The sequence below is a fragment of the Nothobranchius furzeri genome, chromosome 14 (assembly GCF_043380555.1).
Source record: "Nothobranchius furzeri strain GRZ-AD chromosome 14, NfurGRZ-RIMD1, whole genome shotgun sequence".
In the NCBI taxonomy this organism is placed as follows: domain Eukaryota; kingdom Metazoa; phylum Chordata; class Actinopteri; order Cyprinodontiformes; family Nothobranchiidae; genus Nothobranchius; species Nothobranchius furzeri.
The window spans coordinates 56,847,288-57,135,645 of NC_091754.1; the positions used below are offsets into that span (position 1 = coordinate 56,847,288).

General features: G+C 43.2%; 4 protein-coding genes and 1 long non-coding RNA gene across 14 annotated transcripts in view; 1 reads left to right on the forward strand and 4 right to left on the reverse strand.

Moving 5' to 3' along the window:
* The window catches only part of rnd3a (Rho family GTPase 3a), a 19,084-nt gene extending 18,848 nt beyond the window's left edge, over positions 1-236 (reverse strand). The window contains exon 1 of the mRNA XM_015952450.3: positions 1-236. This exon is cut by the window's left edge and continues 14 nt beyond it. Within this exon, the coding sequence (XP_015807936.1) occupies positions 1-124 (124 nt within the window). The 5' untranslated portion in view covers positions 125-236.
* A 2,588-nt stretch (positions 237-2,824) lies between these two features.
* LOC139062672 (uncharacterized) lies at positions 2,825-10,948 on the reverse strand. Its single transcript, XR_011516251.1, has 3 exons — positions 10,834-10,948; positions 3,085-3,184; positions 2,825-2,957 (listed from the first exon to the last, which is right to left on the reverse strand). It is a non-coding gene; the product is annotated as an uncharacterized lncRNA (long non-coding RNA).
* Positions 10,949-49,303: 38,355 nt separating this feature from the next.
* Positions 49,304-52,325, reverse strand: LOC107381003 (uncharacterized). Its single transcript, XM_015952449.3, has 3 exons — positions 52,010-52,325; positions 50,755-50,849; positions 49,304-50,652 (listed from the first exon to the last, which is right to left on the reverse strand). The coding sequence occupies exons 1-3, from the start codon at positions 52,191-52,193 to the stop codon at positions 49,513-49,515; spliced, it is 1,419 nt and encodes a 472-aa protein (XP_015807935.3). The 5' UTR covers positions 52,194-52,325; the 3' UTR covers positions 49,304-49,512.
* Positions 52,326-54,777: 2,452 nt separating this feature from the next.
* On the reverse strand, positions 54,778-105,355 carry LOC107380999 (R3H domain-containing protein 1). 9 transcript variants are annotated; one of them, XM_015952439.3, is made up of 27 exons: positions 105,246-105,355; positions 100,823-100,967; positions 89,490-89,679; positions 86,863-86,880; positions 86,311-86,400; positions 81,539-81,662; positions 79,887-79,965; positions 79,532-79,591; positions 79,088-79,228; positions 78,776-78,884; positions 78,482-78,577; positions 78,167-78,192; positions 77,977-78,030; positions 75,032-75,264; positions 70,546-70,806; positions 70,089-70,240; positions 69,773-69,880; positions 67,815-68,150; positions 67,619-67,745; positions 64,135-64,292; positions 63,915-64,048; positions 60,321-60,424; positions 57,545-57,714; positions 56,896-57,031; positions 56,725-56,822; positions 56,562-56,637; positions 54,778-55,070 (listed from the first exon to the last, which is right to left on the reverse strand). In XM_015952439.3, exons 3-27 carry the CDS (start codon positions 89,637-89,639, stop codon positions 54,994-54,996), a joined length of 3,117 nt encoding a protein of 1,038 aa, XP_015807925.3. In that variant the 5' UTR covers positions 89,640-89,679; positions 100,823-100,967; positions 105,246-105,355; the 3' UTR covers positions 54,778-54,993. The 9 variants fall into 9 exon arrangements, 7 of the variants coding, with proteins under 7 accessions (XP_015807925.3, XP_015807927.3, XP_015807924.3 ...); XM_015952441.3 differs by lacking the exon at positions 105,246-105,355 and adding an exon at positions 102,948-103,086 and having other exon boundaries at positions 63,915-64,045; XM_015952438.3 differs by lacking the exon at positions 105,246-105,355 and adding an exon at positions 102,948-103,086.
* zranb3 (zinc finger, RAN-binding domain containing 3) lies at positions 105,084-191,896 on the forward strand. 2 transcript variants are annotated; one of them, XM_015952448.3, is made up of 13 exons: positions 105,084-105,208; positions 107,315-107,510; positions 133,323-133,341; positions 133,596-133,774; positions 139,846-140,077; positions 146,861-146,946; positions 148,495-148,666; positions 163,043-163,177; positions 173,396-173,515; positions 189,046-189,165; positions 189,327-189,506; positions 189,600-189,764; positions 191,529-191,896. In XM_015952448.3, the coding sequence occupies exons 2-13, from the start codon at positions 107,365-107,367 to the stop codon at positions 191,745-191,747; spliced, it is 1,773 nt and encodes a 590-aa protein (XP_015807934.3). In that variant the 5' UTR covers positions 105,084-105,208; positions 107,315-107,364; the 3' UTR covers positions 191,748-191,896. The 2 variants fall into 2 exon arrangements, with proteins under 2 accessions (XP_015807934.3, XP_054599171.2); XM_054743196.2 differs by lacking the exon at positions 105,084-105,208 and adding an exon at positions 106,167-106,300.
* The last annotated feature ends 96,462 nt before the right edge of the window (positions 191,897-288,358 follow it).

Below are 288,358 nucleotides of genomic sequence, written 5' to 3' on the forward strand. Positions count from 1 at the left end.
CCTTTGCAAACACGTGAAGCAGCGCGGTCTTCCCGCACTGGCTGTCCCCCACCACCACGATCTTACACTTCACACTGGGACTCGGATCCATGCTGGGCTTCTGACACGACCGTCGCTCCTTCATTGAGGGGATGTGACAAATCCTGGATGTGTATTAATCGCTCGTCCCTGTCCTTTAACCGGTCCCTCCGCTGTCTCCGCCTGCTCTGTGCCGGTAAATGCCATTTGCCTGCATTTATAGCGTCACGGGAGCCAATGGCAGCAGGGCCTCCCTCCCTCCCTCCCTCCCTCCCTGCCCGCCTCCACACACCGCAGCCCGCTGGGGTTTTCCACCGACGGCGCCCCCCTTCGGATCACAACTTTCTAATAAGGAAATAAATCAAAACGTAACACAGTGCCTGATCTGTTAACTCAAATGGCTGTAAAAGAGAGAGAGAAAAAAAAACAATAACAGAAATGGCTACATGACAGGGGCAAAGGCGCCCCCAAGGAGTGGCCAGGGGTGGCCACAACCCCCCCCCCCCCCCCAGGAAATTGCTGGCCCTTCCAGGAAAAGCCAGTGTTAATAAATCATATTAATGTTCAGTCAAACCATAAATTGATCTTGTTTATTCAAGACATAATTGTAAAAATAAAATTCATACAATTAATGAGTAAAGAAATAATCTGAATAAAAAATTACATATGTTTCTGCTGTTTACCATTTTTTAAAAGTTTTTATCAGGGTATCCGCGGGTCCTTAAAAAGTCTTAAAAAGTCTTAAATTAGCTTTTCCAAATTTAAGGTCTTAAAAATCCTTAAAAATGACTATTGATCCTTAAATACAGCCTTCAAAGCCCTTAAATTACCAAAGACCCAATAAACAAGATTCTTTTATTTCTATAAAAAATTTTCTGAATTTCTAGTAAGTGTTCAGCATTTTTTTGTGTATGATATTGGCATAAGCAGAGCCATACACATTCCATTGGTTGTGAAAGGGGGCTATTTTTAGATTAGCACATTAGCTGGTTAAGCTAGTGGGAATTTAATGGTAACTGGATGGCTAATGGCTAATCTTACGTTCGCGACGTGGTTAGCACCAGTTCCAGGCAATAGCTGGAAATTATAGCTTAAATTTAATTTAAAAAAAATTGCTTAAATTTGGTCTAAGTGGCCTTAAAAAGGTCTTAAAAAGCCTTACATTTTGCTCCCTTAAACCTGCAGATACCCTGTTTATCTCCATAGTTTTTTTGTGGACAGCAACAGGTGAATTAAACAAAAAAACATTTTAAAATAAAACTCTAAATAACATTTCAAGTAACTATGTATTTTTCTGAAATGTTTGTGTTTGTAAAATTTAAGTTAAATGTTTTGGATACATGCAGTTTTTTTTTTTCATAAAAATGAATAAAAAAGCAATGCAATACAATGCCACAAGCTAAACTCTCCCAGAGTTACCACAAGGACCAATTTGGTGTGCCACCCCAAAAATTAATTTGGCCCCATCTGGCCACCTCTATCAAAATTTTCTGGTGGAGGAAACAAGCATAGTACCTCTAGCTGTTTGAGGTGTACTGCACTGAAAAGGCAGTAATATCAGTCATTTCTAACTTTTTTCTACATCGTCCCTCTTTTGCCATCATCTATTGGTTAATCAATATTATGAGTACTTTTTCATACATTTTATCATGATATCCATCAAAATGTTGTTGAAAATGAATGAAATGATGCCCAGTTGTTGGAAAAATATTGGCGGCTTCTTAACTCATTCACTGCCAGCCGTATCCTGATCACTAACGGCCTTCGCTGCCACCGTTTCTCACCGTTTTTACAGTTTTTTAAGAGTCACAGAACATTGCGTGCTAGCATGATGTCAATGCCAAAACAACCAAAACAAAGAGGAGACTCACCTCTTACATCAGGAAGAGTCCGCGTGTTTCAAGCGTTATCCGTTCTTTCATAATCCGTTGTCGAATTGTGATCGGCAGACGCTTTTCCGGTTCGCGCCTCACTTTTTTTACAGGAACGGCCCAAAACGATCTCCTAACACATGGATGTGTTGCTTCCTGATCATGTGATCTATGACCAGTGGCGGCTGGTGAAAAATATTTTTGGTGGGGCTGTGCTATTTTTTTTAAACAAACTTGTGCTTTCTGAGCTTTGTGCACAACTTCACTATTTCCTGAATTAAGCACAGCTCTTTTATTTCCTGTCTTACATTATTGGACAAACTGATTAATCCAGGTGTGTCTGACTATTGGCACACTGCCTTGCGGACCAAGGTTGAAAAATACTGCATTAAATTGCACATAAAATAACATGACCATAAATGGTAAATAGGCAATGCAAGAGGCAAGTAACAAAAACATTTTGTTTAATTTCAACATTTGAGTGAACACGAAAAATTATGAGCAGGTCACTGTTACAGTAATGGTAGTAAACACTACTTAGACAAAATGCCAGAAATTTACACTGTTAGGACTTATGGAAAGTGGAAACACTTTCATAGGAAATAATGTCATCAGTATCCTCTTACAAATGTCATATTTCCCACTTTTTGGGACAAATCAGAAATGTTTTATTGTCCCAAAAGCTGGGGAATTTGTTTGCTGCAGCAGAAGTGTAACAAGTAAAATGGAATCAGATTGATGTATGTACAAATTTACTTGAAATACATATTTACATGATTAAATATGTATAATAGGTATGTGTGTTGAAATTAGTTTTTACAGTTATTGCACATTAAACAATGTACATGTTATTAAACAAATGTCCCGGTTTGTGGGACAACCAAGGATTTCTGATTCTGATTGTCTTGTTTACAGAAATGTAATGTACAGCTTACCTCTGCACCCAGCTGCTGTTCTCCCTGTCCAAACGTCCTCCGTTTCTTTGTTGGCTGCTGCACTGATGTGCTGCATTCCTCGGTCAGAGAATGAATGGAGTCCCCAATGAGACACAAGTTCCACATCCACCTTCTGTGTATTCCAGCCGTTTTGAATAACAAACACAGAAAGCAAAATAACACATTAGCGTGATTGCATCCAGCTAGCCACTGCTTCCTGGTGTACCAATTTTGGGAGAAACGTCGTGTGTACAGTTTACCTCTCTCCTTGTCCTGCTGGCTTATCTTTACGTCGGGCTGATCTGGTCCAAGCTCTTTGACATTAAGTTTTTCCACCATAGTTCTCCTCTCGAACGGATACTGGAGAAGAGACCGAACTGAATTCAGTGGCTGCTGAGATCCGGTATCCATGCTGGTTGTAGGCGCACTGGCGTCCATGTCTGCGTCTGCTCCATGTGCGTCACGAGTCACGACCAAAAACGTGCTGGAGTCGAGACTCTCCGAGTTCTACCGAACACCAACGAAAGCCTTGGCGGTAGCTCTATCGCCCATCATGCTTCTGAAACGTTCTGAAACAACGTCGACGCTGATTGGAAACATTCCCATTCCTACCCTTTGATTTTCTTGTCAGCAATTGGACAGCTGGTCCCGTCTTGTTTGGGCGATTGAAAAACAGCACACAGCCTCCACCGCTCGGCAGAGACCGGCAGAGATCGGCAGAGACCAATATGGATATATATATATATATGATTTATTTTTGTTACAAAACACACAATTAACTTAGAATGTGTGATTATTGTTAATTTTATTTATTTATTTTTTTAAATAAAAATTAAAAACAGTGGGGAAACTGGGAGGGCGGCGCCCTATCGCCCTCTACTGGCCAGCCGCCACTGTCTATGACGTATGCGGCTGAAGATCGGCTTCAGGGCTGAGATGTTTGTTCTCTCAGCGCGGGGGCTCGTTCCGATGCTCAAACAGTAAAAAAAAGCAAATGACTACTTTAGTCGTCATTGGCAGTGAATGGTTGGATCTAAAATGACGACTTTAGTTGTCAATGGCAGTGAATGAGTTAACATATCTTCCAAGATGGCTGCCGAGTAGGTGTGGTGAGATTGCTGAGCTCTACTAATATATGAATATCAGCAAAATAGGATAACATCCACCTTTTCTAAGCTTGCTGTTTTGTGGCTTAAGTAATTAGAAACCTTTGGCTTAAACCATTTTTGAGCTAGATGAAGTATTGAACATTTTTTCGGCACATGAAGTGTTGGACTTTTTTTCCACACGTTTCAACCAGCTGGGAATCTGACAACACCATAAAGTTATTAACCATCCAAGGAAACTGTTTGGAACAACGATGTCTATGGAGAATCTGGTCCAAGATATGGAGGAGATTAAAAAGTCCTTGAAGTTCATGTCACATGAGATAACTAAAGTGGCAAAACAGCAGCAAAGAAAAGAAGATCCATGACACTTGGACAAGAAACTGCAAAGTACTGATATAGCTAAATGGTCCCCCGGAGCAGGCAAAAGTGATGGTCATCAAAGATATTAAAGAACTTGATCAATACAAATGACATACGTCTACTGTGGATCACCAAGGATGAGTGGATGGAAAAGTTTAAGAATGTGTTAGTCAGTTGTATGCATAGGAAACCAGGATCTTGTGTTGAAATGTTTAAAGAAAAAATAGTTGATATGTATGATGACATAATCAACAGAAAAATGTGTTTTGTCTGTGGGGATTTTAACATTGACCTGTTGAATCCTCAAATGCAAAATGCAAATACAGAGTTTATTAATTCTATGTTTAGTCTGGGACTGTATCCACTAATAACTCTGCCAACTCGGATTACAAGAACTAGTGCGACACTGATCGACAATATTTTTACAAATGTTCTTGAAAATGATGTGTAAAGTGGCCTTATAATTACCGATATGTCTGATCATTTACCGGTTTTCACAGTTGTACAAAGGACAACGGTAACTACTCAAAGTCAATCTGTGGTTGTTACAAGGCTAAAAAGTCAAGAAGCAGTAAATTCATTTAAAACTGACTTAATAGAACAAAATTGGGAGGAGGCTTACGTGGAAGATGTAAATATGGCTTATGGAAAATTTTAAAATATTGTAACTTCTCTTTATGAAAAAAAACTGCCCATTGCTTTATAAGGTGGATAAGAATAAATATGCTAAAAAGCCGTGGATAACTAAGGGGCTTGCAGGAAAAAAAAATAAGCTGTATAAAGACTTTTTAAAGAAAAGAACGGAGGAAGCAGAACAGAAATATAAGATATACAAGAATAAATTAATAAGTATTATGAGATCTAGTAAAAGAAATTATTATAGCAGATTATTGGAAGGAAATAAATCTAATATTAAAAATACGTGGCGCATATTAAATGATGTAATAAAAAGGGTAGTGACACCAATAGTCTTCCAAATATTTTTCTAACAAAAGACAATCAAGAAATTTATCAGTCTAAAGAAATAGCAAATGAATTCAATAAGTATTTTACCAAATTTGGGCCAGATTTGGCAAAGGATATATCAAATACTAAATTAGATGCTGATGCTGCAAGTAAAATAACACATTTAGATAAAACCATATTTATTCAAGGCACAAATGAAAATGAAGTTATAACAGTTGTTAAAACATTTAAAAGTAAAAAGTCAGCAGATTTACATGGATTTGATATGTCTGTTGTAAAAGAAATCACTGAGATTATAGCCAAACCACTTACACATATTTGTAACCAGTCTCTCCAATCAGGAAGATTTCCTGAAAGGATGAAGGTTGCAAAAGTCATTCCTATCTATAAGGCTGGAGACAAACATGACTTTTCTAATTATAGACCAATTTCTATTTTATCTCAGTTCTCCAAAATACTAGAAACAATATTTCATAAAAGATTGTATGACTTTATTGAGCATCATGATATTCTTTCTGAACAGCAATATGGTTTTAGACGTGATCGGACAACTTCTCTGGCAATTGTTGATCTAGTGGAGAAAATATCTGATGTAACTGACAACAAATAATATGCTGTTGGGGTGTTCTTACACCTGACCAAAGCTTTTGAACCTGTTAATCATGACTTATTAATAAAAAAAAAATGTGTAGATATGGCATCAGGGGTGTGGCCTATTACTGGATTAAGAGTTATTTAGAGAACAGACTCCATTATGACCACATTAACAACACTGATTCACAGCTACTGACAGTGACCACCGGTATCCCACAGGGGTCAGTGTTAGGTCCCTTGTTGTTTATTCTTTATATTAATGACATATGTTTAGTTTCTAAAACATTGCATTTCATACTATTTGCAGATGATACTAATGTTCTAAGTTTTGGGAAAGATTTAATAACATTAATGGACAAGGTTGAGAAAGAATTAAATGCATGAAAGTGTTGGTTTAATTTAAATAAATTAACTTTAAATCTAAATAAAACGAAATGTATCATATTTACTAATAGAGCAATTACAGTGGATACACATCTCAAAATAAATAATACAGAAATTGAAAGAGTGAATGAAATAAAATTTCTTGGCGTAACCATAGAAAAAAGGTAAGTTGGAAACCGCATATTGACTCAATTAAAGCAAAGTTATCTAAATCATTAGCAGTTCTCTATAAAGTTAAAGAATTTTTAAATGAAACGCTTTACATCTTTTGTATTGTTCCTTAGTTCTGCCTTATTTCATGTATTGTGTTGAAGTGTGGGGAAATACCTACGAAACCCACTTAAAGTCTTTGTTTATAATTCAAAAGAGAGCAATTCGACTTGTAAATAAAGCAGCTTGTAGAGAGCATACTACACATTTACTTTTCATTCGTTTAAAAGTTTTAAAGCTAAGAGAATTAGTTACATTAAGAACTGCACAATTTATGTATAAAATGATGTATAATTTGATGCCAAAACAAATTCAGGATGTGTTCCAGATCAGAGAGAGTGTTTATGATCTCAGAGGGTATAAAATGTTTAGAAAGCCTAAAGTAAGAACTAAGATGAAACAACTTTGTATTTCTTGTGTTGGGGTTGAAGTGTGGAATAAATTAGACCAGGAGCAAAAAGATTGTTCAACAATGGTAAAGTTTAAGGGTATGTTTAAATCAAATGTGATTAAATATTATGAATCAAGTCAATGAAAAAATGCATAAAATATTAAAGGTCATTATTTTTTATAAAGCAAGAATGGGGATTTGAATATATTCCCATACATTTCAAATATGATGTAAAAATTATGGAATTGGCATGCTATTGTAAAATTTTGTTTAAGTTCAAAGGGTTTGGGGGGCTGGGCTTATAAGCTTCTGCTTCTGCCTGCACCCATTCTTAGAATTGTGTAAGTTGTGTGTTTGCTTGTAAACCTGCAAATGTTTTTGCTGTACTATTTTATTGTACTATTGATTTTAATTTCTCATTAAACTTCTCATTAGCTGTGAACAAAAAACAAAAAAAAAACATATAACCATAAAAATCTGGTCTAAAACACATGGGAGTGGGTCTAAGTCTCTAGGCGACGCCGTATTATGTTTCCTTCCAAACATGGAAATCTATTTATGATTTTATGACTTTGTTTTATTTTGTTTTGATCTATGTGAAGCACTTTGTGATTCTATGTCTGTGATAAGTGCTATATAATAAAATTTGCTTACTTACTTACGTCTACGGGAGCCCATGAGGACAAAATGCATTTACTGGTTTCCAATAAATAATTACAAAACTTTCACTATTCATTGTTGTTTTACACGTTTACCTCTTCACTATTTGCCAATGATGAAAGCGAGTCTGAAGTGCTTGTTACCCAGAGCTTTTTGACCCTAATGGGCATCTGTTGCAAGGTCTTACTCCAACACAAAAATACTGCTTGCTTGCAACGATTTAGGTATCTACTGCCCCCTCTCGCCAGGAAAAATACACACTGTCACTTTAAGTCAGGGTTGTCCTCAACTGTCCTGACAAGAGCTAAAATCATCAAGTCCACACAGGCCATAAAACATAATGTTTTAGAATAAAAGTTGGGTAGAGTAGCCTAGAAAACTAGAGAAAGTTGCCAAAGCTAAATTATTTTGCTCTGTATGTTGGACTAGCGACACTTTATCGGAACCTTAGCAGCCCAGACCAGTACTGTGGCTTGCCAATCACTCTATCTGTGGAAAAGTCACAGCACTCCATCAGTTTAGTGGGCAGGATGTTACTGCAACAGAGCAAAACTACGATGGCCACAACCCATTTGAAATGGCTTTGAGATCAACTTTGGACTATTTAGACTTGGGCTTTTCTTTGAGTCAAGAGAAGATGCTTTCTTTATTTGGAAAAAGGATTAGGTTGCATCTTCTTCAACAGTGTATAGCAGAGTGCCCCGTTGACTGAAGTGCACGGAAAGTACATCATGTCGTATTTTTTCCCAATAGTATGTGGAGACGTTTGAAAGACAACCGTAGATCTCTCCCCACAATTGAGATCCGTCTAGGGATCACATATATAGGATGGGTTACCAGGCTAGGGTAACAATCCTGCATGTAATACTTTTTACATACTGATGACATCTATCCATCCATCCATCCATTCTGAACCCGCTTTGTCCACGCAGGGTCGCGGGGGGCTGGTGCCTATCTCCAGCGGTCAACGGGCAATCAGGCGGGGTACACCCTGGACAGAGAGCCAGTCCATCACAGGGCAACACAGAGACACACAGGACAAACAATCATGCACACACACACGCACACCTAAGGACAATTTGGACAGACCAATCAACCTAACAGTCATGTTTTTGGACTGTGGGAGGAAGCCGGAGTACCCGGAGAGAACCCACGCATGCACAGGGAATCGAACCCATGATCTTCTAGCTGCAGGGCAACAGCTCTAACCACTGCGTCACTGTGCAGCCTCTGATGGCAACTAATAAATGAAATCTTTTTGTAAAATGGGTACACTGTCATCTGCAGGCTTGTGAAGAGATGAAATGAAGCCCAGTGGTCGGGTGCTAACACCACCATCTTGGCCAAGTCACACATCTTGTGACATTGTAAATAAATTCTTTAAAAATCAGACAAATGTGAATTTCTAGATTTTTTTTTGTTTTCGTTTGGTCTCTTACAGTTGAGGTATACCTATGATGAAAACTACAGGCCTCTGATCTTTTTAGGTGGGAGAACTTACACAATTGGAGGCTGACTAAATGCTTTGTTGCCCCACTGTATGTGAAGGAACCCACATTTTTCAAACAGGACATTCATATTTTCCTGTTGTTCCCTGAGTGTGAACAGGAACCTTTCTGGTCTTGCTGCCATTCTGTTGTTTTCCCTCAACACACACACACACACAAAAAAAATCTAGCTAATTTTCAGCTAAATGAAAAAAGGGGGAGACAACAGCGTCCTTCTGCATGGGTGCTCCCCTCTGCGACAGTGATTTGACTCTCCGAGCTGCTGGCAGCGTTTTGACGGTGAGACAGCTCCACCCTGCAGGCTGTGTGGTGGGAGTCCCGTCTGTTGTGTGGGAGCTTTGCCTCCAGGCCCCCACACTGCCAGGAGAGATGGGACTGAGGGGAGTATGTGTGTGTGTGTGTGTGAGTGTGTGTGTGTGTGTGTGGGGGGGGGTCTACACCTTATTCATTTGACCTCATTAAAATTTTGTTGGGAGTCACACTTTACCTAATTTTTCATCGTAGTAGAGCTCTTCTGCTTTACTTCCTCAGCTTTGTGGAATAAACCAGGTCTCTGACAAGTATGGCTGCCTAAGTACTGGATTCCCAAATTAGAAATGAGGGTACCATCTGCTTCTGGTCACAAGCTGTCAACATCTTCCAAAATCTTGTAGGTTTTCCTTGAGAACACACACACACACACACACACACACACACACACACACACACACACACACACACACACACATCTCATCACAAAGCTTTAGATGTTTTCGGCTAGATAAGGAAAGCCTAACTGAGTTTGTGTAATGATCTGACTGATCTTGAGGTATCCTTGAATGAAGCACGAATAAGCTCAAATATTGTGTAAGTTCTTCTGGGAATCTCTCCTCCGGGAAAAGATCCACCATTTTCATCATTGCCTGCCATGTGTAATAACACGAAATACCCTCTGAAAAATGGCTTGTTTCTATTATGACTGTTGCTGAAATACCACTGATGGTTTGAATTCAACACGGAATAAATTTTGATGACTTAAACTCTTAACTTTTTAAAGCTGATAGAGCAAATCTACAGAATAAGCCAGGTTTAGATCGCAAACACGGTCACGGAACACTGACCCCCCATCTCGGCTATTTTCTCTGAGACGTTCCTGCTGGAATCGGTAACCTGCGATGCCAGAGGAAAGAAGAAAACATCAGTTGCCGTTTTGTGGTCCCAAACGTCTTTTGTTGTTCGTGACTTCAAATGGTGTTTTTCTTTTCGGGACTTTGGTGATAACAGCTTTAGGACTGTTAGGGCGCTTTCAGCCATTATCACTGATAAAGCTGGAGGAGGTTGAGACGGAAGCCATCTGGATCTTCACTCGATGCACTTTCTGCTAAGCTGCTCTTTCCAGTCGTGACCTCTTACGTTCTGGAAATTGTCAATAGCAGTTCACTCTCTGGGGTAGTACCCAGTTCTTTTAAACACGCGGTAGTGCATCCTTTGATGAAGAAAGTTGGCCTAGATTAATCTAATGTTTCAAATTATAGGCCTGTTTCCATACTTCCTTTTCTAGCTAAAATCTTAGAAAAGATCATGTATGCCCAGCTGATGTCCTTTTTACACGAGAATGAGATCTTGTAGGTTTTTCAGTTAGGGTTTAAGTCTCTTCATAGTACGGAATCAGCATTGTTGAAAGTTTTAGATAATATTCTGATGGCCAACCATTCTGGAGACTCTGTGATTTTAGTACTTTTTGATTTGACAACAGCATTCGACACAGTGGACCGTAATATCTTGATTGGCTAACTGGAACACTTGGTGGGAGTATCTGGCTTGGCACTCTAGTGGATTAAATCTTACCTTTCAGGGAGGAGCTTCTGTGTAAAACTAGGGAAATGTTCATCTCTCACGGCTGATTTGCCTTGGGGAGTACCCCAGGGTTCCATTCTGGCCTCCCTCTTCTTCTCCCTCTATCTGCTGCCAGTGGGTGACATCTTCTGTAAGCACAATGTCAAGTTTCATCTATACGCAGATTAAGTTTATCTCCCATTACAGTTTTTTTCGATTGCTAAAACTCAAAAAGCAAAAATGAGGCACAATTTTCACAACCTCTACTTCTGTTCCCAATTGCTTGACGACTGTAAAAATAAAATGTTTTGTCTCAAAATTTGTGTGGTGTCTAATGTTTGTCTCAGAGAAAAGTGGGCACTGTCATACATTCACTGTGTAATTCATTGTGTTGCATTTAAATGGTAAATGATAAATGGCCTGTATTTGATATAGCGCCTTCTAGAGTCCTGGAACCCTCCAAGGCGCTTTACAACACAATCAGTCATTCACCCATTCACACACACATTCACACACTGGTGGGGATGAGCTACAGTGTAGCCACAGCTGCCCTGGGGCGCACTGACAGAGGCAAGGCTGCCGAGCACTGGCGCCACCGGTCCCTCCGACCACCACCAGCAGGCAACATGGGTTAAGTGTTTTGCCCAAGGACACAACGACAGCGACAGACTGAGCGGGGCTCGAACCTGCAACCTTCCGATTACGGGGCGAGCACTTATCTCCTGTGCCACCGTCGCCCCAATTGTGACAATTGTTTTTTCAGTTTTGCTCTTCAGTGTTCTTTCCATGCTTGGTAGTGTTCACCCAAAGGCTACTTGTGTTTAAGCAATGAATGGTATGTGTGTGTCAGTGTGGCTGTGTTTACCAAATGAAAACACGTATTCCATTTTGGGAACATGTTACGATATGTGATGGCAGGGTTTTGTTGCAAAGGGAAGCCACGGTTTAGGAATTTGTGTGTTATGTTTGGGGTTTTGTATGTGCAGTTTTGAAAAACGTGTTTTAGCAATCGAAAAAACTGTAAGACGCAATAACATGGGCTCCTTTCAACCACTATTGGATTGCTTGAAGAAGGTCAAACTATGGATGTCTCAAAACTATCTGCGTTTCAACCAGAGTAAGATGGAGTCTGTCCAGTTTGGCCCAACAAGCAGTCACTGAGGGTGACAAGGGGTAGACTCTTCCTTTTTAGCACCCTTTGATAAGACAGTGGTTACCAATCTGGGGGTGAAGTTGGATAAGGAACTCAAACTGGATAACCAGGTCAACGGAACTGCCAAAGCTTGCTATTTCCATTTTAGGAGAATAGCCAGGAGTATGCCGTTTCTCTCCAAAAACATCTGGAAACTGTCACTCATGCCTTCATCACCACCAGGCTGGACCATTGTAATTTGCTATATGCAGGGACGAAATTTTGATTTCAGAAGTGGGGGGGACACAGCAGGCTTGTGCGGATTTGGGGTGGGGGGTGTTATGTAAAGACCCCTTGACACGTCACGTGCCCATCTCAATAATTTTTCCATCCTCTATATCTATATCTATATCTATATATATATATATACATACATATCAAAGTTAAAAAATGTACAACTCTATTATTATTTTTATTTATTATCATTATTGAAGTGCAGTTTTGGCTGTTGACAATGGATAGGCCATTGTATTTATTGTTTTGGGTCTTTTTTATTGTTTTTGGTGCAACATTTTCTAACAGGGAGTGAGATTCCTGTTTGTTATTTTTATTCATTTAGAAGTTCTGGTTCTGGACATTTCAATGTTAAATGAAGGTTTATTTGTTGCATTTTAAAGGGTGTACTTGCATTATTATGATATATTAACATTATATTAGTGGTTATTTTGGTCTAGATAATGTTGACAATATCATTTATCATCAACAATTTGTTGGACAAAATATCGTCCAGCAAAATTTGTTACATTTCCAGGCCTAGTCAAAAGTATAAAAATTATTTATACATAAATGGTCCCTCCTGAGATCTGGCCGTTTGTTCATTTGCTGTGTTAGAGGACATGCTGAACTAATGTTTTACACATGATCATCACCCCAACATTTGAGTGTATAAAAACATATTAAATATGTTTTTTCCCTTAAAAGTGTTTAAACAGTTGTTGCATTTCAACACACAAAAAATAAATGGAAAAAATAAGATAAATCTAATGAAAAGTGTACATCTTTGACATTAAGCTTAAAAAAATCTGTTGACGATGATGATACTGTTCATTTTTCAGAGCTTTTTAATGTGAACATATACATTGCAATAGATAAGTTTACAATAAAGTTAAATGATAAAGGTTTTGAAGTTACACTTCTACTACTACTACTACTAGTAATAATAATTATGATGATAATAGTAATAATAAAAAAATAATTATAATAATACGAATAAATTGTGTCTGAGGAGTCAGTTATGTGGAGGAGATGAGTTTGTAAAAGTTAGTTTTGAGTATGTGTGTGAAGGAGGAGGTGAGTCTGAGCTTAATGCAGGTCTGTCACATGTCCAACTTACGTTTTGACTTTGAAAGAAGTCTCTTATATCCACTTTTCGTTTTCTTGACATGCTGCCTCCTGGCTGTGCCTAACTACCAAAGACTCACAAATGAACACTTATTCAAATGTTATGTAATGGAAGCTGAGCTGAGCTCTGATATTACACAGCGTCTAGTTGACGATGTGACTCAGTACCGGTGTTCCCTAGCGGCTCCAAACTAGCAAAACAACGTGAGCACGTTCTGACTGTTTCCAACTTGAGTGACAGCAGCAACAGCCAATAATACGTTAGCAAGTATCAGCAGAGCCAATAGATTAGCTTTTGGGCGGGTCTAATAGGAAACCGGTTTCCGTTTCGGTCCTAGTGCTCAACCAAATCCATTTAATGGAGCGTAACATTGTTTTTGGACGGAAAAAAGTGCAGGGGACCAAAACTGCCTTTTGAAAAAGTGGGGGGGACATGTCCCACCCGTCCCCCCCCCAAAATTACGTCCCAGGCTATATGCAGGCATTAAGCGGGCCTCAATAGCAAAACTGCAGGTGGTCCAGAATGCGGCAGCCAGGTTACTGGCCGATACCAGGAAGGGAGAGCACCTCACGCCCGTCTTATGGGCTCGACACACGGGAGGCGACATCGCCTCTCCTCCATTCATTTTCAATGAGACATGCGCGACGAAGCGATAATCGCGGGTCTCCCTCCTACCAAGCGAAACGCGAAAAACGTGCGTGTGAAATTTTGCGCTAGTGCACGTGTCATGCACAGGTGACCCAGCGACGCGATCCCAGAAAGTTGAAACATTTTCAACTTTTCATTGCTGTCGCTCGGACGAGGACCAATCAACGGAGGTTTCATTCACTGACCGATGAGCGGACAGGATGCTCCGTACACCTCCGAGCAAACATGGAGGAGAAGTTGATTATTATTATGTTTTTATAGTAAAATCAGGAGTAAGATTTCACATAACTCTAGCAGCACCTTGTGAAACATCATATCTACCGCCTTTTTAAACTCTGAACCGCTTCAATAACCTTAATTCCCTCCAACCTGACAGCCAAGCAAAACAACGGAAGTTTCGATTTCGTCATGGAACAGAACGCGTAGACGGCTTTGCCGCTGGCCGCTGCCGCGGATCGCCTCCCGTGTGTTAGGTAATAAAAGAGACAGCGACAAATTTCGCTGATCGCGGTCGTTTGTCGCCTCCCGTGTGTCGAGCCCATTAGCGTCCCTACACTGACACCCAGCATCTTTTAGGATTTCCTTCAAACTCTTGTTTGTTTTTAAATGTTTGAATGGACTGGCTCCATGTTATTTGTCTGATCTGATTCACCCTTACATCCCATCGAGGTCCCTTCGGTCTTCGGAGCAGGGATTGTTGATGGTGCCCAAGCACAGACTCGGATCAAGAGGCAGTTGTCCTTTTTCAGTATTGGGGCTAAAGCTCTGGAATTAACTGCCTGCAACTGTGAAGCAGGCTCCTTCGCTCAGCATCTTCAAGAGCCAGCTGAAGACACATTTTTATTCACTGGCTTTCACTCACATTGATCAGCAGTAAAGGGCGGTCGCTGCTTGTCTGCTGGTCCCACCTAAATTAAAACTATAGGTTTTTGATTCATTTCTTGAATGCTTTTAAATGTATTTTATTTTGATATGTTGCTGTGGTTTCTTATGTCAAACTGTGGTAATTTGTTGTGTTCAGCGCTTTGTTTGTCCCTCGGGCCACATGAACGCACTTTATACATGAATAAACCTGAACCTGTAAAGATTAAATGGTAGCAGCCAGCTGCTTCTCTTTCTCCGATATTATTGAGTGGAGAACCTCACACCTTCCAGCATGTTTTAGATCATGAACACAGCCGACTTCTTTCATTTAGAGATGAACCACTCCTATAGACACTAAGGAAGGCTGGGAGATGTTTTAGCTGTTAGATGAAGGTGTTAAAAAGATAAATGCACATTGAAGGAATAGGTTTTGGTTTCCGTTCTGAAAACGGACACTAGGAGGTGCTAAAAGCAAGCTAAAACTGCCTATTTCCCTTTAAAAAGGCATAAAGAATGTTATTTGAGCTCCGTGTATTCCTAAATTTGTCAAACCTCTATCACTTTAACAGGATTGGTACATTCCTCAAATTTCTGCTCCATTGAATTCTTCTGCCTCCTTGTGGAATATCTAAGTACTGCAGGAGCAAATTACCAATACTATTTGTTAATGCTGCTGTAATATGGCATGTTTACAATGTAATCAGTAATTATATACTATTTTATTATTGTTATTTATACTGTCATTAGTCTATAAATACATGTTTAGAAAACAAAATTAATTTCTGATTGTTTTTTCATGTATGAGGCTTCAAAGGGTTCATGAATAAAAAAAGACTTGCTGCAAGTTAAAATAGATGAATCATGGTTTAAACTACCAGATGTGTTTCATAAGCCTTTGTTGCACAAGCAGCTCAACACAATTCTTCCTCGTGATGTTTTTTAGGCTTATCTGTTTTTACCTGCAATAAATCAGCTGAAAATACCTCGGTGAAGTAACTCGGTACTTTCCATCAATAACACGTAGCTAGTGTCTAGCACCATCTATGATGTTTGGGCTTAAGAAACACGTCCGTAAACATCACTCCAAATAAATCTTCCGTGTAGTCACGGCTTTCAGAAATTTCCTCTTCGTAGCTATGTCAGAAATCGTTTAGTAGCCAGAGACAAAAGGAGGACTTGTCTGAGATTTAGCTTTGATTTTCCTCTGCAGCCGAGTGGTGCTGGGCGTAGGTCACCATGTCTGCCCCACAGTTACATCTGTCTACGTGCATTCCAGTCAGCCAAGCACTGACATTCACTATTGTGCAAAACGCAGCTCTTTTTCTCTTGTTTCAGGTTCACTCTGGGTTACTATGGTTACCATTAGTCAGATAGACCGGGGTATTTAAGGACAGATTTAAAAGAATTTTCTGATCTACATACGTGAATTTTTTGTCAAACTCGAATAAAATGTTCAAAGTTCCTATGAAGCAGCACAGAAATTTTTATATTTTATTTCCCAGGAGCTTGTGACTTTTCCCAGCGTTCCTTTGCTCTCATCATTATAATCTACAGCTGAGCTCAGCAGGGGGCATCTACTTTAAAGTTTCTTTTTTCCCTCCAGCTGAGCTACAAGTGATTCTTAAATATGAAACCATAAAACGTTTCTTTTCATCCGTTTGTCCATTCTCATCTGCTTAAATGGTAAATGGCCTGTATTTGTGTAGTGCCTTCTTAGGGTTCTATATGGCGCGGTATGGGGGCCAAAATTCAGACTACTGCCCAGCAGCAGGAGGCTATATATATTCCGAAGCAAACTACTGATCTGATTAATGATAAGCTGGCGCCGGTAACTGAGAGGCTGGAACTGCTTACTGAGAAATAGCACATTTTCCGGCATTATTACTAGATACGCTAGGGACTAGCAGCCCTAAAATATATAGATTAAAAAGAAGCGGACCTAAAACGGACCCCTGGGGCACCCCACAAAAAAGAGGTGCCAATCTAGAGGTGCAATTCCCCAGGGCAACATTAAAAAATCCGCCATTGAAATAGGAGCAAAACCACTCTAAAGCTGTTCCATGAATACCAATTAACTGCTCCAGTCGCTGTAATAGGATTGCGTGGTCGACAGTGTCAAAGGCGGCAGATAAGTCTAAAAGCACCAACACACATGAGAACCAGAATCAGAGGCAAGCAAAATATCGTTAAAAACACAAATAAGAGCAGTCTCAGTGCTGTGCTGAGGACGAAAACCAGACATAAAAACATCTAAAACATTGTTGGATTTAAGAAAATTAAAAATCTGGATAAAAACCATCTTCTCCAGCAATTTGGATGATGATGATGATGATGAACCTTTCCCAACGCTACGTCATCCTCAATCACTCAATTCACAGTTGCATCACACAAAACCAAAGAATGGAGCACCAAGGGCAAAACGTGTCAAAAACTTCCAGTTAAGCTACCAAACGGAAAGTCTGAATCAAAATTCACCGCATGATAAAATAAAGATTGTAACTTCACTAACTTGGCGTCTTCTTTTGCTAAATAATTAGCTCGATATCCTCAGTTCAATACAGCGAGGGCAGCGAGGGCGCATTAAACACACTCACCGGGAGAACAGGACATCTGTCGAGTGTCTTCATTCATTCATTAGTTCTGAAGTCTGATCAGGCATGAATACACACACTGATGTAATGAGGCAGCGTGTGTGTGTGTTACAGTACGAAGGATGAATCATTTTAGGGATGACCTGTTCCTTCAGGGAAGTTTGAGTGATTTTTGTGTGTGTGTGTGTGTGTGTGTGTGTGTGTGTGTGTGTGTGTGTGTGTGTGTGTGCACGGTTAATGTTGCATGAAATTATGTCTTTATTAGCATAAACCACATGATGAGAAAATAATCTAATGTGTCAGTTACATGATTAGAGTTTGTTTAATTATGACAAAAAAATGTTTAAATCTTCTATTTGTTATACTTTTTACAAACACATATACGCAAAACTGCTGAAAACGTTGTTAGCTAGAGACTTAAGCGTTTAATTTCAATCTAATATTGATAAAACGATTGTTACTGCTCATAAATCACTCAACGATAAAGTAATCGTCTCAGATTTTATTTACATATTACACAATATTTGAGCTTGATGAATTAGCGGAGGAAAAAAACGTACTATTCTATGGTAATTCCTGTTAAAATGCTTTTTAAAAGATTTACACGAAACAAACCAATCAGCTAATATTAGAGCTTGGTGCGTCTGTTTCAGCACAGAGAAGTCAGCCAGAGGAGAAAGTAGCTTCAAAGAGCGGGACCTGGAGTGTTTCTCAATGTCAAGGCGCCTGGCCTTGCAAGGACATGTCTTGCAAGGCCAGGCGTACGAGGACACTGTCCTTACTTGGTCAAAGAAAACGGTTAAATAGAACATCACATAATGTCACGTGAACGTTGTATTTTATATTTATGTTTCAATATAAATATTTAATAAGCCTTTTATTTGTTAAATTGTGTAAATATTTGTTAAATTAAATATGTAAGCGGGATACTACCCACTAGCCACAGAAGCTGCAACTAATAACCAACCATAGATAACTTATTTGGATGTAAAAAACATTTCAGATATCAGCTCGATAGCTACAATTAGTTGACTTACATTTAAACTTGAAATTTGCCCCCGAAGTACCGTATTTTCACGACCATAGGGTGCACCGTGTTATAGGGCGCAGCTTCAGTCACCGGTGTCTTTTTGGTATTTAACACATACAAAAGGCGCACCGGGTTATAGGGTGCAGGCACGGTAAAACGTATCGGTAAAACATCTGTGCAGGCCCAAACAACAGTACAAGTAGACACATTAGCCCAAGCATATCCATTCACAAATTGCGGCGTAACTCGCCCGGCGTTGCCTCCCAGTCTTTGTAAACATGTGTTCGCCATCTGTCATCCATCGCTCCAACGCCGTTCGCAGCCTTACTTTGAACGCCCTGTTCACGCCAATGTCCAGCGGTTGGAGCTCCTTTGTCAAGCCTCCCGGAATGACAGCGAGCTCCGAGTTCATTTGCTTCACCTGTTTTTTTCACACCGTCCGTGAGATGAGCGCGCATGGAGTCACAGATCAACAGGGACTCGTTCTCGCCACACCCCTTGTCTTCTACTACGTTCGCGTCTCACAACACAATAGGCGCACTGCACCATAGGGCGCTGCGTACATTTTGGAGAAAATTTAAGACTTTTAGGTGCGCCTTATGGTCGTGAAAATACGGTAGCTGCCGGCTCCTGATCTGCCATCCTTTTGCAAATACAGCTGTGCATTCTGGGAAATTTTTGACCAAGACCAGGCTGTAAGGCACCTCTCGTGTATCCTTGCTCAGCTAGCTGAACGGCTAACAAACGGAGAACACACGCCTCAGTAGAACTTGAACACTGGAACACGCCTTGGTGGTTCCTGATGACGTATCTCTTAGGCAACCGGGGCGGGACCAAGACATCAAGGAAAGGTTCCTTGTCATTGAGAAACACCACTGGAGTCTTATTTCCTGATATTTAGACATCTTGCCTCTGATTGGCTAACAGCAACACAACTCTACCTCTGACTCTGTTTTCTCAGTCATGTTGGTTTTTTCTCGACAAATAACACAAGCCTTGAGCAGTTCTGCCATGTGCTGGAGATACTAATGCTAACGATTAGCTTCTACTAGCTGAGATGTCCTCTGCTGTTTCCTGGATGTTAAACCAACAACAGCCTTCCCCATCACGAGCCAAGATGGGTGAACGCTAAGTGACAGTGTGATGTGGATCTGTCAGGCTTTTCAAATCGTTTCACCGTCTATTTTCTATCTGGAGATAATGCTATAGATGGGTGTAGGAGACTATTTTCATGTTCAGCCTGCGTGAAAAACTCAGAGTGACCGATTATTATCAGAAAAGATAATTTAAATGTTTTTTTTCAGCAAAGATGGACTGGCTCTCTGTTCAGGGTGTACCCCGCCTGATTGCCCATTGACTGCTGGAGATAGACACCAGCCCCCCCCCCCCCCCCGCGACCCTACATGGACAAGCGGGTTCAGAAGATGGATGGATGGACAGATGGATGGATGGATGTTTTTTCAGCAAAGTAACACTTTAATAGTTGTTAAACGACATTAAACATTTATATTTGTTCCTGAATTTGAAAATAGAGCTCTATAAAAGCTCTTTCAATGGCTCCCCTCTGGGCGACGCCTCCGCTGCATTTCCTGCAAGACTGAGAGGAGAGCCACCTTTGTCCCCAAAGCCATACTGCTCTTTACCTCCAGCAGATAAGATAAGACCATACCCCCAATAAACCCTCTCCTTGGGCTCTCCATATATTTAACTTTTATACAGACGACACTTTACTTTATTCACTTACTCAGTGATTTTTGCACATTTTACTGTTTTTATCCATCTTCTTGCTGCTTTATTACTTTCTTATTGCCTATTTATTCAATGTTCGTATGTCCAACGTCATGCTGCTCTGCTGTTATTTTTTTTAATTGCCCCTCGGGGATAAATAAAGTTTTTCTGATTCTGATTACTTAGGTTGTTGCCAGAAATAAACAATTTCCCCCACAGATTTCACAGCAAAAAGGAACCCATGTTCTCACTTTATCTTGCAGCCATCTTTTCTGTGTGCCAAACCAGCAGCGGCTGTGATTCTTCTTGATCCTCGGAAACGTGTGGCTGCTGTGCTCGGATGTGGCTGATTTTATTGCGCAAGACCCACCACAGTCATTTTTATGACTCACGTCACATGACAGGGGCCGTCCAGAGATGAGACGGCCTGCGTTTGTGATGTGTGACTCGGAGATGGGGGTGACAACAGCTAGGAAAGGCTACTGACACTACCAAGCTCTTGATCCCAGTGATAACATATGACAGGCTCCACATGTGTGGTAATGAATTAGTGAAAGCATGAATATTTACCCTTAGAGTGCAAATATACAACAGCATAGAGGAAGATGATAGAACATTAATGTCAATCTCATCAAAAAACATCAAATATTCATTAGCAGTGAGGTTAAGATGTGGTGTTATGAAGCTTTAAGGTGACACAACGTGTCCTCGGGCGATTATGATAAAGTACTCAGCTGGTAATCATAAAAAATCTGATAATTATCCTGCTAAGTGCAGAACTGGATTAGCATGTGTCTAATATTGTTTAGGGGGCACATTTTCATATTTCAGTACAAGGACAGTTTAACCCTTCAAAGCCCGGTCAAAGAAAGAAATATATTAAAAATATCTTTTTGTATTCCAAAATATTTTTTATCTCAATTTAACAAATTATAAAATTATTTATACCATTTTAGTAGGTAATTTAAAACGGCAATAACAGTAGGTATTATCAGTATAATCAGCACTTATCTCCTGCAGTACTAACATACGCCACAAGGGGGCAGGGGTTTAAGGAACATACTAATCCTGTTAAAGAGATAGAGGTCTATGAAGCTTTTAGAAATGAGGATCAAATTTGAGACATTTGGCTTCATTAGAAAAGACAAAAAAAAAGTCCACAAAAAGATCTTTCTTCGTTATTATTATAAGAATCTAATTATGTCAGCTGGCAATGAAGGTTTTTCTATGAAACACTCTTATGAAAGCAGCTCAGTGGGATGTGCTTGTTTTCGACTTGTTTGATTTGAATTGTTAATATAACAGAGCCGTGACCTATAACGAAAAAGAGCTGGGAACTCCTAAAAGAGGCCTTCATGTTGATTCTCCATATAACTAAATATAGCTAACAACCAGGACACCTGTCTGGCCCATATATGTGTTAAAGGAGCCAGATCATGCTATTTTAAAACTTTGAGAGGAAAATGTAGGCACAATATATTATAAAAAATTACAGTTGGCATTATTTAGATATCAATTATCTTAAATATGAGTTATTTTTTCTTGTCCGGGGATCGGACCGCCAAGACTCCCGCCTTGGTCTGCCACCCGATCTACATTGCACCGGACCCTTCATGTTCCTCCTGCGGGTGGTGGGTCCACAGTTGGATGAGCCCATGCAACCGGTTCGGGCTGGGCCCGGCCGGGCCCCATGGGTGAAAGCCCGGCCACCAGGCGCTCGCTCACGGGCCCCAACCCCTAGCCTGGCTCCAGGGTGGGACCCCGGTAACCCTCCGGGCCGGGTACTCCGACTCTTTGTTTTAACATCCATGAAAGATCCTGTGAACCGTTCTTTGTCTCGCCCTTCACCTAAGACCAATTTGTCATGGCTTGCCAACTCCGGGTCGGGGGAGAGGTCCTACCTCAAGTGGAGGAGTTTAAGTATCTCGAGGTCTTGATCACAAGTGAGGGTAGGAGGGATCGGGAGATCGACAGGCGGATTGGTTCGGCGTCTGCAGTGATGCGGACGCTGAGCCGATCTGTCGTGGTGAAGAGGGAGCTGAGCCAGAAAGCCAGGCTCTCGATTTACCGGTCGATCTACGTCCCAATCCTCACCTATAGTCATGAGCTTTGGGTAGTGACCGAAAGAACGAGATTGCGGATACAAGCGGCCGAAATGAGTTTCCTCTGTAGGGTGGCCGGGCTCAGCCTTAGAGATAGGGTGAGGAGCTCGGACATTCGGGAGGGACTCGGAGTAGAACCGCTGCTCCTCCGGATCGGAAGGAGCCAGTTGAGGTGGTTTGGGCATCTGGTCAGGATGCCTCCTGGACGCCTTCCTGGGGAGGTGTTTCGGGCATGTCCTGCCGGCAGGAGGCCCCCGGGTCAACCCAGGACACGTTGGAGAGGTTACATCTCCAATCTGGTCCGGGAATACCTTGGGGTCCTGCCGGAGGAGCTGGTGGAGGCGGCTGGGGAGAGGACGGTCTGGAGCTCCCTAGTTGGGATGCTGCCCCCGCGACCCGGATAAGCGGAGGAAGACAACGACGAGTTATTTTTGTCAGCCCTTAATTTATACCCAGAAATGAAAAGGTTCATTTCAGTGAAGCTATGCTCCTACCCTCTCTGACAAAACACACCTACAACAGCATCTTAAGCCTCTTTTATAAAGCAATGCCACCAATTAGCTGCAATGTTGAGCCGGCATCAGGTAGCCTTCGGTTGTTTGTAAGTGGTCAGACTGTGACGGTATAAACGGGGTGTGGGGGCGGTCTCTGCACTGCCATGGACTTCAGTTTATCCTGGACATAACTTGATTTTGATTGCAATCAAAGCCGCGCTCGTTAACTTTTTGTGACAAGCAGCTCCTAAAGGTGCCTGTCCTCCACAGTCCCTTTGAATGGTCAGGAGATCTGATCTCCAAAACTAAGAGAGAACCTCCCGGAGCTTTGTATCGCTCCAGTTTATCATCTCAGCTGGTTCTGCTCAAAAACCAAAACTTACTACCATGTTTACTTTCATTTTCATTCAGTAACTTCACACGTGATCATGGCACCTCCCCCCTTTGCACCATTGCGTACACCTCCAAACTCGGAGGGGGTGAAAAAGGTGACAAGTACAAAAACTGTTAGTCAGTGGTGATTTTGTTCTATTTGATGAACTCAAAACCGCTGCGAGAAGTTATAGCAACAGCACTCATGCCGCTCTAGCTCATCGTCTGCAGCGTGCTGTCTCTGACTGTGATTGGTCAAATGATGACACGTGACTAACACACCGGAACAGTGGTCGTCAATAAGCGGCCCGCCGGTCATATGCTTCAAAGAGGCACTTTTTGCAGAAAAGCGACAAGTTTGCAGGTATGAATATGCATTCAGAAGTCCGGTGTTGCAGCAATATTAATAACAAACGTGGCGGCACGAATGAGCTAAATTTTACCCCTTTTTGCACTGTTTGGATTGCCTTTATTATCGATTTATTCATCGTGTTTCACATTTATCATGTACCGTGTTCAGCGCCTTGGGCTTCCCGATCGCGGAAGGCGCTTTATAAATAAAGCTTTGATTGATTGATTGATTGATTGATTGATTAAATTCCCACATCGCCATGTCGCATTCAAAACACACACCGTGGCAGCAGTATTACTCTGATTTGCCGGCATGGTGTGTCTTCTAAAAATGGCAATAGCTAAGTCTTCTGTTGCTGTGGTGTCAGCATTTGTTTTTTTCCCGTTTTGCCATGTGCTGACGCTGGTTTTATTCCCGGTGTTGACAGTTATTTATTTTGCCAGCTAAAGCAGATTTAATTGTTTTATATTGTACTTGTAGAGATTATTTTCTGCAAAATATTTTGTGTCTAAAGATCTTTGATTAGGTCATTTCCAAGCAGCATTTTAGTTGACTTACCCCTCATTTCCACCGGAGCCGTCAGCAGCAAGTTACTACAGCAGCACGTCTTGCTCGTGTATGCTGCTGCTTGGCCCTTCCCATGAGACGCGAAGCAGCAGGGGAGCAGCTGTCACCGACAGAGCACGAAGTCACGCGACATTAGCAAAATCACGCGAGACTTCTGTATGACAGAGGTCCATACAGAAATGAAATCACGTTAATAATCAGCATAAACTCACCATCTTGCCCCAAAACCGCACATACGTCACTCCATGCGTTATCCTTGACGTTGTCTTTATAAAAACTGTGACTGGGATCAAACAGGATTGGGTACTTCTCCACTTCAGTAATCAACCTTTCGTCGTCCATTATGGAAAAACAAAGGAGACCGCTAGCCAGGTGATAACAACCGGAAGGCAGTACGTTTCTTTATTCTGAAAATCTCGGGAAGCTTCGCTCCATTTCCGCGTCCGATGTCCTGTCTTTCCCCAAAAAATGTCGAACTTGACCGGTTTCAGAGGCGTAGAAAATAGAACCGGCGCATAAGGGCCGCGACATGCTGCTCCTGAGACGCGGCCGACTCGCGCTGCTGACGGCTCTAGTGGAAAAGGTTCTGTTGACCACAGCGGTTCCTATCAGCAGCTATGACGTGCTGCTGCAGTAACATGCTGCTGAAAGCTCCGTCACGGCTCCGGTGGAAAGGAGGGGTTACTCTGTTCACCTCACATGGACTCACGTTGGCTGAATAAACAAAGAAAGTAAAAATAAAAGATTGCTCCTTACATTTTAAACAGTTTGTCAAAACGGGTTGAAAACATAATACAGGCAAATGTAGCTGAAAAATGAGAAAAAGGTTACCGCTGAGACCGAGAGGCAAACCTGCACCAAACAGCAAGCAAAGCAGATAATCTAACCACTGGACTACCAAGTCTGTTCCCAAAAGGTAGTTGCCAAACACACATGTCCTATGCTGGCCATTACGTGCATCTCGGTGGACAGGACGCATGGTTTTTCCAGTGGTGTTTTGTCCCCAATGCAGAAGAAATTTGTGAAAAGATCCACTCTGGTACCAGTGGAGGTTGTGATGGTCACATTCTCAACTGCAGCATGAAATCAACCGCTCTATCCCCTCAACTCAGATAAAGTGGGCATTAGTGACCTACTTCCAGGGGAGGCGGGTTCCAGAGCTGGGACTAGCTTCAGGGTGACATGGTTTGGGGAGAGCGTTTATCCCAAGACATGTAGAATCACACACTCACAGATCTTATGGTATAAAAAGAACAGGGCTGGCTCTAGGTGATTTGGTGCCCAGGGCGAGACTGCCCATTTGCAGAAATCCAAAGACGTAATCCAGAGAAGTCACAGAAGTCCAAAAACGTTCCAAAACCTGGTAACGGGTAAGCACAGGGAAAAGATCCAAAGTTTCACATAAAATCGTAGAAACACTAGAGTACAAAATCCAAGAGTCGCAAGAGGGCAGGAAACTACCAAGCTGTAGTAATCATCCAGCATCAAGGAGTGTTCTCCGTTCTCCTTTTGTAGCCAGACCCACTGATTGCAAATCAGCTGCAGCTGGAGCCTCCCTCTCCTGAAACACACAACTCAAAGATGGGAAAATGAGAGGAGTACTCACCCTGGCACATGACACAGGGGGAGGAGAAATGCCTGATGATGCACTTGGGCTACTTTGTCCCTTTAGCATGCGTAAAAAAATTTCAAAAGAAATTAAAGCTGAGACAAGGAAATACATGAATGCAGCCAAAAGGGTTTGGGGCTCTTTCTCATGAGGATATAAAATGGTAAAAAGCTCAAAACGTAGTTTTTTCATTATACGGAACTTCTTTAAAGGGACTTTACGGAGTTTTGAATTTTTATGCTCGCGATTGCCCCCTCAGGCCAAAAGCATAACAGCAGCTTCAATAGTAGGCTCATGCATGAGGCGTGCATGCTGTACGTGCACACTCCTTAACGAAAATAACACCTGAGACAGTCCTGTGTGTGTGTGTGTGTGTGTGTGTGTGTGTGTGTGTGTGTGTGTGTGTGTGTGTGTGTGTGTGCGCGCGTGTGTGTGTGTGTGTGTGTGTGCGTGTGTGTGTGTGTGTGTGTGTGTGTGTGTGGCCCGGAGGACAGGAGAACACACAGCTAATTAAATAATTTGGTTCTGTACCTTTCTCTTCAGCACAGCCGACAAAGGTTTAAGATGGGTCAGTCCTCCTGCATGCTCAGATCATTCCCTTCCCTTGCTTGAAAAATTGTTCCAAAATGAAAGTTGAACCCACATCTTTTTTATCTGTGAATTCAATGCCGTTCGGCGAGTCAAATAAAAATTTGGGCATCTTACTGTAAAAAAATATACCATTAATGTAAAAAATTAACTCTAAATAAATTATGTTCACATCCAGAATCAAACCCGGGTCTTCCACACAGGAGTCCGCCGTCTAACTGGATGAGCTATAGAACCAGTGACATCTTTTGTATCTATAATATTTTTGTTACTGATGACAGATGAAACAATGTTCAAAGAACAGTTTGGAGCGAAAATGGCTATTTTGTTGCTAATTTGCAGGAAATATCTAGAAGAAAGTAGCTAAGGGTCCTCAGAAATGTAGCTAGCTTAGTCACTAGGCGTTAGGAACAGCGACAAAGTCGCTGAGTTGGCACTACCTCCCTCTCTGCTGCTAAAGCTACAGATAGCAAACGCTACGGGCTATGCCTGAGCGTGAACGCGCATGAAGCAGCCTGCTTGACCTGAGCGGCTCTCTTTTTCTGTGATTTTACAAAAAAACTGGCAATCACAGTAAAAATGCCAGGGCTCATTCTACAGGACCAGGGCATTGCAGGAGAATGTATGAAGAAGACATTTATTATTTCTATACATGTTTTGGCTGTCTAACTTCCATAATGCCCCTTTAAGACCTAAATGAAAGAGCCTGAAACGACTCCCCAAAAATGTTAGAGGTGGTATTAGGTAGTTGCTGAAGAAAGGATTTCTTTTGCAAATGTGGAATAATTATTGAATATCTTAAATGTATACTTATCTGCAGCTTCTTTGGTTTCTTGCTCTTACACTAAATGATCCACTTTGAGCCAGCCAGAAGCTTCCGTCAATGTAATAGAACCATCTTTGTGCATTACTGTTTAATTAGAAATAGCTTTTAGTGCTTTGAACATTTATGTGAAAGTACATGCACCATAAGTTGTACAAGTATTTGTTTTCCGCTGTCACATAACAGACAAATAGCTGAGTAAGCTAAACTGCAGGTTTGTGAAGACAAGACTCACATCAGCCATATTTTTGTATAGGTGTGAAATCTGTCAATTATGGGTGGGTGACTTGCAGACTGTATGGTTCTTTATAGACACTGAAGTCCCTTTATGGCCACATGCCCTTGACATTGGCTAAGCATATGGGTGTAAAACTATTTCAGTCATCCATGCACTCCTTTAATACAACTCAACTCCCACCACTTTCACAAATTCATCAGGGTTTAATGGCTTGTGTGGTTATGAGTGATGCCTATAGCAAATCAGAAGTCCATTTTCTGTTTGGGTTCATAGGGTTGTTGCTCACTATCTTAAAAGTTTTGCATGATAACCATAAAGGCTCTAAAGATAATGCCATAAGATAATCCTACTTTTTGTGATGTGTTACAAATGGGCTGCCTGTCGAATGTGACGTTTAACCCGAGTACGATTTGCTCTGCTTTTGATGTCCCTCCCTCTGGTGATTAACTTTTATCCTTGGGGGGAGGTACGTTTTTTGGTTTTTTCTATAGGAGGATCTTTTGTCACGTCATGTTTATATTTCTCGCATTGCATCACGGGAGTGTGTGGCAAGAAGCAGCATATTTTACCTATAACTCAATTGTTTGGCTAGTCTATCGACATATAAAAATATGGACACAGTGCGCTCAATGTTCCGCCAGGGGGCAAGTTGAAGCCAAAAATAGGAGGTTCCCACCACAGATTTTTTTGACCGAGTCACGCCCAGACAATCCAAAATGGGAAAAGAGGTGGAGCTGAGGGTGGGGCTGTTATGTTTGGAACAGGGTTGGAACAATTGAAACCAAACTAGCAACTAGCTAATTTAGCTAACCCAAGAACCTAAGAAGGGCACCTGGGACCGCGGGGTAGTCCACCCGCACACCCGACAGGCTTCAGGGCGAGGCTGTAGTCATGCTGGTCGCCTGTGGAGATTTAATATGGACTGGGACTGTTAAATTACAAGCAGAGCCAGACCGCTGCGACCGGGAGCCCAGGCTTACAGATCAGCTCAATCTCAATGGTCAGAGATCAGCAGAACATTAGCTATGTGCTAACCCAAAGCTAACAGAGTTTTCCCGGGTGTTTTTAGCAAGAAAAACGTGGTAGAATGAGTCCAACGTGAAGGCACCTCCGACCTGCTTAGTAATGAAATCATTAACTAGATAAGCTGACGGAGGATATCGGGCTTTGCTGGTCCAAAATCCGCAAGTCCACCATTGTCAACGCATGCGGCTCTGGGACTCGGCTCACAGTTTCATGTTGTGCTCCCGACCGGAGACAAGAAGGACAAAGTTGCGGTTCTTTCACCCTGGTGGACCAGCAAAGCCTGATCCTTGTTCAGATACCCTGCAGCCACACCAACATGTTATATTTCAACCGATTTTGGCCTATCTTAGACCAAGCAGTGTTAATTTCCCCCCATTCAACAGGCAAACTATTAGCGAGAACAAATGTGTAAAGCAGCATCAACTAAAAAAAGCTGCGGTGTTTCTGTGATCTCCCTCAGAAATCCACAAATGACCAGCATGACTATAGCCTCGCATTGGAGCCGGTCCGCGCGTCGGCTGCCCCGGGAAACGGCAACAGCCAGCTGCCTGCTCTAGCAACTCGTCTTGGGCTGGAGACGGGCATTCACTTAAGTTTCTTATCCAGCCAGCAGCCCCAGTAACATGTTTGACCAAGTATGGATGACCTGTTAGTGCAGTCAGTAACTACTTTTCATTGTCACCATGGTAACACTGATGTGTTGTCAGGGACTCTTTCTCCTTTATCACTCTGTCTTGCAAATCTTACTGTCAGTTATAAATCAGCAGTGGATATTTTTAGGGTTATGTGAGGACAGCCAAAAAGTAGGCTGCCCAAACTGATGGTGGGAAATAAGGAGGTGTGATTTTGTCAGAGTGTGCATGAATATGAAAACTCTCCAAGCAATAATTTGAATATGGGGATGTCTGAGAATACAATACCAGAATGAAAGCTTGTTTTACAGCAACATGGGTTTTGATCTATGGTTCAACCAAAGGAAAAGCCCTTTCGAGGCTTCCTGATTGATAAAGGAAAGGTGCTGGAGTGTTTCTTTGGGGCGCTGGGATGTAATTGGTTGAGGTTAAGAGGAAGTGGGGGTTCAGGCCAACATTTCTTTGATGTGCTGAAGTGCCCTGAGGTCCACACACTCTGCTGGGAATGAGGTGAGGGGGTGCGTATAATTGAAGACATAAAGTCCAGTGAGGACACTGCAGCTCATAGCATCACACTGAATAAAAAAACACAAGGTGAGATTATTAGGATCAGCAGTTTAGTTCATGAATCCTAATCCACACTCTGATTTACACAAGAGTGGTGTGGAAGGCTAATTACTATACAGTATGTGACACAACATTGGACTCTTATAACGGAAATGTGTTCAAGTGTGTGAAATATAAACGCTAGGTCCATATCCTAGGTTTAATAGAAAGTGTTACAGCTTTCCCACTGGCTCACGAAGAAAAAGTTGTTACTGAGAACTCCCTGGGTTGCTTTCTCTCCAGCCCATGCCAAATAAAAGAACCCAGGTGTGACTTTTTCAGTGCAATAAAGGCTAACTACAGAAATGTGTGTAAGCTTCAGAAAACAATTAAATGTGAACTTAACTGAACCTTTTCTTATTTGAGGCCAGGATATTTTGTAATTGTTTACACTACTGTCTTTATACTGTCTCTATACTGTCTCTGTGCTGTCTTTACACTGTCTCTATACTGTCTCAATATTGTCTCTATACTGTCTCAATATTGTCTCTATACTGTCTCTACACTGTCATTCACTGTCATTATACTGTCTCTATACTGTCTTTATACTGCCTCTATACTGTCTTTAGACTGTCTCTATACTGTTTTTAGACTGTCTCTATACTGTCTCTGTGCTGTCTTTACACTGTCTCTATACTGTCTCAATATTGTCTCAATACTGTCTCTATACTGTCATTATACTGTCTCTATACTGTCTTTATACTGCCTCTATACTGTCTTTAGACTGTCTCTATACTGTCTCTATACTGTTTTTAGACTGTCTCTATACTGTCTTTATACTGCCTCTATACTGTCTTTAGACTGTCTCTATACTGTCTCTATACTGTTTTTAGACTGTCTCTATACTGTCTTTATACTGTCTCTATACTGTCTTTAGACCATCTCTATACTGTCTTTTTACTGTCGCTATACTGTCTTTAGACTGCCTTTATACTGTTTTTATACTGACTTTAGACTGTCTCTATACTGTCTTTATACTGTCTCTATACTGTCTTTATACTGCCTTTATACTGTCTCTACACTGTCTCTACTGTCTTTATACTGTCTCTATACTGCCTTTATACAGTCTCGATACTGTCACTATACTGTCTTTATACTGTCACTATACTGTCTTTATAGTGTCTCTATACTGTCTTTATACTGTCTCTATACAGTCTCTATACTGTCTTTATACTGTCACTATACTGTCTTTATACTGTCTCTATACTGTCTTAATAGTGTCTCGATACTGTCTTTGGACACATCTGCCTTAGAACAATATGAGGTCCATCCACAGCTTAGGAAAGTGGAATGGAACCAGATTTGTGTTAAAGTTTATTGAAACTAAAAGATTAGCAATGCTAAACATTCTCATTGATGCAAAAAAGGAATAGTAAATAATATTTTCAACAAGAATGCTTTAAACCAGCCGTGTTGTTTACTTGGTCAATCTTTCAGCTATAGCTTCTTAAGAAAAAAACACACACAGGGAGAAAAAATAACTATCACCTATTTAGAGAAAAACAGACAGTGTGTGATTTTACCCTTGCCCTCAGAATTGGCTGGAAGTTTAGTTTCGTGCAACACAACGTGGACTAAATTTTTGTTCCAACAGATCCTTTTAAATTTTAGTATTTTTGCAACTTTAGATTAATCTAAATTATTTTGTCACATCTGATATTCTTTAACAGACAAAAAGTTAAAGACATTTCATGGACAATAAAAATGCATTTATCATGGTTGTTTATTACAGAAGAGGCAAAACTGATATTTTTATATAGTATCTCTCGAAATAAAAAACACAAGGTGATTCACAAGAACAATAAATAAATAAATAAATAAACAAACAATCATTTAATAAACTTTGTAGCAACTGGGGGAGTTTCGGAACTGCGCTGCTCTGAGTGGCTGCATGTTGGAGTAGCTCTGTTGACAATATGTAAGTTTTGTCTTTTCTCGGACATTTTTCTTCTAGTTTCTCAAGAAAAACTGTATTTTTTTGGACCTTTTACTTTTCTGTTGCTGTGAAGCTTAGAAGATTTTTACTGCTATTTTTCACTTTTGAGCATTTGTTATGATGTGTAACCATGGCAACAAGCTGGTTTACAATCGGGAGCAGCTGATTAACATTGGGAAGGCTGAAATAATACCTCAACTGAAGCCACAAATCCCAAATGAGCTAAAACGCAAAATAAAATTAATGGGAATTAAAATACTTGGGCTCAGAGGAGATCCGCTGCTCCTCCACATCTAGAGGAGCTAGTTGAGGGGGCTCGGGCATCTGGTCAAGATGCCTCATGGATGCCTCCCTCGTGAGGTTTTCCGGACACATCCAACCGGGAGGAGGCCTAAAGGGAGATGGATACACAAATACATTTAGATCAAATTAAATACACAAATGAAATTAAGATTTAAGATTCTGATAACAGGCAAAATTAAAGGGGGAGCAGTTACTGTGCAGAAGGTGCAGCAAAAGAGAAAAGAAATGTTTACATTGAAAAAAATTGAAGGAAGAAAAAAAATGAATAAGAAAAGTCATCACAGATGCTGCAAATGATGAACATGTTATTTACTGAACAACAAATAATGCAGAAACAAGTGCTCCATTGGTTGGTTTTTCCGCTAGATTGCTTCAGGTTGTTACTCTGTTCTGTGACCCACTTCAGGCCCAGCAAGATGGATAGCCTAATGAACCTAATGTGCCTAAAAATGAATAATTCCCTTGAACCTAATGATCTACAGTGTTGAGGTAAATGTAAAGATCTAAATTTGCAAACAGTATTTGTTTACAGGAATTTTTATTATAATTGAATTTCAGAAAAGGAGAACTACATACGTACCCCACGGTTCACCTGGTTACGTACATATAGACAATTCCCAATAATTAAACATAGCCAAAATATAACCGATGAAAAAACCATGTTAAAAATAAGAAAACAACAGGAAGATCATGTAAACAGAAAACCAAGAAAATGGTGCGTTGTGATGGATGATTTGAAGTCACCCACTAAGTCTTTGGGTACAGCAAAACAAGAAGCAGAAATCAGCTGTAACAGAACACTGCACAAGAGAAAACCATATAATGGACTAGGACAGAATAAGTATCATAAACAAAGAACAACAAAAATACAAAAGATGGATCAAAAAAGGGATAAAAATAAGGAGACGTAGACACAAAGCCATGAAGAGAGACGATGGAGTATCCGTATGAATCGCGCATGCGACAGTGTCATCAACACTGAGGACGCTGGCAGTAGAGGGTGACATTGTCCTCTGCTGACTGTGGATGAATGTGTAAATAACGAACAAAGTAATGGATTATGATGTCATCATACTACGGCAATACCACTCGGCCAAAAGTATTTAGCATCTCTTTTTCGATTCTGTTCTTTCACATATGTTTTGGAACGTGTTTAGCAGTTTTGTTATTAAATTCATGTTTCTTACTGCCTAAATGTTTTTTTTAATATGGTAACATTGTAAAGTCGTACATCCAGCCAATCATCTAGTGTGACGTCATCCATAGGCGCAGGACCCCAAGCCAGCCAGATGGAAACACCCGCACCCTATGTACTTAGACCCAATTTTTATGGTTACAGGCAGTGCTTCATTTGTAAATCAAACGTTCCCGGAACGCAAATACTGACATCAAACCAAAGTTCACTAACCCCGAAATTTCACCATCTCTGCTTCGCTCCGGCACAAACTCCGCAGGAAAAATGGTCCCGTTGTAGTCAATCAGAGCTGTTCCACTACTGCGGCCGTGCAGCGCAGTGAGCCGCCCGCCATTCCGCCATCCGGCAAAAATAGGATCAATTCTGTTCTTGCCGGACGCCGGAGCACCTTCGCAGTCAATGGACAGAAATCACAACCGCCCAACAGCGAAGGGAGCAAGCACAACTTCCGTTATTTCACAATAAATCGATAAACAAAACGTGTTTTTTGTTTCATGTGCACAGGTTTAACAACTTTTAACAACTATCAATGGCGGTTGAACTTTAAATGCACAAAAATAAGCCATAAATACAGTTTCTACTATCAAAGTACTCACCCTTTGTTGACCCAAACACGTGCTGATATCTCAACACAAATGATAGGCAGATTAAACAATTCATTTCGATGCTTCTCCCACACAATGGGTGCTTGGATCTAACTTCCGCATTTATTGCTCGGACTGTATCGCAAGATCTTGAAAATCCTGCACATGCCTGTTTGCGCACCTCCGGTCTCCGCACCGGGGCGGAACCGTTGTAGAGCGGGTATAGTATAATTTGAGTTCGTAAGCGAGCGGCAGCAGAAGCTAGGGATGGGTACCGAATTCTGTACTTTTTAAGGTACTGACCGAATTCCATAGTACCGACTGAGCACCGATTCACGTCATTTGAAACGGTGCCTCGTTTCGGTACCCGTCCTTCATAACGAGAACTTGCCAAGACAGCTGCGCATGCGCAAGAGCGTTATGTCGTCGGTCGCTGCGAGCCAGTTGTAAACAGAGCAGCATGGTAGAAAGAACGCACGCTAAAGCTTGGGTCCACTTCACTAAATGCAATGGGTAACTGGGTGATGATGAAACCAGCGACAACGATCTAAGTGAGACATCCTCATCTTAATCTGCTCCGGTAGGTAAATAAAATGTTTAAGATAACGTTAGCTTGATATGTTAGCTTCCGTTCCGCTAATGGTGCGTTCGCTTTCTCCTCGGAACTCCGAATTTCCGACTAGAAGAACATGAACGTGCTCTAAAGTTTGGCTTCACTTTACTAAATGTGACGGGTGATTGGGTGAAGATGAAACCAGCGACAACGATCTAAGTGTGAGGCATCATCGTTTTAATCTGCTCCAGCAGCTAAATAAACTGTTTAAGATAACGTTAGTTTGATAAATTAGCTTCCATTGCCACCATTGTCATCAGCTAATGGTGCATTCGTGTTCTCCTCGGAACTCCGAATTTCCGACTAGAAGAACATGAACTCGCTCTAAAGTTTGGCTTCACTTTACTAAATGCGACGGGTGATTGGGTGAAGATGAAACCAGAGACAACGGTCTAAGTGTGAGGCATCATCGTTTTAATCTGCTCCAGCAGCTAAATAAACTGTTTAAGATAACGTTAGCTTGATATGTTAGCTTCCATTGCCACCATTGTTATCAGCTAATGGTGCGTTCGCTTTCTCCTCGGAAATTCTAACTTCCCAGTAGGAAAAATCAAATGAAAAAGGATGGCAAAAGGAATGAAGATACACAGTAAATTTAGTTCACAGTAAAGATGTTTGCTTCAGTTTAATTATCAGCTTATAAAACTACAAGGACGATGTTAAAATACAAATAGTTGTATGCTATTTATCGTGATATTTATCAAATATTGTTATATATTGAGAAAAATATATATTTAATTATAAAAGTGAATTAAAATATTAAACACTCAAAAGTATCGAAAACTGGTACCGTTAAGTACCGGTATCGATTCCTAGGTAACGGGAATTAGTACAGAATCGATTCAAATGTCAAAGGTACCCCTCCCTAGCAGAAGCGGAGATAGTGGAATTTTGGGGTTACAAATTAAGCCCCGGTTACAGGTTACAAAGCCGCCATATAATTTTCAATGACTGGACATAATTTTATTAATTTTCAACATTATGATGCCTATTTCCAGCGACGAAAGGTAAAACTACACATTGCCACTTTAAAATACTTTAACATGTCATTTTTGCGGTTCTGTCCATATGCAAATGCAGGAATTTGGCCCAGAGAATCTAAATATCAAACAAGTTAAATGAAAGCTAAAACGAAAATAATATAAAACAGAAAATGACATAAAACCAACACAAACCCAAAGACCACAACAACCATGGATAAGCACAAGCTGGTTTTCAAGCATAGGAAAAGTAAATGGGATTACATTTGCATGTGAGGGGGCACATTTTACATAAAAAGGAATTCTCCTAAAATAAGGGGGATGATATCACACAGAGCATATGTGGCGTGTTTGCTAATGCAGCAGAGAGTTGGTGGGCTGAGGGTGGAGTTAGGAACGAGAAATGTCACTTGTCTCTCCTGTTTTCAGTCTGTCTCCACTTAAAATGCTCCCGTAAAACTAACAATGTTGTGCAGATGTAGCCGTTTTACCCGTGAGCCAATAATATGTAGGATGCAGTATGTAGAGAATGTCTTTGATCTAGGTTTTATAAAGCAGGCGAAAGCTTTGAAAATGTTGCTGACATTTCCAGGAGACTTTAAAGACTAGTGGCCCTAATCAAATCACTGTGTTCAAGGTTAGGTAGCATGAACGTGATCCGCCACTTGGGAGTTTTTAATTTTTGTAGTTTAGCAATGTGGAGACATTTTGTCTAAGTGCTTTCTCAAAAAAAAAAAAAAAAAGATGCTTAGTTTTTTCTGTAAATATATACATTATTAGATAAATTTACGCACATCTTTATGCATAAATATTTTTAAATTTTAACACTGAAAATATGTTTTCTTTGTTTGGTGTGTAAATCACACCTTTACAGCCTTCCTAGATGTTATGATGCAGTTGGAAAATAATTTTATTAATTAAATATAATGTCTGTATAGTGTTTTACTCATGTTTGCTTATGTCATTCAGTGGGATTACATGCACACCGACCAACATCTAAGTCGATCCAGGTCGATCTTATTGTAATAAGCCGGAAGTCTTTACCCTAGTTTACATGCACATTAGATAATCTCGAATAAAGTTCATTCCACTCTGGTACAGTAGGTGGCGACATGCCCCTTTTCATGTCAGCATACTTCCAGTTAGCTTATAGGGAGCCTAATCACGTCCATCTACTTCCGCACCACGGGTCCCCGGAAGAACGAAAAAATGAATGCAAGTCAATGGAGCTAAAAACGCTATTTTCCAATTCTGCTTGTTTTGTGCCATGGATTTCACATATAACTGTGCTAAGGTCAAGGTCTGTTACATTACATTTTGTTATGTTTCAGTTTGCTGTGTTGTGGCTTTGAGTTTTGTTGAACCCTCTAGGCCTCCGAGAAGAGCGAACAAGACATATGAACTACGACTGGTGCCTAGCACTTTCTATAATGTTTAAAAGCTAGCTTTGCAGATTTACCATTGCAACTTGAACAATGTTCTGATTTGAAAATGTCACCAATTATGTTCTTCAAAAATTAAGTTCATATATGTATTCATTTTTAAACCATGTGCAAGTGTCACTGCTGCTCTTTATGTATGATGGTTAGTAGAAACCATAGTGGGAAATTTTGTTTTTTAAGACAATCAATTTGCATAATATTGTCACCCTGTATTAAGTATAAAAGTATAAAAACAGGCTAATTGAAGCAAAAGCATGCTGTTGCCATTTCATCTGCCCCCCCCCCCCCCCCCCCACCCCACCCCCAATCTGTCCATCCTTTAACACAGACAAACCCAAAACCGTTAGATAAGACTGCAGGAGACAGGAGAACTAGAGGAATTCAAATTAATAACTTATACGGGGATTTGTTTATATAATCTCCTCAGTGAATAGTTATGCAAATAGGGATTTCTTGGATTTTCACTTTGGGTTAAAAATTCTTCATCTTTCAGGCACAATTCATGGCAGCTCCTCATTCTCCGTAATTCAAATCACTGGAACAAATACATGCTGTGACCCTTCATAATGTCACGTATTTCGCCCTCAGGGCCTATCATGGCCACTGAAACCTGAGTGATAGCGCACTTAATAAGAAATGGAGCCACTGATGCCATTTCTGTGGTGGCTCCAATTTTTTAAATGTCATAGCTGTTAAATCACACAGGTGTCCCCACATAAATCTATATTATCAGACCTATTTGGGGATTGTTTTCACCTTCTGGACAAATTCACATGCAGTGTAAAAGCAAGGCAGGAGTGCCTTAAACAATATAAAACCTCACAAATCACATGATGCTTTGAAGGGTCACCTCAGAAATGTGCCTCCTATTTTGTGTTGTCAGAGATAAACGATGAGATGGAGAAACTCTCCCAGGAGGCAGCAGTGATGGCCAGACTTCATTAAAAAGTGTAAAACAACACTAGACACAGAACCAGTTTGCTATCAAAAGCTGCAGTTCCATTAGTACCTACTCAGTGCAGTTGTAATGGAACACCACCTGAACCGTGTGGAGCCAAGCAGACATGTTTTACAGGCAAGGTTAGCAACTATTTACATATAGCATTGTAGGCTAGGATGCTAGCCAAAAGTAGTTTATGTTAAATAAGTTTGACAAGCCTTGACAAGGACTCTTAAAATCCATTTAAATAGTTCTTGAGGTGGAAATATCCGAAAGCTGATTTATTTTAGGTAATGCTGATGAAAATTTGTCATTTAGCTTTCTGTTTTTGTTTAAAGTCCAACAAAAGCCAACTGTATGAATAAAAAAATAGAGGTTAGGGAAGCTAATTCCCTCGGTTTTGTTAGCCATACAAATGTAATTAAGTGACCAAGTGTCCTCTTTTCTCTGGACATGTCTACTTTTAACTCATCCGGAGGGGATTCATAGGTGGATGGAAATGTTTGGGTTTTTATTGTTTGTCAGGGGACCAATTGTTACTTTGACTGATGTGATTGGTTGATCTAAACATAACTTCATAAACCTTGATACAGAAGACTCTGATTGATTGTGGGATTTACACTAGCACGTAGGTAATGTGCTTGGCTAACCAGATCTACTCTGGGTAATAGACGTCAAATAACATAAGAACAAATGCAGAATTCAACACTTACACAAACATCCACAGGTGGTAATTATATAAATACATGCAAAAATTCACAAACAAGTAGTTTTTGAAGCCATTTTGTTGGTAGAGTCCCGTTATGATTTTAGTGCATAGCCAGGTAAAAACTGGGGCGTGTTGTAGTTTGTTCTAGCGTTGGCGTAATGTGATATGACTGGATGGTGCAGGTCCTGGAGCAGACCAAAAGTCTTCCATTTGGAAATGAAAAAATATGGTCACTCTACAATATCAATCTTTAAAGAATAAGTTATAAATAGTTGTTTGAGTTCCGTTTTATTTCTGTTCATTTGATTTAAAGAGACTGTGTAGTTTTTACCATTAATTTCTGGAAATATCCATCAAAAATGTTTTTGAAAATGAATGAAATGATGCCCAGTTTTAGAAAAATATTGGCGGCTTCGTAACATATAACCATAAAAATCTGGTCTAAAATACATGGGAGCGGGTCTTTGGGCGACGCCATATTAAATGCCATGTTTCCTCCTACAGGAACCCATGAGGACAAAATGCATTTACTGATTTGTAATAAACAGTTACAAAACTTTAATCATTCTTAAATGTTGTTTTCAGTGATGAAAGGGAGTCTGATGTGCTCATTATTTTGCTAAAGTTTGCACTCCCCAGGGATTTTTGACCCTAATGGGCATCCGTTGGTAAGGTCTTACTCCAACACAAAAATACTGCTTGCTTGCAATGATTTAGGTACTTACTGCCCCCTATCACCAGGAAAAATACACAGTTACTTTAACTCAAAATTGTTGAAGCGCTCAAGTTTTGTTTTTAAACTAATTGTAAGATTGGACAAAAAAAACTAAAAACATAGCTAACCTCCGTGTTTGTATGTGTTTTCTCTCACTGGAAACTAGCCGTTTTTATAATGTGTTGTTTTTCACGTGAACCTGCCAACAACCTGCCGGCATCAGCCTCAACCGTCCCCTTTCTTTAAATGTGTAAAATTATACTTCTAAATACAGTGTTGCTCTCGTGTGGCACGTTTGTTTAGCATCTCTGCCTGCAGTGTCAAGGCTTAACAAGAAATCAAGTGCCTTCTTCACACCCCATTAACTGTAAGCTTTAGGAAATAGTTGGAGGAGAGAGACTGAAAATTATCCTGACACTTTGTGGGATGGCTCTTGGGACTGAACAGCTGGGGAGTTGAGATGTGTGGAAAGAAGGCTGAGGAGATGATGCGCAGAAGCTCAGAGAGATTACTGAGTCATGTTTCTTCTGCTCCTGTTTAGCATGAAGCAAGTTTGGACTTTATTCAGACTTCTTTAAAATCATTCATTGTCTAATGTTCCACAAACCCCCTGACCTTTACATGGCTGGGTCCACTTTCAAGGGCTGCATCCTATGAAGACTGATTACATCACTGTGATGGGACAAAGGTTGTCCAAATTCAAAGGGTCCTCCAGGACCCAACCTGTCAGCCAGGTCGCCGAGTCCTTCCAAAGTCGGTGCCCTTGAATTTGAAAACAGCCATTATGATTTCAACTTGCTGAGCACTAGGGAGGTAGATGCCTGCAGCCCCTTGTGGGCTTTTATTGAGTTGTAAACTGAAGTAAAACTCCAGTACCTTCTAGAAAATTAATTTTGACCTGGTTTGGAGCTATATTTTCTAGATTTCTCACTCCAGAGCATGAGCCAGTGATGCACTCTATTTCTTTATGTGACAGTCTTTGTTGTTTGGAGAAATGTTATACTGCAGTCATTCACCTTAAATAAAAACAAGAAATACAAGCAGGTGGCTAACCCTCGGCGTAAATCGTTTCAGCAACAAAATGGGTACAATCAGTGGGTCATACGTTGTGACCGATTGAATACATTTGTCTTTTCCACACATTTGCCAAACACAAACTGTTTCCTTGGTCTGTTGCCCTCAATTTCTCCAACCGTGGCCCTCCATCAAAGCCCCTTAATACCCAAGCAACATTTACGCCAAGCTGAGCAGCACAGCAAAGGGGGGTACATATCTCCCTCCATTTTCTTCTCCCGGCAGGGTGATGATCTGTAAAGAGAATCATTAAGACTTAATTTGTGACGGCAACGTGCATACACACACCGCCTGCACAAGGCTATCCATCACCAGCAGCCCCATTCATCACCGTGGAGATAGAAGGTTGCAGAGTGTTGTTGCTTTGCTGTCTGACCTCTGACCTCCATGATGTATGTGCCTGAGCATGACCACACACACACACACACCAGTAAGGAAGTGAGAGCATCAAGGTTTGGATGTAAGACAACATGAAACAAGCTTCCTCGCTATGTACGTTGCATTGTTTGTCTCTGGTTTGTTTTAGAAAAAGAAATATCACTATTCTGTCTGTAGCTATGGCAGGTGCAGGTACTTGTACGTACACTGTCGGTGCGGTTACAAACATCTGGGATGCAAACCCTTGTCCACAGAGGACGCTGGGTGAGCCTAGTGGACAAAGGATTTAATTTATGCTATTGCCTACGCACACAGGGTGAGGAAATAGAGAACATCATACTAACAGTCAGTCACGGTGGTAGTATTGTGATGGTCTGGGGTAATTAATGGAACCATGCATTGTGCTCTCTAGAAAAATAAAAACCTAAAGGAGAACTGACGTTTGACGTTAAACAGGTCATTCAAGTTGGAAAACCCTAGAATGGAAAGCCATCCTATATATGTATATAGATAGTGGGGCAATGTGGCGTTAAGAAAGGCAGTGCATGCCTAAAGGTCATCAGTATGCTAAAGGTCAACTGTGTGCTTTCCAAACCAAAGCAAATGCTCTGTTCATGGCCTCGCCATCTGGGGATCCGCCATATCCAAATTCCTCTTCTGCTTCCTTATCTCTGCTGCAAGTCACAGACGACTCCGAGAGAAGACAGGACTCTTAACCCTAATAAAAGAATCATATTCTTTTTATACAATGATTTTTACAGATTAATTGCAATCCCAGAACAATGAGTGCTTTATCTGAAGTGAATTTAATAAGACTTGATTGCTTGACTAATAATGAATCAAAATAATGTTATTGTTTAAATGCATTATTTCTGATATTAAATACACCAAATGAATCTACTTGATGAGTTATTGATCATTTTATTATCAATCATGTCACATATTAATATCAGTATATTAACAATGACAGTTATATCACACTTAGACCACATAGTAAGTCTCTTGTGCCCCTTTCACCCTAGCATCAGCTCCACACCACCCACATAGCCCCAATCTGGCCAAGTTGATTCTACACATCCTTGCTTAGGAATGCAAGGAATGCAGTGAAAGAAGTTCTAAGCTCCTATGTAATCAGCATGATAATGCCGTATTTCCAGGTGGGCCAATTCTACCCACCAATAAGAGGCTTCCTCTTATAGAAGTGTAAAGGTCCGTTTTTTCTTTGTTGATGCATGTCTGTGTAGTTACAAGTAATGCCCAGCTGGGGGCTCTGTTGCCTAGTCAGTGACGAGTTGTAGCTCCAGCTCAAACCGGAAACACAAAGACTTATAGCGTGCATGTGCCTTGTGGCAGCTCCTGTTGAAGCTTACACGACGCGTGACGGACTCTGATGGAAATTTTGTCACAAACGTGCCGGTGAGCGAAGCAGAGATGAGGTGAGGATCCACATGGGGGTGAAGAAGCAGGCAGGTAGGTAGACAGGAACATTTAAAACACAGATTTATTCAGGGACACGTAGGACAATGAAACAATGATCCAACAAGAGACACAGAACTGAAGGGGTTTAAATCCAAGAGGGCTCGGAGCTTGGGTGATTGGAAAATGAGAGGCAGGTGGGAGCAATTAACAGAGACACATGGCTGAACCAAATGGGGAGACAGGACAGTAGCCCCCCACCCCCACCCCCAAAAGGGCGAATTCCAGACGCCCATAGGAAAACGGAGCAGGGTGGGAGGATGGGGACCCAGAGGGAGGGTCAAGACAAACCGAGGGACCGATGGAGAGGAGGCAGGGACCAGTAGAGTCTGGGGGCCTGCGTCTGGGGCAGAGGAGGAGGCGACGACGGGCTCTTGGGGGCCTGCGTCTGCGGTAGAGGAGGAGGCGACGACGGGCTCTTGGGGGCCTGCGTCTGTGGCAGAGGAGGAGGCGACGACGGGCTCTTGGGGGCCTGCGTCTGGTGAGGGCAGGACTGGCGGTGACCGGAGGCAGAGATGCCGGAGGAGATGTCCTTGACTTCTGGACTGGAGGCGACGGCGACAACCTCTGGACTGGAGGCGGTGGCGACGAGCTTTGGATTGGAGGCGGCGGCGGCGACGACCTCTGGATTGGAGGCGGCGGCGACGGCCACGGGACTGGAGGCGGCGGCATCGGCCACTGGACTGGAGGTGCCGTCGTCGACCACGGGACTGGAGATGGCGTCGACCACTGGACTGGAGATGGCGTCGACCACTGGACTGGAAATGGCAGAGAAGTTGGACTGGAGGGAATGTCGACCTCTGGACTGGAGGGGACGTCGACCTCTGGACACGAGGGAGCGTCGACCTCTGGAAACGAGGGAGTGTCGACCTCTGGACACGAAGGTGCGTCGACCTCTGGACACGAAGGAGCGTCCAGAGGAGGAGAAGCCGGCCGGTGATCTGCAGTTAAAAGCTGGAGCAAACACTCCCAATGAAGAACCTCCCCGTTGGATCCTTTACTGGGTTGGATCATTCTGTCACAAACGTGCCGGTGAGCGAAGCGGAGATGAGGTGAGGATCCACACGCGGGTGAAGAAGCAGGCAGGTAGGCAGACAGGAACGTTTAAAACATGGATTTATTCAGGGACATGTAGGACAATGATCCAACAGGAGACACAGAACTGAAGGGGTTTAAATACAAGAGGGCTGGGAGCTTGGGTGATCGGAAAACGAGAGGCAGGTGGGAGCACTTAACAGAGACACATGGCTGAACCAAATGGGGAGACAGGACAGGGTGTGACAAATTTACACATTGCTGCCCCTTGGAAGGCGGAGCGAGGTACATGTTTTGGGCTGTGATTGTTTATTTAGCTGATATTTTGGTGTTCTGTACTTTATTTGATTAATGTCTGAGTTAAAACTGTATTGAGAATGAACATCCGAATGAATGTATTTTGTTCCCCTTTTTGTTCCCCTTTTAGTTTTCACGGTGTACTTACAGCATTGCTTGATTAAATCAGTCAAGTAAAACACTGCACCTGTCAAGGCTCTCTTATTTCTTCCTTGATCTGGGGGACTGCTACAAGAAGGTTTAAATTTGAACCGGCCTATCAGTCAACAGTGGGTGTCTTGGCCCTGGTCAGCCTGAAGCAGACCACCTCAGGAAGAGGGCTGAAAAACAGTCCGATTGCACCCTGAAAAAAGGCAGGCTATAGAGCTCTGGGAGTTGACGTCACTTCTCCCGGCATGCAACAGTTCAAATCGAAACTGCGCCATATTGGCATGCAGAAGCCCGCAGCTGGACTACTTGTTATTGTCAGAAAACTCAATCAAACAGGAAATATGGTAGATTCCTGTTGTGCCCCAGGATGCAGAACAGACGCGGACGACATAAGGAATGAGCCATCTACAGGATTCCCCAAGATCCGGAGCGCCGTAAACGTTGGATCATTGTAATAAAACGCGCTAGTGACCGGGCTGAAATGAAGCTGTGGGATCCCGAGAGTAAAGGTTTTCGCTTATGCAGCGACCACTTCATATCAGGTATTTAAACCAACGTTTCCTCAACTGTGTATGGTATTTATTTTAAATGCTTTTCTTACGATTCTTAGTGGGCTTCCTAAACTTATTTTGGCGTGGCTTTTTCTGTCTTTTTACTCATAGCAACAAGTAAACGTCACATAAGTTGCCTCGTGATTTCTGCGTGCTGCCGTTTACGTGTTTTATGATCACAGCAATTAACCGGCTAAGCTGTATTTCATTTTTAAGCAATGGTTGATCAATTGTCAGATCACACATAAAAAGCACTTTGGATTGCTATTATCTGTCTCACCGAGACAGATCTCAGACAGATCCTGAGACGCTCCTGCCTGACATATTTATTTTATTCACGGGAAAAAAATCAAACTAGTGATTTCTCTTGGCGTTCAGTTTATACATTCAAACAGCACAGCACTCTATTTAAACTACTTACATGTAAATCTGTTATTTGTCCATCCATCCATCCATTTTCATCCGCTTATCCGGAGTCGGGTTATGGGGGCAGTAGCGTCGAGAGGCCCAGACTTGCCTCTCCCCAGCCACTTGGGCCAGCTCCTCCGGGAAAATCCCAAGGGGTTCCCCGGCCAGGTCCGGTAAGAAGTCCGCTCCGACAGCTTCTGGCGTTTTTAAAAAGTATCCCAGGGGCACGGTAAGGGTCGGAGATGTTTAGTCTATTTAATTTGTGACTATTTAAAACGATTTCTTCGGTTTAAAAGTGTGAAGTAAACTCCGACTAAGTAAAATCCAAGCCAGTCCCGTTCATGGTCATGTTTAAGATCTGAGTTTGTTTACCTTTTTTGCCTGCCAATATGGCGTCTACTAACTGAGAGTCACGTGGGGTCCGGAGCTCTATGCTAATGTGAGCACTCTCTATGCTATCCAGATCATGCGGAGCCGATGCTAGTGTGAAAGGAGCTTTAGGAAAGATGTGATGTCAGAAGATTTTGATAACGCCTCCTACATTTTTCCTGGTCTCTGATTGGTCAAACTGAGACCTTAAAAGATAGACACACCCTCTATTCTTGAGTTCCAGCCAAAAATGCTAACTGAACATCTTTTGTTAGATCAAGCCAGATCTTACAATAGAACACTTTTTGGTGGCATAGAACCGCCCTTTTCCAGAACCAAACCATTGCTTGTTTTAACCTGCAACAACTTCATCAGACGCTCACCAACCCGTCAGCCTCCAGCAGAGGTGAACATCTATACTAGCGGGTATCCTCAGACCAGCGAAGCGGGATTCAAGAGGCCTAAGAATACCCCAGAAGTCCAACCACTTGTCAGTCTTACATGGACCAACTTGGCTTTGCCAGCTGGATCTCCCAGGAACTCTCACCACTGGTACCGTAGACCAGGGGTGTCAAACATGTGGCCCGCGGGCCGGTTCCGGCCCGCAAGCGGGTTAAATCCGGCCCGCGAGATGGTTGTGTAAACTTTATTTTCATACTTCACAATGTAGAGTGAAAATAAACTTATCTTTGTGAGGAAGTTTGCTCTGTAATGAGTATAAATAAAACAAAGCTGCGCTCAAGGCTCACACAAGAACTTGAATCACATCCTGAAGTTGGCCGCCACTCAGGATGTGACTTCTGATATTGATGTGCTGGTGAAAGCTAAAAGATGTAAAGTAAAGTGAGTCAAATATACTTTAAGTGCTGCATGAAACTGATCTAGCCATGTGATCTGTAAGCTCTTTGAATCACTAAGGAATGTTTTATTTATTTATTGAATTTTTATTTTTTTCAAATTTTCAAGTACACTTCAGGTGTTGTACTTGTACTACACTGTCCTCAGGCTCCAGCCTTGTTTTATATTGATTGTATTAAAACAAAGAAAACAATCTGAAGTTGTTTTTAATTTACCGGTCCGGCCCACTTGACACTAGATTTCCCTCAATGTGGCCCCTGAGCTAAAATGAGTTTGACACCCCTGCCGTAGACTCTGCACACTGGCATTGGATGGTTGTTGTTGTCGTCGTCTTCCTCCGCTTATCCGGGTCCGGGTCGCGGGGGCAGCATCCCAACTAGGGAGCTCCAGACCATCCTCTCCCCGGCCACCTCCACTAGCTCCCCCGGCAGGACCCCAAGGCGTTCCCGAACCAGATTGGAGATGTAACCTCTCCAACGTGTCCTGGGTCGACCCGGGGGCCTCCTGCCGGCAGGACATGCCCGAAACACCTCCCTAGGGAGGCGTCCAGGAGGCATCCTGCCCAGATGCCCAAACCACCTCAACTGACTTCTTTCGATCCGGAGGAGCAGCGGTTCTACTCCGAGTCCCTCCCGAATGTCCGAGCTCCTCACCCTATCTCTAAGGCTGAGCCCGGCCACCCTACGGAGGAAACTCATTTCGGCCGCTTGTATCCGCAATCTCGTTCTTTCCCAAAGCTCATGACCATAGGTGAGGATTGGGACGTAGATCGACCGGTAAATTGAGAGCCTGGCTTTCTGGCTCAGCTCCCTCTTCACGACAGATCAGCTCAGCATCCGCATCACTGCAGACGCTGAATCAATCCGCCTGTCGATCTCCCGATCCCTCCTACCCTCACTCGTAAACAAGACCCTGAGATACTTAAACTCCTCCACTTGAGGTAGGACCTCTCTCCCGACCCGGAGTTGGCAAGCCACCCTGGTTGAGAACCATGGTCTCAGATTTGGAGGTGCTGATCCTCATCCCAGCCGCTTCACATTCGGCCGCAAACCTACCCAGCAAGAGCTGAAGATCAGAGCTGGATGAAGCTAGGAGGACCACATCATCCGCAAAAAGCAGAGACGAGATTCTCCTGCCACCAAACTCGACACTCCACACCACGGCTGCGCCTAGAAATTCTGTCCATAAAGGTAATGAACAGAACCGGTGACAAAGGGCAGCCCTGGTGGAGTCCAACCCTCACTGGGAACAGGTCCGACCTACTTTACCATTGGATGTGTTATGACTAATTTGATAACAAATCAAACATCACTAAACAGCCAGATTATGCTTGTAATCCCAGACTTCACATCTTTCCTAAGACACTTAGACATCCACGATCATGTTTCATGTGAGTTTTAGTTTCAGTTGATATAATCTTGAATAATCATTTACCTTGTATAATCATTAGTCGTAGAAATATAGTAATAAATATTTTTATAAACTATATTTTGCTTCTGTGTTAAATTATTGATTAGCGTTGGTTCCCTGGCATACCCAAAGTACCTATTTACAGAGCCAATCGGATATTAAAGGTTCAACAATATTAATAATCCATAGTTTTATGGAACATTAGATTTTGCTGGATACCTTTCATATTTTATTGAAAATGTATTAATTGTGACCACTTACGAAAAGTTACAGCGGAATCTACGAATGTCTTTCAAACTGTCTCCACTCAAGTGGACCGCGCTCGGATCAATCAGAGCAATGAGATGCATTCATCACTACAGAAATGAGTCAATGCTGTACATATACCAAAGAAGCAAATACATTTTTTCATAATATATTACTCTGCTCAAGTCTCGAAGAAAGGCTCAGGTCTACATCATTTAAATTTGATGGCAAAGTCGTTTGAACAGAGTGCCGTTTCTGAACCGCTGCCATCTTTGAGGTTTTTCTCTAGTCCTGGTCTGGTGGTACGCCTGCCAAATGTCTCTTTGATTGGCTAAAAACAAAACAGTTTGTTCCAATCATATACCTGCTGACACTACGATGGAGTTTGACTAGACAGACCGGCAGAACAAAATCTCTAAGAGCTCTAGGCTAGGTAACCCCTAAAATGTGGCTGAAATAGAACAATTTGATAAAGAAGAGTGGGACAGTGTTCCTCCACAGTGACAAGATGTGTTACAGCTATGCAGCTGTGGTCTAGTCGTGTTTCTCTGGGATTTAGCATCTTTTCTAGGTTTAATTTAGGCTATATTCTCCTTCATTTCCACCTTGTTGGCTCACTTCCTTAGAGGAAATGGCAACGCTAACAACAAACAGTGGTACAGACCCAGGGGTGTGAGGGTTCAGTGATTCATCCATGGTCCAATTACAGGTTTGATCCCCAGTGGACCTTCTCCCTGATGAAAGCATCCTTGAGAAAGACACTCGTGCTTCTTTTCTTGGCCCGATGCAGTTTTTGACCTCTGCGGTGAAAGTCGTGCATGATGAATATATTCTGGAATGCTGTGAGCTAATTATACTTTATGTATAATGAGTGGATTGGATACAGAGGAAAGTTAGTGTCAGGGCACCTTTCTGCTTGTTGACCCAACCACCACAGCTCCCTCCCTGTTCATGGGTAATGGTTCAAGATGCCCCATTACAGTGTTGATGTGATGAAGGGCTCTTGTGTAGGAATGGCAATTCCACCCTCCTCATGGGTGTTTTGATTGTGTTCAAGGGCTTCCCTTAACGACGCTGCAGCTCTGCGATGTTCCTATGGTAACCAGTCAGATCAAACGTGTCGGCGAGACTTTGTGTGTGTTCGTTATAGCAGCATGGCTTATTTTTTAACTTAATGGATCAATTATCGCAGCTCTTCTCTGTAATTGCATCCTAAATAACAAAGCCGCCCTCAACATGACTTTCCCGAACATCATCACGCGCACGGACGGGATGTGTGTGTGCATGTGTGAAGTAGGGAGGGTGTGTAACAGGACATCCATCTGACATCATTTGTCTTCTAATCTGCACCCCGCCTGCCAAAGCCACTGCTTCACAGGCCCGGTCACCATGTTGGGGAAGGCGCTACACTGCCCCCTGCTGTCTAGTCATGGTTTAACATGGGTGGGAACCACTATTTGTATTCTAAACGTTTATATTCTTGACTCTTATATTCCTTAAAGAGCAAGTCACCCCCAAATCAGCTATTTTTTTCTGATAAACAATATAAATGCGTGTCTAATCGTGCTGCAGACACGTGTAGTCAATAGTTTTGCACTTTAGAGCATTTTAGTTAAAATTTAAATTTTCTGCCTGAAACTGTCAGTGTTGTGCCGTTGTCAGGTAAAAACTCTTCACTGCGTTTGAATTTAAATCTGTCACCGCTATTGGCTAAGAGGTATGCTATGATGTAAACTGGTACATTATGATGTCACAATGTCGTGAGTGTGTGTATTTGTTAGTGGCTCCACCCTCTCGGTCTGCTAGGCAACAGCATTTGTTGCATTTTTCAAACATGAAGTGGGAGTGAAGTACACTTCTAGTAAGGGGTGACTTGCTCTTTAAGACTTAATTCAAAATAAATGCTGCAGCCAAAATATGTGACATAATTACATGAAATAATTTCTGTCACACTTGTTTTTTTTTTATTAACTAGGAACTCATCTCTTGTTGTGATGGGTGTTAAATGAGATTAACTCTAATGCAAACACAAAAGCTTCCCAACATAAATAATACAGATTTGATGCAATGAAAGCTCTTAACATCTAAGTATTTTTGTTCTTCTGGCCATCAGCAATAGAAAGTAAATAAAAACCAGTTTCTCTAACATAAACGGTACAAATGTTTTATACGGTACAACAGCTCCACCTTGTGGTCATACATGAAACAGCAAACCTTTTTACCTCTGGCTCATGGTTGCTTTGGGATCAACATGTTGGCCTTTGACTTTAGACATCTCCATCTCCACTAACCTACAGAACATGTGACTAGATGCTGGTGGACCCACGACCTTGATACAAGAGTCCTCTAACAGGTAAAGAACATCACTGTAAAGGGAGTTCCCTTTATCACAGATAGAAACCAGTTTCTCTTTATTAAGCAGCACCGACTTATCATAAACGATTGTCTGAACTCTGAGAATCATCCCCAAAAAGTCCATCAAGTCCTTAAAGTCTTCCAAGGTCACCTTGAAGTAGCTTGAGCCCAACTCAGAGGGTTTTTTGTCAGTCAGCGATAGCCGCATGATGTCAGCTCCCTCATGTTTGATGACCACGTTGACACCCTTCAAGCATCTGTCAAAGTCATTCTTGTGAAATTTTTCCGCATATTTGAATATATACAAGTCAACCCAAATATCCTCAGAGTCCTCTGTACACAGGTGTTTGCCACCATCGTGTGTGCTTGTGGACAAGGTCGAAACCTCCCTACGGTTGGTGGTTGAGCTGCGATGGACCGTCGGATTCTCTCCTCCCGTTTTGGCGGCTGAAATCCATTCCGATCTGTTGTATTCTTGCTGCTTTGCTGGTTTTGCCTTTACGGACTTCCAATCTGAGAAGTTCCCAGTCGCTTCACTGGACTCTCCTCCGATCACGTGTCTGAAACTTCCTGGTGCCAAACTCTGACTGAGACCTTGTTGACTTTCTGGTTTTGAGGCGATGCTTCTGAGTTCTCCTGCTTCACTTGAACTCTGAAGTAACTCGGATTTACCGCTTGAGCCTCCTGGTTTCCGCTCGGCTTTAGTACCAGAGAACCCAACATAGCCAACAGGTTCGTCATGAGATGGTACCACTGGGTTAGAACTGGTGTCTTTTGGTTTGACAGTTTGGGTTGAGGGTTTAGGAAGTTTGGCCCTGCAGTAGAGGTCCTCCTTCAGAGCTTTGATGGCTGACAGAGGACCCTCTACATAAGCTTTCCCCTGCTCAGGCGAAGATCTGAACCGTATTGATCTGTGAGTTGACTGCAGGAGCTCAATCAAGGATGCTTGATCGCTTCTGAAAACAGAGAGATCTACGGTAGCCTTGGAGACGTATAAAAACACCTACAAACCAAGAACAAATGTCAGAATTAATTTAATGATGAACCTTGACAAGAAATGTCAAATTCCTGCAGTTGATGTGCTTTAGAACCAAACCATACTCACATCTGTGCTGAAGGGAAACACAGTCAGGGTGTAGTCTTCAGAAAACTCTCCATCCTTCAGGACGTGTTTTTTCTTTCTCACCACCTTTTCTGCGTCTGCCGAGAGGTCACATCGTTCTACTCTAATCTCCACCCGTAGAATAACCAAGGAACCCAGCGTGTGATAAAGCCTGACCTCACCCATTGTCACCTTTCTACTTTCACATGATGGATGACACATTAAATCAAATCATTCATCAGCTCGGCAGCACTTCATGTAATAAATGCCTCATTTATTCAGTCCCCTCCACACACAGCATGATGTATAAGTGGTTCCCATGGGAATCAATTACAGCATGAAATAGGAAATTGGTCTGACAATGATAGATGTGGCATGAGGCGTTTAAAGCTTTTCAGTCTCATTCAGCAGCCTCACGTTGGACCAAAAAAAAAAAGCATTTTAATATGAACTCAGGCAAATTTCTGGTGTCGGTGAGTTGTTTTTTCTTTTAAACAACAACGTTTAAGACCATTATGTAATTCTACTAACATATTTTCTTTGTTAATTTAGCTTTACTTTGCAAAAGGATGAAAGTTTTCTGCATCTCCACTAAATTTCTGCTACAACCCTGGGGAAATGCTGGATGCCACTGAAGGTTTTTGGAAGAAATGGGCTCTGGATGAAGAATATTTGCATATTTTTTTAATTCACATTTTGTAAAAATGTGGATGCATTCATGAAATTGAGAACTGAAACAATTTAAAGCACTTTAGACCTTCCTGATAGATGCCAATAAAAAATGGCAGTATATCTTAGATTTAATCAAAAACAAACAAAAATATATAATGCATGAATATCTAATATAATTTTTTTAAACATTTAAATAGAAACATTTTGCAAACTTGGTCATATTAATTTGTGTTGTAATACTTTACTAACTTATTACGAAAATGTAATATTACTTTTTCTTAGTAATGAATCAATAAAATTGGAATCATTGAATCAAAATTTCGTGTGTTGATTTGTTGACAAATGACGTAATTTCCTGTAGCCATCTTTTTTTTTTGTTTAAATGACTTTTTTTTTAAATACTAAATTTTATTAAGGCCTTAAATTGTACCTAAGCAGAAACTGTCGCCATAAATCACGTTTAAGGGACTTAATTAGAAAACAGTGACAGGTTCTGAGTAGTTAATGAAAAATAAAGTTTCAGAACTATGTTCAAACTCAGCAGCTACTAGCCAAATAAACGAAGCTAATTTTTTTTTTTTTTTACCTTCAGCTTTGTCAAAAGTGACGAAGGCGACTCCGTCCATGTTGGTGGGGAAGGTCACCTCCTCCACGTCTCCTCCGCCGCTCCTCCTGCCGCTCTGGAAGTGAATAGTCAGCTTGTCGACCATCCTGCTGTCCGACAGCACGGTGGGCACACCGGACACCACCACCGTCCTGCTGCTCTCCATCCTCGCTGCGGACACGGAGACCGGAAGTCGTCGCGGCTAACGGTTACCGCGCGTTTTTCCAGCCGTGCTGCCCACGCCCGTCCGTTGCTATAAACCCAGCATCTCTCCAAGCAGCTTTTTACAACTGTTTATAGTTTCACTTTCACTGCTAGGTGAGGGCTGCAGTAGCGACACGTGTCCTCTAGGTGTCTCTGTTTGACCGCCACCTAGCAGGGGCTCAAACCAGTGATGGGGAGCCAAATGGCCCAGTTTACCAGTTAGGCTCCCCTGTCTTATGGATATTGAGTTTAGAAAGACAGAAGATGAAGTATTAATTCAAGCTTGAATAAAAGTAATAAACCACTGGTTTCAGAACTACTAAAGACATGGTACTTAAGTATTTGTAAGTTAAAGTAAAATGTCATTTAGGACTAAACTTAAGCTTTACCACACCTCCCTAAAAACATAAAGGCCAAATTTGTTTATAAAAATGTTTTGCTGATAAATTTGGGATGCCCAATGGACATGAATGCATTTCAGTGCAAAGCGGATACATAAAAGAACCACATGGTGCAAACAGTTGAGGTGGTAAACGTTTCCAATCGCAGTCGAGTTAGCGCCAACGTGAGTAGAACCGTATACATATATCGATGAGTAGAACACACAGATAATTGTGTGAAAATATAAAGAGTAGAATTATTAGAAAATTACTCCAGTATAGACACCAAGATTTCTACTTAAGGTAAGTTTTTGTACTTCTTTGACACGTTTGATCTTGCAAACGTAGCTCTATTGTTACAAGTGGAGCATAAAACGTAGAACTTCATGAGACAGAATTACTGTTGGCATCACTGGAACTCCTGCTTTTATATTTCTAACTGGCTGCATTATAATTAGTGAGAACCTGCAGCAGTTGCTAAGCAACACAGCTGATCTCAAGACTTAGATATACACAAATACATCCATACCCATATGGTACTCGAGTACCATCAAATACTCCAAGCTGCCGGTGTCCAGACCTTAGGCGGGTCATGAACAGTCGTCATAATTACGAAGGTTCACTATTGAGGATTTAAAAATGTCACCATCACTTTTGCGCTGACGTGGCGTCCCGACATTTCCCATAACTGTCTGGTATGGCCCATTTAAACACTCAGGTAACAGCTGGACTTGGGGGCCAAGCAACAACATTTGTTCTAAAGGGTTAAAACTTATTTTTAAAAGTTTTCATTCATTCATTTCAAGTGTTTTAATGCTTATTAATGACTTACTCGTTTACTTGGGCGTGTCAGATTTCATTCTCGTGTCTTTAGGTTGTGGTTAAATACCAATAAATGAATCCGACCACGTGAGGAAAACGTTCTTCGATCCGAGGTGGCGCATTAAACCAGCCCATTCACTGCGGCCTCGTTTCTCAGCTGGATATAAAACAGAGCCGTAACCAGGACTTTTAAAATGGGGTGGCCCATGTGGGGCACTTGTTTATTCATGGGTGGCACCAATGGTTATGCCTATTTATTTACACAAATCGTTTATTTACTTTCTAGTGAATTTTTGAGTTTCACATTGCACAATCACCATTTTTTACCCTCTTCATCTTCTAGTTTTGTGGTGGTTAGCAAGTCACTTCTTGTTGCATTACTGCCACCAACTGGAGTTGCGTGGAACTCTAAATACTATGTATGTGAATATGAAAAAATATTAAATATTAATACTACATGCCTGGGCTAGAAAACAAGGTGAAAGGTGCATGCAACCACACACTATTTTGGAGTTTACAACCCAAGCCTTTTGTCGACAATGTAAAGTCAATTTAAACTGGAACCTAGTGGGGTGGCCAATCATATTCTAAGGGTGGCATGTGCTACCCCAGGCCACTCCCTGGACACGCCCCTGATATAAAACCTGGCTGCAGACTAAACTCCGGGCCAACTTCCCAACCAACACGTCTCAAAAACGCTCCGCTTGCACCTCGCCGCTGCTAGCCTGGAAGCTAGGGATGAAGCTGCCAACACGTGTGGTGCAAACATTTATTAAAGTAAAAAAAATAAAATAAAAAAAAGATGAAAATCCACACCATACACAGAACCTCTCTCCCGATTCACACAAGTCCAAAAAAACGACGCCGAGAGTGACGGACTGGATTGCATTTTTCTTGTGCATACAAACATTTTTAATTTATTATATAAAACAAAGAGGCCTGGCCGAGTGCAACAAACAGGTATGACGGCTTCATAAAAAGAAAATCCAGGCCCTGAATGACAACCAAACCTCTCATCTGGATCAACGTTTCAGTGCAAATGGAACATTCACTGTGTTTAACTTTAAATAATGAAGGTAGTAAATCCGGTCCTCAGTGTTCTGTGCGGTGCAGGCGTGTGTGCGCCCGGCGGGACCGCGGCGAGGCGTCGCTGGGGGCAGAGCGGAGATAAACGTCGCCCACTGGTGTTGATGGGAACGCTCGTATGAAAGGTGGGTGAAAACCTCGTAGAACCAGCTGGCGGATAAAACCCAAAGCTTTCAGAGACGTTTAGAACAGATCTGAGTTCAGCACAAACCAGAGAAACTAAAGATAAAAATGAACTAAAACAAAATGAAAGTCAACGTTCGCTTTCCAAACTTCTGGTGTGTTTTTGTTCGTTTTGGACAGAATCTGGGAGGCGGTCAAGATGGAGGCAGCTTCTTCTTTGTCTCCGGCGCTAGCTCAGAGCTTAGCGTTGGCCGAGGTCCCCGCTGCCAGTGGGGGTGAAAAACGATGAGCTGTGGTGAAGTCCCCCGGGAGCGTCTCTGGTCGTGCTGCGGATGGCTGCCTGTACCGAACTCAGCCGGGGGACTGCTGGGAGTCTGAGCAGCTGATCCCCTCTGGAGCATCCCTCACTTCCAGGACCGGACTTCTCACTGCAGGGAAACACAGACACGTCTGAGCAGCAGCCAGGAGACCAACCCAGACCGAGCTAAACGAGCCCCAAACGATCCAAACAAACCCGACGGCTGAATAATAAAGAAATCTGCACGCTTCCTGCCAGGCCAGGTGGGATTTCTGCCTGCTCTGTAACTTATTCTGCTTGCATTCACAGAGTCAGACCACAGGAGGACGCCGCTGCTCTCCGGCTCCAGAGCAGAAGGATCTACGGTGGGATCAGCGCGTTTTTATGTTTGCAGCACATTTCCACTGGACAACATCCAGACCATCACCACTTAACGTCACTCCAGTTCTGGAGTTCACGTTAAAGGAGGCTGCTGTTACCAGTTACATCAGAGTTGTGCTGTTTGGTGGTGATTAAACCAGAACCAGAAGTTCACCAGCCAGTTCACTGTTCTCACCCCGTCATCACAATACAGGTTAAGCGTTTATGGTGAGTTTTAAAGACTCCCCTGCAGCTTTTACCGGTTTTAATTTACAAAACATCACATGTACCGATTTATCCAACACTGATTTATGAAAAAAAAAAAAAAAACTTTAAAACATTATGAACCTAGACAGGGTATCTGCAGGTTTAAGGGAGCCAAATTTAAGACTTTTTAAGGCCACTTTGACCAAAATTCAGCTGTTTTTAAAAAAAATTAAATTTAAGCTATGATTTCCAGCTATTGTCTGGAACATCGCAAACGTGGGATTAGCCATCCAGTTACCATTAAACTTGCACTTCCCCATGGCGCACGCTCCCACTAGCTTAACCAGCTAATGTGCTCATCTAAAAATAGCCCCCTTTCACTGAATGTCACTTACGACAATTTCATACACAAAAAATGCTGAAGACTAACTAAAAATTCACAAAAATTCTATAGAAATAGAAGAATCTTGTTTATTGGGTCTTTGGTAATTTAAGACCTTTGGAAACTGTATTTAAGGATAATTTGTCATTTTGAAGGATTTTTAAGGCCTTAAATTTGGAAAAGCAAATTTAAGCCTTTTTAAGACTTTTTAAGGACCCGCGGATACCCTGCTAGAACAAATTGAGTCTTAAAGTACAAATGTGTTTGGGTGATGCTACATCTGACTAAATAAACTTGATATTTGATTTTCAGATCAGCCCCATCGTCTGATTTCAATTAACCTTTAATAAAATATGTGAAAAACTTTTTTAAACCTCAAAAATTCAATGTTTAAATACCAAAAATGTTGATGCTGCTATAAAAGCAGAGAAAAGCTGCTACTGCAAAATGGAGTTTTGATGCACGGAAAGACAAAAAAGTATAAAAGTATATAAAAAAAAAACCCACATCGCTGGACGTCTTTGGAGGTCACATTTTAAAAGCAACGCTAGTTCTATACTGTGTGTTTTGCCCTCATTCTGCCATAGCATCGAATTTATTATTTTTTTCCACAAAAAATATTTTTAGGGATCATATTTTAAGGGATAATTGTTAGGAGTGTAAAAGTCCCACCTACACTGAGATCTGAAGACAAAGGTTTCCTGTTGGTCTTCCTGCCATGACCGCTACGCCAAACTCCCAGAGGACCCTGAGGAGGAAGGAGACGCACACAGGTGATGAGGTAAGGACACACGATGACGAGGAGCTGCTGAGTGTGTGTGAGTGTGTGGGGTACCTGATGTTTGGTGACCATGTGAGCAGCGTGGATCAGAGGAGGTCTGATGGAGGGTTTGTACTGCAGCGGCTGGCCCAGCAGAGAGTAGTGCGCTTCACCTGGAAACCACAAGCCCAACATTTAACCTGCTGTCTTTTCTGACGTGGTGCGTCTGAAATGATCCGGTCCCACCTTGTCCACTGTGGCAGAAGGCGGCGGGGAGTTGGTGGGACAGGACGGGGAAGGGCGGGACGCCTGTCGGGAGGCCCTTGATGCTGGAGGGTGGGCACAGCGAGGGGGTGAGCGCCGGCGACGAGCGTAGGCTGCTCTACACACAACACACCGATGGTGGCAGCAAACGGAGAGGAACACAAACACTTTCATTCAAACAAACTACTTCAACAAAGTCACTGAGCTGTTCAAGTCATTGCTTTAATGTACCATTCCCTCCACATTAGTCCCACTAATGTACCGTTACACCCCCACGCTAAGGACTATTTTCTTCTCATTTTCGGGCTTCGGCTGCTTCATTTGCGGCGCCTATTTACGGCGACATTTAACCTGCCAGGAACGGTGGGAAAATGCGGAGTCTGGCTCAAGGCGACAATTCTCAAATCGCTGTCAGACTCAGGCAAGCAAACTAAATTAGCTTTTAAATTGCTTTCTTTGTGACCGTCTTAACTCGCAGCAGATTGTCCTCAAGAGGAACACATTTTAGATTCTTTGGAGTCGAGTTAAAACATCATGGCCGCCCAGCTAATTAGATGTTGTCAAAATGGCGCCAAGAGTGACAGGTCCGAGGCTTTGTGATGGACGGGTGTGGCTGAAGGGGGGGTTGTACCTGGATGTTGTCCGGAGGCGGAGGGAGTTCAGCGGGCCGCTGGCTCCGCTCAGAGTGTTTGTGTCCAGGCTGCTTCCTCTGGCAGGGGGAGGGGGCTCGAGGCTGCTGGCAGGAGGGCACCGACATCTGCAGCATCACCACGCCGCTGCCGGGCGCCGGCGGCAACAAGCCTGCAGAAATAACAAAGAACCAATCAACTACTTACACAGAAAAGATGCTCAACACACATCCTGACTTGATGAATCCCTGTTTACGTTCAGCTCACACTCCGGGAGGCTCGACCGTGTTGGTTCACGGAACCGTTCCCTCCTACAGGCACAAGGACGACAGATATTTGGATTTAATTCTGCAGATTATTTCCCGCCTCGGCCAATTAAAAGTGTTTACTGGTCAGCGCTGCAGGTGAGGATACTTCAGGACCTTCATCTGACCTCATTACCGACAGGATGGGAAACGATGGCTCCTTCCACTGCGGCCCCATAATAACCAGACATGAATAATAAAGGTCATTAGTGAGGAGACGGCCCCACCTGGAGTTCCAGGCAGGAAATCTGAGAAGATCGTCAGAAAAAGACGTAAAAATATAACCCAAAACTAGGGATGAGCTGAATACTCGTTTCAGACGACTATCGGGTACGGATAAAGCATTTTTGACGAGTACGGGCATGAAACGAGTAAAACTCGTAAATATCTGTAATCGTGCTGAAGGAAAATCCTCATTGGGTAACTGATCGTCTTCACGCTTTGTGATTGGCCGGTCAAATAGAGCGCCCGCCCCTCCCTACACACAAAACCGCAGCGGGAGCCCTCAGCTCAGTCCGCATCCAGTCCATCCACAAACACACACACACACACACACACACACACACACACACACACACACACACACACACACACACACACACACACACACACACACACACACACACACACAGTAACGGATCTCTCTGCTTGCTTCACTGTTCACGTTTCTTCAGTACTCCCTATGTTTTCTTCAGTTTGCTTCTTTTTAAAGTTACTTTAAAGTTATTTAAGGTTACTTTTGTCGTAACGTACGTGGTGCATTTGACAAGACAGAGCTGAAAACGACTCGTGCTGCGTCAGTCACTGCCTCCGCTCAGGTTTTTTTTCCTCTCTTTCTCTCCTCTTCCTCAGGATCCACTCCCTCTTTCCTATTCACTCCCTCTCTTTCTTTACATTTTTAATCACAATTGTCTAATTTTTGCTCATTTTAAATATATTTTAATTATTTTCTAAACTCTTTTTTCTAGTTTACATGTTTTGTGAAGCGCCCTGTGGTTTTTATCTTGAGAGGCGCTATAGAAAGGATCTCTCTCTCTCTCTCTCTCTCTCTCTCTCTCTCTCTCTCTCTCTCTCTCTCTCTCTCTCTCTCTCTCTCTCTCTCTCTCTCTCTCTCTCTCTCTCTCTCTCTCTCTCTCTCTCTCTCTCTCTCTCTCTCTCTCTCTCTCTCTCTCTCTCTCTCTCTCTCTCTCTCTCTCTCTCTCTCTCTCTCTCTCTCTCTCTCTCTCTCTCTCTCTCTCTCTCTCTCTCTCTCTCTCTCTCTCTCTCTCTCTCTCTGCACTTAAATATTAATGTTCTGATTTTATTGAAAAACTTGTTCTGTAATAGTTCCTTTACTATTTTGATCAAAACCACACCCACTTCTGGGTTAGGCCACGCCCACTCCAAGTACAGATACAGATAAATTAGATGGTTGAACAGATACAGATAGATAGTGGTGTACTCGCTCATCCCTACCCAAAAAGTTGCTGATCCAAATACGACAACTACTGTACTTTAAATCAGACTAATGTGTTCATAAAACCAGAAAAATCGGGAAATTTTTCTATACAGTTGTGACACAAAGTGTCCACAAGAGGGCACCGTTATTTTTACTTTATTATTTAAAATGGATACGAATAGGTTACATATTTAGATACAGATGAATAAGAAACCACTTATCACAGGTTATGCCAAAACTTTGGTTTTTCTGATTTTTCAAAACAAAATTGTAAGAATATGAGCAACAATTTAGCTCGGTTTTATTGATTAACTAATAATGTCTAATATTTATTTTGAACTCAAGAACATAAGATCAAAAAAATGTCACTAACAAAAATTTCTTCAACGGGCAGATTCTTGTCATATTCGACACATCAGCTGTTTACAAAGAAAAGAGGCGACTTTTTATTTAAACAAAACTTGACGGTATTTAAAAATTTAAGTCAATATACTAACAAAAGTATTTTTTACAGTGTAGATTAGTGAATTAAAAAATTGTGTTGATTGAAGTAATTTCTTATTAAATGTTCACATTCAGTCTTGTTTATATTTTTAATCAGGGTTTTACTCAAAAATCCTAATTTCATTACAACAATAATTAAAAAATTTTCAGGTACGACCTCCAAACCTTTGAAATGCATTAATATTCAACCATACCAGGGTCCGTTTAACAATAAAACAGGAAAGTGAGTTTATTCTGACCCGCAATGTTTTACGGTATAATGTTCCCTCTGCAGGTTTTCGTCTCCTCACATCAATCATCATCCTGTTCAGCTCTGAGGAGCGCTTTCCAGCTGGTCTCTGCTGCAAACTGACCTGAAGTCAGCAGAAGAAACCACCCTCCCTCCCTGAGGCACTACTTCCATTTAAAAAAAACACCAAATCCAATTATGAGCTGATGCACAAACAAAAGGCAAAGTGAAGCTGAGGGTAGATGGTGTTATTATGGGATGCAGAGCTGAGGAATGTTGTTATGGACAGGGATGAGGCGTACCTGTGTAGGGTTGGCCCGGGTGCTGCTGGGGGAGGCAGGGAGACGAGGCCTGAGGAAACTGGAGCGGCTCCATCATTGGGGAGGGCAGGAAACTTACTGTTGAACTGCAAAACAACAGAAAAAAAAAACGTTAATCTGAAACGTAGCTGCAGAGCTTCTGAAAACGAGCGTAATTAATCACAAAAGAAGAAGCTGAAAGCATTAAAATGAGACATGAGGTACTAGTCCAGGAGCCGGGGGCTCGGTGCCGCAGCAGCTAAAGCTAAAAGTCCATCTGGAGACGAGGCGCTCTGCTCTGTAAGCAGCCCGCCTGGAGGGACTTATCTCCAGCTGGTGGAGAAGCAGGCTGCAGGTGGACGCTGGGTCCTCGTGGGACAACACTGCTGCTGCATAAATCATCTCCTCGCTGACTGTCCTACTAAAGCACAGCTGGGATGCAGAGAAGTGGCCTCCTTTTCTTTTGTTCTTTTGCAGGTGATGGCTGGGTTTGCATGTAGCAACGTCCCTGAGGAGCTCCGCTCTGCTTCCTGACTGTGTGTGTGTGTGTGTGTGTGTGTGTGTGTGTGTGTGTTTGTAAACTAAAAGAATTCATCACCTCGGCCGAAGCTTTGAAGTAATGATGTCATGTTTGGACCCGGAGAGGGAACAAAGATGACCTCAGCACTGAATCACTTTAAGGACTTTATCATCAGACCGGTTAAAGCGATGAAAAAGATCAGAGAAATCATTTTTTAAGCTAACCAGGAGAATTATTTTAACAAAACAACAAAAAATTTAATAAATCAGAGCAGCAAGAAAATCCTAGTTTGTTATGAATAAAAACAACTCGAGTTCATTTAGGAAAAAAAAGTTGTAAAAAATAAATACTTCTGGTAAAAAGTGACTTTTAGGTTTTTACGTCTTTTATACAATTTGACCACCAGGGGTCGCAGCGGCGGGAAAAGTTCGGAATTTCAAAGTAAAGAGTGTAAAAAATTTGGTTTTGTTCCAAACACGTAACATAATTTGATAAAAGAATAGATGTTTAAGCGTAAAAGATCCCCAAATTCCCCCAGTGGCAAGTTCCACTTTTAGATTTTAGTTCCACCCCTTTTAGTTAAAGGGACTTTACGGAGTTTTGTATTTTTATGCTCGCGACTGCCCCCTCAGGCCAAAAGCGTAACGGCAGCTTCAATAGTAGGCTCGTGCACGAGGCGTGCATGCTGTACGTGCACACTCCTTAACGAAAATAATAGCTGAGACAGTCCCGTGTGTGTGTGTGTGTGTGGGTACAGGAGAACACGCAGCTAATTAAATAATTTGGTTCTGTACCTTTCTCTTCAGCACAGCCGACAAAGGTTTAAGATGGGTCAGTCCTCCTGCATGCTCAGATCATTCCCTTCCCTTGCTTGAAAAATTGTTCCAAAATGAAAGTTGAACCCACATCTTTTTTATCTGTGAATTCAATGCCGTTCGGCGAGTCTCAAATAAAAATTTCGGCATCTTACTGTAAAAAAATATACCATTAATGTAAAAAAGAAACTCTAAATAAACTATGTTCACATCCAGAATCGAACCCCTTGACTCCTGCACTTGAGTCCGACATCTTACTAGGTGAGCTAAAGTGCCAGTGATGTCCTTTGTATCTAACATTTATATCCTTGATGACAGCTGAAACAACATTCAAAGAACGGTTCGGAGCGAAAATGGCTATTTTGTTGCTAATTTGCAGGAAATATCTAGAAGAAAGTTCTACAGAAAGTAGCTAAGGGTCCTCAGAAATGTAGCTAGCTTTGTCACTAGGCGTTAGGAACAGCGACAAAGTGGCACTGCCTCTATCTCTGCTGCTAAAGCTACAGATAGCAAATGCTACGGGCTATGCCTGAGCGTGAACGCGCATGAAGCAGCCTGCTCGACCCGAGCATCTCTCTTTTTCTGTGATTTTACAGAAAAACAGGCAATCACAGTAAAAATGCCAGGGCTCATTCTACAGGACCAGGGCATTGCAGGAGAATGTATGAAGAAGAAATTTATTATTTCTATACATGTTTTGACTGTCTTAACTTCCATAATGCCCCTTTAAGTAAGAGGCGAATATTCCTGAAGAAGAAGAAAACATCCATAAATCTGATTTATTTCAGATGGTGACTCTTGCCCGCTCATGTAGGTCCTACCCAGCTGCTGTACATTCAAATGTTTTCTAATATGGTAAGTTATAATTAGATATGTGATGACTGAAAAAATAAATATAATAAAAAATAACACTGTTAATGTGTGTGGGGAAGAATGATGGACACTCTAGTTCTGAGGACAAAAATGGGATTTTACGCGTTCCGTCACTTTTTGCTTTCGACTGAAATTCACACAAAAAAATTAACTTTAGAATTTAGTTTCACTTTCAACATGGGCTGTCAATCAACACATTTTTAATCACGATTAATCTCATGAGATTCTTAGTTAACTCGTGATTAATCACAGAAAGATTCGATTGCTCGTCACTGCAGGACCCAGAGAAGTGTATGCGATTTGAATGGCTTCCAATCCCGCATTTACCGTTCTTCTTGCTCACAGAGCAGAAATGCCTTCTTCACGTACGAGTTTACAACTTCCTCTCTCGTATCACGACGACGGGTTCACGTACGAGTTTACAACTTCCTCTCTCGTATCACGACGACGGGTTCAGGGCAAGCGAGCAACTGACTTATAAAAACAATTTTAAAAATTTGTTGATAATCGATATTTTTGTTGACCTTAAAAAATGTGTTAAAGTGATAACGCGTTAACTTTGACAGCCCTACTTTTAACGTTTTCACGCATAAAATACGACATTAGTCAAAATTATTTACAGAAAAATTCTGTTTGAAACAAACTTTTCAAAGAGCTGTCCACTCAGCTTGACGCCACGAGCTGACATTAAAATATGTATTTATCTTACGATTATTATGTAATTTATCTGTAACTAAACATTACCAGTGGGTGGCAGTGTTGAGTCATGTACGGCCATATTTCAGTCATCTGCGTTTGAAATACAAACTGAACATAAAATAACTTTTGGTTCCAACATTTGGACTTTGAGGTAAAGAGCTCATCATAAACCGCCTAGTGGAGGGGTTGGGTACTACGACACATTTTCATGAAAGAAAAAATATTTGTTGAATATAATTAAAACTGTGATCTTTGACTAATTTAAATTAACTAATTTTAAACTCTTTTTTTTGAAGTAGTAACCTTTCACGATTAATCCCCCCTTAATAACAATAAGGCTAAATGTGCCACATTAGAGGTTTTACTCATACTTTTTATTCTTTACAGAAACATCTGCACTAGGATAAACAGACTTGTTTATATACTGGATACGTGGTAAACTACGTCACTCGTGGAGCCACACAAATGTTTCTGTCCTAGACATTATTTTAGAAACGGTTTCCAAGCATTTCCAGCACCTGTAAGACCTCGTATCTCTAGGTAACCCATTAGAAGTGAATTCGTTCGACCATTTGAATAAAAATGGAGGCTAATGGGCGAGTATTTCACCAACACCCACGCACGTATAAGAAACCAGCCGTAGTGAGATGACCACAGCTTTAACGGAGGACGAGTGTGTCTGAGTGGTACCTCATGGTGGTGTGCTGGGTGGGGGAGAGCAGGCTGTAGCAGGGCTGCACACCAGAGACAGCCACTGGCCCCTGGCCCGGCTGGCAGGACATGAACACCGGCTGCTGGTATGTCTGCTGCGGAACAGAAACCTGCTACAAGCAAAAACCAAACCCGTTTGTTTACGGCATTCTTCAGATTCACGGAGGATTAAAATCTGATGCTCCCTTTATCAAAGTACCTGATAGGAGGGCATAGGAGGGTACTGGACCATCATGCCTTGCATCTGGCTGGCCATATTGCTTTGCTGGTTTCCAGCGAGAGCGAGGTTGGGTGTTGGCTGGACGCCCACTACGGTCTGGTAGCTGGACGCTGGGTTTGGCATCACGGCTTGGTGCACTGAGAGGGAAAAAAAACAACATAAAATCATTAGCTGTCACCTTTATTGGTTTGAAATGTAATTTAATACAACACAACAATCATCGCTGAGAACCACAGAAGAAGAAGCTGCCAAGCAGGTTGGAATAAATGAGAAAGTCAATATATTTGATTTCGCCGGCGGTGGCTTGAACCGGCAATCTGAGTCCATCGTCAGCGGGGAATTAAAACGCCTTCAACGCAGATGACTCATTCCAACACTCACTTATTAAAAAGCTACCGGAGCTCAGACAGACGCACAAAAGACGACGCAAAGTCACTAAAATGGTTGTGCCGATTTCTGACTGGAGGGAATGTCAGACGCTTAAATGTCAAGAGGACAAAAAGGGACATTTAAAAAATACTTCTTTTACCGTACACACACAGTCAAAGTAATCCAGGGGACAAAAGGAGAGGACGTCCTTTTGTGACAGTGTCTTTACAGTCCGGCGCTCTGGGAGAAAAGTACAACTAGACAATGAAAGGCTCCACGAGGAACCAGGTCAGCGGGACTATTTTTATCCACCCTCGCCTCCCACCTTCACTCACAAACCAAGCATGAAATGACCAGAATATCAATCGTGTCCTGTAGTCTTCCACTCCAGCGGGCAGCAGGTCTGGACTTCTTCACTGTCTGAGCTTCCCTCAGTGAGCGCGCCTGTCCATCGTCGGACCAGAGGGCATTTGTGTCTGACATCATCCACAGCTAGATGCTCACCACGGTTATTCTTCAGCGCGTGAATCCAGGTCATAATGACATGGACGTTCGGCAGGTGAGAAGTGAGGGGCTGGAAAAGAGACCGGTTCACTGTGAGATTCATAGAGGCCTCTCAGACAGCGTCCCGGCCCCGTGTCCCGCCTCTCAAAGCCTCCTGGTCCCACCTCTCAGAAAGAATCCTGGCCTCCCCTCTCACACAGGGCCCCGGCCTTGCGTCCCGCCTCTCAGTGCCCCAGCTCTAAGAGCATCAAGGCCCCACATGGAACCTCTCAAAATGCATCTCCGACAGCACATCTCACCTAACAGTCCGCGTCCGGGCCCCGCCTCTTAGACCGCGTCCTGGCCCCGCCTCTCAGACCGCGTCCTGGCCCCGCCTCTCAGGCCGCGTCCTGGTCCCGCCTCTCAGGCCGCGTCCTGGTCCCGCCTCTCAGGCCGCGTCCTGGCCCCGCCTCTCAGGCCGCTTCCTGGCCCCGCCTCTCAGGACGCGTCCTGGCCCCGCCTCTCAGACCGCGTTCTGGCCCCGCCTCTCAGACCGCGTCCTGGCCCCGCCTCTCAGACCGCGTCCTGGCCCCGCCTCTCAGACCGCGTCCAGGCCCCGCCTCTCAGGCCGCGCCCTGGCCCCGCCTCTCACACCGAGCCCTGGCCCCGCCTCTCAGACAGCGTCATGGCCCGACTCTCAGACCGCGTCATGGCCCCGCCTCTCAGACCGCGTCATGGCCCCGCCTCTCAGACCGCGCCTCGGCCCCTCAGTGTCCCAGCTCTCAGCGAGCGTCAAGGGCCCGCCTCTCAGACCGCAACCGGGCCCCGCCTCTCAGACAGCGCCTCGGCCCTACGTCCCGCTAAAGTAAATTGTGCAGGTTTTGAATACTCTGTTTTTTTGAATTAGCCATTAAATTCCTAAATTTCAACAGCTCCGGTATCGGCCTCAGACATGATTATGTCAAGAGCCCCACCCTTTTTATTTAACTTTTTAATTTTGACAATTTAATATTAGAATTAAAATGTTTTAATAATGTAGTAAGTAAGTAAATTTTATTTATGTAGCACTATCACAGACATAGAATCACAAAGTGCTTCACATAGATCAAAACAAAATAAAACAAAGTCATAAAATCATGAATAAATTAACATCATAAAATCAAAATGCTCTCAAAACAGAATCTGATTAACATCAGAAAAAATAAAGTGATAAAACTATAACATTTCATAAACAGATTAAAGATTAAAAATGTGAGTTAAAAATAAGAAAATATAAGTTTTAGGTCAAAGCAGCATAAAAGGGCCTTTAGCTGTTTTTTAAAAGTGTCCAGACTGTCATCGCTGCGTAAGGATACAGGAAGATCATTCCCGAGTCGAGGTGCAACAGTCTGGAAGGAGCGATCACCTCGACTTTTGTATCTGGTCTTTGGAACTTCTAGAAGGTTCTGGTGTGTGTGGACCTGAGGGCTCGGGTTGGAGCATAAGGCTCAGTAATATAGGGAGTATAATGTAATACATCATAACGTGTGAAATCAGAAATCAGCTGTGTCAATTTCTGATGAATAAAAATCGGCGTTGGTATCGGCCACTAAAAAAACCTGAATTGGTGGACCTCTTATGAAAACGTTCCAGAATCACGTCAAAAACGAATTTAAGAACATCCCATTGAATCTGTACTTCAGGTTGGTGTTACTTTGAGTGAGATGAAGGTCTGCTGTTCTCAGCAGAAGCTTAAACTCGTTAATGACCTTCCTCTCTGCCTCAGAGACGAGCCAAATAAGACAAATATGCTTCTGAAAATGACCACAGCTGAATCCAGAGTGGTGGAGGGGACGCCTGACTGATGCAATTAGGAGTAAACGCTGACGGGATCCTCTGAGGACAGCCGCCACGCCTCTGGAGACTCTCCACCGGTAACTCCTGCATCTTCTTCCACCTCACGGTGAACCCACATCTCCACCTTTACACGGTCACACATCTGTGCGGCTTTAATTAATGCGGAAACGCAAAGGAAACGAGGCCCTGCCGTCACTTTTCATCCTCGCCGTCTCCCTGAGAAATAATTGCTGTTCTTGTGCCTTTGTAGGTCAGCTTCATTTGTCCGCTGCCGACTCCCCGCTTCCCCAGCAGGGAAGCCACATTTGCAGCCTGGAGATGACAGAACAGTGCCGCAGCCACTTACGCAGACATATGTGCAGCGTGTGTGTGTGTGTGTGTTGGGACAAGTGGCAGCAGAGTGGAGGTTTGTGAAAGGAAACAGAAAAACAGGAGCTAACAATCTCAGCTCCTGTGGTGAAAGGAGGAAGAAAAAGAAGAATCTGCTAAAGAAAACAAACGGAAGAGAGGAGCGACGTCTGTCCTTCAGCAGACCCGTTGGACAGCAGGAGCAGCTGAACCAGCCACATCCTGAGCCAAGCTAGCCGTTCTTCCTCTGATCCTTGTGAAGCAGAGGAGCGTCTGACTCATTAAACCTGCTCTGGTTCTCCTCTCCAGACCTGTGGAGCCGACCTGAAGCTTCCTGAGGCCCGTTAGCAGACGGACCTGCTGCTGCTCCATCCAGATGACGTCGCTTTAAGAATAGAAAGACCAGGAGGAGAACGTGAGTCTGTACCTTGTTGCTGGGGCAGGTTTTGGCTCTGAGGGCAGTTGTAGGTCAGTTGGTTGGGGTGGGGTCGGTACTGCTGCTGCTGGTTGGAGCACGGCGGGTGGTGTGCTGAGGAGCAGTAACAGGCGGACATCTGCTGGACACACGTGCAAAGATCAGCTTTGGTCTGGATTGATAAACGGTGAAGTTTCGGACTCGTTACCTGTTGCAGCGGCTGCTGGACGTAGGCGTGCTGCTGGAGCAGCCGAGGTGCAGTTGCAGGAAAAGGGGCGGGGCCAGAGCTGGGGTACAGCGAGTTCTGGCCCGGCGTGGGGATGGGGACGTGCTGACCCTGCAGCACCCCCGGGTGCCCCCCTGATGGCCCTGCCACCATGAACCCCGCCACCTGCTGAGGCGGTGCTCCCTGCAGCATCACGGCGGAGGGGTGGGGGTTGTAGACGGAGGAGTAGTGGCGCCCATCGGGATGCGGAGCCCCGCCCTCCCCTAACGGCTGCTGCGACAGAGTCATGTGACTGAACTGGCTGTTGAGGGCTTCGGGCTGCAGAGACAAAGCGGAGTCAGAGGCGGCGGTCCATCTGGACTCTGACATGTTTTGAGTCATGGATTATTCAGATCCAACATCTGCTGATCAATTAAATATTAACAGAACTTTCCGTCGGCATAATTAGTCTCAGCGGCTCGTCTTGGACTGAAACCCGGTCAGAAAGCAGGTTAACTGATGCGCGAGTCCTGCTGGATTCACCTTCACACCAAAACCATAAAAAACTTAAGTTTTATTTTCAATTATAGAAATCTTGTTCACTAAATAATCATAATTAGGCTTTGAAGTTTGGGCAGAATATCGCCATCATGACAACGCGTGCAGTATCGATAAAAAAAGAACCTAAAATCACATTTACGGTCCTTGACTCTTAAAGGCACATTAGATAAAAGCCAGGAGGATAAAGTGTTTTTATGGTAGAAAAAAAAAAAAAAGAGTAACGATAGATTTACCAAAGCCGATGTTATCGCGATACTCGATAAACATAAAAAAAAACCTGAATCTGGTCTAAGACAATGCAGCCTTAATTAAAACTCAACTCTGTACTCATGCAGGATTTACGCCACAAACTTTTGGTTCAACACTTCTGAACGTTTAGGCTAGCTGCAGAGTAATGTTAGCGTTAGCTACAGCACTTTTACGCGGCCCAACACGGATAACGTTGAACGCCGTGCACAGGATTACCCAGGCTACGTCTAAAACACACACACACACACACACACACACACACACACACAGAGTTAGGTCTCTACTTCATTATGGCTGTTTAAAGTGCCGATAGCTAATATGAAGACTAGCAGTTAGCTTTTTCAGTTTGCTGACAAAGAAAAAACAAACAAAGAAAAAACAAACAAAAAAAAACCAAAAACAAGCACACGAGGAAGAAGCCTTTTCCGTTGGTATCAAGGTGGAGCCTTGAAGTAAATGTAGGAATGTTTTTGGGGGGCATTCAAAGAGCTAAAAGCAGAGCGAACATCGGCGTGGCCTACACTAGCTTCACTACAAATCATAAAGGAGACTACAAAATCACAGACTGATGGTGACCTGGCTTTGTTGCTGCTGGACTTGTAAGTAAGATTTCTTTGTCCAACAGTGTGGATCTTTTATTTTGTTGTTTACTTAGTAGCAGTTGTTAGCGTTAGCTCATTAGTGCTAGCTACAGTAGGCTGCGATTGGGTCATTTACGACAGTTGTAATTCCACCAGTAGCAAAGAGAAGTGGGGAACTTAATTGTTGCTTTAAGTAAATAAATGATCCATGCTAGCTTTTTACCTGCCAAAGTAACAGCAGCCATGTTATCAGTGACAGCTTCACGTCATGAGTCTTTAGTGATTCTGAAATACCTCTGTGCTAACGTCTGTTTAAAACCAGACGGAGAGTCACAGTTAGCTTCTGGTCCATGAGGATCTGTTTGGTTTAAAGCGACCATCAGTCACCATTTTCACTATTATCACTGCTCTAAGTCACAATCTGCTTGTAAAAACACAACAGACTGCATGCTGGGTGCAGCATGTTTTCATCCTGCAGACTAAAACCAGCAAATTCCTTATAAAACCCCAGTTTTCCCCCCACAGAAACCGGCTTTAAACAGAGCAGAGTAGAAGGAAGAGACGCTGTACCACAGTGTATTGTAGGTGAGGAGGACAGAAGGGCAGGAACTGAGGAGGGTAAGAGACCGCTGGGCTGTGGACAGGCTCAGAGGACAGCTGAAGAGGAGGACAGACTGGCTGAGGAGGAAGAAGAATAGACAGAAGGACAGGATGAGAAACTGGACAGAGGCTGTCCTCTAAGCCCCTCCCATTTGTTGTTTTTAGAGTGATGGGAGTGGCTTAAGTGTTTTCAGCTCTCGTTAGAAACAAAGAGTTAGCAAGGAAGGGAAAAGGTGATGAGAGAAAAGGTGGGATTTAAAACGAGCCCGTGAGGGAGTGTTCTGACCTGTGTGTGTAGGTGATTGGTCGGCTGCTGCTGCTGCGGCGCTGCAGGGATCGGCCGCGTTTTCCCCTGCTGCGGGACTCGGCCGGCAGCTGGGCCGACGCTGGTCGGGTTAAAGACAACCGCGCTGCCATCAGGGTGGATGAAAGGCTTACCTGTGGAGGTTAATTCATTATAATTAATAAGCAGAAGTGAACCGCTCCGGTTTTCCTGATCCTCCCGCATCCCACCTTCTGGGTGGGGTGTGGGAGGATGCGTATTTCCAGATCCCTCCATCTGTTCCCCGCATCCTAATCAGAGCGCTTTAGCTAATATGACAGACAGGCTGGGCGAGGCTCCAGGTCACGCTGGAACTCTGTCCCGCGGTCATGAATTTCAGGTGGATTAAGAGACTGGGATGAATCCGGTTTATTCCTGTGATCCCATAGGGGTTTGTCAGGAGCCTTCAAGCCTCACCCACCTGTGTGTGGATGGACCAGGACGCTGCCAGGTGGAATCCCCGAGGCTTCTAGCGGCAACACGTAGTAGTTGGTGGTGTCGGGAATGGAAGCTGCCGGCTGGGAGGGGACGCTTTTGTCAGAGGGTCCTCTGGCGTTGATGCCGTGGTGAGCTGGAGGGGCGCTGGGGGGGTTGGACCGAGAGGACACCGGAACCAGGAGGGGCAGCTGAGGACGGGACAGGGAGCTGGACGAGGATCCCACGCTGCTGCACGATTCCGATCCTGAGCCGAGACAAAGACACCAACAGAGTGGAACCATGAGGCACCTCGGGAAGTAGAGCTGAGGAGAATAATGAAATAATCGATGCATCGGGACGCGGACATAAACGATTCTGCATCGTAGAACAGTACGCCATCATCGATTAGAGTGGAATGTAGCTTTGTTTTTTTAACGGCGGCACCAGCGCAGCATCCAAATCTGTCAGAGTGAGCGTCCTCCACATTTACCAAGTGGTTCCGCCTTAATGTGGTACTGCAGGGCTGAGCGCTGGAGTTGTCACCTAGAACCGAATCAGCCCGACCGGTTCTGTTGGATTTGGGCCGTGAATTATGTTAACTGCTCGGGTTGTCAAGCGGCGTGCTCCGCTCGCTCAATCAGCGACTGAGAGAGAGAGAGACACGGTCTGCTCACACAAGAGAGAGGATCGGAGGATGCTCCTCCAAACCGATGCTCCAAACACGCATTATTATTTTCATAATTTAGTTATTATTTCTCCTGGAAGAGCTCAGTCAGACCGAGTGTTGTGATGTAGGGAGATCCGGTCTTGGGGAGGGGGCGGGGTCAGTGACGGCGGCTGCAGCGTGATCGTCTGTCTCTTTTATTTAGGGACACGGAGAAGTTAAAAGGAGAGAGAAATAGAAGTTCTTGTTCCACTTTATTCTTTTGTGTCATGATGATAAACTGATGTTAAATTCAGCTTAAAGAGAAACTGGGAGGAAGCTTTGGTTCATTTTAAGTTACAGGAGGTCTCGTTTCCTATCTGCTCCTCCAGAGACAGCATGGACATGAGGGTCACATGGTGAAGGTCCCACAGGACAGGTTAGTGGAAAGGTTTGTAGTTAGCTGGTTAGTGAAGGAGATCCATGAGCTGGGTAATTTAATCCTAATCCAGCCCACAGGCTTCTGCTGGTGTTATTATCAGAAAGAATAAAACACACATCTTAAATATTATTGGAAGTGTAGAATTTGTTTTATGTTTTATTGTTTTCTGCATCAAACAGAACTTGATTCATTCTCCAACATTTCAGAAACGAACCACTGGGTTCAAATAAAATAACAAACTAAGTCAAACATTTCATTTGGTGTTATTTCTGACACCCTCGACTCTAGAGCTGCTCAGAGACATTAAACACTCCTATATGAACCCATTATGTATTTTATTATTACATTATGTGTCCTGTAGGTTTTCAGTACCTTTTTAGATTTTGTGAGTTTTTGCATGTTTTCCCCAGCCTGAGGCGTGGTGTTGAACGAGGAAACTGACTGTTTTACTTTGTTAAATCTTCTTAAATGTTTAAAATGTTTTGTCCTAACCTGTTGAGAATGGAGAGCTTTTGAGGGATGGCAGGTTGTGTCAACTACGTTATTGATTAAAAATAAATAAATTAATTAATAAATAAAAATGCAAAGCAATTATCTGACATCTTCTACTTATCGATGAAAACAAATTAATATGAAATAATCGTGATGCATCGGGATATCGAATCGAATTGAATCGTTGACCCAATAATCGTAATCGAATCGGGAGACGAGTGAAGATTCGCACGTCTATCGGGAAGACTGGTGAGGATTTTACCAAGGCCCTCAGGCCAGCCTGAAAATAACGCTCACCCATCTGGTTTCTCTGGGACCAATTCAGACGCCGATCCTTAAAAACCAGATCATGGATCTCGGGCCGATTTCAATCCACATCTTTAACATGTACACAGGTTTTTTTTTTTTTTTGTATTTTACAACAACGTCGCGTTTTCTTGACACGAATCGACGTTTAAAACTTGGGGCATTTTTCCAGAAGAACACACGTAGAGCCGATGCTGCAACTTTAGTTTCCTCTTTGGTTACCAGGTTACCCAAAACCCTCCGTCAGTTATGCAGAATGATAATTTGAATAGTCGACTCAGAATTTATATTATCAGGCTTCAACTATTTAAAACAAAAGATCCAGACCACTAGTCTGCACCTCACACCTCAGCTCTGCTCTAGTCATTAGTCACCTCCCTAAAAAACCTCAGCTCGTAACATTTTAGTCTCGAACAAGAAAAGATGAAAACGTTTTCTGAAATTCTTTTTTTTAGATGAATTCTGATGAGAACAAATATATATTTTTGTCTCCCCAAAGAAGAACAGCCACCTAGAAAAGGGAGACATGCAGGCTGCTTTAGGGTAAACCAAAATCGGTATTGGCCCTTGTTGAGGTTCTGCCCTCATGAGAAAATTACTACGCAGTATTTTCTCCAAAAGACTGTACATCTACGCCCTGAAGTGTAGACAATATCAGCGCCAGCAGGGACTCCATGTCCCATGATCCTCTGCAGCCGGCAGCAGCTTAATGACGTCATCAAGCGACGCCAACCCCGGCCGGCCCCCCCAGAGACCGCCCGCTGGAGAATCCCTCAAAAGCCCTCAAACCAAAAATTGTAGTAAAAATGTCCAACAGATCAGAAAACGTGGAAAATTTCAACTTTCAATTAGGGATGCACCAATACAATACTGGTATCGGCACCGATACCAGTATCGTATCGATAAAATTTAACCGATACCAATATCGGTATGCACCGATACACATTGGTATCGGCACCGATTCCAATACCAGTATCAGTATCGGTAAAAGTTAACAGATACCAGGAACCGATACCAATGCAGTTGCTTGAAAATGGCTTCACTGTAACTTGTCATTTCTGTTCACCTAATATTTTAGTTTTGCGATCATTTCCATTCATTTATTTTACTTTTTATCCACCTCACAGTATTATCCTGTTGAAAGCAGAGAAGAAAATAAAATCTGTTTTCCAAATCATTGCATTTTTTTGTGTGGTAGAAGTATCGGTATTGGTAATCGGCATAGGCAAGTACTAAGATCAAAGTATTGGTATTGTATCGGTTTGGAAAAAAGTGGTATCGTTGCATCCCTAATTTCAATCTCGAAAAATCCGTACATCTATACATACATATACACTAGAGGTCCCCCCATATTGGTTTTTCTATCGGCGAGATGTTGAGGTCACAGATGGCAGATATCTAGATGTCTTCCAGCTTACCTTGATGCTAAAATGTCACTAATAACATCAGTTGATGCAGAAAACGTCTGAAGCTGAATCAGTTTTTTAACACTGAATCGAACCAACTGTTAAATCTTGTGCAGTGTTAAAATCAAACGTCTAAATAAAGTTAATCAAACAAATCAAATAACTGACCAAGTATTAATTATTATTAAAAATTTAGGTTACAATTTTTTCAGAGCGTCTATCAAGCAGATGTCATTCATGAACGTTTCAATTAAATTCAGCAGGAGCTTCGGGTTGCTCAGGGATGTCCCCGACTTTAAATCAGCTGTGCTAATTCTGGTCTACCTCTTTTTTAACACTGATATACATATATACACATATACATATATACACATATACACATATACACGAATACTGGTGTTAAATTAATTAGCTGAAGATGGGTTTAAGATAACCATTCTATAAAAAAGCCAAATATCGGCCTACGAACGTGATTACTGGTTGCACCTGTACCAAAGGTAACCGTCTCACGAACTAAAAGGTTTTTCGTGAGAAAAAGACATTGTGACCAGAAATGCCTCCAGAGAAATCAGGACCTCACCTTCCTGTCATAAATAAATCAGAACGAGCTCACGATGCAGAGCGTCTAATCTCAGCCCATCGAGTCACAAACGTATCAGATGGTGGAGTTAGATCGCTGCTGGGGATAAATTCATCTCCGACTTCTACATTATGCACCGACTCCTCGGTGTTTGCTGCTACAACACTTTCGTCGAGCCTCTTCCATTACTGGGCTGCTGCGCCATAATGAGTTTTGACAGCTGTCCAACTCGGAGACGCGAACGCCGGTCTGCAGCAGGACAACAAATATTAGTTCTGATGAGACCTCTGCTGTCCTCGGTTCTTACTTCTCTTCACTTCTAAGATGCGATTTGATCATCTTCCTCCTCCTGCTTTGAGTTCAACTGAATGAATAACTTAGAAGCTCCCTCTCTAATGAGATAAATCCTTCCGTCTACATTCAGGCTTTGTTTGTACTTTCAGCACGCTGCAGGCTTCAAAGCGCAGGTGGATGCGGTGTTGTTATAATTCAGCTCGCCTCGGTGAGGGATTTCTTTGTTTGTTTGATTTAAGGACGTTCTAAGGACACCGGCGCCTGCATCAATCAACACCCAGACACCGGGCTGCGGATGCTTGCCGCGGCTCCTTTCATCACTCTTGCCTGTTTTGGAGAGCCTGCCGGTGCTCTTGCTGCTGGCCGTGCTGTCCCCGCGGACCAGGCCCGCAGAGATGCCGCTGAAGCTGCTGGCCTTGGTGATGGCGGGCCTCGGGGCGAGCCGGTTGGAACTGTCCGAGCTGTCCGTGCTGCTCCACGGCCGAGGCTCACCGTGCCGGAGCAGCGTCTCCGTCTCCGAACTGCTCTGCCGGCTGGCGCTGGACAGGCCGGCTCGTGATCTGGAGTGGAAAGATAACGCGTTAACTTTGAGGTTTATCTTCAGATCCAGAAGGTTTTAAAGAGCGGACCAGATGGGACACCAACAAACAATCAAAAGCTACGGAACTTCAGGAGTTTAGTAACGCTGATGCCGTGATGTTTCTTATTTTACGCGTTTTTAGCTAATTAGAAGACACAAAGAGAAGCATAAAAATCCCCCCATGAAAATACTATGATGGCGCCACTACTTGTTTAGGCTGCATGATAAATCAACTGTTAATCTTCATGGTAATAAATATCGCAATCGGATATATCACGAGGGATAGCAATATGAAGGATTACGATATATCTCAAACATAAGTCTTTTACCCAATCGAATAACCCCAGAAGTTGTTTTGAATGTGCAGATTAATCGCAATGATCGATACGCATTGATATCACAATACTCTCAATATTGCGATATTGTGGGAAAACAGCTAAAATCTAAAAAAGTATTTGCAATTGCACACCTCTGATCAATGCTAGTTTAAAATTTATTACATGTAAAATAAATCCATATTTGCGAAACCAGAACGAGAATTATTCCACGTGTTGACTTGACAAAATTTTTCGACCAATACGTAATAAATCAGAAACGATGAGGATAGGCGGGTAATTGTCGCTAAAAATGTGTCGCATTTTGTTGACATTGATTTACGGTTCATTTCTTTGTGTGAAAACAAAACTTCTATAAAGAAAATAATATCCAACCAACTTTTATTAGTTTGCAAAATTTAGTGGAAGAAGGAACCCGACAGATATTTTTTAGGGATTAAGTAAATATCGATACAGCGAAACATCGCAAGATTTCATATTATGATACAGAACCAATATTTAAAAGCAGTGTACAAATCTTTTACAGAGAATTTACATGCAAACATTTACGGTTTTTCTTTTGCGAGGTGCAGTTCAAACTCCGACTGCTAGGTGGCAGCAGTTTCTACCACCTTTATTCTGACGGAATGAGATATTGCGAAAAACTTAACGTGTCTTGGAAGCGTTTGTGCTTCCAATTAAATTAAGTCCTAAAAATGGCAAATATAATCTGATATAGAGTATCGCGACTCGTAGGGATGGGTACCTTTGACATTTGAATGCATTCGGTACTAATTCCCGGTACCTAGGAATCGATACCGGTACTTAACGGTACCAATTTTAGATACTTTTGAGTGTCTAATATTTTAATTCTCTTTTATAATTAAATATATTTTTTTCTTAATATATAACCATATTTGATAAATATCATGATAAATAACATACAACTGTTTGTATTTTAACATCGTCCTTGTAGTTTTATAAGCTGATAAATAAACTGAAGCAAACGTCTTTACTGTGAACTAAATTTACTGTGTATCTTCATTCCTTTTGCCGTCTTTTTTCATTTGATTTTTCCTACTGGGAAGTTAGAATTTCCGAGGAGAAAGCGAACGCACCATTAGCTGATAACAATGGTGGCAATGGAAGCTAACATATCAAGCTAACGTTATCTTAAACAGTTTATTTAGCTGCTGGAGCAGATTAAAACGATGATGCCTCACACTTGGATCGTTGTCGCTGGTTTCATCTTCACCCAATCACCCGTCGCATTTAGTAAAGTGAAGCCAAACTTTAGAGCACGTTCATGTTCTTCTAGTCAGAAATTTGGAGTTCCGAGGAGAAAGCGAACGCACCAATAGCAAAACGGAAGCTAACATATCAAGCTAACGTTATCTTAAACATTTTATTTACCTACCGGAGCAGATTAAGATGAGGATGTCTCACTTAGATCGTTGTCGCTGGATTCATCATCACCCAGTTACCCATCACATTTAGTGAAGTGGACCCAAGCTTTAGCGTGCGTTCTTTCTACCATGCTGCTCTGTTTACAACTGGCTCGCAGCGACCGACGACATAACGCTCTTACGCATGCGCAGCTGTCTAGGCAGGTTCTCGTTATGAAGGACGGGTACCGAAACGAGGCACCGTTTGAAAAGACGTGAATCGGTGCTCAGTCGGTACTGTGGAATTCGGTCGGTACCTTAAAAAGTACCGAATTCGGTACCCATCGCTAATCGCGAGATAACGCATCTTCTCTGTATCGTGATAAATATCGTACGGCCAGAATCTTGCCAACACACACCCCTAAACAAAACTATGATATTTTGTCTTTGGTAGATCATCGTGTTTTAGCCCTTTAGCTAGCATCTATAATCACATCTCCAACTCCCATTTGAATATTAACATTACTGTGAATCACAAGATCACTTTAGTAGTCGAAGGGATCGTTTGGATTCACAATGATGGACTCGAGCACTAAACCATCAAAACAAACAGAAGAGCTGATTCATGCAGACACAGAGAAAAGGTACAATTGTACGATTTTTACTCATTTTATGCAGACAATCTAAACAAAAGCAACACATGCCGCACCAGAACAAGAACATCCACACGTGGTCACTTTTAATACTCAATAAAAAGCCCATGATGACTTTTTTAGGGTGTTATTTCCTGCTTTAATTGGACATATTTTGGTGTAAAAAGGCCGTCCCACGTGAGGAGCCCCGTCTCTCATTAAACCGGAGCAGCAAAAACAAATCCTCAGATCAGCACTCCTGTTTCTGAGCGAGCCGATTAGGACGACTCGGAGGCTTCTCTCGCCTCCCCGGGGAGCGGAGTGATTTCTGACAAGTGTGTGTGTGTGTATGTGCACCCACCTGAACATTTGCCGCCTCTGCTGAGTGCTCATGCATGAGTGTTCCTCCTGTGCGCTGAAGGGAAGGGGAGAGGTGTTACAAAACAGGACTAAATGAGAAAGCCACCATTTTTCAAACCTGATTAAAACCCAGAAAGTCTAAAACATTTAGCCGACAACTCTCCCTCAAAGCTGTTTAAGTCTGTTCTTACCTTCTATCCAATATAAAGTGATCACCCTGCGAATGAAAAACAGGAATAATGTCAGTTTATGTAAAGCTTGAAGGTTTTGTTTAGTATCGGAGCTGCAGCCCACGATAAGTTTAAAGGGCTTCAGGTGTTTGGACCCAAACGCAGCCATAGATGTGACTTCTGAGGCCAAATCGGGGCACGCATTCATAAAGCCAGCTCTGGTAATTGGCAGCAGGAGAAATCTGGTGAATTTGCACATGAATAGACGTGACACAAAGATTTTGTGAAACATGCCTCCCCCCTCCACCCCATCCCGCCTACACAAACAGCTCTCACATCATGTGCAAAAATCCTTTCTCTGGCTCGCTGGTACTCCTCCTCCCTCTCCTCCATCGATTTGCTCCTCTTGTCAGCTTTCAAACGCATTCGGATCTGGCAAGGACACACACACACACACACACACACACACACACGCGCGCGCGCACACACACACACACTGGTACAGTCTTCTATGTCAGAGGCACCAGATTGTCCCACTCTTCCCGGCATGTCAGAAATGAAAGTGACAGCTTGATGAAGAGAGAAAAAAACATCTATACATGAAAAAAAAAGAAAGAAGAGGAAGCCTACCGTGCTGTCGTCTCGATCAAAGCTGGAGTTGTCTCGTTTGAGAATGTAGCGTTTCTGAAAATCGTCCGCCCTGTCACCCTTAATGTGCTCCGAGAATTTCTGATCGGGTCTGTTGGTGGAGGAATTTATGGGAGTTTTAGTGGCAACTTAATTCATTACAGCTGCTGGCAGCTACACATGCTAACCGAGTTAGAAACCAGAAACCCAACTCTGTCCATTTGTTACAATAAGCCCCGCCTTAATCCTGATTTAACAACGTCTCGGTCAAATTTATTCTGTCTGATAGGATAAAAACGAACCGATTAGGCTTACATTCTAGTGTTGATGGTCTTGTTGATGACCACTGACTTTCCACTGGGGTCCACGTTGTGGTCCATACCAAAGTAGGCTGCTACTCGGTGCAGCAGCATCCGGTGGTAGGACGTCATGGGGGGGAACTTCCTCTTCTGGCTTCTGGAGAACAAAAACAGCCCAACAGAAGGTTAAATAAATCACAATCCCAGTCCGACACGTTCATCTGGAAAAATGATGTAATGTCAACAAAGTAACAGTACAGAATCTTTACGGTGCTCACTGGAGTCATTCTAGCATTAAATGACTTATCGATCCATGTGGAATATTTGGAAAATTGCACCGACTGCAAAACTTTGAGGCCGATTCCAAGTGCTGATTTTTTGTTTTGTTCCGAGAATAAATCCTGAAATTGTTCATATACATGTTTTTAAATCTGTTTGACGATATCCACAAAGACCTTACTCATTATTACTGATGAAATCCAAGATGTCCTGTTCCAACTTCAGCAGCATGATTCGATCCCTGGAAGCAAAAATAAAAACTAATAAATGCGTGAGTCGGTTTGGAGACGAGAAGCCAGCTGATCAAAAGCTGTAGCTAAATGGTAAAGAGCTCCTATATATGCACTTTTACAGGCAAAGGTATGGATTGCACAGAATGCTGGGTTTCAGGCCCGCCTACCCACCCCCCCCCCCCGATTTTGCGGTGAGTAATTAAAATTTTAAACGTTTCTGTAACTGAACCATTAAACACAACGGATTAAGACTTGGTGGCTGAGATTTCACAGCACGAGGCGGAGCGTTTGTGGTGACCTTACCTGGGGTTGCCCTTTAATGTGCTGACCAGGAACTCGTGGAGGTCTATACCGGTGGAATCCGTGTAGTCTTGACTGGAATCTGCCCAGACAGCAAATATAACCCGATTAATTGATCCTAACCACACTGGTAGTATCGTACAAAGCTTCTTTGTAGGAACATAAGAAAGCGATAAGGGAGCGGAGAGATGGCACCCATCAGTGGGAGTTAGGACACCAAAGCTCGTTCCCATCTGTGGGCGTCTGCTTTCTATAATTGGAGGCTGGCTCGTTGCTGGTGTTGCTCCATGGAGGGAAGCAGACACCTTCATACGCCTGTGGGAAGCCAGATAATTGCTTCGCACCTTGAGCTTTTTGCAATTAACTCAATCGCGCCAATTATCAGCCCATAATGAGATATGGTTTCAAACAGGGAGGTGCTTTTGGACAAACCGGAGAACGGCGGGCTGAAAAGAAAATGTTTGGGACCGGATGTCCCTGGCGACGAGGAAAAGGATATAATTATTAGAAGGCAGTAATTTGCCTGAGTGACACAGATTGTGTGATTAGTATTATTAAAGCATTTGGCTTCATTTCAATACTTGGCTTTCAGCGTCGACACTCTCATTGTGTCAATCGCACCGGATACGAACGTGGATTCCTGCTTTAGTTGTTTTCTATAAATGAGTATCCGGATTTCGGATGGGAGACAAGAAAACGTTCATGTTCGGATTATTTTTCAAGGAAATACTGTTTAAAAATGAAGTCTCGGGTGTTCTGGACGTAAAAGAAGCTGAGGCGTTAATGTCTTCTGATTGCAATGGTCAACTTTACGTACTTAAACTGATTTTTAGTGTATATCTGATGAGGTGTTGAAAAAAAAATCGATTCAAGTCTGAATCGGGATTCTTATTTATAAAGATTCAGAATCGATTCACAAAGGTTCAGAATCGATTCCAGGAACTGAAATTTTTGGCAGTTACAGGTCTGAGACGCACTTTTTAGATCTTTGTTAGGAGAGTCGGTACTCCGTTTACTTTTGTGGTCCCATAAATTGAGATGATTTATGTTTGAATCTGCTGATAAGAGGGCACTTGAATGTAATTGTTTCCATACTCAGAAATTTGAGATATTCTCTTATTTATTTTCTAAGTTGATAAACGAGTACTCAGGATTACTCAAGTAACTTGTTTCTACACATACTTGAAAAGTATTTGACTGTATTACTATCAAAGCTACTGTTAGGTAACTACAGATTTGTTGTATTTTACAAGGTAAGCAAAAATAAATGTTGCCTTTTGGTCAAAAGATTGTTTCTGTTTACAGTTTTAGAATCACTTTATTTTACATTGTAAATCTGCGTTTTTGGAGCATGACCAATTTAAAGTCAAATAAAAATTTCCCATAGCTTTAACTAACTTGTACAACAAAGTAGTTCATCCTGGAGCTGACACTCTTTGTTAATACTGATTGTGAATCCATTTAAATTGAGAATCGATTCTGAATCGAATCGGCACCTCGAGAATCGGAATCAAATCCAATCATGAGTTACTCTAAGATTCACATCCCTAATATCTGATGATAAAAGCACAAATCAACCTTTGTTTCTATGCATAAGTGGACAGAATGATGTCAAAAACAGGGCTAATTATTAGGAGTTTTACTCCATTTCTCACCTCTCGACAGCATTTTCCTTGGTGCTTTCTCTGGTTTGTCCACCTTGTCGCAGCCACCTTCCTTTTCAGCTTGGTCTTTGGCACCACGTTCCTCATTTTCAGTGGGTGGCTGAAGGAATCCATCCTGTTCGGGGAGTAAAAGCCTGATTTGACCATTCGGAGGAATGGATAATACCCCACAGAGAGCGCCACACTAATGTTGGCGTTTTACAAGAACATCAAACGTTAAAGGTGACCTGGGTCTCTCCTGAATGACAGACAAGAGACCTTCATTTAGAAGAGAGGCATTAAATAAGTGCATGATCTTGCCTCGGGTCCCGGGTTAATTAGACAATGGCACGAAGCCACAGCGAGACACTTAATAAACTCTCCCGGTGAATCGCCGAGATCCGTTTGCTTGCCAGCCAGAACGTGCCTGCGTTCACCAAGTCCAAATCGCTATGGCAATTAATCTTCCAGATTAGCCCGTTTTTATTAAACCACCTGAATAAAACATGAATCTGATCTTGAAATTAAACAACGCAGCAGATTTGATTTCAGAAAATCCAACAGACTGAGGAGTTAGCTATAATCCCCCCCCCCCCCCCCCCCCCCAACTGTGGAAAATGCTCAAAAATCCACCGTGTTGCAATCTGGCTGGAAGGATCTCTGGGTGAGAATCTATTAAAGATGGCCTCGGTGTGACTCGGCCGTACTCCTACTTGACACAAACACACATTCACACACGTCAGAGCTGTATCCGATTTGCTTTTCAGGCAATTCCACCCCTGAAAAAAGAAAAGAAAAGAAGAGGCTGAAAGGAAAAGCTGGAGAGAGGCGAGGGGTTCCCGTTGCACTGTAAGTGGATTAACCACAAGTCTGGAAAGTTAACATCAGAGAGTCAGTGAGAGTGTGTGAGAAGGTGGGGGTGAATGAATTGGGGGGGGGGGGGGGGGGGGGGGGGGGGGGCAACCTAGTAGTGGGGAGAGCAGCTCATAACCCAAAAAGGGTTAGTGTTCTGATCCCTGTAACAGCTGCGGAGCCGGATAATGAGATGCAGCATCTCCCCTCATTTGAAGTCGTTCAGGACGAATATGTAATATGCAAATCAGAGACGCCACTGACTAATTGCCTGGGCGAGAATAAGCCTGAGACGGCGCGCTTGTGGAAGTGACAGCAAGTTTGTGTTTGTTCGCCAAAGCGAAAGAGCTTCATATTTTTTACGCATACATATATATATATATATATATATATATATATTCTCTTTTTCTTCGTCGGGCAGAAAAGTGCTGATGTTTGCGACTAAATGGCACCTTCACATGGAATTCTGTCGAGTTGATGTGCAGCTGTTGCAAGCCGCCTCATTTGTTCCCTGACACCCATTTACCTCAAGATAAAGGAAAACCAATGGGAAAATGATGGTCTTGCAACTGTATAATGAGTATGCTGTCAGTCTGAAACAAAAAGGTATGACGAGCATTCGAAGGCCCCTGACTACGGACCGTGGATTGGGACCGACAGCCAGGCCGACAATACAGAAGGCAGATGCGAGTTCTCAGACAACTCGGACAGCTCGTGGGTCTGTAGAGCTCTTTGTTCGGTCCTTAATATTTGACGTTGGAGACAGTAACGGGAAACAATAGGAAGTGTTCAGATGCGACGATGGGACCAGTTTGATGAGGAATTGGCGACAATGTGAACCCTACCAACGTGTTGTTTTATTGCGTTACCTCACCCCTCTGGGCTAGTTTGCCGCAGAAGGAGTTTCAACCAATAACAGGAGTGAGAGGGGGTGAAATATCAGGAGTATTCAATTAAAGCGCTCCATAGCGCTGCGTAGCTGACATGTGGAAATTGTAATTTCCCCGACATGATTGATGGCAGTAATACAGGACGTCATGTGAGTGCAGACAACGCAAGACTGCTGTGGGAATGACACCACCCTCTGGTCACGGAGCTCAATGCTGACTGGTGGAAATGCCTCCAACAGATTTACCTGAGAGTGTGTGTGTGCGTGTGAGAGAGAGAGAGAGAATAAAGGCATGGCCAGGAGTTGTGCAGAGTCTCATGTAATGGAGACAGTTTGATCCGAGGGGGCCCTGCACCTGGAGAACCGGTGTAAGAAGACGCAAGTTGCCAGAGCGCCACGCTTTACGTTTTGATGATGTGATCTTTCCGTCCAGCGGACGAGTATTTAATCATAGTCGCCAGACAACGGCCGCTAATCAAGCATCCAAAGTCTATACTCTCAGTTTGGATGAGGCGACATTAATTCAGTCCGAGGTTGGAACTTCTCAGTATGGGCGGAGGGAGGTGTGACAAACCCAAAGATGTTGGCTTTCATGACAAGGTTGAGGTGACTTGTGAACAAATGATTTGAATCAGAGAAATGTCATATACAAAGATGGTCATTGTTGTCATAAAAAAAAATATGGAAACCAGTCAAAAAGTAGAAAAATAACTAACAAGTACCAGTGTCTGAGTACTGTCAAGCTTGGTGGGGAATTCTACCCGTAGATTTTCTCTCCAATTATACTAAATGCATAACTAAATTACAGTAAAGTTAAAGTTAGTGATTTTAACAATTACATCTCCGCGTTTGACCCGTCCTCATGGGGATAGGTGAGCTGCAGCAGTGGTTGCACTCGGGAACTATTTGGTGCTTTAACCCCCAATCCAACCCCTTAATGCTGAGTGTCAAGCGGGGAGGCATTGGGTCTCTGGCATGACCAAACCGGATCTGAACACCGATCTCCAAGTCCCACTAGGCCGCTGAGAAGGTAGCTAAAGAGTTGGCTGTGCTGTTATTTAGGATCATGAAGTCCCACGTAACAACTATGGATTATAATAAAGGGTTATGATGAAATCCGCTGTAATGAATGTAAGGGATGTCTCAAGCTGGGCATTATTGATCCAACTTGAACACAATTTAACAAGCATTGACCAGTTTTTTCGTGTAAAAGGAATTTCAAAAATGGATGGAGGTTCTTGAAAGTTGTTTTGTTTGGTGGAAGAATCTCTAAACAACTTCTCCTTATGAGTTAATATCCAGAGCCAAAAGATGCATACATTTCTAAAAAGATGAGTTGTTTTCATTTTGTGCTTTTTCGTCCTAACGACCACTTCAAGGCACAGGTCACATTCACCCATGTATACAACCCGATTTGAAAAGTGAGGCGATCTCAAACTGGGATCATCGTACTCTCCAATCCAAGCACACTTTGAGGCCTTCTGTTTTTTTGACATGGCACGTTTAATTTCTGGATCTAAAGCTAAAAAAAATGACCATAGTAAAATAATTACCCAAGAAAACATTCCTGGTGTATCTTTGAAACTACCCATTCATTTTGGGATGGTTGTTGGGCTGTCAACATTTTGGACAGGTCGAGTACCTTCAACGTTCCGAGTGACCAAATAAAAATACAAGAACTTCACATCTACAAACTCTTAATCTACCCTGTAGCTAAAAGGTTCTGGTTCATTTAGTCTCTTCCTTCACTGGATACTCCGACACATCAAACATGTGGAGTTTAAATATAACAAAGCTTTACATTAGCATGCTAATTTGTGTTTAAGCAATAAGAATGGCAAACAAAGGCTTCCCTGCAGTTGATTATAATCAAAAATGTTAATTACAACTGTAGAAAAGGGCTAGGTGACGGCTACCTTGTTAACGAGCAAGTCACCCCTACAAGAAACTTCCTCCATTTCCACTTCACGTTTGAAAAACTGCAACAAATGCAGTTTGCTGGCAGACTGAGAGGGCAGAGCCACTAACAAATACACACAAACAGGCTCACAACAGCACTGTGACATCATAATGTACCGGCTAATGTCATTGAGTACCTCTTAAGCCTGGTTTATGCTTCTTCGTCTGCGTCAGTGCGGAGACACGCAACGTCCTTGCGTAGGCCTCCGGCAGGCACGCACGTACGTACGGAGTCGAGCCCACTTTTTTAAACATCCGTCGAACGAGACGGATTATGCAAGCTTGTGATTGGTCAGGATGCCGCTGTGGTTTACAGCGCCGCCATTGCAAAGAGAGCTGAGGATAACTAGCGGCAGACACGGAGAAGCTTGAAGAATACCTCGCGAAAAAAACTCTAAAAATATGAACGTTTCATCCTCCCGTGACTGGAGGAGTGAAAAGATGCGCAGCAAGCGTTTTATTTGTGGACGGAAATGACAGGAAACGTGGGTTTAGAGGTGGGGAGCGCATGAAGCGGTGGGAGAATGAGAGACAAATATGTCCGTGTTAAAAAGTCTCTTATATACACAAAAAACACAATATAAAACACACAATCTTGGACCGATACATGACAAGATAACACAGAACAGCGCTACACCCTCTGTTGTCCTGCCGGGCAATTGCTTTGCAACACTCTCCAGGAGACGGAGAAGTATGAGAGCAAAACGCTTCCGTCAATCCGTGCGTGTCTGTCCCTTGCGGAGCTGACGGAGAAGCATAAACCAGGCTTAAGCCAATAGCGGAGGCAGACTCAAATTCAAATGTATTGCAGAGTTTTTACCTGACAACTGACAGTTTTAGGCATTATATTTCAATTTTAACTACGATGCACTAAAGTGCCAAATTATTGACTTCACGTGTCTACAGCACAATTAGACACTCATTTATGTAGTTTAAAAAGTTGATGTGGGGGTGACTTGCTCTTTAATGAAAATGACATTTGTGTTCCTGATGGCAGCAGTCTAGCGTTGTTAAATACTGTCAGCATGTTTAGTACAGAGTGCAGCTACACATCTGATGCCGATGTTAATCTGGGAACTTTTACCTGAGGTGTTGCTGAAGGCTCGGGAATAGCACAAGGGAACGACTCTTCACACACCGCCAGGCTCCGTACGAGCTTTAGCCTGGTGTTGGACTAAGTGGGGGGGTGGGGGGGGGGAGGGGATGCAGGTAGGTGGGCACAGTTAGAGACCATGCACACACCAGTATTACGCATGAAAGTGAAAAGGCGGTGAGCGCCACTTGCAAGCAAACAACCAAGTTCCTGTACTAAAAAATGCTTTTCTTCTTTTTTAGGGAAACGGAGCTTTGACGCACAAATGACTGTAGAACATAAAACTCTATAAATAAATAAAAAGTGCAATAAAACAACAACATGCATTACTCTAAAGAGACGTCACTGCAGCAAGCTCAAAAGAAATGTCCAGACGAGAGTCGTCATCCGCATCTCAACAAATAACTCCAGACATCTGCGATGGTGCGAGCAATGACGACCGGCTTGACAAGAAACACGCCCTGCAACTGAAGAACTGAGCGCCGTCCATGCGTACGAGGCAGGCAGAAGCAATTGACAACATGCACACCAATCGATCCATACCTTGGAGTACTTCACGGGCTGTCCGTGGGCGGGGGGAGGGAAGAGGTACAATAATAAATAAATAATATTTAAAAAAAGGCACCAGTCTGATGGGGGGGGGGGGGGGGGGGACAGGTTTGTAAGGTTTTAAAAAGTGGAGAATTCTGAATTATACATGACTGTCCTAGATTTGCAAGGTTTGAGTGACTCCCAACAATTCAGCAGAAACGCATTAGGATGGAAAAACTGTCTTTGATCAGCAAGAACAACAAGAAAATTCCCCGTCGATAGAGAAATCTCAGAGCCAGGCAGAAAACAGAACCCAGGCGCGGGGCAGTGGGGATTCGGGTCAGTTTGGTTCTGTTGCTCCCGGGCCGTTCAGCTGTCATGAGCGGCAGAGGCAAGAAGGTGAGATGCAGAGCAGAGAGAGAGGCCGGCCACCCAGTGGTGAGGGAGACAGCTCGGTGCCTCTGCGCTTTATGCATGACTGGTGTGTGTGTGTGTGTGTGTGTGTGTGTGTGTGTGTGTGTGTGTGTGTGTGTGTGTGTGTGTGTGTGTGTAAACAGAAGGTCTCTCAGTAGCACGCAGAGTAGCAGACGAAGGGAAGGAAAGGAGGAGGATGACTGGCATCTAAATTGTAACCGAGTCCAAATCTGTTCCTTACATCCTTACATCACACTGAGGTCTGTCCTTCCTACCTGTCCTCTAAAAATCAAAAGGACAACCCCCCTCCCTCCCATCGATGCGCTTCGGGGCTAAATAACACCAATAAAAAAATTGAAATGGGTTGCTGCTCCCATCTTCAATGCTTGTGACCTGCTGGCCATTTCTATATCGGTGGTATGGATGGGGAGAGGGGGGAGGACCGGGCTGGGACTGTGAGCGCACCGCTACACCAGCTAATTGAGCAGCGTGGGGCCGGAGGGGAATGAACAATGCCGGCAGGAGATAAAGGAATGTAAAAAGGGGGAGAGGGAAAGGGCTGAAGTCAGCAGAAGTGGGGCGCACACCAGCCAGCTGTCCTGCCGCAGAGGACGGCGCTGGAGCGCTCCAGGCAGATGGCGGCAAAGTCATTCGGTCTCTCCTCCCACGCCTACCTCTGCTGGAATGGGTTTTTCGCCATCCTCAGAGCCCTTCTGACTCTTTTCACATTTCTTATCCCAATTCCCTGTTTCCACCTTTTCTCTGACAAGGGGCATTTCAGGCATTTAACAGAAAAGGGAAACTGGTTCACCTCCGCTGCTGAAAACGGCAGAAGTGGTCTGTGCTGTCGGCGCGTGTCTGCATTTCTGAGACTATTAAATGATCATGAGGCGAGGTTTATAGAAACCCGAAGAGATAGCCTCCTCCACGTAGAGGTGGAAAAACGCTTGTGACATACCTCGTACTTTTTTTTAGAATAAGAAACACATCAAATACGCGTTTGTAAATGATTCAAGCGGTTTAAAACACGAGTTTAAGTCACAAATCACGGTGCTGCTACAAAAGCAGAGAAGAGCTGATTCTGAAGCCTGGAGGTCCGTGAAAACAAGGGTTTAATGATAACACATCATCCAAGACAAAACCCATGATAATGAACATGTGTTGTGTGGCTTCCGGTGTGTTTTGCTTTCAGTCTACCATCTTCCCTCACAATGACACCACCACGATGAAATCAGAGATGCTCTTAAAGCAGAATGTCACACATTACTGTTTTAATTGATCATTTTGAGTCAAAATCTCCCACTTCATATTTTTAAATGTTGTGTTCTTCTTCCCCTCCATCTGCCTCCCCTCTCCCGCATACATCCCCCCCGCTGGTGTCACTCTGCTCCTCCGGGTAACATAGATGCAGGAAGCTGCTAGATAAGCCAGGATTTGAGTCCCGATTATCTGCCTGCCCGACTCCCTCGCTCTCCCTGCTTCCAACCTCACGGCCAGATTGGCCTGAATCCTATTTTTAGGCTACGGCCAAAGACACAAAAGCCTCTCCTTTTCCTGGATTTTGGTTCTTTTTAGACCAGATCTGGAAGGATTCCTAATGGCTTCACCGTTCCTGTGACTTATTGTTCATTCCTTGGTGAATACAAACCAGTCGGCACCTGTTTTAATTCAGGAAACCAAATTAACAAGTGCGAGTTTCATGAAATCCCAACGCACAGCGTTCCGGTGACACACACCTAATTAATTAGCAGATTAACTGAAAGTGATCTCAGCTGTCCCGAATCCCCAGCTGAATTCTGCCACAGCAGCATCTTCCACAAAAGATTTGATCTTCGTGACTGATTCTCAGCTGACATGCAGCACAGGGTGTCAGTCTGACCGCCCTCAGGATCGAAGGAGAGGCAGAGTCGAGGTCCTCATTACTATTTCAGACTGTGCAGATTACTATTTTCAAAAAACAAGTTCCTGTGCTAGAGCTGCCAGCTAAATCACCTCCAATGCCGCAGGTGACAGGAGATCCCCGGGGCAGCTGGTGTCTGACGTTGACATTTACTGAATTTTCATGGAAATGAGTGCAGAGAAGGAGTCGTGAGGCTTGGAGAGGCCGATTCAGGCTGCAGGAGACTCACAAAGTGACACCCACTTTCACATCCACACTCAATCATTCTATCTAGGAAGCGTCTGTCAGACGAACGAGCCGCTACGACGGCCAACTGCTGCTTTACCTGAGTGTCCTTATTGCTGCCGCCGTGCTCCTCTCTGCTGCTCTGGCTCGGCTCGCAGACCTCGGACTTGGTGGTGTTGTCTTTTGCGGGTGTGTCGGCGGCCTGGGGAACCTTCATCGTTTCAGTGTCCGCGATGTCGGACATTCTCATGGCAAAGTCTTACAGGGAGATGCTGGCGAATACGGAGCACCTAAAGGACAGGAAAGCGCGCTGTAAGAACGAGTTCTTTTAAGAAATACAGAGAAAAGGGTTGAAACGGGCTGATTTTAGGCTAGTTGATAACCAGAGCTTTGAATTCACCGCTTATTAGTTAAAAAGAGCAATGTGACCAAAAACGATGGTAAAATAATAAAAGTGGTTTTAGATAGAGATCGTCTGAGTGGTTCACCAAACATAAAGAAGGCCAATTCTAGGCCTTCCTTAGCATCCTACCGAAGGGCTAAACGACACTGTCGAGGTGTTTACCTCCTTGATGGCGGGGGTGTTTTCGGAAACCAAAGAAACTAGATAATATATCAGCTTTGCTCAAATTATTTTTATTTTTCTAGCATCCTCTGGAATATTTCTGAGCCCAAAACAAAAAACCAGAGGCTTCATTAATCAGCCACCAGCTGTTGTACCGTTAGCCTAAAACGACCAAACCTAGCCTAAAGAAGAAACGTTTAGGGGCACGTGACCTAAAGTTTTCTCATTAGAGCTACGGCCCAATCCCAATACTCGCACCGCGCCCTACGGTCTTCTGTGAAGTGCACTTGGAGGAAGTGGGCAGCGAGGCTTCGAGTGTGTGGTACACAAGTGTGTGAAAAATTGCCGATTTGGGACAGGGAGCATGGCGTTATCGAGCACAACGCATGCCGGGATGCTGGTCGCTGCGCTACTTAAAAAACAAAAAAACTTTATTAACAACTATTAAACAATCAATTACTTGATCAAATTTACAGTCATTGCTGCTTTGTCTAAAACATTCGGAGCATCAAATAATTGTCCTAACATGAACCACTTTCATTTGGAAATACATATTTTCAGAAAAGCCACTCGAGCCTTTTCTCCAGCAGCTATGGATTGTGGGTAATACCCCGGACATGGGTCAAGTGTGGATCAAATGTGCAAAAGGGGCGTGATCAGCTTCCGCACTTGAGAACGGGGACACCCTTTTGAACTCTCACGCCTGACCGGGATTGCGCAATTGAAGGTCGCAAGGGTGGAAGTGTGAGTATTGGGATTGGCCCAAAGCCTTTTTCTACCAACTACAAACCAACCACAGCTGTTTTCATTGACAAAGAAAATAATTAATTCAGAAAAAAAAAAAAAACTCTAAAATTAAGAACCATTAGCTGTACGCGGTTAAAACTTTCAATACGACTAGAATTTGGCATAACACCAACGCCGGGGACACACCGGCCGCTGAAGCGCCGAGAGGCGAAGCGCTCACGAAATTTGGCCGCTGCTCCTCAGCTCAGACCAGACGCTTTTTTCTCTGCTCCGGTCAAGGCGCGCCTCCTAGTTTTTCTTTTAACCACTTGGTGTCCTCATTTCCTCTCCGCCTTTTCTCTGCTCTTTTCCTCGTCACCCCCCCCCCTTGCTGTTTGTGTGTGTGTGAACCAGTTGTTAATAGCTGGCCTACGACTTTCTGCCTCTCTGTCCTGTTTGTTCCGGTTGAAAGACACCTAAAACCACACCCCCTTCACGTGGTCACACACACACACACACACACACAAAGTTCGCTGTGTGTGTGTGTTTGTGTGGTTTTTATGCAGTGTCTGTTTACGAACACATTTGACTATCGCGGAATTGTATTTTGAAATGCTTTATTTTGTTAAATTTACCGGCCTGCCTCTTATGTCTAGGTTTGACTTCCTGCCAGAATTGACGCGGTTCACCCGCGACTCGGGGAAAAAATAGAGCAGACGCCGAAATGATCGCTGCACGGCGCGAGCTGGAGCACCGGCGGCCCATGTGGTCTATAGAATAGGATAATAAGGGCGCCGAATGAAGGCGATCCCATTTTTGCGGCGCTTCGGCGGCCGGTGTGTCCCCGGCGTAAGTTGACCAATCGGCTTTCAGAACTTAAAAATGTACTTTCTTCAAAAGGTTCATGAAGTAACACTGACATCTTGTGGTCAAAGTTGTGTACTGCTGTCCGAACCCCTCCCCCTATTCACCGTTAGCATTGTTAGCTCAACGATAGCCTCTAACATTCTTTACTCCAATCCAATCCAATCCAATCCAGTTTATTTATAAAGCACTTTACAAGACCCAGCACAGGAACAAAGTGCTGTACAGAAAGTACATTAAAACAATTGACTAGAAAGAAAACAGCAAAGATAAATAAAACACATGATACATAAAATTAAACTAGCCCTATATTAAAAATAAAAACTTGATAAAACTTGATAAAACCGCATTTGAATCACCTAAAACAGCTAAAATAAAATAAAAAATAGAAACCAACATCTCACAAGGTATTAAAAGCCAGGGTAAAGAGGTGTGTTTTCAGGAGTGCCTTAAAAGCAGATAAGGAACTGGCCTGTCTTATCTCTAAAGGAAGTTCGTTCCACAGTTTTGGGGCTGCAACAGCAAAAGCACGATCTCCTCTAAATTTACGCTCAGTCCTGGGTACAATCAGGAGCAGCTGATCAGCAGACCTGAGAGAGCGGGAGGGAGTGTAAGGCTGTATCAGATCAGAGAGATAAGAGGGGGCAAGGCCATGAAGACCTTTAAAAGCAAATAAAAGAATTTTAAAATGAATCCTAAAAGAAATGGGCAGCCAGTGAAGTGAAGCTAAAACAGGGGAAATGTGCTCAAACTTTCGAGTGCCAGTTAAAAGACGAGCTGCGGCATTTTGCACTCTCTGTAGCTGACTAATACATGATGCACTGACCCCAATGTAGAGTGCGTTACAGTAATCCAGCCGAGTGGTTACAAAGGCGTGGATCACTGTCTCAAAGTGCTGCCGTGAAAGAATTGGCTTTATTTTTGCCAGCTGCCTGAGGTGAAAGAAGCCAGATTTTACCACCGCCTTAATCTGATGTTCAAACTTCAGATCACAGTCCACTTTGACCCCCAAGTTGGTGACAGTTGGTTTAACAAACTGGGCCAAGGAATCTACAAACACATTGGGTGTCTCAGTAGGACTACCAAAAATCATCACCTCAGTCTTTTTATCATTGAATTTTAAAAAATTCACAGACATCCAAGCCTTTATGTCGTCAAGACACTGTAGTAATGGCTGTATGAGGTTTCTGCCTTTTTTCTTTAGAGGGACATAGATCTGACAGTCGTCAGCATACAAGTGGAAAGCAATGCCATGCTTTCTCAATATAGAACCGAGAGGAAGAAGATACAAAGAGAAGAGGAGGGGGCCTAGAACTGAGCCCTGCGGGACACCACACAAGAGCGGAGCGGAGGACGACACATAGTCACCGAGACTGACACAAAAAGTTCGCCCCGCCAAATAGGACCTGAACCACTCCAGAGCTGTGCCGCTAATGCCCACCCAGTGCTCTAAACGAGAGAATAAAACAGCATGATCCACAGTATCAAAAGCAGCTGTCAAATCTAAAAGCACAAGAACAACACAGTCCCCAGCATCAGTAGCTAAGTATATGTCATTAAAAACTTTTAAAAGGGCTGATTCAGTGCTGTGAAAGGGTTTAAAACCAGATTGGAAAACCTCTAATACATTTTGCTTTTCCAGGAAGGCCAATATTTGGCTATGAACTACCTTTTCAAGAATTTTAGAAAGAAACGGTAGTTTGGAGATAGGCCTGTAATTCGCAAGATCCTGCGGATCAAGAGCAGGTTTTTTAATCAGGGGTTTGACTACTGCATGTTTAAAATCTTTAGGGACAACGCCTGACCTCAGACTATGGTTTACCAGCTCAAGAACCAGAGGACCAACTGTAGGTATCACCTCTTTTAAAAGTCGAGGAGGAACAGCATCATTTGGAGACCCTGCAGGCTTAAGATGACCAACAGTCTCCTGTAGAGATGACAGAGTCACAGGCTCAAACCTGTCAAAGACAGCAGAGCAGGAAACAACGACTGAGGGGTCATGAGCACAAGGACAGATTTGAGCCCTTGTGGAGGAGACCTTCTCAATAAAGAAGAGTAACAAATTTTCACATGCTTCTAATGAGGGCTCAATAGAGTCAGCATATGGTGCACTAAGAACAGAGTTAATAGTTTTGAATAACACTCGCGGGTTGTGGCAGTTAGACAAAATAATGTCCGAAAAGTGTTTTCTTTTGGCCTCTTTCACAGTTCTTTGATATTGACGCCAACAGTCCTTCAGCATCTGAAATGACACCTGTAGTTTGTCCTTTTTCCATTTGCGTTCAGCTCGACGGCAGTCGCGTCTGACAGCTCGGGTCATTTCGTTCAGCCAGGGCTCACATTTGGTTTTAGGCCGCCTGGTTTTTAATGGAGCCACAGTGTCCAAAGCAGTCCGACAGGTGGAATAAAACCAAGAGCTCAGATCATCAGTCTGGCTGCATAAAAAATCCGGGATCTGACAAATCTGGTTAAAGACTGTTGAAAAGTGCTCAGCAGTGGAGGAGTTAAAAACACGTCTGCACTGAGCAACAGCGCGAGGTTTAACTGAGGCACATACAAGAGGAACTTCAAACAACACAGGACTGTGGTCAGAAAACACAGCATCACAAATCTCTATGTTAAAACTAGGGAAGCCATGAGATAAAACAAGATCAAGTGTGTGTCCACGTTCATGTGTGGGACCTGCCACACATTGCACCAGATTAAACGAATCAATAAGGTTTAAAAAGCCCCTCGCCATGGGCATATCAGGGCAACACACGTGAATATTAAAATCCCCAACAATAAGAATACGATCATATTTTGGCATGAATTCAGCCAAAAAATCAGCAAAATCATCCAAAAAGTCCTTATTGTATTTAGGAGGCCGATAAACCACCGCACACAACACTGTGTGAGAGCAGCCCAGCTCAAACACAGACAGTTCAAAGCTGGTAAGCGACGGGGTTGGTAGCTGTTTACATCTAAAATGACTTTTAAAAATAGTGGCTATTCCTCCTCCTCGGCCCAACAAACGCGGGGCATTAAAATAGCAGCAATCGCCAGGTAGAAGATCTGAGAAGATGCTGCACTCACCGGCGCTCAGCCACGTCTCGCAGACACAGAGAAAATCCAGTCCTCGGGATGTAAAAAAATCCTTCAAAATAAATGTTTTATTCGCTAGCGACCTAGCATTTACCAGGCCAAACCTGGCAGTAAGCGGCGGGTCCCCGTCGCTAGCCGCCATAGAAGCCCGACACAGAGGCCGCAGGTTTTGCGGATTCACACCACGCCGGCGGGGACGAGGAGAGCAGGGTTTTCGAGGCTGGGACGTCCCATCCAGGCCGAAGACAGGTACCAGCCAGGCACAGACAGGATCCAACGACATTAGAGAAATAATTCTGGGCCACTTCTGTTTCTGTCGACAAACCTGCTGCGCTTCACCGGCTCGTGTCTTGTGTATCGTTTCTGTCGAAGACTTGGCAATCAGGTGGACACGCCCCTAATTATAAACAATTTCAAGCATAAAATTACATCTAGATGGATGAGCTACAAAAAAGTTCAACCCTCTCAGGGTTGTCATGACTACAAACTTGACCCATTAAACCTAAAAGTTTCTTGTAGTCAATTGGAACACGGTCCGTTTTGGAGCCAGCTCCTAGTGGATGGAGGGGGAACTGTAATTTTTGTCACTTTTTCCGGCGGCATCTTCCTATTGGTAATAACAGAAAACAATGAAGACATTTTTCAATGCAAGTTTCACACCTTCAGGGTGTTTTCCCCTTGTTCTGCCATAATACTTTCTTTAAATGCCACAGGAAACACACCAGTGTAAGTTTGAGGAGTTGTGCAAGCACAAGTCTTTTAGAAAATGCTTCTTGCAAAATGGTTTGTGACAAATTCTCATAATAACTCATTAACTCAATTTTTGTGGTACTCAGAGTTGATATTAAAATGCAAATTCAAATGACTGATTATTATGAGTCAATAGAATAACAAAATCCCTCAAAACTAACAGAGTTTGATTGCGTGGCTTAAGTCTATAAAGTGAAACTTTTTCTAATCGTTTCTATAACGTGGACAGAATCTTTTTTCCAGATGTGCTTGCTGCAGCGGCGAGTGTCGTTTGCCGTCCTCGTCGATAACATCGTCAGGAGGAGAGCTACAGTTCTTCTGGAGCGTGGCTCGGGAGGGTGCACAAGAGCCTTTTTCTCCAAGATGGGAAGCTTGAGTTTTCATTGTATGATAAATACTCTGAGATTATTAATGGTTTTCTGTCTGAATGGAATTAGCGACGCCTGTGTGAGACGAGCAGGAAGGTGAAAGGCGGTGCACGGTCATCAGTCACTACTTCTCTCACAGCTTTGCAGCTGTTGGCTTTGAGACAATGGACACGACGACGGGACACGGAGCGGTTTGCTTCTGTGGGAAGAGAGATTCAGATCACCACGGTCTGAATCGGTTTGAGTTTGTTGTGATTCATTATCGGAATCATAAACGCGGTCTTGGTTCGATAGCTTCTTCGACGTGTCATCTAACAGCTGGAGCCGAATCTGGGTAAGGTCTCTGGGGAAATAAGACGAGGAAAATGAAAAGCTCCTGTCCTCGTTTCGCCTCATGTGGTGTGAAGATTGTTAAGGTGGTCTTTGGGACATTTGCATGTTCATTCCAGATTGGAGGCCGGCGATGCCTTTCTGCTCCACCTGGGTTCATTCCCACAAGCAGAGCTCATGGCGGCTGGTGGGACGTGTCTGGGTAAAGCCACCGTTTTTGGTTCTGGTTGGTCCTGCTGATCTGCTCTTGTTGTGAGGGCCCCATGCGGCGTAACACGCACAAGCAGATGCACCAAAAAAGGGAGGGCAGACATCTGGTACATGAGAGCGATGATTAATAGGTTAATTAGAAACAGGGCTCTTCAAACTCACTTTGCACATCAGAACTGGATCAGCACATGACAGGCCCTAATCTGCATTTGGACCGTGTGTCAGTGATCAGAGACGGTTCACCATCTGATGGCTGAGCAGGAGAGCATTCGGCTAACGTTTGAATCAGCCTCCAGCGGTGCTGAAACAGCAGGAGGGGGATGAGGTCTTCCACAAGGTGTCTGTGTAGTTGACCTCTCCAGCGAGGGCCGCGGCGCTCCGCTAACCCGACGCCGTTAGAAGCTAAGAGGTTAGCTAAACTCTGCCAAAGCACTTGGGAGTCACATGTTGAAATTCAATGACCTGTCAGAGCTTTCACAAACGCAACTCTGGCTGCTGCTACATTTTTTAGCGTTGTGCAGAAAACAGCTCAATACTCCAGAGAGTGGCACACGCCTCTGAATATTTAGCATGTGGCGTTGACAGTCGGATGAGTGGAGTCTCTTGAGTGGCTTTGTTGAAAAACTTGCAATATCTGACAGACATTTTGAAGACCCGGGCGCGGTGATGGACGGCCATTTTGTCCCCGGTGGAATTCTTCCCTCTTCCAAACCCATTTTATCGCAGGAGCAGAAGATCCAGGACTTTGACGTATTCTTTGGCCGAGGTTTGCAACCCGTTTAGATCTCCTGACTGCATAAGTAATACCGACCATTGTTTGGTCCCTTTTGAGCCACCATGGTGGCTTGATAAAGACTTGTTATGGATGATTCTGCTTTATTTGATCTCAATAACTCAAGATGACTTTAAACATTTCAGGCCTATGAAGGATTGAGGCTCTTATCCTAGAATAAGTAAGAACCCGTGGGTATCAGGGAGTGAACCACACTTGTAATGGACCACAGAAGGCTAAAGCTTCTAATAGAACGTTCTTTGGACAGACGAGACTAATCTGGCGCTTTTTGGCAGATCACATCATCGTTATGATCACACAAACATGAAGCACAGTAAAAGACACCGAAGCGGCTTTAAAACATGGAAGAGGTTCTGTTCTGGAGCTGCTTTGCTGCATCTGGACCATGAAGTCGCGAATCCGATTAGGGTCCAATGAAACCCGTTCTGGAGCTAAATGTGCTACTCAGTGTCAGAAACCTTGGTCTCATTCTCTGGTCATGGGTCTTCCAACAGGATAGAGACCCAAAACACTCAGAGACACCCAAGAATGGGTCAGAACCAAAGACTGGACCAGTCAGAAGGTGTTTTACTCAAGGAAAAATCAGCGAACGAAGGCAGCAGAAGAGTTGCGTTGCCGTTAGCCAATCAGAGGCGAACTGTTTGCATCTCATGAATAATGAGTAAGATTTGTTGCGCCCACTTTCCCTGCTAATCTCTACTGATGGAAACCGGAGCACCAGAGCTTTTTTTTTTGTCAGAGATCGACTCACAAGCCATTTGGTGGTACGAGACCACATCAGATTTATTAAATAACGAGTGAATTAGACCTTTAAACGGGTTCAGAAACATCACTGGATTTTCATTCGTTGATTTTCGCCAAAGTCCAATTCAAGCACTTTTGACCAAATGGGCTGAAGTAGTAATTGGTTGCAAACAGAAAATCTCAGTGGCATCGCCATGACAACTGATGAGAATTTGTTTAAATCGCTATGAAATTAGCATTTTTTGTTGTTTTAAGACAAAAGCTCTTATGGCTCCCTAAGACACGCCTTAACTCTCGGGTCAAACGTGCATTTTCTGGTCCCAAGCTTTGGAATGAGCTCCCGCTCCTCATCAGTCTGCATTTTCATTATAGCGTAGCCGCTAGCTCTCCTTGACTCTGCATTTTCATTCTATCATAGCCGCTAGCTCTCCTTGACGCCGTTCTTTTATTATCGGGTTTTGGTCTATCGTGTTTTAGGTCACAGCGGTGACTTCGGTGGTTTTACTCCTAGAGGCCGACCGATGTGTTTTTAAGGCCGATGCAGATTTTTAAAGAATTTTGTAGCCGATGGCCGATATCGAAAGCTGATTATTAAGGCCGACATATGTTTTAGCAGCACATTGATTGTGAAAGACAACTGAACTCTCACTGTGTGTAATATAAATTAAATTAGTATTAGTGCGCAAAATGGATGTCATCTCGGAGAGTCGCCGGACGGTATGGACAGGTTTAAAAACCCAAAGTTGGCTTCACTGAAGGACTGGAAATGATCAGCTTAAAGACTGAAGGCAGAGAGGAAAATTATCTCAGCCTGACCCAAACAAATTCTTGTTATCTGAATCTGACGCCCTGGTAGCCTTGAGCGGCGAGCAAATAAAACCCTCACGAAGGAATGCAGACAGATGCTGTGAAAACCCGGCCCCCGGATCTCCCGGCATCACAACACTCGGTCTGACTGAGCGCTTCCAGGAGAAATAATAATTAAATTATGAAAATAATAATGCGTGTTTGGAGGAGCGTCCTCCGATCCTCTCTCTTGTGTGAGCAGTGTCTCTCTCTCTCAGTCGCTGATCGAGCGAGCGGAGCGCGCCGCGTGACAACCCACTCAATTAACATAATTCACGGCCCAAATCCAACAGAACCGGTTGGACTGATTCGGTTCCGGTTTGGTCTCAGGTTACAACTCCAGCTCTCAGCCCTGCAGTACCACATTAAGGCGGAACCACTTGGTAAATGTGGAGGACGCTCACTCTGACAGATTTGGATGCTGCGCTGGTGCCGCCGTTAAAAAAACAAAGCTACATTCCACTATAATCGATTATGGCGTACTCTTCTACGATGCAGAATCGTTTATGTCCGCATCCCGATGCATCGATTATTTGATTATTTTCCTCAGCTCTAGGGGAAACAGGATTCCAGCCCCCCCCCCCAATTGGGAGTCTCATGTTATGTTGTGTTGTCTGAAGTCTGTTGCATATCTGTCTGAGGAGTTTTTTTTGCAGAGCAAATCTGCCCTCCTGGTGGAGAGTAACTCTGAAGTGCCTTTTTTCCCTCCACCTGAACCAATCCTCATGTTACCTCTTACCTCTATTAAGGTAGCGCGACTCGGGTTGCGAATGACCACAGTCACCAATTCTTGTCACGTGTCTTGCCCATGTATGTCTGATATCTGAATTGTGTGTACTGAAACTCTAATTTCCCTCGGGGATTAATAAAGTATTGATTGATTGAGAAGTCAAATCTTATAATATTTATTGAACTTCAAATATAAAGCTAGCTCAAAATGTTAAAAAAAACGTTGTGTTGTGGTCCTTTGTTCAGTCTAGTAGTGGCATCAGTTGGCCAAATGGGTGCCAGATAAAAAAAAAATAAAAACATGTATATATTGTTTCAATGAGCTTTAAAAAAATAATTAAATGTAATATATTGTCCCGATTTATCGTTCAGCTTCAACTCCTAATGTTTGTGTTTTCTGCTGCATTTCTTGCGTTGTTTGGTTGTCTCCTCTGTGCAGCCCCCAGGTGGACGCTCTATACTTTAGATTTAACCCCACGTGGACTTTCTTCAGACTGAGGTTGTGTCTAGAACAGGTAGGATATTATTTATTCATGTCTCCACTAAACAAATGCTACAGATCTGAACTTCTGCTGTAAGATAAATCTTGTTATCAGCTACAACCGGTCAGTAAATCGTTTAAACGTATTTTAATGATTACAGGCTCGAGGCTGAGGAGCAATAACAGGGTATCTGCAGGTTTAAGGGAGCCGAATTTAAGACTTTTTAAGACCTTTTTTAAGGCCACTTTGACCAAACTTAAGCTATTTTTTAAAATCAAATTTAAGCTATAATTTCCAGCTATTGCCTGGAACCGAAGCCAACCACGTCATGAACGTGGGATTAGCCATCCAGTTACAATTAATGTTGCACTTCCCCATGGCGCAAACTCCCACTAGCGTGCTCTTCTAAAAACAGCCCCCTTTCACAACCAACCGAATGTGTACGGTTCCGCTTACGCCAACATCGTACACAAAAAATGCCGAACTAATGGGCGGGGCTGACTCTGGTGCAGCTCCGCCTTTGTGGTTCTGCAGCGAGCACCCTCTTGAACCAACTAGAAATTCATGAAAATTTTATAGAAATAAAAGGATCTTGTTTATTGGGTCTTTGGTCATTTAAGACCTTTGGAAACTAAGGATAATTTGTCATTTTTAAGGATTTTTAAGGCCTTAAATTTGGAAAAGCAAATTTAAGGCTTTTTAAGGACCCGCAGACACCCTGAATAAGAGGCAGCTCAACAATCAAACGGCAGAAAAGCAGAACATTGCCTTTATTATTAGACAGGAAAACCACATTTCCCTTGCGCTTTTCTACAGTTGGACTGGCGCTCTGAGTGACATCATCTCTTCCTGCAGCGGCCATCTAACTGGAGAACCAGCGCCGCCACTCGTCACGCCTCTGCCTGACTACTCCTGTGAGGGAGGGACAAACGGGAGACGTACTTGTTCTGGAGCCTGTGGTGGTCGCGGCTGTTGACGTCAAAGAGGCGGAGCCAACCGATGCCATCCAGGACCGCTGTGCCCATGTCTGCTTCAGCTGCTCTGCACAGTGAGCAGGGCCTCCGACACCCTCATGACCCCTGCCGACCTGCAACCGAGAATGGGGGGGGGGGGGGCGGATCAGAGGTCAGGACTGGATGCTGTCAGAGTTCGTGTGGACTGACAGCGGTCAGGAGTGTGTGTGTGTGTGTAACCATGAATAATAGATGAGCAGAGATGGAAAGAGAACCCCCCCCCCCCCCCCCCCACACACACACACACACACACACACACACCCAGAGCATCGGACATCCACGGGCAGCAGGGCAGGAACATCTGAAGATCCTGACTGCCGCGATAGCTTTGGGTTTGCCTTTAGATCTGCTTCATGGTGCAGAAACGTCTCGCCGCCGCTGCTTTTTACGTTAAACATCTGATGATGCAGCAACCGACCTCGTTTATCTCCCGTCTGTTCACACCGTCAGCCGACTGACTTGTAAACGTGTAGAAAAACACATCTGATACTAAAGTACTCCTGATGGGGTCGGGTCACCTCCTCCTGCTCCGGTTCAACAAGAGGGTGGTCGTCGCTGCTGAGGCTCAGCGACGAACACACGAACACAACCGGCGGCGCGTCGGAGGTTGGTTTAATACGAAAGACGATAAATCAGGACAAATCCTGCAACGCGACCGGAGAGCGGCAGCTCCTGAACAGGAACCTGTGCCCCGCTGGTATTAACACCCCCGCAGAGCCCACCACCCCTAAAAAAGGTTCCCCCAGGCGCCGTTTGGTGTCACACCGACGCTCACGGCTGCTTCAAACAGCGGCTTTAAAACGCAGATTTGCTCAGAAAGAAAATAACGGATGTTGTTTATAATAAACTCGGATCAATATTTTGCTCATTTTAACACTTTATACACCTTTAATAGAGAATTGTACCATATTTTAGCTTAAAAACACGTATTAATGCTTCATTAAGTCACTAATCATCACTTTAGCTACAGAATCAGACAGAAAAGTAGTTTTAAAATTATAAATATGAAAGTAGACGAGTTCATCACACACACACACACACACACACCTCCGCTGACCAATAACCAGCCCAGCTGGAGGTGAAGGACCCTCCATCCTCATCCTCCTCTCCACCCATATCTCACACACACACACACACACACACACACACACACACACACACACACACACACACACACACACACACACACACACACACACACACACACACACACACACACACAAGAATTATAAACAGAATTCAGCCTAAACGAGGAAATAATTTAAGAATTATTTATAAAAAATAAAAGAAGAAAACATCTTTTCCTGTTAATTTAAGCAAAAACACAGAAATGGTCTCCAGACGGAGCGACAACAACCCGACTAATAAAATAAGGCATCTAATAAACACCTAACGAGCTTCCTGATGTGGTTTTGGCGTCACGATCAAATAGATTTCTGCGTTTTGCTTAAATGGGTCCCTAATGTCCCGTTTCCCCAGCGTTTCTTACCAACTGCGGCGCGAGGGACGGCGCTGACGGGGAACTAACTGGACCAGAAGACGATTAGTCTGAAATGATGTCAGTTCCTGTTTGCTTCAGGTGGACTGGGGCGGACAACGGGCAGACAGGAGCGCCGGGTTCGACACAAAACAACAAATAAAGCCTAAAAGGAGCCACTGAGTGTCAGCGGCGCAGCAGAGACGGCTGTAATAAATTCCACAGCAGGTAATCCATTACCTATCCCATAAGAGCGCAATTCCAGGGAATATTAATCTGAGCAATTAGGATTAAGAACAATAAACGTGGGAGAAAACTAAATATAAAAAACCTAACATGCAAACACGAGTCGTTAAAAGTGGATCTGCAGACAACACCTGCAGAATCACGAGAGCGAAGCCTGTGATTGGCTGATCTGGGTTAATTATCCTTGTAATGAAACAGATGCGGCCAGGAGGTGCGAGGAGCCGCGGCGTTTCTCTGAGGAGCGTTAACAGAAATCAGCCGCAGGAAGCGGCATCAGCGGAAATCCTGAAAACAAAAGGAGAGGAGACAGCAGCAGCAGCGTGGGACGTACCTGCGCACCCGCCAGCTCTGCCCTCCATCCCTTCTGCTCCGCCGCCGGTTAGTTTCCATCGTACAGGAGGCTGAATGTGCGGGAGAGGAGGCTGGAGTCGCCTCCCAGCTCGCTCCTCCGGCAGCTGCCTGCCGCCTCCTGCACGCTCGCTCAACTGACTGCCAGCGGAGGACGGAGGAGAGGGGAGTGTAGAGGGAGAGGGGAGGAGTGGGTGGGTGAGTGAGTGAGAGAGAAAGAGAGAGAGTCTACCTGCCACAGGCCGTCAGCTCCGCCAGCCTTGGAGACAGCGCCAAATCAACAGCTGGCCTCTGTGTGATGTCACAACGCCGACAGCCAGTTGCTGAAGCCGAGGCCGGCCGGCCGGCCGGCACCACGAAGCACCGACTAAACCAAAGTCAGCAGCTAAATGGGGCTCTTCATTAGCTACCCTGCTTTAGGAAGGGAGGGGGTGACAGCAGCAGCAGGGGGGGGGGGGGAGGAGGAGAAGGGGGCAGTCAGGGACATGGGATGGATTGAAGGAAAGGAGGAGGACAGCAGAGGCACGTCTGCGTCCAGCTAGGTGCTCTAAGAGCAGGTGGGGAGGGGGGCTGGAAGCTGCGTGGCCGAGCTGTTCGCCGGGCGACCGTCCCGTTAAAGCTGGCAGACTGCCTCTTCCACCAGAACACGGCTAATCCTCAACCTGAGCCCAGAGCGGGAGCAAACGTCTCCTCCAGCGGAGGGTGACGGTCGAGCCGTCGCCGCGAACCCCGCGTGTCTAGACGGCGCTGATGGGATTGTTTTTGTCCTTTCAGTCACTCAAGACTTCCACAGCAAACACACAGTGGGCGGAAATAAGTTCCTGCTGTCACTTAGCAACCGTGCTGCGACAGATCCCACCCTGTTCGTCCTGCCAGGTCTCTGAAGAATTTATTATTGTGCTTTTCTTAATCCCGCCAAAAGGTCACCGATTGGACAAACAATTTATGGATGGGAGGATGAATTATTTAACGGCCCCCACAAACAAATATTAGAAAGATCCCCCGCTGCCGCCGCCCCTGGAAGGCCATGAATAATTTAGGCGTCTTTTGGTGGAAGCTATCACGCGGCAACCCTCAACCTCAATCTGTGATAATGTCATCGGCTCTAAACCTGCAAAGCCACGGCGGGGGATACTGCTGGGAAAAAAAAAAAACAATTAACATTTATCTGAGGCTCAGTTGGGAAATCTTGCGGATTGTTGACGATCTATGTAGGAATTTTTTTTTCTTTCATTCTGCAAACCAGGCGAAATGGACCAAACCTCAAGCCAATGAGGGGGTGATTATCTGGGCCGGTGCATCTTATGGCTGGATTTATTAAACCAGAATAAATCTGGGTTATGCGATGTCTGATTTACGACCCATCAGGAGGCTAAATCCAGTCCGAGTCAGCGTTTACTGTCCACTATTAAAATTACGCCGGTAATGAAGCCGTGCTAATGTGTTTCAGGGATAAAAATATACACAGGACACCGTCTCATTCAGTCTGAGGATATATGACCACCACCTTCAGCAATGATTCGGCCCCTGCCCACTGTTATGGTTCATGTGCCAATCAAATTGGCTTAATTTTAATTAGCAGTCATTCATGATTACTATACTTATTTTAGGGCAGCATGGCACACTAAGAGGTTAAAGTAACAACCTAAACTCGTTTGAGTTCACAGTTTTAGCCTCAAAGCCGGTTTCCAGTAGTTTTTCACTCAACGGCGCCAGCCTTCATTATAAAACGTGACTATTTAAGAGTTCTTTCTGTTTCTGTAGGTGAACAAAATCCCAACCCATAAAAAACACTTCATTCTTCAACTAGACACTTTAAGCTAAAATTCGGGAGCTGAAACGTGAACTGAGTTAGCAACCTGGCCGGAGAATGGTTCGATGTACCAGCTCACGTTAGCACACAGTCCGCTGCGGCACGTAGGTGGGAGAGACGCGATCGGAGAAGGCCTAAAAGTTCCTGAATTATTTGAAATAATTCCACGGCTGCCGTTTGCTCGTCTAGGACGAACGTCGGTATGTGTGGCGGCGGTTTAAAATGCGCATATATTCGAATGTTTTGCGGCGAAACACATGGGGGAAAATGAGCTAGGTCGTGTCGGGGCTAAGTAGGCTAACCGAGCCTTACCTGGCACCGTAACACCGGCGCCTTCGGCTGTCACACACCAGCAAACACGTATGTGTTCAGCTAACGAGCTCGTGTTGCAGGATTACAACCACCCGGTTAACATTAGTCACTGCAAACCGGTAAGTAAGTGAGTGTCGGTCATGTAGCTAGCCTTACCGCTTTAGTTTACACTCGGTGAACAGGCGTCGTTCCTACGGAGGGTGAAGTTGGTAGCGGAGTGCAGCAGACTCAGCGAGCTGCGCGAGCCTCTGGTTTATGGCAACTCCGTTTATCATTTAATCTGGATGCACTAAAATGACTTTTTCAGGTTTGGTTTGGCCAATACGCCATGTTTTCCCCCCAATGACATAACTTTTTGGCCTGGCAAGCCAGACTATATAAATGTATTATTCAAACTTTGCAAAGCAAGAATTTGGTCTAGTTCACTCGGCTAATAACTTTTTCCATTGGATGAGAAACATTTTCTAAAATGGTCACTGTGAGTTAAGCTTTCAGTGTTTTTTTTTTACCATTTTCAATCAAAAATCATAAGTAAAAAGCTATAGGATTTTGTTATTTCCTTTTTACTCTAAATATATGAAAACAGTATTTTTTTATTAATTTAATTTTCAGTTGTTTGTTTTAAGTCTTTTTAAAGTTATTTTTAAAAACAAAAATAGAAAACTTAAAATACAGTAATAAACTGTGCAAGTTAAAAAAAGCAATAGAACAAAAATAGAGGAGGGGTAACAAATCTCATGCATCATAAATGTAAGAATTTGTTAAAACATGTGTTTCTTTTACTTATGCCAGCATCTTCTATTTTCAAAGTAGTTCACACCTCATTTCAGAAAGATTAAGGCAGCGAAACCCAACCCCCGAGGGCTGGCAACCAGCTTGTTTTACTGATTTCCCTGCTTCAACACACCTGATTATAACCAGCAGGTGATTAACAGGCTTCTGCAGAGGTTGAAGAACTGCTGCACAGGTAATTCAAGTGTGTTGGATTAGAGAAACAACTAAAACATGCTGGGTGCTGGCTCTCGGTGGAAACCGACTTAATTATATGCTACAACGGCCTGCCTTACACTGTTGACACGAGGGGTGCTGGAAACAGCACGTTTTGTCGTAACATTTGCCTTTTTTGCGGGTAAAACATTTATGTCGCGCGGTGTTTATTTGACAGTATCCTCGTTTCCCTTAACGAGGAAGGATATTCTTTACACTTTAAGGTTAGTTGTGGTTACAAGGAACACTCAGTGTCACGAAACCGTTTGAGTGCGCGCTGTTGCAACTATTAATCACTGAGTCTCCGCACAGGCAAGCTAATTCTAATCCCTCCTTTCATGGAGTTTGGCTAACTTCATAGCAAAAGCACATTAGTCTAAGGGTGGGCTTGCTCACTTTACATTAACGCCAAATTCATTTGAACTGTTTGAACTTATCTTAACTTTGTGAATGTATCGCTACTTGTTTTTCTTTAACGTTTTTCCGGTGTAGTGGAACATTAGCCTGTGAAGCGCTTTTATTTTTGTAAACATAAATTTTCCACTTCCGGTGTAGTGTAAAAATTTTGTCTTTGAAGCACTTTTATTTTATTTGTGCAAATTGGGTTCTTTACTTCCGGTGTATTATAAACAGCCTGTGAAGCGCTTTTATTTTCCTAAACGTGGTTTTTTAAACATCCGGTGAAGTCTAAACATTTTCCTTTCAAGTGTTTTTATTTTTTAAACCCGCCTCTTGTTTTTTTCTTTTTTTCCAGTTTTGATAACCTTTCAGCAGTCGTAAATTATTGGTTCAACATTTACTCATTTTTCGCTATTTAGCTATTTAGTATATATATATATATATATATATATATATATATATATATATATATATATATATATATATATATATATATATATATAATGTGTGTGTGTATTATTTTTAACTGATCTTTTTTATTATTTACCGAAAACATTTGACACTTGTGTCATCTAGCAAGTATTTGGTTTTGTAAATTATGTATAATAATAATTAGTAATCATAAATTATAGTCTGTTACATTAATAGTCAACACACAAAATATGATTAATGTAATTTTTGTGATGTTTTATTCTGGAGTATTTGTCCAAAGTTAGCCTAAAGCCAACACCTGCCCATTACAAATAGGCACAAATAACCAAATAGAGACTAGCAACACAAAATGAGACCAGAAACAACAGAGTGATGCAAATATTAGGATATCTCCTTTATTTTTCCAGGTTTAACTCCCGTCCATCTGTCTGAGGCTAAACCTGATGAAGACTTACCAATGGAAACAGACGATGACGCCCTACAGACTTCTTGCTGTGATGCAAGATGGTCGCAGCAACTGTCAGGACTTCCTCCTAGGCTCCTGCAGCGCCTCATGCCTTTCCAAAGGGAGGGAGTGGAGTTTGCTTTGTCCAGGAACGGACGGTGAGCACTTTTGTCTCATGAATATATCTAAAACTCAAGCACTTCTAAAAGTGATCAAATTTAAACAATCACTTGTGATGAGATGAAAATGAGAAATAATTAGAAGATTTCAACAGCAAAAATAACAAACAAAAGAAGCTGATGAACATTTCATTATTTATTTCTTCAGTTGCGTTTGTAGAACTTCCTTCAGGGAGGACAATTGTTTTGAAATGTGTGACTGAAGGTCAGCAAACCAACTACAGAAATGAATAACTTCTGTGGAAATCAATAAAGATATGTTTACATTTAATCAGGAGCTGCTGTTGCTGCCCGACCTTCACCTCTGAACAATGGGCCGCAAACATAATAACAAAAAACAGCTGATGCATTTTTATAAGCCAGTGCTAGCTGGTGGTCAGGATCAGATCCCACCTCGACATGTCACTGTACCAAGATGCTGCATATAGGCCTGTTGGGTTAAATACTTGCTTGGGAGTGTCAAGTATTAGATTTTGGGATTAGCTTTAAGATTTACTGTAGATTACGTTCTTTCTACCAAACTGTTTTAGCTTGAGTCTCTAATGCAGATACTTATTGCTGTAATGCCAAATTTAGAAACCATTCATTCAGTTTAATTCAGTTTATTTATATAGCGTCAAATCACGACCAGAGTCGTCTCAAGGCACTTCACACAGTAAACATTCTAATACAGGTCAGTTCATTAAGCCAATAAGTAAAAAGTTCCCTATATAAGGAACCCAGCAGGTTGCATCAAGTCACTGACTCGTGTCAGAGACTTGACAACAATCCTCATACTAAGCAAGCATGTAGCGACAGTGGAGAGGAAAACTCCCTTTTAACAGGAAGAAACCTCCAGAGGATCCTTAGCCTAGTGAACTAGTCCAAATTCTTGCTTTAAATAATACATTTATTTAGTCTGGCTTGCCAGGCCAGAGGATCCTGGCTCAGTATAAGCAGCCATCCACCATGACTCGCTGGGCATCGAGAAGATAGAGCACACACACACACACGCACGCACGATACATGCACCGATACCGATACTGGTATTGGTATCGGTGCAACCCTAGTCCAAACTGATACTTAACATGTTCAACCATAACAGAGGGATTTACATTTCAGTGGTGTAAACAAAACCCATTACACACTGCTGCCAACTAGTGGTCGGCATTTGAATTGCACCACAAGAAAAGAAAATACACAAATATTTCCATGTAAATTCTTCCAAAATTTAGATACACGACTTTTGAATATCGATACATTTTTACAAGAAAAAATATCACGATATATTGCGAAATCGATATTTTTGATACACAGCTTTTTAATATCGATATTATATCGCTGGGGAAAATATCACGATATATTGCCATAATCGACATTTTCTTACATCCCTAGCTTTCATTATCTGTTTTGTGTTTATTTTTTTTAGCTTGAGGGCCACCATAGATTCCAGCCATAAATAAGGACATTCAAACTTAAGACTGAAAATGCAGGCATGAGTTGTTTGAACGCCATTCATCAACATTTACAGACAAACAATAAAAGACTGACAATCACCTCCTTCAAGGGAGATGTCAATGACAGATGGAAGAAGTAAAAATGAACATTGCTCCTGCACAAGGCTACATCGTTTCCAGGCTTTACTCCTGTTGAAGAAATATTTGGAGACATATTTAGAAGATATAACTGAACTCTAAAGCATTTTTATTTCATAAAGTGAATGGGGAAAAATGTGAAATACATAATGTTGTTTGTTTTGCACATAAACGTTTATTGTTCTTTAAGGATTTTAACTCTCCCACTGTCTTCATGGGTCACCCTGCGAGGAAAGTTGACCATTGAGCAGGACTGATGGTTAATCCCTTGAGGTCCACGTGGCAGGGGTGAGGTGGTGCTCACTCCTAACCCCTGCCACGTGGACCCAAGGGATAAACAATCAGTCCTGCTCAATGGTCAACTTTCTTTGCGGGGTCACCCATTAGGACAGAGGGAGGGTTAAAACATTTTCTGAATACCTCTGTGACAGATGGAAGAAGTGTGTGTAGTCAAGCGTGCACGTTTCATATTTCTAATGCTGGGTCCAACTCTAAAGCATTTAGATTTTGCTGAAGAAATACTTTTTTAAAACTTGAGAAGTATGAGATTCTTTGTTTTATACATAAAGAGTTTCTGGTAAGTAATTTGCAAAAGCACTCAATGTTCTGCGGAACCACGAGACTTTATTTATATATTTGTGAATGTAAAACAACTGTATTACTCTTTTGTGGCAGATCTGTCAATTAAGTTTTTTAATAAATCTTGTAACGAGTCAACTTTTAAGTTAAAAATATGTTTAGAATAGAAACGTAGAATTCAGAAACAGAAAAGGTGTTTTTAACCCAACTTGATGAATCTCCTCAGATATTGTCTCTGATTGAAGCATGCCAATGATCTAGCCGTTCTTAAACAGACTAATATATTTTCCATGACCATGGAATGTGTATTTCACCATGGTTGTTTAAGAAATGAGATGCCACACGTTGCATCAGCTGGAGTTAGGGTTAGGTCTACGTACTAGACATAGGTTGAGTACCAAGCATCAACTCCTGTTAATAAGTAAACTAAAGTAGCCAATTGAAAAATTGTATCAGAACCCTTGATGATAGACAACATTAAGTACATTCTAAGATATAACTCATCGCACGCTATTTGATCCCAAATATCCCTATTGGGTAGCAATTGTAGTAAAGCTTGGTATAGACTTACTCTAACTACCAAAGTACATTTAAAGTTCTGCTCTTGATTACCTCTTTGATTTACCATAGCATATCATATTATACAATACCATACAATTGATTACCTCTCTTGCCTCATTTCCACCGACTATTTTGGCAAGGTACGAGGTTGATTGGCTTTATAATTTTTCTTTTCCCATGGTAAAACTGGTCTAGACAACCGACCTGGACCGCACCAGTCACAGGAGTTATTCAGCCCCCTTCTGTTGTAGGTCCAGAAATTTCTGGACCTACTGAATTTTCAAACAGAGAAGAAGGGATGATGATATGTATTTTTTCTGTTTGTGGTATTTAAAAAAATATGTATGTTTTCTTTGTTTGAACTAAACTAAACTAAACTAAAGCTAGTGTGTGGCAAAAGGTACCGAAACGAGGCACTGTTTCATATACCGAAATTCGGTCCTTCATCGGTACCACGGAATTCGGTCGGTGCCTTGAAAAGTACCGAATACGGTGCCCTTCTCTATACCATTGATTACGTCTCTGGTTCGCCATACCATACCACACCACACCACACCAGGGGGGTTTCTCAATGTCAAGGCGCCTGGCCTTGCAAGGCAATGTCTTGCAAGGCCAGGCGCCTTGCTAACTAGGACACTGGCCTTCCTTGGTCAAAGAAAACGGTTAAATGGAACAGACTTGCACCGTGTGACTGCGGCTTCCACGGCAGTCACTTAACGTCACGTGACACGGGAGATAGCATTATATTTTATACGTATTAGTTTCAATATAAATATACAATGAGACTTTAACTTTTTAAATTGGGTATATGTTTATTAAATTAAAATATAAGTGAGTTACTACCCAGTAGCCACCGAAGCTGCAACTACTAAGCAACTAACCAACAATAGATAACTTCTTTGGATCTAAAAAAAACATTTTAATTTAGTTGACTTTTAAATTAGAAAATTGTTCCCAAAATAGCTGACGGCTTCTGATCCGCCGTCCTTTTGAAAATACTGCGGTGTATTCTGAGTAATTTTTGGCCAAGGTTAGGCTACAAGACACCTCCCATGTATCCTCACTCAGCTAGCTAAATGGCTAACAAACGGACAACACACACCTCGGTAGAACATGAACATTGGAACACGCCTTGGCGGTGTAGGGTTTAGGAAATTGAGTGCTTTAAGAGCTCAATATACTTATTACCTCTACTTATGAACAATAAGCGGTGATACTCTGTTTAAAAATAGAATATCAACCCTGCTTGGTCTTTGTGTGTTTAATCAGAAGATTCTAGGATTCTTTATTTATTAAGGGATTGTACACACTCCGTTTTGATTCAGGAAAGAGTCAGGTTTATAAAAGTAAGAATTTATTTTACCAACAATTAAAACATGACAAGTTAACTAAGCGTTTACTATGATGGCTGGAACTAGATGTGATGTATGAACCTATGTGTGAATGCGATGTTAGTCAGAACTTCCGTATCTAGGAGAGCTGAGTTCTGGATGGAAAAGAATTAGGTTTGTGTTAAGCTATGACGTTGGTTGTTATCAAACCACATCAGACGCTATCTGTGTCTCTACTTCACCCGTTTTCGGAGACCCTCTTGGTGGATCCGAAGGTCAGAGAGGTCTGATGACCTCTGGCACCGACTTCTCCGGTCCAGAGATGTCTCGGGCCACGACAGATGGATGGAACCGCACGTCTGGGACTCTGAAGGAGTCTAAACAATATCAGCTTGTTCTTCAGGAATTGTTGCGGTATCAGCTTTGCAGGTACAAAAAAGGTTTTGACCACATGTCAAAAGCTTTGATGGGTTAAAGAGGTGTTGTTTCAGCTAGCCGGTCAGAAACTTTCTCTCGAACTGAGAGATCACCCAAGAGTGATCCAGTTTTGATGTTCTCATGTTACGATTTGTGTAGCCAACCAAAGGTTGACAAGTTGAGGAATGGTTACCAAGACAACCTCAGAAACACGCCTTCTTTGATACGGAGGTTCTGACTAGGGTAAAATACTATTTATGTGTCACGAGTTCAGCTTAACCTTACTTGAGCTTGTGTGAGTGCAAATGGTGATGACCTTACCATGTAAACAACATAACATAACATTCATTTCACACTTCAATCATTGAGCACAGATTAATGAAACATTTCATTATATTATAATTATTATAAGTAGCAATAAACAAACGTTTGTTTAATGATTATCAAGCTTGTGAGTTGTAGAAGAAGTTCATATTAATTTAGGAAATCATTCTTTGACTTAGTAACTGATCTGAGCTGGAGTGTTCCTTATATGGAGGCATGAAGACCTGAAAGATTGGACCTTGAGGTGAGAATGTTATTGTTGACATTTCGTTATCTGTTTCGAGCTGCAGAGACTCTGAGCTCCAGCTGATGGGATGAAGGCAGGCCAATTTAAAGGGAACACATGCAGTCTTGTGTCTCCTTTTTGACCAGATGCAGAATAGATGTTGAATGGTCAAACTGTACCTAAAAACTGACCATTGCTGGACGTTACAGCGGCTCCCGATGACATATCTCCTAGGCAACCGGGGCAGGGCCAAGACATCAAGGCAAGGTTCCTTGGGATTGAGAAACACTCCATATCTTACCACACCACACCATACTATTGATTACCTCTCTGATTCACCATACTATTAAATACTTCTCTGATTTACAGCTGTATTACTTTTGCTGCCATAAGCTTAAAGGAAGTTAAGTAGGTCAGAATCCTTAATTCGGGAACCCAGAAAGATATCAAGGTAGATTGCAAGCTGAAATGACGGTTTTATAACAGAAATCTTCATTTTCTTTGAGGCATCCTAAAGTTTTATTTTTATTAGGTTATCCTGTATCCTAGAGTGGAAGTTAAGACTAAAACTGATGATCCACTGAATTTTATTGCAGAAAGGCAGAGACAGCAATATTTCTACCATATGAATGGACCACAATTCAGTGCAGCTGTAAACCTGCTGGATTATTGGGAAGGGTTATAACACCTCAGGAAAATACAGAAGATCACCACCTAAAATGGAGCGACAGTAGACATGACAGGCTGACAGAGGGAAAATAAATGGCAGCCTGTCATAAGAAAAAACTCTTGAAATGTGCTGCACATCATATACTGATGTTAGATATGTACCAGCGTAGGAGGCTTCGTGGGCGGATTTTCTTTCCCCCCTTGAATCTCACAGTCATTGTGTCTTTCCACATCCAGCGCATCGAGTGCAGTGAACCAAAACGTCAAATGTTGTTGCAATTCAAATACTTATGGATCCTTTTGTATCTGCTCTGTGTAGGAGTTAATGTTACAGAGTTAAATGTGTGAGCTGTGGCACAGTGCAACAATAAAAACCCGTGAGATGTAGTTGATTGAATTGTTTAAAGGAGATGAACAGAAGTTTTGTCATGTCATTGCTTGGATCCATAAACCTTCTGGAACAGAAAAACATCTCCGTGTTTTTGAAAAGTAAACTCAGTGGGCTCTCTTGTATACTATAAAACATCCATTAACACCTTGTGATCTTTTCTTTTAATGTCTCAAAATGTGTTGTTGACTGAAGCTTGAAATCAGCCATTAGAGGAGTCTTTCTTTCCTGAATACAGTGTGATCTGCTAGCCTGAAACCAGATCAATACTGTGTTTATGCCACAGTTGGACTATCATATAAGATATTATTGCTCATTATTGTTTAAGCTAATAAGACTTGGGGTCTGTGTCTGAAAATACTGCTTATCTACACATCCAAACGGCCATTGTTATTCTACTAATGGCATTATTACTCCCCATTAAGAACAACAAAGGAATCATTTCCCTATGGGATTAATAAAGTATTGATTGATTGATTGATTGATTGATTTGCTTTAAAATCATAGCAGGTTGTCAGATGAGAATCCACACAACTATTCCAAGCTCTGGAAGCAGATACAGTTGCAATTTTGGCACAACATGTTTTTATGGTCAACTTGTATTTGATTGAGGATGATGTTTTCGGTTCTACTCATCAGAGGGAGTTGTTAACACAAACTTACAAACTGCTGGAGAAATTACAGTATTGCCAGCTGACTTTTAGTATGTGTTCAGACTAGAGATGTCCCATATTATTGTCCTACTATTATTGTGGGCGGATATTTTCATAAAAATGTAATAATTGTTTATTTTCCTCGTAATGACACAACTTTTGTACACCAAATATATCTTATACATCAAACTCTTGAGCTACTTCTCTTCTCAGCCAAGAAGTCAGATATGACAGATCTGTAGTCTAGTTTTTGAGAAATTTTTGATTGTTTGGCACAAGTTTTTAATAGGTATAAATTTACCGTGTGCTGTGCATGTTTGTCTGAATTATCTCAGGAAGAATGCAAATCAACTGCAGAGACAAAATGAATACGGTGTCGGTACAAGATCTGCTCGGGTGCAAGATCGGCTCGGGGTCCTTCGACTGCCGATGACGTCAAAGTACGGCAAACCCACTCGGACAAAATACACTACACATCTATACTGTTGGAAAGAATTGAGCAGTTTCGTTATTAAAATAATGTTTCTTACGACGTAAGTTTGTGTTTATAATGGTATTTGTAAAATAAAACTCTATATTTTATTCATAATGTTGAACTCCTCTTTGAGCACATCCCTTGAAGGATCATAGGTATTAGCAACACCTGTGAAATTGTATTTGCAGGAAAGAAGTGTGTCCCGTTTATTGCAGTATTTTGTGTTTAGAGTTTTTGACGTCTTGTCCATGCGTAGTTCAGTTATGCTCATAGCTGCTAGCCAAAACTCTGGAGTTAAAAGTTTTCTGGCTTTACTAAAATACCTGTCTGTACTTATTTGATTGATGGTAGTTTTACTTTCTATTAGACTCCAAATGTAATCATTTGGCACGTTTCTAAATCATAATTTGTAAGAATGTTATCGGTGATATTAGCATTAGCATTCCTATGGGTTTTTCCATGTATATTAGCATTGCGCTAACCACTCGCTGCCAAATTGCAGCCTTTGCGATTAGAAAATCTCCTTTTGTCACATCGCAATTTAATTGCACATGCAGTTAATCGTTCAGCCCTAATATACATGCAGCTCTATGCTAAAAGTGTATTTTCAAAGAGGTAATGATGGATTTCTTTGTAAAAGTTGTCCATCTTTCAAACAGAAAGATTTGCCTGGACCAACTTAACGTGATAACAACGTAACGTGATTACGTAATTCCGTAAGGTTCACGTTCAGCCAATCAACTACTTAGACGTCATCGGCAGTCGACGGACCCCGAGCCAATTTTGCACCCGAGCAGATCTTGTACCGACAACGACACATTTTTTCAGGTGCAATATGTAAGAATAAAGTAAAAATGACATCCTGTGGTCAAATGTGGGTACTGCAGTCAAATTTTCTAAACAACAAGTGACTTTCTCAGTCTCATTCCATGAGTTTCATGGCAGTTGCCAGGTTCAAATCAACTCCAGAAGATTCTAGATGACGAGCAAAGACGAGTCATACACAGTAAGATGATTAGCTAAATACATCGTCATTTCTGGTGTTAGCACTCTTTAGGTGTTATTATGAAAGTTTGTGTCCGGCATTAAAGGAAGTGCGGTTGGTTACCGTCTTGCCGTTAGCTTTCAGTTAAAGTTCTGAACAGCTCATTAAAGGCAGTAAAACGCAGCGATTGACTCGTTCACTTGCCACTCATTTCACTGTAATATAGGGCTGGGCAATAAATCGAAAATTTATCGTTATTGAAATTTGTGACTCTTATCATGATAATTTTTCCCATGTCAATAAATTTGATAATAACAAAAATGAACAATGTGTGTAGGTTGGCAACATTCATGTCCCTTTAAGAAGCTGTACCACATACAGGTGCTGGCCAGTAAATTAGAATATCATCAAAAGGTTGAAAATATTTCAGTAATTCCATTCAAAACGTGAAACTTGTACATTATATTCATGCAATGCACACAGACCAATGTATTTCCAATGTTCATTACATTTAAATTTGATATTCATAAGTGACAACTAATGAAAACTCCAAATTTGGTATCTCAAAAAATTAGAATATTCTGAAAAGGCTGAATATAGAAGACACCTGCTGCCACTCTAATCAGCTGATTTACTCAAAACACCTGCAAAGGCCTTTAAAAGGTCCCTCAGTCTTGTTTTGACGGCACCACAATCATGGGGAAGACTTCTGACTTAACAGCTGTCCAAAAGACAATAATTGACACCTTGCACAAGGAGGGCAAGACACAAAAGGTGATTGCTAAAGAAGCTGGCTGTTCGCAGAGCTCTGTGTCCAAGCACATTAACAGACAGGCGAAGGGACGGAAAAAATGTGGTAGAAAAAAGTGTACAAGCTCTAGGGATAACCGCACCCTGCAGAGAATTGTGACGACAAACCCATTCAAAAATGTAGGGGAGATCCACAAAGAGTGGACTGCAGCTGGAGTCAGCGCTTCAAGAACCACCACGAGGAGACTCATGAAAGACATGGGATTCAGGTGTCGCATTCCGTGTGTCAAGCCACTCTTGAACAAGAAACAGCGCAAGAAGCGTCTCGCCTGGGCCAAGGACAAAAAGGACTGGACTGATGCTGAGTGGTCCAAAGTTATGTTTTCTGATGAAAGCAAGTTCTGCATTTCCTTTGGAAATCAAGGACCCAGAGTCTGGAGGAAGAGCCGAGAAGCACAGAATCCACGTTGCATGAGGTCCAGTGTAAAGTTTCCACCGTCAGTGATGGTGTGGGGTGCCATGTCATCTGCCGGTGTTGGCCCACTCTGTTTCCTGAGGTCCAGGGTCAATGCAGCCGTCTACCAGGAAGTTTTAGAGCACTTCATGCTTCCTGCTGCTGACCAACTTTATGGGGATGCAGACTTCACCTTTCAACAGGACTTGGCACCTGCACACAGTGCCAAAACCACCAGCACCTGGTTCAAGGACCATGGTATCCCTGTCCTTGATTGGCCAGCAAACTCGCCTGACCTTAACCCCATAGAAAATCTATGGGGTATTGTGAAGCGGAGGATGCAATACGCTAGACCCAACAATGCAGAGGAGCTGAAGACGACTATCAGAGCAACCTGGGCTCTCATAACACCTGAGAAGTGCCACAGACTGATCGAGTCCATGCCACGCCGCATTACTGCAGTTATTGAGGCAAAAGGAGCCCCGACTAAGTATTGAGTGCTATACATGCACATTCTTTTCATGTTCATTCTTTTCAGTTGGCCAACATTAGAGAAACAAACATTTTTTCATTGGCCTTTAGAATATTCTAATTTTCTGAGATACCAGATTTGATGTTTTCATTGGTTGTCACCTATAAATATCAAAATTAAACGTAATAAACATTGGAAATACATTGGTCTGTGTGCATTGCATGAATATAATGTACAAGTTTCACGTTTTGAATGGAATTACTGAAATATTTTCAACCTTTTGATGATATTCTAATTTACTGGCCAGCACCTGTAGAGTTGCGTAAAAATGGGACTCAGCGTAATACATGTCACAGCCCCATCTAGTGGACAACTGTTGTTTCTGCATACAACTGTAGTTATCGTCCATTTATCGTTATCGGTGAAATCCTCAATATATCGTGATATTGATTTTAGGCCATATCGCCCAGCGCTACTGTAATATAGAGTTGTTGGTAATTCAGAAATTATCTTGAGATGTTTTAGAGCCGACTATTTGCTTCTGTTTCACCGTTAACATTGTTAGCTCACTGTTAGCCTCTAGCCTTCTTCTTAAGGGCACAAGAAATATCTTCTGGGCTGTTGTGGTTTACTGGCTTTGGTTCTTTAAACCAGTGTTTCCCAACCCGGGTTCTCAGGGCATACTGTCCTACATGTATTCCACGACTGCTTCAGTGCACCTGATTTAAATTGGCTTGGCAGGACGACATCATGTGCTGCAGGTGCCTGTTAATCACTTGTTTATGTAAGTCAGGTGTGTGTCAGCAGGAAAACTCTGGACAGTGTGCCCTGAGGACCAGGGTTGGGAAACACTGCTTTAAACAACTCTGGAGCTTTTTGCCGGCCAGTGTTGAATTTCAAATGCCTTTGCAGCATCATTAGCTCTGCTCAGACTTGGCAAACTCATGGGCTCACTGATTGTAAACAGTTACTTCGTCCTGCTTTTTCTTTAACTATAGGAGAAAAACTGACAAGCTCCCAGCTGGCTGAGAGGGAAATCTGTTTCAGTGTAACCTTCTTTCCAACATGTCTTGAGACATTCGACGGAGTAGCTGGGGTAGATACTTGGAATGGCCCAGTAGCACTTAGCAGAACCTTTGGTTTACGCAAAATGATTGGTTGTAACTCAGTAGGAAAAGACGTCAGCATACGTCGCCACCAAAACAATAGGCATTTGTAAAACTGGAAGAGTTGCTGTTGAAGACGAATGGAAGCAAAACAAAATAAGCAGTGATGATGTTGATTTTAAGTTATTGATACTAAACTCCCAACACCAAAAAATGAGGTACAAATTCTCCATAACACCGTTGTTTCACAGAGCACTGTTAAAACGGTGCTTCTTTTGGTCATTGAATGTCACATGTTACATATCTCCGGGTCAATCTCCACCCCTCAGAAATGTCTTGGAAATTCTAGAAAACACAGCTATAGGAGTCTGCAGAGTGACTGTGACTTGATATTCCAACCAATCTTACTCATGACAAGTCCCTATCTCTTTTAATTATAAGGGCCAGTTAGGGCTACAATAAAACCATGAAATTCAGCTTTGTAGATGCCACTCGAGCTACATGGATTGCAGTAGGTAGCGCTATTGTCTTGCATCAGGAAGGATGCAGGTTCAAACCTTTCTGTGGCCTTTCTGTGCAAAGTTAGCATGCTCTCCCAAAGCATATGTGGCATTTCTCCAGGTAATAGTTTTAGCTCCCACAGTCCAAAAACGTGAATGTAGAGTTAGTTCACTGGATTGGTTTTTCATCAATTGTAAGTTGCCTTACGGTAAAAGCATCTGCTAGATAAATAAGAATGAAAATAAGCATGGTAGAACATCTCGTGGTCCGCAGGTTGAGTTTGTAGAGTTGGCATAGAAGAACAAGTTCTGGGGATCTCTTCATAGACCAGTCACATAACCCAGTCTTGGATCCGAACACTGACAGATGGTTCTTTGATTCTGAGAAAAAAATTGATCATTTAAAAAGGGCACTCAATTTGTTAAAAGGTAGATAGGGGAACATAGTCAACCCATCATGATCCTAAAGCTTTGAAGCTTTGAATCTTTCATCAGTAGCCCTAAATGCCAGATACTCAACATTTGATTTCATTAGTCATTCTAATACGAAAACATCAGTATATTTCTAAAGTGCCTCTCTTACAGTATTTACTTCCTAAAATGCTCAAAATTTCATTCCCTCCTAATAAGGCATTAAACGTGTAATGTAGTTTTTATTATAATAGCATCATTTTCTGTGTTACCCAGATGGCAGGAGATGAATTCTGTGAACCAGTGTGAAAAATACCACTCTCCATAAATTACCCATCGCTTTAATGGGCAACTTAGCAATATTTGGACAGTATCCATCCAGGACATTAAGAAGTTTATAGAGAAGCAAAGTGTGGAGGCAACACATCATAAATAAACGGTAATGCCTGCTGAGCCTGCTTTGTTTATTAGATGGGAAAATAGTTTTCTTTAGAGATACTTAATGCATAATGCAACACAAAAACATGTTGGCTTTTTATGTTTATGTTTATTTATGTTTATTTATTTGGCAGACGCTTTTATCCAAAGCGACTTACAATTTATAACCTATAGGGCATGTTGTGATCTGTCGGGGAAACCGGAGTACCCGGAGGAAACCCACGCATGCATGGGGAGAACACGCAACTCCACGCAGAAAGGCCGCAGCCGAGTTTCGAACCTGCAACCTTCGTGCTGCGAGGCAACAGTGCTCACAACTGCGCCACACACATGTTCATTTTTATGTGTGCAAAAATATTTCGGGAAACCTTTATTTTTAAAGCAAGTGTATATTATTAGTTTTACAAATAATGTGAATTATTTAATGTGCAAAAACCCTTAAAAAAACAGTGCCAGTCCTAATAGATGTGTTATTATTGCAACGATGGTGATGAATTAGCTAGTGCTTGGTAACATTAGCCAGATATATTGTAAATTACCTGAGTTTATTAATTCCTTCTAGAGTGCTAACTCCACAGCACACGCCATGCTGCTGAGCACTTCTTGGAAAGTCGCGCAATAGTCACAACATCCTGCGGGACTTGAGAACAGGAAACGGGAAGTGACTCTATTGTTTATACGTGATCAGACGTGCAGTCGTGTTTTGTGAGACTCTAATTCATTAGCAGTGGGTAAGTACGCTACTCACCCATCTTGACTCGTGACGGGGAAGACTGTTTTTGGTGTAGCATCCGAGAAACAGCAGAAAGTGTTTCAGCATGTAGAAGCTAACTGTTAGCACTAGCAACTCACCTGTTAGCATGCTAACAACAAGTGAACGAGTTAACATTAGAAGTTGCATTACAAGCCGGTGTGTTACAAATTACTGCAACAATTAGATTGTGTGACCTTAAAAGGGGAACCTGAAGAAAGTGGAATGAACATTAGAATTGCTGTAATTGAAAATGTAGCTAGCATGAATGGATATTGCACCTTTAAACTCAGTTTTATCAAATTATTGTTTTTTTATGCTTAAAATAAATATAATAATAAATACATCTTTTTACTTAATCATGGAGTTGTTGCATTTTTAACTCATTAACTGCCAGCCGTTTCCTGATCAGAAAAGCCCTTCGATGCCAGCGTTTTTCAGCGTTTTTACTGTTTTTTTAAGAGTCACAGAATGTTGCGCGCTATGATGATGTCAACGCCAAAACAACCAAAACAACCAAAACAAAGAGTAGACTCACCTCTTACATCAGGAAGAATCCGTTCTTTTCGAGTGTTATCCGTTCTTTCATAATCCGTTGAATTGTGATCGGCAGAAGCTTTTCCGGTTCGCTCCTAACTTTTTTTACAGCAGCGGCCCAAAACGATCTCCCAACACATGGATTTTCTGCTTCCTGATCACGTGACTTGTGACGTAAACAGATGAAGATCGGCTTTAGTGCTGGGATGTTTGTTCTCAGGGTGCGGTAAAAATAATGCAAATGACGACTTTTGTCGTCAATGGCAGCGAATGAGTTAAAAGGGTGCTCTGTGATATCTAATATAACTTTGCCCAAAATGTATTTTAAATGACTATTTGAAGTGGTTTTGCAATGTTTGATCTTTCTCATAGAAACGTTGGCTAATTTTAGCTAGATAGCCACGTTATTTAGAGGAAGAAAAAATGAGGCTAACCTCCAAAACAGATCTGATGAATGAAATCAGTTATTATTTGTTTTATAAATAATTACATTTAATTAACTAACTTGAACAAGATAAATTTACAGTGTCATCATTTCATTTAGTTGTTTTCTAATTTTTAAAATGGCAACCTTTAGCCGTGACATTAGCCTCCTGCTAGCTTGTCTTTTACAGGTCATCCTTGTTTTAAAGGGACTTTACGGAGTTTTGAATTTTTATGCTCGCGACTGCCCCCTCAGGCCAAAAGCATAATGGCAGCTTCAATAGTAGGCTCGTGCACGAGACGTGCATGCTGTACGTGCACTCCTTAACGAATATAACAACTGAGACAGTTCCTTGGGTGTGATGGTGTGATGGTGTGTGTGGCCCGGAGGACAGAGCACAGGAGAACGCGCAGCTAATTAATTAAATAATGTGGTTCTGTACCTTTCTCTTCAGCACAGCCGACAAAGGTTTATGATGGGTCAGTCCTCCTGCATGCTCAGATCATTCCCTTCCCTTGCTTGAAAAATTGTTCCAAAATGAAAGTTGAACCCACATCTTTTTTATCTGTGAATTCAATGCCGTTCGGCGAGTCTCAAATAAAAATTTGGGCATCTTACTGTAAAAAAATATACCATTAATGTAAAAAAGAAACTCTAAATAAACTATGTTCACATCCAGAATCGAACGCAGGTCTTCTGCATGAGAGTCAGACATCTTACAAGGTGAGCTACACTCTAGTAACATTCACAGTATCTGTAACGTTTATATCCTTGATGACAGCTGAAACAACGTCAAACCAAAGAACGGTTCGGAGTGAAAATGGCTATTTTGTTGCTAATTTGCAGGAAATATCTAGAAGAAAGTTCTACAGAAAGTAGCTAAGGGTCCTCAGAAATGTAGCTAGCTTTGTCACTAGGCGTTAGGAACAGCGACAAAGTGGCACTGCCTCTCTCTCTGCTGCTAAAGCTACGGATAGCAAATGCTACGGGCTATGCCTGAGCGTGAACGCGCATGAAGCAGCCTGCTCGACCCGAGCATCTCTCTTTTTCTGTGATTTTACAGAAAAACAGGCAATCACAGTAAAAATGCCAGGGCTCATTCTACAGGACCAGGGCATTGCAGGAGAATGTATGAAGAAGACATTTATTATTTCTGTACATGTTTTGGCTGTCTAACTTCCATAATGTCCCTTTAATACATGTTAGTGGTAATACCATGTTTGATATTGTTTCTTTTCTTATGCTTGAAAATCTAATATCAAAATGCAGTTAATGGAAATGTCAAAGTGAGCTAAAACTTTATTAAAAACACACATGCAAAGGGGAAGGGATCAGTCAAGTAAATACAAGCTTCAGTGTTAGATCAGAGTGAAAAAGAGAAGAAACTTATTCTAAAGGAATGTTTTTTGGATCTTAAAATTTTTTTTTAAATGCATCCATTTACAACCCAAAACTTCTTCTATCTACAGGTTATTTTTGGATTTATTTTTTTTTGTGCGAATTGAATGTTTAGAGTAAAACTGCTCTCTGAACCCGTAAATGGTTGTAAAATCCGAGCACGGTCAGCCTTTTGTCCGGCATCCCACACCGAGCGGCACAGATCCAGTCCCAAGCAGAGTGTTCAGCTCGGCTGGGAGATTGGGGTTAGGCGTGGGTCCCAACTACACATCTCCATGCAGAGGTCAGAGCCATCAGCTCATGGCAGCCAGCTCAGGAGGCAGCGGAGCCCTCTTCCTGACACTCGGGGGGCTCGTGGGTTTCCGAGATAACATTAGAAAGATGCTGCGGCGGGGCGCATGCCGTCGTCAGGCAACAGCAGCGGCGAGCTCGCAGTCTCAAACCGTCAAGACGACACTCATGTTATTTAAAGGAGGATGATTAATGTGTGGAGAAATGGCAAGCACCTGCCCCAGCCACGCACTCCCTCTCGGTGTGTGTGTGTGATCACACGTGTGTAGTTTTAGAGACATTTATTCATGCGCTTTCTTTTGTTGATGCTGGCATGTGTTTTCACTTTTTTATTTTTGCATGCCTTTTGTGTGTCTTTCTCACACACACACACACACACACACACACACACACACACACACACACACACACACACACACACACACACACACACACACACACATGCGTGCGTGTGCATTGCGCTGACTGGGCCGGTGTGCTGGCAATTAGAAAAACCACCAGTGGCAAGGTGCACATTAATCATGTTCCTCAGCTGAAGGAGAGAAATGGGGCGGAGATGGGAGGAGGAGGAGGAGGACGAGGAAGAATAATGAGAGAGTGTCTGAGGTATTCAGAGCTGTTCTGTTTGCTCTGACATGATGTTGGAAAGCTTTTATGAATAAGCAAGGTCACGACAATGGGCTCCGGCCCACCGGACGCAGAGGAGCGTGTTGATCTCGTCGTGCTTCTGCCACCGGGACGGTTTGGGCAGAAGACGGTGCCACACTCTCATTGTTCCCCACGGGGAGGAGGTGGCTGCTTCTAGGTTTAGTTGGTTTCATTTTAGCTAAGTGTCAGGCACTGAGAAAAAGCAAAATTAGCACATTTTAGTCTCATTATCCAACTGAAACTCACCGGAGAAAACCTCCAGGAAACAAAAAGTTTTTCAATGAAGAGTTGAACTTCGTTATGTTCATTTTTTTTTAATCCACAATAGTATTTTTATATTTCTAGTAACAGAAAATATATATCATTTAGAATTTTCCTTCAATTAAAAATTTCAATCACAATTACAGTCACAAACAAGTGATTAACCACATAAATATACCTCAAAGCTGTTTTGGCGAATCTGCAGAACTAGCTAGGTTTTGAACGCAAACACACTCACGACTACTCTCGGGTATTTTCACTGAAGCAGAAACCCACGCAGTCGGCAGTTTTCTAGGTCCAAATGTCTTTTATTGTCCGATACTTCAAACGGTGTTTTTCCTTTTGGGACTTTTGGGAACTTGTAGCAGCCAAATTTGTCATTGCAGCTTTAACTTGATAATTGTCATGTTTCTAATGCTTTTATTAGCATATGAGAGAACAAACTTCCTTTACACTATTGCAACAATCTTAAACGGTGACAAATACTGTCCAGAATGTTCTACAGGAGTATCATTACCTCCAAAGGAACTGTATTTATTGGCCATTTTTCCCTGGTCCCCACTTCAGCGTGGACTGACTCGGTTCGACCCGGCTCAAAGGCTTTTCCACTTCTAATGTGTACCAGGTCATTCGCCCTTTTTAGTTCCTGCTTAAATGTGGTTGTAGTGCTTCGGTTCCATTGAGTGAAATGGTCTGGGCTGAAGCTTCAGGAGAGTGTATCGGGGTTCAGTTGGACTCTCACTTGGCAGGCGTGGTTAAAGGTAAGTGTGTACCGTCCTGTATGTGGCTTTCTCTGACGACATCGAGGAATGTTTGTAGTTCTAAAGCCAACTAAACCTTGCCACTGTTTGCTGGCATCTTCTGATGTCCATGTACAAACAGCAGCACTCTGGTGTTTATTCTGCGTGGGACAGCAGTAGCTCAAGAGGCAGAGCGGGTTGTCCAGTAATTGAAAGGTTGCAGGTTCGTTTTCGACTCTGACCAGAGAATGCTGTCGTTGTGGCCTTGGGCAAGACACTTAACCCGTCTTGCCTGCTGGTGGTGGTTGGAGGGACTGGTGGCGCCAGTGTTCTGCAGGCCTTGCCTCTGTCAGTGCACCCCAGAGCAGCTGTGGCTACATTGTAGCTCATCCCCACCAGCGTGTGAATGTGTGTGTGAATGGGTGAATGACTGATTGTTGTTAAGCACCTTGGGGGTTGTAGAACCTTAAGAAGACGCTATACAAATACTGGCCATTTACCATTTGTATTAAGCAATGACATTTTTCCTTTTAAAAGTTAATTGACTGGGTTGTGTGATGCCACCTGCTCAGCCCTAGCTGTACCGCTACACCCTAGATATACCATTCTACCCTAGCCGTCCTGCTCCACTGTAGCTATACCGCTCTAGTTTAGCTGTATTGCTCCGCCTTAGCCATACTGCTCCACCATAGCTGTACCGCTCTGCTTTGGTAATACTGCTACACCCTAGGTATATCGTTCTACCCTAGCCGTACTGCTCCGTCCTAGCCGTCCTGCTCCACTGTAGCTATACTGCTCTGATCTAGCTGTATTGCTCTGTAGGGCTGCAACAAGAATCGATAAATTCGATGAAAATCGATTACTAAAAGCGTTGGCAACGAATTGCGTCATCGATTCGTTGTGTCGCACAACTCTTCCAAAAGCGCCAACCCCCCCCCACCTTCCCGCCCGCCGTTGCGCGCAGACCAGAGCAATTCAGATCAGCGCGAGGGAGAGCCGCAGATCAGCGCGAGGGAGAGCCGCAGATCAGCGTGAGGGAGAGCCGGCAGACTTGCGCTGCTGCGAACCGGTTCCGCATTGTCGCGCAGCGATCCAGGCAGCTGCTTCCAGCGCACGGTCCATTCTCAAAGTGACGCAACCAAAAAACTATAATTAGCACACGATCGTTCATGTCCGCACATGTTCTCTATTTTCTGTCTTATTTGTGCCTGAAGCTCGCTTACTGCGGAGCTCATCACCTGTGCTGTGGTGATTTCACCTCACGCAGCATCGAAAACGCGCTCTGCGCTTTTCGGTCAGGAGATCCCTTTGATCTGCTCAAAAGTAACTGATGAGGTGAAAAGGTAAGAATCCAGGCAACAGATTTTCTGGAGAATTAAGAGGAGATGCAGGAAGATGAGAGACAGACAGGACAGGAAAATAGTTAAATAAAAACAAGAAAACAAAACAAAGTGTTGAAAAGTAAAATGTAGGTAGATTTATCTCCACTACACATTTTTACCAGGAAAAAACAATAAGTTATACACATGTCATATTTATACATCTGATACAATTCAGATCACCTTCAAAACTCAGTCACACACCCAGGGCCGTTTCAAGACATTTTGGGGGCCAAGGCAAAATGCCCCCCCCCCCATAACTGGGCTCCCCAGAAGCCTCTGTGTAATTCATGCCCTCTCCAGTAGTGTTAGTTATATGGTGTTTACAAAAGCCCCTCAGACATTACTGACATGTTCTAATATTATCAGATGAAAAACTAAATTATCAGACATGCTGTCTCATCTGCTTCTTTTTTAAACTTGCAAAAAGTAACAAAACCATTTGAAAGCCACTATTTGTGGATTCTCTGAAAGTTTCCATGGAGTGTGTGACAACTTATTTTTTCATTGATCCTATCGTCTAATCTCACAGCTGAAACAAGCATCCTTAATAATCTGTGCACAGGAAGCTTACCGATGCTGTAGTAAAACAAAAGGTATAATAATTCATTATTAATAAAACCTTGTTGCAGCACTAAAGCAGAAAAATTAGATTTTGCATTAAATATGCAAAATATTTACATATGAATAGTTTTAGAGCCCTTTAATTGGCAGAATCTGATATTAATTTAGTTCTTACAAAAAATGGGTCCCAACATGGTTTGTGTGGCGTTGCCATAGTGTGACGTCTAGGGCTGCAACTAACGATTATTTTCATAATCGATTAATCTGTCGATTATTTTTTTCGATTAATCGATTAATCGGTTTGTTATTGTTTAGCTATTTAACCTATACAAGTGATAGATGCATTTCAGTTAAGAAAAAAAAAAAGAGAATTGTGCAGTTGACTGCAATCTATTTTATTGCACATGAACACAGTCAGCAGTATAAAATGAGCTAAACATTGCAAAATATCAGTCCAGAATAATTTTTTAGCATTAGCTGGAAGCCTGCTCCTTCCACCGTGGATAGTGGCCTCATGTCTTTTACCAGCTTGTTTAGAATAGTTTGTAAGTGGTATAAATTGCTGGGGGGTGAGTGTCTTGTTCCCCATGTAGTTGTCCATCGTTGCTTGTTTTTTTTCTGCATAAGAAACACAAATAGACTGAAATAAGTACACATATAAAATAAAGCAGCACACACACTACAACACTAAATCAATATATTATTTGAATTAATTAACAATATACAGTGATCATTTATTTTGAGGGTTACGTTCTACAAAATAGCCCGCAACAGGAGATATTCAGAAAAGTCTATTTTTTTTTTTACTATTAAAAAGCTCTGAGTAAGAAGCTCATGAGGTTTTTACTTTGAGTCGGGAGTGTTTAAATTAGCTAGAGAAATGTGAAAAATGTTTATTTTGTGTAATACTGTTTAAGAAACATGATAAAAATGTGTTGTGAGGCGTTTTACAGCGTTAGATAGTAAAACAGCCTTTTAATAGTAAAAAAATGACTTTTTCTGAATTTCTCCTGTATTTAAAAATTGAAAGCGTACAACTATGCTGCGTTATATTCACCTGGACACAGCTCGTCTGTATATTTTTCTCCGCGGAGTTGTCCTTTTTTGAATGAGGAACATAGTTATGGGTTTGTGCCGTTTTTCTCTTAACGAGAACATTCTTATAAACAGACGTGCTGAATTTGGCAAGCGCATGGTTCACAACACGGAGGAGAGTCACGATTGCATCTAGTCAATCAGAAGTAGAACACCGTAGACTGACGCGGCATAAAAACACGTTTAACATTCACTATAACAAACTCAGCTAAAACACTAAGTCCAGCTTGTTTATTTTCTGTTACTTACCGGGCTGGCTCTTCCAAATGACGGCTCACTTGACCGCGGTGCTCTTCCTCTGCTGCATCAGCCCCCACGTTTTCGTCTCAAATGTTCACTTAGGGACGTCGTGCTTCCGTGCCATGCTAGATGGTTTTTGTATATTTTGCAGGTCACCCGTCTTTACAAGGCATCTAGAGTAAAGTGCTCCCATACTCGTGAGGTTTTTGTCCGGGGTTTCTCTTCAGTTTTGTCGCTTCTATTTTTCTTCCGTATTTCTTCTTGTTCCGCCATCTCTCACAGCAAGATGAGCGTCAGTAACGTGATACGTCATGAAAACCGAGGGCACTCATTGGCTCATTTCTTCTTCTACGGCTCCACTGGTAGATCAGTAGCTCATTACTGCCACATACTGGCGGCAAATTTAACAGCTTGTAACCGATGTCAGATTGTGGTAAAAATAGACTTTATGCGGTAAAATATGATTATTAAACAACTAATCGATGACTAAAAAAGTTGTTAACTATTTTAATAATCGATTATAATCGATTAAATCGATTAGTTGTTTCAGCTCTAGTGACGTCATAGGCACAGATCCCCTGTCCTCTTGTTTGGAAATGGAAATATGGTCACCCTATATTAAACAAACTGTCCACCCGGGCTTTTGCGCTGCACAGAGACGCTTCGCTGCCTACGACTGAATGTCAGTTGAGAGTCAGTCTCATGCAGACTGACCAATGAAGAGAGGGCCTCAAGTTAAGACCCTCTCCTCATTGGTCAGTCCACACGAGGTGGGTCAAAGGTTACTCTGGGCGGGTTATGTGTTGTCAAGCATTCAAGTATTGAGTATATTTACTGCATATTACAGTAAAATATTCTGTATGTGACCACATTATGGTGATCCTTGGGTCGTGATGATGGAGCCCTTGAATATTGTTGCCCAGGGTACAACAAAGTGTTAATCTGGCCCTGGTTCCGCCGTCACATTCCCGCAGAAACTGGTTGATCACACCGGGGCCAGACTACTAGCATGTGGTTTTACAACCACAATGTCCTCAGAAGCAAAAACGCTTTTAAAAGGGAGGGAGGAGTCCTAACTGTTGCTGCAGGCGTGTTGTGTGAGAGTGCAGTTATATACTGGTTAATATATTTTTGGGTTCAGTTGCTTTCATGTGGCCTAATGTGAGTCTATTTGGGATCATTGAAATGATCAGCAGCATTTCTTGATGTGACTTTATGGCAGTTGCCCAGGGCATCATCGCAAGGAGGATGGCATTCATTTACTTTTGTTTTATTTGGTATTTTTTCAGTCAGTTTTGGAAATAGTGATCAATTTTGATTAATTCACAGCCTATGTTTAATTACATTTAAAATAAATATTAACAGATGAGATCAAACAAAACAGATGAGAATTGCCCTTAAGCTGTTTAACTTGGACCAAGCATTTTAGGTCACAGATAGATGTAGCTTAGGGTCTCTGTCTATACACCTTATAAGACAATTTAGGTGATGGCATGTTGTTTTTCTGCTATTGAACTGTTTTCTAATAATGTTGTGTTAAATAAAGTGAAGGAAGGAGAGAAATAACGTTTCCCTAGCAGTTTTTAAAAATTTCCCCATGTAATCCGATTAATCGATTAATCGTGTCGAGACCCCATCCGATTAATCGATTATCCAAATAATCGTTTGTTGCAGCCCTAGCTGCAACTAATGATTATTTTCATAATCGATTAATCTGTTGATTATTTTTTCGATTAATCGATTAATCGGTTTGTTATTGTTTAGCTATTTAACCTATACAAGTGATGAATACATTTCAGTTAAGAAAAAGAAAAACATAAGAGAATTGTGCAGTTGATTGCAATCTATTTTATTGCACATGAACACAGTCAGCGGTGTAAAATGAGCTAAACAGTGCAAAATATCAGTCCAGAATAATTTTTTGGCATCAAAATATAAGAGGTAAATTCCATAAAAAATAATGTAGAATCTAGAATAGAGTTTGTAAGTGGTATGCATTGCTGGGGGGTGAGTGTCTTGTTCCCCATGTAGTTGTCCATCGTTGCTTGTTTTTTTTTTCTGCATAAGAAACACAAATAGACTGAAATAAGTACACATATAAAATAAAGCAGCACACACACTACAACACTAAATCAATATTACATTATTTGAATTAATTAACAATGTACAGTGATCGTTTATTTTGACAAAAATGTGTTGTGAGGCGTTTTACAGCGTTAGACAGTAAAACAGCCTTTTAATAGTAAAAAAAGGACTTTCTGAATTTCTCCTGTATTTAAAAATTGAAAGCGTACAACTATGCCGCGTTACATTCACCTGGACACAGCTCGTCTGTATATTTTTCTCCGCGGAGTTGTCCTTTTTTGAATGAGGAACATAGTTATGGGTTTGTGCCGTTTTTCTCTTAACGAGAACATTCTTATAAACAGACGTGCTAAATTTGGCAAGCGCATGATTCACAACACGGAGGAGATTCACGATTGCATCTAGTCAATCAGAAGTAGAACACCGTAGACTTACGCGGCAAAAAAACATGTTTAACATCCACTATAACGAACTCAGCTCCCAAATTTGATCTGCGTTAGCTTGTTTATTTTCTGTTACTTACCGGATTTACCGGACTTTCCTCTGCTGCATCAGCCCCCACATGTTTTCGTCTCAAATGTTCACTTAGGGACGTTGTGCTTCCGTGCCATGCTAGATGGTTTTTGCATATTTTGCAGGTCACCCGTCTTTTCATGGCATCTAGAGTGAAGTGATCCCATACTCGTGAGGTTTTTGTCCGGGGTTTCTCTTCAGTTTTGTCGCTTCTATTTTTCTTCCGTATTTCTTCTTGTTCCGCCATCTCTCACAGCAAGATGCGCGTCAGTAACGTGATACGTCATGAAAACCGAGGGCACTTATTGGCTCATTTCTTCTTCTATGGCTCCACTGGTAGATCAGTGGCTCATTACTGCCACACTCTGGCGGCAAATTTAACAGATTGTAACCGATGTCAGATTGTGGTAAAAAATAGACTTTATGCGGTAAAATATGATTATTAAACAACTAATCGATGACTAAAAAAGTTGTTAACTATTTTAGTAATCGATTATAATCGATTAAATCGATTAGTTGTTTCAGCTCTATTGCTCTGCCTTAGTGGTACTAATCCGCTGTAGCTATTCCGTTCTGCCCTTGCTGTACTGCTCCATTGTCCTATGGATCTACAACTAAAGTGGGCCAATAAACATTGTGGTCCGGGTCGTTATATGGCCTACTTTTACAACTGGGGTGTTCTAACATGCTTCAACCTGTTTCAGACCCCTCGATGGAACCAATGCTCAAGTGAACCTTGCTGGGTCAAAAATGCAATGTCATAAGATTGTCTGTCACTGATTGGCTACGAGGGGAGTCACCAACACTCTTTTGAGGCAGCGATCATCAGACTTTAAAAAACAGAAATAATGAAAATGTGTAAACTTGAGTTTAAACAATTTCAGTGTTCAGTTAACGGAGTTAACTTCTTTAGCCCTATTACTAACACATATTACTTGAAATTATTTTTCATTTTATTTATTCAACGTACAATAAACAAATTCAAGATATTTTCTGATTAGTTAACTTACCTTAGCTAAAAACTTGTTTAGGCTAACCAACCCGGGTTATCCTCGACGACGACCAGAATATTTAAATTCTTTAACATTACTTACTTTTAACGGAAAAAAAATACAGGAAATATGTTGTTTTAGAGTTGTTTATTTTTAGAGTTAAAATCCGAACACAAAAACTGGAAATTAGCATCACACTTCACAACCAGATTTGCTTCATCTCTCAGGTAAACAAACACCCTGACAACTCATCCTGTACAAAGTTCACATTTTAAGGAGACAAAAAACAATATTTGATGTTGGTGGAATTGCTCACTAACTCAGTCACTGCCAGCCGTTTCCTGATCGCTAACGGCCTTCGCTGCCAGCGTTTCTCACCGTTTTTATTGTTTTTTTAAGAGTCACAGAACGTTGCGCGCTATGATGATGTTGACGCCAAAACAACCAAAAAAAAAGGAGACTCACCTCTTACATCAGGAAGAATCCGCGTGTTTTGACCGTAATCCATTCTTTCATAATCTGTTGTTGAATTGTGATCGGCAGACGGTATTCTGATTCGCGCCTCACCTTTTTTACAGGAACGTCCCAAAACGATCTCCTAACACATGGATGTTCTGTTTCCTGATCACGTGACGTATGCGGATGAAGATCGGCTTCAAGGCTGAGATGTTTGTTCTCTCAGCGCGGGGGCTCGTTCTGATGCTCAAACAGTAAAAAAAATGCAAATGACGACTTTAGTCATCAATGGCGGTGAACGATTGGATCTAAAATGACGACTTTAGTCGTCAGTGGCAGTGAATGAGTTAAAGATGTGTTGAGCATGCTTCCTGGTAGTGTATTAGACCAGAGCTGCTTTTATCACACTAGAAAAAATATCCCACAAACAAAATGTTTAGGCCTTCGTCACCTCCATAACAATTACAGTGTTAGTGTAAGTATTCAGGTAGTGTCTAGGCTTTTCCAGACAACGCTGCTTTAGAAGCTCAGAAGAGCTGCTATAGAAGACTAGACGTTGAAAAGGGGAATCGATAAAAAAATGATGCTTAAAAAATAGGATCGAAAGAAAAAATATTGCTTGTATTCCTCATAACTGTCAATATTCATCATTCACTAGCAGTGTGTTTTGCCCTCATTCTGCCATTGCTCTTGTATGAAACACAACCACAAGTTTATCCTTGGGAAGGGGTAGAAATGTGTCCTTGATTACAAAAGTAAAGCATGGTTGAAAGTGGAATGAAGAACTAATTTAAATTTTTTATTTATGTCATCTTTGGGATCGTTTGGAATAAAACTTTTTTTAGGATCGTCTTAATTAAACACTAAATTATTATTAAACGGAACGTTCCTGGAGAAACTGTGAAGGGTTTAGGCAGCAGGAGCTCAAATTCTCTGACCTTGTGGGTTAGGGTTGCCTTAGATACAGAAAACATTTTGCTAACTCGTATGTTACGAAGGACTGAATGTGAGGGGGCTGGTTTCTTTCTGTTCATGAGCTGAACTAAAGGAGTTCTTTTAGTTGATCGGTTTGAATCTAATAAAGCTCTTTTCCTTGTTTTACAGATGCATGATCGCTGATGAGGTAAGCGGACAGAGTCGGAGAATCTGTTTCCCCCCCAAAATGAAGCAGAGTCTTTGCTGCGCGACGCCTTCTAGATGAATGAGTCGGCGTGGCGCTGCCGTGGTCCTAATGGGTTCTGACACTGGAATCATTCTGAGATCTGATTACTATCGGGCCTCTCAGAAACTCAGCCGTCATGTGCAATTTGCCGCCGACTCCACCGTGCGATTGACTTGTTTTCTTTTCTCCCTTTGCCATGTGCTGATTTGATCCAGATGGGTCTGGGGAAGACGGTGCAGGCCATCGCTGTGGCATACGCCTATAGGCAGGAGTGGCCCCTCCTGGTGGTGGTGCCCTCCTCCCTCAAATATCCCTGGATTGAGGAGCTGGAGAGGTGGATCCCCGAGCTGCAGCCTGGAGACATCTGTTTGGTGGAAAACAAGAGCCACATCATGTAGGTCATCGCTCCTATACCATTGAGACGCTGTCGTGGCCTCTACTTACTCAAACCTGCAGATTCAAACACATTAGCATTCAGCAGCAGCTCTAATTTACTTAGTTGTGTCACCTCCTGTGAATGATTAATGAATTGATGCTTCTAAGCATGAATCTTAGTGCGCCGCAGCTCTGGATTAACATAAACCTGCAAACAGCAAATTTTTCATTAATAAAAATATTCCAAAGAATAGAAAACAATTTTTAATTGAGCTGGTAAAAGAGCGAGTGAGCAGATCGGATCACCGTGAGTCCTGATCTGCAGCCTCAACAAGAAACGTTGGTTTTAACGTGAGAAAAAGTAAAAAAAAAAAAAAAAAGAGAGAGAAATTAGCAAAAAGTTTTTATAAATTAGCCCACATCAGCAAAAACTGACGTATGTACGACGTATGACGAATGTAAATTATAATCCTCCGGGGTTTTGGAAAGAGAAAAGCTAACTGGGGGGAAAAAACTAGTAAGTTTGAGCGTCGACATCGCAATGTAAGTGTACGTAATTTTCACATCGCAGTTCTCGCTATAAAGTCGGACCCAGTGTGCTCTCGTGATGTTTTGGGTTCCTAACACGCAGCAATCCTCCAATCACAGTCATTCTTACTCAGGTTGCAGAAGCAGACTACAGGTTTTCAAGATTTCTTAGGCTTTTTAAGGCCATTTTAAGGTTTGAAATTTCTGTATTTTTTTTAACATCGCAGTTACAAAAACACCAATGTTGACTATTTCCAACAATTGGCTGTCCTAAATTTGGGCTTTCGTTATTTTATCGTACTTCTTAGTCGTCAAATGTTCCCTTAAATGGTGGAAAGGTGGTTTTGTATGTTTTTATTATTAGAATGAAATCAAAAACAGAATTGACCAAGAGCACTGCGATCATAGTTTATTTTTTGACATTTTTAATGACGATCATGAACAATCATTGATCTGTTGCTAAAAATCAAAATGTATTAGCTTCTCAGTGAACTAGGAACCTGATTATTTTTAGCTTCATTAACTTTGTGGGTTCTGAAATCCTGAAAAGTGCTCGGGATTTCCATAAAATTATTTATTTTTAATTATGAATTGATTTCAGAACAATACGTTTTGTTTTCGTGAGACAAGAAAGTGTAAATGTGCGCGTGTGAATAACAACCAGTATAAAAATGAAGAAAATCTTGAAAGCGCTTGAAGAAGATCTTGAGTTTAGGATTGGAAAAGGTGCAAGAATACCAAAAATCTCTTAACATTTTTTAATGTGTATTTTCAATTGTTGTGAAACTTAGAAAATCATCTGAGAAATAAATGAAACCTGATAATTATTAACGCTTGACCATCAAAACCAGGAATGTGCCGCAGCTACGCTGGTAATTTAGGACTTCTGCCTGATAACACAAACATTTCTAAGCTCTAATTTGCTTTCTTTTCCATCAGGATTATCTAATCTTACTCTACAGTAATGAAGACTTCAGCCATTTAACAGAAAATGTGGAAAAACAAACAAAAGAAATCGGCTGGTTGAAAATCAGAATTGGCCTTTAAAACTGGGATCGGTGCATTTTTTGGTACATTTTCAACAAAATTCATTTTTTTGGTACTGAAACCCAAAAATTCATCAGCGTAAATCACATTAGCACTAACGTTAGGATAAACACCCTTTTGCACAGATAATCCAGCTGATTTCTCATCCGTGCAACAATAATAACCATCATCACGGAATAGAAAGGCTACCTGAGCTCACAACAATGGGCAGTGGTAATAATTTACCTTAACAAGATGTGGGGGGCGGGGGGGGGGGGGGGAGATGGATGGTGGGGGCGGGGCCGATAAATTAATCTTCCTCCATGTCAAGAGCTGACGGGCCGACGCCTGACAGCTCTGACAGACAAATCATGTCGGAGCGACGTCTGCGTTATTGAACAAGAGCGGAAAGTTTGGGGGGGGGGGGGGGGGCTGTCCTTGAGAAAATGTGCATTTGTGGACAAATTTTACACGTTAGCATAAAAAACATCATTCCAACTTTCCCCCTCTTTGTGTTTTATTAATAGTTTGAACAAGACCAACTTTCTACTTATTCCAGTTGAGGTGCGTGTGTGTGTGTGTGTGTGTGTGTGTGTGTGTGTGTTGGGGGGGGGGGGGGGGGGGGGTTGCTCTCTCCATCGCACATCACAGTTGAGGTGCAAAGAGGTTGTGAATGCCTTCTGGGGGAAAAACGTGTCCTTGAACTGGATGTGTTAATGACTGAGCAGCACCACCTCCTCTCCTCTCAGCGTTCTGTAGAACATCAGGGGTTCTTTATTCCCGCGCTGGTGCTCGGCGTGGCAGAAGGCGAGGAATGAAAGCCCCGACGCATGCTAAGAAAGAGCTTTTTTGATTCCTCTCAACTGCTCCTCGAGTTTCATGCCTCTAGAAGTCAACCGCTTGTTTGTTTATCTGCTTTTTTGGTGTTCTAAGCAGCTGAGAAACATGGAAATGTTGATAAAGAGGAAAAATAACACACCATATTTGGAGTTTCCAAGCCACTAAGCACCGGCTCTTGTTTGAAATGTTAACACTTGCCGCTCAGTCTGAAAGGCGACGACTTTTGTTCTTGTTGTCATCGTTTTAAAAGCTAACAAGAAAGCGATGCTAAACCTCATTAGTGCTCCCAAAGATAAATACTGTATTCAGAGGCAGCCATCTTGTTTTTAAACACTCATGTCAGCTCAGTAACAAATAAAGAAAACTTTCAAAGGAAATTCAAGCTGATATTTTTAGAAATTAAAAACCCAATTACACTCCAGAGTTGACAGTGGCAGCATTGACCGCTGATTCCTCATTAGGAGGGCTAATTTTAATTTCACTTGACAAGATACAACATGATTACAGCAAAATGTTTTTCGTGTGATATAATTAACATCAGTGGGAATATTCGGACATCATTTGTATATTTTTTTTCAGAAAATAAAGTTTTAGGCAGAGTAATTTACATTAGCATTAGCTTGACTGTCTAAAAACTTAGTTTAGGCTGAGTTTATTAGCTTTATTTAGTTAGCAACAGTGATCACACGTGGTTACGCGTTGCATTCTGGGGTGTGCGCAGACACGTTGGTGGGCTTACGAGTGTTAATAAACCGCGAGTGACCGGCATGTGGACAAAAACCAGCACAATAAACGGTTTGGATTCATGTGGAAGATCACAGACTGGAGCACCGACGACAACTTGTTGCCTCCGTAGTTCTGCGTAACGGACATTTTCGGCTTTCTTGTTTGTGATGTGAGCGGATGTAAACGTCCGGATGAGAGGTGAACGTTACATTTGCTGGTTTTTCTAGTAAAACGATCAAAACTGTCATCCCACAGAAGATGAAGAGCAGGAAAAGTTGTGTTGTGTGTCAGTGCGCCTGCATTTGCCTACCGGTATGTGTGTGTAGCGGTTGAAGAAAAGAAACAGCGTACGCCATCTGTATCTTACCATTACTCCGGAAGGTGATGCTTGGTTGTGTCACAGCTGCGATCCAAGTGAGCCGACGAGACTTTGGTATGTTAGATATTTGGTCCCTGTGGTAATGGCTCCAAGCAGGAAAACTATGGAAAGTTAGCTCATTTTCCAGCATTTTTCCTGGCCATTGCATGTTGCACCTCACAACACAGCAACGGTTTGCCATGGTTGCGTAATATAACCGATCAAATGAATAATAAATTAATTTATGCCGCAAGAACGAGACTGGGCGTGCTGTTGTCAGTAGTACCAAGCAACAAGTAAGGACTCGTAGGCCGCCAACATGGCGATCATGAGCCCTGTTCTAGTCAAAATAAGTGTTAGCTTGTTTACCATGAATTAGTTGTGCAATATTATCTAAAGTAGCTTAGCATGACTGACCTAACAAAGTTTTATCTTTACTAGAATGAATTACATAAAGTAAAACTAGCATAAATTAGTTCAGCTTGACCATGTTGATTAGTGTTAGCTTAACTCTTGTTAAATAGTTTTAGCTTGATTAGCGTGTATCCGGTTTGTTAACCTGTTAATTACATTACCGTTGTCGGCACAAGATCTGCTCGGGTGCAATATCGGCTCGGGGTCCTTCGACTGCCGATGACGTTAAAGTAGTTAATTGGCTGAACATGAGCCTCACGGAAGTTACGCAATCACGTTACGTTGTTATCACGTTACGTTGGACCAGGCAAATGTTTCTGTTGGAAAGATGGACAACTTTTACAAAGAAATACATCATTACCTCTTTGAAAATACACTTTTAGCATAGAGCTGCATGTATATTAGGGCTGAAAGATTAATTTCATGTGCAATTAAATTGCGATGTGACAAAAGGAGATTTTCTAATCGCAAAGGCTGCAATTTGGCAGCGAGTGGTTAGCGCAATGCTAATATACATGGAAAAACCCTTAGGAATGCTAATGCTAATATCACTGATTACATTCTTACAAATTATGAATTAGAAACGTGCCAAATGATTACATTTGGAGTCTAATAGAAAGTAAAACTACCATCAAATAAGTACAGACAGGTATTTTAGTAAAGCCATAAAACTTTAAACTCCAGAGTTTTGGCTAGCAGCTATGAGCGTAACTGAACTACGCATGGACAAGACGTCAAAAACTCTAAACACAAAATACTTCAATAAACGGGACACACTTCTTTCCTGCAAATACAATTTCACAGGTGTTGCTAATACCTATGATCCTTCAAGGGATGTGCTCAAAGAGGAGTTCAACATTATGAATACAATATAGTGTTTTATTTTACAATACCAATATAAACACAAACTTACGTCATTAGAAACATTATTTTAATAACGAAACTGCTAAATTCTTTCCAACAGTATAGATGTGTAGTGTATTTTGTCCGAGTGGGTTTGCCGTACATTGACGTCATCGGCAGTCGAAGGACCCTGAGCCGATCTTGCACCCGAGCAGATCCTGGACCGACACCGTCTTCTAGCTTTAATTATTGTGGCTGTAGTAGCCCACATTTAGCCTGTCTTAAATTGATTATAGCAATGCCAAAATTTGCTTAGCTTTACTGTCAGAAATCAAATTTGACCAAACTAGCTTAAATCATCTTAGCTTCACTGGTGCTATGCTAGCTACATGTATATTGCAATGTAGCTGTCTTAAATCATTTTCAGCTGGGCTAACTTTAATTATTTAAGCTATATTAGCTCATTTTAGCTTCATCCTTATAAATTATTGTAGCTAAACAAAGTTATGTTAGCTTTAGCTAGATTTGCAAAAGTAATTTTTGATTTTTGGGATTCTCTGGTGTTTTTATGATGTTTAATTTGATTGTCCTTTAAAAAGATTAAAGGTTTGGATCACTTGTTCAATACATTTGCAGTGGTATCTAGTAGGAATGAATGCCTTGTAAGTCATACTTGGGGGAAACAAAGCTCTGGTGTGCCCGTTTAAGGAAGCAGAAGTGAGCCATGTCAGAGTAGAGCTTCTGACCGCAGGATTTAGAGTCTTATTTCCTGGTATTTGGACATGTCGCCTCAGATTGGAACAGTTAGCTGCTACTAGCTGAGACGTTCTTTGCTGTTTCTGGATGCTAAACCAACAACAACCTTCCCCCCCCCCCCCAATTGATTTTTTTGTTTTGTTTGTTTGTTAAAGAAACAAGTTCTCTACTTTGTAGATGATTTATTGATAAAATATACGAAGAACAGGCTCATTGATTAGTATAACAAGACTATTAATAACACAATGAACATATAAGAATTTTACTGGTTGGTTAAAATGGTCCATTAAGGTTCAAAGTGTAAATTTTGTCATAAAGTCTCAGAAATTAGGCAAAAATATATATTAAAAAGTTTTTTGAACTGCTATTTGTATCAACAGCTTTTGTAGATAAATACTTATTAAACATTCTGTATTCACATAAAAGGCAGAGTTTTAGCAGAACAAAGAAATTTAAATGAAAATTGAAAAACTATTTGGTACATGGCTTGTGAAGCTTTCAAGTGTCCTGGTTTGGATGTCTCTGTTCCACGAATTTACTCGTTTTCATCCTGAGTAAATTTTCCAGCCAATCAATGAGAAGTTATCTTTCTTTTCCAGGGGCATCAGCAGCAGCAAGGTGACGGTTCTGGGTTATGGCCTTCTCACCACCGACGCCCGCCCCCTAGTGGAGGCTCTGACCAGGCAGCGCTTCGCCGTGGTGGTGGTGGACGAGTCACATTACCTAAAGTCCCGGAACGCGGCTCGGACCAAGATCCTGGTCCCTCTGATTCAGAGCGCCACGCGGTCCATCCTGCTCACCGGCACCCCGGCTCTGGGCAGACCTGAAGAGGTAATCAGCCTGGCCGGATTGAAAAGTTAATGACGCCTTGGCGGAGGGGGAGTAAATGAAGCAGGTTGTTGTTGTTTTCCCTAAAGATTAAATGGACCTTGCAGATTCCAAATTCCCTCAAACTCGCTTTACATATTTAATGAAAGATTAGACACGGAGTCAAGGAGGCGCGGGAAAAAAAACAATCCTCAACTAGTAAAAAGAGATTAGTCGGCCCTTTTTCTCCACAGAGGTGTTCCCGTGCAGGTGGATCGCCATGGCAACTTGCTCCAGAGAGGGGTTGGACTACGATCCAACGTTGAAAAAGCCAATTAACTCTCGGCGGCATCACTCATCCTTCTGGATCTTATTTCAATAACCTTTTGTTGCAAAAACTTCATTTAGGAATCCCGATATGAAGCGACACGGCGCCGCAATAAACGAGACAAGTAATAAAAGAAGCACATGGGGGGGTATTGAATTTAGAAACAATAAGAAGGGGCTATTCACAGGACAACTGTGTTTGGGGAACTGCACAACACCCCTTCTCCATAATGATTTATTTTACCATTGTTATTTATGTTAGACTGCAGGTGCATTGTGTGTTGCAGCCTCATTCCATCATTGGTAGGGGGGGTGGGTGGGGGGAGGTATAAAGACATAAACACTTCCTGTATCAGGACCAGTGGAGTGTCTGCTGCTTTTACTGAGTTTAAGGGACGAAAAGTCATCAAAGACGACAAAAGAACATCATACTGGGCAGCATTTGAGAAAACAAGCACAAAGACATGTTCAGGATGCTGCCAGTGGCTGATCTGGGTCACCATGGTAACCACACATCGATGCAGAGGAGCACAGGCTTTTTGTCAAAACAAATCAAGCCTCTGACGAATAGCTGCTGAGGGGAAACTTTAACTTGTTACGAAAAAAAGTCACGTTGAAGTTTAAATTTAAATGAGTTTACATTTTCAAGTTTGAGATGGGATGCTTCACGTCCTGTTCTCAGGAGAAGATGGCGATGATGAAATTCTGTGTTATTTATTTACTTTACTTTGGCGGGGGGTTGGGGGGGGGGGGGGGGGGGCGCTAGATTTCTAACTCCAAGTACAAATGTCAGAATGTGTGGAGCTTTTTTTCCAAGTAGTTTGGGAATGGTGTGTGACATCATCACAACAATTGTAAAAAGATTATAAATCATAAATAAGTGAAGGTAAAATCTAACTTCCTGCGACCGGTTGAGTCAGGGGAACGGGGTTTTCACACTCGTTTGACTCAAATTTGCAGTAAATTGTAGCTTTTATTTATTTTTTTATGTTTTATCGACGCTGTACGATGTAAAAAAAAAAGGAAAAATTCAAAGTACAATTTTCCTGATTGAGCTACTAAGTACACCAAAAACATAGAAAACAGTCAGAAATGGGTAAATCGAACAGGACCATGGATTTATAGATGTGATGTTGTAAAATAATCTGATGAATGAAAGAACAAATGAATTTACTTATTTATTTATTAATATATGAATGAGTCAGATAAGGCAAACTAAGTACATTTTTCATATTTTTAAATACCTTTTTTCAGCCAGAATGTGCTAAAATGACCCTTTACATGGTTAATGAAAGGTCTCAGGCCCCTCCTCCTCTTGTGGTCAGAATACCGCACTTGCAACTTCAGACAATCCGGGCAGCTCCCCTGAAGTCTCACAAAGCTTCTTTACCCATGTTTACGCCTCAGAACAGACTAGCTATGCCTGGTTAGCATTTACCGTAACGTGTTCATCATGGTGGAGCCTCAAAAGGATTCATCCGATGAAGCTAAAAAAAAAAAGAAAAGCAACGTCCGACCACAAAATTAGTCAAACAAGAGTCAATGTCGGGAGTTTTCTGAATCATGAGAGCTCAGAGACAAATAAGGATTCTCATTGGATGCGGAGCTAACGATCGTCCCATTGCGCTTGTAAGTACAACTTTAATATGTTTTGTTTGCCTTGTCTTGTTAGCCACAGTCCTGTCTGCTAGCCGCCCGTAGCTTGTAGCGCTCTGAGTCAGTGTGCGGGTTTGCCGACATGCTACAGCTTTTCCCTTTGGTCACGTGATTCCTCCTCTCAGGATCGAGGTCATGTTATTAACCAGGAATTCTGTCGGTCAATAGTGAAGTGGCCTGCCGACATGCTAGTGCTGGAGTCTGCTCCCAGCACACTTTCTGCCCGTTTTAGATTGTGAACACACCTGATTTAATGATGAAACGCTCCTGTGGAAATGAATGAGGGGCGATGAGACATTTCAGCTGTTAGATTAAGGTGTTAAAATACAGAACGAATTAATCCACAAATGAATGAATGAATAGAAAAAATACATGACTGAATGAAGGAATAAAAACATAACGTATAGACCTTCATTTTCTTTCGTCTGGTATCTACTTATCCATCAGCCTCTGCTGTCAAGAGGAAGAGAAAAAAGTCATTATTTCTGGGTTCATGATAATTAAGTGATGAAATTCAGGAAGCTAATTAATTCTTAGATGAAGTTAGAAATCTCCAGACGGTGTCATGGAGACTCAGGAAGTTGGCTTATGTGTGTGACAGATCTGTCTGTGCCTCCTGGTCTCCGGCATTGGCCGGGTCATTCGTTTAGTTTTTATTATCTGTGTATTTACCCATCGCAGATATAGAATCTGGAAGCGACTGGACCAGTTTTCCTTGGATAGCTTTGACCCAATCAGACACCCCCCACCCGTAGCGCTTAGGGCACGGTGCCCCGTTCACGATGCGTGCCCCCCTCAACAAGTGCTGAATATAGACCAGCTTATTCAGCTCGCCTCTCTGGAAGATTACCCATCATTATTTCAGAAATGGCAGTAAAGATGTTGAAGCAGGAACTCTCTGAGAGTTACAAATCTGCTTGTTACCCCTCAGGATTCACCAGACAGCGCAAACGTACTTCTGTGCTACCAGTTCTGCTCGGATTGTCCTAATTTTTAACTTAGAATTCAGAATCTGAGTAGCAGTGCGCCGTGGTTCGACCCAGTTAGTTTGTGTTGACACAATTCACCCTTCAGTAGCACAACATGAGTAAACTAGGCTGAGGACAGCAGGACCTTGTATAAACTACAAAAATGGTTCACTTCATGACTAGATCAGTGAATCTTGTCCAAGTTTCCCGGGAGTTCGACCTAACCAAACTGCAATAAAACATAAATGAAGAGAGTGGCAGAACGTAGTTTATAAAATGCTTTCCTTACTGCTGAGCGGCTAGCTGCCCTTTAGCTTAACTTCAATTCAATTCAATTCAAAGATACTTTATTAATCCCAGATGGAAATTAGAATTTCAGTACACACAATTCTGGGATCAGACATACAAACATCGACACATGACATGAATTGGTGACTGTGGTCATTCGCAACCCGAGTTGCGCTACCTTAATAGAGATTAGAGGGTTTATATGAGGATTGGTTCAGGTGGAGGGAAAAAAAGGCACTTCAGAGTTACCCTCCACAGGGAGGGCAGCTTTGCTATGCAAAAAACACCTCAGACAGAAATGCAACAGACTTCAGACATTACATAACATAAGTGTCCACTAGGTGGGGTGGTAGGGTTTGGGACTCTCCACACGTCAGTGAATGCAGCCGCGATACGCAGCGCTCGTCACCTCAGTCTGGACAGGGCGAGGAGGTCGTTGGGTTTAGAGGGCACAGTGACTCCTGGAACGATTCAGCCGCCTTCACAGCTCGCAGTCCCGCCCAGGCTGGGATAGGGAGACAGAGTTGCCATGGCAACGGCACCATTCCACATTTCTTCTGAGGGGGGTTATTCGTTTCAGCCTCACAGGCTCAAGGGCACCAGATTCAGATAAAAAATTGTTTTGGGGCCAGACAGAGATAATTTCTTCTCTGTCTTAAAGTTCCCTTGGTCCTCAACCTCTCAAAATCCAATAATGGCATAAATTAATCTATCCCAATCCGTGCTGATTTGTCCACTCGCTCCTTGATCGCATCCATCTTTTGTGCCAAAGCATGAATCTCAGCCAAAGTTCCAAGCTTACGACTCCTCTCGACAATTATGAGTCTGTGCATTCACAGTACGGTGTAATCCATCCCTGAGCTCCGGGAAAGAGCCAATATTCCTCGATAGCTCGTTAATTTTCCGGAAAGCCAGGTAACCTCCCAGGCCAAAAAGTAGGAAACCTGACACCAACACCACGAATATCCGTACGTCTTCAGAATCCTCTACAGACAGTTGAGATAAGCAGATCAGGTTCCACTGTTTCCAGGAGTCCATGATATGCCCAACTGGCTCTGTCCCAGAGGGGCACCCAGGAGCCCCTTCTCCAGTTCTCACCGTTGAGAAAATTTTGTCAATCGCGTTGAGAGACCAGCTGACCAGGTCCTTTTTTAATAATTTCCAGTTTCCAGAAAAAATGAAGAAGTGCCTTACACCCAAAGACAAACAAAGAGCCTTGGGATAAGATAGGGAGGAGAGGAGGAAAAAAGCGTCTGTACTCTCCAAGAGCCGGAAGAAGAATTGGCAATAGTCTAGATGAGTGAAAGTGTGAAAAATTAGAGTCTGCTAACTTAATCAGAAATCAGACCCGATCACTTGATATGGGATTAGAAGTGGATTAATCACATCTAACCCCACTAAACAGCAAGCATGAACTCTTAAAGAGCAAGTCACCCGCTACCAGAGTATTACTCCGCTCCCACTTCCTGTTTGGAAAATGCAACAAATGCTGTTGCCTAGCAGACCGAGAGGGCGGAGCTGCTAACAAATACACACACACACACACACACAGGCTCTCAATGACATTGTGACATCATATGGTACCAGCTATCGTTCTAGGGTACCTCTTAGCCAATAGCGATGGCAGATTTAAATTCAAATGCAGTGTAGAGTTTTTTCCTGACAACAGCACAACACTGACAGTTTTAGGCAGAAAATTAAAATTTTAACTAAAATGCACTAAATTGCTAAACTATTAACTACATGTGTCTGCAGCACGATTAGACACGCATTTATATAGTTTATCAGAAGAAAAAGTTGATTTGGGGGTGACTTGCTCTTTACATTCATCCTGAAAAAGAGATTTTCAAATGTAATAACGATGGCTTAGTTTGAAATTTAACAAGATCCAGCATTCTTCGTTGCATGGACAACAACCCCGTAACGTCACACAGTTTTAAGAGAGGCATGGAATTATGTCACCATAACACGTATCTGTTAGCAAGCTGGCTAATGGAGAGCTAATGTGTATCCTCAGGAGAGCGTAAATGTCTACACTTTGGATGCATTTAGAACCGGACTGCAAAGGCAGTGCAACAGCCACATGTAATGTGTGCATACTGGGCATCTTGTGTGGTGAATCACTCCTCCTGTCCACCAGATGCGAAAGCACCTTGAAACGGCCGTAATAATACTTCACAGCAATTATACGCCTATAAGGGGTTGGGTTCCTTTCCACCAGCCATGAAGAGTAACATTTTGTCCCAGAAGCATAAGGATGCTCTACTTATGTTTCGAGTTTCATTTTTACATGCTACACTTCCACAGTTCAGATCGTGCCAGACAGGAAGTCAAACTCAAAAGCAGTACAAAACATACGGAAACTTTATAAGTCAAAGTCACATGCTGATTTCCAGTTGCTTAACTAGCAAAGAAGATGTCATTTCCTGTGAAAGCTCCGTAGCTGTGGTAAACAGAAAATAAAATAAACCACATGATACATCCTGCCGTCCTCTCCTAGCTTGTTATCATGTAATCTTCCGAAATCACATTTGGTGTCGCAATTCTCCGGTGATTTTGTGACGTCGAGGGACCAGCTGTTTGGAACGCTTTCGCTCCCACTTTGAATCTGAAACACTCCGCGTTGGAAGGGACTAGTTCGCTCTATGAGTGAACAAAATTGTATTTGCATACACAAAATATTCTGTCTTAGTGATTGCCAACCAAACCATGCGTGCAACTGTGGACAAACCCAGTCTTTCCACTGCGTAGGCGACACACTACATAAGCAGGCGCGCTGCGTGAGCGGTGCACCCCCTAAGCCTAAAACCCAATAGACGCATATTTAAGGAACTCTTGCGATGAATTACAATTAAAAAATGTTGTTGTACAGCTGTAGATTTTTTTTAACTTAATTGTTAATTACTAAAATGTAATTAAGATTTGATGTCCCGTTCCGATATTGATATCGGCCCAAAATATCTGTATCAGATTATATCGGACTACATCAAAAATCGGTGATATTAGCAGTCCGTTCCGCTTTAAATTCCATTCCAGCAATTCTGTCCATCAGCACCCAGGTCCAGCATGCAAAGTCCACGTGACGAGAACAGCGTGTGCTAGCAAAGTAGCAAGGAACCATGTCGGCCATGGGGCTGTATTTTTCGTTAAAGTCCGCAAAAGACAGTTTGCCTCAGTGCAACACTTGTCATGCGCAAGTTTCCCGTGGTGGAATTACTGTTGCTGGTTGAGTAATATCACTTGATGAAGCCCTTCATACGTTCCACACTATGAAAAAGGTAAAAGTATGTATGATTTGTGCTGATGTCATATCGGACTGATATTGGTATCGGTCAATACTGAAGGCTGCAGTATCGGTATCGTATCAGAAGTGAAATAAGTTGTATCGGGACATCCCTACACACACAGGAGAGAAACATTTGTATAAAAGTGACATTACTACCATATAAAGACCTAAATTCCAGAAGTTTAGTTTTCTTTCTACTGTTTCTCTCTGACAAACTCATCCTCTCACCTTTAGTTTTGGTCTGATGTTGTTAATTAAATTTACGGCCTCTGTTCTCCTCAGCTTTTCATGCAGATTGATGCCCTCTATCCCAGAAGGTTTGGAACATGGACAGACTACGCCAAGAAATATTGCAACGCCCATTACAGGTGACATTTCCCAAATGTCTTCATACCTTCTAATTGATCCAGTTTATATCCTGAAACCCTCCAGGCTATTTAAACCCCTTCAAGCTCATTTCTGAACCTTAAAATAATGCATAAACGTCTTTTTGTATGAAAATAATCCATTTGTGTCTTAAAGTTTTCAAAATAAAAGGTTCCTAGTTGCATGAAGGAACCATAGATGCCCCTCCCCAGACTGACAAAGAGCCATTGTCCCTAACTGTCTGATTTAACTGGCTGAGAAAGTCAGGAAGTTGTGTATTGGTTCCAAACTTTTGCTGTCTCAGAACAGCAGTGTCTCGTTCTTTATCCTTTCTGCACATCTGTCCCAGACACAGTCAGCTCTCACAGATCTATAGACTGTTCTCTCACCCTTCTGGCCTGGTTTTTACCCCGATATGGGTAATCAATTCTCAGACCTTACAAATATGTGCCTTCCTAATTATTTTCAGGGAAGCCAAGCTGGGTGCTTTAAGCCTTGGAGAAACATCACAAATATGCTATAGAGCTCAATTTGCACAACAATGGTTTTTTATAAAGGGTCTGGAAAACTTCACCAGAGTTCACCATGAGTACAGATATTGAAAAACGGCCATTACGTTTTTACTTCTTTTAATGCTAAACCAAGCTAATAATTTCCTAATTGCTTATTTTTTTATGCTAGGCTAAGCTACTTGATATCTAGCTTTAGCTTGCTGCCCTTCAGTTGTCATTTCCTGTTTTGAAGAATCTTGATATTTATGTAGCAAGCATGTGAGTGGTACAGACTCTTTCATCCCTTTCTTAGATCAAATTAATTTTGTGAACTATTCCAGCTGAGGTTCAGTTATAAAGTTTAAACATTTCCTGACATGTTTAATTGTGTCTGTGGGGATGAGGTGTACCTGAGACCGAAGTGGTACGGATGCTGAGCTGGGAGGATTGTTGAAGTGCCAGGCCTCAGTGGACTGCCAGCCGACTCCTGGTTGCCAGTAACCATCAGTTACACTTGTGAACTAACACATCAATTGCATTGTTTTGGAGGTCCATCAAAGTGTGCAGCTCGGCCGGGGGATGGGACGGACACCAGTGGTAGCACTTTGTGTAAGACGCTTTTATTGTGGCGGGGGAATGCCGCTTTGAGCCACAGAGAAGGTTCGCCCTGTCGTTTTGTGCTTCTTAGCAGCAGAAACTTTACAGGCTGAGGTGTGAAACGGCACATTTAGTTATGTGAAGTTTGTCCACTGTTTCAGCCAACATGGCAGACAACCAGCCTTTGTGTGGAGGGCCAGTGATATTCTAACAATGCTTTTGGCTGGTAAACTGTAAAAGTTGGGTTCTGGGACAAACCGATCGCCTTGGCCGTCAGACAGAATACTTCTCTGCTCTTTTGCAAAGTGGCCTTAAGCAAAAACAGGACTACTTCTGCGGGAACAATGGAACGGTGTAGGAGAGCCGGGAAGCTCCCAGGTGGGAACTTTCCTGAGCGTTTAGCTGGTAGAAGCACATCAGATAAAAGAAACGCATGTAAGTGTGCCACTTGTTTGTTTTCAGGTACTTTGGGACTCGCAGGCAGTGGGACTGCCGTGGGGCGTCGAACCTGGAGGAGCTGCACCAACGACTGAGTCAGATCATGATTCGTCGACTCAAAGCCGACGTCCTCAGTCAGCTGCCTCCAAAAACTCGACAGAGGATTCCATTTGATCTGCCCAAGGAGGCTGCGAAGGTATTCAAATCATAAAGGACTGCTCTCTTATACGTGAACTAAGGCCTAGTCCACACGTAGCCGTTTTTTTAAAACGAATATCCGCCCCTCCAAAAACTTGCATCCACACCACCTCGTTCTAAAAAAAAAACTCCGTCCACACGTACCCGGATAAATACGTTGTTATGGACATGCCAGACCTGTAGGCGGCAGTACTTCCCCCGTTCTTAACCTCGTCCTTCGTCTGTGGTCTTCCGCAAGGAGCAGTAATTCCGCTTTCAAAAACAAACAAGCAAAAAGCGCTTGGACAATTGATAAAGCGAGCGCAGCTCTGAGGGCATCCATGCTGTCGGCTAGTGTAAACACAGGTCGCACACGTGATGTCAGCATTTTTTTGTCGCGGAAAGTGACGTTGCGGACCTTAAAACTCCGGTTTTGTCTGTCCACACGCAGACACCCAAAACGGAGAAAACGCAGATCTTCACTTTGGCCGGAGTTTTTAAAAAGATCCGTTTTCGTGTGAAAAAACTCCATTTTCGTGTGGATGACAGGCCAAAACGTAGAAAAATATCTACGTTTTGGCAGATCCCCGGCTACTTGTGGACAGGGCCTGAGTTAGATTTAGTCATCCCAACAGTACAAAACCAACGATAAATTATTAAACATGTTTATCAAAGCGGACTATAGCAATTTAACCTGATTTATCCCCAGGGCCTGTAGTCTTAAAGCAGAATCAGCAGCATAAAAAATTAAAACTTACATGTAATTCTTGTGGGATTTGGCTAAAAAAGAACAATAATACAGGAGAACTTCTATGTTTTGAGTAAATTAAAGATGGTTTACTTTAGCTGTTAAACACTGCAGATAAGGTCCTCTGGACCGTTTCTGTCCAACTGTGGAGTTAATCTAACCAAAGGTGAACCGATGTGGGGTTTAGTGGCCAATTCTTGGACAGAAATGGAACATCCACAATCCTTTCACAGACAGATTAGAGTAATAATACGGGCTGCATTCCATTTCTGTAGCTGTCACACATCCTCCAAACCCACTTAATGGAACCCGTTTGTAGGTTAGGATGTGTTCATCAATTTTTATAAACCTGTCCCTGTCGAAGTCGTTTTTTGGTTGCAATTTCCAAACTCTGTTAGCCGCGGCAGCCATATTGATTTGGTTTATTTGAATCGGTCATGGATAACTGACAACAGAACCTGGTTTTCGGTCCAATCCCCTATGTACTTGTTTTTGTTACAGTGCGTTTATTCTAGTACTCCTAGTAAAAGCATAGGATCAACAAGAATCAACCGCTATGCAAGGCTAACGGGAGGTTTTTGCTGTTGTTAGCATTAGCCAAGTTACTAGCCAACCAAGGCAAAGGACGCCTAAAACACCTGGTTATGCACATCGTCCATAAAGGGCAAGACTAGTTGTGCACGCTACATGTTAGTTAAAATAAAGAAGCAATAGTTTAGTGGCTCCATCTAGTGGTGCATTCACATCCAACACGAGATAGGCGAGTCACGGCTCACAAAGTGAGTTTATATTAGTATTTTCATTGGTAACTGAAGCCAGAAAAACATAGTCAAACAAATAAAAGTGCCCCAGAGAGAAGTGTCCTGCAGGTGGCACTGTTGTCAGATTACCTGTCATAATTAGTCGATTAGAAGAAATGGAAAAGTCAGGAATCCAGAATATCCAAATAGCTAGCAGTAAGTTCTAAATAAGCTCTAACATACTGTTGCTTTCTAGGGATTCCTACGTCTCTGCTGCTTTTAAGATTCATAAGAAGTCTGCTGGCTCTGAGGGTGAGAGCGTGTGAGCGCCCCTCCCCCACAATTAAGAGAACACCAGGGTATTTGCAGAGTAAATGTCATGTTTCATACGTAGGCGTTGAGATCTCTTTTAGTCTCCCCAAACTTATGGTTGCGGTTCCTGCCTCCCACACTGCGTGAACCAGGAATGCTAATGAGACCTGGAACTGGCCCGCGATCCCGTTGGTGCGCCTCTCTTCATTCCTGTCACCGTTTTGCCCCAACGGGAGGCTTTTTTGTTATATTTTGTATCATATCAGCAGGTGCTGAGAAAACAGCTCAGGTGCTTTTTCAGCATTAATTACAAGTCAGGAGTGACACAACAATGAGGAAGTTTCTCAGAAAAGTGATGAGGCAGGGTTTCAGCCTCGTTCTTGCTAAATGTTAAAGAAGGCTTCAATTGGGAGCTAAATGTGGCGTGTGTTTCTACGTATGCTAGCAGCAATTAGGCCACTGAGTTCAGGCCATGTCGTCATTGATGTTGGCCTAAACTGCAGCTTTGGTCAAGAAAGCAAAAAAACCTTCTAGTTGTTCTAGTTTACCATTTTAAAACCATGTTGTCTTTGAAGTTTGGCTCTAATGAGATTTATTAGCATGTCACCCATGGAAAGCTTCTTATACAACCCGAGTTAGGAGAAGCAGAGTTTGTTTCTGATCAGAAGGACAAGTAGCAGCTCAAACTTTATAGGGAGCCTAAGTCTCCTCCCCTTCCGGTCTGCTCATGGGTCCGCGGAAGAATGGAAAAAAATAAATGCAAGTAGGGATCCGCAGTTTTTAGGCATCAATATCAGTATCGGCAGATGTTGGTCATGTTTAACATATCGGTCCGACAAATAAAACTGAGCCGATATTAATAGCCAATATTTTTACCATCTTGTTTCCATTTGTTTCAGAGGGTGGGGGGAGGGGTGATGTGTATTTGCTGAGTCATGTGACAGTGATTGTAATCATCTCAGAAGCGTAAACGTGTGTGGTGTTTCTACATAATATCGTAAATTCAGCTTTAATCATTTTTATTCTATGCAAAATCTGATGGTTTTAGAAGCATTAATGTCAGTTTATCGGTATCGGCAAATATCGGTTATCGGTCATAACTGTGATATTAATATAGAATATTGGCACCTGCCCAAAAATTTCATATCGGTGCTGACAACTAGCATCGGCTCCGCATGGTCTGGATAGCATGGAGAGTGTTCACATTAGCATAGCTTGCCTTTTTTCAGGGTGCAACCGGACTGTTTTTCAGCCCTCTCCCTGAGGTGGTCTGCTTCAGGCTGACCAGGGCCAACACACCCACTGCTGACTGACAAGCCGGCTCAAATTCACACCTTCCAATAGGGGAAGCCTTCGATTGGTGGGTAGAATCAGCCCAACTGGGCTTACGGCATTATCGTGCTGATTACCTAGGAGCTGAGAACTTCTCTCACTGCATTCCTTGCGTTCCTAAGCAAGGATGTGTGGAATCAACTGGGCCAAGCTGGGGCTATCTGGGTGGTGTGGAGCCGATGCTAGTGCGAAAGAGGCATAAATGCAAGTCAATTGGGGCTGAAAGAGCTATTTTCTAATTTGCCTTACGCCCTGGATCGCACATATGTTGTACTGCAATTTAAATGAAAACTAACGATGGGTGTTTTCACCATACCAATCACATTTTGAGATTTATCAGTTCGTAATTAGCATAACTACAAATGAGACATCGACACGTCGCATATATGACGTCTCCACAGAATCTCCTATTCCCTAGCGCAGCTGCTACTTACCACATGGCCATATTTACAGTGGCTCTTTCCTTCTGAAAGAAGGATTTCAAGCTTGCTGAACTCACAGCCATTTTCCATCTGTTTTTCTCCGTGTCTTGTTTGATGATGTCACTTTCGTGAAGAGCATTTGTAGTCCTGGAGTTCTTGGTAGCAAAATGCTTCTTTAAAATTCACGGACGTCATATGTGAAATCCGTGGTACAAAACAAGCAGAATTAGAAAATAGCGTTTTTAGCCCCGTTGACTTGCATTCATTTTTTCCTTCTTCCGGGAGCCCATGGTCCAGAAGTAGATGGGCGTGACTTAGGCTCCCTATTAACATTTTTTAATCAACCTTTACAGTTTGACTTTTCATGGTCATTTAAATGACAAATTTACACTTTTAAGATGTTTCTAAAAAAAGTATTTTTATGAATCAATAAAACATTTTCAGGCAAAAACAACAGTACACCTAGCGTTTAGCTTGTCTTTGAACTAAGGTTCACGCGTCGTCTACAGAAACATCATTTTAATGCTGAGAACAAGTTCTGCTTATCTGAGCGGGACATGGACCAAGACTTACCATGGCCCTGAAGTTTCGCAGTAATATAGAAGACCCAACAACAAAACCTACAATAGCAAAAATAATAGAATGAAAATCAGAAACATACTAAAATAAATGAGCAGAATATAAAAGCAGAAGTTATGCTAAAAGTGAAGTTATGCTACTAACTTAATTATGCCAATATCGAAAGTAAATGAGCGACAACAGCATTCTTAATCTGCTCATTGGACTTGCAGCACCATCATAAAGCCCCACAGTCTCGTACGCCTTTTGTCATTGTAGCTTTTGTAATTGGTGAACCTTCTGGGCCACCGTAAAAATGGAGTCCTCTATCTTTAAGAAACAGCTGTTTAAAATTTCATGACAAATTTCTAAATCTTATCGTTGTCAGTAACCTTGTGGTATGTGGTTATATATGTGTATATAATATCTTACTTCTACAGGAAGTGACCCAGGCCCCCCAGGCAGTGCTACAGCATTAGCATATATAGAACAGTGTCAATTCCTACAACGTTCTTTTGTGCTGTTTTAAGATGACAGCCTTTACAAGCTGTGAGCTAGTCAGTCTAGTCAAAAATAACCTCTTTAAACTATCTACAACATGTGAGATAATACTTAGTAACACCTTTTTTAACAGAAATCTACATAAGAAGATCTAAGAAAGCATTTAAGTCCAGAACAAGAGCAGGAGCACCTCAAAAATAGTGTTCCTGCCACCTTGAACTGATGCAAATCTAAGTCAATAATACATTTAAAATGATCATTTTAAATGCAGTTCAATAGACAACTGAGTTGCCGTCATGTGGTTGTTTATCAGTGTTTATGGCGCTGCTACGGTCCATGTGGTCAGCGTTGTGAAGTAGTGCAGGGAAAGCTGTAATAAATACACCCGAGAACTATTCTTACCTGTAGTTTACCTCCTCACATTATTAGAGTAACACCTTTTGTAGTTTTGATGGTATGATGTCATTTCCTGTCATGTTTGCAAATATTACTGCACTTTATACAGATTTGTTTACTTTACTATCGAAAGGCACAATTTAAAAACTGCCAGTGTGCATTTTGGTATTTTCCATTATTAAAGGTTCCAAATCAGGCTGTTTGGAACCTTTGAGAGCAAATGTCACATCCGCATGACCTGGATTTTTTCCGCACACAACCGATCGTTTTTTCAGCCCTCTTCCCAAGCAGGCGGTCTGCTTCAGGCTGAACTGGTCCAACGCGCCCACTGCTGACGGATTGGCCAGCTCAAATTCATGCCTACCATTAGCTGAAGCCTCTGATTGGTGGATCGAATCCCGCATGCACGGTTCATTGTCATTCCGGATCGTGTGGAGTAAACATCACCTCTGACTGAAGCCATCTCTTTTTCTCTGTCTTTCTGAGGAGCACACACATCGAGTCGCGCCAGCAGAGCAGGATGCAATAATAAAGTCAGAGTCTCCGAAAGCAACACTTTTGCCCCGCCCGCGTGCTCGGAGATGCTCTCATGACATCACTGATGTCTTCGAGACCGCCCATATGCTCAGTCTTGTCGGCATTCCTAAGGATGTGTGAAATCAGCCGGGCTGGGGCTGACTGGGTTGGTGGAGTGGAGCGGAGCTGGCGCTAGTGTGGAAGGTGCTTCACCTCGGGACTACCAAGTCTGTCACAAATCCGTAGTCACCTAACACACATCTCCTGTGCTGACCGTTACATGTGTCTGTGTGGACAGGATGCATGGTTTTTATGACGGTGTTTTGTCCCCATTGCAGGAGTAATTTGTCAGAATATCTACAGAATATCCAGGTTTCAGCTTCTGGGGGAGGAGAAATGCCTGGTGATGCAAGTGGACTAGTTTCTTCCATTTGCAGGAAAAATCTTTACATCAACCAAATAGCAGCTGGGGCAGGAAAATTCATAAATGCAACCAAGAATGGGTTTGTTGGTATTTCTCATGAGGAAATGACAATGTAACACAGTCAAAAGCTCAGAAAAGGGGATTTTCAATGATGTGGAACCTCTTGATTCACCAGTCAATCTACGTTCCAGCTTTGGCTAGTGACCGAAAGAACGAGATCACAGATACAAGTGGCCGAAGTGAGTTTTCTCTGCAGAGTGTCTGGGCTTACCCTTAAGCCCTTTTCAGATAGACATTCTGGAATATTTGTGGACAATTCAATCCAGTTTTTAACCGGAACTGTGTTTTCAGACACACCACTTTTGTACTGGAACTAGTCCTTTCGGCTGCCTTCACACAGCAGGGAAAAGTCCCTTTTTTCGGGGGTGGGGGGGGGTTTGGTGATCGGACTTATGTTAAGCGTAATTCTGTGCACACGAAGACGCATAAGAGACCTGGATGATGAAGCTCAATGGTTAAAGGAATCACTGAAGCGGTGTGAAGCGCTCCGTCGCGCGTCTAGGCGGTACCGTAGGAGGCAAGCTGCCATGGTTCGCCGCATGCTACAGCAGCGGGCTATCTAGGTGCGCACAGCGTCCCCCGGTCCCCTCCTCCTCCCCCTCCTCCCTGTCCGGAACTCGACCTCACCAGTCTGAAGCAGCCACCTTGTCCGTAACAAGTCCGGACCTGTTACTAGGGGCGTCATCCGGTTAAATTACGGAAAACGTTATCCGGATGTTTGTATTCAGACACAAAGGTCTTACGGACAGAGTCCGGAACATTTCCGTTTTTCATGGCCTGTCTGAAGGGGGCTTTTGTGATAGGGTAAGAAGCTTGGTCATCCGGGAGGGGCTGTGAGTAGACCCGCTGCTCCTCTACATGCATCTAGTTAGGATACCTCCTGGACACTTCTTTGTGAAGTTTTTCGGGGTCGTCCAACCAGGAGGAGATCCAAAGGAAGATCTAGGACATCCTGGAGGGACTATGTCCCTCGGCTGACCAGGAAACTCGTTGGGATTCCCCTGGAGGAGCTGGCCCAAGTGGCTGGAGAGAGGGAAGTCTGGACCTCTCTGCCTAGGCTGCTGCTCCCGCGACCCGACCACGGATAAGAGGAAGAGGATGGAACCTTTAAAAGAATTATAAATGTAGAGTTTTATTGATCCAAAATGTGAATTTTTCATATTTATTTACAGTTTCAAGTCGGTATGGTTAACCTTTTACATCACAGTAGCAGAAAATTATTGCATCAGATGAAAAATGCACGTATGTTAGTTGGCTAAAATAAGACTAAAACTAACCTAAAATGTCTCGTCAAAATTAACACTAAAGTCAACTGAACATTTAACTGCCGTTATTACTAGCTGTTAGCTTATCAATCTGGTCAGAAGTCATCTGTATTTCTCCAAACTGAGGCCCGTGGCTCTAAACCTCTGCTGTGCCACTTTGAGGCATTTGTTCAGGGAGAGCTTCCTAACACACCCATATGGCTGAGTGGACATAAAACACCAAGTGGACGTTATTTCCCTCTAAACGAGGCGTCCTGTCCTCTGAAGCGTAGTTTAGGTAACTGAGAATGAAGAGCAGGCGCCAGGACAGCCCTTCCACCCGTTTGTTCCTCCTATCTGGTTTTACTCCCTAATGATGGCTTTTATCTTCCACCACCAGACACTTTTTATGCTACTGCTGCCCTTTACGTCCTCGGGCCTTTTGTCTGTGTTAGTCTGGTGAACATCATCGGGGGGGGGGGAGTGGTTAGCCACTCAAACACCCCCCAGCAGAATACATAGGGTTAGGGGTATCGTTTTTAATTAGGCAGAGAAGGAAAACACTCAGACGTATAAGTGTGTTTATGCCGGAGCTTCTGAGGAGAAACATGAAGGAGGCGCCGGCTTTGTCCTCCTGCAGAATGATGCTATTTATTCATTCAGCCGTCCTTGACTTTGACGAGTTTGCACTGAAATGCAAATGTTTATCTTTTTTTTTTTCATCACTAAATGGTGCAGAAGCTTTCATGTTCCTCCACAATTCAATTCAATTCAAAAATACTTTATTAATCCCAGAGGGAAATTGATTGCTGTAGTAGCTCAGAATAATAATAATAATAATCAAGTCGTCAAAGAGTTGTTGTATATTACAATGGCTGTTGGCAGGAAGGATCTCCAGTAGCGGTCAGTGTTGCAGCAAAACTGAAGAAGCCTCTGACTGAAGACACTCTTCCGTTGTCGGACAGTCTTGTGAAGAGAATGCTCAGGGTTGTCCATCATTTTCTTGATTCTCTGGAGAATCGTTCTTTGCATTATCTCCTCCAGTGGTTCCACAGTCGTCCCCAGAACAGAACCAGCCTTTTTTATTAGGCTGTTGAGCCTTTTCAGGTCCCTGCTTCTGATGCTGCTACCCCAACAGACGATGGCTGAAGAGATTACACTCTCAACAACAGACTTGTAGAAGATATGCAGCATCTTGCTACAGACATTGAAGGACTTAAGCGTCCTAAAGAAGTGCAGTCTGCTGTGTCCCTTCTTGTAAACGGCTTCGCTGTTCTATCTCCAGTCCAGTCTGTTGTCCAGGTGAACTCCAAGGTATTTGTATTCCTCAACCACCTCCACTTCTTCTCCCATGATGGAAACAGTGTTTGACTCCACCCTGTTTCTTCTGAAGTCTAAAATCATCTACTTTGTTTTGTTCACATTCAAGGTCAGATGATTGTTTCCACACCATGCCACAAAGCGCTCCACCAGCTCTCTGTACTCAGCTTCCTGTCCATCTTTGATCCACCCAACAACTGCAGAGTTATCTGAGTATTTCTGTAGATGACAGGTCTCTGATTTGTACTGGAAGTCTGAGGTGTACAGGGTGAAAAGGAATGGTGAGAGTACAGTCCCCTGTGGTGCTCCAAGGTTTCTGATCGCCTGGTTTGATGTGCAGTTCTTCAGCCTCACAAACTGTGGTCTGTTTGTCAGGTAGTGTTTAATCCAGGCGATAGTTGAGGCCCCCACCTGTGTCTTCTGGAGTTTCTGGCAAAGTACATCAGGCTGGATTGTGTTAAATGCACTGGAGAAATCAAAGAACATGACCCTCACAGTGCTGCCTGCTTTGTCCAGATGACAGTGGGGTGGTTGAAGCAGCTGGATGATGGCATCTTCAACTCCAACTCCATGGCGATAAGCAAACTTCAGCGGGTCCTGACATGCTCTAGTTTGCTTATTCGGGTGGACCAACAGGAGTCTCTCCAGGACCTTCATGATGTGGGATGTCAGGGCAACCGGTCTGTAGTCGTCATTGACTGATGGGCGAGTTTTCTTTAGAACCGAAACAAGGCAGGATGTCTTCCACAGGACTGGAACCATCTCCTGGGCCAGGCTGAGGTTGAAGAGGTGCTGCAGAATCCCACAGAGCTGCTCTGCACAGGCCTTCAGTACTCTGGGGCTGACACCATCTGGACCTGCAGTCTTGTTCCTGTTCAGTCTCTCCAGCTGCCTCTTCACCTGACTTCTAGAGACAGATAGGTGGGAGGGGGAGGTAAATGGGGCAGCGGCATCTCCTGACTTGGTTGAAGACAGATTTATAGAACCAGAAGAGTCCATGACTGCGTTAGGGGACAAAAGAGCTGGCATGTGACAGGAAAATGTTGGATCAGAGGAGGATGGGATGTCTGATTGGCTGGGGACAGGCGAGGAGGATGCTGGGTTTGTTCCTGACCTGAACCTATTGAAGAACTTGTTCAGTTCATTGGCTGTGTCCAGGCTGCCATCTGTGCAATCCTTCCTCTGCTTGAAGCCTGTGTTCTTCTTCATCCCTGACCAGACATCTCTGATATTGTTCCTCTGTAGTTTGTTCTCCAGCTTCTTCCTGTATGCCTCCTTGCTGTCTCTGATCTTGATCTTCAGTTGCTTCTGTATACTCCTCAATGATTCCCTGTCTCCCTCCTTGAAGGATCTTTTTTTTCTCATTTAGCAGATTCTTCAGTTCACTGGTGATCCAGGGTTTATTATTAGTGAAACATCTCACCGTTCTGGTGGGTATGATGTTGTCCACACATAATTTTATATAGTCAGTGACACATCCAGTCATGGCACTGATGTCATCTTCATATCCTTGGCAGAGAGTCATCCAATCTGTGGTAACAAAACAACCCTGCAGGGCTTCTTCAGCATCCTGTGACCATTTTCTCACAGTTCTTCTTGTCACAGGTTGCCTCTGAACAAGTGGTTTGTATTCTGAGCTGAGAAAAACAAGATTGTGATCTGACTGTCCCAGAGGAGGTCTTGTTTTGGACATGTACGCATTCTTTACATTTGCATAACACAAATTCAATGTCTTGTTTTCTCTGGTGGAGCAGCTGACAAACTGTTGAAATGTTGGAAGTGTAGCAGAGAGCGAGGCATGATTAAAATCACCAGATATAGCCACAGATGCATTGGGGTGCTGGGTTTGTAGCTTATCGACAATGGAACTCATGGCATCACATGCATTTTCAGCAATGGCTGAAGGTGGAGTATAAACGGTTGCCAAGACAACACTGGTGAACTCTCTTGGCAAATAATATGGGCGACAACTTACTGCCAAGAGTTCAACATCTGGGCTGCAGAGACGACATTTCACTGAAACATGACATAGATGGCACCATCTGTAGTTGACAAGCACTGCCACTCCACCTCCTTTTCTTTTCCCGCTCCTCTTCAGATCTCTGTCTGCTCGTACAGTCAGGAATTCTGGCAGAGAGACGCTGGAATCAGGGTTATGGCCCTGCAGCCACGTCTCAGTGAAACACATAACACTACACTGCCGATACTCTGGCCGAGTCCTTGATAGGGCTTGGAGTTCATCCATCTTGTTGGCCACTGATCTCACATTGCCCATTATGATCGATGGAAGAGATGGTTTGAATTTCCTCTTTCTCTGTCTCCGTTTTGCTCCCGCTCTGCATCCACGCTTCTTGCGTTTTAGCTCATTTGGGATTTGTGGTTTCAGTTGAGGTATTATTTCAGTCTTTCCCATGTTAATCAACTGCTCCCGATTGTAAACCAGCTTGTTCCCATGGTTACACATCATAACAAATGCTCAAAAAGTGAAAAAAGTGAAAAATAGCAGTAAAAATCCTCTAAGCTTCACAGCACCAAAAACAGAAAAGTAAAAGGTCCAAAAAATACAGTTTTTCTTAAGATGCTATAAGAAAAAATATCCAAAAAGGCAAAACTTACATGTAGTTAACAACGCTACTCCAACATGCAGCCACCCAGAGCAGCTCGAGAATTGGAATCTTCCCAATGTAGCCATTCCATAAACACGGAACAAGGATCCTGCTAGAAACTTGCTTTATATTTATCCTGATATGTCTACTCCAATTAAAAGGCTTCTAGCTCCGCCCACTTCCTTTATGTATGCGCCTAATCAGATATGACCCACCTCTGCCTTCTGTCAGAGACCTTTGTGGTTATACGTGATTAAATTCAGGAATGTTTACTTTCTCGCACATCTTGCCGCTATCAGCTCTCTAGGACACGTATCCGCACCACAGCAAGAGAGAAATGTGTTTTTGTTTCCTGATTAAAGTTGAAATGTTGAGGAATTAATAAAATCATTTGAGACTGAAATGTGAGCCTTGTTTAAATGAATTATAATGGAAATGGTTGCCCTGAAGAAGGTCACACACCACCAAAACTCGTCAGCTCATACCTCAGTGAAGTTTAGAAATGCGTGTGTTTGAGGCTCTTATTGTGAAATATCACAGGATGTTCTTTAAGTTCTTTTGTGGGAGAAAAGAGGTAACACTTATTATTTTATGGTTTAAAAACACCCCATCAGGTAGGATAATAATAAGTTCACAACTTCCACTTTAATCTGTGAAATCAGCGTTTAGACTGTTTTCCTCACTACTCTCTCGACATTTCAGCGTTGCCTTGGCAACGTTATTTCACTTTTTTGAATCAATACGTTATGTCTTATCAATTTTATTCTGAAAATTGGGCCATTTCTCAATACCCAAGTATGCTACTAGGCTCTTGTGTACCTAACATGTATGTTTTTAGCAAGTACGGCAGAAAGTCTGTTCTACCAAGTGTGAAAGGTCGAGGATGGCATTTGGAAAAGAGCTGTACTCCGTTGCATCATGGCTACGGTTAAGAAATGACCTGACATGAAAATAAAAGTGTAGTTTGTCCTTTAAACAACAAAATAACAGTGAATACATATTTGTAAAGTACACTGCCCAGCCAAACAAAAAGTTACCACCTGGTTTTAACTGAGGTTAAAGCCTCTTATTGGATAATTACTGCATGGGTGATTATCTTTCAGCAGCAGCAAGTTATTTTAACTCCAACTGGTGCAATGAGTTTCTTCTTGTTTCTTCAACAACCGTGGGGAAAGATACATCTGGTGGTCATGGAAAAGGTGTTAGTCTGTGTGAGAAGGGTCAGGCCATTGCTATCAAGCAGAGGTAACATCTAAGGATGTAGAAACGACTAAAACTGGGTTAAGTTATTAAAAACTTGTCTGATGAGTCCAGATGGACCCTGTTTCAGAGTGATGGTGCATCAGGGTAAGAAGAGAGGCAGATGAAGTGATGCACCCATTATGCCTAGTACCTGGTGTACAAGCCTGTGGGGGCAGTGTTATGATCTGGGGTTGCTGCAGTTGGTCAGGTCTAGGTTCAGCAACAGGATGTGCTCCAAGAATGAGGTCAGCTGCCTTCCTGAACATCCTGAATGACCAGGTTATTCCATCTTCCCTGATGGCACGGGCATATTCCAAGATGACAATGCCAGGGTTCATCAGGCTCAAATAGTGAATGATCAATCCATGTTTTCACACATGGATTGGCCACCACAGAGTCCAGACCTTAACCCCATTGAGAATCTTTGGGATGGGCTGGAGAAGGCTTTGTGCAGCGGTCAGACTCTACCATCATCAGTGCAAGATCTTGGTGGAACATTAATGCAACACTGGATGGAAATAAATCTGGTGGCGTTGCAGAAGCTTATCGAAACAACTCCACTGCGAATGTGTGCTGTAATCAAATCTAATGGTGGTCCAACGAAACATTGGCGTGTAACCTTTGTTTTTGGTGGCGACTTTTTATTTTGGTCCACTTTAGATCAAACAGATAAAATACCAGCCTTTCCCGCTGTTGCATGAAAAAAAGTTTCTCTTTCATCAAAACAGGCAATGTTGCTTCCATTTTGATCGGAGGTGGGCTAATTAGCATTTAAGGGATCGTGAAAAGTCTGCAAAATAAAACAAATACACACAGCTAATTTTATATTGTTACACACAATTATCTACAATACCAGACAACTTTATGTCTTTATTTGTGCTTCTGATATAAAACACGACAGGTACAGAAGGTAGGGGAAGTATTCAATTTTTAACTCTTTGTTACATTGCAGCCATTTGCTGAAATCAATTAAATTCACTTTTTCCTTATTATAGACAGAAAAACACAGAATTTTAGAAATTTCTGCAGATTAATTGAAAGGGACGAACTAAAATATCCCATGGTTCTAAGTATTCAGACCCTTTGCTGTGATGTATATTTAACTCTGGTACTTCATTGGAGGGAAAGAGAGAACTCGCATATTATTCAGAAGCAATAATAACATTATTGGATGTTTTTTTAGCGTTGTTGTAGCTTCTGTGGTGTCTGTGGACAGGAAGGACCTCCTGTAGCGTCGCTGTTACAGCCGGTCTGCAGCTGAAGGACGTCTCATGAAGAAGAAACTCCATTTTTGTTCATCTTTATTCAGGAAACTGTGATTGTGGTTTTTGAACAAGGTGTATCAACTTTAAAATACTTTTACTGCATCAGCCTTAATGACACACAGGAGTTTTTTTTGTATCATAATTAAAACCAACCAGCAGGAATGAAGCAGAAGATCCACTGATGGACGAGCTAACCTAGATGCTGGTAGAAGCAGCTCCTGAGACCCTTTGGGACCCTTGTTTATGAGCAGGTGGAGGCGTACGCTACCCCCCCCCCCCCCTCCGCTGCGATCTGTACTCCTGCCTTAAATACCTCTCGCCAATCACCTTGAGAGCTCGCGAGGCGCCTGTGATTTATTGCCCCGACTGTGCTGCTTCTTCGTCTTCGACCCCAGCTTGTCACAAGGCTGCTATAATTGGGAGACGTTCGTGACCCACCTAACACAGCAGCCCGATCGGCGCGTGCGCGCGGGGGGGGGGGGGGGGTCATCCTTGGGAATTCTCCATGTCTTTCCCCTCGTGTGTGTGTTTTTTTTTTAAACTTGTCTCCTGTTTTCCTTTCTCTGTTTCGGGAAAAGTAGGACACCCGACAGCACCATTAATTGTTTTGCCCTTTAAAGCTCAGTAACGTGGGGGACGGGTGGAGGACGGGTGGGGATGGAGAGGACACTGTCTCACCTCCGTGTCTTTGTACTCTCCTTGCTTTTAGGAGGCCTCAGCCAGTTTTGCAGAGTGGGAGAGGCTGATGAAGGGACTGGGGTCAGGAGTCACGACCACCGACAACCCCTTCACTCAGGTCATGGGTCTGGTCACACAGATGTACAAGCAAACAGCTGTCGCCAAGGTAACCGTCTCTGAGTGATAATGGTCTTTGAGTTTCTGCCTCCTTAATATGCAAAAACTAATATTCAGTTATTAATTAGGATTATATAACATCCTTTTTCAGGTTTGTACGGGTGCTTGAAGTCCTTGAAAACGCCTGAATTTTAATCATGTGTTTTCAAGGTATGGAAAGTGCTGGCTTTCTGGATTGATTCCTTGAAAATGCTCGAAAAACAAACTGCACAGTTTTATATATAAGCTCAACCAAGATAGTTTGATGAAAAAAATTGTATTTGTTATTGTTGTTAACAACAAAAGCTAGAAAGTGATCAGTTTGCCTTTAATAATCACGGCTGTGGCTGTTTTGCGAGGGTTCGCTCCTTTCTGTAGCACCGGTGTGTGAGCAGCAGACTCCTCCTAATATAGAGACCAGTCGTTGGACCGGCGGCGTCCTCCGGCTTCGCTATGGAGCAGACCTACTTTAACTATGAAACTTTTATGCTGTGTGTGAGAGCCCAGCCTTGGATCTGGGATCCAGCGGGTCCTTCTGTGATAATTAGTTATGAAATCAAGACAGGAGTAGAGCAGGGTACTGGAAAAAAATGGTAAGAAAGGTCTTTTTCAGTGCTAAACTTTGGTACTTTCCCAAAATAAGTCCCTGTGATAAACCATAAAGCCCCGGCCTTCCCGCTGGTGCGGTTCAGGTCAGATGAAGGCTGCTTTCTCGATCACAAACTTTGTTTACAAAACATCTCCAGAGTGATGATTGATTTTGATACCAAAGTCCCAATCCAGTACCTCAGCATTGCGTTAAATTAATAAATGACCCGCACTTGTATAGCGCTTCTCAGAGTAAGGACTCCAAAGCGCTTTACACTACAGTGTATCATTCATCCATTCACACACACATTCATACACTGGTGGAGATGAGAGGCGAGGCTGCCGAGCACAGGCGCCACCGGACCCTCCAACCACCACCAGCAGGCAAGGTGGGTTAAGTGTCTTGCCCAAGGACACAACAGCAGAATTCTCTGTCCGGAGCCGGGATCGAACCTGCAACCTTCCGATTACTGGACAACGCGCTCAACCTGTTGAGCTACTGCTGCCCACAATAAGAAAACAGTAGAAAACGTCCAAGTTGTCCTTTTACAAATAGCAAAAAGAAGTACAAAAGAAATACTCAGATGACTCTGCAGTTGTCGGGTGTATCAGAGATGGACAGGAAGCTGAGTACAGAGAGCTGGTGGAGCGCTTTGTGGCATGGTGTGGAAGCAATCATCTGACCTTGAACGTGAACAAAACAAAGGAGATGATTTTAGACTTCAGAAGAAACAGGGTGGAGTCAAACACTGTTTCCATCATGGGAGAAGAAGTGGAGGTGGTTGAGGAATACAAATACCTTGGAGTTCACCTGGACAACAGACTGGACTGGAGAAAGAACAGCGAAGCCGTTTACAAGAAGGGACAGAGCAGACTGCACTTCTTGAGGACGACTAGGTCCTTCAGTGTCTGTAGCAAGATGCTGCATATCTTCTACAAGTCTGTTGTTGAGAGTGTAATCTTTTCAGCCATCGTCTGTTGGGGTAGCAGCATCAGAAGCAGGGACCTGAAAAGGCTCAACAGCCTAATAAAAAAGGCTGGTTCTGTTCTGGGGACGACTGTGGAACCGCTGGAGGAGATAATGCAAAGAAGGATTCTCCAGAGAATCAAGAAAATGATGGACAACCCTGAGCATTCTCTTCACAAGACTGTCCGACAACGGAAGAGTGTCTTCAGTCAGAGGCTTCTTCAGTTTGGCTGCAACACTGACCGCTACTGGAGATCCTTCCTGCCAACAGCCATTGTAATATACAACAACTCTTTGATGACTTGATTATTATTATTATTATTCTGAGCTACTACAGCAATCAACTTCCCTCTGGGATTAATAAAATATTTTTGAATTGAATTGAATTTTAGGTATTTTCATTATTTATTCACTTGTGACTCTAAACTTTTATCTGTCCGACACTAAACGGTTATAGTCATCTTTTTTTTTTACAGGCCAAACAACATCAAAGAAAGAAGTTGTCTTACATGAAAATATCTCATTAACAAGGTCTGATCCTCGGCTACAGAAGCTGGCTCTCGGTACATGAAACGTCACCTCTCTGGTGGGAAAGGAGCCTGAGTTGGTGTGCGAGGTTGAGAGGTTTCAACTCGATATAGTTGCACTCACCTCAACGCATGGCTCTTCTACCACTGCTGGTGACACCACCATCCTAAGCGTGGGGGAGGCAAGATGATGGCTCAATTAACCGTTCCGAGCATCTGGGTCTCGCATCTCGTTGATGAGGGGGTGAGCAACCAGTCGGACCAGAGCTCAAACGTCCGCCGTACACATTGCTAAGCAGGTCTGCAACACGGTGGCAGAGCTGAGTGCAAAAGAGGAGGTGACCTGGTCCCGGTAAAACCTCTCCAGCTGTACGGCAGAAAACATGCACTGCATATGGGGTAAACGGCAAGTCCACTCACCCCCTCAGGTTGGCGCCAAAGAAGCTGCGTGAGGGCTCCATAATGAGAAGGTTTACAAACCCCAACTTGTCGGCACCGCAGAGGTCCACGCCCAGTACTGCAGTGTGTATGGACAGTGGCTTCCCCCAGAATGATGCGGGCTCGGCCTCAAAGTCCGGGAAAAGCAGTAGAAAGACTTTGACCATGGCCGGTTCAGTGGGGAGGTAAAAACCAACAAAAAGGGACCTCATTTGGGCCGGTAGAGGAGCAGGACAGTCCACTTGAGTTTCTCACATCGGCAAAGCGGAAGAAAAGAAGTGTCCTCCCGTTCGGGAGTTGAGGCAGCGATAACAGTAACACAATCCACTGTAAGGAGAGATTCCTCGTCCTCCAGCAGGTTGTGACTGTCCCTCTGAAGGAGAGAACTGGGAAGTCTCCAGGTTGGATTTGGTCAGCCTGGTTGTCACCTCCATGTGATCTGCTCAGCTAGCAGCGGGGAAGTCGATCACAAGACCGCTCACGTCGGAACCACACAAAGCAGCAGGAGCCAACTCCGAGAGTATGGGGTCCTGCTGCAAACCTGCAGCAGTCCCGGGACATGTTGGAGGAAGTTCACACGCCAATCGAGCATGGGACAATGGAGCAGGTGACAGAACTCGCACGTCTCCAGGCCCGTGAGTGCTCTCTTGGCAATAGTCTCTTGCACAGGCAGACAGGACAGGCGTTGTGCAGGTGCCTCTTGTGGAGAAAAAACCCACAGCTCTGAGGACAGGGTCGCGAAGCAGAGTCCAACACGACACTCATGGCAAGACACAGAGCGGAACGGCAGAAACGAAAGAACATTGAGGCAGAAAGCTAAAAGAGCCATGAAACGGTAGCACTCGGTGGGCGACCAGAAGGCAGCAGAATCAGCACCGGCGAGCAGTTAAGCTAACTTTTCAATAGCATAGCTAACAATAATTTCATTGTACTTATGTGTTATTAGCGAGGTGAAGAACTGAGAAATGCCGGCTTGAAGGTGGAGGGCGGGGCCACCATCCAGCATCACACGCATTTGCCTTTACAAGCATGATTAGATGAGTCTTCATCCAGGCCACACGAGGGAGTGATGTCCCAATTTACCTTTGTTGTACTGAGTAAATCGACTGAAAGGCAACAACTAATCACTAAAGACAACAACAACAAATCACTAAAGACAACAACAACAAATCACTAAAGACAACAACAAGTCCCTAAAGTAGGGATACACCATTACTGATACTGGTTTCGGTAAAAAGTTAACCGATAGCAATGCAGTTGCCTGAAAGTGGCTTCACTGTAATCAAATCAATCAAATCAAATCAAAGATACTTTATTAATCCCAGAGGGAAATTAGAGTTTCAGTACACACAATTCAGAGATCAGACATACATGGGCAAGACACATGACAAGAATTGGTGAATGTGGTCATTCGCAACCCTGAGTCGCGCTACCTTAATAGAGATAAGAGGGTTACATGAGGGTTGGTTCAGGTGGAGGGGAAAAAAAGGCACTTCAGAGTTAGCCTCCCACCAGGAGGGCAGCTTTGCTCTACAAAAAAAAAAACACCTCAGACATATATGCAACAGACTCCAGAGAACACAACATAAAGGTCCACTAGGTGGGGTGGTGGGTTGGGACTATCCCCACTTCAATTCCTGCAGCCACGATAAGCAGCGCATGTCACCTCAGTGTGGATGGGGGAGGAGCATTGAGGGTTGGAGGGTTGCAGTGACCCTGGACGTTTCAGCGGCCTTCCCGCAGTCCCGCCCAGGCTGGGATAGGAGACAGAGTTGAGTTGCCATAGCGACAGCACATTTCACATGTCTTATGAGGGGGGAGTTTTTGTTGTAGCCTTGCAGGCTCAAGAACGCCAGATTCCGGTTAGAAATTGTTTTGGGGCCAGACAGAAAATTTCCTCTCTGTCTTACAGTTTGTTGGTCCTTAACCTCTCAAAATCCCAATAATGGACATTAATCTATCCCAATCCGTGCTGATTCATCCACTCTATCCTTGATGGCATCCATCTTCTGTGCCAATGAATGAATCTCGGCCAAAGTCCCAAGCTTACAATTCATCTCGACAATTATTTGAGTCTGTGAATTCACAGCATGGTGCAAACCAGCTCGGGGATCAGGCCAATATTCCTCAACAGCTCGTTAATTTTCCGGTAAGCCAGGTAGCCTCCAATGCCGATCAGCAGGAAACCCGACACCAACACCACGAATATCCACACATCTTCAGAGTCCTCCGCAGACAGCTGGTCTGTCCCGGAGGGGCATCCGGGAGCCCCTTCTCCCGTTCTCATCGTTGAAAAAATTGTATCAATCGCGTTGAGAGACCAACTGACGAGATCCATTTTAGTGAATTTCAGTTTCCAGTTTCCAGAAAAAATGCAGTGCTTGGGGAGAAATTATGACATCAAGTAAAATTTTCTAGTGCAGACTGGAGACAACCCATAGAAGCACTAATATGAACTCATTTCAGAGAAAAATAGAACAGGTTAGATGCACCTGATAAATAAAATTACAACTCAGGAATCTGTTTCTTTGCTTCACTGTTCTGGTGCTGAGAATATCACTAATGTGGATCAAAGGAGATACACAGATTAATGCACCTCTTATTTATTATTTGGAGACTACATTTACTGCAGCTGGCAGAGGCAGAGATTTTTTCTATTGATACACGGAGTTTGCAGAATCATTTTAAATTTTAATAGGGGAAGACTGCAGGAGGGAGCGGTAAAATACAGGGGGTCCCCAGCAAAAACAAGAAACTTTACGAGTCTGATGAAACCCGCTGATTTTCCATCAGGCAGTCACGGGGCAGCTCCAACAACCCAGTGGCTGTGCTGGGTCAATGTTCTCGAGCTCAGTCCGGTGTCGGTACAAGATCTGCTCGGGTGCAAAATCGGCTCGGGGTCCGTCGACTGCCGATGACGTCTAAGTAGTTGATTGGCTGAACATGAACCTTACGGAATTACGTTATCATGTTACGTTGTTATCACGCTACGTTGGTCCAGACAAATTTTTCTGTTGGAAAGATGGACAACTTTTACAAAGAAATCCATCATTACCTCTTTGAAAATACACTTTTAGCATAGAGCTGCATGTATATTAGGGCTGAACGATTAACTACATGTGCAATTAAATTGCGATGTGACAAAAGGAGATTTTCTAATCGCAAAGGCTGCAATTTGGCAGGGAGTGGTTAGCGCAATGCTAATATACGTGGAAAAACCCATAGGAATGCTAATGCTAATATCACTGATTACATTCTTACAAATTATGAATTAGAAACGTGCCAAATGATTACATTTGGAGTCTAATAGAAAGTAAAACTACCATCAATCAAATAAGTACAGACAGGTATTTTAGTAAAGCCAGAAAACTTTTAACTCCAGAGTTTTGGCTAGCAGCTATGAGCGTAACTGAACTACACATGGACAAGACGTCAAAATGCCATTATAAACACAAACTTACGTCTTAAGAAGCATTATTTTAATAACGAAACTGCTAAATTCTTTCCAGCAGTATAGATGTGTAGTGTATTTTGTCCGAGTGGGTTTGCCGTACATCGGCAGTCGAAGGACCCCGAGCCGATCTTGCACCCGAGCAGATCCTGTACCGACACCGGCTCGGCCGTGAACGAGCCAAGGCGACGGCGTGCTCTGCTTAAGAAGAGGTGTTATTTTACCGCTTCAGAAGAAGCGTCCAACGTGTTTTTACGCCTTCTCCGAGACATGTCACGTCTCTAAGTTGTTAGCGCCGTGCGCTAACACGTCAATAGTGCAGCGTAGCCTGCTGGAGGTTTTAAGGGTTCAGATGAAACACCCGACCTCTCAGGCTGCTCACACATCGATCTTAAGTTGTCGCTGTTGCGCTCACGCCGTAATACAGTATTAGATGCGGTTAAAGTCAGACATGAAAAAATAAATAAATTTTACATGAATAAGTGATGCTTAGCCTGGTGGGGGAGGAGAACCTGGCCTAATAAGCACTGGAGGAAACCCTGTCAAGATCGTCAACACTTGTTTATCTTAAAGCTATTGAAACATGTAAACCACAAAGCATTATATCCACTGCTACCTTTCTAATTTAAAACTCAGTAACTTATGCTGTAACTTCACCCTGCCCTGCCTGCTTCTCCTTGCTGCCCGCCGGCTGTGATCACAAGCGACAACATAGTAGTTCCCGCTGCTTCTTCGGGAAACGGCGCAGAAAATAAAAGAAAAAAAACTTGGGATCTTGTAGGCGTGGCGGTGGGATTTCAGCCGTGGCGGGCCACCACGGCTACGGCTATGTAAGGGAAACCCTGCTAGTCTGTCGTACTGCTGACGCTGTTTTATCGGCTCCAGTACCAAAAGAGGGGTTCGAGGACCTGGCATTCTGGATCTGTACGGAGGTCTCATCTCAAGGGAATGTGTGGAGCGACAATACGGCGTCTCATGTGTTTATGAAACTCCGATCATAACTCCGATCATAGCTTAAGAGAAAAACATCACTTCATCACCCAGACTTGCTTCTCCGGATACGAGAGTTCTGATGACAACCTCACTCACACATACACCATCCATCTCACGCCTCATTACACCAGATCCACTCATCACTTAGAATTTAGAGTTAAATTGTTTAAAATTGTTTAGAATTAAATCCTCTTAAACATTTTAAAGGTGACTCTCTCTTCTCTTGTCTGTCAGTTAATGCAAGTGTTACATAATCCCTGCCATAAAAAGTCCCAATCTTCTGGTTAAAATAACCCAAAGGTCCACAAGATTTATTCCCTATTCATTATGGAATCTCATGTCTTATGCTCCATTAATTAGATGTAAATTAACCCCTTACACGTATACCATTTCTTTTGTGCCGTTTTGCCACCCTCGGTTAACCTTTCTCTAATTTTTTTATTTTTTTTTAAACATTATCAAAGAAATTGATTTAATTCTGTTCTGTGTTTGATTATTTGAGTTTGATGCAGTTTGTTCCTCACCATAGAAGCCACTCCCCATCAGATGCTACAGATGTAGCTGTCTGACGACCCCACAGTGTGAATGTGTGTGTGTGAAGGGATGAATGATACACTGTAGTGTAAAGCGCTTTCATTTATCATTTGCATCTGACTCTTAATCGTCCAACAACACTTTTTATAGCGAGAAAATCCTTTAAACAGCTTCCGTCCGCTTTAATGTTACAGGACAATGGTGGATTGATGGCACAGCATTATTCTCAGCGTGCTCGGCCGAGCACTCGGCGAGATCTCTTGGGAAAGCGTTGCCACGGTAACCGAGCCTAATGGTCAGCAGCGAAAGCACTTAGACAAAGTAGGGAGTTATAGCGTTGGTATTATTTAGCCACTGTGATTACACCTTCTATCAAAGTTACACACTCACTAAAATAGCATCTCTGTGATGCTGTTGCCATGGAAACCTGGCCCGCTCTCAGCTCTAAAGAGATGCATTTTTAATGAGAGAGAAATGAGCGCTGAGGGGCGGTGTTTGGGTGGCTCAAAGGGTCAGAGGCTCTAGAGTCCAACATCCATTCATATCTCCACCCGCACTAAGCGTCCTGTTCTGAGAACAAGCACTCCCGCCCTCTTGTGTGTCAGTAGGTAAATAAACCAACACCCGCTTCCTTCGAGGGGCGGCGTTCCTCTCGATTAGCTGAGAAACTCCCTGAGCCGTGAGGAGCATCGCCCTGAGGTGAACAGAGACCGGAGATAACGGTAACGCGGGTCTTCTCTGAACTCCGTGTTGTTTACTGATTGGATTTCTGCTCAGTTGAGCTCAACTCTGGACCTCCGTCCACCACGAAGCCTCATTTCCTGCCCTATCACTTCCTCCAGTCAGACACACTTCAGCTACTTTAGAAAAAAACGGGAGCTTGCCATCTTTCTTTTTTGGATCACGGGGAGGGGTGGAGGGGTGTGATGGATTCGCACATCTATGTCGCTCTGAGGGAGCGTCAGCGCGCCCTGCCTGACTGCCAGTCGGCCTGGCAACAGGGCTGCCTAACGCCTTTGGGGTATTTGTGTTGCTTCACCCGCCAAGCATCTGCTCCCAATTACCCAGAGAGGACGGCTCTGATGCCGGACTTTAAAGCCAGATAATGGTCCGCGTCCGACGGCCCACAAGTTTCTGCACTAATTAAACTCAGCGGAAGGACGGCGAGCCGTCGGTAATGAGGACCCCTCTGATCAGAACAGGGTCGGCAGGCCTGGCGGACTGATTCATTATCAGCTGCTAATTATCAGCTCCCCTCCCCCCTGAGCAGGTGTGAAGGCATCAGAGGTTGTCAGGTTGCAGGAGCTGGTCTCTTCCCCAAACTGTATCATAAGGACTCTGTTAGCCTTAAATCAAACCACAGTAGATGCTGCTATTCTCAGCTGTGTCAGGGTGTGTGTGTGTGTGTGTGTGTGTGATGGTGGGGTGTCCTGGAGCTCTCAAATGAGGCGAGTCCGGATGCTCTGTGACGCGCTCCTCCACGGCAGAGGGTAGCAGTAATGTGATAGATTCAGACACCTGCAGGGTGCCGTTAGCTTCGTGCTGTCAGTCAGGGTCAACGGCTTCAGCGGTTTATGAGCGTGAGCTCTGATCTGTTTAAGGCTTTGTTACCACTGCATCAGTTAAGAGGAAAATAAAACCCGTTATGTATGTCGAAACAGGAACTTAGGAGTAAAACAGTTGAGAAACTTCAGCCCCGCGACACAACTCAACGTAGAAAATAGAACGATGATGTCACACTAAACCTGGTAAAATATCTCCTCAGCGGCCCGGTGATCTGGTAAAACACACACACACACACACACACACACACACATACATACACACACACCTTGTATGATGAAGCAGCAGAGAGAAGAATTTCACAAGTTTTTGTTGTTGTATTCAAAATGTTCCAAAGTCAATCTGCGTTTCTTTCTCTCGTATCACACCTCCTGCACCGCTCAGAATATTGAGATTAAATGTAAAATTCCAGCGTTTTTGCAATAGTTGGGAAATATTCTGGAAAAAAAATTTTCACAAATTTTTTTTCCCCATAACAAAATATTTAATTAGGGAAGTTTTTAGTGTTTTTCTGGGCATTTAGACTTTTTGTTTCTTCATCTCAACTTTCCTTTTTATTCTCATCACTTTTCTCAAATGACTTAGTTTTCTATCTTTTAACTTTTTTCTTGACGTGTACACATTTGTCTTTTCACTTTGACTTTAATGTAGAAATACTTCATTTTATATTTAAATAAATAAATAAATAAATAACAACCAAAAAGTCAAAACAGTCGTCTAATCTGCAGTTTCACTACTAGTGTTTGACACCTAACATGAGCCTGACCTAGTTATAAACCTGTTATCAGTTCAGTTATCAATAGGTGGATTTTCTTGTGTGAAGATTGAAACACACACACACACACACACACACACACACACACACACACACACACACCAATCATATCTCCAACCCTGTGAGGTATTGATTTGCTCTCACTATCTGTGAGCTGACAAATGTGTCGCGGTCGCCGTGCACGCTCTCCTCACCTAAAGTCTGGATCCAGACATTCAATAGTGAATCGATCACAGAGAAAGGATGCAGCGGTGATTAATTGACTTCTTTACTGATCTCGCCGCTGTGCGGTCGAGCAGCACAGTGATGGATTCAGTGGCTCTCTTTCATCTGTGTGTGTGTGTGTGTGTGTGTGTGTGTGTGTGTGTGTGTGTGTGTGTGTGTGTGGCCAGGCGGGAGCCGTGAAGGACTACATTAAGATGATGTTGGAGGCTGAGCAGCTGAAGCTCCTGGTCTTTGCCCACCACCTCACCATGCTGCAGGCCTGCACCGAAGCTGTCATCGAGGCCAAGGTAACCCCCGGCACTCCGCTGGCAACTAGAACAGACAAAATGGACAGTTAAGTTTCTGAAAACAGTAGAAATCGTGTTTCATTTCTGCCCCGTTAAGACACATTTTGCCCGTTTGGGAAGGTTAATATTTAAATTAATACAATCTTACCCATTCTCATGGACGTAATTTTTTGGGGGGACAGGGGGGACATGTCCCCCCCACTTTTTCCAAAGACAAGTTTTGACCACTGCACTTTTTACCATCCCAAAGCAATATTATGCTATATTAAATTGACACTAGTTGAGCTCTAGGACCAAGCAGAAAACAACCATTTGTGTTGAAGCCTGTTTTCCATTAGAGCAGGGGTGTCAAATATGCGGCCCGCGGGCCGGATCCGGCCCGCAAGCGGGTTAAATACAGCCTGCGAGATGGTTGTGTAAACTTTATTTTCATACTTCACAATGTAGAGTGAAAATAAACTTATCTTTGTGAGCAAGTTTCCTCTGTAATGAGTAAAAATAAAACAAAGCTGCGCTCAAGGCTCACACAAGAACTTGAATCACATCCTGAAGTTGGCCGCCACTCAGGATGTGACTTCTGATATTGATGTGCTGGTGAAAGCTAAAAGATGTAAAGTAAAATGAGTCAAATATACTTTAAGTGCTGCATGAAACTGATCTTGCCATGTGATCTGTAAGCTCTTTGAATCACTAAGGAATGTTTTTTTTATTTGCTGATTTTTTTTATTGTTTTTCAAATTTTCAAGTACACTTCAGGTGTTGTACTTGTACTACACTGTCCTCAGGCTCCAGCCTTGTTTTATATTGATTGTATTAAAACAAAGAAAACAATCTGAAGTTTTTTTTTTTTATTTACCGGTCCGGCCCACTTGGGACTAGATTTCCCTCAGTGTGGCCCCTGAGCTAAAGTGAGTTTGATACCCCTGCATTAGAGCAAACTGTAAAGATACACCACCCCGCACCCCCATGTCCCCCCCCCCCCCCCCACACACACACACACACACACTTCTAAAGTGAAAATTACGTCCATACCCATTCTGGATGATATCCTGTCCTGAGACTGATGAGCTAACGGCTAGTCTGACCAAAGTGTCTTGCCGCCATCTAAAAATATTTTTCTGTCTCTGCTTCTAGGGATATTTACACTTTTAAACAACCAGAGTTCCAAGTTGGTAACAATGCCTAATCCAAACCCAATTATCTGTCTCAAAACTTACAATTGACCATGGTAGCTTGTTGGATGCTAATGCTAAATGCCAAACTGCTTACCTGCTTGAATACCTGCTACACCAGCAATACAGCTGCCTTCCTGCTACACCAGCAAGCTATTAAATTTGTAAATGTAAATGACCATGAATGCAAACCTTTTGACTTCAACCACAGCAGTCCACTCAAGCTAGCCGTTAGCCTGGTGAGAACTAATTTAAGTTTCTCCAACTGGCTTAGTTCAAACAGCAGGTGAGACGCTAACTGTTAACATCGTTTCCATAGAATCTACAAATATTTGCTGTTTTTGGGTCACATCAGCTATGCTAAAGATAAAGAGTGGTGTTCACAGCCCAACAGTTTTTATAACATCCAGGATCATTGGGGTTTTAAGAACAAGCTAGAAAAGCAAGATAAAGTGGTGAAACTAGACGCCTTTCTTTATTAATTCTTTAAAAAGAACAAATCATCAGACGTCTATTAAATCATGAGACATGTCTGACTACAATTACTTTTTATAGCACTGAGACAAATGATTCCTGCCTCAGATTTATTTTTCTTCACGTTTAAGTGTTTCAGATGAGTTAACGAATGCCATTATCAGACACTAAAGAGCAAGTCACCCCCAAATAAACTTATTTTTTCTGGTTAACTATAAATGTGTGTCTAATTGTGCTGCAGACATGTGTAGTCAATAGTTTAGCACTTTTGTGCATTTTACTTAAAATTTTAATTTTCTGCCTAAAACTGTCAGTGTTGTGCCGTTGTCAGGCAAGAGGCCCACACTTCCCTCTCCCCAGCCACTTGGGCCAGCTCCTGGCCAGGTGAGAGACTAATGGGCCATTCCCATCTGTACCGGGTCGGCCCGGGCCGGGTAGCGTAGGTTGTTTACATATCTGGGTGGCCTGGTATTTTTCCGGGCCAACCAAGGCTCATTCTCAGCCCCCTTCTCGAGGGGGTCTGCTTCAGGCCGACCAGGGCCAACACACCCACTGCTGACAGCAAATGCACACCTTCCATTAGAGCAAGCCTCTGATTGGTGGGTAGAATCAGCCCACATGGGCTTAAGATAAGGATGTGTGGAATCAACCAGGCCAGGCTGGGGCTAACTGGGGCTACCCAGCCCGGGCCGACCCGGTACAGATGGGAATGGCCTAATAGTCCCTCCACCGTGTCCTGGGTCTATAGGTCTCCTCCCGGTTGGACGTGCCCGGAAAACCTCACCAGGGAGGCATCCAGGAGACATCCTGACCAGATGCCCGAGCCACCTCAACTGGCTCCTCTCGATGTGGAGGAACAGCGGGTCTACTCCAAGCCCCTCCCGAATGACCAAGCTTCTCACCCTATCCCTATCCCAGCCACTCTTCAGAGAAGTCATTTTGGGCCGCTTGTATCCGCGATCTCGTTCTTTCGGTCACTAGCCAAAGCTCATGACCATAAGTGAGGGTAGGAACGTAGATCGACTCTCTGACTCAACTCTCCACCACCACAGATCGGTACAACGCCCTCATCACTGCAGATGCAGCACCAATCCGCCTATCGATCTCACGCTCCAGTTTTTCCTCACTCGTGAGCAAGACCCCGAGATACTAAAACTCCTCCACCTGGGTTAGGACCTCATGTCTTATCTTCAATAAGCAGAGGCCCGATCCTCAACACCTTGGCTGCGCCTAGACCTGTCCATAAAGGTTATGAACAGAATCGGTGACAAAGGGCAGCCTTGGCGGATTCCAACTCTCACTGGGAACGAGCCCGACTTACTGCTGGCAATGCGGACCAAGCTCTGACACCGGTCATACAGGGACCTAACAGCCTGTATCAGAGGGCCTGGTACCCCTATACTCCCGGAAGTACCCTCCACAGGGCCCCACAGGGCCCCCCGAGGGACGCGGTCTAACGCCTTCTCCAAACTTAATGAGTATTTTATTTTATTAAAGGAAGAAGTCCAGCTAAACCAACCTGGACCTCTGTGGAAAAGTGAATTACACCCCTTTTTAATTATAAATCAACTGTGATGATCCACTTCTACAGAACCACAACATGAAGTCGGCTAAACGACCTCAAAAAGCAACACATCATGGTTTCTTCTAAAGACATTAAACAACAAAACAGAACAACATCTGAAGCTCTGGAGACCTCCTTTGGTTTAGGTCAGAGGAGTAAAACGAACTCTGAAACGCCATAGCAACAGTTGGTCTGGGGCTTCTTCGGGACCTGGGCCACCTGCTATAACTGACTGAACCACGAATTCTGCTTTGTTTATTGTAACATGTCAAATATGTATGACCTGACTCCACAAAATCCCTAAAATGATTAAAAGCAACATTAAACACCAGTTTTATGAGGAAGTTTGTGTTTTTTTAGCTGCTCAAGCGGCCTGGATTCACACAAAAATCATTTAAAAGAGAAACCCGTTGAGAGATGAGGTATAATTGGACCAAGACACAGCAAGAACACACCTAAGAGGTATAATTGGAGTTTTATTGACATTAACGATCACGTCTTTGTAACAAGAATGAAATCTGTTTCACGATTCTCCCACATATCATCATTTCCTCCCTTTTTCCTGTCCCTGGAGATTTTCATTACCTATAAAAGGCACCCAGGCAACACTAAACGTATAAAACGCGTTTATATTCCTCACTTCCCATCCTTCCTCAGCAAAGGTAATTGGCCCCATGTTTTAGTTTTATTCTTTCATCTGTAGTCCTGCTGATTCTTATCAGAGCCCTGAGTAATGATCTCTGGTTGAGCTCGTTCTGACAGCAGATGTTAGCGGCCATGAATTATTAAAACCTTTTGCTTTTAAGCCAATTTCAGGAGCATAATTAAATACGAGCGCAGCATTTCAATAATTAACAAATGACACAGGTTTTCTGATGGCGATCTCTGAAATCTCAAAGGAAGCTGCGTCCTGATTTAACTCTCAGCTCTCAGGAAGTTTCTCTCTTAAAGCTGATTTCTTTTAAGTTTTTCTCAACTCATTACGAGCGAATGAACTCTCAGGCTGGCGCCGGCAACCTGTGAGGTGTTTTGGTGTGTTTGTGCGTGTCACGGGGGTCGAGAAGTTGTCGTCTGAATGTAAAGTGGTGATGCGAGGTGTGATAGCACATTCCTCCTCGAGGCGCTCTCTCCTTCTCTCTCTCTCTCCGATGCGTTCACGCTTGCCAATTAACAGAGAAGAGCTAAAAACGGAACAACGCAAAGCGAGATGAGAGAGCGTGGCAGAGACAAGTGACTTGAGTTCTAGAATCATGACATCACTGTTTCATTTTTGTTTTAGCTGAAGATGGTTGACAAGCTCACGTCCAATGTTTTTCACGTGTTTGTTAGCTAAATACGCCACAGGACAAAAACCACAAAGTGCTTCACAATTAAACTAAAACAAATGTTCATAAAAAAACTAAATAAAGAACAAAAATGAATAGTAACAAAACAGATAAAATCACCAATTCTAGTTCAAGTCAGTCTAAACCAATGAAATATCTCATGAACAACTGAACTGATCTTTATGTAACCAGCAACAGTTTGTTTCCGACTAATTCAGTTTTGGAATCTGCTGAATTGAAAATGGCCGCCACGACCATGTGACTTTAGAAAACCGGCCAAAGTCAGTTTTACAGATACTGAGCTACAGTTTAAACTTTGAGCGCCATTCCATAGCCTTGCTCACGACAATTCCTTTAATCCCACCCCTACCGAATGTCTTTACAACCAAAGTTTTTCATCACTGGCTTTTCCTACAACAGTTGCCCCATCTCCATATTGAAATTTCCACCCTTTTTTTAAACTTTCCAGTTTTCATTTCCCATGGTTCTCCTGAGACCCCGGTCCCAATGTTATGCTCTGTTACCAACCTTAATTGTACTCTCCATTACACTGTCAATCTTGGGACTAGCTGTCTGTTTTAGTCACCTGCTCTCACGAGATTTTCATTGGCTCACGAAACCCGCTGCAAAGGTACCCTTGGGATCCCATTCCGAATACAGGCCTCTACACAAGTATCTCACAAACCACTGGATGGGTTTACATTTAACTTCCAGATTGTTTTCTCGATCTATAACGGAACTTTTGGCGTCGGCCCAATGCAAGATGGCCGCTACAGTCAACAGACCTTAAGAAACACAAAAATGTATTTAAAGTGCTATATACGGTGTGGTTTACTCATTTATTCAACATATCTGCTGAGTTCTCTAGTGTAAAGAAAGCTGTGAGGCTCCTGTTCTGAGATGCAGAAGTTTGCTGGTACAGAGGTGGGCTGAAAACAGCTGGATTACTCATTATTATTAATGATATGTGCACACCTTGCTCCTGATTGGCTAACGGAACATGTTCAGACATGTTGCAAAGTCACCATCACCAAGACACTCTCCATGCCATCTTCTCGCTGCAAACAATGTTTGAAAAGTCTTTCCTGTGGATGGGAATGGGTGAATCCATGAGTGCAAATTCACAGTGTGACATAGACAGTGTTGGGAGTAACGCGGTACAAAAGTAATTAATTACTGTAATGCATTGCTTTTTGCTGTAATGTGGTAATGTAATAGCCTGGCAAGCCAGACTAAATAAATGTATTACTTAGTCTGTCAACGCTCCATTGACGGCTCTCGGTTGTGGGGCGGGTTCTACCGTTGTCTTTCAAATGATCTCCGCATTCCACTGGACAATGAATGGGACATACTCTTGTTTCACTCTGTTGCATCATCCCACCCACCAGGCACATAGAGTGCCCTGATTGGCCCACAAAGCGGATAAAGCTCTGTGATTTGTTCACTAAGCAGATAGAGCACTATGATTGGTCCACCATTATGGACCAATCACAGCTCTTTATGTGTTTGATACCCCTCTAGAGAGTGGTGATTGGCCAGCCAGAATGCTGTTGGGGCTGCAGAGGTTCCAGTGGAGCGTTCCTAGACCAAACTTTGCAAAGCAAGAATTTGGTCTAGTTCACTAGGCTAGTAATGTAAGGCATTACAGGGAAAGAAAATGGTAATATTTACTCAGTATAATTGTCAGTAACGCGGTAATTACGATGCATTTTTAAACCCTGAATCAAGATGTGGGTTTCCTAAAAATTCAAATTGCGGGAAGCTTGAAAAAAGATCCAGTATCCACATATATGACGTCATTTATAGACTCAGCTTTGCGGGCATTCTATGAGCAGAGAGGACGCAGTGGTAACGGCTCAAATATTCCAGCTGCGTCCTGCGCGCGGCCGCTGTTATATTCACAAAATCGCTCCACCAAAACAAAGTCATTAGTTTGCGATCGTTTATATCAGCCCATATTCTCTGGTACTTCATGTATTTTTCAGCTGAGTTCATAATCTGTGCCACGGTGATTTCAACTCATCGCTGCTGGAGCGCAGCGCATATTAAGCTTTTTTATTTATTTGTTGTTTTTTTTTGCGTTCGGTAGATCCCATTGGCTGATTAGTTAGAAAGTAGGAAATCTAGGAAACAAAGGGCAGCCTTGGTGGAGTCCAACTCTCACTGGGAATGAGCTTGACTTACTGCTGGCAATGCGGACCAAGCTCTGACACCGGTTATACAGGGACCTAAGAGCCCGTATCAGAGGGCCTGGTACCCTTTTCTGGAAGACGGAGAAAACATGCAGCATGCAGGAAGGTCAGAGAGAGAAAGGGCCGGAAATTATTCACATAAAATCAAGAAAACAAAACAAAGTGCTTGAAAAGAAAAAAAGTAGGTAGATTTATCCCCAATACACATTTTTACCAGTGAAAAGCAATAATATATAAGCATTTAATATTTATACATGTGATAGAATCAGATCACCCCAGAAGTCAGTCCCACATCCAGGGCCGTATCAAGGCATTTGGGGACCAAGGCAAATATAGGCTTGGAGCCCCCACCACTTCACTCCCTGCTCAGTTAATCTAAGATGGCAGCGTGCTGAGAGTACAGATTGTTGTTGCTTTTATTTAATAAACAATCATTTTAAAGCACTGTTATTATATCTGACTGTTTATAACAGCAATCCTAGCTCAGACACCACATCACCTTCCACATATATGTCATGAGCTCACTGAGCGTCACATTACCAGATTCATGTTGAAGTTGTTTTCGTGAAAGTAACTTAAAGTAATGCAAAAGTAGTGTAATGCCTTACATTTTAAAATCCATAATATTGCAATTTAATGAATTACTTTAAAATGAGTACAAAACAAGTAATAAATAATGTATTACACTTTTGAAGTAACTTGCCCAACACTGGACATAGAAATGTGAGGGTTTTCAAATCCTAGCATTTCACCGTCTATTTTATATCAGAAGCTAATGCAGGAGATATTTGTAGGCAAGGGCGTCAGTTTGTTTTCAGAATTGCTGGGGACAATAACCATACACTTGAGTGGGGTTTAAAAATTGCTGGGGACAATATAGGCTAGCACAGGGGTCGGCGGCTCTGTAGCCGCATGCAGCTCTTCCATCCATCTGATGCTCTGTGCTTGTAAAATAATGAATGGATATAAAAGCTTAATATTTTACTGCATTAATTTTACATCTGTATGCTAATTCTAAATGTAAAGATTGTCTGCGTAAACCTGAACAGGTCAACCCGGTCTTACTGTGAGACCGGGTTGACGCGTCACGCTTGTGCGTAATCATATGCGCTTCCTGAGCTGGAGGATGTCAGATTCTGGGATTCTCCTCAGACGGCTCCTGGATGCGTCGCCACATTGGAGACAGGAACAAGCACTATTCAGCCAAAGTTTCATAATCAGGGAACATTTTCTAAGTGACACGTCTCTCTGAGAGACAGGGTTTGGAAAACACTCGCTTCAGTGGGAGGAACCTTCCCGCATGCGCTCTGGTTCTGAGAGCCTGGATTTGTATTCTGAACAGTCTAAACATGTTTTTAAAAGAAACGTATGACAAAAGTGGCACCTGCTCAGTAAAACCACCAACAGGATGAAAAATATCAAAATATTGTAGGCAGAGACGGGCTACAACTTCTGGATCCACTTTATATAAATCGTTTTATGATTATCTTCTTATGAAAGATAACTTTGACGTACACGAGCGACCAGGCGCGTTGCAAGATTTTCAAAAGTGTGGGAGATGTTGTCTGTGCCTAAAATAATTATGTTATTCACCTTGTTAGTTTAATTTCCATAATAGCGGAGCAGGTGCGAATTTTAGACGCGTCACGCACGTCTCCGTTTTAAACATGTTTAAACTGTTCAGAATACAAATCCAGGCTCTGTCTCGTTAGATTGGTGTAACTAAAGTTTGTACTGAATGAAACTTTACATTAAACCATGTTGAAAAGAAAAGGATCCGATTAAATCGTTTCCCCTCATTTACAGTCACGACGCACAGGGCAGTGCGCATGGCTCTGGTGTTAATCAAGTTTAGTTGTTTCTCTTTGCAACAATCTTCACAAGAAGGCAAAACAGTTAAATGGCAGGTTACAGATATTTATATTAGACTTTTATTTTGACGGATAAACTCAAGGATGCTGCTGTTTTGAAAGAATTACCCCGACGCACACTGATGCGCATGGATGAGCTTGGAAAAATGTTCTTTTTATGAAATTACCGTAAATCCTCTAATACAGGCCCGGGCCTGTATTTGACTCAAGCTCATCAAGCTCCAGGCCTTTATTGGAAGGAGGGCCAGTATTAGAGGCAGGCCTCTATTTCTATTTGAGCAAAATGAACTAATGGTTTGCTGGAGTTTTTGACAATTAAAATTGCGCCCACATTTTCAAAGTTAAACACATTTCTTTTAACAACGGTAGTTTCTGCTTCAGCCCTCTCCCCCCTCCCCCTGCGCAGCAGCCGCAAACTCACTGATGTGCCTGCAGCCTCTCGGAGTTCCTGCTGCTCTAAACATTAAAATAATTATTTCATTTTCTGGTCCTCACTTCTGATTACCTTCAATGGTGTCTGTATGTTGCAACAGCAGGTACAAAAACTAACTTTTTTTTATTTGACTATTTTTCTGTCCTGTCTGTTTATTATCTTCCTGCATCTCCTCTCAATCCTAAAGAAAAACTGCTGCCTGGGTTCATATATATTCACCTTATGAGTTACCTTTGAACTGCAGTTCTAAAATATCTACCGACCGCAAAAACTGCGAGCGCTTGCTGTTTGGCGGCCGTATCAGTGATCAGTGCGTTGGAGGACAAGTTGATGCGCGCACCGCCCCGCTCCACAGCATGCAGCGAAACGCATCAGGCGCAAATAAAAGACAGAAAACATTAAAGGAAATGAACCGACATGAACGATCGTGTGTCAGTACCTACGGTCTGGCACAGCGCGTTGCTGATCACAGAGAATGTGATCATACGATAATTCAATAGGGAGCGTGGTTTCACAGACGCGGAAGTGATAGCGTCGGTGAAACGCCGGCTGCTCTAGGAAACCCCCGAGCGTTCGAGCGTCAACGAAGTGACACGGAAATGCCGGGCTTTCCAGAAGTAAGTAAGATAACTTACTATGAGCTGATAGTTCGTTGGATTGATCGGTAGGTTGGAAACTCTGATCATGAATCTGAAGAAACGATGACTGAGCTGTAAAGGCGACTTCCGTTTATAGCCGCGGGTGTGACGTAGGTGCGACGTGGAGGGAATCCCCGCGAGGGGCATGCTGGGAGTCCCTACTTCGCGGATTTTCACCTATCGCGGCCAGGTCTGGAACGCATCTACCGCGATAAACGAGGGATTACTGTAGTTCATACACCCCCTACTGCTGCTCCCCAGAGTGTTCTGCAGCATAATCAGCACGTTCTCTTTGAACTTGATAGTGTAATGACCTGGCTGGGGTTGTAAGCCAGGTGCATTCTGGGTATTGTGTTATATGTGTTTCCTATCGTTCTGCTAGTTCCTATGTGCTGATTTGCGTGTTGTGTGAGTGTTATGTAAGCCACAGGGAAGGTGATGTGTGTTCTGTGGAGCGGGTTGAATTAGCATGGTTAACTGACACCGTGACTCTGTGTGGTAGGAGCGTGATAGAGGATCGTGTCTGAAGCGTTATAAAGCTTGAAGAAAAAGCCTAATAAATGTCTGCGTGAACCCCTACTGCCCCCTGCTGGTTGATTTAGGGACTATAACCCTGCCGCTGGGACGCTTGTTACCACATTCCATCCGGCCACAGTAAGAGACCGGCCATTATTTACCTCCGCTGACTCTGACACCGGCCAAAATTGGAGACCCGGCCTTTAATTGAATACCGGCCTGTATTAGAGGATTTACGGTATTCAACTTTGGCTGAACAGCGCTTTTCCCGTCTCTAATATGGAGACGCATGACACATCCAGTCTGAGGCAGAATAGCTCTTCAGCTCAGAGAGCACCTGTAGAGACATTTGATCACGCACAAAGTTTATGTGGAGCAGAAGCGGTCGGGCCACGGCAGGTGAAACGTTCCTAGCCTACATGAAGTGTAACATTAATATGTTACTGGACATGCAGGTCTGGTTGGTTAGACCAGTGTTGGAAGTGGAAAACACACACACACACACACACACACACACACACACACACACACACACACACACACACACACACACACACACACACACACACACACACACACACACACACACACACCAATTAAAATAATGCTGATAGCATGGACTAGAAGACAGGTGATGGTTTACGTATTTAAATGATGATCAGGCTGCTGTAAAATGTAATCTCCATCCACATCCAGACAGAATGATCCTCTATTCTAGTTGCTCTGCTCTTGTCTGGGCTGATGTAGCTGACGGTGCGCGCGCGCCTAACGGCTGTGGTGCACATTTTACGCATTTGGAGAGATGGGCTGGATGCTTTGCGTTTACTGGAAGATGGTCCACTTAACGCACGGGTGTAGACTACATATTAATGACAAATGAATGAAAATTAAATTGGGAGTTTTTACTTCATATTTTAGAAATAAAAATGACGTGGGAACACATTTTTGACGTCTTTTTAAACAACATTTTCTAGCGCGACCTGCCTGCTTCACTAAGTCACTGCTTATTAAGGTCCGTCCAGAATTACCGTGGCCCACCCAAAAATGAAAACCTGGCGCCGCGCCTGTTATAAACCTCTGCAAATTGTTGTTCTTCACGTTATCAAACTCAGACTTTGTACAGCTAATGTCAAGATGTAAAATTATGAATTCAGTTGAGCTCTTCCGTCCCTCCCTCTCCTGCTCTCCTGGAAACCCGACATCGGCTGTCAGAAGCGGGAGGTGAAGAAGGAGATGAGGCAAACAGAGTGAGTGCGACATAAAGAAACCAGACTGGTGTGGAGGTGAGCAAAACAGCTGGAAAGGTGTGGGTGTTGAATCCCCCACGGGTGCGATGTCCATGCGAGCGACCGATACCTGCTGCTGTCACTTGGTTGTGAGCAGCCCTCTGCTGTCTGAGGGTAGGCCCCTCCCACAACGCCGCGGCTGCTGCGGTGTTTTCTTTACTGTGGGAAACGGGTAATAATGGCTCTTTGATGGGAACAGGTTGCCGACCCCTGGTATAAGATCTGAGCTGGTAAAACAAAAATCCTCATCAGCAGGCTTTTTTAAAGTGGGGGGGACACAGCTGCCAATCACAAATTTTGCAGGGGACATGTCCCCGGCGTCCCCGGTTAAAATGACGCCTATGTTTGTAGGGTTGCAAGGATTAACCGGGTTGACTGTTAACCACTGTGTGAAACGCTGTGGTTAACCCACCGTAAAGACGTCTCCAACACCAGAAAAAAAAAAGAATCCGTGAACCAAAGCGAAAGTGGATCTAAACGAACGCACGCAGTAGAACCAGCGTCAACAACCACCGGGACTGCCCCGTTTCCACCTAGGAAGTGCGTCCACTCGCCTGTCAGGGCATATTTTAGACTTCCAAAGCTGCCAAAAGAGAAATTCTAAATGATGTCTCATCCATCTGCAGAGCCGTCAGAAACAAAAGTTGTGATGCTCCCAGCTTGTCATCTCTGAGATCATCACAAAGACAAATTAGCTTCAGCTGAGTCAGATTACGTCAGGGACTGAACAGATTAAACAGTAATATTAGAACAATCCAGTGAATGACGGTTCATATTGTGTTATTGTACATTTCCCCCTGTATCTGTCTACAGCAAGCCCTTACGGCAAGTCATTTTAATATTTAATCAACAACACATTTCTGCAATTCCTGTTCTACATAAGAATAATATAATGTATCCTTGTCCAAATAAAAATCTTATGGGCCATTCCCGTCTGAACCTGGTCGGCCCGGCCCGGATAGCATAGCTTGCTTACATATCTTGGTGGCCTGCCTTTTTTCAGGGTGCAACGAGACCGTTTTTCAGCAGTAAAAAAGAAACTCTAAATAAACTATGTTCACATCCAGAATCAAACCAGGTTCTTTTGAACGAGAGTCCGACTTCTTACTAGTTGAGCTTAGGCACCAGTGACGTCCTTTATATCTGTAACTTTTATATACTTGATGACAGCTGAAACAACGCCAAACCAAAGAACGGTTCGGAGTGAAAATAGCTATTTTGTTGCTAATTAGCAGGAAATATCTAGAAGAAAGTTCTACAGAAAGTAGCTAAGGGTCCTCAGAAATGTAGCTAGCTTTGTCACTAGGCGTTAGGAACAGCGACAAAGTGGCACTGCCTCTCTCTCTGCTGCTAAAGCTACGGATAGCAAATGCTACGGGCTATGCCTGAGCGTGGACGCGCATGAAGCAGCCTGCTCGACCCGAGCATCTCTCTTTTTCTGTGATTTTACAGAAAAACAGGCAATCACAGTAAAAATGCCAGGGCTCATTGTACAGGACCAGGGCATTGCAGGAGAATGTATGAAGAAGACATTTATTATTTCTATACATGTTTTGGCCGTCAAACTTCCTTATAGTCCCTTTAAAGGTCGTGGGTGAAATTTTTGCCCCATCTGATTAACACATGGATGTTTTACGGCTATGACTCCATGACCGCGGCTACTGTAGGTGACCTTTTATTATTCAGAGAGAAGTTGAACAGACCTCATATGTTCCTTTTTAAGACAGACTTTCCTTCACATTAATGCAGTCCCGGTTACCTGCACACATGGAAGCCTCACAGTAGGAGCACAATGTCCGTGGTGCTGCTCTGCAGGACCGATGGACCCAAATCAAAAGAGTCCACAAAGCATCGGCACCTCTCTGAATGTCAGGATCGGCCTTAATGAACATGCAGCTGCCAACGTTTTTGTGTTCTCATTCGATCTAACAATGCTCAGTTCACCGGGGTCCCTCGCTCCTCGTTCATTCAGACATTTCCTACAGAAATATTTACAGTATCGTCTCCTTTATTGTCCCAGCACAGATCCATGCAGCTTTTTAAAATCGGACAAACCGTCCCTTTTCGTGTTGTCGGCCTTAATTGCATCAGACAGCCACATGCTCTGTATTTCGTCCAGTTGTTAGCCTGGTCCTTTTCAAAGGTATATTCATAAAGGGGCTTTGGATAATACAGCGCTCTACCTCATTACACATAAAAGGCTTCATTCAAGTCACCCTGATTCAGCTGCGTTATTCTGTAAGGAGACACTTCACTGCACTAGCACATGAGTATTAGCTACGTTAAAACGAGTTTCTACTTAATTCAGTAGAGTTTTTATCCCCATCATTGATATTATTTACAAAAGCCTTTCCTATTGGACAGTTAGGTCATTAAAGACACATTTTATTAAAGCTGAATGAAAACTAGCACATTTGCATCCACATAAAGTGCACATACCCAATGTGGACATTCTGCTCACTAACCCATAGCTTCATGCTGCAGTGTTGTTCCTAGCTAGTAGCTTAAGAGTCACATAGGCTAATGCTACATATTAGCGCTGGGCAATAAATCGGAAATTTATCGTAATCAGAAATTCTGGCTTTCATCGAGATGGTTTTTTTCCATGTCAATAAATTTAATAAAAAAATGAAAAGATGTTTCCAGCATTTTTCTGGGGGCGATGGTGGCACAGGAGTTAAGAGCTCGCCCCGTAATCGGAAGGTTGCAGGTTTGAGCCCCGCTCAGTCTGTCGCTGTTGTTTTGTCCTTGGGCAAGACACTTAACCCACGTTGTCTGCTGGTGGTGGTCGGAGGGACCGGTGGCGACAGTGCTCGGCAGCCTCGCCTCTGTCAGTGTGCCCCAGCGTAGCTCATCCCCACCAGCGTGTGAATGTGTGTGTGAATGGGTGAATGACTGATTGTGTTGTAAAGCGCCTTGGGGGGTTCCAGGACTCTAGAAGGCGCTATATCAAATACAGGCCATTTACCATTTATTTTTATTAAAAAAATACAGTTTTATAAACTTTTTAGGTTTGTGATTCTAACGTTGTTCTATTTTTTCTCCACTATATAATTTATTACTATATTATATTATCTTGCTTTTGAACACTGATTGTATAATTGTATCTCACTGTTAGATTATTGATGTATTTTTTTTTAATCATTGTTGCATCTTTGGTCAGCTGTCATGCTGTTTTAAATGCTGAATAAACTTGGTATGGTATAGTAGTATATAGTTTTTTTTAGTAGTTCATAATTGTGAAAGCACAGATAGTATTTCATGGCTGCTAACACATATAAACTAGTTTCCTATCCCTAACTGGCAACCCAGCAAAACTGAAAGAGCAGTTACCAAATCTGACCACAGGATGTTACTATTCCTCAATTCTTACATAGTTCGCCTTTCAGTACAGCTTCTGTTACTCCTCCAGGATTAAAAGTAATTAAAAAGACGGGCAAAATATCTATTACACTGTCCAAACAGTGTTTTCTATGCAGAATATGATTTAGGGAGCAGCAATAGTTTGTTGTTTTTACTTTTCAATCATCCAGTTATAACTGACCATCTTGGTGTTTTTGGTAACTTGCATTGAGCCTTTCACTGTCAAAGGTCATACGTTCTCCTGCAGGATGTTCTGCGAGAGAAGAGAATTCATGGTTCCATCAGTTACAGCAAGTAGTTCAGACCGTCACACTACCGCCACCGTGTCGGACTGTTGGTACCATGTTTTAGTGTTAGCTTGAGTCTGGATGGAACAGGACACACGCCTTCCAGAAAGTTCTGATTTTGTTTTGTCAGTCTGCAGAATATTTACTCAAAAGCCTCGGGACTTGGGCAAAACATCTCTTGTAATAGGCAAGAGACTCTGGTAAAAGAAATGTTTGTTTTTTTACCTGGCAACAGTTTCGGCTTCCAGCTTGAATCTTTCTTCATTGGCTGTCACCTGTTGAAGCGATTTATTTAAATGAAAGAAACAACAATATTAGTATCTCTGAAAATTATTTTATTTAATTATTAGTTTAGATTTTCGTCTGAAGTGAGTAAAAGGTGGTGGTGTTTTGTTTGTTCCACTGACAGGTGGGTTACATCAGAATCGATGGCAGCGTTCCGTCGTCAGAACGAATCCAGCTGGTCCACAAATTTCAGAGTGACCCTGAAACCCGAGTGGCTGTTCTCAGCATCCAAGCAGCTGGTCAGGTACCTACTGAAACATCTGACTGGTCATTTTTGTACTGGGAGAAAACAGACACGTCTCTGGCTGTAGTTCAGTCATATAAAGATTGAAGGTTGAGTAAAGTTGGAATAAAATAATGCATTTGGAATATTGGCTGAAGTATTCCTTTTTCTGTCCTCTGCAGGGTCTGACCTTCACCGCTGCGAGTCACGTGGTGTTTGCTGAGCTCTACTGGAACCCCGGACACATGAAGCAGGCTGAGGACCGCGCTCACCGTATCGGTCAGACCTCTTCTGTCAATGTCCACTACCTCATCGCCAAGGGCACCTTCGACACCATCATGTGGTCCATGCTCAACAGGAAGGTACAGAGGGTGACATCATGGCAGCAAAAATCTGATGTGGAGGACAACTAAGGTTAGATGCTTGGTGGTGTTTTCTTGTCGCGTGTCCTTTAGGAAACAGTGACTGGCAGCACCCTGAATGGCAGGAAGGAGTACCTGAAGGCCGACGAGGGCGACAAGGACAAGTGGGACTTTCTCAACTTTGCCGACGCGTGGACGCCGAGTGAGATGGTGCTACCGCTGGAGGGAAATTCAAAGGAGGACGTGTTCTTCACACATGTGAGTCTGCTGGAGTGTGAACATGTTACTTTAATGCCTTACACAGGAAATACCAGCCAGGAAATAAAATATTTGTATTGAGACACATGATCCTCATGAACCACTGGAGTGATTTAATAAAACTCAGCTCGATTCAAGATGGCCTTTACAGCCACAACATCACCCAATCCTAAAACTGTGAAAAGCATCAAGTTTGGTTTGCTAGTTAAGAATCTGTCCATCCATTCATCCAACCAACCAACCAACATACCATAGATCCAACCATTCATCAATTATCCATCCATTCATCCAACCAACCAACCAACCAACTAACATACCACCAACCAACCAACCCACCCACCCACCAACCAACCAACCAACCAACCAACCAACCAACCAACCAACCCACCAAACAACCACCCAACCCACCAACCAACCAACCAACCAACCCACCCACCCACCCACCAACCAACCAACCCACCCACCAACCAACCCACCAACCAACCCACCCACCCACCCACCCACCAACCAACTAACCAACCAACCCACCCACCCACCAACCAACCAACCCACCCACCAACCAACCAACCCACCCACCCACCCACCAACCAACCAACCCACCCACCAACCAACCAACCAACCAACCCACCCACCCACCAACCAACCAACCCACCCACCCAACCAACCAACCCACCCACCAACCAACCAACCCACCCACCAACCAACCAACCCACCAACCAACCAACCAACCCACCCACCAACCAACCAACCAACCAACCAACCAACCCACCCACCAACCAACCAACCAACCAACCAACCAACCCACCCACCCACCAACCCACCAACCAACCAACCAACCCACCCACCCACCAACCAACCCACCCACCCACCCACCCACCAACCAACCAACCCACCCACCCACCAACCAACCAACCCACCAACCAACCAACCAACCAACCCACCCACCCACCCACCCACCAACCAACCCACCCACCAACCAACCAACCAACCAACCCACCAACCAACCAACCAACCAACCAACCCACCCACCCATCAACCAACCCACCCACCCACCCACCAACCAACCAACCAACCCACCCACCAACCAACCAACCAACCCACCAACCAACCAACCAACCCACCAGCCAACCAACCAACCAACCAACCCACCCACCAACCAACCAACCAACCAACCAACCAACCAACCAACCCACCAAACAACCAACCAACCCACCAACCAAACAACCAACCAACCAACCAACCCACCAACCAACCAACCCACCAACCAACCAACCAACCAACCAACCAACCAACCCACCCACCAACCAACCAACCAACCAACCAACCCACCAACCAACCAACCCACCCACCCAACCAACCAACCCACCAACCAACCCACCAACCAGCCAGCAAGCCAACATACATACATACGTACATCATCTATTCATCCAGCCATTATCATTCAGCAACCACCATCCATCCATCTAAATGAATAGAATCCAATATAAATAGAGATCCCCAGACCTCCATCTTCCCGGCTACCTTGCAGTGTTCCCGGAGCAGCAGAGATGGAATCCCACCTATACCAGACATCAAACATCAAAGGATTAAATGTGTCAAGCTGACTTTAAACAGTGTTTTTGGTGTAATTGTATTATATTGTCTGTATTCATACATGCGTTTATGTTCTATTTAAGGTAACCAAACTCTTACGAACACTGGGGTTATTTTTCTGTGAGGTGACCGCCATGTTAGGGTCTGACTAACGTGTTGTTTTCTCCCCAGTTTGAGAGGGAGAAGCAGCACGATATCCGCTCCTTCTTCTCCCCAAGCGCCAGCAAGGATTCTTCTCCCCAAGCGCCAGCAAGGAGAAGAAGAGGAAGAGAGAGCAAGGCGAGGAGACCTCTCCCTCCGTCTGCATGGAGACAAGTGTCCAACAAGCCCATGAGAAATCCCAGGACCAGACCCACGCCACACCTGATCGGGACTTCTCACCACAGCTGAAGAGGCTTCGGACACCAAAATCCCGATCAGCTGGGAACCAGAGTTCTCCCCGTTCGCTGTTCCTCCGCTCAGCTCCCAGAACCTTGCCAGAGCCCAAGGAGGCGTGGAGCTGTGAGGCTTGCACCTATTCCAACAGCAGCCTGCTGCCTTACTGCGAGATGTGTGAAGGTCCACGCTCTTCTTCATCTTCTATCAAACCAGGTGATCTGATGAGCTGTTTGATCCACAAATATCATTTATTAGAGTCACGTAAAAATGAAATAACAACACTGAAATCTGAAACTCCACTCAGCTCCTCACCCCCCTCAATATCAGTGTATCAGTCCGTTGACATCATACTTGTGAGCAGCATTACAGATGGAGATAGAGGAGATGGAGGCAGAAATAGCTCAGAGAATATCGTCTCCCTCTCTCGGTGCAGATGACAAGGACACAGTATAATTCTCACCTGTCAAGCCGAGGGGGAGAGTGGGCAGGGGCCTGCTATTGCTGCAAACGTTTTGTACAAATCTGGGAGAAGTAGAGCTCCTGGTGAAATCTCTGAGCCTATGATTGTATCTGGGGAGGGGAGTGGTTATGACCCGGTAGACGGCAGGTCCGTGCGTTTTAAATGTCTGAGGTGCATCAAAGCGCTCCAGAGAAATGGCTTTTTGTCAGGTTGGGGCATATCCCCAAACTCGGATAAGGTTCACAACTATTTTATGAGATTAAAAAAAGCAGGATAGGGTACAAAAAATGTTTGACCATTGAGTTTTTAGCTATTAAACTAGTTATTAAGACTGAGAAATCTCAGAACTAAGATCAAAACACATGTCTAAGGCATCCCAGATTCAGTTGTTTTCTCCTAAATGACTCCAGACTAGCTTGCTTCCTCCATTCATCTCTCAGGTTTAAATGTGAGGGGTTCTGAAGCCATCCACTCATCGATGAAACCAGTTCTATTCCAAGAGCTAATGCATCTTTGTTATCTTAGTTCATGTGTCATGGGCGCATCCAGGGCTGGAGCTAAAGGTGAACTGACCCCTTGCTTTAATTCGAATTATTTAAAGGGGACATATCCTTTTCTGCTGCCATAAGGGCTTCTACTGTCTCTATAACAAATGTAAATGTGATTAAAAACTCACATCTGTTTTCTGTTAGTGTTTGGTTTCAGAAATTGGGTGACTAAATTGAGCCGTTTGGAAAAAAAACACATTTGTGATGTCACAATGAGGGAAACTAGCCAACCAGGGGGAGAGGGCGTGGCCATTTTTTTCCTCAGAGCGAGACCCTTGAAACAGCTCATCCTGGAAGTAAAGTTATTAGGGATGCATTGATGTGAAAAACTTGGTCAATATCATCGTCGTCGTCTTCCTCCGCTTATCCGGGTCCGGCTCGCGGGGGCATCATCCCAACTAGGGAGCTCCAGACCGTCCTCTCCCCGGCCTTCTCCACCAGCTCCTCCGGCAGGACCCCAAGGCGTTCCCAGACCAGATTGGAGATGTAACCTCTCCAACGTGTCCTGGGTCGACCCGGGGGCCTCCTGCCGGCAGGACATGCCCGAAACACCTCCCCAGGGAGGCGTCCAGGAGGCATCCTGACCAGATGCCCAAACCACCTCAACTGTCTCCTTTCGATCCGGAGGAGCAGCGGTTCTACTCCGAGTCCCTCCCGAATGTCCGAGCTCCTCACCCTATCTCTAAGACTGAGCCCGGCCTCCCTACGGAGGAAACTCATTTCGGCCGCTTGTATCCGTGATCTCGTTCTTTCGGTCATTACCCAAAGCTCATGACCATAGGTGAGGATTGGGATGTAGATCGACCGGTAAATCGAGAGCCTGGCTTTGGTCCGGCCTGGTCAATATCGCTATCTGATATTTTTACTGTTGTCATAGTGATAACCAGGCGAAACGCGAGAAATCTGAATCTGATGCAAATGTTTGTTTGTTTCAGTAATCTGACTTCGACTGAGAGACCATCTAAAGCGAGGGTATTCAATTCCGGTCCGGGAGGGCTGGTATCCAGCACGTTTTAGTTTGAACTCTGTTTCAACACACCTGATTTCAATCAGCGGGTAATTAACAGGCTTCTGCAGAGCCTGATAAGCTGCTGCACAGCTGATTTAACCGCTGAGTCCAGTGCAGAGGTAGGCAACCCTGGTCCTAGAGACCCGTAGTCCTGCTTGTTTTCCAACTTTCTTTGTTGTTCCTGCTGTTGATCACCTGGATCATGTGTGTTCAGTCAGTTAGAAGCTCATGCATGGCTGGAAAACGTGCAGGACTGCAGATCTCTAGGGCCAGGGTTGCCTACCCCTGGTCTAGTGCGTTGAAGCAGAGGAACAACTAAAACGTGCTGGACTGGTCTAAAGGCTCAGGAACCATTTGCAGGTGTTTGGATTCATTAGCTGATCAGAGTGTGACACTTTGAACCTTTTCACAATATTCTAATTGTCTGCTTTAGAATTTGGGGTTTTCATCAGCTGTAAGCCGTAATCATCACAATTATAACAAATAATGACTCGAAATATCTGGCTTTGCATGGAATGAGTCTATCTCACATATCAGTTTCACCTTTTAAGTTGAATTACTCACAACGATAAATGTTTGCACCATATTGTAATTTTCCCAGTTTCACCTGTGTTAACCATTATTATATTTTTTTCTCTACAACTTCTACACTGTTTAAAAGTGACGACACCACCTACCTTGATTCTCTGCTTCAGTTAAACACCCATAATCTATTCATCCTCAGTGTCACATAACTAAACAAATACCACATGGCCAACCCCCTCCCAGCTGCTAAAACACAGACTCAAATGGAAACTAAATGGAAATAAACATCAACGGTTTCCCACTTTTACTTATCGGACCAATACTGTTATGTTAAAAAGTGACTTAACAGCTGATACCAATTGTTGATGCATATATATATAAAATTATAATATGTCCCCTTTACACATTTAAACTGTGGTACAGATGTTGTGTATGTTTAGTGGGAAAAAAATCCTCCTTTGATGTTGGAATTTATTATTTATTAATAAACATGAGAAGTCAACCAAAATGTGAATTAAAATAAATAAATAAACTTTCAACAATTTCCACACAAATTCAAAATATCACTCATTTGCATTCAGCACAACATCGCACAGCTTAACTTAGCATAGCATGGCATGGCACCAAGTTGCATAGCACAACACAACATAACAGCATAGTGTATTTTAGCGTAGCATTGCCTAGCAAAAATGGCATGGCACAATACAGCATAGAATATTATAACATAGCATACCCATACTATACCGCTTTATGTGTTAAGCGCTTTCAACACAGCGTTACAGCCGACCAAAGCGCTGCACATTAAAAACGAGCTAAATAATCACACAGTACAGTTAAAAAAGTAATAAAAATGAAACCAGCAGTTAAAACCATAAAATACACAAATGTAAAACCAAGCAATCAAGATAGGAAGGGTGAAAACCAAGCCCCCACAATGCGGCTCAAAAATTGGTCCCAACCCGGAAGTACCAAAAATTGCAGTTCCACCATCATCCACTAGGGGCTGGTGTCAGAAGCGAGCAAATCCTCATAGACTCCCATGTTAAAAATACCAATTTCACAGCAGAAATAAACATGTTTACAGCCTGGTACCAAAACATGTTTTTGGTTTAAATGATCTAGTTTACACTCATGACAACTCTGAGGGGGGTGAATTTTTTTCTCACTCTTCTGTTTAAGTCTGTTAAAAGCCTAAAATTCTGTATAATTAATGAGCATCAGACCCACGTGACCACAGAGCTAGCTCCATGGAAAGGCCTCAGTAGAGCCTCGGTCTGGCCTGGAAACTGTTCCGGGATTTTGAGTCTCTGTGTTTGTGTATTCTTTTTTGGATATTTTTTGTGCAATTGTTGGACAAAATGACTTGCTGTGGCATTAATTGCACTAATAGAGCGTCCAAGGAGTCTGCACTTCATTTTTTTCGGTAAATAAAATTATATTTATGTATTTTAGGTCACTGCCGAGCTGAGCTTAGATTTTAACATGTACTGTTTAACCATGAAATTTAAATGTAATAGGGTAAAACCCAGTGCATTTAACATAATGCTGCACTTTAGAAAATGGGTTGAAATATAACATGTTGGTGGAGCTGGGTTCCCACTATCGGCTTGTGGAGCTCTCGGGAGACGGATGTTTTCCACCCGTTCTCGCCTCCCCGCAGCTCGGCGCATCTCTGTCTGATCGTGGCTTCTGTCTGCTGTGCAGCTGCCGGCTTGTGGAGGTCTCGGAGACCTCTGTGTTCCACCCGGTTTTACCCGGCGTATCTCTGACTCAGAAGCTCTGGTGTTGTGCACAGTTAATTCCGGTTGTAGCTAGGTTGCTACCTCCGTTAGCTTAGCTCCCACCTCCGCGTTAGCTTTGGGTTAGCTTCAGGTTAGCTTGTAGCTAGTTCGACCGGGTGTCGTCAGTTGATCCCAGCCTTACAGCCCCACCCTAAGCTCCACCTCTCTTCCCTTTTGTGGAATTGTCTGGGCTTGACGGAACCTGTGAGACGGTCAAAATGGCGGTGGTGGCCACCTCCCATTTATCTTCAAAAATGTGTTATTGGAGCCTATGGAAACCCATTGTCCCATATTTATATGTCGATGGTGAAAACCTATAAACTTAATACAAAAACCAGCCCACCCAAACCCTAGCCCACCAGGGCTATACCAGATAGGCCAGTCCACCCCTATCTACCCGTTGGATGTGTCCAGAAAACCTCACCAAGGAAGCGTCCAGGAGGCATCCTAACCAAATGCCCGAGCCACCTCAACTGGCTCCCCTCAGTGTGGAGAAGCTGCGGATCTACTCCAAACCCCTCCCGGATGATCAAACTTCTCACCCTATCTCTAAGGGAGAGCCCAGACACCCTGTGGAGAAAATTCATTGCGGCTGCTTTGGTCACTACCCAAAGCTTGTGACCATAGGTGAGGGCTGGTATGTAGATCGATCGGTAAATCCAGAGCTTTGCCTTCTGACTCAACTTTCTCTTCGCCACGATAGACAACGCTCGCATCACTGCAGACGCCGCACCAATCCGCCTATCAATCTCCCGATCCATCTTTCCTTCACTCCCGAACAAGACCCAAGATACTACTTGAAGCAGGACCTGGTCCCTGACCTGGAAAATACATTCTACTCTTTTCAGACTCAGTCAGGTGTATTTTCTCTTTGTTTGAACCTTTATATAAAAATCAAGTGTGTGCAGCATCATAAACTTTCCTCCTGTGTAATCAACCTTTCAACATGGCGTGGCCCAAACTGTAATGACAATTTTCTCTTTATGCTATGGGTCATAAACATGAAATAATTAGGTGTAGTTTGAAATTGTCTCCCCAACCATTTTTACCAAGATGGGGTCACTGAGTGAACCACATCCAAGCTAGTGTAGCTTAAAAACACACTGCAGATCAAACTGTGCAAAAAACAAAGCTTTATTACATTTAGCTTACTTTTCTAGGTGCGTGGCGTTATGTAGCCATCATTTTATCACTTACATGTTGTCACTGTGTCAGTAAAACACCCAGTTTTTCTTTTACACTTCAGTAATGAGTCTGGAGGTCCTTCACGGTGCAGCCGTATCTATATTAATAAACGTATGCTGCAAATATTGGATGTGCTGAGGTCTGTTTACAGCTCTGTCCACTGGAATTGAAGCTGACGCACTTAAAACAAGCACAGTACAAACAACGTCAGCATTAGAGCTCACGCCCACACATACAACTCCCCCCCCCCCCCAGTTAATTTTTTGTTTCATGCTCAGCTGCAGCAGATGCTTGATAACTATTCGGCGTTCACACCCGTCTTTGTCACAAGCGCCACTCTGCATTCACAGCATCAGGCTGCGTCAGCGTGCTAGACGGGGAATTTAACAACCTGCTAAATTTGTAAATGACAGACTGTGCTGAAAAATAACAACTGTATTTATGGAGATATCTCACAGCTTGCCAGTGAAATCCTCAGCTCGCAGAAATGTAAGAAAATAATCAGGTGGAAGGCTGTGGTGTGACATGAGAAATATGTTTCCGTCAAGAGCAGCAATATTTTTAGAAGGCCTACAGAGAAAGCAAGGAGGTCTTTGAGTGTTAAGGAAAGTAAGATTTTGTGCAGCAGGTTGAACACACACGTCTGACCAGCTGATTGACCTCTAAAATGGTTGTTTATGAAACACCTAATCTTCAGTTTGACTGATGCCAATGCGCTGTGGTGGCCATGTTGGACTGAGTTGACTATTCAAGGTAATCAGCTGTAGGCGCACATCAAGGTTTACTGAACAGTGCCCAGTGGCCCACGAGGTATCCCTGCGAACTATACATGCAAACTAGCTGGCAAAAACATTATAGCCCTTGTTTTTGTTTATAGAGCCAGCTGATTGATCAGCTGTCTGTTGAACAAAAACATCCATCCATCCATCCATTCTCCTCCGCTTATCTGGAGTTGGGTCGCAGGGGCAACAGCCTTAAGGTTGGTTTATGCTTGACGCGTCCGCACGACTCCGCGCGGAAAAGTTGCATCATTTTAACAACCACGCCCCTCCACCGCGCCTCCGCACAGCCCAGAATTTCCGCAACGCGCACCTCAGAAAATTTCTAACCACGCGGACGGACGCGGAAAAACATGGCGGACCGGCAAGAACTAGTATGGCAGAGGTTCGTAAATACAGACATTTGTATGATTCAGCTCTCAAAGATCACCGTGATCAACATGTTGTTAATAATTCTTGGAGAGAAATAACTCGCACTGTCGGAAAAGACGAGGACGCTGTTAAAAATGCTGAAATGCCATGTTGTAAACAGTCATTTCTACTTCTACTATGGTGTAGTGTTGGATGCATGCCGTAGAGCTCCATGCTGCCCCCTACAGTTTGGGAGAATATTGGCTCACCGCAGAGACGAGCCGCATGAACCATAAACGCTGCGAGTTGTGAAGCGCGTTCCATCCGCGAGCCGCATCACCGTGCGGAAAGTGAATGTGTCAAGCATAAACCAAGCTTAAGTTAAGAGGCCCAGACTTCCCTCTCCCCAGCCACTTGAGCCAGTTCTTCCGGGGGAATCCCAAGGTGTTCCCTGGCCAGGTGAGAGACATAGTCCCTCCAATGTGTCCAGGGTCTCCCTCCAGGTTGGACGTGCCTGGAAACCCTCACCAGGGAGGCGTCCAGGAGGCATCCTAATCAGATGCTCGAACCACCTCAACTGGCCCTTGTCGATGTGGAGGAGCAGCGGACCTACCCTGAGCCTCTCCCGGATGACCGAGCTTCTCACCCTAACCTACCCACACTGGACAAAAACAGACAGAACCAAAACGCCCCTCGAAGTATCGGGATACCCACCACATCTAAGGACCTCAACTTCATAGAACACCTTTGGAATCAGATGTCCAAGCTCCTCACCCTTCTATAAGACTGAGCCTGGACACCCTAAAGAGGAAACTCACTTTGGCCACTTGGATTCAAGATTTTGTTCTTTTGGTCTTTACCCAAAGTGCACGATCATTGTTGAGGGTCTGGACAATATCGCCCAGTAAATGTACAGCATTACTTTATGGCTTTGATTAGGGATGCTCCGATCCGATCGCGCGATTTCCAACGGATAAGAATCGGGTGGGAAAGATTGGATCTAATCTTATAAACAATAAAAAATTACTTTTTTAATTCATCCATTGAAAGATATTTTCAATTGGAATAACAATGGCTTAGTTTTAAATGCAACAAGTTCCTCTACATCAATATTCTTTGTTCCACAGACAACAACGCTGTAAAGTCCCACATGCAAGGTAGTCCGGGAATTCACACACCATAACACGTAGCACTTAGCTAACACAGAGCATAGTTGCCACCTCAAGAGAGAAAATGTCTGTAATATGGATGTGTTTTAAAACGAACAGCAAAGGGACTGCAATAAACAAACTGTGCATTTAACGAGGTGGAAAAGGTAGTGCTGCGTTCAACACCACGATTCTGATGCGCCGCCTTAAAAACACCGCTCGCAGCAACAAATCTGATAAGCCAGCCTACACTTAAAGGTACTTTAAAAATTAAGAAGTCGACTACACACAGCAAAAATGCCAAGACAGCAGTATATTTATCACACTGGATGAGCGTCTGTGGTTGCAAATGTCAGGTTTTGCGGTCTGCTTGAGTTACGGTAGGATCTGCTTTCTCTCCCTAACTTTACAGATGCAGCAGCTCTACGGGTGTTTTGTAGGAAAGCGTGACCCTGCTGCTGACCATCATGTGCCGTGCCGTCCCTGCCACAGGAACGCGCTTTCCTTAAAAGAGCCGCACACTCAGTACATTTGAAATGCGAGTGGAAAGGCTACTTTTATTCTTAATATCAACAAATTTAATAATTAATGTCCTCCCTAAACAAGTGATGTCAGATAAACTAAAGCAATGACATAAATACAGAAAGAAAAATGCATTAATGATTAAAAAAGCCTTTAAGGACAACTAGTGTATTCTCCATTTTTCATAATGCACTCCGAAAGTATCGGATCAGGACTCTATATCAGCAGATTCTTGAATTAAAATGACTCTGACTTGGACTGGGAGCTGAGAAACGGGATCAGAACATCCCTGCTTTTATCTTTCTTCACTACAACAGACCAGCTTAATGTTCACATCACCCTGAGATGTTTAAACTCTACTTGAGGTCGGACCTCTCAGTAGACTTGTCACTGTTCAGGTAAAATCAGTAGGAACGTATGCTGTGGAATCATTTCCTTGTAGTTTTGTACATTAATAACAAGAACAATTAGCAGTGAACCTTCAAAAACGATGACTTTAATGCTAATGTTAGGTTTTATGTCCAGTCTTTTTCTCGTAGCTATCTCTAAGGTGCTAATTTGTCTGTTTCGTCTTGTATTAACCCTGATATTAATCTCCTGTGTGACATGAATGGGACCCAGGCTAGGTCCAGGTGTTAAACAATAGAATCCTATTGGGAAAATTGGATCAACATAGCGCCCCGTCGTCAGTAATCTACGACTGTTTTTAATCAAACTGTCACGGATTATTACTTCGCCTCCTTTGGGTGACAAGCTTCGGCTTCTCAGTCGGGTCGGTCCGAACCATTTCCTGTAGCTAATTTAGCGAGACAACCGCAGCAACCCCACCCTCCACTCCCTGGCCATTCGGTCGGTTGAGTTTCTGTTTCTGCAGCTCTCGAGGCCACGAGCGTGGGCACAGTTCAACCCTTCAGCTCCATTCTCCAGCAATTTGTCCCTCAGCACCTGCTGTGTGAGATGGATGGATGAAGAGGGTAATTTGGTTATCTCCTGCCTCTTACTCCACTCTGAACCCAGCTCCATGTTTTTAAACATACTTTTAGACCACAGCCTGTTTGACGGGAACTTTCCTTGAATTCTTCCTGTTTTTTTTTTTGTTGGTTTTTTTGCATGTTTACAGTGTGTCTGGATCCGAGAGTCAATTCTACAACCTTATCAAGCCCCTAACAGACGTAATGACCGTCAGATGGGGCGGGGGCTTGGTAAAGTCGGGGCACAGCCCCGGCAGGAATTCACCATTAACATCTTCCTCGGTGGGGACAACGTAACACAAATTGAGCCGTCTCTCTGTGGCCTCGGTCGGCTTGTTAGTGGGGGTGGGGGGGGGGGGGCTGGCAGCCCGGAGACTCGTGTGACATTTGAGGAAGTCGACGAGAGATGGCCTTTTGAAGAAACAAGCCACTGAGAGGCAAGATCACTAATTAGCCTTCTGCGTCCTCAAGTCTCACAACTTACTGTCTTGTTAGATTTTGCACCTCCAGTTTTGGCAAATATTGCGAAAGGATGTGATTTAAATATAACTAGGAAAGGGAGGGGGTGGTTGTGTATCCCGTTTTTTTCTTTTTAAGAACTTTGGCTCAGACTGTGACATTTGCAGTCGGCCATAAATAATCGTGCTCTTTTCTTAAAGAGGCTGTAAGTCCTACCTAGAAAATAAACTTCTTCAGTGTTGTGAAAAAGATCCCCCCCCCCCCAACACACACACACATACCACCCATACCTGAATGTTTCAAGTCAGCAAATGACTCACAATATCAGCGAAAGATACCCCGAGTAAATACAAACCGCAAAATGATTTATTAGTGGAAACAAGTTCTCCAAATCCTTCCAAACGACACAGTTTGCATTTGTGGTAGCTGGTAAAAAGTGTACATCAAGTTGTCCCCAGACCATCACAATACCACCACCGTGTCTAACTGTTGCAATGAGGACATTTTTATCTGGAAAAACTCTTCGTACAAAGTTCTGCTTTGTTTTGTTGATCTATGATCTATGTTGGTCTTTGATTGTGGTCAGCAGAGGTTTTGGTCCTGGAACTCTGTCATAGAGGTCACTTTTGCTCCTCTGGTTTTTTTTTTTTTTTTCATTTAACCTTCCCACTGTCCTCAGTGGCAGGGGTGAGGTGGTGTTCACTCCTCACCCCTGCCACATGGACCTCAAGGGATAAACCATCAATCCTGCTCAATGGTCAAATTTCCTCGCGGGGTCACCCATAAAGACAGTGGGAGGGATAACTGAATCATGACCTCATATCTCAAGCAGGTCTTTAGATGTTGTTCTAAGTTCTTAAAGGAGCAATATGTAAGATTTCTAGAGTGAAATAATCACAAAACAGTCTAATGTCTCAATCATGATGGAAATAAGGTTATATTGAAACAGATTCCATTGTAAGTCGGCTGGGGGTTGTCAGCTTTTCTTCTTTCCAACAAACTAAAGAGGGATGTAGTTACTGTTTACAATCACCGAGTTTGTCAGGTGGGAGAGAAATTTGACACTAGCAGGCAAAAAGTTCCAGAGTTGTTTAAATAACCAAAGCCAGTTAACAGGAGCGACCCAGAAGTTATTTGTTGTACCCCTAAAAAGCCACAGCATCTTTTTGTTTTCTGCCTAGAGGCTAACGTTATGCTAATAATGTTAGCCGAGAATTAGAAGCAAATAGCCAGCTCTAAAAATATCTCAAGCTACTTTTTTAGTTACCAACAGCTCAATATTACGGTGAAATACAGTCAACTGTGGCATTTTACTTCCTTTAATGAGTTGTTCAGAACTTTAACAGCAAGCTAACCGCAATATGGCAAACCACCATAACAAGTGTAGTAAGTGCTCCATACCATGAATTACCCAAGAGTGGTAGCACCAGGTATGACATTGTGTACATGTTAACTAACTGATCTTAACCTACCTGATAGGAGTCACCCCCCCCCCCCCCCCCCCCACACACACACACACACACACCTTCTCTCTTTTGATAATATTGTATAAAATGTGTATTAGTTCATGTGATCTGGACTAGTAGTTAAGCTGAACTGTGAAACATGGTGGCACATTTGGTAGCACTGTTGCCTCACAGTGAGGAGGTTGTAGGTTTGAATCCCAGTTGTGGTCTTTTTTGCAAGTAGATGGCATGTTCTACCCGTGCATGCTTGTTTTTTTTTTTTCTCCATGCGCTCCAGTTTTCTCCCATAGACCCAAAAACGTGCCACCAAGGTGACATAATCTAGATGGTGGATAATTATCTGCTGGGTGCTGTAGAAGCTCCTGGCATTCAGCCATTATCAGCTGCGAGAATGGCTAAAGCCCCCCCCCATCCACACCCGACTGTAGACCTCCACAGATGCAGCAATCGCTCACGATCATTTCGTTTAGCCTTGATTGCACATGATGCAGGCGAGCAATTAAGAAAAACAATGGGACGCAGGCGTAATCCCCCCTCCCCGCTAACATTATTGGCTGATTGATCCGAGAGTCGGAGGAGAGCCGATGGCAGGTGTTTTGTTTTCTGCATCACAGCTGATCAGAGGATTTATCTTCAGACGAGGTGCTTCTTGCCCTGCAACGATCAACCAGAAATATCATGCGTGGGGTTCTTGTAAAACACAAAAGTCAGCATTCCTTTGCACCCCCCGGCTGATGTTCATTCATTTCACAGGGTCCCATCCGACGGACTTGTCAGAGGAGGACTTATGAGCCCTCCTGTAATAATGTCTCTAATGAGCCGTATTGAGTTTTACTTTCATGTCAGCAGTCATTTTGTCACACTTCTGAGATGATGGATATCTCACCGGGGAATGAAACACTTCGACTCGGTTAGTGGAGCCACCCAGGCCTCCTCGACCCCCCCGTCTGCCGAAGGGAACTGGGATTGCGTCGTCCTCCAGCCTCCGAGATCACACAAAGGCAAACAACGACGAGGAGGAGGGAGGATGAGCCTCCAAAAGACAAACAGAAACTAGGAGAAGCGGAGGAAGAAGACACGCTGTGGCTCAAAGGCAAACAATCAGCAAAGGAGAGAGGCGAGAACGTGGCTGACGGCGGCAGCTGCCTCCTCCCTGACCACACATGCTGTAATCCCTTCCTTTTCATTTCTAGGGAAATTGGCTGGTGCCACACTGTCACCTGCCCGTACTAAGTTGTTTAATATCATCACCTCACCTAATAAGGCAGCAGATATCGTTCCATATGGGGCCCGGTCTTATGATTCTTGTTTCCACCTCCCTTCTAACCACAGATATTTCTCCACTCATGCGCCAGTCGGCTGCAAGAGATATGAAGTAAAACCTGACTAATCTCAGCTGACCTGCTCGGCGAGTCGAATTACAGCGCGGTTTCATGTTCTGTCCCATGTCCAGCATGCCCAACAGCCTCTGATTAGCTGCTTTTTTAATAAAGTTGACTGAGGGCTAATTACATAAAGAGGCTCGCCGGCTCCCTCGTCGCACCTGCTCCTCCCTGAAACACAACCTGCCGTCCACGTCCACCCTGCTTATACGTGAACATGTCTGAGAATCTCTGAGGGATGTGAAAAAAACAAACTCCCAATTACACACTGTGTAATATTTCAAATTAGTACCTCTGTGTTTGAGTTCTCGCGTCCCAGAGGAATATACAAAGCAATAAATTGCACTAATTACATAGAACTAATTACAATGGTTGCAATATGAAGACCTTTAGAAAGAAGAAAACTTGCAAAGTCTGAGAAAAACTTGTGACCTGAGTGTTTCCTCATAAAGCATTGTAGCTTCATTTGTTGGGGCTCAAGGACACAATGGAGGTCAAGGTTGATTATAAAATAGGAGATCTCATGGCTCTAATGCCTTCGCTGGGTTAGGCGGGCTCTGCTTTTTGGTTTGCTGGAGAAGACCAACTGACCTGGGCTTGGTCTTTGGTACAGGTGCTGTGGTTAGGGGTCCATGCTCCATTACGTTCCTAGAACCAAATCCCTGTGCTTCTCCCCCAGGGGCGCCTCCAGAAAATTTTGATAGGGGTGGCAAGGGGGGCAAATACATTTTTGGGGTGGCACACCAAATTGGTCCTTGTGGTAACTCTGGGAGAGTTTAGCCTGTGGTGATGTAAAGCATTGCTCCTTTATTCGTTTTTATTTAAAATAAATAAATAACAGTACTATCCAAAACATCTAACTTAAATTTTACAAACACAAACATTTCAGAAAAATGCATATAGTTTTTTAAAATGTTATTTCAAATTTAATTTAAAAAGGTATTTTTTCAGGTTAATTCACTTGTGTTCACAAAAAAAAATTGGAGATAAAAACTTATTTAAAATGGTGAGCAGCAGAAACATATTTCTTTACTCAATAATTGTATTATTTTTATTTTGTTTTACAATTATATCTTGAATAAACAAGATCAATATATGGTTTGACTGAACCTTAATATGCTTTATTAACACTGGCTTTTCTTGGGGGGGCCCAGCAAATTTTTAGGGGTGGCCAGGGCCACCCCTGGCCACCCCTTGGGGGCGCCCTTGTTCTCCCCATAGGGTGACCAGGTTCAGCCTCAGAGATCAGGTGAGGAGCTCACAGAAGAGCTGCTGTTCACTCTGAGAGATGTCTCACTTTGATCTGTTTTCAAAACCTAAAACATTAAAATATTTTTAACATTAGTTCATTTGTACTATTTCTACATTCTTCCCCGTCACGAACTTTTAATTATTTTTGGTCCAAAGGCATCACCGAGCGTTAGTCAGGATAATCTTATATCAGCTGCTATTTGAGACAAACTAAACATGACATTTTATCTTATTGACTAACTCAAATTGAAGTAGTTGTCATTTTGCACTGATAATGTTTAATAATAATACAATTGGATTGGATTTATGTAGCATTTTTCTAGGCCTTCAAAGCATTTTCCATCATGTACGCACTCTCACATTCACACTCTGCTGGTGATGGTAAGCTACTATGTAGCCACAGCCGCTCTGGGGCAGTCTGACAAAGGCGAGGCCACCATTTAGCGCCATTGGCCCCTCTGACCACTGCCAACACAGGCAAGTCGGGTGAAGTGTCTTGCCCAAGGACATCAGCAGCATACCCCTGGCGGGAGCTGGAATCAAACCCGCAATTCTCCGATCACGAGGCAACCCGTTCTACCTCCTGAGCTGCTGCTATTTAAAGTTAAAGCATGCACAATAGCGCAAATGTAACTTTAGCAACCTGAATGCTTTTGTTTACTTTTTTTTTTATTTGGGGGGAACCCAAATAAGTATAGGCAAATTAAGAGTTAGACACTATCAATAATTCAGATATTAGTAAAAATGCCAATATTGAGCACCTCTACTTTATATCACATCAGGTGAGCATTCCTTTAAAACAGTTTTTTTTTCATATACATACCTACTGGGCAAATCAGCTGCTGTTGATGCTAATTTCTGCAAATATCCACGAAAGTCTACCGAAACAACGATGACGTAAAATCCATGGTGTTGAAGTAGTTTATAGATTAGTGTCAATTGCAACTACATTTCTTTGAAGATGGTGGTGAGACCTTTACCCTACTCTGACTAGCCGTTAGCATGTCAATCCCGCTGAAAGAGTGATCTACAGCAGGTAAAATATTAACTCCACAGAACTCCACTCCACATGTCTGAACCGTCCTTTTAAGGTTTAAACATGCAAGCTATGAAGCCCCATTACCCTTTAACATGATAAGATCAGTGTGGAACACACACACACACATACACACACACAGGTTATTGAGTGGTTAATTTTCCATCTCTATAGCTATCCTTTCCCCCCAATAATCCACGATTGAATCCCACCGCTTCTTCCCCTGCAGTGCCGTCTGCACTCTGTGCTTGCCCCCCCCCCCCCCCCATGTTCGCAGGAAAGAAAAAAAATTAAAGGTGAGTGAACGCCTCCTTCCTTATAAAAAAGACAAAAATGCTTCTATTCAGACTGACTCTGGGGGAGAGATAAAAGCTTCGCTGTCGATCAGAAATGGCAGCACTAAAGAGGCGCTGCAGGATATCCAACCTCACCCCCCCCCTCCCTCAACGCGCCCTTTAGACGCACTCTTTTTCTTGGTGACAACTAATTAGGCCCGAGCAGCGAAAGCGCTGCGAAGGCCTCTTGTTTTTGCTCTGATTATTAGGCCCGAGCAGCGAAAGCGCTGCGAAGGCCTCTTGTTTTTGCTCTGATTATTATTAGGCCCGAGCAGCGAAAGCGCTGCGAAGGCCTCTTGTTTTTGCTCTGATTATTATTATTTTTTGTTATTCCGTGCCCCCTTTGAACAGCTTTTTGGGGACCTTAACATACCCCAAAACTCACAATATTTTGCACACTTGTCAGGCCTGGTGAAAAATTTGATATTTTAAAGGTCCCAAAAAAATCGCAAAGAAAATGGCTGAACAGCGCCCCCTACAAAGTGAAAAAAACCCCTCTCCATAAAGCTTAGTTTATCGTACAGTTATGAAATTTGGTACACTTGTAGTACTCAACAGTCCGCACAGAAAAGTCTCTTGCAACCATGGTCAATATCAAACAGGAAGTCGGCCATTTTGGGTTGAAATGGCGATTTTTTGCCGTTTTTGCCGTTTTTAGGGTCCGTTTCTGATTGGATTGCTCGATCATTTTTCGCACGATCGTCTCAAAAATTGTGTAAAATTGCTCAGAAGGGATGGGCGAACAAAATGAGATAAGGATTCTGAGTTTTCGTATATGTTGAAGGGGCGGAGCCAGGCCTCGAAGTTTGACTACTCGCCAAAAATATTTAAATTGCTATAACTTCATAACTGAATGGAATAGAGTTACCAAACTTTCTGTGGTCATTCGTCATCCACCCACAAAGTAAATTGAAAGGTCGGATGATGACATCACACAAGCCCCGCCCCCTCAGGACCAAAAAGATCAAGTTTTACTGTGAAAGGTCCCAAATTGCCCCATTTCACTTAATCACCACAAATTTGTAGCTGGTAACTCAAGACAAGTGGGGGTTGCTTGGCGTCACTTTATGGGAGTTTTCGGCAGAGGGCGGGGCTGTGGTGGCGCGGCGAATTCAGGCGTACCGCCTTGGCCTTACGTTTGCCTCCCATTTCGTCATTTCCAAAGATATCGTCACGAAACTTCTTGTGAGTGATCCTAGTCCGGCCCCCCAAAAGATCTGATGTGAACATCTGGTGGGCGTGGCCTATTTTCTGAAATAGCGCCCCCTAGGACCATTAAAACTATTAGCCCCAAGCCATGCTTTGACTGAGGATTACGAAATTTGGTACACTAATGTGGTGTCTCAGGACCTACAAAAAAGTCTCTTGGAGTCAAGTTCAAAGTCGCACAGGAAGTCGGCCATTTTGGATCAAGTACGCGATTTAGTGGTTTTCGCACACGTTGTTTGGAGAGTGATGCTCCGTCGCCCTTTTCACCAATCTCCTTCAAACTTCTGCTATATACCCTTAAGACATAGGGGAAAAAATTCAACCGTCGGATTTTTCAAAAGTTGAAAGGTGTGGGCGTGGCTAAGCCTCAAACTTTGACCTGTCGCCACGCTACTCTTTTTTTCACAGCTCCCTACTGGACTCCTTTTACCCAATCACCAGGATTCTGTGGCAAACAGCAGTAGACAAGTTGAGGTTACTTGGTCTCCAGTACTGGCAGGTTTTGAAAAAAGGCGGGGCTTTGGGACCATGGCGAAAATCGCCATCACGCCATGGAAATACGTTTGTCTCTCATTTCTTCAGTTATCGTGATATTGCTACGAAACTTCTGGTGAGTGATCCTAGTCTGAGCTCCAAGAGAAATAGACAGCTGAATTTTGTGGGCGTGGCCTATGTTTTGAAATAGCGCCCCCTAGGACCATTTAAACTATTAGCCCCAAGCCATGCTTTGACTGAGGATTACGAAATTTGGTACACTAATGTGGTGTCTCAGGACCTACAAAAAAGTCTCTTGGAGTCAAGTTCAAAGTCGCACAGGAAGTCGGCCATTTTGGATCAAGTACGCGATTTAGTGGTTTTCGCACACGTTGTTTGGAGAGTGATGCTCCGTCGCCCTTTTCACCAATCTCCTTCAAACTTCTGCTATATACCCTTAAGACATAGGGGAAAAAATTTAACCGTCGGATTTTTCAAAAGTTGAAAGGTGTGGGCGTGGCTAAGCCTCAAACTTTGACCTGTCGCCACGCTACTCTTTTTTTCACAGCTCCCTACTGGACTCCTTTTACCCAATCACCAGGATTCTGTGGCAAACAGCAGTAGACAAGTTGAGGTTACTTGGTCTCCAGTACTGGCAGGTTTTGAAAAAAGGCGGGGCTTTGGGACCATGGCGAAAATCGCCATCACGCCATGGAAATACGTTTGTCTCATTTCTTCAGTTATCGTGATATTGCTACGAAACTTCTGGTGAGTGATCCTAGTCTGAGCTCCAAGAGAAATAGACAGCTGAAGTTTGTGGGCGTGGCCTATATTCTTAAATAGCGCCCCCTAGAGCCATTAAAACTTTCAGCCCCAAGCCATGCTTTGACTGAGGATTACGAAATTTGGTACACTAATGTGGGGTCTCAGGACCTACAAAAAAGTCTCTTGGAGCCAAGCGTAAAGTCGCACAGGAAGTCGGCCATTTTGGTGCAAGTACGTGATTTAGTGGTTTTCGCACACATTGTTTGGAGAGTGATGCTCCGTCGCCCTTTTCACCAATCACCTTCAAACTTCTGCAATACACTCTTAAGACATAGGGGAAAAAATTCAACCGTCGGATTTTTCAAAAGTTGAAAGGTGTGGGCGTGGCTAAGCCTCAAACGTTGACCTTTCGCCATTACTTTACTTGACTTAATAACTCCCATGTGCATGATCAGATCTTTTTCGAACTTTGTCTGTGTGATCATTGACCATATCTGTAAACAATGACAATGTGGACAGCTGACATCACCTAAGCCCCGCCCCCTGACTACAGGAATTTATTTTTTATGCTGAAATGCCCATATTTGTCCCCTCTAATTTAGTCAACATGACCCTAAGGTCATGCACTGTCTTCATGATGCTGTAATGACCATTCAGATCTGATAGCTTTCCAGAAAGGGAGGGGCTTTGATGCCATGGCGAATTCTGGCGTAACGCCGTAATCTTAATATTCAATTTAATGGTGAGCTCAGAGGGGATGCTGAGTCAGGGTGAGGTGCAGACTAGGAGGCCATTCGCGGTTTCTGGTGTCGGGGTGGTTGACGTTTCTGTTCTGTCAGACGTGCACTGGTGCCCCGGGCTGCCGTCCAGACCGGAGCGGCGCGGAGCTGCGAGGGCCGAACGACGCTGCTTGCAGCTTTAATTAGGCCCGAGCAGCGAAAGCGCTGCGAAGGCCTCTTGTTTTTGCTCTGATTATTATTAGGCCCGAGCAGCGAAAGCGCTGCGAAGGCCTCTTGTTTTTGCTCTGATTATTATTATTTTTTGTTATTCCGTGCCCCCTTTGAACAGCTTTTTGGGGACCTTAACATACCCCAAAACTCACAATATTTTGCACACTTGTCAGGCCTGGTGAAAAATTTGATATTTTAAAGGTCCCAAAAAAATCGCAAAGAAAATGGCTGAACAGCGCCCCCTACAAAGTGAAAAAAACCCCTCTCCATAAAGCTTAGTTTATCGTACAGTTATGAAATTTGGTACACTTGTAGTACTCAACAGTCCGCACAGAAAAGTCTCTTGCAACCATGGTCAATATCAAACAGGAAGTCGGCCATTTTGGGTTGAAATGGCGATTTTTTGCCGTTTTTGCCGTTTTTAGGGTCCGTTTCTGATTGGATTGCTCGATCATTTTTCGCACGATCGTCTCAAAAATTGTGTAAAATTGCTCAGAAGGGATGGGCGAACAAAATGAGATAAGGATTCTGAGTTTTCGTATATGTTGAAGGGGCGGAGCCAGGCCTCGAAGTTTGACTACTCGCCAAAAATATTTAAATTGCTATAACTTCATAACTGAATGGAATAGTGTTACCAAACTTTCTGTGGTCATTCGTCATCCACCCACAAAGTAAATTGAAAGGTCGGATGATGACATCACACAAGCCCCGCCCCCTCAGGACCAAAAAGATCAAGTTTTACTGTGAAAGGTCCCAAATTGCCCCATTTCACTTAATCACCACAAATTTGTAGCTGGTAACTCAAGACAAGTGGGGGTTGCTTGGCGTCACTTTATGGGAGTTTTCGGCAGAGGGCGGGGCTGTGGCGGCGCGGCGAATTCAGGCGTACCGCCTTGGCCTTACGTTTGCCTCCCATTTCGTCATTTCCAAAGATATCGTCACGAAACTTCTTGTGAGTGATCCTAGTCTGGCCCCCCAAAAGATCTGACGTGAACATCCGGTGGGCGTGGCCTATTTTCTGAAATAGCGCCCCCTAGGACCATTAAAACTGTCAGCCCCAAGCCATGCTTTGACTGAGGATTACGAAATTTGGTACACTAATGTGGTGTCTCAGGACCTACAAAAAAGTCTCTTGGAGCCAAGTGCAAAGTCGCACAGGAAGTCGGCCATTTTGGTCCAAGTACGCGATTTAGTGGTTTTCGCACACGTTGTTTGGAGAGTGATGCTCCGTCGCCCTTTTCACCGATCTCCTTCAAACTTCTGCTTTATACTGTTAAGACATAGGGGAAAAAATTCAACCGTCGGATTTTTCAAAAGTTGAAAGGTGTGGGCGTGGCTAAGCCTCAAACTTTGACCTTTCGCCACGCCACTCTTTTTTTCACAGCTCCCTATTGGACTCCTTTTACCCAATCACCTGGAATCTCTGGTAAATAGCAGCTGACAAGTTGAGGTCACTTGGTCTACAGTACTGGCAGGTTTTGAAAAAAGGCGGGGCTTTGGGAGCATGGCGAAATTCGCCATCACGCCATGGCAATACGTTTGCCTCTCATTTCTTCAATTATCGTGACATCGCCACAAAATGTCTGGTGAGTGATCCTAGTCTGACCCCCAATAGAAATGGGCATCTGAGATTTGTGGGCGTGGCCTATATTCTGAAATAGCGCCCCCTAGGACCATTAAAACTGTCAGCCCCAAGACAAGGTTTGACTGAGGATTACGAAAATTGGTACACTCATGTAGGGTCTCTGGCCCTACAAAAAAGTCTCTTGGAGCCAAGCGCAATTTCGCACAGGAGGTCGGCCATTTTGGTCCAAGTACTCGATTTAGTGGTTTTCGCACACGTTGTTTGGACATTGATGGCCCGTTGCCCTTTACACCGATCACCTTCAAACTTATGCTATGTACTTTTAAGTCAAAGGGGAAAAAATTCAACCGTCGGATTTTAAATAAGTATAAAGGTGTGGGCGTGGCTAAGCCTCAAACTTTGACCTTTCGCCATGACATTACTTGACTTAATAACTCCCATGTGCATGATCAGATCTAATTCAAACTTTGTCTGTGTGATCACTGACCACATCTCAAGACAAAGACAATGTGGACAGCTGACATCACCTATGCCCCGCCCCCTGACTACAGGAAGTCTATTTTTTTATGGTGAAATGCCCATATTTGTCCCCTCTACTTTAGTCAACATGACACTAAGGTCATCCACTGTCTTCATGATGTTGTAATGACCATTCAGATCTGATAGCTTTTCAGAAAGGGAAGGGCTTTGATGCCACGGCGAATTCTGGCGTGACGCCGTGACCTTACGTTTGACTGTAACTTCCACTAACAACCTCCGATCTGCCCGAGACTGAACATGGCAATCAACAATCATGCCCTTTATTCAACGAGGCACACACGGTTGGTGAACGTTGTGTAATGTCACCACAGCGCCCCCTACACACCATTAAAACTGTAATAACTCCTACAGACGAGGTCGTAACTGCACCAAACTTGCTATGTGTACTCACACAATGGCACCCACCACAATCCTGTGGTAAGTTGTTGATATTGCTTTAGCTCCGCCCCCTGACAGATATTAGGCCCTGAATAACACATGCATGATGCAATTCACACCAAACTGCACACAAATGACTGTCATCAACCTACAAACTTCTTCATGGAATAATTCTTAAATTTGGGACAGCACCCCCTAGATACAAAAAACCTTTGTAACTTCTGCAAAAAAGCTCCAAACTACATCAAACATTGTGGGAGTCATCACACATCTGCAATCAACACATGTATGTGATCACTTGTTCAATTCACTTTAACTCCACCCACTTACAGCTTTGTGTCTCTAGATGACCCATGCAACGTTTGATTGATTCCAAATTAACAGAAAACCGTCTTTGATTACCAAAGATGACCTCTATGGCATTTACTTGTAAATGGTCACAACGCCCCCTAGATGGGTTCAAACTTTATTAACTTCTAAAGTCAAAGTCAGAATGGCATTATACTTGGCTTGTGACATCACGTGACTGCACCAAACACATTGATGTGGTTGTTGGTTCAAATCCCTGTAGCTCCGCCCCTTTCAGCTCACTGGCTTTAGATAACACACACAATGTCCGTTTGATGCCAAAATAACAGAAAACTGTCTTTGTCAACCAAAGCTGACCTCAATGGGATTTTTCTGTAGTTGATCACAGCGCCCCCTAGATAATTTTAACTTTCAATAACTTTAATAAATATGGGCAGAAAAGCACTAAAGTTGGTCTGTGTCATCACACCAACAGTGTGCTTAAGATAAAGTATGCCCTAGTGGTGAGACATGTAATATAATGGTAGGCTCGGAGGGGATGCTGATTCAGGGTGCGGTGTGGACGAGGTGACTGTTAGCTTTTCTTGGTGTCGGGGTGGTGGACGTTTCAGTCCGTGGACGTGCCCTGGTGCCCCGGGCTGCCGACCAGGATGGAGCGGCGGGCAGCTGGGTTTGGAGAGCGTCGGGGATGGAACGGAGGGGGTGCGGAAGGAGGGTGAGCATCTTCGCTGCGAGGGCCGAACGACGCTGCTTGCAGCTTTAATTATTTTTTGTTATTCCGTGCCCCCTTTGAACAGCTTTTTGGGGACCTTAACATACCCCAAAACTCACAATATTTTGCACACTTGTCAGGCCTGGTGAAAAATTTGATATTTTAAAGGTCCCAAAAAAATCGCAAAGAAAATGGCTGAACAGCGCCCCCTACAAAGTGAAAAAAACCCCTCTCCATAAAGCTTAGTTTATCGTACAGTTATGAAATTTGGTACACTTGTAGTACTCAACAGTCCGCACAGAAAAGTCTCTTGCAACCATGGTCAATATCAAACAGGAAGTCGGCCATTTTGGGTTGAAATGGCGATTTTTTGCCGTTTTTGCCGTTTTTAGGGTCCGTTTCTGATTGGATTGCTCGATCATTTTTCGCACGATCGTCTCAAAAATTGTGTAAAATTGCTCAGAAGGGATGGGCGAACAAAATGAGATAAGGATTCTGAGTTTTCGTATATGTTGAAGGGGCGGAGCCAGGCCTCGAAGTTTGACTACTCGCCAAAAATATTTAAATTGCTATAACTTCATAACTGAATGGAATAGAGTTACCAAACTTTCTGTGGTCATTCGTCATCCACCCACAAAGTAAATTGAAAGGTCGGATGATGACATCACACAAGCCCCGCCCCCTCAGGACCAAAAAGATCAAGTTTTACTGTGAAAGGTCCCAAATTGCCCCATTTCACTTAATCACCACAAATTTGTAGCTGGTAACTCAAGACAAGTGGGGGTTGCTTGGCGTCACTTTATGGGAGTTTTCGGCAGAGGGCGGGGCTGTGGTGGCGCGGCGAATTCAGGCGTACCGCCTTGGCCTTACGTTTGCCTCCCATTTCGTCATTTCCAAAGATATCGTCACGAAACTTCTTGTGAGTGATCCTAGTCCGGCCCCCCAAAAGATCTGATGTGAACATCTGGTGGGCGTGGCCTATTTTCTGAAATAGCGCCCCCTAGGACCATTAAAACTATTAGCCCCAAGCCATGCTTTGACTGAGGATTACGAAATTTGGTACACTAATGTGGTGTCTCAGGACCTACAAAAAAGTCTCTTGGAGTCAAGTTCAAAGTCGCACAGGAAGTCGGCCATTTTGGATCAAGTACGCGATTTAGTGGTTTTCGCACACGTTGTTTGGAGAGTGATGCTCCGTCGCCCTTTTCACCAATCTCCTTCAAACTTCTGCTATATACCCTTAAGACATAGGGGGAAAAATTCAACCGTCGGATTTTTCAAAAGTTGAAAGGTGTGGGCGTGGCTAAGCCTCAAACTTTGACCTGTCGCCACGCTACTCTTTTTTTCACAGCTCCCTACTGGACTCCTTTTACCCAATCACCAGGATTCTGTGGCAAACAGCAGTAGACAAGTTGAGGTTACTTGGTCTCCAGTACTGGCAGGTTTTGAAAAAAGGCGGGGCTTTGGGACCATGGCGAAAATCGCCATCACGCCATGGAAATACGTTTGTCTCTCATTTCTTCAGTTATCGTGATATTGCTACGAAACTTCTGGTGAGTGATCCTAGTCTGAGCTCCAAGAGAAATAGACAGCTGAATTTTGTGGGCGTGGCCTATGTTTTGAAATAGCGCCCCCTAGGACCATTTAAACTATTAGCCCCAAGCCATGCTTTGACTGAGGATTACGAAATTTGGTACACTAATGTGGTGTCTCAGGACCTACAAAAAAGTCTCTTGGAGTCAAGTTCAAAGTCGCACAGGAAGTCGGCCATTTTGGATCAAGTACGCGATTTAGTGGTTTTCGCACACGTTGTTTGGAGAGTGATGCTCCGTCGCCCTTTTCACCAATCTCCTTCAAACTTCTGCTATATACCCTTAAGACATAGGGGAAAAAATTTAACCGTCGGATTTTTCAAAAGTTGAAAGGTGTGGGCGTGGCTAAGCCTCAAACTTTGACCTGTCGCCACGCTACTCTTTTTTTCACAGCTCCCTACTGGACTCCTTTTACCCAATCACCAGGATTCTGTGGCAAACAGCAGTAGACAAGTTGAGGTTACTTGGTCTCCAGTACTGGCAGGTTTTGAAAAAAGGCGGGGCTTTGGGACCATGGCGAAAATCGCCATCACGCCATGGAAATACGTTTGTCTCATTTCTTCAGTTATCGTGATATTGCTACGAAACTTCTGGTGAGTGATCCTAGTCTGAGCTCCAAGAGAAATAGACAGCTGAAGTTTGTGGGCGTGGCCTATATTCTTAAATAGCGCCCCCTAGAGCCATTAAAACTTTCAGCCCCAAGCCATGCTTTGACTGAGGATTACGAAATTTGGTACACTAATGTGGGGTCTCAGGACCTACAAAAAAGTCTCTTGGAGCCAAGCGTAAAGTCGCACAGGAAGTCGGCCATTTTGGTGCAAGTACGTGATTTAGTGGTTTTCGCACACATTGTTTGGAGAGTGATGCTCCGTCGCCCTTTTCACCAATCACCTTCAAACTTCTGCAATACACTCTTAAGACATAGGGGAAAAAATTCAACCGTCGGATTTTTCAAAAGTTGAAAGGTGTGGGCGTGGCTAAGCCTCAAACGTTGACCTTTCGCCATTACTTTACTTGACTTAATAACTCCCATGTGCATGATCAGATCTTTTTCGAACTTTGTCTGTGTGATCATTGACCATATCTGTAAACAATGACAATGTGGACAGCTGACATCACCTAAGCCCCGCCCCCTGACTACAGGAATTTATTTTTTATGCTGAAATGCCCATATTTGTCCCCTCTAATTTAGTCAACATGACCCTAAGGTCATGCACTGTCTTCATGATGCTGTAATGACCATTCAGATCTGATAGCTTTCCAGAAAGGGAGGGGCTTTGATGCCATGGCGAATTCTGGCGTAACGCCGTAATCTTAATATTCAATTTAATGGTGAGCTCAGAGGGGATGCTGAGTCAGGGTGAGGTGCAGACTAGGAGGCCATTCGCGGTTTCTGGTGTCGGGGTGGTTGACGTTTCTGTTCTGTCAGACGTGCACTGGTGCGACGGCAGACCGGAGCGGCGCGGAGCTGCGAGGGCCGAACGACGCTGCTTGCAGCTTTAATTATTTTTTGTTATTCCGTGCCCCCTTTGAACAGCTTTTTGGGGACCTTAACATACCCCAAAACTCACAATATTTTGCACACTTGTCAGGCCTGGTGAAAAATTTGATATTTTAAAGGTCCCAAAAAAATCGCAAAGAAAATGGCTGAACAGCGCCCCCTACAAAGTGAAAAAAACCCCTCTCCATAAAGCTTAGTTTATCGTACAGTTATGAAATTTGGTACACTTGTAGTACTCAACAGTCCGCACAGAAAAGTCTCTTGCAACCATGGTCAATATCAAACAGGAAGTCGGCCATTTTGGGTTGAAATGGCGATTTTTTGCCGTTTTTGCCGTTTTTAGGGTCCGTTTCTGATTGGATTGCTCGATCATTTTTCGCACGATCGTCTCAAAAATTGTGTAAAATTGCTCAGAAGGGATGGGCGAACAAAATGAGATAAGGATTCTGAGTTTTCGTATATGTTGAAGGGGCGGAGCCAGGCCTCGAAGTTTGACTACTCGCCAAAAATATTTAAATTGCTATAACTTCATAACTGAATGGAATAGAGTTACCAAACTTTCTGTGGTCATTCGTCATCCACCCACAAAGTAAATTGAAAGGTCGGATGATGACATCACACAAGCCCCGCCCCCTCAGGACCAAAAAGATCAAGTTTTACTGTGAAAGGTCCCAAATTGCCCCATTTCACTTAATCACCACAAATTTGTAGCTGGTAACTCAAGACAAGTGGGGGTTGCTTGGCGTCACTTTATGGGAGTTTTCGGCAGAGGGCGGGGCTGTGGTGGCGCGGCGAATTCAGGCGTACCGCCTTGGCCTTACGTTTGCCTCCCATTTCGTCATTTCCAAAGATATCGTCACGAAACTTCTTGTGAGTGATCCTAGTCCGGCCCCCCAAAAGATCTGATGTGAACATCTGGTGGGCGTGGCCTATTTTCTGAAATAGCGCCCCCTAGGACCATTAAAACTATTAGCCCCAAGCCATGCTTTGACTGAGGATTACGAAATTTGGTACACTAATGTGGTGTCTCAGGACCTACAAAAAAGTCTCTTGGAGTCAAGTTCAAAGTCGCACAGGAAGTCGGCCATTTTGGATCAAGTACGCGATTTAGTGGTTTTCGCACACGTTGTTTGGAGAGTGATGCTCCGTCGCCCTTTTCACCAATCTCCTTCAAACTTCTGCTATATACCCTTAAGACATAGGGGAAAAAATTCAACCGTCGGATTTTTCAAAAGTTGAAAGGTGTGGGCGTGGCTAAGCCTCAAACTTTGACCTGTCGCCACGCTACTCTTTTTTTCACAGCTCCCTACTGGACTCCTTTTACCCAATCACCAGGATTCTGTGGCAAACAGCAGTAGACAAGTTGAGGTTACTTGGTCTCCAGTACTGGCAGGTTTTGAAAAAAGGCGGGGCTTTGGGACCATGGCGAAAATCGCCATCACGCCATGGAAATACGTTTGTCTCTCATTTCTTCAGTTATCGTGATATTGCTACGAAACTTCTGGTGAGTGATCCTAGTCTGAGCTCCAAGAGAAATAGACAGCTGAATTTTGTGGGCGTGGCCTATGTTTTGAAATAGCGCCCCCTAGGACCATTTAAACTATTAGCCCCAAGCCATGCTTTGACTGAGGATTACGAAATTTGGTACACTAATGTGGTGTCTCAGGACCTACAAAAAAGTCTCTTGGAGTCAAGTTCAAAGTCGCACAGGAAGTCGGCCATTTTGGATCAAGTACGCGATTTAGTGGTTTTCGCACACGTTGTTTGGAGAGTGATGCTCCGTCGCCCTTTTCACCAATCTCCTTCAAACTTCTGCTATATACCCTTAAGACATAGGGGAAAAAATTTAACCGTCGGATTTTTCAAAAGTTGAAAGGTGTGGGCGTGGCTAAGCCTCAAACTTTGACCTGTCGCCACGCTACTCTTTTTTTCACAGCTCCCTACTGGACTCCTTTTACCCAATCACCAGGATTCTGTGGCAAACAGCAGTAGACAAGTTGAGGTTACTTGGTCTCCAGTACTGGCAGGTTTTGAAAAAAGGCGGGGCTTTGGGACCATGGCGAAAATCGCCATCACGCCATGGAAATACGTTTGTCTCATTTCTTCAGTTATCGTGATATTGCTACGAAACTTCTGGTGAGTGATCCTAGTCTGAGCTCCAAGAGAAATAGACAGCTGAAGTTTGTGGGCGTGGCCTATATTCTTAAATAGCGCCCCCTAGAGCCATTAAAACTTTCAGCCCCAAGCCATGCTTTGACTGAGGATTACGAAATTTGGTACACTAATGTGGGGTCTCAGGACCTACAAAAAAGTCTCTTGGAGCCAAGCGTAAAGTCGCACAGGAAGTCGGCCATTTTGGTGCAAGTACGTGATTTAGTGGTTTTCGCACACATTGTTTGGAGAGTGATGCTCCGTCGCCCTTTTCACCAATCACCTTCAAACTTCTGCAATACACTCTTAAGACATAGGGGAAAAAATTCAACCGTCGGATTTTTCAAAAGTTGAAAGGTGTGGGCGTGGCTAAGCCTCAAACGTTGACCTTTCGCCATTACTTTACTTGACTTAATAACTCCCATGTGCATGATCAGATCTTTTTCGAACTTTGTCTGTGTGATCATTGACCATATCTGTAAACAATGACAATGTGGACAGCTGACATCACCTAAGCCCCGCCCCCTGACTACAGGAATTTATTTTTTATGCTGAAATGCCCATATTTGTCCCCTCTAATTTAGTCAACATGACCCTAAGGTCATGCACTGTCTTCATGATGCTGTAATGACCATTCAGATCTGATAGCTTTCCAGAAAGGGAGGGGCTTTGATGCCATGGCGAATTCTGGCGTAACGCCGTAATCTTAATATTCAATTTAATGGTGAGCTCAGAGGGGATGCTGAGTCAGGGTGAGGTGCAGACTAGGAGGCCATTCGCGGTTTCTGGTGTCGGGGTGGTTGACGTTTCTGTTCTGTCAGACGTGCACTGGTGCGACGGCAGACCGGAGCGGCGCGGAGCTGCGAGGGCCGAACGACGCTGCTTGCAGCTTTAATTAGGCCCGAGCAGCGAAAGCGCTGCGAAGGCCTCTTGTTTTTGCTCTGATTATTATTATTTTTTGTTATTCCGTGCCCCCTTTGAACAGCTTTTTGGGGACCTTAACATACCCCAAAACTCACAATATTTTGCACACTTGTCAGGCCTGGTGAAAAATTTGATATTTTAAAGGTCCCAAAAAAATCGCAAAGAAAATGGCTGAACAGCGCCCCCTACAAAGTGAAAAAAAACCCTCTCCATAAAGCTTAGTTTATCGTACAGTTATGAAATTTGGTACACTTGTAGTACTCAACAGTCCGCACAGAAAAGTCTCTTGCAACCATGGTCAATATCAAACAGGAAGTCGGCCATTTTGGGTTGAAATGGCGATTTTTTGCCGTTTTTGCCGTTTTTAGGGTCCGTTTCTGATTGGATTGCTCGATCATTTTTCGCACGATCGTCTCAAAAATTGTGTAAAATTGCTCAGAAGGGATGGGCGAACAAAATGAGATAAGGATTCTGAGTTTTCGTATATGTTGAAGGGGCGGAGCCAGGCCTCGAAGTTTGACTACTCGCCAAAAATATTTAAATTGCTATAACTTCATAACTGAATGGAATAGAGTTACCAAACTTTCTGTGGTCATTCGTCATCCACCCACAAAGTAAACTGAAAGGTCGGATGATGACATCACACAAGCCCCGCCCCCTCAGGACCAAAAAGATCAAGTTTTACTGTGAAAGGTCCCAAATTGCCCCATTTCACTTAATCACCACAAATTTGTAGCTGGTAACTCAAGACAAGTGGGGGTTGCTTGGCGTCACTTTATGGGAGTTTTCGGCAGAGGGCGGGGCTGTGGCGGCGCGGCGAATTCAGGCGTACCGCCTTGGCCTTACGTTTGCCTCCCATTTCGTCATTTCCAAAGATATCGTCACGAAACTTCTTGTGAGTGATCCTAGTCCGGCCCCCCAAAAGATCTGATGTGAACATCTGGTGGGCGTGGCCTATTTTCTGAAATAGCGCCCCCTAGGACCATTAAAACTGTCAGCCCCAAGCCATGCTTTGACTGAGGATTACGAAATTTGGTACACTAATGTGGTGTCTCAGGACCTACAAAAAAGTCTCTTGAAGCCAAGTGCAAAGTCGCACAGGAAGTCGGCCATTTTGGTCCAAGTGCGCGATTTAGTGGTTTTCACACACGTTGTTTGGAGAGTGATACTCCGTCGCCCTTTTCACCAATCACTTTCAAACTTCTGCTATATAGTCTTAAGACATAGAGGAAAAAATTCAACCGTCGGATTTTTCAAAAGTTGAAAGGTGTGGGCGTGGCTAAGCCTCAAACTTTGACCTGTCGCCGCACCACTCTTTTTTTCACAGCTCCCTACTGGACTCCTTTTACCCAATCAGCAGGAGTCTCTGGCAAATAGCAGTAGACAACTTGAGGTCACTTGGTATCCAGTACTGGAAGGTTTCAAAAAAAGGCAGGGCTTTGGGAGCATGGCGAAAATCGCCATCACGCCATGGAAATACGTTTGCCTCTCATTTCTTCATTTATCGTGATATCGTTACGAAACTTCTGGTGAGTGATCCTAGTCTGACCACAAAGAGACATAGACAGCTGAAATATGTGGGCGTGGCCTAATTTCTGAAATAGCGCCCCCTAGGACCATTTAAACTAATAGCCCCAAGCCATGCTTTGACTGAGGATTACGAAATTTGGTACACTAATGTGGTGTCCCAGGACCTACAAAAAAGTCTCTTGGAGCCAATCACAAAATTGCACAGGAAGTCGGCCATTTTGGTCCAAGTACGCGATTTAGTGGTTTTCGCACACGTTGTTTGGAGAGTGATGCTCCGTCGCCCTTTTCACCAATCGCCTTCAAACTTCTGCTATATACTCTTAAGGCATAGGGGAAAAAATTCAACCGTCGGATTTTTCAAAAGTTGAAAGGTGTGGGCGTGGCTAAGCCTCAAACTTTGACCTGTCGCCGCGCCACTCTTTTTTTCACAGCTCCCTACTGGACTCCTTTTACCCAATCAGCAGGAGTCTCTGGCAAATAGCAGTAGACAACTTGAGGTCACTTGGTCTCCAGTACTGGAAGGTTTCAAAAAAAGGCGGGGCTTTGGGAGCATGGCGAAAATCGCCAGCACGCCATGGAAATACGTTTGCCTCTCATTTCTTCATTTATCGTGATATTGTTACGAAACTTCTGGTGAGTGATCCTAGTCTGACCCCAAAGAGACATAGACAGCTGAAATATGTGGGCGTGGCCTAATTTCTGAAATAGCGCCCCCTAGGACCATTTAAACTATTAGCCCCAAGCCATGCTTTCATTGAGGATTACGAAATTTGGTACACTAATGTGGTGTCCCAGGACCTACAAAAAAGTCTCTTGGAGCCAAGCACAAAATTGCACAGGAAGTCGGCCATTTTGGTCCAAGTACGCGATTTAGTGGTTTTCGCACACGTTGTTTGAAGAGTGATGCTCCTTCGCCCTTTTCACCAATCGCCTTCAAACTTCTGCTATATACTCTTAAGGCATAGGGGAAAAAAGTCAACCGTCGGATTTTTGTAAAGTTGAAAGGTGTGGGCGTGGCTAAGCCTCAAACTTTGACCTTTCGCCATTACTTGACTTAATAACTCCCATGTGCATGATCAGATCTTTTTCGAACTTTGTCTGTGTGATCATTGACCATATCTGTAAACAATGACAATGTGGACAGCTGACATCATCTAAGCCCCGCCCCCTGACTAAAGGAAGTTATTATTTTATGCTGAAATGCCCATATTTGTCCCCTCTAATTTAGTCAACATGACACCTAGGTCATGCACTGTCTTCATGATGCTGTAATGGCCATTCAAATCTGATAGCTTTCCAGAAAGGGAGGGGCTTTGATGCCATGGCGAATTCTGGCGTAACGCCGTAACCTTACAATTCAATTTAATGGTGAGCTCAGAGGGGATGCTTAGTCAGGGTGAGGTGCGGACTAGGAGGCCATTTGCTGTTTCCGGTGACGGGATGATTGACGTTTCTGTTCTGCCACACATGCCCTGGTGCCCCGGGCTGCCGGCCAGGCCGGAGCGGCGCGGAGCTGCGAGGGCCGAACGACGCTGCTTGCAGCTTTAATTATTTTTTGTTATTCCGTGCCCCCTTTGAACAGCTTTTTGGGGACCTTAACATACCCCAAAACTCACAATATTTTGCACACTTGTCAGGCCTGGTGAAAAATTTGATATTTTAAAGGTCCCAAAAAAATCGCAAAGAAAATGGCTGAACAGCGCCCCCTACAAAGTGAAAAAAACCCCTCTCCATAAAGCTTAGTTTATCGTACAGTTATGAAATTTGGTACACTTGTAGTACTCAACAGTCCGCACAGAAAAGTCTCTTGCAACCATGGTCAATATCAAACAGGAAGTCGGCCATTTTGGGTTGAAATGGCGATTTTTTGCCGTTTTTGCCGTTTTTAGGGTCCGTTTCTGATTGGATTGCTCGATCATTTTTCGCACGATCGTCTCAAAAATTGTGTAAAATTGCTCAGAAGGGATGGGCGAACAAAATGAGATAAGGATTCTGAGTTTTCGTATATGTTGAAGGGGCGGAGCCAGGCCTCGAAGTTTGACTACTCGCCAAAAATATTTAAATTGCTATAACTTCATAACTGAATGGAATAGAGTTACCAAACTTTCTGTGGTCATTCGTCATCCACCCACAAAGTAAATTGAAAGGTCGGATGATGACATCACACAAGCCCCGCCCCCTCAGGACCAAAAAGATCAAGTTTTACTGTGAAAGGTCCCAAATTGCCCCATTTCACTTAATCACCACAAATTTGTAGCTGGTAACTCAAGACAAGTGGGGGTTGCTTGGCGTCACTTTATGGGAGTTTTCGGCAGAGGGCGGGGCTGTGGTGGCGCGGCGAATTCAGGCGTACCGCCTTGGCCTTACGTTTGCCTCCCATTTCGTCATTTCCAAAGATATCGTCACGAAACTTCTTGTGAGTGATCCTAGTCCGGCCCCCCAAAAGATCTGATGTGAACATCTGGTGGGCGTGGCCTATTTTCTGAAATAGCGCCCCCTAGGACCATTAAAACTATTAGCCCCAAGCCATGCTTTGACTGAGGATTACGAAATTTGGTACACTAATGTGGTGTCTCAGGACCTACAAAAAAGTCTCTTGGAGTCAAGTTCAAAGTCGCACAGGAAGTCGGCCATTTTGGATCAAGTACGCGATTTAGTGGTTTTCGCACACGTTTTTTGGAGAGTGATGCTCCGTCGCCCTTTTCACCAATCTCCTTCAAACTTCTGCTATATACCCTTAAGACATAGGGGAAAAAATTCAACCGTCGGATTTTTCAAAAGTTGAAAGGTGTGGGCGTGGCTAAGCCTCAAACTTTGACCTGTCGCCACGCTACTCTTTTTTTCACAGCTCCCTACTGGACTCCTTTTACCCAATCACCAGGATTCTGTGGCAAACAGCAGTAGACAAGTTGAGGTTACTTGGTCTCCAGTACTGGCAGGTTTTGAAAAAAGGCGGGGCTTTGGGACCATGGCGAAAATCGCCATCACGCCATGGAAATACGTTTGTCTCTCATTTCTTCAGTTATCGTGATATTGCTACGAAACTTCTGGTGAGTGATCCTAGTCTGAGCTCCAAGAGAAATAGACAGCTGAATTTTGTGGGCGTGGCCTATGTTTTGAAATAGCGCCCCCTAGGACCATTTAAACTATTAGCCCCAAGCCATGCTTTGACTGAGGATTACGAAATTTGGTACACTAATGTGGTGTCTCAGGACCTACAAAAAAGTCTCTTGGAGTCAAGTTCAAAGTCGCACAGGAAGTCGGCCATTTTGGATCAAGTACGCGATTTAGTGGTTTTCGCACACGTTGTTTGGAGAGTGATGCTCCGTCGCCCTTTTCACCAATCTCCTTCAAACTTCTGCTATATACCCTTAAGACATAGGGGAAAAAATTTAACCGTCGGATTTTTCAAAAGTTGAAAGGTGTGGGCGTGGCTAAGCCTCAAACTTTGACCTGTCGCCACGCTACTCTTTTTTTCACAGCTCCCTACTGGACTCCTTTTACCCAATCACCAGGATTCTGTGGCAAACAGCAGTAGACAAGTTGAGGTTACTTGGTCTCCAGTACTGGCAGGTTTTGAAAAAAGGCGGGGCTTTGGGACCATGGCGAAAATCGCCATCACGCCATGGAAATACGTTTGTCTCATTTCTTCAGTTATCGTGATATTGCTACGAAACTTCTGGTGAGTGATCCTAGTCTGAGCTCCAAGAGAAATAGACAGCTGAAGTTTGTGGGCGTGGCCTATATTCTTAAATAGCGCCCCCTAGAGCCATTAAAACTTTCAGCCCCAAGCCATGCTTTGACTGAGGATTACGAAATTTGGTACACTAATGTGGGGTCTCAGGACCTACAAAAAAGTCTCTTGGAGCCAAGCGTAAAGTCGCACAGGAAGTCGGCCATTTTGGTGCAAGTACGTGATTTAGTGGTTTTCGCACACATTGTTTGGAGAGTGATGCTCCGTCGCCCTTTTCACCAATCACCTTCAAACTTCTGCAATACACTCTTAAGACATAGGGGAAAAAATTCAACCGTCGGATTTTTCAAAAGTTGAAAGGTGTGGGCGTGGCTAAGCCTCAAACGTTGACCTTTCGCCATTACTTTACTTGACTTAATAACTCCCATGTGCATGATCAGATCTTTTTCGAACTTTGTCTGTGTGATCATTGACCATATCTGTAAACAATGACAATGTGGACAGCTGACATCACCTAAGCCCCGCCCCCTGACTACAGGAATTTATTTTTTATGCTGAAATGCCCATATTTGTCCCCTCTAATTTAGTCAACATGACCCTAAGGTCATGCACTGTCTTCATGATGCTGTAATGACCATTCAGATCTGATAGCTTTCCAGAAAGGGAGGGGCTTTGATGCCATGGCGAATTCTGGCGTAACGCCGTAATCTTAATATTCAATTTAATGGTGAGCTCAGAGGGGATGCTGAGTCAGGGTGAGGTGCAGACTAGGAGGCCATTCGCGGTTTCTGGTGTCGGGGTGGTTGACGTTTCTGTTCTGTCAGACGTGCACTGGTGCGACGGCAGACCGGAGCGGCGCGGAGCTGCGAGGGCCGAACGACGCTGCTTGCAGCTTTAATTATTATTTTTTGTTATTCCGTGCCCCCTTTGAACGGCTTTTTGGGGACCTTAACATACCCCAAAACTCACAATATTTTGCAAACTTCTCAGGCCTGGTGAAAAATTTGATATTTTAAAGGTCCCAAAAAAATCGCAAAGAAAATGGCTGAACTGCGCCCCCTACAAAGTGAAAAAAAACCCTCTCCATAAAGCTTAGTTTATCGTACAGTTATGAAATTTGGTACACTTGTAGAACTCAACAGTCCGCACAGAAAAGTCTCTTGCAAGCATGGTCAATATCAAACAGGAAGTCGGCCATTTTGGGTTGAAATGGCGATTTTTAGCCGTTTTTGCCGTTTTTAGGGTCCGTTTCTGATTGGATTGCTCGATCATTTTTCGCACGATCGTCTCAAAACTTGTGTAAAATTGCTCAGAAGGAATGGGCGAACAAAATGAGACAAGGATTCTGAGTTTTCGTATATGTTGAAGGGGCGGGGCCAGGCCTCGAAGTTTGACTACTCGCCAAAAAATTTAAAATTGCTATAACTTAATAACTGAAAGGAATAGAATTACCAAACTTTCTGTGGTCATTCGTCATCCAGCCACAAAGTAAATTGAATGGTCGGATGATGACATCACACAAGCCCCGCCCCCTCAGGACCAAAAAGGTCAAGTTTTACTGTGAAAGGTCCCAAATTGCCCCATTTCACTTAATCACCACAAACTTGTAGCTGGTAACTCAAGACAAGTGGAGGTTGCTTGGCGTCACTTTATGGGAGTTTTCGGCAGAAGGCGGGGCTGTGGCGGCGCGGCGAAGTCAGGCGTACCGCCATGGCCTTACGTTTGCCTTCCATTTCGTCATTTCTAAAGATATCGTCACGAAACTTGTTGTGAGTGATCCTAGTCCGGCCCCTCAAAAGATCTGATGTGAACATCCGGTGGGCGTGGCCTATTTTCTGAAATAGGGCCCCCTAGGACCATTAAAACTGTCAGCCCCAAGCCATGCTTTGACTGAGGATTACGAAATTTGGTACACTAATGTGGTGTCTCAGGACCTACACAAAAGTCTCTTGGACCCAAGTGCAAAGTCGCACAGGAAGTCGGCCATTTTGGTCCAAGTACGCGATTTACTGGTTTTCGCACACCTTGTTTGGAGAGTGATGCTCCGTCGCCCTTTTCACCAATCTCCTTGAAACGTCTGCTATATACTCTTAAGACAAAGAGGAAAAAATTCAACCGTCGGATTTTTCAAAAGTTTAACGGTGTGGGCGTGGCTAAGCCTCAAACTTTGACCTGTCGCCACGCCACTCATTTTTTCAAAGCTCCCTACTGGACTCCTTTTACCCAATCAGCAGGAATCTCTGGCAAACAGCAGTAGACAACTTGAGGTCACTTGGTATCCAGTACTGGCAGGTTTCAAAAAAAGGCGGGGCTTCAGGAGCATGGCGAAAATCGCCATCACGCCATGGAAGTATGTTTGCCTCTCATTTCTTCAGTTATCGTGATATCGCTACGAAACTTCTGGTGCGTGATCCTAGTCTGACCCCCAAGCGACATAGACATCTGAAATTTGTGGGCGTGGCCTATTTTCTTAAATAGCGCCCCCTAGGACCATTTAAACTAATAGCCCCAAGCTATGCTTTGACTGAGGATTACGAAATTTGGTACACTAATGTGGTGTCTCAGGACCTACAAAAAAGTCTCTTGGAGCCAAGCGCAAAGTCGCACAGGAAGTCGGCCATTTTGGTCCAAGTACTCAATTTAGTGGTTTTCGCACACATTGTTTGGAGAGTGATGCTCCGTTGCTCTTTTCACCAATCACTTTCACACTTCTGCTATATACTCTTAAGACGAAGGGGAAAAAATTCAACCGTCGGATTTTTCAAAAGTTGAAAGGTGTGGGCGTGGCTAAGCCTCAAACTTTGACCTTTCGCCATGCCACTCTTTTTTTCACATCTCCCTATTGGACTCCTTTTACCCAATCAATAGGAATCTCTGGCAAATAGCAGTAGACAAGTTGAGGTCACTTGGTATCCAGTACAGTTAGGTTTCGAAAAAAGGCGGGGCTTTGGGAGCATGGCGACAATCGCCATCACGCCAAGGAAATACGTTTGCCTCTCATTTCTTCAGTTTTTGTGATATCGCTACGAAACTTCTGGTGAGTGATCCTAGTCTGAGCCCCAAGAGAAATAGACAGCTGAAGTTTGTGGGCGTGGCCTATTTTCTTAAATAGCGCCCCCTAGAGCCATTAAAACTGTCAGCCCCAAGCCATGCTTTGACTGAGGATTACGAAATTTGGTACACTAATGTGGTGTCTCAGGACCTACAAAAAAGTCTCTTGGAGCCAAGAACAAAGTCGCACAGGAAGTCGGCCATTTTGGTCCAAGTACTCGAATTAGTGGTTTTCGCACACGTTGTTTGGAGAGTGATGCTCCGTCGCCCTTTTCACCAATCGCCTTCAAACTTCTGCCATGTACTCTTAAGACGTAGGGGAAAAAATTCAACCGTCGGATTTTTCAAAAGTTGAAAGGTGTGGGCGTGGCTAAGCCTCAAACTTTGACCTTTCGCCACGCCACTCTTTTTTTCCACAGCTTCCTATTGGACTCCTTTTACCCAATCACCCATAATCTCTGGCAAATAGCAGTAGACAACTTGAGGTCACTTGGTATCCAGTACTGGCAGGTTTCGAGTAAAGGCGGGGCTTTGGCAGCATGGCGAAAATCGCCATCACGCCATGGAAATACGTTTGCCTCTCATTTCTTCAGTTATTGTGATAGCGCTACGAAACTTCTTGTAAGTGATCCTAGCCTGAGCCCCAAGAGATATCCATAGCTGAAGTTTGTGGGCGTGGCCTATTGTCTTAAATAGCGCCTCTAGGACCATTTAAACTATCAGCCCCAAGCCATGCTTTGACTGAGGATTACGAAATTTGGTACACTAATGTGGTGTCTCAGGACCTACAAAAAAGTCTCTTGGAGCCAAGCACAACATTGCACAGGAAGTCGGCCATTTTGGTCCAAGTACGCGATTTAGTGGTTTTCGCACACGTTGTTTGGAGAGTGATGCTCCGTCGCCCTTTTCACCAATCGCCTTCAAACTTCTGCTATATACTCTTAAGACATAGGGGAAAAAATTCAACCGTCGGATTTTTCAAAAGTTGAAAGATGTGGGCGTGGCTAAGCCTCAAACTTTGACCTTTCGCCATTACTTTACTTGACTTAATAACTCCCATGTGCATGATCAGATCTTTTTCGAACTTTGTCTGTGTGATCATTGACCATATCTGTAAACAATGACAATGTGGGCAGCTGACATCACCTAAGCCCCGCCCCCTGACTACAGGAAGCCTATTGTTTTATGGTGAACTGCCCATATTTGTCCCCTCTAATTTAGTCAACATGAAACAAAGGTCATGCACTGTCTTCATGATGCTGTATTGACCATTCAGATCTGATAGCTTTCCAGAAAGGGAGGGGCTTTGATGCCATGGCGAATTCTGGCGTAACGCCGTAATCTTAATATTCAATTTAATGGTGAGCTCAGAGGGGATGCTGAGTCAGGGTGAGGTGCGGACTAGGAGGCCATTCGCGGTTTCTGGTGTCGGGGTGGTTGACGTTTCTGTTCTGTCAGACGTGCACTGGTGCCCCGGGCTGCCGTCCAGACCGGAGCGGCGCGGAGCTGCGAGGGCCGAACGACGCTGCTTGCAGCTTTAATATCTGTCTACAGTCGTATTCGTAAGTTTTCGACGGTCGTTAAGGCGTGTAAAAATAGCAACAGATGGCATCCACAGAGCTCGGCGTCTTTGAGTGAGTCACACGAGGCGAGCGAGTCAGCCCTTTTTTCTCCAAAATGTATGAAGTTATTTAATAGAAGTCTCTCTGCCCGTCCTGTTGTTGGTTTATTAGTTACATGTCTGTCTGCGCCAGCGGGGTCTAATACAAAACCCAGTGGTTGTCCAATAAAAGTGACCTATGGGGTCAGCGGCGGTGCCTAATGATTTTTCTCTACCTGCCTGCGGTTTTCAGAAGCTCAGCGCTGCCGGCCGCCCCCGCCTCTTGATTGCTCTGAGATTACTTTCCGCACTGCACAGACAGACAATCACTCCTCCTCCTCCTCTCCGTCGTCTTCCTTCAGCTCTCACTCTTTCCTTTTCCTGTCTGTGGCTCCGTATGCGCAGTGCAACCATCTCGACACCTGTTTGTTTGTTCTTACTCAAAACACCAACACCGTCTTCAAACTCCAAGAGCACATTTAGAAATGTTTTTTTATGTGTGTTTTCCACTGCAGAAGATGAGATGGCTCAGTCTAATTAGGCGTTGTTTTCGCTCTGTCACAGTAAAATAACAGATAAATCCCTTGGGGGGGGGGGGGGGGGGGGGGGTTGAAGGCACCGTTCATATTCGGTAAGTGACAGTCTAATAAGACGGCTTTGTAAGATGAATTGCCCCCATCGAATAAATGGCCCACTTAATGCAGCTGGCGCATTCCAGCACTGCAAACAGGGAGTGGGGGTAACAAACAAAAAAAATAGTGGGGTATTTTGCAGCGCTGCTGGGTTTCATAACAGATGTTACCAAAGACGTCAATGTCCTAAAAACAACAACAAGAAGGCATTCGTTTTCAGGTTTGTACTTCTGTGAAATGCCTCCGCCAAGCTATCGTGGTTTTATTTTTAAACACGGAGCGACCACTGCAGCTGCCAAGAGAACAACGTGTGCCAGAATGAGTAAAATATGCAAGCATGACGATATGAAACATAACATACATGATGGACGTAGACCGTACATGACACCTCAAAGACAAGGTACCGTAGTCAAATAAAAACCCACTACAGGAAATGAAAACTTTTAATGTCCAGGAATCTGGTGTTTGATTAATCAAAATAAGCGCAAGAGCAGTTAAAGACATCTATGGGATGAATATAAGCTCAGTTACACCTCAATAACGTTTTGGTACATCAGTGTTTTCACTGGTAATTTCTCATTTTAACCTATTGCAAAGAAAGCATCTTTCAAATCTTTGGTCCTTCAAGCCATGCTCATACGGCAAAATCATCATGCTGATTTTTAACTCAGTTCTCCTCCGACGACATTATTAAAGCTGCAAAAGCAATTTTACAGGACAAGCTAGCTTTTAAACACAAAGGCGGTCACGGAACTCCCATCCTTCCCGGTAGCTACCATTCCTGTGTCCGTCAGAACCGGAACCCCACATTACCAGAGGAAATGACAGAGCACTAAACACCAGCAGTGTTGGGAGTAACGCCGTTTAAGTATAACGGCGTTTCTAACGGCGTTCTTTTATAGGTAACGGAATAATCTAATTAATTACTTTTCCCGCCGTTGCAACGCCGTTACCGTTACTGGGGACGGAGGTTTGTGCGTTACTATGTGCTTGTCGAACGTTGAGCAACAGTGTGAGGCTTTCTGACCGCCACACTTCAGCTGCAGCCTGGGAGAGAGAGGTGTCGGTAACACACTTACAAACACGATGATGATTGGCCGGGTGGGCGGAGACCCTCACGGTCTCAGTCGCTGCCTGCTGTAGACACAACAAAGCAATGACGGGAATAACGCCGTTTAAATTAACCGCGTTAATAAAAAATATTTCTTTCAGTAACGAGCAAACTAATTAATTACGTCTTCTTTTATCAAAACGTCGATTCTGTTACTGATAAGAAAAAGCGTTCGTTAAGCAGCGCGGTGTGTTGAAGCTGTCATCAGCTGATCAGGAGCTAACGAAGTAGATGTTTTCATCCAAGATCATCACGGCCGTGAAGAACTAAGAAGACCTGATGAATAGTCTGCGGGTCTGCACTGCAGCCGTGCCCTTCTTAGCGTGACAGCGGGACGTCCCGAAGGTCCGCTCACCTGTTCACCGCTCAGACGTCCTGATCTTCTGCCTTCCTAGATCATCCAGCTGTAACCTGTTTCTGATCATGTCTTTAGTCCCGCTGTAACACTGATGCATCAGTCTCAGACGTCATGGAGCTCAGGTGTTATTAGAACTACCTGTGTGTTTACCACCCAGCTTCAGCTCTTCTGTGGTTGGGTCTGACCCAAGTTAGTAAATGTAAGTCCTCCATCAGGCTTGTGCCTCTTCTAGTGTCATTTTAAAAGATATTTATTTATTTATTTATTTATTTAACCTTTACTAGATTACCAGCAACAGAAATGCTGCTAAAAACACACAATTATGTGAAGCTGGAAAAATTAGAATACTGTGCAAAATTACATTTATTTCTGTAATTTAACTAGACCGAGAGACCATTTAAAGTCTCAGGAACCTTTACAGGTGTTTCTATTTGCAATTTTAAATTTTAGCTGATTAGGGTCTTGTTAAATATCACACAGTGACCTTTTAATAGTCTAGATTACTGTAATGTTCCTATTTGTAGTTCCTCCTTTTAAGTGCTTCTTTATTTAAATTATTCAGGTTTATAAAAATAAACATTTGGACATACATTTTATTATGTTCCAGTCATTTATATTTTACTATTGTAGTAATTCTTGCATTCTTTAATGAAAAAAGTAACTAAGTAGTTATTTTTGTTGGTAATTAGTTACTTTTATGATCTTGTAACTCAGTTAGTAACTGAGTTACTTTTTTGACAAAGTAATCAGTAACTATAACTAATTACTTTTTAAAGTAACGTTCCCAACACTGAACACCAGTCACCGTTTTCTAGCTCTAAAAAAGTCTCTTGTTGTCCGTGACTTCAAACGGTGTCTTCTTTTTTGGGGCTCTGGTAGTTTGTTCTAAAGTTGAAGTGGTAGCAGCCGTCTGTTTCTGCTTCTCTGATATTTCGCTGAGAACCCCTCACACCAGTGGTGTCCTGATGCTAAATGTTCGAGTGCGTGATGAATGGTGGTTTGGCGAGGCTGACAACCAGTTGGTCCAATAGATGCTTTTGATCTGAGCCGTCTTATTTTAGGTGGTTTTTAGACACATGAGATAGAACCACTTTATTTTATCTCCGTAATCTATTTATCGCTATAGAATGTTAGAAAATTGCTCAGAGGCATGAAAAAAATTAAGCAAATTTGCTTTCCAAATTTGTTATTGCAGCTTTAAGGAGGCTTCAATTACTGTAGCAACTCTACAGTTGATCTTATAAGATTTTCCTGCCGTGTGTGGTGTGGTAAGAATGCTCTGGTCTGCTCAGAAGGATGTTGGGCTAGCACCAACCACAAACCATGCATAGTCAACATTTTGGATTGTCTTGGCCCAGTATTACAGTGTCTCTGTTATGCTCTGAGGACAAACTAGCATGCAGCCTGCTCACATGTAGCTAGTCAGAAAGCAAAGTGACGGAAGCACGCTGCACGGAGAAAGAGGAATCCAATTCCTCCTTTTTATCATGTCCAGAGTCACGTTTGATCTTGAGAGTTTTTGCAAGATTTCCTGTCTGACCTAGAAATGTTTTTGAATGAAACTGGTTTGTGTGCGAGGTGTGTTTTGGTTGTATGGCAGGACACGCTGGTGGATCAACACTTATTTATCTGTGCTCTTTTAATGGCCAGGCCTAACAAGTCTGGAAGTAATGTGACCATGGGGTTGTCTTGACTGAAATTAGGTTACGGTTCTCTTGCAGACTCAGTCCGATCTCTCGTAATATCTTACTTTTTTTTCCTGTTCACATCTGCCTTTATAAGCCTTCCAAGGGCCTGCCACTGAGTCCCAGAACATGATGCTGCCACTGCCCTGTTTCATAATGAGGATTATGTTTGGTCTTTGCAAACAGTCAGAACAATTTGCTGCTCTCTTGAAGTTAAGGGTGATGATGTGTCATTTTATTCAGTCGTTTTGACTCTGTCATTTCTTTCAGACTGTCTCACTAAAGGATAAACTCTCTGGGACGTCCAGTCCCTGAAGAATTTTACAGAATCTTTCTCACTCTAGAATGATGTAAACAGCATTATAACCCGCCTCCAACTGATGGGCAGTAACAGATTGTTTCTCTAAGATCATTACTGGTGTATTTTTTTGCCCTCATGACCAGCAAACTGCCAAAACTTCTGCTTTTTATTGAGGTGCTCAAACCTGCTGATGATCACTAAATCAGTGCTTTTTGTGTAGCAGCTGCTACCGACTACCCTAATTGGAGGAAGCAATGGCTTACCTACTTTTCCACACATTTGCTGCTGTATTTTTACTCTGCAGTAAGTGATATGTTGTTGTTATTCTGAAGCTGTATTTAATTCAGTTCAAATCTGGTAAGAACCAGTTCACTTACATTGTCACCATACCTGTATCTCTACTTTAATGCACCATTAACAAATGGACTGAATATTCTGTTCGAAGTAGATCATCTATGACCACAAATACTGCTACAGAGTTTAGTGTTTATAATGTCTGCCATCATTATTTGATGTGGATTTTGTTATCAGAAATATCCCATTTTTAGAAGTTTGTCAATTGAATGTCCATCCAAATATCCCCTGGATCAGCTGACCAGTTAATTGGTAGACTGATTAGTCGGCCTCCAAAAGTCATTAAAACTTTTAAATCTACAGTTCAGGATCAATTTGGGGTTTTTAGTCATCGGAATACTTGCTTTAAAAAAATTGTCAGATAAATGTCCGTTCTAATAATAGTCCAACCAATGAATCCACAGACCAATTAATTTACCTCTGAAATTGCAAGGGATAAATGCACCAGCTTCAAGTGGAGTTCTTGAACCAACACCACGGAGAAAGGGGAACAGCCGTCCCTAAACCTCCACCTGCTGTTCCAGTCACGCCGACCAGAATAACTAAGAATAAACGCAACTGTAACCAGCTAACGAAGACTCTACCCAGAGTCAATGATTTCTGAGTAAGTTAAGACGACAACGTCCATCCGCAAACGCTCGACACCTGTGTACCCGGCGACATCTCTGGACCAGATGATCGGACACTCGCTTCTCCCCTGCCGGACCGAGTGTCATCTTGGATGAACACGTCCTCCTGATCTCCGGATCCACAAGAGGGTCCTGTTTGGGTGAGGTAGAACACGGGAATGCGTTTGATGCTGTTTTCTCTAAATAACTCAGTTAGTCGCAAAACATCAATTCCATCCAGAACACTTATGCTCTCTGTGAAAGAAACCTTCTAATAATTCCATCCACGCGTCCAAACTCGTATTCTCTATTTAGTTTCCATCCAGCCACAGGTTTGCTTTTAAAACAAGTTTAATATCAAAGCTGTTAAAAATTGTGATTTAAATTGCCATCCATGAATTGTCATTTTATAATTGTCGTTTCAAATCTTTAAGTTTAAAATTGTTAGTAATAACATTTCTTAATTTTTAAACTTGCCTCATTATTGAAACGAAACACTGAAAAGGTACAATATTTCTGGTTATTTGAAAGCAAAGATTCCTAGCTTCTGATTCAAAATAATTTTTGCTTTTAAATTTAATTATCTAAATTAAACATTAATCCTTGGATTAAAATTAGACCAAACAGGTTGGTGTATGAACTTAGATCATACATAAGTATCGGGGATATTTATGTATGATATAAGCTTCATGGGTTAATCTGATTGGTCATTTTTCAGAATCTCCAGCTGAATAGCAACAGAGTTGATTCCAGTGTGTAGTTTAATTCTCTACATTTTAGATCAGAAATAGATATTTTACAGTGGAAAAATACGAAAAGCCACAATGCAACAACAAAAGCAATAATAAAACGGAAGTTAAAAATTACTAATAACAGACAACAGTGTTTTGGGACCTAGGGTCTCATTTATCAAACATTGCGTAGAATCCTTACTAAAACCGTACTTAAGCTCAGCAAAAAAAAAAAAGTACTTACGCCAAGTAGGTTTGTGATCTATAAAACATGGAGTATGCACAGCTGCACGCAATCTCTGCTTCATAAATCAGAACCTATCTAGACAGGTTCTCAGCTGCTTTTTAGTCACATCCCGCCCTCACCACGACCACTTACTGCCATAAATAGTCAGTGCAAAGTGCCTTGTGGATCTCATGCATTTACATAAGCCGGCTGTTGCAGCACTCCGCCAATGACGATGGCGACCGTAGATCAAGGCAGATCAAGGAAGCCCAATTTCACAGAAGCAGAAATTGAGGTACTTGTGGGTGAGGTGGAGAAATGAAAGGAAGTGCTTTTGTAAAACAAATAAAGAGAAAATCCACGGAGTGGCACAGCATTGCTGAAGCCATCAATGCTGTGAGTTATTCAGAGAAATCTGTGGCGGATTTAAAAAAAACGTGGTTCGATCAGGATTCGATCCCCGGACTCCAGGGTGAGAGTCACGCCCGCTAACCAGTTAGCCAAACGGAGAATTCACTTGGAAGAAGAAGAAGGAGAAGAAGAAAATATCATTTCTATAGCGCCTCTCAAGATAAAAATCACGAGGCGCTTCACAAAAACAAAAATTATAAAAAATGTAAAACTATCAAAACGCATTTTGAAAATGTTTAAAAATATATTTAAAATGAGCAAGAATAAGCAATTGTGATTTAAAAGAAAAAAATGTTAAGAAAGAGAGAGAGTGAATAGGAAAGAGGGAAATCAGTGGATCCTGAGGAAGGTGGAATAGGTGGGGAGAGCAGAATAAAGAGAGAGTGGTGAAGAAGGTCATACAAAAGCCAGCTTGAACAAGTGAGTCTTCAGCTGCTTTTTGAAGGAGACCACTGAGTCCACTGATCTGAGGCTCAGGGGGAGAGAGGTCCAGAGTCTGGGGGCCACAGCAGCAGATGATCTGTCACCTTTGGTCTTTAGCCTGGTGCTGCCCAACCAGTAGGCTTTGATCACTGGACCTCAGGGACCTGCTGGGGGTGTAGGGACTAAGAAGATCACCAATGTAAGATGGTGCTTGTCCATGTAAGGCCCTATAGACCAGAACCAGGATCTTGAAATGAACCCTGAAGTTGACTGGCAGCCAGTGAAGCTGGAGGAGAAGTGGGGTGATGTGGGTGTGTTTGGAGGACTTGGTCAGAAGCCGAGCACAGGCGTTCTGAACCACCTGTAGACGTTTCATTGAGGTTCTGCTCAGACACGTGAAAAGAGAGTTACAGTAGTCTAAGCGTGAGGAGATGAAGGTGTGGATAACTGTCTCAAGTTCAGAGCGAGACAGAATGGGACTCAGCTTAGCAATGTTCCTGAGATGGAAGAAGGAAGAGCGAACAAGAGAACTGACATGAGAATCCAGGGTGAGAGCTGGGTCAAAGGTCACGCCAAGATTCCTGACAGAAGGTTTGGTGTGGGAAGCAAGCTGACCAAGAGAGTCTCTGACTTTGGGAACCAGCTTGTCTGGGGTACAGATGAGGATCTCAGTCTTATCTTCATTCAGCTGAAGAAAGCTCCCAGCCATCCAGGTTTTGATAGAGTCTAAGCAGGTGTGTAACAGCTGCAGCGTAGACATCTCATGGGGCTTAAAGGAGATGTACAGTTGAATGTCATCTGCATAAAGATGGTAGGAGATTCCTTTGAAGGAGCTCAGGATGTGCTGAAGAGGAAGCAGATAGAGGAGGAAGAGTAGAGGCCCCAGCACAGAACCTTGTGGGACACCATGGGTAAGAGAGGTGGTGGAGGACCTAAACTTGGAGACGGCCACAGAAAAGGAGCGCTCAGAGAGATAAGAGGAGAACCACTCCAGAGCAGTTCCTGATAGGCCTACCCAGTCTCTGAGCCTCTCCAGTAGCAGGTGATGTCAACAGTGTCAAAGGCTGCAGTCAGGTCCAGCAGGACCAGAACAGAACAGTCCCCTGCATCTTGGCCGAGTAACCAGGGCGCATGATCAATCGAGTCACAGTGACAGGACACACATTGTCACAGACGCATGACATTCTGTCTCAATCTGTCCCCCTGCTGATATTCTGCATTCCATATTCTGCGCTTCAGGATGTGTGTGTGTGTGTGTGCATGTGTAGGGGGCTTGTTCTGTGTGTATGAAGCGGTACAAGTGACAATGCTGCTGGAATTCATAATTGTATCCTTCTCAGCAGCAGCGCTGCAGGTGCTCTCCATGTCCAAAATGTGCATAAACCAGGTCCTTAGTCAACTTAAAGTTGCGCACATTTTTCCACAAAGTTTTCTTTCATAAATCCCAAAGTTTGCGTGGAAAGTTGCTTACGCAGTTTTCTGACCTCGTTTTGTGCGTAAGCAAGCTTGATAAATAAGGCCCCAGGTCAATGGACTCACAAAATCAAAGTAAAACTCAACATCATGAGCTGTGTTTCCATTGCCGGAACTTCAGGGTCAATTCTGGGAGGGGGAAATTGACAAGGAGTTGCAATGTCCCAGTCCTCACAGCAGTTGTCTCCATTCAAATTCAGCCGTTTCAGACCTTTGCACAGATGTTTGCATATTGTGATTGCTTCGGCAGTGAATTATGTCACTGATAAGTGCCAAAAAGTGTCCACAGTAATATTAGTAATGTTCTTCTGTCGAAGTATATCATAATTTTGTCCATTCAGAGGAAGAGAGCTGCTGTGTAATGTCAAATGTGGCGTTCTATGAACAGTAGTGACGTTTTTTATGGCGCTCTGTGAAACAACAAAGCCTCGTTAAGACGTTGTGGGGGAATTTCGCCCTGTTTTCAGAAGAGGGAGCCTGAGCAGGTAGTGAAAAAGTTCCTGAAAACGGCCCAGAAAATGGGCGTTTGGCTGGCCCAGTCAAGTGGAGACACGCCCATGTTGGGAAGTTCCTATAAATTTACCCCAAAGCTCTGATAATGGAAACGGGGTTATGGTTAAGCTCACTGGTTCCAGATTCTAGTCTTTTCACGTGATTATGTTACTTTTGCATACGTTTTATTGTAGCATAAGTTCTCGTTGACCACACTTTCCATTTTATTTTATTAGTAAGTTTTAACCATCTAATTACTTTTTCTGTTGTACGTTTTGTTGTTTTCTTGTGGCTATTGTATTTCATTGAACTTTCCGGGCCACTGTTAGTTTTCAGTAGTTGACTGGTCAAATTTCCAACCTAATAAGCATCTGACCAATTATCCTCTCCTAAATGGTGCATAAACTAATTGGATGATTAATTGGCCTCTATTCTTACTCCATATTGGTCATTCACAGGTAATTTTCTGTTGATCTTGTAACACGAGACTCTGATATCAATCCAATCATGTATCGGGCAATTCCAGTTCTTTGTTATCGCCTAACAAATCATAGAAGAAATGTCTTTGTTCCAGTTTGTGGTTCTGTCTCTTAACCCTCTTAGTCGTTCAATTCTGTCTAATAATTATGAGGTCCAGTCTGGGTGCAGGGCAGCACTTACTCAATGGAAAGTCTTGTCACACATCTGCCTGTGTCAGTATTTTCTCTCCCATTAGCAGGCCAGATGACCACACACACATTCTCATGAACACACACACACTGATAAGGCAGACAACTGGCCACGCAAAGTGATTTAAGGCAAGTATTATCAGAGTGTTATAGGTCATTGTCTAAATGAAGCGTGGTCGAACAGCGGCGGTCTCATTTCCACCGCCTGACCTTTTCTTGCTAGATGCTGGCAGGATGAGCAAGCTACATAGCTGACATTAATGACCCGCTCTCCTTCTTCTCTGTCTCTGTTTCTCACCAAGCGGGACTGTCATTTTATCACTCTCTTTCTCACTCTCGAGCTGCGCTTCTATCCGTTTGTTCAGCAAATTCTTGGGTGAACTTGTGAAAAATAAATTTGACAGTTCCTGTCAAACGAGCTGGCACAACATTGAATGGATGGTTTAGCTTTGATGAGCTTCAAGTAAGGACTGATATTGAACCTCATGTATGTGTGAAGCTGGTTTAAGGATGTGATAATCTCACAGACTGTTGATTGGTTCGCAAAACTGTTGTGAAAGTAAACACCACCTGCAAAACAAAGGTAAAGCTTTGAATGGTAACCAAAAGTTAAAGTTGAACATCTGTTTTTACAGTTCATCCTGGTCACTTAGAATCTTAATTGCCTTTTATTGTAGCCAAAATATATAAACCACCATTTGCCAAAGCAAAAATAATTTTGCTTTGCATGTCTGTTAGCAATGCTCTTGGAACCTCCGCAGCCCCAGTCAGTATTGTGGCTGGCCAATCACAGCGCGTTTATTTAGAAAAACTATGTATTTTTGTCTTCTTCCTTGCTTTTTTCCCTGACGTAGGGTGGACTTCTCTGTTGACTGACATCTGTAGAGGTCCAGTCACAGCACCGTTGGTGTGGTGGGCCAATCACAGTACTCTATTGGTTTTGTGAGCCAATCAAAGATTACTGAAAAAACAAATATGTCGGCGGCTTGTTTTTAAAAGGCTTTGGCATCAACTTTGGACTTTTTTTAATTGTGCTTTTCTTTGAGTCAAGAGCAGATAGAGGTACTTAAGCCCCTTATTTAAGAAAGGATGCATTTGCATCTTTGACAGAGAATGGCGGACTGCCTCATTGGCTGACATCCGTAGCGGTAAGTACGTCACGTTGTTTGTTATTCAATAGCATGCAGAGACAGTTTGAAAGACAACCATAGATCCCTAGCCTAGTGAACTAGACCAAATTCTTGCTTTGCAAAGTTTATAATAATACATAGTAATAATAATACATTTATTTAGTCTGGCTTGCCAGGCTAATAGATCCCACCTCAAGACTGAGTGCCGTCAATGGGTTGTGGCCACATTCACATATATAGAATGGCTTGTCAGGCCAATATTGTTGATTGAAAGTAATTAACCAATATTACCAGAGACTAACTCTAGTTATGTATAGACTTGTGGGTTACATCAGATTTTGATATAGCAAAAATGAGGAAAGTCAGATGCACACACTTACTGGGTAATAGCTCATGTTAAAGGAGGCATTTTATAAGACTGCCAACCCTCCCTTTGAATAAGGATTGTTTTATATTTATAGCTAAAAAGACTTGGAGCGTAGCTTGTTCTTGAATTTAGAAAGTAGTTGCGAATCTAAAAATGATAAAAGTTGGTGTGCTACAATTTGAGAGGCTGGAGTGGGGTGTGAGCGATATCTATGTGCATGCACTAAAATGTTGCACTAAAATGTTGAGAGTTGATTTGGTTTAGCACTCTGACCATTTAAACCAAACTTTCAGGATAAATTAAAGGGGCATTATCAGGGTATCTGCAGGTCCTTAAAAGTCTTAAAAAGTCTTAAATTAGCTTTTTCAAATTTAAGGCCTTAAAAATCCTTAAAAATGACAAATAATACTTAAATACAGTTTCCTTCTTCGTCTTCGTCTTCCTCCGCTTTTCCGGGTCCGGGTCGCGGGGGCAGCATCCCAATTAGGGAGCTCCAGGCCGTCCTCTCCCCGGCCTTGTCCACCAGCTCCTCCGGCAGGACCCCAAGGCGTTCCCGGACCATATTGGAGATGTAACCTCTCCAACGTGTCCTGGGTCGACCCGGGGGCCTTCTGCCGGCAGGACATGCCCGAAACACCTCCCCGGGGAGGCGTCCAGGAGGCATCCTGACCAGATGCCCAAACCACCTCAACTGGCTCCTTTCGATCCGGAGGAGCAGCGGTTCTACTCCGAGTCCCTCCCGAATGTCCGAGCTCCTCACCCTATCTCTAAGGCTGAGCCCGGCCACCCTACGGAGGAAACTCATTTCGGCCGCTTGTATCCGCGATCTCGTTCTTTCGGTCATTACCCAAAGCTCATGACCATAGGTGAGGATTGGGACGTAGATCGACCGGTAAATCGAGAGCCTGGCTTTCTGGCTCAGCTCCCTCTTCCCCACGACAGATCGGCTCAGCGTCCGCATCACTACAGTTTCCAAAGGTCTTAAATTACCAAAGACCCAATAAACAAGATTCTTTTATTTCTATAAAATTTTCGTGAATTTCTAGTTAGTGTTCAGCATTTTTTGTGTACGATGTTGGCGGAAGCGGAACCGTACACATTCGGTTGGTTGTGAAAGGGGGCTATTTTTAGATGAGCACGCTAGTGGGAGTTTGTGCCATGGGGAAGTGCAACATTAATGGTAACTGGATGGCTGATCCCACGTTCGTGACGTGGTTAGCACCGGTTCCAGGCAATAGCTGGAAATTATAGCTTAAATTTAATTTAAAAAAAAATAGCTTAAATTTGGGCCAAGTGGCCTTAAAAAAGGTCTTAAAAAGTCTTAGATTTGGCTCCCTTAAACCTGCAGATACCCTGATTATGGAAGTTTGACAGCCAAAACATGCATAGAAATAATAAATTTCTTCTTCATACATTCTCCTGCAATGCCCTGGTCCTGTAGAATGAGCCCTGGCATTTTTGCTCTGATTGCCTATTTTTCTGTAAAATCACAGAAAAAGAGAGATGCTCGGGTCGAGCAGGCTGCTTCATGCGCGTTCACGCTCAGGCATAGCCCTCCGAACCGTTCTTTGAACGTTATTTCAGCTGTCATCAAGGATATAAATGTTGCAGATACAGAAGACATCACTGGCGCTTTAGCTCGGCTATTAAAACTTTAGGCTTTCGTGCAGAAAGCACGATTCTGGATGTGAACATAGTTTATTTAGAGTTTCTTTTTTACATTAATGATATAATTTTTTTACAGTAAGACGCCCAAATTTTTATTTGAGACTCGCCGAACGGCATTGAATTCACAGATAAAAAAGATGTGGGTTCAACTTTCATTTTGGAACAATTTTTCAAGCAAGGGAAGGGAATGATCTGAGCATGCAGGAGGACTGACCCATCTTAAACCTTTGTCAGCTGTGCTGAAGAGAAAGGTACAGAACCAAATTATTTAATTGATTAGCTGCGTGTTCTCCTGTCCTCTGTCCTCCGGGCCCCACACACACACACACACACACACACACACACACACACACACACACACACACACACACACACACACACACACACACACACACACACACACACACACACACACACACGCCTTGCTCATCCAGCATTCCTCCCTTCATTTTCCAAATCTACTTTCTGAGTTATTGAGGCTAGAACAGGTTAGCTTTGGTGCTAGTTAGCATGCTTTATACTCCTTTAGCTATGTAGAAGTGAAGTGTGAGTCTGAATTTCCTTTCCTAATAAAATCCCCCATCTGTTAACTTTTAAAACACATTTATGTTAAGCCATGTTGGAGCACGTTTTTGGACAGAGTGGGTTTTTTCTAAGTTAACATGTAGTTTTATTAAAATCATCATCTACTATGAGGCAAATTTAGAACTTCAATTGGCTAGTAAAGTTAAAGATTTTGAAGCACCATCTGTTTCCACAATGAAACGTTTGGTTGGCTATGATAATTGTGTCCTTATGCTAGCTCTATACACAGCCAAAAGATTCACGTAAATCCTAGATTTTTGTTATTTCTGAGTTTTTTAACGATGAAAGTTTTTGCTATTTCCATCATTTATTACTTTGTTGTTCATGGTCATGGTTTATTTTGCTTTTTGTCAACAACACCTGTCCTTAGTTGGTCCTCCTCAGTACACGTAGTCCCTGGCTCCTTGTTAGATCTTTGTCGTCTTTCTGTTTTTGTGATTCTCTCCCTGTTATTATTGTGTTCACAGTTTCTGCAGTGTTCTTTTGTAGTTTGATCAAGTGAAACACTTGTTTTTGAACTTCCTGCACTCTCAACACTTTTTGCTTTGTGAAGAAAAAATTTAATTGCCTTCACCTGCCTGCTCCGCTGTCCTGTGTATGGGTCCTCACTGATCCACTTCACAGTTCCCTGGAATACCATAGTAAACTTAACTTCATTATTAATCAAAAGTTTTTTTTCAACGCAACTTTTAATTTGTTTGAAATGATGCAACTGTCTTTGTCTAATAGTTTGTCTAATATTTTTGTGTTTAATGACATAAAATAGCACTAAGTTCACGAGGGCATTACATTACATGAAGTTTATGCAAAGAATTTTTGGTGTTTCTGTTTCCAACAACTCAGTAGTTAACCCAGGAAAGCTCTTAATCAACTCCCAGTCCAAATACTGACTGATGGTAGCGCAATCATGCACTATTAAACTTGCTATACTGAATCTGCTAAACAAACTAGCTTTTAAACACAAACACGGTCTCAGAACTCTCACCCATCCCGTTGGCTATCATCCCCCAGCCACGTCCGCCTAATATGGGAGCGTGCCTTGCCAGAGGAAACGTGATAGTGCTAAACACTAGTCGCCATTTTCTAGGTCCAAACGTCTTTTATCCATGACTTCCAATGGTGTTTTTGTTTTTGAGACTCTGCTAGTTTGTCCTAAAGTTGAAGTGGTAGCAGCCGGCTGTTTCCCCTTCTCTGATATTATTGAGTGAATAACTTCTCACACCAATGGTGTTTTGTTGCTAAATGTGCATGCGTGTAATGAGTGGTGGACCCAGATAAATGAGAAGTGCGGTGGTCTGGTGAGACAGAAAACTGATGGTCCAATCGTTGGTTTCGGATGGAGCCGTGTAATTGGCCGAGGTTTTCAGACAAATGTGAGAGAGTCACTTTCTTTGTTTTAAATCTCCAGAACATTTGTGTAGCTGTACTAAGTTAGAACATTGTTACGAGGCATAAAAAATGTTTTAAGCTAACTTGTTTTGCAGATTTGCATTTGTTGCTTTTATCATCGAAGTTTGTCCAGAGTATGTTTATGTTTATTTATTTGGCAGATGCTTTTATCCAAAGCGACTTACAATTTATAACCTATAGGGCATGTTGTGATCTGTGGGGGAAACCGGAGTACCCGGAGGAAACCCACGCATGCATGGGGAGAACACGCAACTCCACGCAGAAAGGCCGCAGCCGAGTTTCGAACCTGCAACCTTCGTGCTGCGAGAGTGCTAACCACTGCACCACCATGCAGATATTAGTGGGATTTTGTTTGTCCATCTTCATGAATTCTGCTGGACAATTAGTGCACTGCAGCACCTTTACATTTAGCTAGTTCATCCTGATACCTCTACATGTGACTGTTTACATTTATACTTTATATTTCAGTGTGTCTTATTACCATGTTTACATTATACTTATATATTTTTGCACCTTAAACAGACCCTTTTACTACCTACGTCATCAAAAGTTGCGCGCGCAGCCTGGCAACGAGAGTGAAGGCTTTCTCATTCACATTCGATACTAAAACAGCGTTTTAAACCCTTTGTTTTGAAGTTCTGAGCACATAAAAATGTCGGGTTGTTGCGTGTATGGATGCCAGAATCGCTTCTCTTCAAGCAGTGGACTGAAACTTTACAGAATTCCGAAGGGAGCACATCCATTTCAACAAAATCTGAGGTGTCTGTGGCTGCAGACCATCAAAAGGAATCAGTGAAAACGACTGAAAACACGATCCGAAATGCTCAAGTTTGTAGCGCCCATTTTATATCAGGTAAGGTAATTATGTACTAAGATTACACCAGAAACTGGTTAACGTGTGTTCTATTAAATAAAGTAAGTTGCGTTTGCTGGTTTGCAAATGAAATTAACATTTCATTCTAATTCATCTGTATTTTCCCACAGCATATTAGTATGAACTGTATTTCTCTAAAATTTAACACGATTGTACTCTGAGCACGCTAAAAAAAGAAACCTATGCTATACTCTCCCTGCCATGCAGGTACAGTTGGCTGTGAAGACGTAGTTCTCTGGTTTGTTTACTATGACCCAAGCCTCGTACATAGCAGTCTTGTGTCCTTGTCTTTGGCTAGGAAGGACTTCTGCCTTCAAGACGCAAAACTCAGAGTCTATGTCGTGATATTTTACTTTCTGTACGTGGCCACAGACAACATAGTTGTATGCATCTAACGATTTGTATGCCCGTAGCTTCTCACGTGTGTACTTACTGGGCCTCTCCACTAAAAACGTAAATATATCGGGCCACTGGATATCTGGCCACGCACCTACATCTTCCACCCATTCCGTAATGCCACAGGGATCCGGGAGTCTGTTGCCATTCGTTAAAGTGAGTTTAATAATATAACATTCAAGATTTGCCGGTCATAACCCCGCAGCGTAGCTTGATAAAGCCTGACACAACGCCATTCTCTGTTGCCAAGCTGCGCATGCATTCTCGCTGACGTCATATTGTTTACAAACAGTAAAAGGGTCTACTGGCTGTGTGTGTGTGTGTGTGTGTGTGTGTGTGTGCGTGCGTGCGTGCGTGCGCGCGTGTGTGTGTGTGTGTACTTGTCTTTATAGGTTTAAGTGGACACGTTTTAACTTTAACCTGTACTGTGTGGACATTTTTTCATCGTGGGGACATTTTGCTGGTCCACACAATGCTGAGCATCCTAAAACTTGGTTTAGATGTATGGTGTGAATTAGCTTTTAGTTTAGGTTAGGATTCAGGAAAAGGGCCCCGTTGGTTGGGTTAGTGTATGGGTTAGGCAGAGTGGAGTCAGTAAAATGAAACTAAGCCAATGGAAGTCAATGGAGAAATTGTTTACCTTATGGAGCGGACTTTCCAACGCGTATTAAACGCCACCCACAGGCTCTGGAATTTCCGCATTCCTGGGAAGTCTATGTGAACACTACACCACCCGTTAAAGACCGAACTCGCGCCATCCAGCCCGACCAAACCCCAACCGCTAATGTGTAAGCACCATTAGTTCTGACTTGGTCCTAATTGCCCAGTGCTCCATGGTGCTGGAGAAGACGTTGTTACTTACCAGCAGGATGGCTGGAGGAGTTCCTCAGGGAGGATCTTTAGTTACTATTCTTCTTTGATTTCCAGGGTTTCCCCCAGAAAATGAGTTTAGCCTGGCGAATTCGACCGTCAGAGGAGGGGGTCGCGCGCTCCGTCCCGCAGCGTTCCTCCGTGAGAGCGGGGGTGGGGGTGTTGCTCACGTTCCGCTGCTGTTTCTCACCAGTATCAGCTGATGGAGGGCTCTATTTTCGTTGCGCCGTTCGTGTCAGCGGACACGGTAGGATTGGGGAGGGAGAAGGGGCATGACGCTTAGCTTGGCGGTTGGCCAAGCAAAGCCTGGTGGGCCGCCAGGCTTATAAAGTGCTGGGGGAAACCCTGATTTCTATATTTTGAGGCTGGAAGTGACTGAGGCCACTTCACTGGCTGAGAAGCACACCCCACACATTTTTCTCTAGGCAATAATTCTTCAGATGGACCAAACAATCATAAAGGAGATTTGTTAGAGAACAAAACTTTCCTGCAATCGTCAGCAGTCCAGTCCTTGGACCTGATGTTTTTTTTTTGTTTGTTTGGTGGTTTGATGGTTTTCAAAGTGACTCCTTTGCTGCGCTCCTTGTTACCAGACCATAGTCTAAAAGCTTTCTACTGTACTTACTGGTGTCCTGATCCCCAGCTGGATCAACTCCAGGAACCAGGTGCTGCTGATTTGTGTTGAGGCCCTGAAGCCCTCTTCACATTTTGAAATGGATTTTTTTGGGTTTACGTTCATTTTCAGGGCAATAAAATACTTCAAAGTTGATTACAATCCATTTCACCACTAACTTTGTGTTGAGTATTGGTGCCATTCTCAAAACCTTTGGTGAAAATATTTAAATAATACTTTGATCAAAGTTGAGGCCCTTGCTGGTTTGTTTGTTGCTGATATCAACATGTTGGCTTTGATTCTAATGCAAATTTCACAGATAATTACCAAAATAGTTTATTTCATGTTTTATAATTAACTTTTTATTGTTTTTCCTAAACGTAAACCCAATATAGTTCACGCAAATGTCATATTTTCCCAATATTGTGCTCCGTGTAATAAATGCTAAAAGCTGCTGGAGTTTAATGTCTCTGTTATTCCTTGCATTACCAAAGGAGCAAAGAGAGTACCAATAAAGCCTGTGAAAGCCAATAATAAACCAATAATTTATGCTCGGTGAGATATTAGTCAGCCTCTTGGTCTCTCCCTGCAGACTGCCGGGCTGAATCATGTTTGTCTTCTCCCGCTGATGCTAATGGTGATGATGAAGACGATGGTGGGGATGATGCCAGCCCCGCCCAGCTGATATACCCGGGCCTGCAGTTCTGCGCCAGCCAGTACACCGACCGAATATATGTGTACACCAAGGTAAGGCTTCCTGTCTGAGGACTCATTCTAATCTAAATATTAATAAACTCATCTCCATTTGGTTCAAGTCAGTATGTCAAAGGCTAAAAGGAGAAATAATAGCCATTTCAAACACATTTATTTTTAATGAAATCTTTGACTTTTTTGCTGAAAATACAGAAAAATCAATTTAAATTACTCTTTCTTTAAAAAGGGCTTTTATTTCCTTTTACAGCCCTCCACCGCTAATTATGCTAAAGCAACTTAATGACTATCCAGGGTCAGTTAGCGTTAGCTGCTTTCTTTAATGTGCTGATGGTCCATTCACAGATAAATGGGAACTTAAAATTTCTAAATGGAGGAAAAACAAATGACAAAACGCCAATAACAGATTAGATTTCCTAGCGGGGAGGAAGTTAAAGGAACCTATTGCAAAATGTTTGCATTAGAAGCAAATTAGTTTTTAGTTCTCATTTCTGATGGGTCGTGGGTGCAGCCTGCCCCTCCTTTCTCAGCAAATATAAATAATTCATTAAAGAAAACTCCTTTTTCTTTTGTTTCCGGTTCACTGGTAGATATCTGACCAAAACCTGGAAGTTGAAGCTAGGTTTTAAAAGACTGCCCCTTGTGGCCAGTTCCAGTATGTTTTTTTAAGCCCCACCCCCTTCATGTAAACAAATAGAAATTTTTCCTGATTAAAACAAAAACTATATTTTTTCCAGCTGTGGACTCTTGTCTCCACGCAGTTCTTTAATGCATCTTTATGCTCACTTGCTCAAAGTCATAATGAGTTATTCTATGCTAAAAATGCATATTACTTTGATTATCTGACTGCTAGCTCTATGAGTTAGCCTTTATCGGTTCTTGGCATGCTACCTGAGCTTTGTATGTTTGTTTCTATGTCTGTGCAGCACCTTGGTGGCCTATGTATGCCTGGAAGGTACTGTATAAATAAAAGTTTAGTTGAGTTTAAAGAAAAACACCAAAATTGTGTGGAAAAAACCACAAATGAACATTTTTGTGCCAATTAGGTGTGTGTGCTTTAGAACAATTATAAACAATTCAGTTCTGGGACTTTTATTCACATTTACCCACATATTCAGCCACTTTTAACATAATTTAAGCATTTAGTTCTCCTGAAAATAGGTTAAAGGTAATTACTAGCAAACAACATCCTACATCTGTGAGAGACTCGCCTCCATCTGTTGCGTTAGGCTCTAAATAGGCCATTCAGCTGCATTATTTAGTCTGTTAATTTAAGATCTGTAAGTTGTCACATCTGCTGGCCTTTCGAGTCGTGTATAAAAGATTCGTCTGAAACTGAGATGTTCTTTACTTTAAACCCTACAGGCAGAAAATGTGTTTTTATTAAAGAAAATGTGACCAGTCTGGTGGCCCACTGTGTAGCACTCTTATCTAAAATAATACAGAAACCTGGATAATGGGTTTCTGTCAATTCCAGACGATTCCCAGTGACCTCGGTAAACACTGCAAAAAATTTATAAAAAAATACACCTTCACAGGTTTTAGTTAGCATGCTAAATGTTAAACATCATGACAACACTAGTAGAAAACACTAAACCAGGGGTGTCAAACATGTGGCCCGCGGGCCGGTTCCGGCCCGCAAGCGGGTTAAATCCGGCCCGCGAGATGGTTGTGTAAACTTTATTTTCATACTTCACAATGTAGAGTGAAAATAAACTTATCTTTGTGAGGAAGTTTTCTCTGTAATGAGTATAAATAAAACAAAGCTGCGCTCAAGGCTCACACAAGAACTTGAATCACATCCTGAAGTTGGCCGCCACTCAGGATGTGACTTCTGATATTGATGTGCTGGTGAAAGCTAAAAGATGTAAAGTAAAGTGAGTCAAATATACTTTAAGTGCTGCATGAAACTTATCTAGCCATGTGATCTGTAAGCTCTTTGAATCACTAAGGAATGTTTTATTTATTTATTGAATTTTTATTTTTTTTCAAATTTTCAAGTACACTTCAGGTGTTGTACTATTTTGGATACACTGTCCTCAGGCTTCAGCCTTGTTTTATATTGATTGTATTAAAACAAAGAAAACAATCTGAAGTTGTTTTTAATTTACCGGGCCGGCCCACTTGACACTAGATTTCCCTCAATGTGGCCCCTGAGCTAAAATGAGTTTGACACCCCTGCACTAAACTAAGTTGGGCTGTCAAAGTTTCATCTCAAACACTTCACACCAACTCAGCACGTTGGTGGAGGGCTGATAATCCGGGCTCATTAAAGAGTCTGTAATCAAGGTTCTCCAGTGGTCCAGTCAGAGTCCAGACTTCAACCAGGACACTTTCTGGGGCTTTTACAGGACTGTGCATTCAATGTCCACCAACCTCCATAAACCAAAGCAAGGTAAAGAAGAGCACACCACTACTGCTGATTTATGGGGACCATCACATTTAGGAACAGTATACGTACTTTCACTATTAACATCACAGAGATCAGTAATATATTTGTCCACCAGATGGACCTGCCCCCCCCCCCCCCCCCTTAATATGATGAAACTAAAATAGGAACCCCTTACCGGTGGAATATGTTGCCATTATGAACAATATTATTGCATATTTTTATAAATCTTTGTGAAGACACTCATTTTAAGAGATCACCACAAAGACGCCTGGCCAAAGTGAAATATAGACGACCTGAAGATTTTAAAGTTTTCCTTCAGTTGTTCCTGCTCCCATCAGATTAAGACGAGCCGTAGTTTAACCCTAGTGGGACTATAATTACACTGCCGTGCGTTCTTGGCTCCCCACTTGAGCGCCACTCGCCAGCAGACCTTTGTATCGATCTCGTTGAGATACTTAACGCCCTTTTGTTTCATTCATGAGGGATCAAGTTCCTTCCCCGCCAAAGCAGATAAAAGACAAGAGGGTTTCAAATGGAGAAGACCAAAGCACTGAACTGAATCACCAATGGAATATTTCCCTGACGGCAACAGACAAGTGTCATGCACGCGTGGCTGAGATGGTAAGCCACAGAGATAAATGCTCCCCCTCCTGTTGTCGTTTAAATGATAAAGTGGAGGAATTCTGGCTGGAAAGCTGTCACATCGGGATAATCCCGGGACCAGGCACAGAATTTACTCGGGGGGCTGTTTGAGCACAATCAGATGAGGATTTGTCGCTGCGGCTTGAAAGAGAAATATTGAGAGTATTAAGAATTCTATGTCTATTTTCCACACATCAAGCAGTTGTTTTATTCAAGGATCGGTGCTCCTGGGCTGGTTGGTGCTTTGTTTCCCGTCAGCTCTGTGATTTACATCAGGATGACTCAACACATAACATGTTAAACTGATGTTCCTAATGCTTTTATTGTAGGGTAGGGCTTTTTTGTTATACATGTAAAAAAACGCAAAACATCAAATTCAATACACTCAAATCAAAGTCTTTGTATAGAAAACTGTTACTCATGTAGCTCTGAATATTTTTAACTGCCTACTCTGTCTACATAATCCCGTCTGCTAGTGCAGGAGTCAGGTACTCTCGTTATTCTGGTGATTTAGACAGTTTTGGCTTACAGTTCAAAAAGGTCAATTTGTCACAGTTGCTCCCCAGTTAAACGCACATTCAATTCAATTCAAGTTTATTTATAAAGCGCCAAATCACGACGAGTCGTCTCAAGGCACTTCACACAGTAAACGTTACAACACAGGTCAGTTCATTAAGCCAATCAGAAAAAAGTTTCCTATATAAGGAACCCAGCAAATTGCATCAAGTGTACAGCAATCCTCATACTAAGCAAGCATGCAGCGACAGTGGAGAGGAAAACTCCCTTTTAACAGGAAGAAACCTCCAGAGTATCCTGGCTCAGTATAAGCAGCCATCCTCCATGACTCACTGGGGATGGAAAAGACAGAGCAGGCACACACACACACACACACACACACACACACACACACACACACACACACACACACACACACACACACAGTGTTTCTATGGTTACATTGTGGTTTCTTAGTAAATATTCTATTTGGTGAGAGATAAACTTGATTGTATTTATCCTAGTGGATCTATAATTAAACGGGTAAACTAGTAGTAGCACATCCAACGTCAAAGAAAGTAAAATGTTATTATCAGGAGAGGGAGAATGATTAAATGGTTAGCAGCAGTGTTCAAGCCGATGGCCCCCGCCATGCGGCTAATAAAGCTAAAAGATAAAGCTTTATTTGAACACTACTGTGCTGAAAGGGTTGATGTTGTTTCCTGGGTGTATGTTTCTCAGTAAAGTATGTCATGAACCACTAGACTAATTTAAATAAATAAAAAAAAACAAGAAAGTAACTATTAGGATTAGTGATTCACCGATAATGAAATTTTTGGGTTGATGCCGATATTCTATACAAATATCACTGTAATGGCTGATAACCAATATTTGCCGATACCAATATACTGACATTAATGCTTCTAAAGTCATCAGATTTTGTATAGAAGGTAAATAATTTACATTATTAAGTACACACACCACACACTTTTACGCTTGTGAGATGATTACAATCACTGTCACATGACTAAACAAATACATGGGATGGGGGTGAGGGGAATGTTAAATTGCAAGAGGGTAAACATCACAATTTGGTTAAATGTCCATTTTACGGCGGGTGTCAGTACCGACGCTCTGGCACAGCGCGTTGCCCCCCCGACGCGCAGGAGCTTGTCACCTGCTGACAACAGGCTGCTGTCTTTTCCGAGGTCTGCATCTTGCCGGTCATTATCACGTGACAGCGACTAGTCGATGACGGGCATAAAAAGTCACTATAGAGAGGTGAAGTCGACTAGTGACTAGTTCATACAACCCCTACTACTGCTCCCCAGAGTGTTCTGCAGCATAATCAGCACGTTCTCTTTGAACTTGATATCAAATTTTCGCCTCCTCGTCGTCTCCGCACGGTTAAAGTTACCCTCGCGGTCTGTCACTGGCAAATCAAAAGTGAGACGGATGACACAACCGCCCCCCCGTACTTGCTTGTTACCACATTCCACCCGGCCACAATAAAAAACCGGCCATTATTCACCTCCGCCGACTCCGACACCGGCCAAAATATGATACCCGGCAGTTAATTAAATACAGGCTAATATTAGAGGATTTACGGTATATGTGTGTGTGTGTGTGCGCACACACACTTATTTATTTATATATATAAATATATATAAACAAGTGCGTGTACATATATGTACATATGTGTGTGTGTGTGTGTGTGTACACACACATATTTATATATACATATGTGTGTATGTAATTGTTTATTATGAGCTTGTCAGAAGTGCAGATAAACACCCACCTAGCGAGGTTTTAATCCTGCTGCATGCTGTTGCAGCACAACCAGCTGCACCGTTCCCCTGAGTCTTCATGATATTTATTTTACCATAATCCAAATAAACACGAGGGGCTCTGAGCACTCTGGCTGCAGCGCAGGAAAGACTTCCCAGTGATACGCATCTCTAAATCCATGAGTCGGCCGGTTGCCAGGTATTAACCTTTCCACTTTATCCCTTCTCCTGCCTTCTCCGTCCACGTCCCTACACCTGACGTGGCTCTGACAGCTGAAACACAGATTGTGGCATTTTACTGGTCAACCATTTTTCTTTTGTCTAAATAGAAAATGCTCCCAAATGTGTAGCATAGTCGCTGTTGTTTGATTGAAGTTAACACTGAGGGTAAGTGGCTTCTCAGGCTTCAAATTGACTGTAGTTAGTGCTAATGAAGCCGTAATAACTGGGAAAAATGATTTTTACTGTGGTTCTTTTTTTTTTCAATGATTATGCCGCTACTTCCAAACCTCTGCAGAAAGATTACCTATAATTACAGGAAGGTTCAGCCTTATGGGTATCCGTGTGTTGTTCTTTATATTCCTCATTATCGTTGCTAATGCATGCTGAGTGTTACAGAAAAAGCACCATCTTCAAATGTTTATCAGGGAGAAAAACCAGAAAACAACTCAGATCACTAACAAGCTCCTTGGTTACCAGAGGAATAACCATGGCAACCAATGAAGAATAAAGCGTGGCCAGATTAGCGAACTTGAATGTAATTGGCTTCAAACTCTGCTAGTTAGAGATTAGAAATCTGATTGCCTGGCTGAAGGTACCTAAAGCTTTGGTGTGAACTGAGAAACAGTACACAATGAAACTAATTGCAAGTGAATTCAGCAGAACTGGATATTGAGGCTCTAATTACAGCGTGACACTGTGAGCTTTGCTGTTGTGAGACTGAATAAGTACCCAGCATCCTTTTTTAGCCTCACAGAAACAGAAAAGTATTACGACTGATTAAATGCGACAATGAGTGGCAGTTTGCGACTTGTTTGTCTTGTGTGTGGGGGTGTAGTTGGTGGGGGGTGTCCTGAAGTTTATCCAAGTCCCACTCAGTTTGATTGTGAAAAGACCAAAGCACCGTAGGATGCAGGCGTCATGTTGATGCTCCACACTCGAGGCCTGAATCATGTTGAGTCACAGTCAACCAACATAACCAGCGGAGCAGCAATGAGTTGGTAATTGATCCTGATTGGTTGCTGGTTTGAAGCCAGCTATAGAAACCATGGTTATACTTGAGAGCTATTTGTGTGTAGAGGTAGCCCAGGGGTAGCCCCTGCCCGAGGGCTGGTATCCAGCCTGTTTTAGTTGTTTTCTTAAAGAACCGTGTCTTGACCCTTCTCTCCATAGCAGCTTAAGACCTATCCCTAAACTTGTGTTAATTGAATTGAATGAATTATCATTATGCGAAAAGAAAGCATAACGAGATTACTTGGGCCTCATCTGGCACAGGGCCAAAAACAGCATATGTAAAAGCCACATAATCAAAAACAGCTTTACTAAAAATAACACTAAAAAGAGCAATAAAATGTAAAAAATGTAATTGGCTAAAAACATCCACCATAAATATCCCTAAAAACATTGTCAGTCAGTGGATTGGGGGGGTGGGGGGAGGGGGGGGACAAACTCCTTCTCTTAAAAGAAAATAATGAAGGAGGCTCACCCTGTGATCACATCGAAACATTTAAAATTCCTACTGCCCACAGGTAAAAGTTGTCCTTCAGTCTATTGGTTCTGCACCTCAGAGACTGTGTTACAGGGCCTTCTAGAGTCCTGGAACCCCCCAAGGCGCTTTACAACACAATCAGTCATTCACCCATTCACACACTGGTGGAGATGAGCTACGATGTAGCCACAGCTGCCCTGACGCGCACTGACAGAGGGGAGGCTGCCGAGCACTGGCGCCACCGGTCCCTCCGACCACCACCAGCAGGCAACGTGGGTTGAGTGTCTTGCCCAAGGACGCAGCGTCAGACTGAGCGGGGCTCGAACCTGCAACCTTCCAATAACGGGGCGAGCACTTAACTCCTGTGCCACCGTCGCCCATGTGTTCATCTCCAAGATCTTGGAAAAGGTTGTGGCTAAACAACTCACAGCTGCTCTTGATGACCATAACATCTATGATAGCTTCCAGTCAGGTTTTCGTAGAGCTCATTCTACTGACACAGCTCTTCTTACCCCCAAATTCCACTACCTCCGCTCCGCTCCGCTCCGGTCCGCCCCCGCCCTCCACAGCCGCTCGCTTCCGAACTCAATTTTTACTGGTACCCGCTCTACAACGGCTCCGCTCCGGTGCGGAGACCTGAGGGGGGCAAACAAGCATGCGCGGGACTTTCGAGATCTTGCGATACAGTCCGAGCAATAAACGCGGAAGTTAGATCCAAACACCCGTTGTGTGGGAGAAGCATCGACATGAACTGTTTAATCTGCCCATCATTTGTGTTGAGAGATCAGCAGTGTTTGGATCAACAAAGTGTGACTACTTTGATAGTGGAAACTGTATTTATGGCTTAATTTTGTGCATTTAAACTTCAGCCGCCATTGATAGTTGTTAAACGTTGTTAAATCTGTGCATATGAAACAAAAAACGCCTTTTGTTTATCGATTTATTGTGAAATACAGAAATTGTGCTTGCTCCTTTTCCTGTTGGGCCGTTGTGATTTCTGTCCATTTACTGCGGAGGTGCTCCGGCGTCCGGCGAAAATAGGATCGATTCTATTTTTGCCGGACGCCGGAACAGAGGGCGGCGCACGGCGGCGCACTGCCGGAGCACGGCCGCAGTAGTGGAATTACTCTGATTGACTACAACGGGACCGATTTTGCTCCGGCGTTCGTGTCGGAGCGGAGCGCAGCGGAGCGGAGGTAGTGGAATTTGGGGGTTAGGGTCTCTAATGACCTTCTGACTCACAGTGATGCAGGGGACTGTTCTGTTCTGGTCCTGCTGGACCTGACTGCAGCCTTTGACACTCTTGACCATCACCTGCTACTGGAGAGGCTGAGAGACTGGGTAGGCCTATCAGGATCTGCTCTGGAGTGGTTCTCCTCTCATCTTTCTGAGCGTTCCTTCTCTGTGGCCGTCTCCAAGTTTAGGTCCTCCACCACCTCCCTTACCCATGGTGTCCCACAAGGTTCTGTGCTGGGGCCTCTGCTCTTCCTCCTTGATCTGATTCCTCTTCAGCACATCCTGAGCTCCTTCAAAGGAATCTCCTACCATCTTTATGCAGATGACATCCAACTGTACATCTCCTTTAAGCCCCATGAGATGTCTAAGCTGCAGCCGTTACACACCTGCTTAGACTCTATCAAAACCTGGATGGCTGGGAGCTTTCTTCAGCTGAATGAAGATAAGACTGAGATCCTCATCTGTACCCCAGACAAGCTGGTTCCCAAAGTCAGAGACTCTCTTGGTCAGCTTGCTTCCCACACCAAACCTTCCATCAGGAATCTTGGCGTGACCTTTGACCCAGCTCTCACCCTGGATTCTCATGTCAGTTCTCTTGTTCGCTCTTCCTTCTTCCATCTCAGGAATGTTGCTAAGCTGAGTCCCATTCTGTCTCGCTCTGAACTTGAGACAGTTCTCCACACCTTCATCTCCTCACGCTTAGACTACTGTAACTCTCTTTTCACGTTTCTGAGCAGAACCTCCCTGAACCGTCTACAGGTGGTTCAGAACACCTGTGCTCGGCTTCTGACCAAGTCCTCCAAACACACCCACATCACTCCGCTTCTCCTCCAGCTTCACTGGCTGCCAGTCAACTTCAGGGTTCATTTTAAGATCCTGGTTCTGGTCTTTAGGGCCCTACATGGACAAGCACCATCTTACATTGGTGATCTTCTTAGTCCCTACACCCCCAGCAGGTCCCTGAGGTCCAGTGATCAAAGCCTACTGGTTGTGCCGCACCAGGCTAAAGACCAAAGGTGAAAGATCATTTGCTGCTGTGGCCCCCAGACTCTGGAACTCTCTCCCCCTGAGCCTGAGATCAGTGGACTCCTTTAAGAAGCAGCTGAAAACACCTGTTCAGCCTTTTACATGGCCTTCGCCACCACCCTCTCCTTATTCTGCTCTTTCTACCACCTTTCTTGACATCCTCTGATTTCCTCTTATTCGTTTTCTCTTTCACCTTCCATACATTTTTAATCACAGTTTAAAATAGTTATTTTTTATGATATTTTAAAATCATTTTTTGTAAATGTTTTTTATTTTTTACATTTTTGTTCTTGAGAAGCACCTCATGATTTTTATCTCGAGCGGCGCTACATAAAAATTCCTGCTTCAGCACACCTGATTTTAACCAGCAGGTGATTGACCGGCTTCTGCAGAGCTTCATAAGCTTCTGAATAGGTGAATCAAGTGTACTGGAACGGGGAAACAACTAAAACACGCTGGATAACGGCCCTCAGGGAAGGAGTTGACTACCCCTGATGTAGCCCATCCTATCTATGTTGCGTGCGTGTGTGTGTGTGTGTGTGTGTGTGTGTGTGTATGTATATATGTATATATGTGTGTGTGTAAATGAACATGCGAGTGGGTAAACATGTTCTTATGTGTTTTTAGGTATTTTTATTCTCATTTATTGGGGTTGTTGTATGTTTTTAGAGAGAGAACATCTACCGAAGCCAAATTCCTTGTAACTGTAATTTTACTTGGCCAATAAATCTGAAATCTGAATCTGAATCTGCTACAAGATGACATTAACCACTCTGTTGTACCAGAGTTAACTGATAACTGGATGTTTAGTGGTTATTTAGTCCAATTTTACCCTTCCTGAGGGGTTCTGCAGGAGGGGTTACTCTGTTAAGAGCTTATCTCACGTAAATAGTCGCCGTACACAAACTGGAAACCTCCAGAGACTAGATTTTCCTGGAGGGGTCATTACTTCCTGTTAGATGTTCATCGCAGTTTGCACCGGCAGCATTGTCATAGCATTAAGGTTGTCTACTTGATGAGTAAGCTTACAAATTGAGGTATAAATTATGGTATAAAAGATAAATTCTTCAGTTATGACTAGTAAAGCAAAGGTCAACCCAATTGTATCCATCTTACCTTAAGATGGTCTTTTCCTCTGCTTATTGTAAATGTTTGGGTTGACATTTGTTTTCACCAATGGATTTACCAAGATACACTCCCAAGAAAGGACCCACTGGTGACTGTGTGTATTTTTTGTTACACCAAAGATTCACTTGTTCTGTTTTTGTAGTGTAGTCCAAAGCTCCACAGAACCATAAAGGCACGGTCACCTTTACTGCCACAAAGACCCAATTAGTGGGTTTTTCATGGCTTTCCCTCGTCCGTGACGGATAATGTTTCTACCGTTCTCCCCTTTGTACACATTAAATGTATCTGCAGTGTTTTGAAAATCTAATAACATCACTTAATATTTAATTAGGTGCCAATCAAGAGGGAACTCTAATAATTATGTTCAATAGGTAAAGCTGTTTATAGATCCTAATCACACAAATGTAAACGTAATCATCTTGACTTTCATTTGATTAAAGTTCTTATAACTGCAGCCTTTGGTGTAAACACTCATTTCAGTCCTAATTTGATGATATCAATTAAGTCAGGTGAGTCAGAAACTGTAATATGTTTGAATAAATATTTATTGATTAAATTTAAAACTATCATTGGTTTATGTATAGGCTGTATGTTTACGGTGTTTATGACTAACATCAGCAGCTGCTCCTCAGCGACTGACGGTGCTTCAGGCTCTCCTCTTCCTGTCGGTCTTCTTGTCTTTTAGGACGGCGCTCCGTTGAACCTGAGCTTCATCCCCCTGGACATCAAACTCACCAACTGGGACGACCTGCCTGAGGCCTTCAGCCGGTGTCGGGAAAATCGAATACAGGTCTAGCCTTCTTACCAGCCTCGCTGTGCTAGTGTGTTTTCTTTGATCTTCGCTGTTCCGTGTGTGGAGTTTCTTAAATTCACCATCATCCTCGAGACTCTCACTTGAGTTTTACCCATTTTTATTTATTGTCATTTTCCTTTCTAACAATAGAGACCGAGGTTACAGACGGGTGAAAATAGTGTTTGCTAAGATTCAGGTTCTGATGCAGGTGGGTGTTCTGGTGTGGGTATTGGGAGCGCTCAGTAGTCTGCCTGAATGAAGGGTGAATGGTCTGCAGTTACGATCTTTGCTCCGTACGAGGGAAACAACTTTCGTAGCAAATCAGTCTTCGAAGCTCAGGGTGGTGCAACAAAAAAAGTTGTATTGTGATTAATTTCATTGTGAAATCAGAATTTTATTTGTTTTACCCCATCGTTTTTAACCCTCCCACTGTCCTAATGGGTGTGACCCTGCGAGGAAAGTTGACTATTGAGCAGGGTTGATGGTTTATCCCTTGGGTCCACGTGGCAGGGGTGAGGAGTGGGCACCACACCACCCCTGCCACATGGACCTCAAGGGATAACCCATCAATCCGGCTCAGTGGTCAAGTTTCCTCGCGGGGTCACCCATAAAGACAATGGGAGGGTTAAAACAGTGTTGTAAAAAGCATTTTCTTTCAAATGCATTTAGCAAACAGCCCTTCCTGTGGGGCTTCTGTGGCAGAGGTGCTTTTTTACTGCACAACACCAGCAAATCCCTAATGAAGTTGACTGCAGTCAGGGGCGCAGATAGGATTTTCAAACTGGGGGGACAAAGTTCCAATGTACCCTCCCCCAAACACACACACACACACACACACACGTACACATACACAAACTATTGCAAGCGCCTTAACTAGAGCTCAGTCAGTTTGTGTAATTTCCTCCAATGGTTTACGTAAAAACTAACCATTATATACGTGTTTGAAGCCATGATGCAGTGGAACGCTGGCAACAAAGCTCTGCCTGATCAACACTATAAATGATAAATGATCCACACTTGTATAGAGCCTCTCAGAGTAAGGACTCCAAAGTGCTTTACACTACAGTCCATTCATCCATTCACACACTGATGGTGATGAGCTACGATGTAGCCACAGCTGCCCTGGGGCGCACTGACAGAGGTGCCCCACTATTTAATTCAGTCATTTGTTATTCTCCCACTCAATTACTAACCAAAACCTCATGCTTTATGCAAAACGTTAAATGATTTTCAGCGTACCGATCTTTACAGAAAACATAAAAGCCCTAAAAAACTGCACATAAAATATATTTAAAAAACAAAATTCACTTATCACTTAGAGCAGTAGTTCCCAAAATTTCAGCCTGACCAACAGATGTTCCTTCATATTTTTACGTTATTTAGAATTGTTCATTATATTTGGAAAGTTTTAATTTATACATAAATACATAAATCTCTTTTAAAATTTTATATTTTACCTTTTTTATGATTTTTTATGATTATGTGGCACACTTGACTTCCATACCTAACGCATCAGCATCTGCCTCTTTTTACGGCTTTTTTTTTTTACATTGTCGCTGCGTCTGTCACATTAGCGGTGTTTTACCATCATTTCTACATCCATCACGTCCCAGAGAAGGTTAAACCAACATCAAACCCAACGTTTGGAGCTTGTAAACTCCACACACCTCTCGTGCAGCACCAGCTGTCTGATGCTGCAGCAGCGTCCATCTTCCCGGCTGGATGAGTGAATTTCTTCATCAGAGTCAATATTCTGCTTCATAATCAGAGTCAGTCATGGCCAGACAAAGTGATCAGTCAACAAAGACCAGACCTGCCAGCAATTATACATTTATCTAATATTTGCGCTCTTCATGTTGCGCACATCTCCTCCTCTCCCCGACTGGGAGCCTCTCGGCGGGAGGCGATTTTCAAACTCTAAAAACTCCCAAACTTTGCTCAGTCTGAAGGTTCCACATCTCCACTATCTTCTGGTGTAAAGTAGTAACTTCATGAGGGATCATATCTGTAGATGAGACGTGTTAAAGTCAGCAATGAGGCGCTTTTAACGAGTAAGTCCCAACACTGACAACAATGTACTGAATTTATAACCAACATGCATAAACAGACAGATCGGTCCCGCCTACTTACACTGTTGGTCTTTTGAAAATACTCAGTAATCGTTGATTGTCTTTATCGCTTCATCCTGCATCCTAGCAGCAACCACTTTGGCGCCTCTGGAGTCGGTGTTTGTTTACGTCATGCTGCATTCAGTGTAATCGGAAAAAGGAGCTTCAAGCGCTAAACCTCCGATTTTGTTTTCTTTCTGGCCTTAGTTGGGGGGGACGGATCGGGGTCGATCTGAATCTGGGGGGGACAGATCCCCCCCGTCCCCCACCCTATCTGCGCGCCTGACTGCAGTATTATAACTTTAAAAAAGATCAACACCATTTAGCACAATGTAAGTGAATGGTAGCAGCTAGCATTTCAATTTTTCTATTTCAAAAGGACACCCACTTCCATAAACACAAACATATGGCTTCTAGGTTTACGCCCGGTACAGCTTTCTCTTTAGGTGAAAACTTTTGAAGTTGCGCTAAAAATGGCAATGTACATGAAAGATGACAGGACATGTTCTTGTACCTTACATCGTAGCCTATAATTGGCTCTAATTCCTTTATTTTCCTTTGAGATCACCAAGAAAAATTAGGATCATTATTGAGTAATTTTCATAACTTTCACGCGAAATGCTAGCTGGTACCATTCACTTACATTATTAATGCTAAGCTAAAGCGAGCGGAATACTGTCGGATCAGATTGACTGGGCGGGTTACGAAATGCTTTTCCCCACGTATCTATATGGCAGCAGGCTAAATTTCACTTACGGGTGGAATATCCCTTTAAAGTTTTTAGTCTATCTGGTAAAAAGTGTCCAGTGGATAATTTTATGATCTCTCTTGTTTGGCAAATTAACACATTCACAGTCCTTTCATCCACCCAAGCCCTTCCCCAATCACGTGTTGAAAATGTCAGGTCCCTGGTGAAATTATGTTTTAATAATTTTACACTCGAGTTTAGCCTAAAGTTGCTTTAGGTTGTGGGGAAATCTCCCTCATTTCTCTGACTTTGTAAAGTCATGGGCTATTAGGCACCAGAGACCTCTGGTCCTCATCATCATGAAGGAAAGCAAAAGCAAAGTATTGACATGGAAGTTGGTGTTTGGACACTCACCGTTCTTCCCTTCACGGCTTAAAGAGAGCAACCGAGAAGGGTTAGGCATGATGGAGAGGCGGGCGGTGGTGGACGGGTTTGCACATCCAAGCAGATTGGCGAAAGAGAAAGTACCGTTTTTTATGAGGGTCGTTAAAGTAGACGGATCATCGCCTCAAACGACCCGGCACGTATTAAATCCTGCAATCTGCCGTGGTGGTATCAAAGATTCTGACAGACGCCCCACCTGTCACGTTGTTTATGTTGGTTTGTAAAACCGAGGCGTGAGCTGCATCCATCCCCTGACCCATCATTTACGCCTTGGTACCCTCCAATTGTCTCTCACGATCAATACTAGACTAACTGTTTAATGTGGGCCGCAACACGGCTCAGACAGGAAGGCCCAGGTGTGTGAGCTCCTCTCCGGCTATTGTAATTAAAGAAACGAGCAACTCCAAATAATAATGAGATTTTATTGGATGGAGCATAACTTGGTTTCTACTGCAGCTGATAGTTGTTTAAACCTGCTCACTGGTATGTAAAATCAACATGGTTCTCTTTGAGAGTCAGTAGTGGTCGTATAGGACAGAAAAGTGCTGGAACATTTTTTATCACGAAAATCTTAACATTTGGGACAATCTCAAACTATCAACAAATTGCATTACGATGCGAATGTGACTGTTGGTGAGCAAGATTCACAAGATGGTTTTCAAAATGTCTCAAAAGATGTACAAGGGATAGTGTTCAGCTGGAACCGTCTTGTTTGATTTTTGTGAGTAAGAATGTGCAAGAAATAGGAGACAAGTGGTTGGCGACCAAATTCTGACTTGGTAATTGTCAAACAATTACATTTAGTAATGATTTAAATCGTTTTAAGTGTTTTCATCCTAATGATCAAAAAATACATGAAAATCAGCTTAAATGTAGCTGGAATTCTGAAGCACCCAGAAGGAGAAAAGGGCAAAATCTCTGTGTTATTGTGTTATTAAAGGGATACTTTGCAAAGTTTTCATATTTTTAAATAATTTTCTTGAGCCAGTATGTTCTAAAATTATCCTTTACAACGACACGCCACCCAGCCCCTATTGCCCTCTGTGGCCAGAATATTCCACTTCAACTTCCGAGTTGCCAGTCCGGTCCGAGTTCCTGTTATGGAAGACACCGTGAGCGTTTCTCAAAGCCAAGGAACCTCGCCTTGATGTCTTGGTCCCGCCCCGGTTGCCTAGGAGATATATCATCAGGAAGCGCCAAGGCGTGTTCCAATGTTCATGTTCTACCGAGGCATCTGTGCTCTGTTTGTTAGCCGTTTAGCTAGCTGAGCAAGGATACACGGGAGGTGCCTTGTAGCCTAGCCTTGGTCAAAAATTACCCAGAATACACCGCAGCATTTTCAAAAGGATGGCAGATCAGAAGTCGGCAGCTACTTCGGGGGCAAAAGTTTAAGTGTAAGTCAACTAATTGTAGCTATCGGGTTGATATCTGAAATGTATTTTTTTTTATATCCGAAGCAGTTATCAATGGTTGCTTAGTAGTTGCAGCTTCGGTGGCTAGCGGGTGGTAACTCGCTTATATATTTAATTTAACAAACATATACACAATTTTTAAAGTAAAAGGCTCGCCATATCTCCCGTGTCACGAGATGTTACGTGGCTGCCATGGAAGCCGCACCGTTTTCTTTGACCAAGGAAGGCCAGGCGCCTTGACATTGAGAAACACCCTGTATCATGTAGCGGTTAGCTAGTAGGCTAAGACAAAGCTAACGTGTCTCCTCAGGGAAACTAAAATGTCCGTATTTCGATGGTATTTCAAACCGAACAGCGAAGGCAGACCAACAGGCACTTGTAATGTGGGGGCACACATTCAACGTGCTGGAAAAGACAGCTGTGTGATTGGCAGCCGTGGCGCCACATGCCTGCCCCGTCGCGGAGAACACACGTCACTTACTACAGCCGCATATGGAGGGAATAAATAGATAGAAATATGAGCGAATAGTCGACTTTTAAATGGATTCAATGTTTTTTATTGCAGTGTACTTCCTAAACGAGTGATGTTCTTTAGCAGATTCATTAGGAAATTACATAAATATAGAAAGAAAGAATTACATAAATGATAATTAAAAAAACTTTAAGGAAAATTAGTATTTTTTCTTTTTTTTTACATATATATGTAGAGAACCTGGCTAGGCTCTGCCAATTATGTAGTGTAATGGTTTATTCTCTTTTATGAAAGATGAACCATCCTACATATTAATTTGTGATATTAATTTGTAATAAATTAATAACCAAATTTTATCGTTTTAAGAAGACTCAAAGGTTGTTTTCATCGATAAACTGTCGATAATATCCGTGGGTCTGTGTTTCAGTTCAATGAAGAGACAAGTTTGAAAGTTAAAAGTTTTAATTCTTCAAATTAAACTAATGATTTTGAAATGACAAGCAGAGGAACATCAATCAACATTGGCAACTTTGTTGAACAATCTTTAACAGTTGATATTTTAAACTTGCTCAAATAGACCTTGTGTTGAATGTGTGAAATTTAAGAATGAGGTAAGATGAATGCGTGTGTGCATCTGATTTTGCTTCAGGAAGAAGCAGGTGTCTGAGTGAAAAGTGATGGTTTGAATAAACTTAGGTTTCGTTGGAAAAGATGCATCAAGCGCTATCTGTTGTGGACTGCCTCACCGTATTCAGACCCTCTTTTAGATCCGGGACCCAGGAGGGCGGTACTCCAGATGACACCTCGGCTGGCAGAGGAGACGGAGGTGTGCTGGCGACCCGGTCCAGAGTTGCCCATCGGTACACGTGATGATAAAGCGTTTGCAGATGTGCTTTCTTAAGTTTAAATTACTCAGAAATCAAAAGACTCGGGACGAGTCTGCGTTAGCTGGTTGCAATTCGGCTATCCTGTATGGCTTGGCAGGAACAGCGTGGGGGGGGGGAGAAAGGAGCCGCAGCCCCGTTCCCCGTTGGCGTTGTTCACACGTCCTCTCTCTTTCGTTGTCAAACACCGAACTGAATAACAAGACTGAAAACTTTGGCACAGAAAACCCATATTTCCTCACGTTACAGATATAAATGCATCGCTGAAGTATCGGATCGGGTTTCGGAATCGGCAGAATCTGAAAATCAAAGGACTTGGATGGGGAGCCAAAAATGTGACTGCACGTTTTTCTAACGAAGGTTAAAGCCTCAGTAGAAAAACAGTCTGGAAAATACATGTTTATTTTTCTTCACACAAGTCATCTGCTGTGACAGTGGGCATCATTTGTGAGAATAAACACTTCTCAGGTGTCATAGATGCTGGTAAATTGCCCATTAGGCCTCGGTGCCCAGAGGTTTTTTTCTTTGAATACACAACTTGGCTGAAAGTACATACAGCCCTTTTTTCTTTGATAGGTTTTTGTTCAGCTATCTGGAAAACAGTCTCCTTTTGAATTGTTTGTTTTCTACTAAAGTGTATTCTGAAAATTAAGGGGAAAAATGTTTTTCTTTTAGAAACACTCCCAATGTCCAAACTACCCATTTACGATAAAGATGAAGACTCCAAATTGAATCTGAGCATAAAGCGAGGTGTGACGTCTCGTCTCCTTTGTGCCCGCAGGTGCTGAGATTTGTTCAGGAGTGGAGCAGTCTGGCAGCCATGAAGCAGAAACTGCTTCAACGCAGCGGACTTCTGTGCCACAGTCCCACTCTGGGCCTGCAGCAGCTGGCTGCCACCCAACGCCCTCACTCCAGTACCAAGAGGTCAGTTTCTAGCTGGAAACATCATCCTGTAGGAAAGAAATGCTCAGTTATAAAGAAGCTTTGCCAGAAAAACATTGTTTTAAACTTTAGGTTTATCATGTTGGAACTCATAAAACCACCAGCTAAATCTTAAACCCTTTTAAAGTACAACGTGTGAAGATCAGAAGTAATGTTAATGCTTCTGTGAGTGGCTCATCGAGTCATCGTGGTAGCCAACACACCTGCACACGGGCTTACTGTCGAGAGTAACAAAGCCATAAACAAACAATCGCAGTGTTAAAAGTGTGTGTCCCATCTGTTTTTGCCATCGTTTGTAGCAGATAAGTAGTAGAATAATGGTGTTTAAATATAATTGAACACTTTTTGAGTTTGAGATAGCAATCTTGACGTTTTTCGGGCACGTCCAACCAGGAGGAGACCTAAAGGGAGACCCAGGACACATTGGAGGGACTGTGTCTCTCGCCTGGCCAGGGAGCACCTTGGGGCTCCCACAGAAGAGCTGGCCCAAGTGGCTGGGGAGAGGGAAGTCTGGGCCTCTCCACTTAGGCTGTTGCCCCCGCGATCCGACTCCGGAGAAGCGGAAGAGAATGGACGGAGAGCAATGACATATTTTACCATATAATGGCTTCAGAAGGTTTTCCATAAAACAACAGCAGCCTTGTCTGCGCTGTGAATCGGCCCGGGCAGCCACCCCTTCGTCCTGGTGCTTTGGTTCAACCCAAGCTCTTAACTATGCCCTATTTGTGGGTTAACAATGCATACTTTACGTGTGATACACACGTAATAATGCACGTTTTTGGCCCAGCTACCTCAGCTAGCATCATGGTTAGCATGCTAAATGTTTACTTTTCACACACGCAGTGGTGTTCGTGTGCAGCAGTGAAATCATCCCCGCTGACACACTTTTGCACACGTTCCGGATGTTGTCTAGGCTGTTCACCGGTATTCCAGAGTGTGAAAAGTTCATTTAACGTAAATAAACACCTGTTTTTGGTACAAACTGGTATAACACACAAGACTAGTTTAGAACTCTTGAAATTTAGAGTGTGTGACATCATTACACCAGAGCAATCAAATGACTTTTAAAGCTCTAAAGGCGATGAAACAAACTGTAATTGTGTTAAAACCATAACAGAAACTAAGATGCCAAGTTCTTTTCCTGAAATGTCGACGTTTCTTAGCTGGTTTTATTTAGCAGATTTCCATCTACATCATATAATGTTTTGATAGGATGTTCTAAAACTGTGGGAGGAGTTACGATCCAGATTCCATAAAAAAAACTGAAGATTAACGGGTGAACAATAACGCTGATTCAATGGTTGTGCACTGGCAGTCTTAACAAGGCGACCTTGGCTTGTTCAGCAGACTCGCTACGTCTGCCAGGATCAGTGTGAACAACAAAAGCAGTCAGAATCAATGTTGAATACAGTCTCACAGATCCATTTTTCTCCAAAAGGACCAAACATTTTCACCGCTCCATCCTCTTCCCGTCATTCTAAACGGCCTTTGTGCAATAACCGAGGGTCAGTTGTGTGTGTTTCAATAAATCCATGAACCGTAACAAGGGAACAAAAGCACAAACAAATCAGTGAGAGATGATTTAACAAGCCGTTTCCGTGTTGGTACACATATGAACGCTGTGTAAACGGTGAGATGAATCCGTTCCCTACATGCAGTCGGGGACCGAGCGGCTCTGTGTGAGATTTCACAGAAACGAGCCGATTTGTAAATACTAGCTGCCCCAGGCATCATGGAAGGGCTGAATGGTATCTGTGTGTGTCCATGTGTGTGTGGGCGTATCAGAGGGTGTTAGCTGAGGCATAATAGAGGATGGGATGAGTGTTGCGTGCGTGTACATGTGTGTTTTTTGACAAACAAGCATTGTTGCTGGCACGCTAATTACAGCTGGCTTAGATAGAGGCAGGGAGAGTTTGTCAATTACAGAGTCGACTTGGGAGTGTGTGTGCGCGTGTGTGTGTGTAAGTGAGAGGTATCTCAACTGGGGAACACGTTTGGGTGCATGAACCTAATCAAGGTGCGAGTAGGAGGCAATTGGCCCAGCTTGATTTGATACCTGTTTGATTTATTCACTAATCAGAACCAATCAAGCTCCAGCTTCGGCTCAGCGTGGCGATCACGGCTCACCTTCCTCGCTTTGAGACGCTCAGTTTTCAAATACTTCAGACTTAATGTGTTTTGCCCAGGTTTCTGACGCACTGTTTCCGTCCGGAGCCTTTCGTGGTGATTTGCACAGATTTGAGAGTAGTCAAGAAGGTTTTAATCCAGTTAGCACCCATCCCACTACAAGTTGCTGTCTTTGGTAAATTTATGTCAACATTAGCTTCTACACTGAACACAAATATAAACGCAACACTGTTTATATGTTTTTGCTTCCATTTTTCATGAGCTGAACTCAAACATCTGAAAATTTGTCAAGATACACAAAAGACCCATGACTCTCAAATATTGTTCTGAAATCTGTCTACATGTGTTAGTGAGCACTTTTCCTTTACCAAGATAATCCATCCCACCTCACAGGTGTGGCTAATCAAGGGGCTGATTAGACAGCATGAATAATGTACAGGTGTGCCTTAGACTGCCCACAATAAAAGGACACCCTGACATGTGCACAGTTTTGCTTTATGGGGGGTGGTGGGGCAAAAAAACTCAGTTTCTGGTGTGGCCACCATTGCCTCATGCAGGGAAACACATCTCTGTGGCATAGAGTTGATCAGGTTGTTGATTGTGATCTGTGGACTGTTGGTCCACTCCTCTTTAATAGCTGTTTGAAGTTTCTGACGAAACTGGAACACGCTGTCGTATACGCTGATCCAGAACATCCCAAACACGCTCAATGGGTGACATGTCTGGTGAGTATGCTGGCCATGCAAAAACTGAGATGTTTTCGGCTTCCAGGAATTGTGCACAGATCCTTGCAATATGAGGCTGTGCATTATCATGCTGCAACATGAGGTCATGGTCGTGGATGGATGGCACAACAATGGGCCTCAAGATCTCATCACAGTTCCTCTGTGCATTCAAAATGCCATCAATAAAATGCACCTGTGTTCGTTGTCCATAACATGCGCCTGCCCATACCATAACCCCACCGCCACCATGAGACACTCGTTCCACAGCGCTGACATCAGCAAACCGCTCACCCACATGACGCCACACACGCAGTCTGCCATTTGCCCTAAACAGTGAAAACTCATCTATGAACAGAACGCCTCTCCAACGTGCCGAACACCATCGAATGTGAGTGTTTGCCCACTCAAGTCAGTTACGACGACGGACTGCACTCAGGTCCATACTCCGATGAGGACGACGAGCGTGCAGATGAGTTTTCCTGAGACGGTTTTTGACTGTTTGTGCAGAAATTCTCTGGTTATGCGAACCGATTGTTGCTGCAGCTGTCTGGGTGTCTGGTCTCGGTGCGGAAAGTTTGGGCCATGCGGAGGCGCGGTGGAGGGGCGTGGTTGTTAAAATGACGCAAGTTTGCCGCGCGGAGCCGTGCGAACCTTGCGGACACGTCAAGCATAAACCAAGCTATAGCAGAACTTCAAAATAAAGCAATTTTCTAAATTAAAGCATGTTTGATAAATGGTCATTCTACTGATTTTTGGATCAATGACCAATAGATCGATGTATTGTTACACTTCTGGTCCACACCGTCTCAGTCTGACTTTATCTCCTTAACACCTAACATGAGCTGTCCCTCTGATGAACTCATTCCTGATCCTATCCATCCTCGTCATTCCCAAAGAGAACCTCCATTTCAGCCTCCTGTCCTTTCCTCATGGACACTGTCTCTAAACCAGACAACATGGCTGCTCTCACTATTGTCTTCTACACCTTTCCTTTCATTCTTGCTGACACTTTTAATCACACCTGACACTTTTCTCCACCCATTCCAACCTGCTTCGCACACTTGTTTACCTCCTCTCTGTAGCTTTGCACTGTAGACCCAAAGTCCTTAAATCCCTCTACCTGCTTTATTTTTTAGTTTGGCTTTTTGACCAAAATCGGCAAACTGTTTGTGTGAGGAGGTTAATTTCTGCTTAGCCGTCTCCTTATTTGGGGGAACATTGTAACCTTTTGTTCTGGCACACTCATCTCACCACCTAAATTGTGTATATGTAAACAAATTCACATCTACATAATTACAAAACAGGTTTTCTTGCGTCTATAATCAGATTGTCCATCAGTTCACCTACCAGGTGTCCTAATGCTCGGCCAACCGGTGTACTCGGCTCAGTTTCGCCCATTACCACCAAACCAGCTGGGAATTTCCTGAACCTGCTACTAAAAAAGTCGGTAGCTATACCAGCTCTTGGGTTTGGTGAAAGGGAGCAGCAACCAATCAAACAGCCTCGACTGGGCCCAGTCAGAGCAGCAGCTCGTTAGTTTGATTTCACACAGCTGAGCAGGGCCTGGCCTCCGAGCCAGCCGGGACAAGGCCTGATGGCTGTCTGCAGCTCTCAAAATACACTGTCAGCATCCTGCTGCCACTCTGACCCTGCAGCTGTGTGTCAACCAACAATGGCAAAGAAAACCCAAATCCAAATGATCAAGTTCAAATCAGGCTGACTGCTGGGTTTTGTCAGTGCTGCTGTGACCTGCTGCCTCTTTGGGCTACGATGTTTGAGTTCACCGTAGCTTTAAGAATTATAGAAATTGTTTAGAAAATATGTCTAGTGATTGTTTGAGCCTTGAACGCTGCAATCTTATTATGCTCAGAATTTTTGTTTCCACCATTCAGTATTTATCCAAAACAAATACCACCACTAATTAGCCACTAATTTATTGGCAGTACACCCTCACCTTGTATTTTATTAGAGACACCTTTTTCAGGCTTGGTGAAGGTGAGAAACAGTAAGGAGGATTTAAGATACAGGTATCAGGTGCTACACAGACAATATACTACTGAGTACTTAAACTCCTGACCTACAGCCTACCTGAGTATTGTTGTTGACCATGTCCATACCATTATGACCACTGTGGACACATCTTCTGATTAGGGATGGACAATATATCGGCATCAATGTCGGTATTGGCCGATGTTAGTCATTTTTTAACATATCGGTTTCGGTTCGATAAATAAAACTGGGCCGATATTAACAACCAATATTTTTTCCATCTCGTCTCTATTCGTTTGCCTGTTTCAGAGGGTGAGGGGGGGTGTAATAGTTTAGTCATGTGAACAGTGAAAGAAATCATCTCAGGAGTGTAAATGTGTGTGTTGTGTGTACATAATGTAAATTCAGCTTTAATAATTTTCATTATATGCAAAATCTGCTGATTTTAGAAGCATTAATGTCAGTACATCTATGTTGGTAAATATTGGTTATCGGCCATAACGGTGATCTTAACATCGGTATTGGCCCAAAAATTTCATATCGATGCGTCGCTACTTCTGATGGCTACTTCTATCAGGATCATGCAACATGTCACAAAGTCTTCTTGGTTGTTGGGCCCCGTGTCTTTAGGTGTGTTTCCACTGTCGTAACTTCAGTGTACAGTGATCCCTCGCTACTTTGCGGTTCGTTTGTCGCGGATTCACGACTTCGCGGATTTTTTCTTTGGAGCCTTATTCAAGGGAAATCCGCAGATTCGCGGTATTTTTCACCGATTCGCGGTATTTTTCTATGCGAAATATCAAGAAATTCCTGTTTTTTTTCCATCAATTTCATCATAAAATGCACTTTTTGTAATAAAACTATAAAAAAACAAAGTAAAATTTTTTTTTCTTGAGTTTTACCCACAAAAAGAGAATGTGCTGTACTGTAAATATGGTGTCTCTACTTCGCGGATTTTCACCTATCGCGGCCAGGTCTGGAACACATCTACCGCAATAAACGAGGGATCACTGTAATTTTACTGGAACTTCCCGGCATGTGTGTGTTTACGGTACGTCTCACTCTGCCGGCTGAACAGGCCATTTTCAGGAACTTTTAGAGTACCTGAATGGGTAGGTACTCAGAAAGGCCCGGTGGAGTAGCTGAGCAGAACCTTTGGTTAACTCACGCAGATTGGTTTTAACTCGGTAGGAAAAAAAAACATCAGCAGACATCCAAAAAAAAACTGCATTATTAAAATTTGATGGGTTGCTAGGGAAGCAGAATGGAAGCACAAGCAAATAACCACCATCCACCCTGCTTTAATGTTGCCGTGATTAAACTCCCAACCCCAAAAATGCAGGGGAAATCCCCACACAGCAATATAATCCACAGAGCTTTGGTGTCAACAATGCTTCTCCTGGTCGTTGAACAGCAGTAGCTCAGGAGGTAGAGCAGGTTATCCAGTAATTGGAAGGTTGCGGGTTCGATCCCGGCTCTCTCTCACCAGCGTGTGAGTGGGTGGATGACTGATTGTGTTGTGAAGCGCCTTGGGGGGTTGCAGAACCCTAAGAAGGCGCTATACAAATACAGGCCATTTACCATTTGAACACCACATTTTGCATCACACAGTTGCTCTCCATCTTCCGACTGGATAAAATTGCCATGCTTTGGCAGAATAAAACTTTTCGTGTTAGTGTGCATGCTTTTTGGTGCAGATCAGTGATATCACTCACTGCCGAACAGTCACAATATGCTGAAGTCTGTGCAAAGTTCTGGAAGGGCTGAATTTGTGTGGAGAACCAGCAGCTGAAAGGACCAAGCCATTGTATCTCTCAGTCAGATTCGCCAATGGAAACTCACCAATTGATAGAGTCATAAACTAGCAGTAGCACTTTGAAATCAATTCTAGGGCTACTAAGGCCAAAACTGTCCAACCTTTTACCTTCAAATATTTAGTTTTTGTTAATATTTCTAAGCGTTCAACCTCTTTAACAATATTAGTACCAGGGGCGGCGTTAGGCCCGGCTACTTGGGCTGAAGCCCCGGATGTTTCATGTTAAGCCCCGGATCTAAATCGCGGAAGTAACATGCAGTACCAAAGTCCAACAGAGAGGGCGCTGCTGGCAGTAGTTTGTATACAGCCTGCCTGAGCCTCCACCACTGAAGAAGAAGCCCTTCAGCAGCCGGCTTCTTCTACACTCTCTGCCTGAAACGCATGAGTGAAGATGGACATGAGGACGTTTTTTAGACCAAAAGAACGGTGACAGAACCCCAGCTTTGATGAGACTGGTGTTGACTCAGGTTTGTGAGTCTTATTTGAAAATATTTGTCATGCTGCTGGTTTGCCTAAAGTTAGCTTACTATCAGGTAAAGTTGTTGGAGAAAGAAAGGGAATATTTACTATCATCTCACACTAAACACTAACAGGAACAATACTCTGCCCTGAATATGCTGAATATGTAGCTTCAGATTAAAAATTATGTGGTACAAGACATATATGATGTTGACTAGTGCGTGTCACGTGTGTGTGCGCGCGCGTGTGTGTGCGCGCGCACGTGTGTGCGTGCGTGTGTGTGTGTGTTAAGCCCCGGATCTTCTTCAGTCCTAAATCCGCCCCTGATTAGTACATTCCTTTAAATTGGCTGCATTGAATCTCATACATGTCTTCTGCCCTCTGATGGAGCATAGAAGTACTACAGGTGGCAAAAATTACGTTTCATATTGGACCAAAACACATTTAATTGAACTGTTGAAATGGGTTTAAGGGGTTGACATCTGTATCAGACCACATGGCTTCTTCCATAAACTCTTAATGATAAGATAGTGTTTGTCTGCTTCACCTATCTGTCCAAAGTATGGCCCAAACGTGTGTTTTCTTTTCCTCGTCGTGGCACGAACCTCAACAAAATCTATTATTCTTCAGAAATTAGCTGCAGCCACCAACGTTTACAGAATTACTGTCCAGGCTTCTCTAGCAGCATAAAAAAAATGCAAATACGCTCACATATCCTCGCTCTCCAGAAGCACAGTTGGACTCCAGTTTAGTTAGAAGGTATCTCGTTTCATCCAGCCTCTGTGCTGGGACCGTTTGAAGCAAAGGAAGCTCTCATGTTTGATGAAGGCTTACCTTTTTCCTCATCTCCCTACAGCTTCCAGAGAAACTTCTCCACTTTAATGTCTCTCCTCCACTTTTCTGCCTCCTGCCATCCATCTTCCTTGTATTCCTCCTTCCATGTCTTTCCGAAATAAAACATTCTTGCCAGGTGGAGGTGGTGTAAATGCAAATGAATGTTGCTGCCGAGCCCGTAAGTGCCACATAGAAAACTAAAAGGCAACACCTTACTATTTAGCGCCGGTGTTTCATGGAGAAGTCATTAGAAAAATCAAGAATTCATTGGAATCTCTACCCATTGCCCATGTTTCTTCATTTTTTAGCAGTGTTCCATGAATTTTTCTCCATGTTTACCAGGAGGCATTGCTCCTATTGATTCTCATTTCAGCGCTGGCAGAGCCACTTTTAGTCTGCCAGCCGTAAAGTTTAATCAAAGTAAGAATCAAGAATTGACATAAGTGTCAGAACAAATGCTTGGAAGATACATTAATTATTGATCTGTGCTGCAATTAGTGAACATCTTCATCACCAGAGTTGATTGTCTGTAAAATGGCAGCGCTACCCAGAAGCTGCTTCTAGTCTGTGGTCTTCACCTTTTTCCATCTGAACGTTTGTTTTTCTCTTTCTGCTGTTTTTCTGCACCAGCAGAGTACCGTACAAACATGCTGGTTAAACTGGTGGCTCTTTGGAAGTTGATCACCAAACTTGTTGAGAATGACTCAACACCCTTCAAAACCCCACTTGTTCTAGTATTTGTCATTTTTATGGATGTTTGCTGACTAGTGTATTAGGGCTGCAACAACGAATCGATAAAATAGGTGAAGAAATGCGTTGACCGTGCATTTCATCATCGATTTGTTGTGTTATGCAATTTTTTTTGTGTCGTGCAACCTTTATTTAAGAGTCAGTGCATCTGTAGGCAGCGACAGAGCAGACCGAGGCATATCAGAACGATAGAGAAGGCCCGTGTTTTGATGAGTAACAGCACACTTAGAACATGGAAGAAGCAGGAAGACCTGAGAAAATAAAAACTTCAAAAATTTGGAAGAACTTCATGTCAAACCATGCAAAAACCTTTGTCACCTGCAAAATTTGTAAATCAGACATGGCATGGGAGTACGACAGTGATGATGCAGCATCGAAACGCAAGCATGTCGGAGACGTCGACGAGGAACGGGAGAGCTCAGCGTCAGGGTAAATAGTGAAGAACTTTCTTAGTTTTATAGAGTAATTCACCCCTAGGCCTGGATTAATTAAAATCGTAAGGGCAAATTAGCTAATGCTAGCCGGTAGCAGGCTCAGGCGCGCAGATAGGGTGGGGGACGGGGGGGATCTGTCCCCCCCAGATTCAGATCGACCCCGATCCGTCCCCCCCAACTAATGCCAGAAAGAAAACAAAATCGGAGGTTTAGCGCTTGAAGCTCCTTTTTCCGATTACACTGAATGCAGCATGACGTAAACAAACACCGACTCCAGAGGCGCCAAAGTGGTTGCTGCTAGGATGCAGGATGAAGCGATAAAGACAAGCAACGATTACTGCGTGTTTAAAAAAGACCAACAGTGTAAGTAGGCGGGACCGATCTGTCTGTTTATGCATGCTGGTTCTAGTTTCAGTACGTTGTTGTCAGTGTTGGGACTCGTTAAAAGTGCCAACGCCTCATTGCTGACTTTAACAAGTCTCATCTACAGATATGATCCCTCATGAAGTTACTACTTTACACCAGAAGATAGTGGAGATGTGGAACCTTCAGCTTGAGCAAAGTTTGGGAGTTTTTAGAGTTTGAAAATCGCCTCCCGCCGAGAGGCTCCCAGTCTCCCAGTCGGGGAGAGGAGGAGATGAGCGCAGCATGAAGAGCATAAATATTTGATAAAATGTATAATTGCTGGCAGGTCTGATCTTTGTTGACTGATCACTTTGTCTGGCCATGACTGACTCTGATTATGAAGCAGAATATTGACTCTGATGAAGAAATTCACTCATCCAGCCGGGAAGATGGACGCTGCTGCAGCATCAGACAGCTGGTGCTGCACGAGAGGTGTGTGGAGTTTACAAGCTCCAAACGTTGGGTTTGATGTTGGTTTAACCTTCTCTGGGACGTGATGGATGTAGAAACGATGGTAAAACACCGCTAACGTGACAGACGTAGCGACAATGTAAAAACAAAAAAGCTGTAAAAAAGAGGCAGATGCCGATGCGTTATATATGGAAGTCAAGTGTGCCACATAATCATCAAAAAAGTAGAATATAAAATTTAAAAAGAGATTTATATATTTATGTATAAATTAAAACTTTCCAAATATAATGAAAATTTCTAAATAACGTAAAAATACGAAGGAACATCTGTTGGTCAGGCTGAAAAGTTTGGGAACCACTGCTCTGAGTGATAAGTGAATTTTGTTTTTTAATATATTTTATGTGCAGTTTTTTAGGGCTTTTATGTTTTCTGTAAAGATCGGTATGCTGAAAATCATTTAATGTTTTGCATAAAGCATGAGGGTTTGGTTAGTAATTGATTGGGAGAATAACAAATGACTGACTTGGATAGTGTTGATCAGGCAGAGCTTTGTTGCCAGCGTTCAATTGCATAATGGCTTCAAACACGTATATAATAATGTTAGTTGTTACGTAAACCGTTGGATGAAATTACACAAACTGACTGAGCTCTAGTTAAGGCTCTTGCAATAGTTTGTGTATGTGTACGTGTGTGTGTGTGTGTGTGTGTGTGTGTGTGTGTGTGTGTGTGTGTGTGTGTGTGTGTTGGAACTTTGTCCCCCCCAGTTTGAAAATCCTATCTGCGCCTCTGAGCAGGCTCACGATCAAGTGGGGTTTAGAAGAAACATGGTGGTTGTGAAACTACAAGAGGAATAAAAGGCCCCATCATCCTGTTGATTCTTTGCTGTCTGCAGCGCTACGGAGCAGAACCGCGGCATTCAGGTTGCTGCTTCAAGTCTGCTCCGCTCAACACGTCTACAGGATTATGGCAAGCCACAGTAGCATGTAATTTACAAACGCGTCTATATTTGAACTTAATTTAAACTAGATTATTGTTAACAATACAATGTCACCATTACATTTTTAGCAGCAGAATTTAAATGTTATTAGCATTTCCAGTAGCTTACTACTGAACATGTTGATGAAAAACATAAAATTGTACTGATCATAGTTTAACTATGGATATGTTTAGGTGATAGCATGTTGTTTTTCACTCTATTAAACTGTTTTCTAATCATGTTCTGCTAAATAAAGTAAAGGAAGGAGAGAAAACTGTTTCCCTAGCAGTTTTTAAATGTTCCTGTTTAATCGATTAATCAAGTCGAGACCTCATCCGATTCATCGATGATCCAAATAATCGTTTGTTGCAGCCTGTAATGTATGCCAGAAACACAACAAGTAAGGTTGATCTTTCTCAGCTGGATGAAGAATTTTTGACAAACCGCCTGGTTTGAGTTTGCAGAAAACCTCGATTGGTCTTTGGCTGAAGATGAATGTTGTTGTTGACCAACTCCAAACTGACAAATTATCAAACTAGAATCATCATCATAGAAACGGAGTATCATGCTGATTATGTATGTATGGATGGATGTATGGATGGATGGATGGATGGATCGATGGATGGATGGATGGATGGACGGATGGACAAAAGGATGATGGATTGATGGTTGGGTGGACGATAGATGGATAAATTAATGGATGGACAGACTAATGTATGGTCAGATGGATGGATGATATATAGATGGCTGGGTGCATGAATGGATGGCTTGCAGTTAAATGAATCGATGCACTGATAGGTGGGTAGGTCAGTAAGTTATTCAAGACATCACTAGTAAATTCATACACATTAAAATATTTCCAGTGGGGAATGAGAGGAGCCCAAACACTCATGAAGAGTTACAAACTCTGAAGGAACCATTTTCCTGGTAGAGCTGATTCTTTTGAAAGTGAAGTTGTTCTACTCAACTTTATTTGAGGGTCGCTGGTGTTGTGTAGATAAAGCTCCCCCTGCCGTAGAAGCCTGTTGAACACAGGGAGTGGTATTTTACATGTGGGTGTACTGTCACCTGCCTAGTAATGGTTCTAGTCTGCTCCGGTGTGGCCAGTGACGATTATTTTTGAAAATGACGATAATCAGCTTAATCAATCACCCTACCAATCATTAGGTCTTCCTCTTGCTGTAATTGAATTCCTTTACTGTGGGTGGATTTAATATACCTACTAAACGGTTGCAGTTTGTGTGGACTTAGATTATTAACATTTTAGACTGTTTTTTCCTCCAAATAAAGCTGTTGTAGTTTGAAGAGTTTAAGTTTGAGGAAAGGGACCACACAGTAACTTCCTGTTAACCCTCTGAAAACCATGAAAATAGTTGCTGTGTCCATGAGTGAAATCTGGTTTTTATCGTTTACTTTTGGTTTGTCTTTACATGAAATAGCTAAGAATGTGAAATTTTGGAAAAACTAGTGAATAAAAAGTCTGACAGAAACTCCCTTTAATTTATGTGACAGAAAAGCCATGAGCTAATGTTAGCCACTTCAGTTACAGCTTGGCTAGCTTCTTATTATTTCTTAGTTATTTTTTCAAGCTAGGTTTTAAATGCATCTGGTAGCAACGATTGTCAAGAGTCAGCAGAGCAGTGGGGGTGAAAGCTAATTCATTATATAAATTAGCGATGGTATGAAGTCTGTTAGCCCGGAACGGTAATGTGTTTCAGAACGACAGTGTATTTATTTATTAGTAGATTTATATATATACATATAATTTTTTTCTATGTATTTATTTTTTTCCCATGTCCTGTCTGGCTGTGAAGCAAACAGATTTAATTTCTGAATGCTGGTAACAAGCCTTACAGATTTACTCTCAGGTGGAGCATCAAAGCTTCCGCTTTTAATGTCACGCCTGATACTTAAAACTTTATTGTTATTGTTTTTTTGAATGCTTTGTAATTCCGACCAGACACGGAGACAGAGGTGAAAGAGAAAGAAAGAGACAAAAGGAGGGGGGTTCCACAAAAATAAACAAGTGATGAACAGGGATCTGCTTCTAGACCTGCGGAAAAGGGACACACAACAATACAACAGGAGCAAACTATCACTGGGTCAACTTGATGAGAAAATATAAAATCAACATTGTTTTACTGAACAATCACATGATAATAAATCACTGTGCATTAAGTGTCAACCACACCCTTAAGACATGTGTTGAACATGCCCAAGTCCATACTTATGAGAGCACCATGTGAGCACCTGTGTGTGTGCACACACTTGTTTATGTAAGGTTTCTCTATAGGAGCGTCCAATAGAGTGTGAGGGGCCACAGATCTGCCCCCAAACATGTGTAGGAGATGGAAGGAGCTCCAAGTCTCAGAGATCCAGGAGCTGCCCCAGAGCGCAGGGACCCCAGGGAGACTGCAACCAGAAAAGCCCCTGCCCCCCTCGAGAGGCGCAGAGGATCGCCCCGGGGGGGCCACAACCAGCAGCCGGCAGAGTCCTGGGAGATATTAGCAGCAAGCCCACAGGCCCGCCCGCAGCCTCCCACCCCCCAGCCGGCCAAGCCCGGAACCCAGCGACCCAGGACCCAGGTGCGACCAGCCCCACTGGGAACCCTGCAGAGCCCAGGGACCCAGACCCCACCATGTAGCCACCGAGATCGATCAGGCAGACTCCAAAAATCTTGAACCCCCTGACCCGGGAGCCGCGAACAGTCAGGCAGACCAAGGCGCCACACTCCACACTAAGTGTGGCGGGGGAGGGGAGGCGAAGATGTATAGCATCTAAAGAAATCCCAGGAGAGGGGAGGAGTCAAAAGCCCCACCTGACATACACAGTCACACACTCCCTCCTTCATGCTCACACATACACATACAACATAAGACTTACAAAAAAATGCACGCCGGACACCCACTCATGCTCCCCATACACTCTGGTCCCGGTACTGCTGCACAAAAAAGTACAACCATCATTGGTTCCCAGAGTTCGACCCTTTCTGCTGGGGTGCTGATGAGCAGACTTCCCCACCCAATGCTGAGCAAAGCAACCCACCACCCCAGACCCCAACCAGACAGCCAGATCCCCCTCTTAGCCTCCAGCCCCGGGAAGCCAAGCGACAACAGAGGTGTGCTAAGACCCCTAGTCTCCCTCCGCCTGCTCCAATACAGTGTTGCTGCGTGTTGATGAGGTGTATTCCATGGCTGTGGTGAGCGGGCAGTGCAGGCATCGTCTGGCCTACACCAGCTGATGCCACCACACCACCTCATTTACCACCCACAGCCCTCAGTGTTTAAGTGCAGTTTAAAATTGGAAGTGGGCACCGGCACTCGGGACGAGACTGAAAAATCCCCTTGGCAAATGCCGTTGAATGTGCTCACTCCCAAGGCCCTAAGTGTGTGTTTGTGTGGAATGTCATTGTTGGAAGTGTTTAAGGTGCAAATACAATTGGGGGCAGGTTGCCACAGGAATGCGGAAATGGGGTCCATACCTGCACCCCCTGACTTGTCCACCCCCCAAGGTCCTATATGCATGTTTGCGTGATGATGTGAGGGAGCAGGAGGAGAAAATTATGCGGGGATGGAGAGCAATGGCTGCTTGGCCTAAGCCCTCCAGGGAGCCAGCTCCCCCACTGGCCCCAATAGGCACCTCTGTTGCCAAAATGCCACCCAGGGCATGGAGACTCCAGCCCATCCTGCCAGGGCCCAAAACAGCAGCATCACAGAGCCCCACGGAGTCTGAGGGCACCAACCCAGCCCCACCCCAGCAGAATATCTACTCCCATTCCTGCATTTGCACAACTTCCAGAATATATGACATAGGACATCCCGGTAAGGTCGGGTCCTCCCCCTCCTGGACATCCCCCTCCCCCGTGATGGAACAGCAGAGGAGCCAAGGTCTACCTGAGGCCCCTGAGCCCGGGCCAGGCACTGCCATATGTTCCGCCTTCTTCCCGGCAGCATACTGTACATGTCAGGACCCGACCCCAAGTGTAGATTTATATTATCTTTATATCGGTTAGGGATTAAATAGTTACTGCTTATAGTGGTTGGTTATGCCATTTTATTATTCATTTAGTGTTAGAATAGCATTATGTGACTTAGGGATGTCCAGTTCCGATATCTGAAGTCATTCGATATTGGATATATCGAACAGCATCAAAAATCTCTGATATAAGCAGTCCATTAAGGTTCCCATTTTTGCAATCAATGGTTGTCTTTTGTTCTTTGAATGAGTAAAATCACTTGATCAAGCCATTCATGCATTCCACACTACGAAACAGGTAAAAGTATGTATGATTTGTGCTGATATCGTATCAGATTGATATCGGTCAATACCGAAGGCTGCAAAATTGGTATTGTGTCGGAAGTGAACAAATTGTATCGGGACATCCCAAATGTGACTGGGACATTTAAGAGTACGATTTTGACCCTAACCCAACCAACGCAAGAAAGCAGCAGTAAGAGAGAACTGGAGGTTTTTAAGCCTCCAGAGAGGCCAAATCACAGTTTTCCTTGTTTCAAAGGGACAGAAACTCGAAGAAAGAAACACTGATCTAACAAGTCACTGGCTAACGTTTTAGCTCATGGTTGTCCCACCAATTAGGTGTTTTATTAGTTTAACTGTGATAATCAAATTCTGTTTTTTTTAATCTTTTATTTCATTCACAATGTATAAAATAAACACAAACAAATACAACATACATTAACATATTGAAAAAAAAAACATTTGAATGAAAAGGAGCAGATAGAAGAAAAAATCTTATGACTTCTGCCCCTTTTTACGAAATAAAATTATCCGCCAAACAAACACAGTGTAACCTCAGTCACTTTCTAATATTTTCACGTCTAATCTTTGACATTATAATTCTCCTTTTCATAATTACTAAATACATTAGATTTTATAGTTTGCATTTGCAACTGGAGATAATTAGTTAATATGTGATTGAACTGCTAAAATTCAAGATAGTTTGATTTAATATGTCCCACTGCCATCTTTATGATGCTCACAGCACCAACCTGATCCATAACTTCCATTAAAACCTTTCACAATAAGAGCCCCAATGATACCATTTCATCCTTTGCTGTGGTCGTCTCCTTCCTGAGTTTTATGGGGGGTTTATGCTCTTGTAGATACTGAATACACGTGTGGTAGCTGAGTTGAAAGTGCCTCTAATGGACCCTTCTAGACACATTTAATTGGTGCATCCAGGATCATAGCTGAACACATTCTGACCATCTAGTTGGTGAAACTGAAACTTGTTCATTAAACACAATACCAAAAAGTCCAAACAGACAAGATTAGAAGCTAATTTCAATCCTAGTTGAGAATCGCTGCCATCAAACCTTTTCAGATTAGGTTAATGAAACAATGACTCTTGAGGTAATCACATATTGTTCTCGAGTCTCAACTGTTGGGATGATGTTTGGTTGCCAAATGGAAGCTTTGACACAACAGTTGTAGGATGTTGGCAGTGAAACAAAAGGGTATTCTGTCACTGTTTGTACTTGCTGGGTGAAATAATAGCCCGACACAGAGTTTCTGCAGGGCTCATAGAGAAGAGGGAGGACAATTGCTCTGTGGAGACCATTCGAGTGTTGTACCATCCCTCTTTGGAGACCCCTAATGGTTGTTCTGGATATTTTTGATTGGTCACTTTTCTCTTAAGACCACTACAATTTTCTCTCGTCTAGAACAAAAATCTCTGTGCCTTTAAAATATATATATATAATTATTTGTTTTGCTCCTGTATTTTGTGTCAACTCTGACATCTTGAGGTCATTTTAATTCTGCCAGATCGGCTTGTATAGAGGTGTGCAATTTGGACTTTCATGCCTTGCATCTGTATTACAAAGGGCCATAAAAAACCCCAGTGGCAGGGCAGATGGATTAGATTAGATGATTGACGATCCCTATGGGGAAATTAGATTTCCGCAGCAGCAATAGTAATGGGATTTAGTGGGGATGAAGACAAACAGAATATAAGTGCACAGTTAAAATGGGAAATTAGAAATGGGAGGAGGAATTTGAGCATTTAAGCGCAGTTTGGTGCCACAGAGGCAATTTGTAGAATTTCGCCACCTCTGCGGGAGTTGGCGAATCGTACATTGATGTGGTTAAATCCTAGGATTACTGCCGTCCAGGAGGAAAAAAATGACTAAGATTACTGATGTGCTCGAGCAACCTCAGATGCCCTATCATACGTACATGGTGCTATTGCTGTCCTGAGACGCTGCAACAACATCCCAGTGCTCCACAAGTGAATGAGCCCTCATTATCAAGATCCCTGATTATGTAACGTCTGCAGATCCTGAATTCCCTCACAGCCCAATTTATTCTTTTTCACAGGTACCTGGGTAGAGACGAGGTGGCTCAGGCCTCCCTGAGCAAGGCCCGGAAGGAGGGAGGCCAGGTCCGACTGGTCACCAAGGAAAACGTCTTCACAAAGAGGCGGTCTGGCTCCTCGCAAACACTGCCTGCTGCAGAGAGGTTGGTTAAAGGGAGAAGGCGTGGGTGGATGTTGGGGGTGGGAGAGATCACTCTGCCCTCCAGTCTGAAATAGCATCTCTCCTACTGAAAGCTTCAGACAGTAGTTACATAGAAAATCTCACGTCATTTAGTTGATGCCTTTGCTATCTGTATAGTCAATAGCTTCTATATAGAGTGTTGATTCTGGCTGAAGATGAGGTTTAAAGGTCTGTACACAAAAGTGCTTTCCACTTTGGGATCCAGACTATTTTCATTTTCTCCCTCAGCTGTCTCCATGGAGATATGCATGTGCCTCATGGCAGTGGCACAAAGGCCCGCTGAGCGTGTTAGTACAGTAAATATGGACCAAAATACAATCCGCCCATTTAGATGCAGCAGCCAGCTCACCCCGGGAGGCAGTATCACCATGGAAACCCAGCACAAACACACACTTTCTCACACACAATGCACAACAACTGGCGGTGCATACAGAGAGTTCACTAAGTGCCTGAAGGGTGCTATTTGGGATTTGTACTTTTGCTCAGGAAAAGATCTGCTAATGTTTGGCTAAAGCTAGCATCACTGCATCCTTTCACTCAGTATTCAATTCAAATTTATTTATAAAGCGCCAAATCACGACAAGAGTCTTCTCAAGGCACTTCACATAATAAACATTCCAATTCACAGTTCATTAAGCCATTCATAAATAATGTTTCCTATATAAGGAACCCAGCAAATTGCATCAAGTCACTGACTAGTGTCAGTGACTATACAGCAATCCTCATACTAAGCAAGCATGCAGCGATAGTGGAGAGGAAAACTCCCTTTTAACAGGAAGAAACTTCCAGAGAATCCTGGCTCAGTATAAGCAGCCATCCTCCACGACTCACTGGGGATCGAGAAGATAGAGCAGGCACACACTCGCACATGCACGCACACACACACACACACACACACACACACACACAAAGACAAGTAATGTGTCTATAGTTAAATTGTGATGTCTTATTAAATATTGTATTTGGTGAGAGATAAACTTTGTTGTATTTATCCTAGTGGATCTATAATTAAACGGATAAACTAGTATTAGCACATCAAAAGTCAATGAAAACAAAAAGTTATTATCAGGAGAGAGAGAATGTATTAGTGGTTAGCAGCAGTGTGCTAGTCGATGGCCCCCTCCATGAGGCCACCACAGCTCAGCAGAACGTCATTGTAGCTTCTTCTGGGGAGAAAAACACTTAGAGAGAAAATAAAGTTAACAGCTGAAATTGCACAAAATAGTACAGTTAAAGAGCAGATTGTAGAAGAAAGCAGTAGAGTGTGAAAAGTGGTCAGTGTGTCCTCCAGCAGTCTAAGCCTATAGCAGCATAACTACAGAGATAACTCTGGATAATCTATCCTATTTAGATGTAGGCATGTTGGAGGCAGGGCAAGGGAGAGCCGTCTTTACCGACTGTACACCACCTCCCTGTAATCCCCCACTTGTCCAGATTTAGGCTAACATCAGATTTTAACTATAGGCCCTATCAAATAAAAATGTTTTAAGCCTATTCTTAAAAGTAGACAAGGTGTCTGCCTCACGGACTAAAGCTGGGAGCTGGTTCCACAGGAGAGGAGCCTGATAACTAAAAGATCTGCCTCCCATCCTAATTTTAGATATTCTTGGAACCACCAGTAGACCTGCAGTCTGAGAGCGAAGTGCTCGGTTAGGAACGTATGGAACAATCAGATCACTGATGTATGATGGAGCTTGATTATTAAGAGCTTTATATGTGAGAAGAAGGATCTTAAAATCTATTCTGAATTTAACAGGTAGCCAATGTAGGCAAGCTAAGACAGGAGAGATATGATCTCTCTTTTTAATTCTCATCAGAACTCTAGCTGCATGTTAAATAACATGCTAAAAAATACCACGTAAAACACTGTAACATGCTAGTAGTTAGGATGAATACAAGCAAATAATTGCATAAAATGGCGATGTGAAACAGTCGTTCCCAATTAAGACCTTGTTGTGGGGCATGGAACTAAGTTAGAAGGATTTCCAATCAAATACAATTTAAAACTCACAGAATATTTTCTTTTTAATTCATATCAAAGCTGAAAACGAGACTTTTACTGCAGAATGAGTTGAAACCATTAGCATTCTAGTAGTTGTTTATATTTGAGGTTACATTTCTGTTATCTTCTGGTACCAAATGTTAAGGAACCAGTTGCCTAATGGGTTGTCCCATTACTATTCAGAAGAGTTTTTGAGTCACAAGTTGAGAAAGATATAAAGGAAAACACCAAAAGTCAAATACAGACGTGGAACAAATGTAACCTTGTCCTCAAAATGCAATATGGCTGCCTCATCAACACACAACAGTAAATATTCCAATATCAAACACTAATAGCTGCTGCAACAAACTCTTTTCGTTTTTGTCCGTTTACCTGTGGTAGAGAGTTTTTTTATCTATGCAGGAAACAAGGCAAAGACTAGAACTACTTGGTCTCTTCTGCAGCTTTGAATGTTGCGATTAGATGCAGCTCAAAACTGATTTTTAGGAAAAAATAAGAGTCAAAGCGTAAATAAGTCGGAAGGTTTAAAGTAACTGATACGTTTTAAAGATAAGACAGCTTTATTTGTTTAGCACATTTCCTACGCAGAGGCAACCCGGTATGCTTTGCAGGAGCAAGAGCAGCCCAAACATTACAAAGCAGACACAAAAATAAACAATGGAATTACATCCATTTCCGGGTGCCGATCCGGGGTCGGGTCGTGGGGGCAGTAGCCTAAGCAGGGAGGCCCAGACTTCCCTCTCTCTAACTACTTGGGCCAGCTCCTTTGGGGGAATCCCGAGGCGTTCTCTGGCCAGCTGAGAGACATAGACCCTTCAGCATGTCCTGGGTCTTCCTTTGGGCCTCCTCCATGTTGGACGTGCCTGGAAAGCCTCACCAGGGAGGCATCCAGGAGGCATCCTGACCAGATCCCTGAAGCTTGGTTTATGCTTGACGCATTCACTTTCCGCTTGGTGATGTGGCTCGCGGATGGAACGCGCTTCACAACTCGCAGCGTTTATGGTTCATGCGGCTCGTCTCTGCGGTGAGCCAATATTCTCCCAAACTGTAGGGGGCAGCATGGAGCTCTACGGCATGCATCCAACACTACACCATAGTAGAAGTAGAAATTACTGTTGTTTACAACATGGCATTCCAGCATTTTTTTAACAGCGTGCTCGTCTTTTCCGACAGTGCGAGCTTTTTCTCTCCAAGAATTATTAACAACATGTTGATCACGGTGATCTTTGAGAGCTGAATCATACAAATGTCTGTATTTACGAACCTCTGCCGTACTAGTTCTTGCCAGTCCGCTATGTTTTTCCGCGTCCGACCGTTCGCGTGGTTAGAAAATTTCCTAGGTGCGCGTTGTGGAAAGTTTTGGCCGTGTGGAGGGGCGTGGTTGTTAAAATGATGCATCTTTTCCGCGCAGAGCCGTGCGAACCTCACGGACGCGTCAAGCATGAACCAACCTTGAGGCACCTCAACTGGCTCCTCTCGATGTAGAGGAGCAGCGACTCTACTCCGAGCCCCTCCCAGATGACCGAGCTTCTCACCCTATCTCTGGCTATGACTTCCTATCTCTGACTCCTTCAAAGGCAGTTCGAAATCTGGGTGTTGTGATTGATGAACACCTGACCTTTAAAGATCATGTTGCCTCTGTTGCTCGTTCATGCCGCTTTGCGCTGTATAACATACGAAAGATCAGACCATACCTAACACATCATGCCACCCAGCTCCTGGTGCAATCTACTGTCATCTCCCGCCTCGATTACTGCAATGCCCTTCTAACTGGTCTTCCAGGCTGTACTGAGAGACCTTTTCAAATGGTCCAAAACGCAGCAGCACGTCTGGTCTTCAATCAGCCAAAAACAGCACACGTCACCCCTCTGTTCATTGAGCTCCACTGGCTACCGCTAGCAGCACGCATCAAATTCAAATTGCTAACACTAGCATACAAATTCCGAGATGGTACGGCTCCCATCTACCTGAATCCTCTTGCAAAGGCTTACGTCTCGGCCCGGCCGCTCCGGTCATCACAGGATCGTCGGCTAGCAGTGCCTACACCACGCTCAGGACAATCCAGACTCTTCTCATGCATCGTTCCACAAATGTGGAATGACCTTCCAAGCACTACCAGAACTGCGGCTTCCTTTTCAATTTTCAAGAAACTCCTGAAGACCCTGCTCTTCAGAGAGCACCTTCTTAACTAGCACCTTGCCTGCACCCATCCCCCTCTCTACCGACCACTCCTTTGTTCCCTCCTCTCCAAGATTGATGTCAAGTTGTTGTTATTGTTGTTGTTAGCCTCAAGGGCGACATGCCGATTATCACTTGTAAGTCGCTTTGGACAAAAGCGTCTGCTAAATACATAAACATAAACATAAACATCTCTAAGGGAGAGCTCAGCCACCCGGTGGAGAAAACTCATTACAGTTGCTTGTGTCCACAATAGGGATGCTCCAATATGAAATCTTGGGGCGATACTGATATCTGTTATTAGCGTTGCTGTTGTGGCTGATAACTGACATTTGCAGATACACACACACACAAATATATATATATATACACACACACACAGACATTTATGCTTCTGAAATCAGCAGATTTTTTTATAGACTGAAAATTATGCTAGCTGAATTTTGGTTTAAAAAAGTGCCATTACTGATCAGAACTTCGAATGGTCGTAATATATTTTCTTTAACATCCTGATGAAAAAGTCTGTTTTATTGTAAACCGCCGGTAAACTTGTGGTGATTCAGTGTTTTGGC

Coding starts and splice junctions, on each gene's coding strand:
- LOC107380999 (XM_015952439.3), bottom strand. CDS start 89,639: ATGAGAATGTCCGACATCGCGGACACTGAAACGATGAAGGTTCCCCAG. Junction 67,746..67,814: donor TCCAGCAGCCGCTGCAACAG/GTAACGAGTCCG, acceptor TGTGTCCAGCAG/ATGTCCGCCTGTTACTGCTC. Junction 64,049..64,134: donor CTCCTATGCCCTCCTATCAG/GTACTTTGATAA, acceptor TTTTGCTTGTAG/CAGGTTTCTGTTCCGCAGCA.
- zranb3 (XM_015952448.3), top strand. CDS start 107,365: ATGGAAACAGACGATGACGCCCTACAGACTTCTTGCTGTGATGCAAGA. Junction 189,166..189,326: donor GCATCCAAGCAGCTGGTCAG/GTACCTACTGAA, acceptor TGTCCTCTGCAG/GGTCTGACCTTCACCGCTGC. Junction 189,765..191,528: donor AGGACGTGTTCTTCACACAT/GTGAGTCTGCTG, acceptor TTTTCTCCCCAG/TTTGAGAGGGAGAAGCAGCA.
- LOC107381003 (XM_015952449.3), bottom strand. CDS start 52,193: ATGGAGAGCAGCAGGACGGTGGTGGTGTCCGGTGTGCCCACCGTGCTG. Junction 50,850..52,009: donor CACTTTTGACAAAGCTGAAG/GTAAAAAAAAAA, acceptor ACCTCTCGGCAG/ACGCAGAAAAGGTGGTGAGA. Junction 50,653..50,754: donor TGTTTCCCTTCAGCACAGAT/GTGAGTATGGTT, acceptor CTTGGTTTGTAG/GTGTTTTTATACGTCTCCAA.